The sequence below is a fragment of the Acanthopagrus latus genome, chromosome 10 (assembly GCF_904848185.1).
Source record: "Acanthopagrus latus isolate v.2019 chromosome 10, fAcaLat1.1, whole genome shotgun sequence".
NCBI lineage: Eukaryota > Metazoa > Chordata > Actinopteri > Spariformes > Sparidae > Acanthopagrus > Acanthopagrus latus.
In genome coordinates this window covers 12,441,609-12,729,966 of record NC_051048.1, presented here as the reverse complement: position 1 = coordinate 12,729,966, position 288,358 = coordinate 12,441,609, and the positions used below count along the sequence as shown (strand labels likewise).

The following is a 288,358-nucleotide window of genomic DNA, read 5'->3' as shown; positions in this document are numbered from 1 at the left end:
GCACATCTGTTTGGTGATGTATCTTCCACTTCCTGAGACAGGTAGAAGTAACAGCCAACCATTAGCTCACTGTCATGTGCAGACAGCAGACTGGTTGTAATCAAAACAACATAAGCAAACTCTGCTAACACTCTACCTTGTTTGACTGGCTGGGGGCCTGCTTAGCACAATGAATTGTGTAGCTGAAACAAACTCCACTCAGAAATCATTCGATTTAGTGTTTTTCTAGTGATTGGTCACAATATTACTATGTTATACTGCACTGCAGCCCCCAGGTCTTAAGTTATTCACCCACTCTGAATAGGAATTACTCCTTTATGAAAATTCCAGTATCTAACACAGTTGCACTGTGGAGGGCAGCAGCGAGAGGCAAACTATAGCCTGATGACACACACATTGCTATAAATATGAATCATGTCTTTTAGTTATGTTATGCTCCACCATGTATGTACATACAGAAAAGCACAGTGATGTTAACGCTTGGCGAATATTTTAATAGAGTTTGTGTATTTCTGCTCACAGTGTGCTGATGCTGTATTAAGCTAAGCTAAGAGAACACGCAAGAACAAACAGCAGCCAGAAACCTACCACGTGCACTGCCCCGAGCTCCTTAATGAGTTTATCCCGGATGTGGTCAGCTGTTATGGCCATGTCTACATGAACAGAAAACACACGCGACGTTAGCAAATCAGATATTACAGCAAGATACCGGCTAATTTTTAAGAACGTCTAATTGAGTCCAGTCAGATTGATAGACACGCTTACACCGGAAGTACTACAGTATTCTTCTAGTTTTAACATTCTAACACTTAACAATATTGTTACAGTACAGATATAGACTGAGGCTTTAATTTAGAAGTTTATCGTTACCAAAAGTGTATATTTTACGCTGTTTTCGCTTATTTTAGTCAACTCCGTGCAAGAAGGGGTGGTCGTCACTCTCATGACTGAAAAAAGAAATGTCCAATTGCACTGCAGCATAGATAATCATTAACCAATAAAATGCTGTATACGTAAAAATAGGCGGGGCATATTTTTTAAAAGCAGCGAATCATAATATTAGGGGTCCTTACAGGAAGACGAACTAAATATTAATAGTAATTCATGTAAACAAAAATATGCGCTCAGAATCCCCACAATTCAAGGTGTAGAAGCATCCACTGCGTTTTACCTTTAAAGAGGTATTTATTATTAGAGTCGCCGTGAGACACATTGAGTCATTTTGAAACACATTTCATCAGGCAGATTCGTGGACTCCTAAGACAGACACCATATACTGTAAACATTTGCTGAAAGTCAGCTATGGCTGACTGAAATGTATTTCACTGAAGAATCTGTCTACGACCAACTGTTACAAGCAATATTGCCGTAAGCATGGCAGAATTATTACTGTTTAATGGACTGACATCCTCTAGTAATTTTACCTTTCCTGCTGTTGTGACTGTACGCTAATCAGCTAACGTCCGTTAGCTAACTCCGTTGATTTTCTTCTACAATGGTAGTCGAGGTAGAAAGGTTCTTTGGTGTGTACATGCTGTACTGCACCAATCCTAAATTTAAAGGCAGGATTTACATTGGCTTTACTGTGAACCCTGAGCGCAGGATCGGACAGCACAACGCTGGACGGCACAGGGGGGGAGCCAAGAGGACTAGTGGAAGAGGACCATGGTATGACCTGCTACACTGTACAACACGATGGACGTTGTATGTAACCACATGAGGAGTGTATAACTTGGGATTTTCTGATTATGTTGTATGTTTTCTTTAGGGAAATGGTCCTTATTATACATGGCTTTCCCTCTGATATTGCTGCCTTGAGGGTAAGTAAATCCGGACAATATTTTGTAACCAGGATCTTCCAGCTGCCACTAGATATGTATGTGACATGTGCAGCATCATTCACATGTCTGTGAAACACCACAGGTGCTTTTGAATCAATATTGGACAGTTATAGTAATGTCTGTGTATGTAAGAAACAAAGTCGTGTTGTCTAATTCCAAACTAGACACATAGATGAAAAGTTAAAGGGTGACTGGCTGTTGACAGGACGAAGTGAAGTGAATGTGATGAACTAAAGTTTATTAGCTGGTTCATTGTTGTTACGTTCTAAAACAGATACAAATCACCATCAAACTCTCACTGTCACTGCACACTGTCTTGCGTGGAAACAGACAGATCAGTCTATTACAGTTGTTAGCCATTTCACTCCGGAAAGAAATTCATAACTCAAAACCATCCGCAGCATGTACATGAAACAGGTTCATTATTACTAATGCAAAGACCAGATCATATCATTATTAGAATCTTAATCAGATAAATGTCTAAAGAAACTGATGAGTTTTGCCTCCAGAATAAACAAATTAACCCCATTTATAGACCAGTTATTCTGCAGTCTGCATTATAAACAGTGGTTTAATATAGTTTGTTGTTGCTCTCCAGACTTGTGATTAACTCCGCTTAAGTTGTTAGGCTGCTAAATATCAGTGTGTCTTTAAAACATTTTTTTTTTTTTTTTAAATGCCTTAATCAAATGTTTCATCCCAAGCCGATTTAATCGTACTATGTTTTCTGTCTTTAGTAAATTCAGTTTCAGATCAGTTGGTGTCTTTTTTTCTTACTCTTCCTGGTCTAATCCAGTTACAGGTCCAACCACAATTCCTTAAAAGTTGGGATACTGTGTAAAACATCATTAAAAACACAGTGCAATCATTTTCAAACAAACTGGGTTTACTGACAATCATCATCACAAAGTGTTCCCAATAATAAAACGTGCAGTTTGTTCAGCTCTAAAGCTATATTTAATGTAGTAATGTTAACATTTTTCATGCATGACCAAATAACTTCTAGATCATCAATATATCAATACTGCACAGAATCACAGTTTGGTTTCAATGAAGTGAGAGTGGAAATATGAATTTAAAAAAAAAAAAAGATAGTTTAGGTAAAAAATAATTTATTGATATCGGTTGAATTATTTTAAACATTCAGCAAACACTATTTGAATGAATACATGTTGCCAAGTATGCCACTCATTAGGGTTTAGAAACACATACATATATGCTTGGCGTTGCCCATCAGCAAGTAACATTCTGTTTTATGTTTTATGTTGCATCCAGACTTCTTTGGACTCTGGGCTGTACTTAATGGCTTGTCAGTCATTAGTACCTGATTATTCCAGTATGCTCTGAACTAAAAAATAATTCCATCTATCCTCATTGCATTTTTCAGTTTGAGTGGGCGTGGCAGCACCCTCACTCCTCCAGGCGTCTCTCCCACATCACTCGGCGCTCCAGGAAAGAGTCAAGCCTGCAGTTCCACTGGCGTGTCGTCTCCAGCATGCTGCGGGTGGCGCCATGGACCAGGCTGCCACTGACGGCCCGCTGGCTCAAACAGGAGTACAAGATGGACTTTGAGCCCAGTCTACAGCCTCCTCTGCACATCCCCATTGCTTTCGGAAGTGTGAGAGCCAAGAAGAACATGCCACTGCAGACTGCAGGAGAGGAAGACGAGGAGAAATCCAGGTGTTTTCTCTGTAAAGGGCTAGTCAAGGTACAGTCTCTTTAGTCTTCAATCAGGATTTTCTTTGAAAGATTAGGATAAGCTGTTAAAGTTAATAATTTTGGGAAATACCCCTAATCTTATGCGCGGTGCACTGTGCTGCAAAATTGTGATTGCTAGTTTCAGACTGACGCAGTTGTCATTTTCATGCCCAGTGCCCATGCTGTGTATATATCAAATGTACCTGCACCCACCTGTGTCAAAAGCACAGTCTGTTTCCTGCTAAAGCATTAAATAAAATGGCACTTGTCATTTTCTGCCGCCTCAAAATAGCAATCCACCATCACTTGCACCTGACACAGGTGGGTGCAGGTACATTTGATATATACACAGCATGGGCACTATTCAGACAGTAAGATGTGCCTACACAGGTGGGTGATTTTACAATTTATGAAGCTGTTTATCAGTTTATCATCTATTAAGGACGTAGTTCTCCCATCTCATCCCGCCTGTTATTGATCAGATTTATGACCTGTCCCACCTGATTCACGGACTGAGATCAGCACACACACTCAAGGAAGCAGCAGCGCTCCTTCTCCTCCTGAGGTTAATTTCAGCGTATTTTTTTCATATGCAGTTGTTAATGGGACAGATGATTTTGAAATGGCAGGGCAGAGGGTCCAGCAGCAGGGAACCACATTCCTGTCCCTCATTGAAGGAGAATGCTACTGTTTAATATGTGCCAGGTCCTGGTGCAGCTGACTCTTGGAATGGTAAACGACACTCTGATTGGTTTAATTTACGTTCTGTCCAAAACACATGCATGACTAGTTCAGAGTCTAAATACAACCTCTTTGTGCTTTGCGCCCTATGCTGCCCTTTGCGCCCAGATTGTTCACGGTTTTACTAGTAAAATGGACCTGGACACTCCCTAAACGCACTAGCGCTTTGTGCTTTAGACCACTGGCTATAGACCACCTAAATAGGGCCCCCTGTTTTTCTTAAATACTGCCTTCTGCTCAGAGCACAAATCAAAGCACATTAACTACGGCTAGCATGCCTACATGTGTCTTGTTTCCACCTTAACAACTACTGGATGCCATAATGCTGAAAATGTACTCAAAATATTGCATCGTAACATGCTAATCTTTGCTGATGCATAATTTGTCTAATTTAGCCTGCCATGCCAGATGCCGTGCTAACAATGGCAAATACATAGAAATACAATTAACTCACAAATGAGAAGTCCTGCATTCTTTGTCTCCCACATTAATTGATTGCTTCCAAACAGGCTTTCTTAGAAGGTTTATAAAAGAGTTAAAATATGTTCCTTAATCTAGAAAAAGTCTGGAATTTTTATATGTCAAGTATCAAATATATGTTATATAATAAGAATTTCAGCACAATCATAAACCTTAATCATGACAAATTTAGTTACTTGTGGGAAGTAAGGTGACCTGACCATTCTTTGTCTCTTATTTGCTCAGGGATCGGAGAAGCTGAGCTGTTTCCACGTGTCGTGTGGAATGAGCAGTCATGTGATCTGCCTCGCCAAACATTTCCTGAAGTCAGAGCCGTCCCACCTCCTGCCAGTGGAGGGTGAATGTCCGGCCTGTCATCGTTCTGTGCTGTGGGGGAGTCTCGTCCGCCACAAACACGGCTGTTTCGGGGACCTGGAGGAAATCACACCGTCTGCATCCCAGGTAAGTTGTTGGACATTGCAGCTATAGTCTGTGTGCTAAACATTTCATACTTCATACACATTGACATTTAAAAAGGGCGTTAAAGGAATTCAAACCAAGGAATCTGCATATTAAAGATGACTGTAGCTTATGCTTTACTATTGTTTTTTCCTCTGGATTCCCACAGAGCCACTGGGCAGATGAACTGCAGATATGAGGGAGTGAAACCTGCAAAAATGAACTTCTGTTATCTTCTTAATGAACTGTTTTCCTGATAACACTGTCAGTGGCTCTGTAGAGAATGTGTGAGGACATATGCCTTTTCAAGCTGAACAGGACTTTACAGGAACTTTATAAAATGTCCCACATAACTGTATATGCATTCTTCCTGGCTGTTCCATTTTTTATAATTCTGATCATGAAGTATCATTTTAACCATGTCTACTTGAATATATGTGTTTAATGTATGAAATATTTCAGAAGAAAAACTGTTTTTAATGTTTTTGTGCCCAATAAAAAAGATGGTTTTATATTGTACATGAAGCATTTCTGTCACAGTTATTCAGACATTTAGACTGCAGAAGCACAAGTATAACGAATGATATTATCTGACTGCATCGCAGATCAGTGTTCCAATTTCTATAGTTCTAGTAATGTGCTTGTTGGTTTACACGCATGGGTTATAGGATTGCTTGTTTTCTGCAGGTCTTGTTGGCAGCAGCATCTAATCACGTTTTTCAGACAATGACGATTTTGAAATTCCCTTATTTATTAGGTAATGACTGCAAACAAAGTTGGAAGATTTTTCTTAGAGGTCACCAGGTGGGATTTGGGGATTAAAATTCAAACAATTTGCTGAGGATGACATGAGGAGGCTCACAGAAGAGATAAGCTGCACTAAACAAAGATGACTGTGTTTCACCATCGCCATCTTTTGTTGACAGTTAGAATTAACAAAAAAAACAAGATCCTTGTAGCTTTACCGAATACATAAAAGTACACATACATATATCTTTACATCTTTTCCGTTCCATACTTCTAGTTCAAGTTGACAAATATAACTTTGTGTCTATTAGCATTTTAATTAATTACGTGAATACAAAAGTTGAATCTCAAATGAAAAAAATCAAACTTGAATACAGTCACTCAGGACACTTTAAAGTATCTTGTACACCTTCAAACAGCTGAAATGTCTGGAGGAACAAACCTGTAATGTGAATAAGTGGTAACACATCACCTTTCCTCTCAAAATCCTGGTTAGCATTTGTAGTCTATTAAAAATCAATTCATCAAAATGACTTAAGGCACACAACCACTGTGTTTGTTTTTTGCCTGTGTGTGTGTTTTTTTTTCACTGCCGGTACAGAATTTTAGTGATCAAAAGACAGATGATCTACATTTGGAACCATCATGCGTTAACAGTAGAAATGTAAAACTTGGTTTTCAATATTTAGAATTAATATTCCACGTCATATTCCACATGACAGATCTATAAGGCACTTGCCTGCAGGCTGAAATATCAGGGCGGAAGATCTAGAATTACTTCTTTTCCTCCAGATACATCAGTCCCAAAAAGTAATTCGCTGCCGTTTAGCAGTTTACACATAAAGTGAAGACAGAAGGTTTTACAGCGTAAGACTTTTATTTTTTTCACATAAAAGGAATTGATGGGTTAGCCTTATTTCAAGGTCATGATGTGGGAGGAAGCAAAACAGTCAAATACAATAAAAATGAAATACTGCTGTTTGATTGCTGCGGAGACAGTTTCAGGTGTTGATGAAATAGATGATTTTCTTCTCTTTTTGTCAAACTCATAAAAGTCTTGATATGAAGCAATAAGAGGATATATCCAGCAATTTGATTCCAATGCAACGTGTCCCCATCACATCATCATACTTGATGCAGCACTGATAGGCTGTGACAGGTTCAGTTGAATCAAGTGGCTGGTTCAGAATCAAAATCAGAAACAGAATCAGTAGGACACACGATTCAGAATTCCACATATATTTAAAAGCCTCTGGTGTCGTACTCGTCTCACTCACGGTGCCAACTTGTCTTTTTTGCCAATTACTATGCCTGATGCACTTTCACAACCAATACTCAATCATCAGCCACTTTTCAAATTTGAAATTGCTTTACTTTTCAAATTATTCTTTATTTGGCTGAGATAGCCCAAAAAAGAATTTTCATTAAGTGTCCATAGGATATGCTTTTTAAATTTAAATGTGTTTCTTTACACTTCTACATCTTATTTTCTTTATTTATATGATTTTATCACAAAAACATAAAATGTCATGATGATAATTAATTATTATGTGTAATATTTCTTTTATATGAATGTTAATAGTAGCCTGCTATGATTTGATTGCTAAAGCAGCCTCTAATCTCTCAGCACAGTCATTCAAGCCATTACGCAAGTGTGTCTGTTTTATGTGCACAGATACAAAGAGTGCGTAAAGGCCTTTAGAGTTACACTTGTTAGACTTTAGTGCCCCCCAGTGATGGCAAGAAGGCACCATAGACACTCCGATTGTGCCTAATTACAACAGATGCATATCAGTCAATCAATCAATCAATCATCATTAACACTTTTAGATACAGCACTTGTCACATAAGGAGCAGACAGGATTGGGCTAGCCAACAAAGAAAAGCTAAGTGATAAAATAAAATAATATTGTAATAATTTTTCGTTGTCACGTGATGCATGTTTATCTTGATATTTTGAAATCTCGGGATGACTATCACAAAGCATTCTCACACACGCACCTGATACATAATCATGTGTGGTTGTGTTGTTTCATTGTCTCTTTCGCACAAAAATAATACAGCTGCAAAAAAAAATTACATTTGTCATATTTTTATTATCAGTTGGTGTTAGCTGCAGTGTCAGGTCATAATAATCATAAAGTAACCAATGACCTGAACAGAAATAATTTCAGAAAAGGATTAATGTGCATCATTTAGTGATTATGCTGATGTCATAAGAGGTACAATTCAGTCTATTTATCTTGTTAATACAGTCATTGCATTTGTGATGTTCCTAAGCACATGTTAAAGCATGACTGTGCACCTTTGAACAAAGAAATAAGGTTTTCCTCTTACAAAAGAAAAAGTAAAGTCAACAGCGTTAAAACACACTCTTTATCAACTCATCAAAATATATCATAATATGCTTAAAATGAGGACATTGTAACTCATCCTTAAGTACTTTATTTATACTGCATTTAATTATTTATTATTACTTGGGTACAGTCGACCAAGCTGTTAATACAAAACTGGCATTCTGTCACATTATTCAGCTTTTAGAGAACTGTGTTAGCAAGCATTAGCATATACACACACAAGCAGACAGAGACCTATGGCAGACGATTAGAGCCACGTGTGAGAAATGATTCGAAATCTCAAATTGAAGTCCAAATTTTGAGAGAAAAAAAAAAAACCCCACCTGAGTTCTGATCTTAAATTCAGAATTCAAATAAATGTTCGCATGTGGCTCTAATCATCTTCTGTAGAGACAAACATCAGCATTCAGTCATGTTTGTGTTAGTGATGAGCCCAAGTTCAATCATAACCCCGCTTCAGCTATGTTTTGGTCGAAATCAACTCTGGCTTGGTTAAATGCTCCACTATGTTCACCAGCTAGTCTCTAACTCCGTCTGCTGTTTTATCTGAGCCAACAATGGCTAATAAAGAGATTGATAAGACTGCAGTTTCCGGGCTGGAGAAAACCAAAACAACAAGCTAAAAGAAACTAAATACATATATAGCGGAGAGAACTGCAGAGTTGAAATCAAATATAAAAAAATAATGATTAGTGCGGCTTTAACTTCGTGTAGCATTTTTATGTAGCAGTACATCTCTATTCCGCCTTCACCCACTTCATCTCCTCACTGTTGGACAGGGGCGGCTTGGACAGTGATCACCGGCTGAGAGGGGCAGAAAAAGAGGAAAAGTACAAATTCAAGCCATGGAATGACTGACTGCAACAATTAAAGTTACTGTAGAATCTTTTCTTTGTAATGACAGTGATAAGTGATGACAGACTCTGCTGGAAATAATCAATTGTCCTATTCAGTCACCTTTTTTCTTGTATGGTTGCTTTATATTGAGGATTATTATTATTCATTAGTGAGCCGTTTTATAGAGAGGACCTCCATGATGGAACAAGACTTGGTTGCTAGATTTGTGACACAACTAGAAAATATTTGCAGCTGTGTTGCTCAGTACTCACCATTTTGGGAGCTGGCCCGCAGCAGTTGGCCACCTTGCAGCAGTAGGCAGCCAGAGTGGCAGAGATGGCCAACAGAGTAACATGAATGACCACACACTCGGCATAAAAGTGAGACTGGGTGCTCTGCAAGTGAGGAGAAAGTGTTGCAGAATTTATCTTTGGATCAAATAAAGGTGAGGATGGTAAAAAAAATAAAAAAAAATAAAATAAAATAAAATATATATATATATATATATCGCCAGGGGTGTAGAGATATGATGTGTGAGACTGCACTTCAGCTGAAACTTCCAAGCGCTCCTACTGCTTACAATAAACTGACTTAAATTTCACAGTTAAATGTTATTTGGCAACTGCTTCCATGTGTTACTCTTCAACTCACACTTCAACTGCTTTCATCTTGCCCCCTAAAAAGAGATGTCAGCAGCTTTCAAGGCTCACAATATCTCTGATAGTTCAACATTTATACATTTGAAATATTTACAATAAGGAATTAAAGGATAATTCGATTTTGGATTTACTTTTAATACTGGTCACCCTTTTATTTCTAAATAGAATGGGATTGCATACCTCCGCCAATTCCCAACAGTCTCCTTTAATTAAAACAATATCAAATTAAAGACATTTAACAACAACATACATAATGCAAAAATGATCACTTAAGACTGCTGTAAATTTATGGTCTTTGTAATAAATAAAAGTCATCACAAAACAACAGTATCATTTCATTATATATCATCTCCGAAACATGATAGTTTGACATGGTAGTATTGTTAACTCACCTCAATATTATGACAGATTTCACCATAATGTAACGTGAAGTTGTCATTGTAGTGGTAGTAATAGCAGAAATTCGGCACGTCCTCCATTTTAATTAGAGATAAGATAACGTTGACAAAGCAGGCGACACAGGCCACAATCTGCATCCCCAAACAGGCCCTCAGCTAACAGACACAGAAGAACACAGGAGATATAACTTTAAAAAAAAAAAAAGAAAGAAAAAAAACTTGTTTAGTTCTATAAGACATTTACAGACTGGACAAATTAAGTGCAAAAGGTTCTTGTTACAATGTGCTGATAATTAAACACACAATATGTAATTTTCTGCCATCAGGGGTCTCTGTCATCAAAACGTCACGTCACTTTGTGCACAGTGTGTTACGACACATTACGGTGTGTTACGTTAGTCTCGTAACGTTTTGGGTTGGAAACATTTTGGATGGACATAACTCTAGTTGTACATTCACAACTATTTAGAACTGTCACTGCTAGACTAAATTTTTATGGAAGCTTTGGCGCGCACACACATGCAGCTCAGCATCACTCTCATCTTCAGTTATAAAGTCATTGTCTCGTGTGTATTTAACCTCATTTCCCCGTCCCTTTACCAAATGGTCCTCTCTGTTCCTGACAGCCATGCAATCAGTTAAAGGAACAACATGGCTGAATCTTGCCACATATTCAGTGGAGCTGTATAACAACTTGATCCATCCAGCCTTTAGCCAGTGACTTGTCTTATAGGAAGTTGCAGAGACTGAGGGCAGTTCTTCTTTTTGTGTAATGGAGAGTCCAATTGTGCAATAGTCTTAATTTACCATGGCAGCAGTTTTACTAACGTCTCCTAGTTTATGCCTGTGTCAGTATTTTGGCGTTGTTAGTGTATAACGTTAATATACATTTCCTCTCCAGTCAGGTAACTCACCGTTGGCAGATGGAGGTTCTGTGCTGCGACAGCCAAACTCCCAGCTATTACCACCTATGACGAGAACACAAATCAGACAAGCTGGACATCAGGGATGTGTGTGGAAATTCACCCGTTTAACAGCACAGTCACAAACACGGAAAGAAAATAGTTCCTACATGAAACTGCTCATGACAAGATCTGTCTAATCTTCACCAGGGTCATGGTTTCTGTTAAGAGACACTGCTGCAGAGTCAAATGTATGCTGAGTGTCACCTAGTCCCATTATATGGAGCGAAGACAGTCATCTTCCCAAAAAAAAAAAACAATCTCAATGGATAAATAGCACTAGAAGTGAGAAGCTATGTTTTGTATCTTGGTGTGAGCTTCCCTTTTAAGTACAAATGGTACTAACATGTCACAGTTACACTCATGATAGGACAAAACTAATAGCAAACACAGGACAAGGCAATACATTAGACCTCAAAAGCAGCCCTGGTTTACATTACATTATCACCTCGGAATTGAAGGAATCTACCAGTAGTAAATCTAACTTTCAATCTTTTTTTTTAGACCTACACTGACAAATAAAAGCAAAAAATGTGTAGCTCTCTGAATCAATAGCACATATTTTTAGGAGCCAAAAAAGTCCAATGAATAGCCGCTCTGTCAAGACTGAGCCCTTTGCCAGGTGTGACACATTCTTTTTACAGCTGTGATGGGTTGATCAAAAAAAGAAATACAAAATGCTCTCTTGGTGATAATGGGCAGAGAATGGACAGTGAGACCTGAAGTTCCATGTAAACACCCCGTACACACATGTGGATGCTATGTCCTGTATGTAACAGTCGCATCAGGGTTCTCTGGGCTGCAGCTTGGAGATGTCATCTTCAAAATTAGATTCCCACGTTTCAAACTTGAAGTGTGCAGGTTCAAAGATGGGAGCTTTTATCATTGAGATAGGGCCTGAAAATACAGTGCCACTGGGTGCATTATGGGTACTGTAGGATGCAGTGTTATTGGTGTTTGACCCGCAGTTAAAACTAATAGTGCATTCAGTTTACCTCAGAAGTCACAGCTAGGAATGGTATCATTCCTGAGTTGACCGCACTCTAGTTCAATAAGTAGGAATACCTGCTCTAGCCAGGTTATCGTTATTTATTCATCATTATTAGCTCTACCAGCTGATGTGCGATGCATCATGTTGCCTTTTGTGCATACAAAACCCAAAGCATCATGCCAATAGATAGAAGTTGGACAATACTGTGTGTAAGACTGATTTAATGAGACACCAATAAAACAGAGGCACTAATCACCACTATATGGACTGTATATTATACAGCTCTCACAGTTGTAAGTGGGGCAGCCATCTTGAATTTTGAAGTTGGGGTTGATAATGTAGTCTGGCTGGCTGAGTCAGACATCAGACTAAACTTGACACTCCAAATTAAATTACTGACAGGGAACTATGAAAATTTTGAACTTCCCAGTTCAACTGGAACACACCTTATAGGCTCAATGCTTGGGGTGCAACACTGAAATACGTCAAAATGTGGGATTGTAATGCACAAATTAGCGATAACCATGTTACATGTTTCCACTGTGCCTCTAAAAAAACCAACAAGCAACACTTTGGCTCTGTCCCAACATGAATCGAGACAACCTTGGCGTGATCCCGGTTTTTATGTTCTCTTGTTATGTGTTTTATTTTGAAAGTTTACCCTCATCTGGTTGCTCTTCAGTTCCTCCCTTTGTGTGTTTTCCCCTCCTTCCAGTGTTTTTCAGTCATCAACAGTGATTCATATTAACATGTTCCGATATCAATCTAAAAGCCAGGCTCTGATTTCAGGTGTAATGTTTTGAGGTGTGTGTCCATGTGCTTACCAGGAGAGTCGAAATGAAGTAAGGTATATCAGTGCCCACATTGCTCAGGTCTTTGGACAGAAACACAGCCACACACAGGATCTGATAGGCACTCAGACCAATCTGAGTGATCTGAGAGCAAAAGAATACTTCATATTAACGTCATACACACACTAATACACGCACACACACATACACAGGCACACACAGAGCCTGTACCCCAAGAGCTTTTGGCTCAGCCTCCAGGTACTTCTGTTTCCTGTGGACGTTTCTCTGGAATGAAACTTGGACCAGAGGGCTCTGAGTTGGATTCATGCCTTCCTCCACAACCGCTGCGTCATCTGCAACAGTCAAATTCTACTCTTAGTTTCGGAGCAGCCTTTATATGAACACTACAGTCAACTGTAACGGTGGGAGAGGGAAGCGCTTGCATTGCATGTGTGGCTCAAGTCGTCCTTGAGTATCTCCAGAGGAACACAACATCTGGATTCCATCACTCTGGACAAACAACACGGATCTTCATTGCCGCTGCACCGTTAACAAAAGATATGCAGTAATGTTTCAGGCGGATTTTTACCTGCCATGGTCACGGTCGGTCCGCTCTCACTTCTCCAACAGATGTCCTCCCTCTTGTTAACGTCTTTCTGGATCCCAGGGTGCAGATCGGAAGTTTTGCAACAACTCTGTGGCTGTGGCGAACGAGTCCCGCCCTGTCAACGCAACATGACTCCCGCTGGACATTTCCTCTATCTGCTGGTTGAAACGGGCTTCAGGATTGGCTACCCGCTGCCAAATGAACTGCAGCTCCTTGTTCGTAGAAGTTTTGTACCGAACTGTTGATCCGAGCCGACCTGCCGACAGCTTGATCACATATTTAAACTTGACACCGTGCAAAAGTCTGTAAAGTTATGCAAGGGAAAGCCTACATCAAAGATTTTCAGGGGGCACAAATATTTGTTTTGGGCAGCCGGATTTGGCACTCATGCAGGGTTAACTGTCGGCCAAAGGTCGAGCAGGACTCGCAGGCCATCACAACAAGAGCTCCTGGTGCAGTCCCATTTACAATTGCAACATGAAGTCTCCTCAGGAAATGCTCTTGAGAGACTTTCAGGTGTCTGTCACTTACAAAGTCGACATTTGATTCAAAGGTTTTATCTACAAGCTATAAGCCTTGTATCTGAGCTTTAGAAAAATGGTCCACGCTCTCACTTTTTGCAATGGGACATTACTTTTCATAAAGTTATTTATATTACATATTACAAAAAGTGAATGTCTGAGCTTGTGAAAAGAGGAAGTGAAAGACACAGTAGAGTAGGCCCCTCTCACTGCCACGCTTCCACATGTCAGATGCAAGACGATCTAGGTTGATGAAGATGTTAATACCTTTGTGTAGTGATGGCTGTTGGTGTTGTATGCCGCATGGAAGAAATAACTGCAACATGACTGCGAAAAAGAAAAAAAAAACAAACATTTAATCTATTTATTTACAGGAGATTATTTATTTGAAGAAGGTCAGGGCCACTGTACAAAAAACAAACATTATTTGGGTTCTGATATCAGAATTCATATACACACATATGGATGTAACAAGTGCTACGGAATTTGTATGGAACTTGAGAGAAAACAATTCAGTTCAGACTTAGGAAACTGATCACCAGAATGTTTTCTCCTGCCTCTTAGGCTCCTGTGTAGTACCATATTGAATCTTAACAATATTACATAAAAGGTGCTTGATGATGGCCTGTGGTCCACCAATGAGTTTCAGTTTTTGGAAGTCTGGGGATCCCTAATATAAGCTGTCATGGTATCAACTATGGAAACTACAATATCATGTTTTGTATTGTATGTAAACCATTAATCTACAATTCGTAATAAACATATCTGTAATGCACACATGAATATTTCTCATCAAATGTAATGATGTGTGGAGTAAGTATCAAGTTGGTCAAATGGAAATACTGATAAAAATTAGCTTGGCCACTATGCTCACATACAGTATTTCTGCCACTACTTCAGCAACTGTCAGTGTTTCTCTGTGCACTCTTGTTTCCCTCCCAAATAAACTCATAATAATTTGAGTTTGTTATGTGAGTAAAATGGTGATTTAAAGGTGAGGAGGACTTAAGACATGTCATACTGTGGAGGCTGCAGATCAAACACGCACACGTTTAGAAATATATCATACTTTATTGGCAAGAAGTTAACAACAGGTAAAAGTGCTCACACACTGTGGATAACTGTACAGACAGTACCATCCCTCATTTCTGTTCCCTTTTTAACTTTAACTTCACCTGATGGACAAAATCTGGTACTGCAGATGTGAGCAGCAGGTCATCAATTCAGTGAGTCCAACTGTACCATTTTACAACTACTGCAGAAGCTGACAATTACTGAGAGAAGATACAAAAGGGGACAGACTGGAACCAATCAGTGATATCACACCCAGAGTCTCCTCCACCCACCATGCCACGCTTTATTATAATAATACTGCCATGCAAAGCATTATTTAAAGGTAAGTCTAGCCTATTTAAGTTTTCAGATATCGGCCTCTGATATTTCTGCTCCCACCCCATGACAGTGAAGGTGCTCCGCATTGAGAGATGTCCTAACAAACTCCTCAGCAGCTTGTTTTTTTTCTAGAAACAGTGTCCTTGTTACTCTGATATTGTCCAGACAACAGTTTTCACCGGAACTACTTTCTACTGAATAAGATAACATTTTCAACTTGTGAGACACAAATTCAGCTCCATTCACCATCATTGTATTCAAGTGACGTTCAAGAACAATCTGACTCTTAAAAACAACTTAAACCATAGATAGATATTATGGGACAGTATGGGACGAAGTATGTCTTTTTATAATTTGGATGAACTGACCCTAACATGATGCAAGCATTTGGGAATCAGAACTTGTGTACTCTAACTGAAATTGAGAAAAGGAGAAAGCGCATATAGGCATTTCCCAAAATATCAAAATGTACCTTTAAGGCAGTGCTGTGTGTCAGAGTAGACTTGGCAGGGGGAGTAGAGATGGACTCTTAAGATGTCACGAATGTATGACATATTACAGATCCGAATTGGACTACACTCATTACTGACCTGCATGGATAGTGCATCACTGAACTTGCATGGAAGTACAGCATCAGCTACATATACAGTATGAAAAAGATAGTTAATCAGTTTGAACAGCAATCAGTGCAATTAATGTTGCAGTGTAGAAATAATCCCAGACAAACATACTTCTGCTTTTCCCTTTGTGCTGATTAATATTGCAAAAACACTCAGTATGATCACCTGTAAAGTTAGTGATTGGATACCTTCCCTTCTGTTTTACAATAAGACCCTGTGTGATGGAAAACACATGATTTGACTCAATACAAAAACAAAGAAATAACTAAACATTTAAACACATAATCCCACTACAGGAAAGAAACTTTAAATGTGCTTTATCACGTATGCATATATATGCATGTATATCATTTAGACAGAGGATGGTAAATTCTGACTTCATTTTATCTTGACTTTATTTTATCTTCAGAGTTCCATTGCTCAGTGAGGGGTTAATGTGGGGTCAGACTGATGAAGGGAGCCTCTTGTCAAACATTTCATATAAAAACACATCATTATCACAGTACTGACCGCCATTACACTAGATGTCTATGGGAAAGAATACCCTGAACTTATTCCGAGAGACATTTTAGTCAGTTTTATCCATGAAGCTGTCAGTCTGTATGGATTGGTCATTATTAACATCATAATTGTTAGTGAGACAGATGCTATATCAGAGCCTTGATGAAAATATCAAAATATAATTCAGGGGTTAAGCTCTTGTCATTTGCGGTTATTTTCCACAGAACGACTGGCTATTGGCATGTTAAATTAAAAAAAAAACGTTGTATAATGTTGGCCTTCTACAATCTAAACGTGTGGAGTCTTGAGCATTGTCTTTAAATAATGAATTAATAATTGATTATTAAAATGAAATTATAAAATGCTTAGTTTAAAAAGTAACTGTTTTAAAATATAATTTGCTTCCACTTGTTTGTTGACCTTTCATATTCCATCAAAACATTTTTCAGATCCATGCTATAACCATTATAGTTTGACTTGTTTTATTTAGGTTTTAATGAATGTATTAGTGGCAAGCTCCAGCCTCTATATATGGGACCTCTAGATAAAACACTGTTTATAATAAAGTAAATGAGAGCAAAAGGACAGAAAATGTGGCAATTGAGTCTTAAGTGGAAGTACCCTTTTGGCCCTGAGACAGATTACAGCCTCACTGACTTTGGTGTATAATGGGAGTAATCTCTGATTGACCTCTGTCCAGCCTCTCTCACAGAGACTGGTAGCCATCGGTCCTCCTCCTGCGGCCCAACAGGTAGGCCACCACCACTATAAGGATGAGCACCAGCAACACCACTCCCACCGCAATGGCAACACGGTAGTTAGGCTGGTCAGCAGCACACCTGTCAGCTGGAAAACACATATACACACAAATCAGATTTAATCAATCAGTCATCAATCATTAATCAACAGTTAACCATGGACATCTAATGACTAAACCCTATTTAATAATAAACTGCCTGCGTCTAAGGTTATTAATACAAAAAAGAAAATTAAATACATCTTTCATGATTAACTTAAATATAACATATTGTATTTAATATAACAAATATTCTTTTTCACTTTTTTTTATTTTTCATTTACTTGTATGGAAGTCTATGACTGCCAGTGTTGTGGAATAATCTAACAGATTGAAATTCCAGTGTTCATGATGGGTCCGTTTTGGAAGTTTGAAATCATAGTAATTATACCAAATTTTAAATTTCAAATCTCTCAAATCAAGTTTAAATGCAAAAGTCAATTTTGTTATGTAATTTTCAAGTTGTGTAACAAATAAAAATGAAAAAAACCTATTTGTGTACCATGTCCTTCTCATGCAGTGTCATCGAGTTTTAATTATCTCACTGTTATGAATCTGTTAAAACGACAACTGATTTTAATACTGGCAGCCACAGACTTCCACAACTGTTACTGTCAAGCCACATTCTCTTCAGCCTGCAAGGGTACTAACGTGTTTCCTGATTTCTTCAGCTGTTGTATAACAGATTACAACAGCATAACAGCATAAATCAATTAAGTACTATGTGAACAATTGTGCATGTACCTGTATCAATGGTCAAACACTTGTAGCACCATGACAAATTATAGGCTAGTCTGTCAAGATTGTTAGAGTTCGGCCTAGCTCTGTGTGTACATGTGTACATATGACTGCTATTTTGTCATAAGTAGCCTATGTTTTTGAGTTAAGGTAACACAGGTTATGTGAGGTCACAATGACCTTTGACCACTAACTTCTAATCAGTTCCTCCATTACTCAAACTTGATGTTCCCTCAAGGCATTCACAAGAATCTGACAGACTGACGAACATCCTGAAAACATAACGCACAGCCCTGGCACACTGACCACGTGCGACTGCTCAGGGCTAAAGCACACAAAAGGTCTTTTTTATGAGAGGCTGACTGCAGTTAAACCTGCTATTCCTGTTCTGCAGGTAACTAGTGGTAAAAGACTACTGACAAACTGTTCAACAATTCATAAATACCTCTCATCTGACTGACACCCATGTGATTAAACTGTGATTAATGAACCAGCCCTAATGTTGTGATTTGTGATTTTTGTGTCCTTCATATCTTAGAGATTATGAACACACGGTTCATCAATAATTAAAGTAACAAAATACAATTTGAGTGATTGGAGAGATAATAATGATAGGTGCAGTCAGTGGTGGAGTAAGTGTTCAGAAAGTAGAATTTCAAAAATGTTAATTCTTTGGCTAGAGAATCATATACTCTATTATTTCAATATCATCACTGATGAAAGACTAATGTGTAAAAAAGTATTTTAATGTATAGACTGGTGGAGGCACCAGGTTTTCAAAAGCAAGAATAATGTGTAGAATAAAAAGGTGACATCGCCTCTGCTGTGTCCATTTAGATCATTTGTTTTTAAACTGTCCATAATGAGTCCAACAGTGTTAGAAGAGTGTAATGTTAGACCAGTGGACCGCTTTTCCCAATCTGGAGCCTACGTTACCCACAATGCAGCTTAGCCACTGAGTGGATAAACATCAGATTCCAGGCAGCTTCTTCTGGTGCCACAAAAGACTTCATACTACTTTTTCCACATATATACGGTGGAACTCCCTGTTCCACACCTGTGTTAAACCGGTGGAGTTACCCTTCCATCAGTAACAATGTACAGGGGTTTTACAACGTGATGATACCTTTGTTTGTAAAACATTAGAATATTTCCCTCTGAAATGTAGTTGAGACGCATACAATAGAAATACTTTGTCAATTACAATTTATGAACAGTGCTTGAATAAGCGCACTGGTACTTTCCACACTGTGGCTGATTCTGGTGATGAGGAGGCCTTTGTTGCAGTTTGCTGTCAAGACATTGTGAGTGGATTTGTGGACAGCTCTGAGATCATGTCACAATCAGAGCATAATTTCAGATGACTAATCCAAGTTGGTCAGATACAGTACTTACATAGCCCGGACGTGACACTTGAATTGATGATACCCATATGTTGTACCAGGATATAACTATAAGACTTTCGAACACTCAGGTCTTTGCAGGGCAGTCAGTGCATTCTTGCTGCGTTGTGGTTAGTTGACTGTGGTGCTGGTTTTGCATTTATCAGATATGGCTGTCTGGTGCTGCAGATGGTTCTATACTTGTGCTGCTTATGCAAACTACTTTTTTATGTTTCTTATTCATTCAGTGACTGAGAGGAGAATACTTTACCCACATTAATGAATCTAACAATGCACTTGAGAGACAGGTACGTGTATTGATAAGGAGGTCTAACTGAGCGAAAAAGCTCCCTGTGGAATTTGTATTCAAGAAGACGCTTACGTCGGCCAAATTCGCCGCTTTTGGTCAGATTGAAGGCTTGCATCTGACTCTGAGTGACATCCATGTACAGCATGTTCCCCATGAAGAGCGATTCATTCTTGCAGGAGAAGGAGTTTCCGATCTTTGCAACGAAGAGATGCACTGACTCGTTTTTGGCAGTGTGCTGGGCATTATCTGCAACAGTTGAACAAAGCTCAGGTCATTTCAGGTCATAATGACAACTCCCATGAAAAAACATGTTGATGATCAGTACTAAACCAGGAACTTGTTTGACTGCATTGCAACGGAAGTAGGCTGACTGTTACTGGCATCACATGCTTCATAGTACTTGCACAGATTAATATTGTGCCTGTCTGAACACATAAACAAGGAAGTTACTGCCTCTCGATTGCTTTTAGTCCAGGTTAATATTTACCAGTCTAACACAGCCTGTACCAGCAGAACTGTGCAGTGCACACATAGTGACCTATATAGAGGTGTCAAAATTTGAATCAACAAAATCAGTAATTCACACGCAAAGAGTATTCCGACTTACCTCCTGCACTTAAGGGATAGGAGATGTTGAAATATAGAGCATTAACATAGCCCATATTATCTTCTGTGCTCTGAGGACAGAAAGGAAAGTAGGACAAGTTTTCACCAACGTTGCCATCCGAAGATAATAATTAATCAACGAGCCACATAGAACATTTCGAATCCTTACTGTCATCAAATGTGAGATATTGGTTTAAAAGTTCGACACAACGATATTGAGAAACTAGATCTAGGAAAGTCAGTAACAAAATACAACAATCATTTTTCAGGTACGTCTCCTCTGCACGTTCTTGTATATTTACAACTACATTATTTGTTCACAGTAGTTTTCTACAAACATGTGACAACTAATCCAAGTTTCAAGCCAGTTTATTTTTTCTTGGGTAAAGTCGAGTCAAGGAAAACTCATTTTTCATGCGAAAAGGCCAAATTCTCACTAGTGCCTGCTCTTCCTCTGAGATGAATCCCTGCTTTTCTCTGTTTTATGTCATAGCGAACTGAATGTATTTGGGTTTTAGACTGTTGTTTGAACAAAAGAGGACATCTAAAGATAACACACTTCTCCGCATTTTATATATTAAATACCTCATATGTTAATAAAGAAAGTAAGTAAAGTTTTAGTCAAAACATCTCCTTCAATCGCCAAGAGAGAGTTCACAGTTTACTGAGACATAGGGACTGCAGGTGGCAACCAGTGTTAAGATGCATTACAACTGTAACGAGAGCAGAAAGAAATGGAAATGATTCAAGAGGCACTGGATTATTTTCACAATATTAAAAGATGTGTTTCATCAACAGAATATCAATTTTAGTTTTTGAGTATCTCAACTATGTCACTGTACTGGGCTACAACCGTATTTGACTCAGTAAAACCCTATACAACTAAACATTATTTCTTAAATCTTCCTTTTGTGGACAGTGAGTACACTAGCTGTGATTGTTGAGCCCTTGCAAATACAGTTAGAGTTAGATAAAGGTTACCAGGCTGTATTTGTTCATGTAATTATACCCAGGTTTATGTAGTTAATTTAACACTGATACATTGGACCCAACAAGCACCTGTAACTTTTCACTGAGAAAACCACTGCATGAATAACTCGAGCATTGCTGAGCGAGGCGGTGTGAGGCTGTCTCCCTGTCACATGCTCTTAGAACAGGCTCATCGACTGAACTTCCTTTTTCTGACTTTTCCCTCCCCTGGGTTACTTGTGTTGATGTCACAATGTTTAATAAAACCTCAAATCAATGTAAGCAGGTAAGAGATAAGCTACTGCAAAGGACGGAGCTCAGTGGATCTCTTATCACCACCTCACAACATTATACTTACATACTTGTGACAAAGTGAAGAAATCAGAAGTACCTTATTGAACATGAAGGTGATGAAGCCCTCTGGGAAGGTAAGGGTAAGGTTGGCTTTGCGTTCGCCACAGTTCCCAACGGCTGTGGTCTTATTTGGCTGAAGAATGAAGGCTCCATTGGGCTGAAAGGTAAACAGACACTGACTTTGTATCAGAAAGTACCATGGAAACTGTAGTGTTTTTTGACAGAAACAATAAAATATGGTCATGTAGCACTGTCAAATGACACAAAGATGACATCGCTATCACCTTACTGTCATTAACGGCACCAAAATGAGGAAATTAAAACTTTCCTCAAATCCTGAAAATAGAAAGCTGACGCCTGCATTACTGAAAGCTGAGTCAGAGTCTCGTGCAGAAAGATCTAGCCACATTGACGTGGTTCTACTTGGTTTAATAAATCTCCACATTAAGAATAAAATTAGCTAGACTTTCAAACCATTTATTCTATGGCTCGTGTAGAGTCTACTTTGACGGATAAAATGTACCTTTGACGATGCCAGTCGGATCTGCAGCGCCATCTTAGCCATCAGGCAAATCCCGGCTTTATCTCTCAAGGTGTAGTTACCGACAGTCATTTTAGGTGGGGCAGTGGGAGCAGGCGTGATGGGAGGTTTTGTGGTTGTTGTCGGCTTGCTGGTAGTGGTGTTGGGAGCATGAGTGGTGGTGTTGGGAGCATGCGTGGTGGTGTTGGGAGCATGCGTGGTGGTGTTGGGCGCATGGGTGGTGGTGTTGGGAGCATGCGTGGTGGTGTTGGGAGCATGCGTGGTGGTGTTGGGCGCATGGGTGGTGGTGTTGGGCGCATGGGTGGTGGTGTTGGTAGAGGGCTTAATTGTTGTTTTGCCAAACTCCCCTGGCGGTGACATGGTCGCAGAAGGTTTGGATTTACCTTTGTCTTCAGCCAATGACAGTGCTTTGAATTAAAGGATAGAGAGAGAAAAAACAGTCACTTTCAATATTCATGCAAAAAATTACACCCTAGTTCAAGGTTGGGTGATAATTGTGGAGGTTAGTTTACACAGGGAGGCACTTTCACATTACATGAAGTCTTTGTTAATATATATATAATATACTGATTAATGCAGCTTGAAAGGAGCACTCTGTAGTTTTGTTGAGGAAATGTTAATGAGAAGAGAAAGACACTTGTTACCCTCATGTCCCTAAAGGACAAACCAATTTATATTGTATCATTTTGTTGATAGGTGGCAGACCCTGCCACCTTTATAGCTTTAAACAGTGCTCTGGGACCTTGCTTTCCTCTGAAAACTTGTTTATTCACCGATGGAATTGGATTGTTTGTATTATGTATTCTTTACCTGAACTACAGTGCCCCTTTAATATTTGTTTTAACTGTGAGTAGCTTCCCTTCAGACCATGAATTCTAATGAGCAAACTGACTCAGTTTTACAACTTGACTGCTTTTCATATTGATGTACAGTATCTAAGTAGCAACACAGGTCTACAGCCCATTTATGACATCTTTTGAGTTCACAGCTTATCTGCATGTTCAGGCAGGCCTTATCAAGATGCCCCATTTTAGGGATTAAGATAGAAAGTGTGTGTAGATGTTCACTTTAAAAACATGCGAGTTACTGCTTTGACGGTGCTGTTTGTGTTCATTTCAGCCAGACAGATGTGAGTGAAAGAGTAAACAGAAACTATGACCTCCAGTCAGGTTAGCATTAAGTCAACATCAAAGTGAACATAATTCTCGATGCGGTACAATTCTAAACGAAGTGATTTAGCAACAATTTTAACCTTGCACTAAACGGGGGGAGGACTTAAATGAGTGGCGTAAAGTCACTGGTTGTTGAGTTAGGCCTTCACCATAAGTTGCGGATTCATCCTGTCATCTAAAAAAAACACAGCCCTCATCAGCCAGCAGACATGTGACTCAGACTTGTAAAGCTATCGACAGACTGCGGAAATTTCTGTTCCCTAAACAATGCAGGAAGTCACCCAGAGGCCTCATAAAGATATGTCATGTGTCATCTAATGATACCGAATATTCGCCGAATAAAAGAACATGCAAATACTTCATCTCTGACCGTTTTTTACACTAGTCTACAACACAACATATTTGACAATACCCACTGAATTCTAAATACAGAAAGAAGAGTGTTTAAGTGCAAAATGATGTCCTTAACCAAAGTGCTGACAAAAACACCTTTTCAACTTTCACTTTGACATAGTCGTTGAAATATATTTTTTAAAAATCTTACCTGAGAGAGCACAGACGGCGACGAACACGAACAGAGCGGTCCTCTTCATGGTGACAGGTTGGATGGTTCTCCGCTTCTACTCAGACAGTTTAGTGTGCAATCAGCGATCTGCGTCTCCGCTCAAATGAGCGCGCGTGAAGCTGCCGCAGACACCCAGCAGGCCCGGAAAAGCTGGCTTTAAAAAATAAAAGCATTCCTCATTGTCAAAGAGAACTACAAACATTTCTTTAAAAGTCAGTGTCATATCCACAAGTTATTTTTGCTATTCAGGATTTTATCCCACATAGACAAACTAAATGGCCAACTTTGAGAGTTCTTTATTCTGTTTTCAGGTAGGTTATCCCCAATGTGGATTCAGGGAGAGGTTCGAAAACTTTCAACGTAATTAACTGGAATACATACCACACAACATACAACATAACTATAGGAAAAGGCCTGACATAAGGAAGGTTTCTGTTTGGATCACACAAAGAAAGAACAGGCACACATGTAACTCAAATCAAGTCAATTCAAGATTTAATGTGAAGAAATAAGCTACTGGTTGGCCAAATGATCCAGTGTTTCATTAAATTTGTATCACAGTTCTTGATATTCAGTTAAATACACGCAGTCAAACAAAAAAGCACAGTTGTAAACAGTGGAATACTGATAGCCAGACTAAAAAAAAAAAAAAAACCCTCAAAAACTCAAATGAAATCATGAAAGGAACACAGACATGTCGTTTGAGTCATCGTGTCTCAAGTCAAGTCTCAAGTCATTATTCTTTGTGAAGTCAAGTTGCAAGGCATCAAAACATCGACTAGAGTTTACCCAAGTCCGAGTCACAATGACTCAAGTCCACATCTCGGGAGGCTAACCATGGGTGATAGATGAGTACAACCACATTATGAGGCTATCATACTCTGTAGTCGTGTGGCACACCGCTGTGATATTATTCTGAAAGGAATAACCGGAAGCAGTTATGTTGATTCTGAGCTTGCAACGCCTGTTTTATTGGCCAAGTGATACCAATATCCAGGAAACGAAAGCAAATGTGACAGCAGGGTGGGAACCCACCGCCTAAACCGGTGTGAAAGGTCACATGATATTTTCCACCACAATGAAACGAAACCTGTGCTGTATTGGACTGACTGCAGACTTATACACTGGTCCCAAGAAGTGCTAATAGCACAAATAGTAATGGACCTGGTTGAAGCATAAGTGATGGCATCACTTGTAAGTTTGGTTGTAGTAGTAATATAGTAGCAGTAATGTCGTAGTTATGAGAGTATCAGCTGTAGGGGTTGTGTTAATAGCATAGCAGTAGTAAAGTTGTAGTAATTATAGTAGCAGTTATACTGGTAGTTATTGTACCAGCAATGTTTGTAATAGAAGTTGTAATGGTGGGATATGACTGTTGTTAGTAGTGATAGGAGCTGTAGCATCCTAGCAATATTAGGATTTGTATTTGTATCAGGACTAGTAGAGGTGTAATGGTAGTAGTAATATTTATTTTACTCTCAATACTTATAGTCATTGAGGTTGTAGTAGTATAACAGTAGCAGCTATAGGTGTAGTAGTATTAGAGGTACTGGTGAACATGAGAGTAGTGCAAGTTAGAGTACTATTAGTTGTAATGGTAATAATCATATCATAGTAGTGTTGTCTGGTAATATTGTTATTAATAGTAGTGTTTTTATATAGCATATATGGTGGTAGTGGTTATTGTAGCAGTAGTGGTGAGGAGTAATAATTGTGTAATGATAATTGTACAGTATTAGTTATGGTGTTTCCTAGTTGTATATTTGTAGTTATAGGTGCAATAGAAGTAGTACTAGCATAAGAGTAGTGCAAGTCATAGTTTTAGTAAGTAATAGTAGTAGAAATTATAGTAGTGATATAGTACAGTAATAATAGTGGCATTCGTATATTTAGCAGTGGTAGTAGTGTAATGGTAGTAGCGCTGTGTTTTGTAGTTTTAACATAAATAGTCAAAAAAGTTGTTGTACATTATTAGAAGTAAGTATAGTGGTAGTAGCACCCATAGTTTTGTGTAATGGTAGTAGCACTGTCTTTTGCAGTTACGACACAATTATGAGCAGCGAGAGTTATAGTATTTGTAGTATTAGTAGGAATAATTCCAGTAACTACAGTGGCAGTAGTAATCATAGTGGTTATAGTAATCGTAGTAGCAGTATTTTTTTTTTTAATTAACATTATTACTTAAAATAAAAGTGGTCACAGTGGTATAGTGCTTGTATTATTAATTGTAGTAGAGGAATGAAGAATTCAGAGTACTAGTTATCATGGCAGTAAATGCAATGTAATGTTGATGTTGGTATCAGCAGACCACAGGAATTTTCCTGGCTTCATGTGACGCAGAAAGAGGAAGTAAGCTGTTTCCCAAACACACGCACACACACACACACACACACACACACACACACACACCCCTTCAGTTACAGTCACATTGTTTAATAATGAGCTTGTCTAACATAGGAGACTTAAAGGAGGAACCTGTATATTGCCATTGTCCGGCCTGTGGTGTTCAACCTTGTGACTGAGTGTATTGCAGCTGATTTTGAAATGTAGCTTACCAAAACGCATGCATCAGCTCTGTTCCTCGTTTGCCTCCTCTTGCCTTATAATGTACTTTTGTTTAGAGCCAGTTCAAAAAAAGCTGAAGTTCCAGCTACATGTAATCTTTTAAACACATTTTTTGCTGCAATTAATTAATTATTTAGTCAGTCAGCTAAGTCAGTAAACTTATCTCAGCAACCACAATAAGGCCGTATGTACGGTGCATCAGATACAAAGAAGGGAAACTTGAAGAATTGTCTGTCAGTCAGTTTACTAGTCATAAAGAGTGTGACTAGCCTGTGAAAACAGTTGTATAATTTCTTCTGTGGCGCTGCAGAGATCTTCCTTCAAAAATACACCCTGATGATATCGTCAGGGAGAGATACTGAATCTGGCTCAAGATTTCCAAAAACCTGTGAAACTCTGGTCAAAAAGCAACCTAGGCTTTATTTGTGAATGTATGAGTCAAACCTTCGTGTAAATGCATAATTACAATGAAAGAGGCGCCGTCATGGCAGACTTTAAGTCTCTAGCCAGATTCTATATAACACTTATTTACCAGGCAAAGACTAAACAATGAATGGCACCATCCAGTTGGAAGTGTGGGTTAATAAAGTCATCTATCTCAGTCTCTGCTGCTTTGATTTTGAGCAAATTGCCTGTAAAGTCCCTCAATGTGAATAAAAAATAACAGCTCACTAGAATATAACTTCAAAAAGTATATAGAATTTATTGTTTAAAGGCTACGTTCACTCAAAAATGAAACCTCAGTCATTATCAACTCGTTTTCATGCTGATGTAAAGTCAAGAGAAACTTTGCATTCCACAAAACATTTATGGAGCTTCACAGCAATACAACATTGGGTCAACTTTTCCATTACAGGCCAATTTGTTCACAGTATATAGCAAGGCAGTAACCACAATCACGACTTAAATATAAATTGTTATGTTTTGCTTTTTAAATTTTGAACATAAGAAGTGCATAGATAGATAGATAGATAGATACTTTATTGATCCTGGAAGAAATTCAAGCATCCAGTAGCAATAACAAACATTGAACATACATTGAACATACATACAATATCAAAGAAACAGTAGAAATAAAAATATGGAATAAGAAATGTTATAAAAATGTTTTGTACAACTGTATAAAAATATAAAGTAATAATAAAAATATAAAGTGACATAGAGGTAAAGAGTATTAAGGGGACAGGGGACGGTGTACAATTAAATTAAATTGGTCTATAAAAGATGAGTGCTTTTGAGTGCATTTGTCCATTGTCTATTGTGCTTCCTGACATCACTGCGAGCTGTTGTACAGTCTGATGGCCAGGGGGACGAAAGAGTTATTGTGTCTGTTGGTGGAGCAGGATTGAGACAGCAGTCTGCCACGGAACACGCTCCTCTGCCTGCTGAAGGTGTTGTGCAGAGGGTGGTGGGTGTTGTCCAGTATGGACAGCAGTTTGTCCAGGGTCCTTCTCTCTGCCACAGTCACCAGAGAGTCCAGCTCTGTGCCCACCACTGAGCCAGCTCTCCTCACCAGTCTGTCCAGTCGGGCAGCGTCCCTCTTCTTGCTGCTTCCTCCCCAGCAAACCACAGCGTAGAAGAGGACGCTGGCCACCACAGAGTGGTAAAACATCTGCAGCAGTTTTTTGCATATGTTGAAGGACCCCAGCCTTCTCAGGAAGTACAGACGGCTCTGTCCTTTCCTGTGTACAGCGTCCATGTTTGCTGTCCAGTCCAACCTGTCATCCAGCTGCAGCCCCAGATATTTGTAGGTTCTGACCACCTCCACATCGACCCCCTCGATGGACACAGGTTGGAGCTGTGGTTTCTTCCTTCTGAAGTCCACAACCATCTCCTTGGTCTTGGAGGTGTTCAAGCTGTAGGCGTTTGGACCTGCACCACTCCACAAGGCCCTCAATCAGGCTCCTGTACTCCCCCTCCTGTCCATCCTTGATACAGCCCACTATTGCAGTGTCATCTGAGTATTTCTGCATGTGGCAGAGCTCCGAGTTGTACTGGAAGTCAGTAACATTGCAGTTTATATTGCAGTTTATATTTTTAGTTCAGAGAGGCTTACATAAACATGACGATTTATATCATTAATCAAGCTATTCAACATGTATGTAAATGAATGAACCTCAGTTTCATATGGCCATAAAATGACTAACTGGGCCTTTAATCGTGCTGCTGCTCTGCTGTCAAGGAAGACACAAGCTTAAACTTGGTTTCCATCTAATCTCTGGCACCTCTGTTATGAATTTTCCCATTGGTTTAATTTCCCGGGAAAGTGTTATGATAATGAGGTCACTATCTGCCAATCCCGACTCGGCATAACCCACTAGCCCCGCCTTCGATGACGACAAATGAGAGGAAACGGTATAATTCCATATAAGGAAAATACTCCCGCATGCGCAGTGGCTTGAGTTTTGTTTGAAGTGAACTGCTGCCTGGGACTGCCCTACAAGCTGCAAAGTCGCCAAGCATTTGATTTTAACAGTATATTTTTCACATTTCATCCATATTCTTTCAGTGCCTCTATGCATCGTAGGGACGATGTTAGGCCACCACTATCCAAATGCCGACAAGTCGCAACAACTGGTCAACTATGTGGAGGATTATCTGGAATGTGTGGAGTCCCTGCCTTTGGATATACAAAGAAATGTTTCTCTGCTTCGCGAAATTGATGCAAAGTACCAAGGTATTGTGTCTCCATGTTTTTATCGTTAACTCTGACTGCGTGTATCAAAGTGGCAAACATTAAGGGCAGTCTGACAGGGTGTGCTCAAATGGTGGAGCAGGCGCGAGCCTTGTGTTCCCATTTTGCAAAAACCGAGCGACCCTTCTTCATTTCTACTTCCATAAACAGTAATGTGGGCAGCTGAAATGTGGAGAGTAACAGTGTCGAGCCAAGTATTAAACTAACAAGTGAGCCATCCGTCAGTTAGCACAGCCCCGATACGCTGTGTCCTGTTTCGTATGTGTCGCCAGGCTCAATGAGCAAAATGCTGAAATTTCATATTTCTTTCTGTCGCCAAACGTACATGTACATTATGACCCAGTACCATCTCTCTTACGAATGTTTTGTGTCCGGTGACAAATTCGGCATAGAAATGATTCAAAAACTAGCACTGTACAACAATGAAATGTTAACTTTTTCAGTAGGTACACACTGCCGCCCACTATGGTGTTTCCGCGGAGGATTATTGTGCGAATACCAGGAAAACACTGAATAAACTTGGGCATTTATTTCATGTGAACACTGCTCGGTGTATTAAACGTATGCTGAAGCACAGGACGTAGAATACAGATCTGTAGGAGATCCTAAACTGTGCTCATTGAGGTGTGAACCCGTGTCCAGCGTCCGCGGTTAACACACACTGCCGTTTTAATGTAATAACAATTCTCATTGTTGCTCTCTGTTGACGCAGAGTGAGCAGCAGCTAACAACCAGCCTTTGCTACCAACAACTTCTCCGACACCTTCGACAGATAATGTGACCTACGCTGACAGTATGAACGACACATGAAATCGAGTTTTTCTTTTTTTTTTTTTAAGAAGCAAGATTACACATCGCAGAGGGCTTGAACGGTGTCTGCCCCTCCAGTCAGCGTCAAGTACCCCGTCGCCTGTGAGCGGTAGAGCCGGATGTCTCTTCTTCTAGGCAACCCCCCTGAACATCTGACTGGCGTCACTTCCTGTAGGCAGGGGCTGACTGCAGCTCAGCCCTCCTCTCATATGTTTGGTTTGCGTTCTAAACGGTGGTCCTCTGGATTCTCTTTCCTCGCGGTCCACATTTTTAAAATTGTGTAATTATTCCGGTTGCGCTCATTAAACCAAACTGCAATTTTCTGCCGTTCACACTCTCTGACCGCTATTCGCCCTGTTTCGCCACCGTGTGCTCATCACTTGTCTCCCTGGGATATTAGAGTATGATCCACAAGAACATCCGATTGGTTAAACGTCACAAGCCTATAAACACAAAATAATGTGAATCTGCAAAGTAAGTAATAACTACATTTCTCATATAAATGTGGAGAGGAGGTATAAAGTAGAAGAACATCGAGTCAAGTAAGTAAGAGTCCTCACCATTTTACTTAAGTCAACCCAGGCTCTTAAACACTGTATGAACCCAATTTTGTGCCAGACATGTATATCCATCATCATACTCTTAAGTGTTTGTATGAAAACAGACAATCTGAAGGACACATGGAATAACAGAAAACAAAAGTTGTGTGGTAAACGCCTTGTTTTTATAGTAATTCCCCTCTGTTTTTGTGTCCTACTTTGCAGAGGTGCTGAAGGAGGTGGATGAAGTATTTGAGAAGTACAAAGGTGAGCAAGATGCAGCTCAGAGAAAGCGCCTGCAGATCCAGCTGCAGAGAGCGCTCATCACCAGCCAGGAGCTGGGGGACGAGAAGATTCATGTAGTGACCCAGATGACAGAGCTGGTGGAGAACCGCTCTCGCCAGATGGACTCACACTCACTTTGCCTCCAGGAACCGAGCGAGGCCGAGCGTCTCACTACAGAACGACGCTCCAGCATCCAAGACTCCCCAGCCCCTGAACGCACCTCGGCGAGGCGACCTCGGCGCCAGCGGAACAGCGAGAGCCGTGACTCAAGCCACCCGTCAGCCAACGGCTCTCTGGTGGATGACCCTGTGGAGGAACTGTCCATCCCTCCGCCCAGAGAGAAGAAGTCCAAATCTGCGAAGAAGAAGAAGCGCAAGGCCAAACAGGAACGAGACGCCTCGCCGGTCGACTTTGCCATTGACCCCAATGAGCCCACCTACTGCCTCTGTGAGCAGGTGTCATACGGTGAGATGATTGGCTGTGACAACGACCAGTGCCCCATTGAGTGGTTCCACTTCTCCTGTGTGGGACTCACCTACAAGCCCAAGGGGAAGTGGTACTGCCCCAAATGCAGAGGGGACAACGAAAAGACGATGGACAAAAGCCTAGACAAAAACAGAAAAGACCGCAGATCCAGGTAGTGACCCTTCACTGGTCCTCTCTCATCTGGAAGATGTCTCTCTCAGACTATCAGCTGTAGGTGATAACCGTACTCGTGATGTTGTAAGAGCACAATCGAACACCATTAGTAGCAGCGCTTATTATTAATCAAGGACAAGTTATGATTGCACTTGTGCTGTTACATCACTGATTGTTCCAACTGGCTATAACTGTATTGTAGTCTGTAGGGAGTCCAGCTGCTGCAAGAATCATTAGCTTGAAGCTGCCAGCTTCCTCAAGTGTTTTGCTCTTTTTTTTTTTATTTTTTATTTTATTTTTTTTAAATTTGGACTTTGAAGAAAAATGGAAGCATCTTTTGGTTTACTGTCCCTACTCATTCTGGATATGGTCCCAATAAAAAATGATGGTCATTGTTTTCTTAAGTTTTGGCCAAACAGTTTTTATTCTTCATTTGAACTTTCTTAATTGTACTCAATTATTCAAAATCAGTGTCTATAAAATAATGGGGTGTAGAGAATAACCCACACATGTAATATGTTTACAAGATATTTAATTGAGGAGATGATTGTTGATGGGACACTGGAAAAGGACGTCATGTTTGTAGACTTGATGTTTTCAATGGTTCACTATCACTATTGTGTACATTTCTTTTTATATTCATTAAAACAAAGTATAGTCATTGAGTACCTTTCAGTTTTCTTTTCTCCTTCAGCATGAAATATGCAGCAAGGTGTACTGTGTTGCAGAGATGTGGATAGAGGGGATAGTCTGACAGCCCCTGTAGTTTCAGCTGGGAGATGTACGCAGCAGCTAGTTCACTACTCTAAAAAGGAACTAACACAAAATGTCAAGAAAGGCAGATATGTTGACACCTATTTTCCTTACTAAACTGAAAAATACAACCGTACACTGCCTGAATTCAAGTTTGTCTCTTTACTTAATTAAAAAGACCTCATTTGTGTTTCCACAATCACCTCTGGTTTGGTTGAAATAAATCCTCAATTCAGTGTGCGATGGTTTCACTCACTACCGACTCTCTCTCCTTTCTCCTGCCCCTTCACACTTCTCCTGTCCACACCTGCAGTCACTTCTCATTCCCTGGAGTCATAGTCTTGGTCAGAGCCGCTGTAAATCACCTCCATACTGTATCCGTCTTCAAACTGACCATCAGTCTCAGAGGCTGTGTTCAGTCCTCGTCTGGTGTCCAGTCATGTTAACTAGGAGGCAGCTAAGCTGCACCGACCACAGTGATTCCCCCAGTCATCCGAGGTTGCAGGGCGAGCAAACTCCAATCAACTGATGAGGCCAATACCTTGGATTGCTACTTAATGTATCTTAAGAACATAAATAACAAATAATTACAGACAACATGCCCTGCAAAATGACTGGGGGCGTGTAATACAGATAAAAGTACATACTGTAGACTATGACACCATATCAGCACGACATTGAATATATTTTTACTTCAATAAATCTGAGCATCTTTCTTGTCTGTCCTTGTGATACGATGAAGAATAAATTTGCTTCCGGTCTGTCATGTAGCAGACTCCACATTCTCTGATGTCTGTCCATCACATGGCCAGGAGAATACTGATTGCAGAGTTTTCCCTAAGAGTCCTCCTCTTCTTCACTGCTGCTGGACTCTCCAAACAGGTCTCCATCTCTGGAGGCTTGAGTTGCTGAACTGACGGTCCTGGATGTGGGCCTGACGCTGATGAGGGCGGGGCCGTGGCTAAGGCCAAGCAGGACACAGATATCGCGTCCACGGAGCAGCCTCATACAGCCAATATGTGCATCCAGGGAGAGCACAGACAGGATGCTACGTGCCTCCAGGTCCCACAGGCTCAACTGTCCTGGATTTTTATGGCAACATAAAAAGTCAAGTGGACACATTTAATGTGTATGTGATATGATAATCAATATGTTTCCAGGTGTGCATAGTTTTGTTCTTAGATCTTTAGGGCAACGTTTTTTGTGGGGTGATGTATCACTGAAGAACCTCTTTCTCAGAAGCCATTTTGACATGAACACAGGTGTTAATAATCACATTAATTAGGCTATGTACCTCAATAAAACAAAAAAAAAACCTTACTTAATGTCATCAGTTACAAGTACTATTTCATGGCAAAATGGCTCCAGTGAAAGAGATCTATCCTGAAGAATTTCATTCTGGGGGATTTGGTGACACTTGTGGTTAATTGTGGTGATGTTTGTTTTAAAGGTGGATTTATTGGCAGAAATGGGATCAAGTATTCATAATTATGTTCTCATTAGTACATACATAATCAACTGAAACTAAGAATCATTGTTCTTGTGTCACCTTGGAATTAACCAAGTGGCTACATCAAAATGGCCTCTGGCCTTTTAATGCCCTTTTTAAGATGACATCTTAACTGTAGCCACTAAGCCAAAAGCCTCAGCATGCACTACATCTACAGTGGGTGCACAAGTATGATCGCATGTCAAGGGTGTTAGTAACGTCTTGAATTCCATCTGGGATCTCAGAGCTTCCAGAGACGTGAGGGGGATGAGTAGACAATGATTGAATTTCATTTTTGGGTGAAATTTTCCTTGAAGCTTTCTGAATCATTTTTTTCTTTATTAGATTATAATAAAGTAATCTAACAACTGATAGCTGTATTCTGTATCAGCCTGAGACAACACTGATTAAACTGTGAAAATGTGAAAGCATGTTGTAATATGGCACCTGGCTGTGAAAGACACTTAATGAAACAGTTGTTTTTTAGCACCGAAGTGTGAAGAGAAACACACCTCAGTCATATGTCTAAAGACCTAATAAATCTTTCAATTCCCTTATAAGAGCTTTAAATAGCCTCTAGTTCTGTTTCCTACCTGACAGCAGGACGGCTTTGGTTCCTCCTTCTGTCGTGTACAGCTTACTGGAGACTTCTATTCTCAGGTTCCCATAGCCGCAGATGCTCCTGTAGTTTCTCTTGAAAGGATCCCATACTGTCAGCCTATCAGAGCAAACATGAACAACACTAATTCTTTAAAAAATGATTTTTACATCTTAACATTTAAAACTGAGAACAGAATTCACTACTGAGTTTGTCTTGTTAAAGAATGAAGGTGAGTGCCATTAGCATCATTAGCATCTCAGACAACATGTAGTGGTGTGAAAGGCTTTTTTACAGTGTTAAAGCTGACAGCAGGGCTGCATTCACCCAGTATAAGGCCTCGGTGATAAATGAACCGTATTTTCCTATTTAACCCCCCAACAGCTCTCATGTTCTCCAAATTAGTTTGGTTATAGGCTGATTACATGCAAATGTATTTATGAATAGCCACTATGTAACTAGATTACATGCTAGCCACATTAGCTATGCATGCTAACACACAAAATAAAGATTAAAATATCATAAATAAAAAAAGACCTGGGCATGACAGTCACTGTTGAAAGCTGGGGAACTTACCTTAAAGACATTCAAAGTTGCTCCAAAATGTAAATCAGCTGAGGGCACCCTGGGCCACCTCTTTTAGTCTTGCCCCAAGCTAAACAAGTTCTGGTCAGATATTCTTAAGTGCTTCTCTGAAGTACATAACTGATATTACACCAGATCCTTGCACTGCCATTTTAGGCGGGGCCCGCCATCTATTACTCCTATCCCACTTACATCGAAAGACAATACAATATGGCATGGTTATTGCAAGAAAGAATATTTTAACCCTTTGGAAGAATAAAGATGTGCCTTTTTTTATAAGAAATAACCACATTTTTACATGTAGAAAGGGTTCGATATAATGTTTCTCTCAGCTCTTCAACCTTTGACAAAATGTGGCAACCATTTCTGTCTTATTTATTCAGAATGCCCTAAAGTATTTGCTTGTATGTGTTTATGTTTGTACATATAGGTATGTATATAGGCTACTACATATGTGTACACATACTGTATGGATATGTATATTTCTCTTGGTCCATTCAGTGGCTGGTGCCGATTATTCTGCTAATTGTGTTGCTTTGTATCCTATAAGAGCATGTTTTTGTTTTGTTTTGTTTTGTTTTTTCATTTCTTTATCCATGAGGGTGGGGGGTGAGGCGTTGATGATTCCTTGTTGTTGTGATGTATGTTCATAAAACTGAAAATGTGTAAATAAAATATGGGAAAAAAAACAACAACAACCAAAAAAAAAACCCAACAACAACAACAAAAACAAAACATAAATCAATTTTTAAAAAAAAGTTGCCAAAGTTTGCTCTGGGTAACCCACGTTAAGAAAGCAGTAGGAAGTAAAATGGTTGGCACAAACCTAAGATTTTTCCACTTTTAAGTCACAAATAAAGCTGATCCTCTGGGTCTTCACTTCCTCTGATGATGGATTCCAAATGTTTGTATTGCTGAAGTCGGGAGTTGGTGAGGAAATAAGTAGTTACTGGATGTAACTTTAGTTTTAGGAGTACTTATTTAGCCATTTTATCTGCATGTTATCAGAGCCAACACTAATGCAAATTATTTTCGAAGGCTATGAAATGATCTCAGTAAGGTGTTGCAAAATCAATGTCATAGCAGAATGTGACGTTAATGAAACCTCTGCAAGATCAAAAATGTAAGAACCACCTGGAGACTCACAAAAATAAACTCAATCCTAAATCAAGGTCCAATTACTAGCCTTTTCTGGAGCTTCCAAAGAACTACAGTAGCATACAAAGTAGCATACCAGATGTTCTCAATATTTTGAGCCTTTTGAAAAAGAGGAACAAAAGACAGGACAGCTAAGGGACAGTATAAAGTTACTGGGGTAGGGGTAAGGGGAAGGGTTGAAATCTTTACTCCATTTCAAACTTGAAAATATAAAGAGGTGTAAATACAGCCAGTCTCTAATTTTAACTGCTGGCAAATTTGAGAGCTAGGCACAGGCTCCAACCCTGTGGCTGCTGACAGGGTTGAGCCCCACAAATTTTCAACCCAAGATTACAGCAATTAGCCAAGAAAAGAAGATGAATTAGATTAGGTGAGTTGACGTCAGATGTCATACTGTGTGCAGCATTCACTCTTATTTTGTTAACCGATACGCTCTTTTACACACAGTGATTATTAGATTCATATTATTATATAAACAGATTACATGATACCTTAATCACATAACCAAACATGACATGACAGATTTAAAGTTAAACAGGGGGCTATTATCCGAAGAGGCAATATAAATGTGGAATAGTACTGTAAGCTCAACTACTGACAGTCTGAGCCTTTAACACAACTCCAAGTCTCCAGTTCACTGTAGCTTCCTCATATGGAATGCGTACAGACAGAGAAATTGCATCCTGTATTATTCTGAAACTCTACTAAAATGTAATAGCTTTATAATTTTGTATGAAAGTGCCAGTGAGGCAGTGCAGGCAGGTGTGAATTCATTTTTGTTGTTGCGTCTGCTTATTTCTTGGCTGCTTATTTTAGGACAAATTAAATTTCAAATGGGTTTGCAGACGCTCTCTTGTGACACCACTGGTAAGCTCACATCTTGTGAACAGCAGGTTCAGTGCTTTACAACAAAAGATGAATGTAAATGACACTCTCAGTTTTTTGATTATGTTTGTTATGATGGAGGATACAGGGATAACTGTAAAGATAGTGAATCCCTTTATGACTGACCACTGAGTTGTCTTTCTTCTTATTTTGAAATGATGAATCAGTGATGAATCAGTTGGAATTAAAAAATCAAACTCCTGTGAGTGAACGTTTCATTAATTAGTGTTTTGAGCTGTCAGTGGTCCAAGGTTCAGTTTTATCTGTATTGCTGCAGGAAGTTGGAGCCATCAAGTGTTGGCTGCAAGGCAGCGTTGCAGTGAACTGAGACAAAATTTCACGCCTACATGAAACATATGACCCGTTTAATCAATGTAATAATGATTGGATACATTGGTGAGGTGATGAAAGTCAACATGCCTGTTGCTTCCTGTGACCCCAAAGACGACTCTGTCTGCGTTGTCTGTGATAGCTATGCAGCAAACTCCAGCCTCCTTCCTCAGTCTTTTACTCACCTAAAAGAATACATGCAAAACATAACCTGAGGTCAATAGGAAATCTTAAATCATCCACAGAGCAATCACAAATGTCCTATGCTGGTCATCAGAGAACTGACAAATATAAGAATAATTGTTCAAAAGACGTTAATAAACATAAAACATGCAAGACCACAGTGATTGCCTACCGTTCCTTTGTGCAGGTCCCACAGGGTGATGCAGGGAGTCCTCTGCTCTTGCTTAAAGTTGGTCAGCACCAGGTGGCTGCCGGTGTAGGTAATAGCTGCCGTGTGGAGGCTCAGCAGTGATGTTTTATCCTCCAGTGTGTGGAGGTGTTCTTGTGAAACCATGCTGAAGACATTAAGGTGATGAGCAAAATAGGAGCACACCGCCACCTGCAAAATAAAGGAGTGGAATATAGACGGCAATAACGCAACAAGTACCGGCAACACAATCAAACTTGATGTGACAAAGCCAATTATGTCAACACATTTAAGCAGTAACATTATTTTTCCTACAACATTGACAATTACTGCTCAAAAGATATTTTATCAGTATGACGGCCCAACCAGCATGTTTCATTTCATGTGTAGGATTTCACACATGAAGGGAAATAAGCGTAAAACACATGCCGTTTGGGCAGTAATATTGATTCTAGCTGGTGTCGTATATTCCACTGTCTTTCTCTATGTTTACTTTCTGTCTCCACTGCTAACAAACTCAAATAACAAATTCAATATCAAAATCAAAAATGCTGTATCTATCTCTCCCATATTTCCTTTCATCTTTCTATTTTTGGTATTAAATAAAGACCCATTTATTTCTGCCTTTACTTGATAAGTAACATGATACAATTTTTTCTGATTCTGCTCTGATCCAGAGCCGTTTACCAATGGGAGGAGAGTACAGAGATTACTTTTTAACTTCGCTCCTGTTTATCAACCTGACTTCCACAGTGACCTCCATTGTCATGTTCTGTAATGTTGACCTCTGACTGGGGATGGAGGGGAAATGTACTTTACTTCATGAACGTAACGTTACAGAGAGGAGAGGGGGAAAAGAAGAGAGAGAGTCTCCGCTGAGTGCTGAGGTTAGTCAGAGGTTGACCTGAATTTAAACACACACACACACACACACACACACACACACACACACACACACACACACACACACACACACACACACACACACACACACACACACTAGCTTACGGCTAATGAACAGTAAAGTAATCTTACTGTTAAAGGCGTTTGTTTATTTGCATTACTTGCGCGATTAACACAATTGAAAAAAATCTGCTTGACTGGTGGTGAACAGACCATTTAACAACCACCACTGACGATGGAAGTCCATTTGATGTTACTCAGGCACATGCACAGATGAGGTAATGTTTTAAAGTCATTGTTGGAATACTGTAAGTACACAACAAATATATGGCATTCCTTTAGCAGCCTATAAACACAGCAATATAATCTGCAGATTAGATTAAATTAGTTATCCTGTCCTCCTACTGTGCATTGTTATTTGCTGTGTACCTGCTCATCTCCACTGAGGAGGTACTGCTCTATACAGTTGTATTTTTCTCTGTCCAGCCTCCTCGTCGCCTCTCTCTCCCTCTGTGCCTCTCTTTCCAACCTCCTTTTCTTTGCAGACTGGCTCTCTGTGCGGATGTCCCACGGCATCACTGTGGCAGGGAGGAAAAATCAAAGTTACTGAGAATGATAGGCTGCGAGAGGACCTATCCAGACCTCTGCTATCATCCAACCAGATATCAAATGGTAAATGAACTGTACTTATACAGCGTCTTTCTAGTCTTAGTGACCACTCAAAGCACTTTCCAACATTACATGCAAGACACCCCAGAGATCAATCTGGGGTTCAGTGTCTTGCCCAATGACACTTTCATATGTAGACTGCAGAGGCCGTGGATTGAGCCATGGACCTTTTGATTGGTCATTGGCTTTTCCTCCTGAGCCACATCAGTGCAGACTTATTCAACAAGATGTTTTTATAGCAGCAAACCATCAATTATAGTTTTTTATATTAAAGGAAGCGATGATGATTTTTATAGCTTCACAGCTCAAAATATATGTCTGTGAAAGGGCTACACAACCCTTATGGGTTGATGTTTTATGGGCATAAACATCTATGTTTGTTTGCTGTTGTTTCCTCTCATTATGGCAAACAAATACACATATTAATATACAAATATGAGTAAACCCAACGGTGAGTTGTTCACCACTGAGTGCAGAATTAGAAGAATTCCCACAGAAGTCCCATTTCAGAACCAAATTCTTGACAACTGAGTAATTGAGCAACTTGACTGCAAACACCACAAACAGTGGGGGATTCAAAGCACCAGAACATCACTGGTATCATCTACAGAGCATCAGTGACATTAGTGCAATGAGATGTCTGCACAGAGCCCAAAGATACTAAACAACACGCACCCAGAAACAGTCTGTTCACCCTGCTGCCATCTGACAACAGATACAGAAGTATCTGCTGCTGCACTACCAGACTACAGATCAGCTTCATTACTCAGGCTGGGAGACTCCTCAGCTCATCCTCAACAGTCTACCATGAATAGTTTGTTTTTGTTTTAGAATCATTTATTAATTAGTGTGCATAGTTTAGTGTATGTAACTTAGGGATTTACAACATAAATGTCATCATACAATCTTGTGGACAATTATGGCTGATACTGCACTCTGTAAATCAATCAAGTCAAATGTGAAATTTTAAATAGTTAAATTTTCCAGCATCATGGAAATACGTGTTTACAGTTGGAGGAATCCGGCAGCTCACATGTGTCTCTGCGTGGTGTCACATCAGGCTGCAGCTCTTGGACTGAGCTGCTGCACACAAGCGACCCTCTGTGGGATGGTTTGATCTCATGTTTGACATAGCCAGAGTCCAGATCCCACAGGATAAGATGATCTCTGCAACAACATCCAACACAGAGAAATTTAACTGGGGTTCTGTAGACAGTCCTCTCCAAATCTATTGGAACAGCGGTGCCAATTCCTTTATTTTTATTTTCTAGATCTGCTAAAATACTTAAAAGATAGCACCTTTTGTTTGAAGCCACCCATTTTTCAAGTGAGCAAAATTATTGGAACATGTGACTGACAGGTGTATTTTGCTACCCAGGTGGGTCCCATTACATTGGTTATTCATACAATAAAAAGCGTTGAATGTCTACTCTCAGTTTCAGCTTTGGGTTTTGCCTTTGCCGACTGCATTTATAGTTAAAAAGGTGTAACCAACATGAAGACCAGAGAGCTGTGTATGGGAGAAAAGCATTCTCTTCCAACCATTTGGAATGTGCTGAAGAAGAGAGAAACCACTGATGTACACAGCAACAGATGTTGAACTGGTAAATGAAGGAAATTGTCAACAGTCGTCAGTTATCACAACCCACTGTTTGCCCTAGACTTCGGGAACAAAAGTACAGAGTCTACACCAGAAGATGCAACGCATTAGCAATGAGAATAGGAAGGCCAGATTGGAATTAGCTAAAAGTACAGAGATGAGGCTCATAGGTTCTGGTACAAAGTTTTATGGACTGATGAGAAAAAGATGAACCTTTACCAAAATGATGGAAAGGATAGTGTGTGGTGAAAGAAAAGGATCTGCTCATGATCCCCCCCACACAAGCTCATCTCCACAAGGTGGAGGTAATACCATGGCTTCTTCTGGGATGGGCTCATTCATCTTCACTGATGATTTCGATTAGATTTTTGTCTGCCAGCTTAGAGAGAGATGGCACCAAACTGATTGGGAGATCCTTCACCATGCAGCAAGACAATGACCCAAAACACACTGCCAAAACAACCAAGGAGTTCATCAGGGGAAAGAAGTGGAAGGTTTTAGACCGGCTGGGTCAGTCTCCAGACTGAAACCCTACAGATCATGCATTTCATCCTGCTAAAGAGGAGAGGGGAGAAATCCTCCTAAACAATCAACAGCTGATAGAGGCTATGGTGAAAGCCTGGAAAGTATCACAAAAGAAGAATGCAAAGGTTTGTTGATGTCAGAGGGTCGCAAGCTTGATGCAGTTATTGCAGGCAAAGGATGTCCAACTAAATATTAAGTATTATTCACTCTAATCTATTTTAAGTCTACCTGTTGATATACTTTTGCTCATCTAAAAAAACTGCTGTTCCGTTACAAATGATTCCATGTTCTAAGTTTTCTAACAGATCTAGATGTAAATACCTGGAAATTAAAGCTGACATACTTATCTCTTGTCTCATATTCATCTGTTGATATCAAGCCCGCATGTTTTCAGTGTACACCCAAAATAAAGGAATTGGCCTCGCCGTTCCAATTGATTTGGAGGGGACTGTATGTACTGTAGGGTGTCTGGGTCATCAAGCCTCAATAGCCTCAAATTAAAGATATAATACTTAACATTTCTGCATTGAAATGTCAAAAAAACCTTTTAGAAAAAACACGACCTTTGTTTTACATATATAATTCCATACAAGGTAAATGGGTTTTTTATTTGGTCGCCTGTCACCCTAACTTCTAGAAAAACATAATCATATCAGTGAGGGAGGAAGTCGGCGAACATGACTCAACATAATGTGATACTGACACATTTTCATCATCAATGTTGGTTGCTTAACAATAAAGACGACCGCTCCTCTGATGATCGAAAGACCCCTAGTGGCAGAAGTTACATACTGTGAATTTAAACAACTGCATGTCATAAAGTGAACCATCATTCAATATAGAAACCGTACCATCAATTTCCACATTTTCAAGACCTTTTCTACTCTCATATGTTGTGAAATATCCTCATAATTGCAGACTTTTCATGCTTCCAGTGCTTCATAGGTTAACTCTCACCTGGTCTCTGATAGGCCCAGAAGAGTCCGTCCGTCCTCCAGAAGACGGTACTCGTGCTGAGGACAGGGAATGACTGCGAGCCCGGTCTGTCTCCTTACATAACTTTGCTTAATCAAGTCATAAACCAGAAGAGTCTGGGAGGTCAGACATAATGTATCAGTGTTACTATACACTATAATCTAAGGTTCCATCCAACTCACACCCTACTGAACAACCAGACTCCAAATGAGAAGATGAATCTAAGAAACTGTACTTCAAACACAGTCTGACCTGGAATCGATATGATGGGTCCATGCTGCTGTTTCTGCTTCTGTCTGTGAAGATGTAAAGTTTGAAGTCATGGGCGAGCATGACATCAGTGCTGCTGTAGAGGCCGTGCTCCACTCTGACAGGTCGGCAGGTGAAACGCCGTCTGGTCAGGTTCCACACGGACACTGTCCCAGCTCTGATGGAGCGGCACAAAGCATACCTGCCAGAAGAGGGAGCCAGACTCCAGCAAAGGTGAGGGAACCAACAGCGCAAATACATGGTATGAACCATCAAAGTGCTGATTGTGATACCTTTATGACACATATTCACTGTCATCAAAAGTGGAGAAGTCAAAGATGTCAATAAGAGCAAACACAATGATATGATTCAGTCGGACAAATTATTAAAATAATCACAACAGCATCATGACTGAAATGGTCATTACAATTTGTCAAATCATCCCTCCATTATAGTGGTAACATATCCTAATAGAAAAGCTGTGTTAAGTTGTCATTAATGCATAATCATACCAAAATTAACACTTTATAATGCTGAATACTAGTGACTTTTTGGAATATGTCATGGTGAGTACGTTACAACCCGTTCTTCCAAATACAAAAGAGCAAAAAAGTCAATTCAAAAGTACACTGGCTTGTAATAGGGAATGCACTATATGCAACTTGGTTGAGTACAATCTCCCGCGAAAAAGTGCATGTCACTGTACAGCGCGTCACACACCGCTAACTATGTCGGCTGAAACTGGATCAGACATTATGGTGATTAATGAGCATGATTTCCTCAGGCTGCTCAGCTCCAACTCTCATGATTTACAGAGTTTCGTGCTGGATAAAGACTTGTACCAGCGGCTAAATAACTGCCAACTGCTGCTAACTGTACCTACAATTAGCTAGGTATTTATAATACTATACATAGTGGAAAAAAGTACAGGCTGTTGACAAAAAGCTTGGAGAAAAGAAATGACAGGGCAAATCAGCTATAATTACCATTCATAAGTTGGTTTATTTAAAGATGTGTTTTAAATTCAGAGTGGACACGTGGCAAAAAAATAAAATAAAATAAATAAATAAATAAAATCTCTGATTAAGAAAGGCAAACTGGTTAACCCCTGTGGATATCTCCATGCCAGACTACCACTGGAAAAACAGCTGTGAACAGTAAAAATGGCTCTTTTCTACTTGTGGTTTATTCTTAACCAGTTCTTTTGTCCATGTTGACTCCATGTCACTCCATTGCCCCAGTGACCAGAGTGGTCAGTGGTTGGGCTGCTTTTCAGTGCAACAAAACAAACAATGAGCACAGAAAAATGATGTGATGTCGCTTGCCTTTCTGATGTGGATGATGAATAATACATACGGAGGATTGTCCAGGAATGGGATACTTCTGGTTTTAGTTGGGTGTAATACTCCATATAAGAATTGCTTTCAAAATAATTCTTTCAATTAATTACATTAAATTAACAAACACAGTCCATCACTGTTTCTACTGGCTGACTGTGCCTAAAGTGACATTTCACTGAGAGTCTGTACATGTGGAACACCTGCTGAAACTGTATTGAAATAGTCTGAATCAAAGACAGCCTATAAAAGTGAATGGCACTGACAAATAAATTAAAGGGCCAATGTATAGTTATGTATAATACATCAGAATGACCCAGTAGAAGTTTATTAAAAAAGACATTACAGTTAGATAGAAGCAATCATCAAAACACATCTCAACACATACCTCGGGGTTTTCCCCATTGGGATGACCTCTTCTGTGCCGTCACTCCTCATCTTATGGGTGTTATAGGTCAGGGTCTGGTCACTGATCCTGGAGGTCAGATCCCACAGGTGAAGATACTTCTCTCTGGTGCAGATCCCCAGGCAGAAGCGCAGATCCAAACACAGGCCTGAATGGAATGGACATGACATGGCTTTAAGGGTGGAGGAAAAAGATGTTGGGTTTGGTCAGGTGCGGCCTTTTTGTACTTGTGACCTCACCTGGCTGTGTTGTGGCAGGGTAAAATATTAGGACTAAATGGCAGCTCCAGCAGGACATGCCCTGGGTGTAGTTACTCTTGAAGGAAAGTAAGGATTATGTAATGTCTGCTTACTGTTTTGAACAGTGAGTCTGATTTCAGACCGAAGTAGACAGAAGCACCTTCTCAATTTTAGTCACACGTTGATTTCATTTGAAATCCCAACAAGATAATAAGATCTGTCTCCAAACATTTTGGTTCTGTTCTTGAATATGCATTTCATGGCTGCATACATGATATCATGCAAACACAATACTGTGTCTTCTGCAACAAAGAGGCAACATTGTTCTTGTAGCCTATGGCTAATTAGCCCTCCTGTTGGTACAGTAAGAAAACACACAGAACTCCATGGGAGGTTCATCTGGGTAAACTTCTCCACGTTCAATAATGGCTGATAAAGGCCGCTAATGTTATCCTAAACTCAACTAATCATATGCCAATTCTTAGCCTTCGAAGAGTGAACTGACCAACATAAGGAGTAAGCTCGATAGCTAGGCATGTTAAGGTTAGGAGCTTACATTAGAGCAGACAACAAGCTTTTTCACCCTCGCCCCCCTTTATTTTTTTTTTTAACACTTTTTCGGTTGTGTGTGGAAAGGTGATATAAAAAACCCTCCGAACTCCAAGAATTATGAGTGTAGCTCTTACTAATGGCACACATGGAGCACAAGTAAGAAATTTTAAGCTACGATCAGACAGTTGCCCTTTGGATCACACACTTATCCATGCCTCACAACAACAGCTCAGCTATAAATACAGACCTCTTGTCACTACTGCAGGGAAACGGGTGATATGTTTGTGGTCCTCTGTCTCCAGGTTCCAGGTGACCAGTTCAGTGATGCCGGTACGAGGGGAGGGGCAGAAGGCAACAGCATGTGTCCCTGCTCGGTTGACAGAGACCTGGGAAATGCAGTCCTGGCTGCAGCCCAGTATAGACCGCAGGTAGAGGAAGGAGACGGTGCTGAAGACCTCGATATGGATGATGTCACTGCCTCTCTTGTATGGGTATCTGGCACAGACGAAGTACAACGTGGGTGGAGAACGTTTCACTTCAGTGTGGCGTCACTGATCCCTCCAACAATGTTTTATAAGATTGCATGTCATTCAATTCTTTGCACTGAATCCACCCAAATATTTCAGGAACATCAAATATGTTTTTGTAATTCACATAAGACACTATTCAGACACAAACACATTCGCACAGAGCTCCTGGAATTTATAACAAATACAGGGATTGTGCCTGCATTTGTTATAAAGTAACCGTACATTAGGGTGCACCAGCGTTAGTGTACCTGCAAAAGAGCAGCAGGTAGTCTTCAGTCATCTCCACAGCTTGTATAGAGGCAGAATCATGTTGAGCAGACAGGATAGACAGCACCAAACCTCCTCTGGCACTGAATACTGCTGCCTCGCCACCAGACCTGAGGAGACAGCAGTCTGTTTCATCTTCTGGTATATAGAGAGGGCATTTTTTTTTATGGCCAGCACAATGATTTGTCATGTTCATGACGTCATTTTAAAGAGCTCTGAGATGTTACTGGCTACTTGTTACTTTTTATCAGCTGTGAGCAGCTCTCAATTTCTCATTGCATGCTGGTACATTTCAAGATCCAGGTGAAGTATAGTTAAGTACATCATTGAAAATTCTTACCAGACGAGGATCTGTGGTCCAAATTTTGTCATCTTTTTTAAAACCACTGCTATAATGTAGTGTAGCACAAGTAGAGGGGGGTTACACAGTCTCCAGATTACAGAGCCATAATTAACTACTGCTCAATCCAGACTCGGAGCACTTGGAGCAGTAAGTATATTGGATTGATCCAGTAAATGATAACAGGCTCCATCAATGTGGTTCTGACATGTGGTAATTTGAGCAACCCCTTTGATGATTTTTCTCAATTGAAATTGTGATTTTCTGTATATTAAGGTTGTTTTTCTCCTGTAAATGTAGACCAAATCATGTCTATAATTACTTTATTGCATGGAACAAGGCAAATGGGCCCAGAAGTAGTTTGTTACCACGCATTTTAAATTGTTTATGTAAAATGTGAGTTAATTTGGATTTTAGAGGCTTAGTCTTAAATCTATGAACCATTGCAAGTTGTTTACTTCACTCACTAATCACTTCCTCTACAAGTGCTGATATTGATTAAAGGAGAAAAGTTTGCCCAAAAATGAAATTTTTACTTCAGTTGTTTAGGATAACGCTGCAACGCTGTTTTGTTGTAAAGCTCCAGAGATGTTTTGTGGACTAAAAAACTTCATTTGACTTTCCATCGACATGTGGGGAGGTGATGACTGAATTTTCATTCGTCTGAGCTTTCATTGAACACTGACAGACTGGAGTGAGCGAAATGTAAATGAGCTGATGCTCTGAGTCGTTCCACATTATTAACATCCCTGTCGTCTTACATTACCACCAAAGAACGGTGACCTAGTTTGTTGTTTGTCCGACACCTCCTCCTGTCAGGTGTGAAGGATTGGCTTCTGTGCTAATTACTCTGAAAGCATCCATGCCACTGCCTTTAATGCGGTTTTAATTAGACAGTAACAGAATGAAGAAAAATTCTTATAATTTGTTATCCCCTGACCATCAGCTTCAGTATCATTCATGTGTGTGACAGGAGACACGCCATGAGGACATCCACCACCGTGCTATATTACACTGCTGAGGCACCTGAGTAGTGGTCTGTCTTAATAATTCACGACTGTTTTCCATGCCAGTGGTGACATTTGTCAGGATACTGTGGAGGCCTGATTTCACAGCTTGTTAACAAAGGGTTATGTGATATTATTTAAGACCAAGGTCGCTGGCAGTGACACTTGCGGCTCATGCATTTTGAATGTGATGCTGCTTAGATCACCATGATTTGAAATTCCCAGTGTACTGCTAGGATCTGACACACCAAAATTTCTCTGGACAGTGTCTTTTACCTGGGTTAAGAGAAATGCTGATACCTTTGGGTTGCCTAATATATTATTACTGTGCCCTTGCAGGATTGATCCGATATCACCTTAGTTAGTGTTGGTCCTATTACACTATAATTAAGACTGTTCCAGGAGCAACACTGGAACTGAAAAATCAAGCTGTTGTGTTGCTTTGTGACTCATATTGGTTTGTTGTTTTGCTTAAATTCTATCTATCTTATACATAATATAAATTATATACATCCTTATTATCAGGTGACATTTTTTATCCTATTAAAAAACACAACATAAATCAAACTACGGCTTTGCTCTCAGACAGCAGGGAACTGTAGAAACACAAAGTGAGGAGGGCAAAATTAATCTGAATTTGACATTATTATAATTAGCAAAGTTCTACTATCAAAAGTATCAAAATTCCACGAAGGACCATCAATACAACCCTGATTCCAAGAAAGCTGGACGCAGTATAAAATAAAAGAAAACATTACATACACTATATATGTGATTTTTGACCTCATCAGCTTCATTGATTTTTGGAAATAGGTTTATTGTGAATTTGATGGCTGCGACGCCTTTGTGCAGTTAAAGACTGAGAAAATCGTGTAATGCTCCAAAAACACGTTTGGAACATTCCACAGGTAAACAGGCTCATTGGTAACAGGTGACAGTATCATGACTGGGTATAAAAGGGACATCTTAAAAGTCAGTCAATCACAAGCAAGGATAGGGCGAGGTTCAACACTATGACAAACACATGATTGCATAAAGGAGATTACCATGGGCTCCACTCATGTCATTAACACAGGTGACTGCGTCTTGTTTTTATTTACGTTTGACACAGCGTCCCAACCTCTACATAATCGAGGTTGTACTCAGCATAACCCAAAAGACATGGCAACAGTCTGATCCTGTCCTGGGTCTGAACTGATTCTGTCTGACCTGTAGGCAAAGAGGACGTAGTCTCTGATGGAGCTGCTGGAGAGCAGAATGGCACGGTCTTTGTGGAGCGCCTGCCGCTCCATGGAAAGGTTAACGCAGTGCAACAGAGAGCAGGAGGAGGCCAGGTCCAAAACCTGACAAACACACGCGAGATACACATTTACCTTAGACATGATCATATGAAAATATCAACTTTATGAACATATAAATCTCGCTTTCTAAAGTTTATAGGCAGCTAGACACTTGTAGGCTTGGCAGCAGAACAAGATGAACACATTAACATTATTATGTAGCAAACATTTGCCAATCTTCACATCCAGCAGACATAGAGCAACATCAACATTCATTTGGAGTTGTGTTTGCATCCACCCGATTAATGTTTGTTCAATATTCACTCTCCTTTTAGCCCACTCCAACAACTCCTGTGACAAATATCTGTGTCTCTTGCTGCTAAATGTTCCACTGTGCACATCAGCTAGACTGATCTGTCTCTGTCTATCTGTTGTTTGGTGCTGGGCAGGTAGATTACAGCTCAAGCTTTCAATACCTTGACTAGATCACCACCATCATAGCAGACCACCAGCAGCTGTCCTTCACATGTTGTGGTGACTATGGGAACATCCACAGAATCACTCTCTGAATACACAACTCGCCCAGACTCAACCTCTCTCACCTGAAACAGAGCCACAGGTTATACGGCAGAATCATAAATTTGAATTGTGCAACAACATGCTTTACAGTGGTTTTAAACTCTGATTTATACCATACACACATGTTTTTATCTTGATCGAACCTAAAAGCTAGTAAGTTGTCCTTACATTGTGTTATTTATCACTAGAGTTCGTAATAACATCGTGGTTATACGTTTCCCTCATGTGACATGGTAGTGAAAATGACAGCTCCTCTTCATTTAAACCAAACAGTCAAACTCGGTATTGTCCAACCTGTAGACTTTGCCCCATGCAGACTATAAGCATCCTATCATCCAGACCCAGCAAGAGAGAATCGCCCACAACTCCCCCCACTGGGTCCAGGCTCCTGATGATCCGCCTCTGCACCAAATCCCAAAACCTCAGGCTTCCATCCGATTCACTGGTGACAGCCAAGGGTCCTCTCTGCCCCCCTCCCAGGGCGGCCACGTTGGTCATGTGACCTGGTTAGCAAACACACCATTATCTAATCAGTGATCAAATGGATCATTTCATTATACAGTTGTAGCAAACAGTTGAATTTATACTCACTGTGTTTCTTACATTTACAGTTAAAGTAGGTGTGGTGACGACTGTCACCTAGCTTAAATACTGGCTGTATACAGCTGTATACTTGATTCAGATAAGGCAGCCCCTTATCTGAATCAGCCACCCCCCGACAAAAAATAAAATAAAATAAACAAACAAACAAAACAGAAAACAAACTTCACCCGGGAAAAAATCAGTAAAGGTCAGGAAGAGCAAGAGGGGAGGTATCTCTCATCCAGGATGGACATTAATGCAACAGATGTCATCTGCACAGAATATAGTACGAACAACCAGGTAGACGAGGCAGTAAATATGCATCGGCGTACCTGCCAGCAGGATGGGTTGGAGGCCTCCTGGGGGAAACAGAAAGGTGGAGGAGGGCAACAACACAGGCAGGGAGGACTGCATACACTGAGCCAGTAAATCATGGAGGTCACTGAACTTCAGCGGGTCTCCTGGGTCACACACAATAATGGAATGTAAATGAGTACATTTAGTCAGTTACTAAGCACTGAGCACTGTACTTAAAGTACAGTTTTGAGGTAGCTGTACTTAACTTGAGTATTTTTATTTTGGCACTTCCACTCTATTACGTGTTTTTTTTTTTTAGTTTTTACTCATTACATCAATTTCATGAACTTAAGTTACTAGTTACTTTCCAGATTACAATGCAATGCAATGCTAGATCCAAAGGAGTGTTTAAATAAATACATTTTTTGACAATCAGATTAAAAAAACACTGATTCCAATAATCAGAAAAATACTGAAAACAGGATCTGATAACTGGCCAGGCTGAGCGGATGGTATGAGTGTGTTGTGTCTTTAGGCCTGGCTGACTTCTTAATTCCAGTGTTTGTTGCAGTTTGGTTAGCTTTACAACAAAACCTTGGTTAGGTTTAGTAAATGTTCATGGTTTGGGTTAAAATACATCATTTCCCAACATTAACCACGTGTCTCCACGGCTCACTTCTCCCATGTTCATATTTTTTCAGGTATTTTTCCTGAGACGCAAAGCTCTGCACTAACTGTGATGTTGTTGCAATAACAGCAAGACAGCAATATCAGATCATGCTATATCATAAACCTTATCCAGTATAATATATGACACATACTGTTAATAAATACTGACATGCACAATTTAAAGGCAGATTCTGTCAAACTATACCTTTAGCAACAGGACGGTCCTCAATAACCATTTGTCCCAGTCGACCCATGAGTTGGGAGGCGAGCTGACAGGGGTCCTTCAGTAGAACCGCTCTGGACATTTCCAGAGCAGAGGACAGCACCTCAACATCCACCAGCACCCTACGGAGAGACAAATGAACAGAGGGGATACTACATGCAGTGGAGAAAGGACAGACTGGAGTATAATGTCAGGAATAGGACATCATTAATGTTTATTTCATATAGTCGCCCGTTGCTTTAACTTCCAGAACAGCGTCAGAAATCGAGGAGGCCGATGAAAGAGATGAAACATCACCTGAATGAAACTTTAAAACATTACATGTTTATGAACCTTTCTACTTGATTGTCATAGATAGATTTTCATTGGCAGTAGTTAAAATAAGTAAAAATGAAGACAACAACTCCTACGATCCAACACGATTCATGTCTTGTTTTGTTTTGACTGAGAGACTACTAGCTGCTTAAATGGCAAAACACGTTTAAAAGAATGATATAACTCATCGATGCCATGTATCGTCAATGTTATATACACCAGGACATCCTCCTGTCTGTCCTCTGTTAGGACCTACTTGTCTGGCAGCACAGCTTTGTTCAGGTCCTCCTCGATGTCCAGGACAGACAGACCCCAGGCCTTATGTAGCAGGAACTCATAGTTGAAAATGCATTCAGAGAGAAAGGGCAGGATTTGGCCTGAGTGGACCAGGTGGTAGGGCAACCCATGAAGCTTTCTCAGATTGAATCTGTAACTTTTAGTCACCCCTTCACCATCCTCTTCCTCATCCAGTGTCCAAGCGAGAGGCTGAAATATGTGTGCGTCTTGCGACTTGTCTCTGAAGTAGTCAGCATAATCAGAGTGCACAGCCATGCGGGACTCATCTGTTTTTAAGTAACGCTTTATGCACACACGACTCAGCTCAAAATGCGTCCAGCGGCACACCCACGTCCCATCTGTCCTAACCTCAGTTAGATGACAACCGAGGCCATGTTTCAGTCTAGCCCACAGGACATAAGGCACCCTGGGGTGGCTGGAGGAGGAGTGACAGCTGGTCACTTCCTGGAGCACCTTCCCATCTTTGGCCAATAGGTCCAGTAACTCCTGATGATGGACATGAAAACGAATGAATTGGATCAGAATTTCAACACCACTTTCACTCTGGTGTGAAGGCCTTGGATAACATCTGGCCTTCTACAGGATAACTGAAATACTGCTATTTGCAGCATTAGCTTGGGTTTTGGGAAAAACACCGTCTCTCTGAAATGAGATGAGAAGACATGAATATCATGTCTGTTCAGTATGAGCTATTATTACCCCAGCTAAGCTGAAAAGACTGGAAACAGGGTCAAGCCACCGAACATATGACATATGGCCCTGTACAAAATTTAAAAAAAAAATATATACCTGCCATCACATCAAACGCTCACTTATTAACACACTGTATCTTCAAACATAGACAGAAATATAAAAATGCCAACTCGTGGTTACATGCAATCTATTAACTATTTCTTGGTGAACACTGACTTTGCTCTGCCTCTTGTTTTCATAGTAAGGTTGTCTTGATACCATCATGCCAATACAAAGACCAAAGTGAGCGGATGTATACAAGGTTGTTTGTGAAGAAATATTAGCACGCTTCCCCTTAATTCAATAATTATATTTTACATTTCTGTTTTTTATTTTCTGTTTACTCCACCTGTTCAGTGACACCCCAACGGGAGAGGGAAATCAGAGAAGAAGCTCGTCTCAGCAGCTCCCTCCCCAGCTCTCTCTCCAGCCGAGCAAGCATGCTGAGGTAGAAGCCCTCCAGGCTAGCTGGAAGGCTGAGGCTGGCCTGGGGGGAGTAGGAGGTCCAGAGCATGCTCTCAGAATAAGCTGCTTCCAGATACAGAGGGCAGGGACAGGACAGGCAAGCCTGGACCAGCAGCTGCCACTGCTGCTCCTGCAGACACCGTTTGTCCGTCCACAGCTTGGACACTAATGCAGCTGTGATGTCGTCAGGACTGAGGGGAGGGAGGGACAGGACTGTGGGATGGGCAGACTGACGGGGGAAGGTCAGGGAGAGACAAAGTCCTTGTCAACACAAATTACACATGACTTTGTGTATCAAAAATTGTTGCATGCATCATTTTAACAAAATATGCAAAACATGGTTGAATGTATATGGACATAATTTGAAAGTGGTCAGTTCAGCCTCCTCAACCATTGCATTGCTACCATGGGGGCACAGAATCAAGCAAACTTTCTGTGCAGTCTCCATTTAGAAAGTCCAACAGGCAAAGATATGAAAGCTAATCAGACAGAGAGAGATGCAGAGACACAAGACATGTCAAAGCAAAGATAGAAATCAGACAGGAAGAAGCAGGACAGGTTAGGGTGGTTGGCATTGTGTCTTTGTGATTGAAGAAGCTTTTATTGGAACAACCAGCAGATTATTTTAAAGGTTAGTGGGCCCTCCGATGACCCAGGGCCAGAGACAACTGACCTGATTTTCAACCCAGGTAACAGCGGAACAAGTGGAATTACTGTGGAAACTCTATACAGCAAAAGTAAGAGAAGCCTGCTCATGGAGGAGGCAAAGAAGGTCACATGCTGTGACTTTTCAATGTTTAACAGTGGTTTATCCATCTAAACAGTGGCACTTTAGTATAGTTTAAGTTTTAAGTGTCAGTCTCTAAACAGGAACAATGGTTCTACAACCTCTTTGTAAAGGCGACACACTGTAGACCTAAACACAATAAGCAAAGCTGACCGCACATTTTCATTTGTACATTCCTGCTAGTAAGCTTAACAGGTGTTGGTAGGTACATTTTTAACTTCAGACAGAGCAGCGCAACGGCTGTTTCCTCACACTTCCACTTTTAACTTCTATTAACCTCATTTGACATTTTTTCACTGCCTTCAAGAGCAGCTGTTGATTTTATACGCTGTTATCCTCTTTTTTCCCATTTTCAATTAAACTCTACTGACCTGCAGGGTGTGAGTGCAGGGGGAGTCAGAGGTTGCAGATAGGATGAGGCGGACATTTGGAGGAAGTGGGATTGAGACCCAGGACAGGTCTGCACCATGTTCCTCAGACAGCTCATCTAACCCGTCCAGCAGGACCACCAGGGGCTGCTCTGCTCCCACCAGGCCCAGCAGGGAGTGGAACTCATTGATCAGCTGAGAGAGGTCCTGCAGGAGAAGAATAATGTTATATACCTAGAATCAACATGTATACCAGGCAATCTGAGACAATTAAACCAGTCAGACCAGAATTACTCTTAATAAAGGCAAATACACAATTCAGAAGCAGACACATCACAAAGGTCTGTGGTCACTGTTTGCTGCTAATCTGAACTTTTCAAGTACGACATCTGCACTCAATGTCAGTCAGGGGAGATCTTATGGCTTTGTGTTGACTGGAGACAGCGCAGTACCTCTGACAGTTGCATGCGGGGACAGTAGGCTTCAGCCAGCTGGACACAAAGACTCTGCAGGACCAGACGAATATTCCTGCTCTCTCCAGTGAAGCCAATGAAGTGCACCAATATCTTCACAGATCTGAATGATGACATTGTCAGAAATAGAATGATCTCTGAGTTTGAAACTGCAAAATAATATGTGCATTGAGCTAAGGAGCTAATGTTAACATTCTGTCCAGACACAAAGAACAGGATGACAGGATCATCTAATAGCAACTAACCAAAGCATTACAAGCTTTAACCCTGAAAATGTCCAGAACCCAGTGAACAGGACAGGCTCAGTAGGTTCCAGACAGATAGAAAACCTGAAAGTCAACACAGCACAAATAGCTACAGATGAAATAAAACCATCATCATAGCCAGTAAAATGTACAAAAAATTAGCAGCTTTGAGGATATATTTCACATGATCTGTGGCTCTCCAGTTAGCAAGAAAATAAAGACTGGTGGGGATATAAATTTTATTTTTCTTTGTTGAATGACTTAATTTTTAACATTCATTTGAATACCTTTACCAGTCAGCTATTTAAATTAATATGTGTTGTCATGTCTCTGTAGTGTCCCACATTAATTTTCAGGATCGATTTCAATCCAACAAAGTGCAAAATAAATGACTGGTAAGGTTTAGAATGCATATACAAAGAAACACAAAAATGCTGCAAGCTTCAAAAATTCATAACTTAAAAAGCATTTGGAGTATGGCTTTGGGATTTTAAGATGTCCCATGAATTTAACAGAAAATCTGTACGTTGACAGATTTATGTTGTGATCATCTGCTCTGCAACATCTCACCCTGGTAGCCAGGAGGGTGCTAGCTGTGCTAATGCAGCCATGGTGGTGCTCTTTCCCCAGCCTGGAGGCCCCAACAGGAGGATGGGACTGGTTCTTGACTGGACCACTGTCTCCTTTACATCAGCTAAGAAGCTCTGCCTCAAAGTACAGCCCTTCCACCTGAGGAATAGAGGGAAATCTCGCTAGAGTTCAACTGCAACTAAAGCATGTATGGAAATACATTTATTCTATTAAAGTGTAGTTACTCTGTGGTTGCTCTCTGAATTTACTCCCAGTTGATTGTATGCAAGTGTGAAAACAGTCACACCACAGTATGCTGTATATCGAGCTCTAGAAACTGGTGATGGACACAAGAGGCAACAACCTACTCACAGATGGAGTCCATAGTTGACATGACACTGTATCTCCTCCTGCACACGCACTCTGACGGCTTTTCTCCTCAGAGCATCGAAAGGGCTTTGAGTTTTGGTGACCTTCACTACTCTGGAAAAGTAAAAGCACATAAAGTAGCTGTAGTTAACTCGTACAACCCAGACGTATTTACTAATTCATGAAACATTTCCATTTTAGTGCATGTTAGTACTTGTTGAGGGAGTTGATTACTGTCCGTTGAAAGTGGGAGGAGATTCGCTCGATGTAGAACTGGTGAGAGCGATTGTGTTTAGGGTTCAGGCCTTTCCGTCCCCACCCCACATTCCGCTCATAGATGTTGGTGTGGCGCAGCTGGATGCATAGAAACGTTTCAGATGTACAGAAGAGACAATGCAATCTACAAGGATGTCTTGTGTTTCTTATCAAGCTACCAAACATCCACCAGGGGAAACTCCATCGCTAACATCACTTTGCAGGCTGTCACTCGCCAGGTGATTCGGTTTTGATCTGACTGTAGGCCTGAATATAATTTGAAATGTAAATGCGATTCCTACAGCGTCTGTATGTTTGCTTCCTCTAACAGTGAAAAAACCTTTCTGTGAAGCCGGTCCATGAATTCCTGGTGTGCTGCGTTGAGTACTGGATCGAGCTGGGCTTGCCCCTTCAGGAGGTCGGTGTAATTTGTTGCATGTTCATTCTTCAGGTTGTAGAAAAGATCCGGGATGAGTCTCTTGTAGCAGTGGCAGTGCTCCTCTGGTGGAGCCCCATCTACCGACTGCAGACCTGTCTCTACTTCCCAGTCGAGAACTACACATAAAAATTAGATAAAGATACGCTTTCAGCTGTTGATTGGATTGATCAAGCTGTTGAATCATCTTGAATTATCTTGACATTAGAAAGTTTCATGTTACACATTTGCAAAATTAAGAAATTAGCATGTCCCCATAGAAATGAGATTGTGTCACTGCATAACTGCATATTAAACCAAAAAATCTGATTGAAAACCTCTTATGTATCAGCTTTTCAAAGCTCTTAAGTATTATCCATGGGTTTCACTGCCATTTTTCCAGACTTGCACCTCTGAATCACCTGTAAAAATTAATCAAACAGCACAGTGGAATAATTTCTGTGTTCCAGGGGATTAAGGAGAAACTTCTATCATATACAGAACTGCAGAAGTTTTCCAACCCTACTTGTTCGAAGTAACAGTGATGCCTCCGCTTGCCCAAGTGCCTCAGACGCGTTGCGTTGTAGAATTCCCCACACCCTCTGGCAGGTAGTGCTCCAGTCCTTCCTGGCCTGTTCCCTGCGCTTCCTGTCCACACTCAATATGTCAGGATGTTGAAAGCTGTGAATGCCATCAAGAGATAATGAATGGGATTGGTACATTTATGTTCATATTTTTCAGATGTTGAACCTACTGATTGTTGACACAGAATGATAAGCCAGAGATGAGGATGAGGAGAGTCAGTGCAGATCCAGATTCCTCCAGAGGAATAAACACCGTCACATCAGACTCTGCTCTGATCCGGAACTGTTTACCGTTGTTAGAAGAGCTCAGAAATGATTCTTTAACTTTTGGGATTAAAAAGTGGATTTATCATCACTCCTGTTCATCAACCTGACTGCAGCAGTGATCCAATTGAATTCAACTGAATTCAAAAAACATTATTTGTCCCTGAGGAGCAATCTGTGGAGGTGACCTCCATTATCAGGTGTTTATGCTCTGTGTTGACTGCTGACTGGAGCTGGTGGGGAAATGCCCTTTATTTCATTAAAGTAATGTTACGGATTGTTGGAAACATTTGGGATAATAATGTAAGTTCACGGCTCAACAAAATATATTTCAAAGGCCTGCTCATTTTTGACTGAAAACCAAAACATATTTTAATATAACAGAATAAATCGTGACATGATCTGACCCCATACCATAAACTATGATCAGCACATTTGTTTTCACCTGATTGGAAGTAAGCAGTAGACAGGAGGAAGACAGTTCTGGTCCAGCTTATAGCACATCTGGAGTAATGTTAGGTCCTTGACCAAATCCCTACGGCTCTTTGCACCCACGGAGCTGAGTGTGGTCTCCTCTCCTTCTGAAAATGAATCGTGGGAGCTCTGACTCAGCAGTCCAGAGTCTGTAGCCTGTTCTCCAAAAAGTAGAAAATGTCCATAAATAGAATCCTTGACAAAACTGCCAGAGCTGCTGTCTGTAGTAATGCTGGACTGGGACCCCGAGGCAGGAATGTCCTCCACTGGTTTGCTCCTGGACATCTCCTGTTGGCCTCTCTCCATCACTCTAATTATGGCCTCAAATGCCTCCCTGCTGATGGTAGTGGGAAGGGTCCGGACATCATACTTCTGTCCGACGAAAAGCTGACCAACAGAACAGAAAACAGTGAATTCATCATCTAATTACAAAGATACTCTTTGGTGAAAAACAGCACCCTAGTCCTGTCAAATAAGACTACAGGATGATATCCTACAATCAAATTTGGACCCTGTGTCTTCTGGCATCGCTGGAGATTCTCCACATGTAGCTTGACAGTGTCATGTTGTTCAGCAAGAGGTGTTCCAACCCCCCAGCGGAGGTCAACCATCCTGAAGTCATAGCCTCTCTGCTTGCAGTACAGATACAATCTGGGATAAACGTTCTCCATGAGTGCACTTCTCTCTGCAACTGTGTCTGAATCAAAAACATGTATACAAATGGAGAAAAAACTGTTACATCCTTTTTGTGTGTCATTTGTGATTTTTTTTAACAAGCACAAGACAATGTGCATAAACTGTGAATAAAAAAACACTGCCGCCAAATACTGTGGTGATGGAGCTGAAAGTCACATAGGACTGTTCTGGGATAAAACCACAAATGCAGACTTTATCTTTAAGTACCATTCATTTGATTTTTTTGGGTAAGCTGAGCTGTAAACACAACACCTGAAATATCATTACCTTAAAAACAAAAAAAAAAGAAAGATCAACAGTGTGTATAAACCACAGTTTTGACATTGTGTCTCTGTTTTGTGTTGGAAAGACATCTCATAATGTTAGCGTGCTGACCAGCTAGCAAACACTAACACTCAACAGCTCCCAGTCCAAACCGCTAGCTGTAAGGCTAACTGAGCTAACTAGCGGTTACTCTGGTGATACGCTGCCTCTGTTTTGAATATAAACTCGACAGGTGGCCAGTTGTAACTAGTGTGTGCATGGTTTGACACAAGAGGAGTGTTTTTACATTCATCTGCTGAAAGTGTAGGGTTAGGGTTTCTCTCTTGCTTAAGAGATTTTAAGAGCTGGGCCTGCGAGCATGAGCATGTGTCAGTGGGGTCAGGTAATGTTAAATGTTCGCACCGACTTGTCCTCCTGAAGGAAACTAGACCTCAAAGTAAATTAAAATATTTTAATATACTACAATATAGTCATCCTGTTTTTTTGCATGAATGTTTTCTCATTTTGATCTAACCAGGTCAGCTGTCTTTTTCTAGCCAGAAGTTAAGCTCACCCCCTGCTGGAACCATGTGAGTGGTATCAATTTTTCTTTCAGTTCTCACGTTCTCACACCAGAAGGTAAATACATTTAACTATAGACAATTCACAACACTGACTGGAAACAGCGATTTATGAGTGATCCTAAAACATAATTTAGATTAATGACCTGCTCGTTAATTAGATGATCGTGCCAGATTTGTTAACACTTACCTTTGTATCCGCCACATATGTAGACCATGAATCTCCTCTCTTCAACATGCGATGGAGGCTCCTGCTTCCCGTGAACCTCTTCAGTCTTCGTACCACACAAGATGTTTGTCACTGGGAGGTTGTTGTCACTTCTTTCATCCACATCTTCTTTGTCCGACCTCGCAGACAGGCGAGTACCACTGTCCGTCTCTCTGTCACGTCTCTCTCTTCCCTCTTCATCCTCATCCTCTCCGAGTGCCTTCTTGCGTAGTAACTTGGATGAGCTCTCACTTGTTTTCCCATATTCAGGCAGATCCAGAAAAGCATCTGTAGCCTTTAACTGTTAAAAAAAACACATTAGGTCTGTACAATGACAGTTTGGCAGTCGATTTAAGTCACAAGCACAGTCTCCAGCTTTCCCTGAACTCCTCTTTATCCAGGTACAACCTGTCATGTCTAGGCTCCATCATACTGCAAACACTAGAATGCTTCCCATGGTGACCTACTGCCAGAGTGCCAAGTATCTTCATCTTCAACTTCAACTTCAACTTCATCCTCTCACTGATTTTGTTTTCTCCTGTTTGAATTACTCTGTACTGATCCTGCTTCAGGCTTACTACTCGCTTTTAAAAAAATCATTTCTTGCACAAGTCTGTGAAGGACATACCTTGAAAAAATGTCCTTGGTGCAGCCTGTCAGTTATTCTGTCCTGATGACTAGTTTTGGTCTTGCCTGTTTGCTGCAGCTGTAGTTGGTACAAGAGACAAACAGGAGTTTTAAGGTTTGCCCATGAATGAATGAACACAGAACACTAAACCTGTAGACAGTACAGTATTTAGTACTTTGATTTTGTCCTGAAGCACTTACTCTGAGGTGATTTGTGTCTCTCCCCATCCTGTTTGCCCTCTAAAATATGCAAGCATGTGAGACGACACAGGGATGGGTGTGTTAAGTGGACAGTTCACCCAAACATGTGTTATTTAATTACCTTAAATGTTGTTATGAACTTATAATGTTGACAAAATTCCGTTTAAACTTAATTCATTTCACAAATAAATGTCTTAACTACAGACAGAACAGTTCTTTTTTGTCCACAACAGATATATGCTGTGTCAAAATAAATGAATGAAACAGTGGTTTAACAATAAGATTATTTTGGTAAGTCTGTTATTCAACCAGCATGGTCAATTATATAATTATGTTAAACTTATTAAACACTATGGGATCCCTGTCTCACCAAAGGACTTCTCATTTTTCTTTGATGCTGTCCCCTTGGGTTGTCATTCACTATTTAAAGGTCTTAAGGGAAATGACAACCACCCTATGCTTTTGGATGTAACTCATCTTGTTTTTGTGGCAAACTAACATTAAAAAAAGGCAAGGCATCAACTTTTCAAGTACACACTTAAATACACCCTCTGGTGTATCATTCAAGTCTACATTTGCTGGAGACACTTGTTGGGAAAAAGTGTTTTTTTTTTTTAACCAACAAAATCAAAGAGACATCCTTTAAATTGCTTCACAGGTAGTATCTAACCAAGAGACTGAGCAAAAGAACTGACCTAAGCTGTACCTTTTATGGACAGTTAAAAGATACACTGGTGCATTTTTTGATCTTGCCTGCATACAAATCATCTATGGAGTAAACTGTCGTAAAAAAATATCCAAACTTTTTGAAGCTGACTATCACACAACATATTTTTTCGATATCTGAATGTACTAACAAAAAAGCAGTTAAAAAATATGAACTTTGTAAGCTTAACAAGACATTTATTTGACTCCATTCTTTTGATTTCTATAACCTTTGGTTGGGATTGTGTTTGTGATAGTACACTCAAATGATATAAAGAAGGTGTTGTTTACCAGCCATACATCTGTGTGAATAAAGTTTATTTTTAAAAAAGTGAATAAACCCAGCACAACACCACTATCATCAAGTTTGCGGATGACACAACAGTCATCCGACTGATCACTGGTGGGGCGGAGACTACAGGGAGGAGGTGGCTCAGCTGGTGTCCTGGTGCCACACAAATGATCTCTACTGAAATGCAGAGAAGACTAAGGAGATGATCATCGACCTGAGGAGGAGGACAGACCAGCACAGTCCACTTCACATCGGTGAGACACAGGTAAAGAGGGTGAAAACCTTTAAATTCCTCAACACCCACATCAACGAGGACCTCTCCTGTTCTCACAACACCCAGCACATTGCCAGGAAGTCACAACAGCGGCTATACTTCTTAAGAAAGCTGAGGAAATTTGGACTGTCCGCCAACTTCTACAGATGTATAGTGGAGAGCATCCTGACCAGCTCCATCACAGTGTTGTTGCACGGTACAGGAATGTAAGGCTCTCCAACGTGTGATTAAAACTGCACAATACATCTGTAGAGCAGCGTTCCCATCACTTCAGGACATTTGCAACACCCGGGTCACAAAGAGGGCACACAACATCACTAAGGACACTACACAGCCCCAGCACACACTGTTCACACTGCTACCATCTGGCAGACGCTACAGGAGCATGAAAGCCAGAACAACCAGACTTAAAAACAGTTTTTATCCACAGGCCATCAGGCTGCTGAATGATTCTTACTTATGACAACTCTTTATACACAACCATTCAGGACTGGGAGCTACATTTGCACTATGTTTAATACTGTGAACTGTATTTGCACTATGTACATATCTTCAATATCCAATGCATATATTCAATATTCTTATATCTTATTGTCCTTCAGTGCCTTCTGCTGCATGCGAACATTGCACATGCTAACATGCTTGTTATGTATCTGTTTTCTTCTAAGTATATTTTGGATTTTTGTGTTTATATTTTTGTGTGAAGGGAAACTTGCAAATTAAGAATTTCATTGCCTAGTGTAAACTTTGTGTATATGAGAATAAAACACCTTGAATCTTGAAAAATTCAGTCATTATCTGAATTTATGACATCCAAAACTTAAGTGACAGTATTAACACTGAAGGTGCAACACATACTACAGTCAAAAAGAAGTACACTTTGTTTTTTCTATCAAATACATGTATAGGCTATGTATATTAATATACAAATATATATTTTAATTGTAATAATCAATAATCTAATAATAAATCAAAATGTAGTTAATCACTGTTGACCAACAAAGAAATGCTTCATCAACCTTTCATAAAACCATTATAAAAGTTTACAAACATCAGTTGTAACTTATAATTTACATGCTAAACAGCTTGATACATGGTTTATCAAGTATTCGATTGTTTGTTAACAGTTAAATAACTAAAGTTTAACTAACTATAAATGTAGCATTTATTCCTGGTGGTCATTTGAAAGTGTTAACTAAGATGCTTTGTTTCCTGCAGTCACACAGCCTCTACGGAATGTTATCTAAATTGTACAGAGATCACCTGACAGAGTGAAGTTGGGCCACAGTTTATAGCTGGAAGCGTTACAGCCTCGTTGTCCTCCTGCAAGACAGACAGTATTCCACGACTCATTACTACAACAGAGACTGAAACTCTGCTCTTATTAAATACGTTAACAAAACTAAACATGTCTATATTGAGGTGAAATACAACAGTTCTCCGTTTTTACCTGTATGGTCAGTAGAAACATGACCACAACCATCCAATTAGTTAATATATATATATATATATATATATATATATATATATATATATATATATATATATATATATATATATAAAACACTTACCTTCTTCTTGTTTTGGGGGATAAGCCCGTCTCTGTAGTAAGTCCACATTCTGTCACCACCGGCTGCTGACGCACATCCATCTGTCGAGGGTACAGAATGACATGGCCAACTTCCGATTGAGAATTTCAAAATAAGACAGTTAAACAGCCCAAATGTCATTTCATTACACAATTTAGTGTGATAATGTACACGAATTTCCATAAAAAATAATATACAGCCCTTTGGCAATATCAGCTCATTCCAAGTGAATAGACACTCATTATCTCAGATGCCAGTGATCATCTTGCAGTGTTCAGCTCATCTGGCACAGGAGGCCAAAACTGAAAGTTAATGATCAGCCATGAGCCAAATGCAAAGACCTGCTGTATAGTATTACACTGTGTGGTTAAAATGCAAAAGATCCCCACAAAGTGCCCACCATGCTGAGATCATGAAAAGTTATCAATAAATTAGGGACTGGATACATTTAAAGGACATTTTTCTTTACAAAAATAAAGCAGCATGAACAGCTTTTGATGTCATTTTTTATAATGAATTTTACTCTAAACATGTTGCAGGCCAATTCGTCTTTCATGCTCACTTCATTCTCAGCTTTAGAATGTTTGTGTGATCAGTTTTTTTCTGGTTTGTACCACCATTTTTAGAAATTCATCAGTCATTAGAACAAATTCCCCCAGTTCTGTCCAACCCCCCATGCCCAAATTAGGGCAGCCAACAAGAAAATATGGAAATTCTTTTCACAGATTTGTTCACTTATCATTTCAAATGTACTCCTTTGTTAAATTCCCCTGCATGTGTCCACCTGTTAACATTGCATTAGTCAACTTTCATGTCAAATTAGTCATCTTTCAGCTGCCTATTTGAATTTAACCTGATAAAGCAATGAAAGCTCAAAAAACTTGTCAATTAAGTCAGTAAAAATGATGACAGTGCATAGGATGTCCTTGGAGTTTGGTATTGTGGTGCGTGCACACATGTAACAGTGGGTGAAAGGATAGAGTCCTCTTAACTGAAATCTTATAGAGGAATGCAATAATTCAAGTAACTTTATAATTTCAACTCAGCTCATTATACTCCTACATGACCAGAAACATTAAAGGATTTGTCCACCTATCATCATTATTATCAACAGCCCACCTCAAACTGGTTGTGCACTACTTTCCAATTCTCAGACTTTGTTTTATTTTGAAGGTAAAATCACTCAACTTCCTTTGTAACTCAGGGATATTTCTGTAGCTTCACACTTCTGAGCCAGAGCAAGAAATTTCGACCATGAAGCATCTTCAAAACGGTTGTCACTACTATTAAATGAATACAAGAGCTGGTGACTATGCTACGCACAAACAGGCTTGACTTTAAAGACAGCTGTTCTGCAAGTTTTTCCACACACGCCTACAACAGCGACTTAACCCTTTCAATTACATGTAAATTTAAAATTTGTTTCTATTACAAGTGATTCTATCATGTTGAGTTAAAGTGATTAAATCAAATAACTTAATCATAGCAGATTTTTACATATACCTTGTGGTATTTGTATTATTCAAGTATTACACACAGAAGTAATGCATTTACAATTGTTATTCTGTCCTGAGAAATAAATCGCACATCTGGTTATTTAAATTACACACAAATGGCTGAACATGATAGAAAACCTGCATTAAATGTGACACTATTCATTGACCTCATTATTTTTTCCTCACACAGTCCACCAAAGCAATGACAAATGACATTACACAAGCAGTAGACCAAATATGGTTTTATTTATCTATAAAAAATGTAAGGTTTTCTCTTCATTGGGAAAAGAAACACGTGTCAAAAGAAAATGGGGCAAGGAGTAACATTTTGTCTGTTATTAAAAACTTCTCTGCTTTCACAAAGTCACATGATACCTTAAAGTAACAGCATGATGCTACGTGACACTTTGACACATCTGTTTAGAACCACACTGCATCACTTCTGGCTCCAGTGCCTGACACTGGGCCTACTCTGACAGACTGAAAACATGGCAGTGACAGCAAGTATCTCAAGCACGCTCCAACCTGATGTGCTGTGTAACTGTGTGCGGTGAAGAAAACCTGATGATGTCGGTCTTCTTCACCTGGCTGCATTCCACAAACACCACAGACACATAAAACACCGCAATAATAATAAATCCGAGCTCAAAGTTGCAGTTTAGCCAGAGGTGTGTGTGACCTGAAGTCCACCATTACCCAGCCTGCTTTGGTTCTCAGGGTGGAAGCAGCCATGTTGATTGGTGAGGGATGTGAAGGCATCTAGACAGGAGCAGCAGCAGCATCAATGGGCTGCAGTACGATCAGGCTGTACTGCACCTCCTTGTATAAAGCAGCACCAGATCACTGCCCTTAGGCCTACTCATCATCTTTTCCACCGGTTTTACTCAGCTGCAAAAAAAATAACCAGAGAAAACAATGATACGTGGCAGCATGTGAAGGACTTTAAATGGAAAATTTTAATAAAGGGTGTTTTTACTCACATGCTGGAGGATCGGGAAGTGAAGGAGAAAAAGAACATGGAAAGTTAATGATGAATGTCACTTCAGGCGGATCTTGTGAATAAAAGGTAAAATGTACTTACTTTGATAACGTCAATCCAGTTCCAACCTCTTGGCAGTTCCCCTTTGTTATCTGGAAGCAGACATCATACTGATTATGATTATATGCACTGTGATCTGTTGACTAAAACCACAATCACTGCTGACTGCAGTGATTACAGCAAGCAGTCTGCAGGTTCCACAAAGCTACAATTTCAATTTCTCCACGTCATCTCAACCAAACTGACAGTGAGTGCTTCTTTCTAATACTCCCTCATTGCATAGAATAAAGTTTCGCCCACACCAAGAACGATTACCGTGATAATAACGATGCGTGGATCCAAACTGATACACCATAACATTCTGTAAACAGAGGCGCAAAGCACACCCTAAATACTCCAGCTGTGTCAGCAGCTCAGGAAAATGGACATTGATGACGTGTTACTGCTCTCTGTGATAAAAATGCAAAAAGAAATCTGAAAGGATACATGTTCATAAAAGTCTTACAAGAGAGTCGTAAGGAGATTTCAACACTCTCTATAACACTGTTTCAAAAGTTGTCATCTCTCGGAGTCAAATATCATTCATACTTTCATTTGAGTCAACATCAATTATCCTTGCATTCATCAGAGGACATCTGTAAAGACGAAATTAACTCCAGAGACCCCATCAGTGCCAAAGCTGAAGCAAGAAGTGGGTCTCTGAACTCTAACAGATGTTTACAACTGACACGTTGGGTGATCAGCTGACTGTTGGCCAAATTGTTCTTCCAAGTAAGTTTCTTCACCTGTCACTGTATTCTCTCATGTCAGCAATTAAATAACAGAGCCCAGTGGTGTTATTGCTAAAAAAGCAATGCTATGTTACATTCCTTTGGCTTTAGGGTGAGTATATAATGATTGAATATTCATTTATAAACCCAGCACTGTTAACAACTGTGTTACTTAACTTGCACTTTTCTTCTTCCCTATGTATGTTGGAGTGTGACAAACAAAATTGGGACCCACTCACAGAAAAAAGCTCCAGCACTACTAGAGGCCTGAAACTCAACAAGGAACTCTACAAATAACTGAAATAATTAACTTTGATTAGTGACAGGTGATATGAGCTGCTGCTGGGGATGTTTGCCATTTTAACCGGTCAAAGTGACTCAGTACTGGCTTCAGATGAGCTGCTGCTGCTGCTGCTGCCAGCTGAAAGTTTGCTAAATATCATCACATGTAGCTAAGAGAATCCACATACTTTGCTAACCTCAGTGCTGGTGTCAGTAATTCACTAGTGAGACCAAACCATTTTTCACGTTCATTGTGGACTGTCTGACTCGCACCTGTTCTACTGATGATCCTCCTCTTCTGAGCTTTAGTCAGCTGCTCCTTCTTTTCCTTCTTCTTGGCTGATGAGGTTGTAGTTGAGACCTCACTATTGGACGTCAACGTCTGCGGCGACAAGAGACATGCAGCAGTTATTTTGTGCATACCTGATGACACTGGCTATTTGTTCAACAGTTGTTGAAACATCAAATGATGAGTGTTCTACTTCTACTATGAAACTGATGCTGAAAAAAAGAGAAGTTGAGAATCTTGTGGGAGAAAAAACAATGAATCAGCAAAGTTATATATTAATATACTACATATGTCAATCTAAAATCAGAGTGTGACTTGGGCAGTTACTTTTTCTTTGGTCTGTGATATCTAGCTGTAGTGTTGGGAAATAACATTTTTATGCCTTTAAACCTTCTGCAAATGGTAACAAAAAATGGTCAACAGCCTTTAAATTTCTTAAGAAAGGGGAAAAAAGAACCAGTTCAAGGAACATGGTCTTATACAATGCCCATCATGGTTGACTGACGGGAGCTCACGTGTATCAAGCAGCACAGAGACACCTCTACACTGAAGACACAGAACTGTCCTGATGTATTTTAGAGCACTGACCACAGCAGTAACTACAGGCTTGTGGTTCTCCATGAGGGCCTCCTGGTTGTCTTTGGCCCACTCAAACAGAGTGTACATCATGGCAGTGCCCAGGTTAGCCTCCACCTGCTCCTCCATCTTTGACAGGATCAGTTGCTTTGTCTCTGCAGAGCTGTCATTAAAACAACACAAAGGAGGGAAACAACGTGAGCATCATACTAAGTATGTGTACAGCAACAACAGTGTCACTTTTGTCATGGAACCAAGGTATTTATGTATTTATATACCCCATGTGTAGGGTATGAAAAATTCTGTGGTGAACATAGTGACTATTTATCAGACTGATTAGATCATGACTAGACTAATTATATGTTAAATTCAACAACTTATAGGCAGCTATAAACTAACTAAAGGACTTGGTATTTTTTTCATCATAAATGTACTGCAGGCCATGTGGATCATTTGCACCATATTCAGACATTCATCTTGAGAAATATACATTACAGAATAATTAATATGTTTAATACTTAATTTGATTAATTGACATTCTAGACAAAACTTCATCTGACTCTATTCTACCATTATATAATTAGTAATAATGGTATTACTGGTTGATTGAGCAACAGGTAAAAAGTGGTTCCAGATTCTCTTTTAATCTACCATCAGGGTTTCAAATATCAAGCAGGGCACAATGGAAGAAGGCTATTTAACAGTGCAGCGGCCTGCTCGCAACTTACATTCTGTTGTTGAAAAAGGTGTCGAGGGAGATTTGTGGGGCCGTCTCAGGGTATGTCTCTGGCCATGTGACATCCAGGATGAATGCTTTGGTGTCCTCGAGGTCACCTATCTGTTGTTTAACATTAAAATCAAATAGGTAAGAGAAGGTGTAACTCCAGAGTGGTTCCCAGCAATTTTTTCAAAGGTCATAAAGTACAAGGAAAAAAGTTTGATTTGATGTAAATACTGTTGACAGAGGGTGTTGTGGAGGCCCAGGGTATGATCAGAAGTCAGCACTCACCCTTAACTGAAAGGAAACTGGGCTGATTTCCTTGAAGCACTCGTCCCCCTCATAGATGGAGCGGAGAGCCTCCAACTCCATCTGTTATTGAAGAGAGGGAGTGACAGGAGATTAGTAAAATAAAAGATCACACAGGCCTGTCCTTCTGTGCGCCAAACATCGTTCAGAAATATGGTAACTTAAACTTGACAAAGGTGTCCAACATAGAACCATAACTCAATTCCTTTAACGAGATAATGTTAGCTTTTTTTTTTTTTTTTAAATTGGCATTCATGTTGTCATCCCGACATTAAAAAGGACGTCAATCAAATTCAATTTCAATTTGCGAGTGCCACTGTCACGTCACCACTCCGCTATTAGCGTTATTAAAACAGTACAGTGGTTGCATATGACCTCGGTAAATCATCGACAGTTACAATATTGCTGTTTGGTGGACAACACACTCGCCGAATGAGTCCAAGGACATTTTCTTGTTCAGATAATGTCTTGACTCGTGCTTTGTGTGGCACGCACTCCTCTCTATGATTAAACTCTTTAATTTGACGAATTTTTGAATGAAGATTGGAGTGACATTATCCCCTTTAAGAAAGACGGTTATTTGGGCTAAACAGCTAGAAAGACATTTGACAGTCTGGCCTGATAGCTGTTTCAGCTCATCATTACTCTTGCACACTGAATAAAAGTTCACTTATTTTCTGGTTTTGCCATTAAAATGGTAGAGAGACTGAGCTCGTGCTAACAGTCACGCTAGTGTCAACTAGATAGCAGTTAGCCGCTAACGGCACCTAGCCTACTACTGCATCATCGTTCACTCGTACCTCTTGATCCTCGTTGGCTGTCATGGTCTTCCTTCTGTGTCTGTATAATCTACTCTCTGTCTTGAGTACGAAACGTGAAAAATCCCAACAGTTAACAACCCATTCTTATCATTAAAACTTTACTACCTAATATTTTCACAACTTCCCCAGCTGGAGCTGCCAGTGCCACCATGATAATAAACGCATGCGCAGTTGGACACACTACGTGAACTTTGAACCTCATCAATAACGGATGCAGTTTTCTGAATTTATGAATAATGCAAAATATAATAGTATATTATATCATAGCAGCAGCAGTGTTGACTTAAAGGTGACCACAACCATTCAGAGGCCACATGTGAAAATATCTGATTTCAAAAAGTAAGTAAACATGGATATCGAATAAAACAACACAAAACAAACCAATCAGCAGCAAGTCACGCAATTTAATTGGTTGAAAAACGTTTTAATTCAGATGGTCACTTTGTAACATATGATGAATTATCAATATTTTATTCACCAGGTACATGAAGAGAATAACATTTGTGATAATAAGGGGCTGTCCTAACTTGAGGTTAATATAAAAAAAAAAATCATAAATAAATAATAAATAAATAAATGAACAGTTGAAGTATATGTGGTAGTAAATACTGTTCCTAGAGTGTATCCAGATACTGTATATCCAGTAAAACATGATGGATATGTAGACTCCTTATTATGATATTATTTTTAGGTTAAATGTTGTAATTTCTATGGATAAGAAAAAGTGTAAAAAGACAATATATGTATGCAGAGAACGCTTATCCTGAATGATAACCACACATAATCCTTTAGTATTGTCAGATGTCATTTGTTTTCTCTCTAGTTACATCCTTAGTATGAACCCTTATGTCTGTACAAATGTGTATGTATACTGTAGTTCTATCAATACACAAGTGAAAAACAAAAAATAAACACAACAATCCAAATAGTATAAATGCTAAAAAGCCTACATTCTGGCACTAGTGCTTTAGTATAGTATTTGTCTTTATCTATAGCAAAAGTGCAAGATTTTGAGAATCAAATCACAGGACAGAGAGAGAGAGAGAGAGAGAGAGAGAGAGAGAGAGAGAGAGAGAGAGAGAGAGACTCTATTATAGACTTCTACACTGTGGTATAGGTCTGACTTTATTTAACGTGTATGTAAATTAACTTGCTGTTGAGTTGGATCAATGTGCTGCTCCTGGCCTCTCCCTCCTTGATAGAGAGGTAAAGTCTTTGTTTTATGCTGATGACCTTGTTCTACTGTTGCCTACTGATGAAGGACTACAGCAACAGCTGGACATAGTAGAAAAGTACTGTCAGAACTGGGCCCTGGCGGTAAATATGAAGAAAAATAAAATGTCATGATCTTTCAAAACCGCCCCAGATGCCAGTAGAACAAACACCAGTTTACCATAAATTATCATGTCACTGAACATAGCATGAGTTAAACCTACCATGGTATAACCATCACAGCATCAGGGAGTTTCAACATGGCAGTGAATGCACTAAAAGAAAAAGCTTGATGAGCCCTACATGTAATCAAGAGAAAATTTTAGAATTTCCAAATTCCAGTCAAAATCTGCCAAAAAATATTTGATAGTGTCATCCAGCCCATTGCACTGTACGGTAGTGAAGTATGGGGTCCACTCAGTCATCAGAGCTATACCCGCTGGGACAAACATCCAATAGAATCTTTATATGCAGAATTCTGCAGATACGTCTTCCACGTACACAGAAACACATCAACAAATGCATGTACAGCAGGATTAGGCAGATACGCACTGCATGCCCCACTGAATTGAATTGAATTGAATTGAGAGAGAGAGAGAGAGAGAGAGAGAGACAGAGAGACAGAGAGAGAGAGAGAGAGAGAGAGAGAGAGAGAGAGAGAGAGAGAGAGAGAGAGAGAGACAGAGAGAGAGAGAGAGAGAGAGAGAGAGAGAGAGAGAGAGAGAGATAGAAGCCTGCCTCATCGAGAACTCCACCATGCGACTTGAACCTTTGTTATAAATCCATTAACATAACTTCCTTGTGGGGGCTAACAAGTCGCCTTTATTGTGGCTTGACTGTTGTAAATATCACTGTTCCTACTAACATTTACAGTTGCAGTCACAGTAGTAATTTCTTGGTTTTGTCACATTTTTAGATGTGTAGCCTGTATTTCTAGTTTGCACTTGCCCTCCCATGATTTTCTTTTTGTTATGCAAGCTGTGTTATTGTGCAACCTTGGAGAAAAATTTTCATATAAGTCTTAGCCTACCAGTTCGGAAGTCATGACATGAAGTTGGGAAATTGGTCTAGCTTATTGTCTAGCTAACATAGGCCTCAGGCTATGTCACCTGTGTTTTGTGTGTGTGTGTGTGTGTGTGTGTGTGTGTGTGTGTGTGTGTGAGTGAGACCAAGCAGTAATGATACTGTACAGTTTTATATGCAGGCTTACTGTAGGGACGATTTAGTTGCATGAATGCATACTACTACTACTACTGTAGCTTAATCAAATAATAATAATAATAATAATAATAATAATAATAATAATGATAATAATAACGCAATAAATTATTGATAATATAAGCTGTAGCTGAGTTTGAAATATTACCATCTATAATTAAACTGGATTCATGTTAATTATGCCTGCAGCACAATGCCAAAAAAGAAAGGATACATAAAAGGAAAGAGAAGGAATGCCAGGAAGCAGCTAAGGGTAGCAGACCTCTGAATGCATGGCTAAAACCGAGTACTAGCACCAGCATTCAAGAAAGAACAGAAACCTCAGAAAGTGTTACACCTGAGAGAGAGGCTGAGACCTTATAAGCAAAACCTGAGAGAGAGGAGGCCGATGTAGAAGCAACACCAGAGAGAGAGGAGGACAGTGTAGAAGCAACACCCGAGAGAGAAGAGGAGGGTTTAGATACAATGCCTGACACAGAGGAAGCCATAGAAATCCTGGTAAATGTTGGGGAGAAAGAGTCCACAAGAAGGGAAACAGATGATACTGTTAAAGCCATAAATGAAGGTGAAGTTCAGGGAACTACAAGTAATGTAGGAGAAGAGGTCTCACCAACAAGCTTTTGATCTAAAATGTAATGCCAGCCATGTCAAAATGTGTGTTGATAGAGGACCATGTCAACCTGTACTTAGATGTCCCAAAAATGCAGACGGATGATCATTTCAAAGAAATTGGTATAACACTAAGCCCTGGTTGGAATATTCGCCAGACAAGGACACCATGTATTGCTTGCTGCAGCTGTCTGCTTTTTCTTTATGAAGAAAAGTACAGCAAGTCTGCTTGGAGAGTGGCGGGGTTAAACAGCTAGTGAAAAGGGCTTGAAAAAATACAAGAGCATGCAAACTCAGAGGCTCACTTAACAAGCATGGTGTGATGGAACACTTTCAAAAAGTGTGCTTTAAAAGCAGCTGTAGATGTATCAGATATTCAAGGCAAGGTGATAAGAGAGCGAGAGAAACAAAGAAACAGAGAAATTTTGACCAGATTGATTGACATCATTTCATATCTCGCACGACAGGGAGAGGCTCTCAGGGGTGATGACGACTCTGCTGCAAGCCCAATCCAGGGCAAATTCCTTGAATTTGTGAAAATGTTCGGCCAGTGCGATAGCGTACTCAAGCTACATTTAGATAGTGTCAAATAGAAGAAAGTTGGTAAGAAGAAGAGCTGGGTTTCGTTGCTCTCATAAAGGCCCTGGCCACATTTACAAGAACAGAGATATGGAAAGAAATGGAGGAGGCGAAAATCTATTCCATACTTGTAGACGAAACCACTGATGTATCTCACTATCCTTTGTTGTACATAATGTATCTGAAATGGATGCCAAGGAGCGCTTCCTCCAGGTTTGTAATGTGTCAACAACAGGTGAGGAGATGGAGAAAACAGTTCTGGACTTGTTACAGAGGAATGACCTACAGATCGAAAACGTGCGTGGTCAAGGCTACGATGGCGCTGCCAATATGAGTGGTCAGTACCAAAACTCCAAACAAGAATATTGCAACACGATGCCAATAAACAATAAATAGCCTAATAAAGCAGTGTTTTCTTGCTTTTTAGATTTGTAGCTAAATTGCATGTCTTCCAAACCTCAGTTTTATGATAAGGTGAATAAACTCACGTTGACAATAATTTGTTGGCACCGAAGAAATGGCAATTGCATGTCAATCACAGCTACAAGTACTTTGTTTGTTAATTTTACATTAATCTACATATTGTGTTATTAAGGCCTGAAAAAAAAAAAAAAAATGGCATACTGCCCTTTTCTAACTTTGAGCCCCTGCCCGTCTATAATCATGTGCACGTCCCTGCTACAAAAGCATCAGGACTGTTGGGGAAACATGAAACTGATCAGCAGAAGGAGGTTTTGGTTCATTCTCACTGCTCTCGTACTGTAGCTCATTATCTGTATCATATTTTGGAGATATCTTTTTCTTATATTCCTCCCAGGTCATCTTTTTTTTTTTTTTTCTGGCAGAAGAGGGCTTTCATACTGCACCATCTAACAAGTCTTGTGGTTTGACAAACAAAACTTCTGATTTATTCTCAAAACTCCCCCTCCCATAGTTATTGAACTCTTATTTAATTTTTTAATAACATTATTTAAGACATACAAATTATAGGCCCATTATTGAGACTTTACTGATGTTTTTACAGTGTCATTTGAAAATAGCTTTAAGGGAAGTGAGTGTAGAGCCGGCAGTGGTAGAAAACAATAATGTTTTCTAAGATGTACAACATTAAACTTTAACAGTAAATATATATACACTGTGTGTGTATTTGTAGCATCCTAACCACTCTGACAGAGAAAGCTGATGCAATACTCCCATAAAGTTACAGTAAATTTGCTTAATTAGAGCCGCAGTGTCAAAATGAATTTGCTTTGATGTTCTAAACCAATAACACATGGACTAAAGTCTGTAACGTTAAATGCCAGCAGCGCCACTGAGTGTGGAGGAAGCGGCGATCACTTCCACTGCGCAGCTGAAAACGACACATGGTGTTTGACTTGTGATTATGTTGATCCTCTGAGTTCTTCCCCTCAGGTGGAGAAGGCAGCTGTGGTGGAGGAGGAGGATCAAGAGAGATGAAGAGAGAGGAGGGTGCTGAGAAGGTTCTGGCTTTCGCTGTGAAGTGAGTTCAGTTATTGCACTCCTCGGATAAGATGGGAGGTTTGCTTGGTCAAATGTTTTGGGGAAAACAAATACACTTGTTCTTTTCCGAATCACTTGTCAAAGGACAAGGCTGATATTTTTCCTGAACAGATTTCTCGCTGAAAGCAAATCCCATGTAACCGACAAAATCAGCTCCGTGTTTGTCCGTCTCTCTCTTACTTTCCTTCTCTGTCTGGGGCCTCTGCTCCAAGCCATTTGGTTCCTACTATGTTGCAAATCTTTAAATCGGACTCAAAACAAACTACAACCTGTGTGTTCATGGCTATGAGGGATCATTTCACCCAGTGCAACACTTTGGCACACAATAGTTTTTAGACAATAATGGAGCAGAGAGAGGAAGATACACCAGGCCTTGATACACACACACAATAATTGTTAATAGGTCATTGCTGGTGCATATATATTTATACTGTGTGGGAGAAGGGACGCCTTCCTCTGCTTTAACAAGAAAAGAACCTTTCAGTGACACCAGAGGGCGCCTGGAGCCAATACTTCAGAAGGTTTTTAGGACCGGCTGCTGTATCAGAGTGTCATTACAGTATAAACTGGTGGAGACAGGCATTCCTCAATTTAACAAAAGTCATTTTAACTTCTACGTTCACATTCAAAGGATATCTGAAATATTTCCATGTGCTGTAATGGCATAATTATGAGATATTTTTTCAGTTAAGGACAAGTGAAGAGCAGCCAAACATCACAACAACCTGACCAGACGTTGGCAGCCAATTTGAGAGGGTAACTTGCAGTGTGTTATTCCAGTAAATGCAAAAATATAAACTAGCAGTGACTGGTCACTGACCAAAACCTGTGTGGATGCTCCACGGCTCCACAGGTCAAAAGAAGTTGTTCTATATGTGTACAGTAAACCGCTGAGTTATGTGAAACTTATAACTGTGATTAAAAAAAAAAGGTTTGTCACAAGTGTTTCAGTGGGGATAGAGCCAACAGTCTTTTCTTACAACCCTAAAGCATGAAAGAACTCCGTTATCGTACTTTACTCCTATAGCGGGCTAAAATTGTGGGCACCTCTGTTTAAAGTTATTGTGAAACATGTTTGGTCACTTAAAATCGCTACATTTCCTTACGACAAATGATTCTGTTGTGCTGTTCTGTACATGAAACACCCCTTGATGTCTGTCTGTCCTGGGCAGGGATCCCTCCTCTGTGGCTCTTTCTGAGATTGCTTCCAGTTTTTTCCATTCTAAAAGGGTTTTTTTGGAGATTTCAAATTGAGGGTCGGACGAGAGAGGATGTTGTTGACTCAACTTCAAATATTCAGGCAGCAATAAGTAAATAATACCAAAAGGGGTGTTTATGCAAATAGAAAACATTCACTGATATGTTTTGGCCGATTAAGGGCAGCGGCATACTTTATAAACAGTACACAGCGTGAGCACCAAAATAAAATACCAGGTTGACCACGTCAACACTTTCTTATTTACACATAAACACATACCAACTTCAGAATTTGGGACTAGTGATAAATGTAAGTCAAGGTCTCCACCAGTGCCAGATTTAACCCACTTCAGCTGCTAAATGCTCAGCTGTGTTCAACAAATAGCCAGCTTTGTCTGCTTTAACAAAAGAAATCTGAATACAGGATTTTGAAGGTGCATTCATTTAACAAACTAAAACAAACACATAACACATTTTAAATAATTTGCATACATTTGCTTGTGCCATGATTCTGGTTTTATGTTTATGGTTTCCTGTTTTATTTTGTATTTTGCCCTCATGTGTCGTGTGTTACTTTTCATTTCCTGCTATAGTGTCATTTTCCCTCCTGTTTTCTTGCTGTTTACACCTGCGCTGTCTTTCCCTCCTTCCTGTTTCTCTAGCTTTTCCAGCCCATCACCTGTTTGGAGTGATTTTCCCTCACCTGTGTTGCTCCACCTCACTCCGCATGCATCTCCTCATGAGTGTGTGTGTACACAGTCCTTTGTGCTCCCTCTTGTCTTTGTCAGTTCATTCCCTTTTCTCTTATTTTTCTCCTGTGTGACTCCTGTGTTTCACCTGAGCCTATTCCTCCTTGAGATATATTTCTGTTTTGCTTTTTTTGCTTTTTTTTTTTTTTTTATCCCTTGTGTTTTCATTGATTTGTACTTTTCTTTTCGTTGTCCTTTGTTTCAGATTTTATGATGCAACCTTGCATTTTTTTTTGGTATTGACACTTACTGGTTTTGTTTTCTTTGGCTTTTGGATTATTCTGCTTTTTCATTAAGAGCATGCTTTAGTTCCATATTCTCCCCTGTGTTTCTGTGTTTGGATCCAAACTGTGCTCTGCTACTTCCACCAGGAGCTGCTAAGCATGTCCGTCTGCTGTTTGGTGCTGGTGTGCAGTGGGTTTGTCACGGTCTCCGTCAACTTTCACCGTTACTTAGACTCTTAATGAAAAAAAATCAGAGCAGCTTTAACTTTTGATATTTTGACTTTATTTTATTGATCATTTATAATTTACAGTAACAGCATATTAGGGTTTATAAATGATATGGAACTACAGTATAAACATATTCACGCACACTGTTGTGATGACCTGTGAGTGATCTATTCTGACGTTTCAGCTGCAGTCTCTTTTACTGTGGCTGTTACTGGAAAGAAAAGTATAACCAGCTGGGTCCAGTCACCGCCGCTACCCTCCTCAGCTGAGATCGATTGGTTTGAACAGACCAATTCAACCCCAGCATGCCTGAGTGCTTCGCTTTACTCCTCAGTATTAACATTTACATGAGAGAAGATATGGAGCAGGCTTTTATGTCAATTTCAGTAAGATTGGAATCACTGTAAGGTAATTGAAGAGAAAGTGTTTTTTTCTGAAGCAAATCGTATAGTATAGCTCCTCTCCATACTAATGTGTTTGTGCTGCCAATACCAATGTAAGCTCATGGTTTACTTCATCCTGATTTCTATAACAGGATCTGTCCTCTGGGAAACAGATGGAGATGTGCTTGAGTGTATTTATTGTATACACGCAGATTGTCTTTGACTGTACCTGGGGACAACAAATGTTTTTATAACAATGTTTCTTTGGGCTAGACTGTTGACGTGAGACTGTGAAACTAATGCAAACGCTGGGCTTTAGGGCAGCATTTGAACCGGCACCGGTCAAATATGTAGCTTGTACGCATCGAGTTCAACAAAGTATTCCTATTATTATGGTTTTTTTTTTCTTTTTTCTTTTTACATGTTTTCAGTGTACAAATCGTGAAAACTTTGGTATATGGAAATACATCAATTAGAAACCTTCCCCCTCATTTCCCCCATCTCCTTTGCAAATGATTCTTATCTCAATTCTTTTTGTTTGTTTCACATTAATAACATATTTCATTTGATCTGTGTTGAATTTTAAGTTATTTTCTATTTGAAATGTTAGAAAATATGCATTTTTAGCCCCAAAGTACAGCACATCATTAGCCTGCTCCACAAAGCTATTATAAATTAATCACTGAATCGATTTACATACATTTAGCTTTTTTTTTTTGCATCTTCAAATATGTGATTACTTTCTTCGGCTTACTTGGTAAAATGTAGGCCTACCAACGATTTCTTGCACGCTACTTTGGTCAGATAAAGTACCATCAGACCATCTGTTAATAACCGCCAGAATACATGAAATGATATCTACCCATTAAAACCCCCCCAAACCTTAATGCTGTCATCTCAAGATCTCAAGTTAATCTTTATCTTTTGATAACAACAAGAGTTTTGCACCAGTGGGGTAATTTATCTTGTAATGGCCATGTGTATGTCATGGTCCAGTCTTATGAATCGTATGATGATGAATTAAAAAAACAAAACAGAAATGATCTTGTTATCTGGAGAAATCGGACGTTTGTTTGAGATAACAAGCTCAATGAACTCCAAAATCTGAGCTTTGTCATCTTGAGATGCAATAATTACCTCATGATTCAGGTGGTGGCGCTCAAAACAAAATGACTGCACCTACAGCCATTTCAGTGCAAACCATTGGGGGCACTATAACGTTACATTACCTGAACTTCTGCTTTATGATCAACATCAGTCATTACATGCATGACCACAAGAGGTCACCTGTTTGTTTCAACAAATATGACTCCTGCATTTGTCAGTTCTGAGTGTGAACATAAAGTATGGTATGGCTGGGCATTTAAAGCAAATATAAACAGGTAGAAAAAAAATATACAGGGATTTGGGACCTGTTGTGTACAATCAGCATAATAGCGCCCACGGATTTAGTGGAGACTCTGGCATACATTAGAATTTTATATAAAGCATTAAATGCTGAAACACAAGTGAAACGTTTTCTGATTGAAATTACAATTCAAATTCATTTTAAAGTGGAATGCACTCTGGCTGCATTCATATCCAATAAATGTAGTAAACTCCAAAATCGTGTCGACATATTTTGTGATTGAAATTCTGCTATGATTTAACACTGATTTAATTGTCTAATTAGCCTTTCTTATGTAATTTCCTTCCAAGCAGAAAATGGTCACAGTTATTCAATTCTTCGGGTCCATCTGCTGCAGAGGGAGAGACACGTCAGAGATTTGTCAGTCTGTTGGCCGTGTTCTGCTCTGGTCTTGTACAATAATGAGGTGTTTTTATCTTCTTAGAGTGCGGTCCTCCGATACACAGTGACCCCCTGCCACAAATACTGAGTATGAAATGCAATTATTGTACAGCAAGAGCGGAATACAAGGCTGTTATCATCCCTTGACTGTTCTTAATTAACTTATCCACTCTGCAAAAGATTTCTGGCCTATAGGGCAAATTCTAAATTGGCTGAGAGAGGCATGCTTCCTCTTGAGATGTGATAATTCAAATAAACATCTCTCTCACCAGGATACCTCAGAATAACTCTGCGTTTTTGTGCTCTGCAGCGGGGAAAAAAATAAGTAGGGGAGCTTTGTTCTTGTGTTTTAGCAGAGGAGGAGTAAAATTTAGGCAGACTTTCTGCCATTTGGGGATCCAGCTAAGCCCTGATTGATAAAACTGGGCCTGTGTTTTGAGAAGCGTGTCACCCTCCCCTGACAGGTCTGCTAATAACATTAGCAAAGAGGAAGGAAGCGTTCGACTCTATCTTACGCACACGCACAGGATGTCACTTGCACATTTGATTTCTCTTCAGAGACAACAAAGCAAACACACAGACGACTGTGGAACCATATGGCATGTATAAATAAGTCATTTGGTGGAGAGAGCGTTTTCTCCAGGCTACATTCAACTAATGGCTTAGTTATAGTAGATCTGAACTGGAAACCCTGTGTTGAGAGGGTGCCGACAGCTTACACCCAGCATCGGGATGTTTTCTTCCCGCTGGCGACAACAGCTGAGAAAGATGTGAGCCTCCAAACAACCTTGTCGTCCTAACCCTTGGGGTTCAGCGATACTGATACATCGTATGAGTCTGCCCACATATGGGACCGGTATTGTGTGCTCTTTGTTGAGCACTGACTTGGAGTGGGGATGTGGTTAGTTTAGCTTAGCAGGAGCTGTATCCTTAGTGGACTAGTGAGTCACTGTCTAATCTTCTTATAGACTGGACATCTATTAGACCTTAATGACAGAAACTCTGAGGTGCTCTGTGGGAGGATTTTTCCAAACAGTATGCAACGCTGCTGGAGAAAGAGAGAGAGAGAGAAATAAAGAGGACACACTGGTTAAAGTACTGCTCCTCACCGGCTGTGTGTATTCTTTTCATGTCTGTGATACATTCTACAGAAATAGACATTAAACTCTAGTGAAACAGTGCTGTGGTGTCTCACATGAGATACGCCTGAGCCGTGTTCTCAGAAACAGAAGGCTGGGACCTACCACAGCAGCCTGGGTTCAGTTCCAGTCCTGGCCCTGTGCTACTTAATTCGCGTAGCCACGGGGTCTTTGACAGGCTCATACCCCCTCCTACTTCCTGAATACATCCAATAAAGTTTATAGCTGAATACAATAATAACTTCATCATCATTTTTGGTACTTTAACAACTATCTTACACGTACTGTTGTAACATTTAAGTTGGTATTTTATGCCCTCCTGTCTAAGAGTTGATATTAAATTCATCCTGTCATTATTTTAGGAGGGACAGGTAAGTGTAACAGAAGTTGAGTGTCATGTGAAATGTGAGCAGTACAGTGAACCCTGAGAGAGTGAAATTATGTGTATACTATATGTATTGTGATATTGTAGCCTGCTTATTGGCCCTTTGCCCTGGACAACTGGAGAACGCCAGGCTAGCTAACCTGCTTTGGTGAGAGTAGAAAACTAGAAAATACTGCATAACATTAATGGTTTGCATCAAAAGCCCTGCAAACTTGCAGCTATAGCCTTTGCGCACTTTGGACTTGTGTCGACTGACCCGACACACGACTTAGACCTCCTTTTCCTCGTTTAAAACTGCTCTGGCAAGAGGTGAACACATGGAACAGTTAAGCTTGTCGTACACCTCCTGGAACATGTCGAATCTAATCGAAATGATGTACTGAATATATTTGTTTTGTCCACCTTCTGTGGGGTTCGACAGTGGTTAAAGTATACAAAAAATTACAGCGCTAGGCTTTAATTTAATAATAAAATAAACAGATTTGCATATTGTAGCTGCTGTTTTCATTTCGAAATTCTGTCCATAACATCCTTTTTCATTGAGGTATTGGGTGCTAAAGACATAGGTTGTTGTTAGCTTGTTCTTGAATGCTGTGGATAACAGAGAGGCACTGCAAGCCCATGGTGATGAGGACATCAGAATGCTAATGAAACTACCAGATAGATTAATTTCTTATTGGTTGACTGACTGTGGAACAACAATTGTGGTCGTCGTCTTGTTGTTTCGAAACTGACACAACAGTCCAGCATGTAAAATCAGCAAACACACTTCCTGTTCCTCTTTCACCGGCAGCCAGCTGCTAACAAAGCGTGAATGGAGTTGTGCAGAGCTCCCTGGTAAACAGCTTGAGGACTGCCAGTGAAACAGATGCTACTTATCTTGTGTCAAACAAACCAGCTCAGAGAGCAGTGTTGTCTGTAATGACGGGGTAGGGAGAAGAGACACCCCACAGGGCTCCTGACAGCTTCATCCTCTTCCCCACGTACCCATCTTAATGAAACTGGCTGTATTCCATTCATCCCACTACCTTTTGAAGACAAGTATTTGGCAAGTTTTTTTTTTTTTTTTTTTTTTTTTTAAGGCAAAAAAAAAAAAGCGCACTTCTTTCATAAACAAATAAACAGTCGCCCCCATTTGTCTTCGGGTGTTTTTGTGTCTTTTTGTGTTGTTGCGGATGAATCTTTTTGTTTCTGAGGATTATTAGTTTTATATTCTGTTTGATGAAGAGCTTGAGGCTTTCTTTTGCGGTTTGTTCTTTTTAAGAGCACAGAATTCGACAAAAGTGGACTCAAGCTTTAAAAGCTGACAAACTCTGGAGGAGAAGAGAGTGCATGTAGGGTAATTCTGTTATAAACTTAAACAGCAATTTCATTTATAGATTGTAATTCAGTGCTGTGCTAAAGCAGTGTAAGTCCGTACATTTAAATTCAGTGTCTCAAGCTGACGGAACACAGCTTGAGGTCGGAGGAGTGGACACTAATGTGAAACATTCAGCACTCGTGCCACTTATTGAAAAAAGCCCTGCGAGTGGACTCCAGAGCTTGAGTGTTCATAATCACTTTTTAAAAGTGTTGAATGAAGGACACAATATACTCAGGATGTTCTACTGTTAGAACCTTATTGGGCTGAAACTATGTAAGTTGTACCAACGGAAAGGCCAGAGGGTCATTAAAATGGCTTCAAAGGGTTTATCCCACCGGTGACATGAATATAGTCAACAAATTCCATGACTTATTGCAGAGGAGGACACCTAATCTGAAGAGCTCAATTGGAAAACAAGTTTTGAAGACATGATGGCAGTAAAACATTTCTGTTTGTTTCATCTACTAATGTGAACGTTCAAGCCTCCTTATCGCTCACACAGGTATGATGTTTTCATGTTTTCAGTGAAAATCCCATGATTCATGTGTTGAGTCTGTTATCATTACATTGTTATCGATATACCAGCTCAGCCAAGTGTAAAAATCTCTTTTTTTTTTTCCTCTGGCATTTCCACTCAGGTTTTTTTCATACATAAATTGAAAATACATATGCCAGTCTCACACCATAGCATGTAATAAACCCGCTGATCTGGACAGGTAGAGAGAAGGTTGGGATGGATTGGTGGATAAAGCAGCGTTTAATCCTGTGTGGAGCCAGTAGTCACTGGCGATTGTTTTAAGGGAGTAGTTATTTTAAGCCAAACTATGATCTTTTCCTAAACCCAGCCAAGTACTTTTTTTATGCCCTTATTCTAAAAGTGTCACTGGAGTTGCAGGCCATCAGCCACAGGGCTGAATTACACAGTAATCAGAGATCAGTTACGAATGAATGCATGTGTTGTATCCGACAGAGAGTGTGGTGGTGCTTCTTGGGTGATGCTCTGGTGTGTGCAAGGTTGAGGGTCCCCACTAGACTAAATCAGTGCTCAGGACTGAACCTAATCAAGCTGCTTAAAAGGGACTAAAAGGAAATTTCAGTTTTTATTGATTCTTGTGGCCACTTCGGACAGAAGCTGTACAAAACCAGCACCTGCTGTTGTAAAGATCTTTGCTTGCACGTGCTGGCATTGTGTGCATTCGTTTTGGAAGTATGGGACAGAGAGTATGCAGGATGAATCGTGATAAGGAGTTAATGTGTGATATATATGCGATCCAAGACTTGGAAGTCATTATTTTAAGCCAAACTAGGACCTTTTCCCAAACCCAACCAAGTACTTTTCATGCCTTTATGCTAAAAGTGTCACTGGAGTTGCACAGGCCATCAGCCACAGGCCTGAAATACACATTAAAAAGAGATGGAAAAATGCTTTTTCTGAAGCAAGAAAAAAACATATATCCCGGACAATGAAACTTTCTGGGATACAGGACTATTTTCATGTGTGCAATAAATTCCTTGTGACTGAAGCTGCCTTAAAAACACATAGTTGGCAATAACTGAATGTTGACATCCTCCATTTGACTTGTCCTTATTTGCAGATATTTGGATCTTATCTGAAAAAGCAACACAAGAAAGTGTCACATGACTTACATTTATTTTCAGGAGCAATTGTTTTTGGAAAGGCAACTTAAGCAGAATATTAATCTGAAATGAAACATGACGATATGCTTCAAACATTAAGAGCATGAAGAGGTGACACGAAGTTGACAGTGACATAAATATCACCACGAAGAAAAAACAATGTAGCCACACAGATCCTCGTTCTGATCTGTCAGGCACCAGGTACATGCTCTCAAATAAATGCACAACTGCAGGAGCAGGCATCACTTTGAATCGTCTGTCTCTCACTTCCTGTGCAACCAAAAGCCAGATGAAGGAGAAATGAAGCGATTACTGACTGCCTCCAACTTAACATTTGAAGTGTTGGTAGAGAAATCAGATCGGATCAGAGGGTGTGGCAGCAGTACTAGACACAAGATGACCCGGACCAGAGCCTGCACTGCTTTATGGGTGAGGAACGGATGTTTTTTCTCCAATGTGGAAAAAGGATTCTGCTGGAAGTGGCTGTCACAGAGACGTCTGCAGCAGAGAACAGCTGGTCACACAATGTTTCTCACTTCACAAGCTCTAGTTCAAATTTTAGCTCACACTGATTTGAATGGACTAGTTCATGGTAATAGTTGCCAAAAATGTTGTTTGTCAAATAGAATCCCCCGTTAGTGTGTTTGGGTAACGGGTTATATTAATAACCGCAAACAGTTAACGTTCAGTTTGCCATTCACGCTCATGCACAGAGCTGCTCAGCAATTACTTTGGAAGACCTGACCAAGAGTCAAGATTGTTTTTTTTTTTTTTTTCCCAACCATGACCGTGATTTTCCACTAATTTTAACCAAATAGTTATTTTTTCAGCCGTGATGACAAGAAAGGTCCAGGACTCCTGTATACCCATTTAAAAATACACAAGGGCATGTAACAATTATGTTTTTCGACAGTACTTTTCTTTGCAGTTTTTTTTTCTCTCCAAATACTGGGTTAAGAGATATTATAGCAAACTGAGTAAAGGTTGCTAGAGAGGCTCTCGTTGTCTTTCTTTGCTTGAACCTAAAGCAACGCCTGCTACCACCAGAGCATGCAGGTTGAATCGTGATAACGTAATGTATTTATGTGTGATATATGTGATCTGAGAGAGTTTCATTGAGACTTAAAAGTTCCTCTTAGTCGCTTTAACGCTGAACCCTAACCAATACCTGACCTGAGTGGGGCGTCGGATTGGAAATACTGTTTAATTTAGGATGATGACAAATCCCAAATTCTGGCATATAGACTTGCTGTGACTGCTACTATCACCCTGTTGATGCCAGGCTAACTTCGAAGTGGACATTATCAGTGATCTTATATTGATGGGACGGATCAAACAACGTCAAAAGTCACAGGATCAGACAGGTCTGGGAGAGATCTATCAAATCTTCACTGCTCTGTTGCCCTCTTTCTGTCAAGCAACTCACTAACCCTATCTTTAACTATCAACTATTGTGGCAAAATGACAGTGTGGTTGTTGTGTCAAAGACATGCATGTATGGTGTGACAAAGATACTGTATCTACTGATGTTAGGAAGCCATCCTGCCCTGTAATACTACCCTGTATCACAAGGGGCATAATGAGTTGCTGTAGTGTCATGTCTGACCTCAGTCCAGCATGAGAGGATGAAGACAAAACTGCTTCCTCAAGGGTACGCTCTATTGTCGTGTCCATTATGTTGGAGACACTGCCCCTGGTTAGTCACTGAATGGAACAGTCGAACAACAATGGCCGAAGCATTTGGCAAGTGACATTTATCACCGCCACCCACTCCCGGCAACGAAGCACGCTAAGTGGCAAAGAAAAAAAAGTGACAGAAATAAAAGCAAAACATGAGTTGACACTGGTGTTGGTGTCCACGACTGTAGACAGCTCTCTGCCAGTAAATGGAGATGGAGTTTGATGATGAGCTTGCAATGTTTCCTCCACACTAGTAAGTAAACAACAATTTCAGAATGGCAGCTAATTTAGTTACTGATAGTGTTATTTGCTAAGTGACCAAAGACCTATTGGAGGTGTTGTGTATGTCCTTGTTTCTTACGATAATTGTGAAGACCCCAAACTTTCTGGTGATATGCTGCTCCCAATTTGTTTAGAGTGTGCAGCAAGACAGGTGGCCAATTCTTTCATATATCACCCCAAGTAAATATCAGCAATTGTATTATGAATGGCCCAGAACCCCTTCTGCGCATAGGGCAACACGAACCAAGGCTGAGAAGCTCCAGGCCTTCTTTGACTTTTATTCAAGGAATATCATGCAATCAGGGGCACTGCCAGGGATTTTGGGCCCCATGAAAAGAAATCTAATTGGGCCCGTGTATAGGCCGGTGAAAAAATGTGATGCTGCTTTATATAAAACTATGCATTTTAATGATATTTTTGGCTATCATTCCCATATTTGTGAAAAGACAAACAAAGATCTTCAACCAGTTACAGTTACGTGGTTACTGCTCACCGTCTCCCTTGTAGTCCCGCATGCAGGTCTAATTGATCTCCATAGCTGTAGACTCACAGGTAGTGAAATGAGGCTATAATGGCTGTTGCGATTTAATCCTCTGATTTCCAGAAAATATAAACATTTCTCTGATTGTACCGAGAGTTGTATTGAGTCACACAGTCTGCATGCAACAGGAATATTCTCCTCTGTTCCTACTGCAAAGCCCCCTGAGAGTCCCAAACTACGGACCAAACAATCTATTGTAGAGATACCTGAATTTGAACTATATTATACACGTACATACACTCTTTTTATTTCAGAACTGTTCTTAATACGTGAAAATCATTCTGAAATAAATATGGATTATAGGATATTTTTATTTTATAGGGGGCTGAAAGACAGCTGCTGCTGATGCAGCAGACATATCTGTTCGACCAACATTTTAATTATACGCTGCCTCATTGATCGCCATGATCTTAAAGTTGGAATTATCCTCCACCTCAGTTCTTGGCTTTGACTCTTTCTTACTTTTTACCCTCTGAAAATGATGGTGGATCATCTGGCATTAACATAACTGTCTTCTGAAGGCCGTCATGGGCTCAGTATTTAAGATATATTTCAGCCATAAGCATCATAGAAATCTTGAAATTGAAATGAATCCTCTGGTCTCAAACATGTCATGCTAACTTACTGGGAAAGGAGCTAAATATCGCTCCAAAGTTGAACTGTTTTTACAGCGAGGTCCGTGACCTCAATGTGAAATGATAACTTGTAATAATAACTTTCAGTTAGCACTTAATGAGGGATGAGATGAGGATGAGGAACCTGCTGCTGCTGAAACTGTGAAACTAGACTCCTGGCTGTCTGACTGCCTTCAATCTTTACAACTGCTGACATTAGCTTTAACTGTTCTTAAACTGTGTTAGCTGTGAACTGTGCCCACCTTTCTTTTGAAAGAAATGTGTGAGGAGTTGTCTTCCCTCTCCTTGCTTTCTTTCCCTCGCTGCCTTTTCCTTTCGTTTAAGACTCCCTGATTTTGCTTTCTTGGGTAAAGACATGTTGATTAGCAGCAGCCACTCTGCTCCTTAAGCTGTTTGGAGACGCATCTTCTGCACCTGCAGCTGCAGGGGTGGACTGAACCATTACGTATTGTGAGGGGTGAGAGGGGCCTCAGACAGCCCTCATACAGAGTAAAGTCTCTAATTCGATTTATTCTGCCAATTTTAAGTAAGTTATGACACTAATTAGTTAGAAATAAAAAAATAAATGAATAAAAACAACATTTTCATTTCAGGCCTTTCTAGGGCCCTCTCCCCCATTGGGGCCCTGGTAATCAGTCCCACTTTTCCCCCCAGTTTGACGCCCCTGCATGCAATATGTAAGAATTTCAGTTGGAAATTTACTCCCTTACTTTCACAAGTATGTAATAAATAAGCTGTTTTCAAATTCCATACTTAAGTTAGCAGCTGTAGTTGCCTCATGATACCACTTTGTACCTCCAACTCATCTGCATCTGGAGGTGGGTGCTGACTGATGCCCGACCTCCCTCTTGCGCTTCTTCCACTTCGCATCTCAGCGGTTACTCTGGTTCCCCCTATATGTTGCAGTATGTATTCGACATGTGTCCAGTTATTACACACTGCACCTTTAATTAATCACAGCATTTTGTCCCACTATGTCAGAGTAACAGAACAATCTGCAAAACCTCTCCCACTGATAAACACTATGTGTGCAGAATATTAGGATTATATTAAGGATTTATTTCTATATGTATATACATGACAGCTGCGAGGAGGCTTTGTGATAAGAAAAAGCCTTGACAGCACGGCCTTTTGACTTAAAGCAAAACTCTCGTCAAAATGCGAGCTCTCATGTGACTTTTCTGGCTTTTGATTTAAGTAGTCTTTCTTATATGAGGCTCATTTTTCAACTTCAAGGTCAATATTGTTTTTTGGTAACAACAAAACAATGAATTATCCGCATTTATATGGAACAAATCTTTAGGAGCTTTCCGCCTTTATGCTCCTCCATGTCAAGTGAGATCTCACGTGGAAAGCTGTTGTTGTTTTACTGTGGAAGAGAGTAGGCTATCAATGACCTGAGTGAAGACACTGCAGAACAGCAAAGAAGACCGAGATGAGACATGGCAGGGTTTGAAGAATAGGATTTCATGGGCGAGGTGTTTGAGTTCAACTAAGCTTTACCAGCTTTCCACCTTCACCCTCCTCCCTGTTACGTCTCATTGGTGAGCTCCAACTGCCAGTGAGCTCAAAAACTTTCTTTTTAGTAAACTCTGTGTACACAAACAATGTTCTCAATGCTCAAGTTCATGTGTAGAGACCATGGTGATTCTACGAGCAAAGTTTCATGTTGTGTTGAGCCTTCTTAGTGTTTTAAAAATAGCGATTTTGATGCTATCATAAAAGTGCCCTTTGCACTCCTGGTCAAAAACACAGTCAAAGCTTTTGTCATAATTACGCCTTTAAACGAAAGTTTGACTCGGGTGCATTCACAAAAAGACCCGAGGTTGCATCCTAAATTGGATCTGGCCAGAAATTCTTCATCTTCAGTTCAAAAGCCATAATCATATAATGCCGTGCAGTGGGTGTCCCTGTGACTCTGTGGTTTACCTTCTAATCAAAGCGTTGCCTGTTTGATTGCAGCAAAGAGCCTTTGTTACATGTCATCACCCCTCCATTTCCTGTCTTTCTTTGCAGCCTACTATTGAATAAAGGCAAAATGTCGAAAGAAAAGAACAGTGTGTAATATCGATGTAAATTCTAAATGCCTGTGATTAAGTAGTGCATCCTTTCAACTGCCTTAATGACTCATGTTAATCAATAAATGTTTTTCATGTTCTATGAACAATAATACTTCTGCTGGCAAGTCTGGAAACAATAATATGTCTGACATCAATAGCACCTCTGTTTTTTCTCTTTACTTCTCAAAACCCCTCATTGAGTCAGATCGGTGAGTTAAGGCCTCAGAAGCACTGCTCTCCATTTTCAAATATTAAATCCTGTTATGAAACATACACAATCTGAAAATGAGACTTTGACACCAACGCAACCCAATATTGGTGCTAAACACCGAGAACTTCCGGCGGATAATCAAAAACCTGTAGTAATTAATACATTTTAAAGGGTAACTACACCAATTTTACACATTCAAGTGTGTTCACATGTCTTGGGGAGTACTGCACTTGTAAAAACTTGCTATGTAATGAGTCTTCATGGAGTCTTCATACTCTATCACATAATGGCCTACCCTTCCAACCGCCTTACAAGGCACATTCACTTTTCATGCACAACGATGTGCAGTAAAAGTACAAATTATTAAAACACACCAGACTACATCACAATCATTGATTTGGAGAGAATTTAACTGGAAGAACCTGATTCGCTATTTTATAACACCTAATATTAAGAGTAAACAGATGAAGGTTCAACAGCCATGTTGGAGACTATGTAACCATGTAAACTCTGATCATACGCATGTTTTCTGGAAATGTACAAATATACAGCCCTTTTGGAGGAATGTTTATTCTGTTCTCTGTGAGGTTCTGGGATATAAGATCCCCAATTCTTGTCTTGTTTTATATCTTGGACACTTGGAAGGACTCGTGCATAAGGAAGATCAGTATCTGGTCAAGATTCTTCTGGCAGCAGGGAAAAAGGCCATTACTAAGAACTGGCTGAGGACTGACACTCCAAATGACAAACAATGGATGTTAATAATTGACGGTATACTTGAGATGGAACGCTTAACATATAAGTTGAGATTGAAGGAACATTTATTTTTGAGAGACTGGGGTAAATGGTTGACATACAGAGGGAGACATAATCAGTGAGGTAACCTGAACGGCGCAGGCTTTGTTCTATATTTCTTAATTGTTTACTGTTTGTTTTGTGTTTTGTGTTTTTTTTGTATGTTTTTGTTTTCATATTGTATGTACCTTAAATTGGATCCGAGTGAAATGATCCTACTGTCTGTCATTTATGAAAATATAATAAAAAAAGATTGGAAAAAAAAAAAAGTACAAATTATTGAAAAACAATGTGCACTCAGAGCACCAGCTGAGCCAGTCATGGAGAGTGTTGAAGCGTGCACTGCCACATCCTGCAAAACCACACCCATCCGGGTCGAAAACCAAAGTCGGGGGCTGGACTGAAAGGCCAGGTGGTGGCGCATTTGGAGGTAAGATAAGATACTTGGGTATCGAGTCCTGTCCTATTCTGAGCATAGTGACTATGTGTACAAGACGCTAGTCTTACTTTCACCATCACATTTTGGTGCAGCCTCTTCTCTGTTAAAAACAATCCAAGCTTTCTTGGATAATCAACTATGCAAAATAAATCTGGCGCCACCCATTTTTCCTTTCCATAAAGATCTTACAACCCAGGTCGATTTTATATTCTCCCCGCTCCGATGACTTTAGCCAACACAGGGCTTTTCTCTCCCTAAGCATTATGAATGGGATGATGGTTCTGAACGTGTCTGGGTTTAAGCTTTTGACCTTTCAGTGTAACAAGTGGTGGGGACAAAATCCCCCAAACAGAGCTGAACAACAACAAAAAAAACAAGCCTTTTGTGCCACGGCTCAGTGAATGAGCGCAATGTCCACTCTCCCACTGGCAGGATAAAGAGTCACTGAAGTGGTCGTATGGCAGAGGAGACATTTTCCAGATGAGGTGAAATAAATCCGTCTTATCCAGCACCCCCTCCTGCCAGCTAAGTCTAAATCCTTGCCATAATTCCAAAGTCAAAGAGAGTGAGCATGACACCAGCACACTGCTGTAGCAGGGGAATGGATAGACAATGACTCTGAGCTTCATCTTGGCCCGCCGGCATGCTCTGAGTGCTACACATCCACTCATTATGGAGTAAGCAGCTCGCCAGCACATGATCTGTGTCCTCTGGAAGAAACAGATAGCTTTTCTGAACTAGACCAAGCTGTGGATGTCATTTTGCACTGGGCCAGATATGGCAGAACAGAGGGCAGTACAGCCAGTAAGCTGATGTGAGAGCTGACGCTGTTTGGATTGTTTGATTTTGCACATAGCTGAAAGATGCAGTGGGCAGCGAGGGAAAAAAAAAAAAAAACCACTACTGAGAGGAAGGGAGATAAAATTGGAGTTGCACAAAATGTTTATATTCAGTGTTGCTACAGGCGTAAAGCTCAGTGTTTGAATGAATACTGAACAGGTCCACTAACTCCAGTGGTAACTCAGGCAAAAAATAAACTGAGATGGAGTCTGCATTACAGTACACAAACTGTAAATGTACTGTACAACTGATGCTTATAAACAGCCAAAGGATGTATAGAAATAGGTGGAAAGAGTACAATAGAGGGCCATGACTTGAAAGACATTAGTTGACATGGGTTGTAGTGGAGGTAGACTCAGCAGTGGTGTTTTTTCTTATTCCAACTAAGAAACACAGGGGAATGGTGAATGCTTGCTGTACCATCATCTACCATAACTGTTCACATGACCGACATGGGAAATGGATTGCTAACGGAGCAAAACAACTTAACTTGGCGTCGCAGCGCGAAGTGTATACCTTTGACATAAACCTCATTGTGTAGATGCAATAACAGGGTCGTTCCCACTCTGACCAGCCACAACATTAAAGCCACTGACAGATAGGGTGAATCACATTGATCATCTTGTTACAAAGCAGCAGAGCAGCATTCATGGGGGATGTTACTTTGACACCTGACACCCACCTAAGCCATGCCCAGCAGGACAATGCACCCTGCCACATTGCAAAAACTGCTCAGGAATAGTGAGGAACTTGAAAAAAGAGCTCACTGTGTAGACCTGGCTCGCAAACTCCCCAGGTCTCAGTCCAATGGAGCATCTGTGGATGCTCTGGTACAGCCTCACAACCCACAGGGCTTATTCCCAAAGTCCTTGCACTAAGGATCCATGGAGAGATGCATTCAAGCAAACCACATGAGGAGAGAGGAAACAAGGAAATATCTTCCTAGAGAGAAGTTCTCTCCTCTGAAGTGTCAAGTGAAGAGGCGTCTGTTTCTGCTGATGGTGGCAGCTGATCACATCTGGATCTGCTGTCAGACAGCTGTAGAGACTGTGATGAAATTGTGTGCACATATGTGCACCATGCTAAAAGTAATACATTTCTGTTACCTGCTTAACAAACACTTGCGCATAAAGAACACGCCGCAGTGTGTATTTTTAGTGTCCTGCTCAGAGGCAGGTTTTTTCTAATAAATTAAGAAAGTTGTGGTCTGCTTGTTGTTCAGATCTACAGTTAAGACAGATCTTGAACTTGGCTATGATCAGAAAACGAAACATAAAGCTTGGGAATGAGACACACTTCAGTTTAATCTGCCTTCACTCCGGTATGAAGCTTCAGTCATCTCGTCCGGTATTAGATCAGGATTTATGGTTTAAGCAAGGATCAAGGAGTGAGGAAATGTCAAGGAAATCAGGATGGATGTTGGGTAGGTGAGGACCCACTCAGGTCTCAAGTCTTTGAGCTAGAGTCCAAGTCAAGTCTCTTATGGCTGTATTTTGCATTCTATCATCTGCTGCATGCCATCTGGTCTGCTTAGAGTACTGCAGAGTTATATCTAAGGAATTCAAAGCATGTAGTGTGTTATCATCACTCTTTTATCTATTCGCATAGATAATTATCAACACTGTTTAGTTGTTTGGTATACAAGCACTTTGCAATGCAATATGAAAGAAAAGAACACACAATGCAAGCCTTCATTTAAGATTAAAAACTGTATCTTGGTTTGTAATCTAAATACACAGCTACAGTAGCTATATGCAAAAGACTATTGTGGCCAAATGACCTGAAATACACTGCAATAAACTGGTGATATTAAAACATGAACAGTTTTGTTCAAAAAAAGGTATCGACCATTTGTGAAAACCGGCACCTTTCTTTGTGTGTCAAAAATGATTCCTTGCATTAAAGTAAAACTCCCGGTGAAATATAATTGGAGTTATTGGCTTTCTGAAGTCCTTTTCTCACAGAACAGAACGTTTATGTGGATGCAATTTTCTGTGTTGTTTAACACTGAACATCAGCTGACTTTTTTTTTTTCCTGAAAGCAATGTTTGTGTTTTGGAATGAAAGTCATCAAAACCATGCTTTCTCTTTTTTTGCTTCCACCAGTTCTAGGTTTATTTAAGTAGCACACTGTACTAAGTGTGTGTAGCATGTGCTGAGGTTAACTTTCACATTAGCAGCCTATCCGGGTGTGTCTTCAGGTACTTGATAAAGTTTGATGTCGTCGACCCAGCATCCTTATATTCCTTTCTGCAAACGTTGCATTTGGCGATTCTTTTGTTTGCCTTGTGTTTAAGTTCTATAGGCCAAGCACATGACAAATGGGAGAGCAGCAGTCGGTGTGCTCGTCGACATAGTGTTGTTGACAGCTGTAGCCACCAGATTCGTAAGGTAATGCATGAGGGAATGACGTTCAACTCGTCAAACACTTTCTTAATGTTGATGCGCCAAATGCAGATTTGATTCATTTAAAGGAGCACTCTGTAGTTTTGAGGAAGAAATGTTAATCAGCAGCGAAAGAGCTTCATTAGCTGATTTTCTGCCCAAGCAAACTAAATAGGCAAGGGAATTCATCAACACCCATCTATAAACCCTATCACCATTAATAACACCACCAATTCCATATAGCTATATGTCAACAACATACTGTTGTATATTGATAAAATTGAGTTGGATCTTGATAAATGATCTTATCTCAAGAAGTCTCCCCAAGCACCAATCACCTGTAAAGATGGACGTACTACAACAAACACATTTCTTGTAATCTATTTTACCTTTACCACCACCAACAGACTACTGGGACAAAATCCACCCAATTTATTTGGGGTGGATAAAAAACATGTTTAAAGCTAACAACCCTCCAACGTCATAAAAGAGATGGTGGTCTCTCAGTCAGAATTTTTAGTCATTCTTAGGCCAATGGTGGATTGGCTCAATCAAAACAGATTAGATTAGATTAGATAGGCTTTATTTATCCCACAACGGGAAAGGTGACTTGTTACTACAGCAGCAAGATTCAACAAATATGGGGAAAAAAATCAAACAAATATGCATGAAGTTAAAATAGGAAAAAAAATACGATATTTACAAAAAAACCAATATGATATTTACAAAAAACAAACAAGTGAGTGGAAAGTAGTTGTTCAGGTAGTGCTTGAGTTAAACAGTCTGATGGCTGTGGGGATAAATGATCTGCGGTAGCCCTCCGTCTTACACAGTGTGTTTAGTGAGTCTGCTGCTGAAAGAGCTGCTCCTATTCACATGCCCAGCCTGGAGTGAAAAAGCTGTTCAAACTCTTGAAAATACGTATAATGAAAATGGGCTCTTTAGTGACTTGCATCTCTGTCTTACAATTTTACAGTCATCCACGAAGGCAAACGGGGTGCCATGGAACACTCCTCTTAATACTCATCCTTTGCAAAAGAAAGATCGAACGAGAGGTCTGGTTTCTCAACTATATTCACTCTTCCGGACCACTGCCTGTAAATCTCTCTCCATTGTGCATTTATGGACTAAAGAACTGACACACTATTTTGTTGACGGTTCAGTGAACTGGGATGGTACATGGAGTTAAACAGTTGCGGCCTTTAAAAACCCAGATCATCAGCAGATCCAATTATATTCACAGGACTTGCCTCACTCCAAGGAAAGTCTACCTCATCTCAGTTATCATCCCCCAACTGCATATTGTGCCCTGATGGACTAAAGGGGACTTACAAATGAAGTGGGAATGCTGTATCGATCTAAATAATTTCAATAAAATATACATATACATAACATGTATAACAAAGGTCTGTTTATTTTTGAAAGCTTTAATGCGGAAATGTTACATATTACTACAACAATTATCTCAAGAAATAGTACTCTCACATGCAGATGTAAAGTCTCTGTATTTCAAAGCTGATGACAGTTTCAAGTATGGCACATTATTTTATATATTGTAGTGAATGATTCTCTCAGCCAGATTTATTTATTCATGACATTTTTTTTTTTTTGTTTTTCTTTAATAAATCAATCGATCAATTAACTCTGTCTAAGCCTATCAAGCTCAGACAAAAGAGGAGGCTCACAGAGGGAGACGTGAAAGCAACGCTAATCAAATCCATACCTTGTTTTCTCGAGCGCCGAGCCAAACACGGGGAGATTATAACCGGATGACAGATGATTTGGACTTCAAAATAAAAGCCACACATGTCTTGGGAAAAACACACCGTCAAGATCGAGTCCGATTACATTTGTAAACAGGCCCACACTGAGCGAAATCGTTACAAATGAGATCAGACTATGTAGGCTAGTAAATATATAGTAAAGCCTGATCACACGGTTGAGGGTAATGAATGCCCCTTCAGGTTTCTGGCTGAGGACCTGCAGATGTGGCATGCAGCAGCCCTCAGCAGCAGGTGTGACAGCTGCACGTTATCAGGCTGATTAGCTTGCTGATAAATAGGCCAGGAAACAGGTGTTTACTCTGTTGAGCTTTGCAAGTTTACAAACAGGTGCCGGAAATGCAGAAAGGACAAGGTTCAGCTTGAACCACAGGCTGTTGAGCTCAACATCCACTTTGTATATACACAAATATGTCACTCTGTCTCTAAATAAAGTAAATTGGGGTTTTTAGCCTAATCAGGGTTTTCCTACATGGCAAACTGGGATGTATTTGGAGCTGATGGAGTGGAAAACATTCTAAGTTCTGTATAGTATAAAAATGATAACAAATTGATCCGTAAAATGCAATGCACGCAGAGCAATTTCCGCTCTGCTTTTATAGCTTGTACTTCAGATTTTACGACGAGAAACCTGGGGGAAAGTCCCCATTACTTGGCCACTCAAGTTTAAGGGCTCTGTACACTGTCAGTTGTTGCATTTAAAACCTCTCCGGTGTGTTTTGTCATCTTCTTGATCCAACACAGAGCTGAGCTTTTCAGTTCACACCGAGTCACATCTCAAATGTCTCTTGGAGAGTGCATCTACTGGAGTTGTTCAGATGTGTGTGATCTTGTCAAGTTGTTACTATGGACGACTACAGAACAAGATATCAAGTGGACAGCTGTACAGTCTTTAAACATTGAATCAGATGGAGTATAATGTGTCAACTTTAGTCAAAGTTTTGTTATTTGTCTCTAGAAGACATTTTAACTGGCTGCAATTTATCTCTAAATGTATTTTCTTAAACCATCCTTCCTACATAAAACAATTGCTAATTCCATATAGGTCATCGCATAGTCTAAGGCATAGTGACCATCCTTATTTCTTTGTTCCTAGAATTCTTAAGGAAACTGGGCAACATGCCTCTAAATTTAAAGCTCCATCTGATTGGAACAACTTGCCCGGCACACTTAGATCCATTACCTCATTTCATCTCTTTAAAACAACTGTTTTCACTTATCATTTGTCTGCGTGTGTTATTTGGCTTTATGTACTGTATTTTCTGTATCTTTGTGTTAAGGACCCCCTTGAAAATGAGATGGTTCATCTCAAGGGGTTTATCCTTCTAATGAATGTACATTTGCATTGAAAGCACAGACAGCTAATGTGCTGCATTTACCTGCTTGTAAGAAGCTGTGATATCTGCTTGGAGAAGCTCTTAGGACAAAAGTCACCAGTTGTTTTATTGCATGAAACTTCTAAAAACTTTTTTTTTCCCCAAAGGACTGATACTTAAAGTAACTACAATTTTAAGATTAAATATTCATTTAGTCGTTTTACACCAGGGTTGTAGAATGAAACTTGACTTTAAGTCCCTTTGTACTGCACAAGAAAAAACAAATTATCTTATGGATTCTATTCTCAAGTAACTACTGCACTTAAATACATTTTTGAGGAACTTAGCTTGAGTATTTCCATATTCTGCGATTTTCTACTTCCATGCCACAACATTTAGTTGGTTACTTTAGTTACCAGTTACTTGTCAGACTCAGATTATTTAGCGTTAATAACTATTATTGATACCACCGCATCAACTCACTCACACCAGTAAAACATACTGAGATGTAAACTTTGTCATATTTGTTTTTGCAGTTGGTTTACAACAAGTCAAATTCTCTACTAACAGTAACTGACAACAGACTAACTGAGCCAATGTGCACATCAATGGAACTGTGACTTCAGGAATGCCATTGCCACGTGAACTTCAATACAGGAGGTGAAATGTTTATGTGCCCTAAGGTGTTTGTGGGGCCCTGTGGCCCTGGGCCCTAAGTCAACTGCTCATTCTGCAGCTACCTCTGCTTGAATGGCATAATCCTGAATCAATTCAACCTGATATGTAAGGAAAAATCACTTTCCTTAAAAACAGTTTTCTCTTGTGGCTGATGTTAGCTACAGATGCTGGTTGGCCATACATTTCCAACTTGACAATGGGGGTTTTAGTCCTTTTCAGGCCATCCATAGGACAGTTTGACATTTAGTCAACCCCTGTGGGTGCAACTCCTGTGTGTTTTTACAGGTTTAATGCGTGCTGCTAACCAGCCTGTAGGTGTGTGTGTGCGCCTGAGATTGTGTAAACCAGTAAAAACAGCTCTAAACACGCAGAGCCTCAGCCTCTCACGGCGAATTTGACGTGAAACCGCGGGTCTACTTATGTCGCAGTCAAATGATCCCTCTGAGGAAAGAAATGATCCTGAACAGTCCCGTGCTCGTCGTCGCGTGGCTCTGTCGTTGACGCGTTGCCTCGTGCTGTATTGTGACGGTCCACACAGGAAGTGGTGTGTGCTGCACCGCCGTGCTTGACGCTGAGTGGAGTCAGCTCGGGAGGCAGAGTTGAACAACGGCGAGGCAAAGGAGGACGGTCGGCGGTACCGAGGGTCACAGGGATGTACAGTAAACACAGGCAGAAAAATGCCCAAATATCACCGGCAAAATGTGGACGTTTGCTCGTTTTTCTTTCTTTTCTGTTGCTGAATGGCACACTGGAACGAGCCAGCGGAAACACTGGAGAACAAGGTAAAGAAAAAAGAGCGGACCCGCCGCCAAACTTCTTCTAGCATCTACCAGTTGCGTGTTGCGTTAAAGCTCAGTAGATGAAAGTGGGTGACCGCTTTAAAGTGTGTCATTCAGTCCAATGGGTTTTAGAGGAAGCCTGATTGTTTGGCGTGACAGCATTGAAACTTTTTTCTGAGAGTAATTAGCCGCTATAAAAAGAGGGGGGCGGTGTTAGCCAAATTCTATTTTGAAAAACTGTAATTTAAAGCAGCCTTGCTTTCTATACAAAGGTGCAAGCCATACATGACCCATAGAACCTTTCTTGAATAACACTGATTTATTCCTCTGACTGCCAGAGGCACCAACGCATACCCACTGAATACCACTGTGATAACATCTCTACTTTTATTGCCGGGTCTGCGGTTACTTCCACAACTGCCCCCTCTTCAGACTGATAGGTGGTGGGCTCTGTGGGGGGGAAATAAGGTCAAACGATTTTAAAAGTTGATATTATGGAGTCTTATCCTCAGAGCCAAAATGGAGGGAGGACGTGAATTATTCGAAAAACAACCAGTCATGTGTTTTCTAGCATGTTAACATTTCACCGTATGCAAGGAAACATTAAATTCTAAGTTATCAAACGTGGTTCGGGTAAACGTCTCTGAATCCGTGCGCGCATCGAAGCGAGCGGCTTTCCGTTAACTAAATGTTAAAAAGATTATTTTGCAGTTATTGTTAGATTTGTATTGTAACATACCGACCGTGTAAATGCATTCAGGGTTAATGATTGTAGTATTTGTGTTAAAAATGTTTCGCTGCGAAAGTACAGTCTCGGCGCCGTCCTCTTTGTGCGTTGTCCATAAAAGGCAGCAGTTGAGAGAAATACAGGCGCACAGCGGACCGGTACAGTAAGAGGAGCCCACACTACACACAGTCCGGTTTCTCTGGACTATGGACGAAACCACAAAATTCTTCAGTGAAGTCTGTTCGATCTGTTCTGCCCTCACAGTTAAGGGTCTGTCCTCCTGGCTTGAGTCCTGGCAGCACTCAGTCCATTTGACATGATCATAAAATGAGCCCTTAAGCTTCAGTTGAACATGTTCATATCCCATTCTCAGCCAGTCAGATAAAGGTCAACTTGTATGTTAGTGGCTGGTATGAAGATGCATCGTCCTGCCCTGACTAGTCATGTGGAATGAGCTACCCCAAGGCAGAGTAAGACTCAGACAATAAACCCCATTCATACAAGATGTTCCAAGTTAATGTAGTTTTCAACCCGTGTGTTTCTGTGTGTGTTTGTGTGAGAGTGTGTGTGTGTGTGTTTGACATTGTACCACTGTATCAGATGCTGTCAGCAGCTCTGCAATAAGTCCGTCTTGTGTAGTTTGTAATGTTCCGTTGTATTACTGTTGTCAGTTTTGAGGCTGTTGTTGTGGGCAGTGTTGTCCTGGACGTGTGTAGGCTGTTTATAATATTATTCAGTCCACACACTGTATGTAACATTCAGATAATTGTGACTGTAACTGATGATTTGATCTCTAGAGGCTGTACACTTTTTTGTTTGATAGCCTTAATTGCCTCAGTATAGTCAGTAGTAAGTGGTGTAATGTGAAATTTACCATACTGTGCCAAACCAATGTGATAATTGTCATGCAGCATTCAGTGTCTGTAATGGAAACACTTCCTAAGGTCCCATTTTGTCACTGGAGCCTCTTGAACCTCACCTCACAGTAAGGTCAGGGGTCACATGCTAGCTGCATAGCTAATAGATATTCAGTGGCTTGCTTAAGTACTGTCACTACCCGATCTGAGTGGCTGCCTGATGCGAGTTGCGTATGCGCAAGTACGTCTCTTATCTTGGAAAGATACGCATGGCAAACAGACATGGACAGACCACATATGGAGATGCAGTAAAAGCAGAAATGTGTTAAGTAAAGAAAAAGAAGGTATTAAGTATATTTTTATTTGTCTCTATCGTACACATTTGACACCAGCCAATGTATTGAATTCTTTTATTAAGCTGTATTAATCACTTTTTGTTCTGTTTCATGCATATGTATGAGCTACATATTTATATGAACATTTAAAACATCAGATGACAATTCAATTCAAGTCAAAGGGCTTGCTGAAGCATAAATGCATCATTTATTTTTAAGTATTCTGACACTGACATTAAAAGCAAAATAAACATTAAAGAAGATGCTATTCTACGACAGGTAACAAGTCACTGGCATCCAAAATATTTATTTAATAGCAATAAGAGCCCGACCAATACAGACTTTTTGGGGCAGATGACGATATTAGAGAGTAAAAAATGTCTGATAACCTAGATATCGGCCAATTACATTTTTACATAAAAAAATAGATAAAAAACACATAACCTATTTTTTGATGCCTTAAATAAAGTTCTAGCACTGATGACAAAGATATGAATTGAAGGTACAACACTTTACTGTTTTTATTGTCAAAAATGCAGGTGCAGGTAATGATAATAAAAATTAACATTATGTATTAGTTAGATGGGACATTTTTCTTATTGCAAGGCATGTCTAAATGAATATGGCTTAATTTACAAATGATTAATTGAGTTAGTAATTATTATTATCTATATTTAGGTAATATGTATGTGCATAAGCGACATAATGGGTAAAGTCACTGGTAAAACATTATTTTAAATGCACCTCTCTGATGCTCTCTAAATGTTAACTCACATTTTCTCTACTCTATCATTCTGAACCATTAAGTCATTAGCCCTTTTCACAAAGAGACGCAGCAGGTGTGGTTCGCCAGTTCTCCGCTGTTGGTTTTTCACACAGAGCCATGCAGCTCCGCCTTAATGACGAACCGCTGTATAATTCACACAGAAAGCCGGCGCTGCAGCTCCGAAAGAGGCGTGACGGTACACGTCATGATGTCCGTGTTTTTTTTCAAGGTGTTTCCCCGGTGTCCTCCTGTTAATCTAAACATGTACCTGCTAATGGTTTATAATCATATGCATGCTGTTATAATTTGTTGTGACTGAGATCCTGACCCACCAAACATCCAAAGTGCCAAATTTACGTTTTGCACTCTAAATTACATAATCAAATAATTGGCGTCAGTAAACTGGACACTGTCTGACACTGTCACTCACGGTGACAGAGGCTGTTTCCTGGGGGAAATTTGACTGAAGTCTCATTTGGGAGGGCTGACCGTCGCAGCCATTTTTTTTCAACACAAACATTTTGTGAGTTAAAGTTTTTTGGCGATGATAAAAGTACTGGTCGAAGATTCCTGTGTTGCCTGCTGGCGGTGGCTGCGACAGACTCTGCAAAACATACCTACACCAAAACTTTGACTTTATTAAAACAACTACCGCCATAGTTTATCTAACGCTGAATTTAATACTGACATTTTACTACTAAACCACTGTGAAATTAGCTCACTTATATTGTTGATATTTTAACGTAGTACAAAACAAAAAAAAAAAAAAACGTACTATAATTGGTCACATCCAGCCACCCGCTAACTTTCTGGTCCACCAACTAATTTTGATTAAATCCGCTAGTTCTGTGTTTACCATCGCACGGAGAGGGCTGCTCTACCACAGCACCGGATGACGAGCTAACATCCATGCTAGCTGCCTCATCGACCCATGGCTCAGCCAACTCCTGGTCAACAGGTTAACCAGCGAGTTCAGTGTCTCTGCGTTTTTTGGCCTTTTCTTTGTGGCATCCCGTTATGTTCAATGACAAGTAGCCTAGTTTGTGTGTCATGACAGTAGCAGTGTTTTGTGGGGTGTGGCGTATTAGGTGATGAAAAAGACACTTGACCTCAGACCCGCTGTGTGTTCACGTGTTGACCATCAGATGTCACCATTGTGCTTTCAACTTTTATACTGATGTATACAAACCTATTTTGAATAAATAAGTAATCAATGCTTAGTCTGGAGGTGGGAAGTTTAAGCCTGGTGGGCCGAAAACCTGTACCTCCAGAGGCGTATCAGTTTTGGAGCGAAATGTCACCCATCGCCACCTCTGAGACATTCACACAGAGGCGGTGGTGGAGAATTGGCGCAGGATCCCTGCATCCAAACGGCAATGTGAATGGGGCTATTATCAACCAAACAAACCTTTTCTTACTTAATGTTATCAAGACCTGTAATCTTTTGCAATATTTATTTTGTAGTGTATAATGGTCACAAATAGTCAAGAGATTCCCTCCCTTATTGGTTGCAGGGGGAACTCTGAATGTAGGGCGATTTAATCCAATGTAAAAAACAAAACAAAACAACAAAACACCCGGCACTGCTGTGAATATAGCCCTAATGTGTTCCTTCGTAAGGTTAGCGTTAATCGGCAAGTGAAATTGTGATCAATAAGAGTGACATGATGGTTGTTGCAGAAGAGGAAAGGATGGGGACATGACCTGTACGTTATTAGTTTACTTCCAGGCCAGCAATGCATTTCACTAAACACGACTGTCCATGATAAGTAACTAGTAACTAAAGTTGTCAGACAAAAGTGGTGAAGAAAAAAGTTGATTATTTGTAGAGGTGGAAAGTTTTACAAAATGGAACGTGCCTCGGATTTGTACTTGATTAAATGTACTTCATTACATTCACCATCCCAGTTCAATATGAACACAGACACTGGCTAGTAAGCAGTTAATTTGTTGTATTAAATATATAACAGCACATGTCCCACACTTGTTTCCCTCTGCTAAACTGGCAGCTGGTCTAACAGAAGAGGATTGTGCCACTTCTCCTCTCTGCTCCCCAACCAGTCTGTCTTCCTCCTCCCTTTGTGTTTCACCATATTGTGTCATTTTTTTTGTCCATCCATGACTTTGTATCAGCATTTTCTTATGCAGCATAGTGCCAACCAGTAATGCACCAGTTAATTGGCCACAGATCATAACTGGCCAAAAAAACTCCAAATAGAACAGTGATAATTGGATGTTCCTCTTTTCCAACTGTCTGGACTCCAACTGCTTAAAAATACCCTCCAAAAGAACAATATGGACATCAGGAGAGTGGTGATTGTGTGCCATTAGAACTGGGAGCTGATCTGCCGCAGTCAGCACAACTACAGTCATCAACCATCACATCATCCATCTGCCATCACAAGTTCATCTCTGAAAATGGTCATATATACATATACACATGTATTCCCCCCATTACAATTCTTTTTTTCCCCCTCAACGTACAAGATAACTCACTCGAATTGAGGGTCAAACGACAGAGGATCTCATTCACTGTTCAGATTGTAAAGCCCACTGAGGCAATGTGATTTTGTGCTATATAAATAACATCTGATCTGATGTGGCCAGAATTTTGGTTCAACATAGAACACAAAAACATAAACTAACAACAACAGAATGTGAAGAAATAACAGTATTGATTTTTTGTGAAGGATTTCTGTGTATTATGTTGCCGAGGTGCCTGCTAATGTTAGCGTGCTAACCAGCACGCCATGGCCTGTCCTGTCTCGTATTACTGGTTTGTACCATGCGGTGATCTGAGTCTGATAGCCCTCGTACCTTCAACTGGGAGTAACATGCGAGTGATGTGTGTGCTACTTAGTCTGCTAAGTAAACAAAATGAACTCACAAAAAGGTAGATATATATTACACATATTTTCTATAGAACTTCCCAGTGTCTGAATCAAGTGTATCTTTATTAATGAAGCAGGATGAGCTTAATTACTTCATTAACTCACTGTAAAAACACACTTCATCAAAACTCAACATCAATGAAATAAAATTGACCAAAACTCTCTTCGTTTATCTTTACCCAATCACCTCTAGTTTGTTCCAAATAAATCCTCAGTTCACAGAGTAAATAGATAGATATTCCAACTCTCTTGCAGTGTAGGAATCAGAATCAGGAATCAGGAATCATAATCAATCCTGAAATTAATCAAAACTTGACAAGTCCCCCCCCCCCACTGCACAAACACAAGCAGTTTAGATCAGAACACAAACTAGTTTCTGTTCTTAGGTAGTGAAATGGTGCAGAAAGGAGTTCTGCTGGTTTGGGAAGCCTTCACTTGTTCGGTTTGTTTAGTCCTACTGAAGGATCCATGACCACTGAAACACACATGATGAGAAGCACAGCTGCCCCCAGTGCAGGAGGAGGTTCATACCAAGGCTTGAACTGCTGAAAAACACCATGTTAGCAGTTTTAGTGGAGTAACTGAAGAAGACTGGACTCTACACTGCTCCTGCTGATCACTGCTGTGCTGGACCTGAAGATCTGGCCTGTGATTTCTGCACTGGGACAAATCTGAAAGCCACAAAGTCCTATCTGGTCTGTCTGGCCTCTTATTGTGAGGAACACCTCCAACCTCATCATGAATTACCTATATTTGAAAAACACAAGCAGGTGGAGCCCTCCTAGAAGCTCCAGGAGAACGTTTGCTCTCGTCATGATGAGGCGATGAAGGTGTTCATCCGTACTGATGAGCAGTGGATCCTTTATCTCTGCTCTGCGGAGGGACATAAAGGCCACAACACAGAGCCAGCTGCAGCAGAGAGGACTGAGAGGCAGAGATCAAAGGTGAGTCGTCAAACCGTTCTGCAGAGAATCGACGACAGAGAGGACGACATGAAGATGCTTCAAGAGGAGATGGAGGCCATCAATCGCGCTGCTGATAAAGCAGTGGAGGACAGAGAAGAGAAGAGCTTCACTGAGCTGATCCGTGTCATGGAGAAAAGATGCTCTGATGTGAAGCAGCAGGTCAGCAGGAAAGTTGGGTCAAAGAGCTTCAGGAGAATCTGGAGCAGGAGATCACTGAACTGAAGAGGAGAGGCGCTGAGCTGAAGAATCTCTCACACACAGAGGATCACAACCACTTTCCACACAACTACCCCTCACTGTCAGCACTTAGTGAGTCTACACACTCATCCAGCATCAATATCAGTCCTCTGAAGTAGTTTAAGGATGTGACAGCAGCTGTGTCAGAGGTCAGAGATAAACTACAGGACGTTCTGAGAGAGACATGGACAAACATCTCACTGACAGTGACTGGAGTGGATGTTTTACTGCCATAGCCAGAGAACATGACCAGAGTTGACTTCTTAAAATATACACGTGAAATCCCACTGAATCCAAACACAGCAAACACACGTCTGGCGTTATTTGACAGATACAGAAAAGCTACATTCATGAGTCAACAGCAACAGTCACTGTCCTTTTAGCTTTCCTCACTTAAACAGCTTTGTCAAAGAGAAATGAGCAGAGTAGACTTCTTAGTACTAACATTTCGTTTGTGCACCTATGGAGGATTTATTACACAAACTTCAAAAACTAAAAAAAAAATGTCAGAATTAATTTGTTGTAGTTTGGGTGTAAAGAAGTTTAGTTGAGTCCTGAGTAGGGATGCAATTTTTAGGCAATTTCTTTTATTGATGACAGCTGCCTAAACAATCGATTATTGGTTATTTGTTAATAATATATGAAATTTGAGGGACGTTTTTCAATTAGAAGTCTTCATTAAAGGTAATCATTTAAGTAACTTAGTGTTTCTAAGTTACTTAAATGATTAACTAACGTAATAATGACCATTCATATTTTAACTGTGGAGATTTGTCTGTTGCTAATTAAGCACTGGCTCACCAAAATCCAATGCATATCGAGGCTGTTAAATGGCTTGGATGTTTGTATAGAATGCCTTTTACTTTTAATTGAATGCCTTTTTAAACCAGTATCGTTTGTTTCGATATATTTGATAACCGAGCATTTGCAGTTTGTAATCAAATATTTTCGTATGCATTTCTACCCATTTTAGATTATACATTTTTACCGGTTAAATTCTTAACTGGCAAATTGATTGTGTAGTTTTTGACCTGAAGTAGCTTCTCTTCTAGTTCTGTTGATTGTGATGAAACTGAAAGACGCTGTAAGAGAGGACTGACTGGGACCTTTGTTGAACAGAAACATTCACAGCTGCCAGCGCATGGGCTACTTGCTTAATGTCAGCACATCTGATATATAGTAATTAGTGAATGACCACGTCAAGCCTCCACAAGGGTATCACAACCAAACATCACAGTCTAATACAATATAGCCAAATAAAACAGGACACAGTATATTCTGCAGGTTGGTTGATGTGATGTATTCTATAGTTTATCAGCACAAATAAGACACAGGTGAAACGGCACAACAGCCTGTAAACACACGCACATGGATGAACATTAAATCAAAAACAGAGCGGAGTCAGGCTGCCGACAGGGGATCCAGTCATCATCATCAACAGTTCAAGTTACCCATCACCACAAGTCATATTCTGTCAAAATATTACCTGGGGTAAAAATAAAAGTCACCTATACAAATAATACTTGAGTAAAAGTAATTAAGAATCGCATATCAAATATACTCGAGTATCAAAAATATTAGTACAGTTCTTTAAAAAAGAAAAAATGACCAGCTTTGCAAACAGTGTTTTTTACCTGATACGTGTAGACTTCTTTAATGTTTAGCAGCTATCATTTTGCACAAATAAAATAATGTTGATACACACAGTATATCTTGGAAATGTAGTCTTGAATAGCATATGCATAATCCAGCTTGCTTAGTGGCCACGGCTGCATGATTGAAATAGGAAAGCTAGTAATTTCTGTTCAGCTTTGTTGTATGGAAATCCATTAAAAATGTATTGTTTCTGTATCATTCCTCTTCTGTTCCTGTGCAGCTTCATGCATACACTGACCTTTTATCGAACAGCTGAGGTCACGGAATATCCTTTCAGAGCATTCAAAGATGCCAACATTTTTATTTGCATCACAATATTTGATTTGACCAACCAGGCTCGCACATCTAATTCTGTCTGTTGTATGTGGCAAGCTGCAACTCTGAGAGCCATGCATAGTTATGGAAGTCCTATGATGAAGCATGACAGACATGTGTTATTTTTGGTCATTGACAATATGTTGTATTATTTTGTGTGCCTTTGTAGTTACAGGTAGAGTTACAGACAATTAGCCACTCTTGAATGAATCTTTTGTTTTCAAAGACAACATGTTATTTACTACATTTCTTTGTTTTTCTTACTCTACCAAAAACAGTCTGAGGAAATAGATAAAGGTATAATTCAATACAAATTGAGTTTCTGCATAACAGCCTGACAGATAGTCCAGTCATGCACATCTCTTTTGTACTATATATAGATGAGTCTGCACAGATAGGTGAGAGGACGATTGAGACCAGGGCTCTTGAAAGCATCACAGAGTTTTCTTCTCTCAAAGGATTTAGTTAATACATTCTAAAATCTAAAACTCTCTGATATTACCCAGCAGATCTGTAGGGCCCCTTCACGGAAACTGAGCCAACGCAAATTCGCAGTTTCCTTTGCTGTTTTTATCAACACACCGCTTCTTTGTGTCTGTTGTCTTTTGGTCAAGCACACGCTGATTATTCATCCCACAGATGGAGCCGATTGTCACATTCTTTTGAAAATGTTTTACAACAGTGTTTTCTAGCCTTAAGGTAAATACAATACATCTCAGTGGGCAGTATGTTCTACCTTGGCAGAGCTGACAAGAGCTTTAATTCACTGTGAGTGTTTGTTTTGGCCCACTTAGACAAATGTGTGGGTGTAGACATGTTTCAGTTGAGATACATTTGAGTTTCAGTTGAGTTCAATTTCAGTGGCATCCTCGATAAGTCGCAGATGTGCTTGCTTGATAAGATTTTAGATTCCTACAAAGGCAATGAAGCCCTGCACTTATATCACATTTCAACTTTAGTTTTCATTTTACAACACAGAGTTGTAACATAACAAATACAAGTTGTAGTAGAGGATGAGTCGAGGAGTTTCACTGGTGGTATAGAAACAGATACTTCTGTATCTGTTGTCAGATGGCAGAAGGGTGAACAGACTGTGGCTGGGTGGCTGTTGTCTTTTAGTGTCTTTGGGCTCTGTACAGACATCTCACTTCACTGCTGTTACTGATGCTCTGTAGATGCTCTGGTGCTTTTAATCATCCACTGTAGAGCTTTTCTCTCCTGGACCTCAGACCTTTGTCGCCTTCCACCATTGTGTCATTGTAGTTACTGTCTCTGGCAACTTGTATTGACAAAAAATCACAGTAATGTACTGTGTCCGTGTACTTTCCCCCAGAAAACAGCAGGCCTCCTCACGAGTGAGAGTCAGACAGGGTCTGCTGTTAACTGATGTCGATTATGTAATTATGTAATACTTTGTCACTTTCCTGATGCATGGTGGGTCAGGATCTCACTCGCAACACATTATTGCATCCATATGATTATAAACAGTTACAGATACAAGTTCTGATTTACAGGTAGGAACCAGGCGAAACATGCTGAAAAAGCACACAGATCTCAATGTTATGTGTACAGTCATGCCTCTTTTTGCTCTGCAATGCTGGCATGCTATATCAAACAACATACACACTGGAGCAGCTTTATACTGGTGCTGCTTGGTTCAGTGTGAACGAATGGGCATAAAGGCGAGACTTCATGCGTTGATATTGTGGAATCTCTGTGTGAAAAGGGCTTAATAAAGAGCCCACTGTGGCTCCACTGTGCCATTTGATTAGTTTTAAAACCCAGGCACATAAAAACAGCCACGTGTAAGTGATATGGACACTTGCCATCAGCATTTGGCTCATCACTGATTTGGTGTACAACTGGTGTTTTACCTCATAAAATGTAAAAATGTCTGTTGCGAGAAAGTAGTGCACAATGACAGGTTTTGACATCATGACCCAGTGTCATGACCTTTTAGAAAAGTTGGCTGAGTAATGGTACTGTCTCACGTCCTTATACCATTTTTCTGATGCCACCCAGCATCACAGATTGGCTTAATGTAGGTTTGTATGTGTTCGTCCCCTGCAACTCGGTGGACTGTTACCTCCCTCCATGTTGCTTCCTGTTATCTTTGTGCACTGCACCCTCCCAGCTTTCTCTCCTTATCAGTTTTTGTCCTACTCTCTCAATCGCAAACATGTCATCAAAAGGTTAAAAAAGCCCTCAAAACTCCTAATGCGCTTTTGCTCTGTCGGGATTCGAAAATCTCCATGCTCAGCAGTTTTCTCCACAATGTCTGCCGGCAGCACGGCCCATTTACCAGGCACTGAGAGCAGCCTGCCCTGGGCCTGTGCTCCATATGCTTTTGCAATGCAAGGCCTGTTGTCTGAGCCCAGAGGGATCTGTAAGGAATGATTTGAGAGCTCTTGAAAGCGTGGGCTGTTATTTCCAAGGGGGGGGGGAGCCGACACCGGCTGCGCAGTCGGCAGAACTGCCGTTGCTCGACCTCCAAACAGGCAAACTTTCGTCAGACACACGTTCCCCGACAATGCCCAGCTCACCTTTTCACACCTCCTCATTTTCTAACTGTAAACACCAGGCCAGCGTGACGGCGAGGTTGCACCCTTGAAGAACAGTTTGGTCGAAACCTAACAGCATTGCATGGCTGCTATTTCTAACTCCCACGGAAATATTGCACAAGGTCCTTTCTGGTCTGCTGTGTGGGCTTCTTTTAGTCATTATTCATTTTCTAAGTGTTATGTTTATGCTTTATGGGTCTGCGGTGTGTAGGTGAGGGGCTGCCAGAGAGTGCTGTTTGTGAGAACTTCCAGTCTAATGCCATCAGTCTCCATGCCAGGATTGGCTATAATGTAGTTCTCCAAAATGTGAAGTTTGTAACCCCTTTTAATGATGAACTGAGAGAAAAGCCCTCTACCACAACAGAGAACTTACAGAGCAAGCGTCAGATACTATTTAAATGATTATCTAACACAAAGGAGAGGATTGATGTTATTTAACATTATTAGGCTAAGCATATGACATTGGATGACGTCCCGGTTTTCTTAGATAAGACATTGTTATCCTGACGTCAGTGTACAGGACGGGTGTCCGATTATCCAAAAGCATAATTCGATTTGACTTTTAATGTGAAGATTTCGATTCAGCACTGATGGCAATTCTAGCATTAGACAATCACATCTGGATTTGTAAAGATCAACAGATGATATATTTTACGCCCTGTCGTGTCATTTACATTTTCTGATTGTCAGAGGTATTTCACAGCAACAGCTTGACTTTGTGGCTTTTTGAAGGTTATAGTCAGAAAAGAAATACCAGCCTTCAGAGATTCTTCAACAAAAGATAGAGATCCAGTTGGGTTTCACAAATCTGTCCCGAGAAAACCCTTTTGCCAAACAAATCAATAAAGGCTTTCTAGCAATCCTATCAGTTCTGCTCGCCAATACTGCCTCTGAATTCAAAACTTTTTGCAATTAATGAAGTAAAATGTGTGAACAAACAACATTAGTAACATTGTTTTTTTGCAGTGAATGCAATGATTGTTTTACAAAAATGATCATTGTGAATCATCATTCTTAATTATAATATATTTTAATGAGTTTGCCTTATTGCAAACTTGCAGTAAATGAATATGAAAGACAGTTGGGCTTCTTGGGTGTTTTAGCCCACACATATTGCTATTATGATGTAGGGAATCTGACATGTTTGCATGATAAGTCAGTAAAATCAAATATCAGAGCATTCTCAGACATTCTGAACTGCAAGATGACTGCGAGGTCTTAGAGATGCAAGACCTGTGATTCATTCATTGGTTTATTCATTTAGCCCATGAGTGTGTTTCGGTGGACCAGTCGTTTCTCAAGAAGCCTGTCTAACACACTGTGACACCAAGTAAGACCCCCCCCTTGAGAGATCAAGTTTGCAGACCGCTAGCTTAAGCAGTTTTAGCAACCTCAGACAAGACCGCACAATAACAATACACTGCAGTATATGCCTCCAAGATGAAGCCGCCATCAAAAAGTCACTCATGGCCACAAATAATGCTCAGAACAGCACCAAACTTTAGCAACAGTACAAATAGTTCGAGCCTTCTTCTAGCTTAGCCAGATTTCTATTGTAAAGTGAATGCAACTCACCACTCTAGCAGCTTCTTCTTCTGGGGAAGCCCGACGTGTCGATTACCGAGTGCAGTAGAGTTCTGCAGCGCAAGGATGAAAATGTATGATTTTTACTCTATGCAATCAAAGTTGATGTGTGTCTTGCCCACCAGTTTATAACAGTTATTATCGAGAACTGATGGGGAAAAAACGGAATTGAGCATTTCTAACTTAGGTTAGTTTGGTGCTGTTCTGAGCATTATTTGTGGTTATGAGTGGCTTTTTGATGGCGGTTTCAACTTGGAGGCATATACTTCAATGCATTGTTATCATCCGGTCTTTTCTGAGGTTGCTTAAACTACATAAGCTAGCGGTCTGCAATCTTGATCTCTTGAGGGGGGGTCTTACTCTGTGTCATGGTGTATCCCTTAATAATATCCCTTTAACAATTACTGCAGTTTGTGATGTGTTTTGTCATTAGTTAATTTTCGGATGTCAATCGCTGAAGACGAATCTCCGCTCCTTACACAAGGTAATGGTGCATTTCATTAAGTTGCTGCTGCTACTTCCGGGATAGGGAAGTTGGCTAACAAGACTGAATTTAAGGTGAATAAAACTTTCGAACATTTGTGAGTCACATCAGATGGATTTTCGTCAGCAGGTTGTTTAATGTTGTACTGTATACATCAACAGCGAAGTGAGTTTGAGGACAGAAACATCAGTGTTTATTTGTGTTACTCGTGCAGTGTTTATCTGCCCCAAAAGCCAGATTACTCTAAACTAGCTGTGAGCTAACGCTAGCCACACCACACGCACTGAGGGTGTATATGCATCTGTTTGCTCAGCAAAGACTGTTTCTCTCTCTTCTTTTTCCCCTCTCGGCTCTCTAACATCACATCATTGAAGTAAAATACATTTCCCCTCCAGCGCCAGTCAGCAGTCAACATTACAGAACATGAAAGCCTCAAAACGTGAAGATAAATCCACTTTTTACTCCCAAAAGTTTTACAAGTTATGATCAGTGTCACAATCCGTATCGTAGGAGGTCTGGTGGTTCTCCTGGGGAGGTGAAGCGACTCACGGTGGTAACACTGAAGATCTCAGGTGAAGCAGACTGATGGCTGAGGTGCGGGAGGCTGGGTTGTAGTGAGGCCAGAGAATATCCAGGATTTGAGTGATCACTGGAGGAGATGAAGAAAATGCAGAATTTGTAGCTCTTCTTTTATGTTTAAATGAGCCTTGGCTCTTTGGACAGTTGCAGGCGCTTATGGAAAGTTGTGTTCAAAGTAATCTTAGTCTATGTTTTAACATGAATCACACGATTAACACCTAATAAAACAAAAGCAAAAACAATGAAATAATATGTATATAGATCATATATATAGATCACCTCCATAGAATCACCCCTGAGCAGACAACGTTCCCCTAAGCTTAGTTGAAGTTGAAGTGATCCGTCATGCAGACATGAATGGTTTGACTGTCTCTTCCCTGAAGGAAGGGCGCCAGGATGAGACACACTTGTGATGATACAAACACAACATCACTGAACTGTAGCTCAGCTCAGAGAAACGCCGCTTGCATCCAATTCGGTGTCGTCTCGTGTGAGTCACTAATCCACAAGTACTGGCTCGCTCTTTCTTTTGTGTACTTTGGTAGAAAATAGATGTCAATGAAACTGCAAAGTGAGATCTGTGGATTATTCTGTTTTTGGCATTGAGTTTTCCAAATGCAGGGACAATACAAATGCCATTCAACTTGTTTTGTGGATGATAGAAGACCATTATAATCAGTTTAATCGTTTAATCTTTAAATCGTAAAAATACAATCTAATTTCCCCATTTACCAAAGCTGATATATTGAAATGGCTTGTTTGGTTACATACTAGCAGTAAATCCTCATATTTGAGAAGAAATGAAAATGAAATATTTGAATCTTTTGCTTGATGGTTTTTGAAAATATATTAGATGATCCAAGTCTCAGGTAGGGGTGCGTTCACAGAGGACGCTCCATTTGTTAGAATTCTGTCCCTTTGGCAGAATACCCAGATTATCTAAGCTCTGATGCTAACTCATCTGCTATCAAACCTTTAAACCTTTGTTGATTTTGGTAACACAGATCAAATGAAAACAGGCAGCAATCTAACATCACCCACAGCAGATATCATCTTTAGCCAATTAGCATTCTCTCAATAACCACTAAAATTAAACTTGAGGTTTGTAGGCGGTGGTGTCGGCGTAGGGCCATTGGGAATTGGAGGCCTGGTAAAAGCCTTGGGCTCTTTGTCACATCCTTCAAGCCTTTCCTGCGCAGTTTTTGGAGTGTGGCAGGGTGCATTGTTCTGCATTGGGGAGTGCTGTTGCCCCGAGTGATGTACTTTGTCTGTAGCAGTGTTTGGATGGTCGACCTTGATGGTTGATGCATGGTTTCCCAAAAGAACATTGCATTGCATCAAGATGAACGAGTTTACTCTCACCTGTCAGTGGTTTTAATGTTCCGTCTGATCAGTGCATGTCAATCTGTTAACCATATCATTTCCTAGTTGGATTTACTGGATAATGCACACTAATTAGGATGTAGTCCAAAATTTTGTCTGCTCTCTCAGGCAACATCTCTCTTGCTAATGTTGACCTTAGCATATGATAAGTCATTAGAGACTTGTTCAGATTTGATGAAATGCCCTCGAGCCTCATTAATCAGTTGACACATTGCTTCAGGATGATCTCAGATTTTTTGGCAAGTCATATCCATCCTAACGCTTGAATTCTCCTTTTGATTTAAAGAAAACCAGATATTTGACACTAACTTCCAGATTTTCTGCCATCAACATTTGACTCCCCTAAAGAACTGATCAAGGGATGTTGTTTAAAATACAACAAGCACACTGCAGTGTAAATTCATTTTGTTGTTTTCCACCTTGACCCAAAAACAAAGTGAAAGCAAAGTGAAAACATATGACCAAGAGAAACAATTTCTGGTAACACAGGGAGACAGCTAGTCTAAAGTGGGTGTTCATTGCACGTTTGAATGACTGCTGTATCGAATCTCTTGGTGATAAAGACGAGAAAAACCCACACTTATTTATATGTAAATGTTAGAGCTTTTCAGGAACTGCAGGAGTAATTTGTGGCGTATCATTGTATCTGGTTATTATTCTGCCTCACACACACATTCTAAAGGTGACTCTGATTCTGCCAGGTGTAAGGGAAGGTGAATGGAGCCGCTAACACTCATCAGTGCAGATAGGGAACCACTTTCCCCTTGGAGAGCACTCAGACTGATACGCCCCACTGCTTGTTCTGTAGAGAAACTAGGAAGAAAGAGAGCAAAGGCAAGGAATCTCCTTCACTGTGCGCCTCATTAAGACTGGGATGAGCTCAGGAATACTTGAACCGAGGGAGATAAGGGGGACAAGAGATGGAGTCTGCGGGGATTTAAGATGTACAGATAGGAGTACTGCCTGCCTCTGTCACACAGCCCCATGTTTTGTCTTGATTTAAACCTATTGTCCTTTGAGTCAGGTCAAATCATCTTTGTTACTCTTTCACTTCATACAAAGATTTATTAGATTGTCAATATACAACAAAGGGTTGCATGAAGACAAGTAAGTTGTAGTCTATCGCTTTCATACCAGTCAGAAAGTATATTATATTATATATATATTATATATGTATATTATTCTATATTATTTTGTCCAAGTTTGTTTTGGAGTGCAGTAGAAATGGTTTGTTGCTGACCCTCAACTTATTTTTTTTATTGTTGCCAACCATAGTTGGTAACAATAAAATTGATTGATTGGTGTTTGTCCTCCACGGCCACAGAGGGCAGTAAGTCCATTTTGACTGGGTGCATCAGAAAAAGTTGAGGAAGACTGTAGTTTATTTTCTCTCAGCATTTGGCTCCTTGCCCATGTTTGGCAACTGGCTTGAGTAACCAACAGTTCTAATCATCTGGTTGATTTACAGAAACAATATATTTTTGTCCAGAGAACACAATCTTAATTTATCATCCTCATGTAGTTTGGATCCCTATAAACCTCACTTTCACTATGCAATTCAGTCTGCCAGTGGGGTTGACGCGTGTTTTTTTTTTTCCCTGCATAAATTAAATCTAATTACAGCACAAAGGAAGCATGTGCCATTGCACAACCAAAACAGCATGAGGCATTGTTTTCCCCGGTCGCTATCCCCAGTTAAGAGTGGATAAACGGTAACTGTGGAAAGGCTAGACAAAAGTAAAGTAAAAGAAGTAGAAAAAGTAAAAGAAGCCTGCTGATTGAAGAGGCAAAGATAGTGAAGAGGGAGAGAGATAGAAACCGAGGTAAATCAAGAGTGAGCAGACGGGTATTCACACGATGGAGAGCGCTCTGGTGTTGTGTCAAAGTCTGTTCCCTTGTTGAGATGTGTTTCCATTTTATCGCTCTCAATATTATTGACCGGCCCTAACCTGCTGACAGCCAACAACATGAACTCAAGCTTTATGCTTTATATTTAACAATTTTATTTATTTTTTAAAATATAAATTGTTGATGCAATATAAGATGTTCATCTTCTTTTTCTTAAATCTATATGAATCACGAATGGCCCAGCAATTGCATAGCCATCAGTGCTGAAATAAAAGGTTAAATCAAATTGAATCATCGATTTTGGAAATCATAATGGGAAACTGCAATTTTCACTTGATTGAATTGGATTGAATCTCAAGCCCTCAGCAATCAACTTTCCTGCGCTGTCTTTCTGACAGTGTCAGTTTTTCCCATCGCCCTGCTTGCCTCTGTCTGGTTCATTATGATTTCTTAATCAAACCCATGTCGCTTCCTAGCTGCATGATTATAAATGTTCTAAAACTCTTCTCAAAAGTCCTCTATCTCATCAATAGGACCACAATTTGTATTTAGCTGAAACTGCCTCAAACCCCTTGTATAGTTGCAATTTACTTTGTTTGACACACAGACATAAAGTGGACAATATGCAGTAGGCTTTATCATGAATTTTTTATGATGAAATCACAGACACACAGAGTGCATTTTTACTGAGGTAACCAGTTAAGTGAATGTGAGTGGCTTGCTTGCTTTTTGGAATAGTTAAGTAGTCATTTTGCTTTCAAATGAGAATGGCGCTTTGGGAAAACAGCCATAACTCCACAGTCTGCGGCATATTTTGGAGGCATTATTTACACACGTTGATAGCATAAGTGATGTATTCAGGGAACTATTGATTTGTATGGTGCTTTTGCAGCTTGATGTGGGCTTCAGTGGTTAATGGAACATTAAGAAGTGGATACACTGTGACTGCATGTCCCACACCAATCCATCCAGTGAGACAATAGGACTGCCTGTCAATATAATGAAACCAAAGACAAAAGAGCTGTCATGTGAAAGGTGGATATTTAAGACTGCTTCTTGTTTAGTCAAAGGCAGTTGAGAATATGAACATGGATTTAACGGTAGTCAGTCAGGGTAGTGCATATTCTTGAAGTTTGGACAAGCTCTGTGGTGTATTTTAACTAAATGCTGGATCTCAGTGTTTGAAGTGAAGTTAAGCAGTAAGTACGTAGCTACCTTTTGATCATTTTTGTTGAAAATGTTCAAATATTAAGTAAGATATCGTGTTAACATATTACTTTGGTAAAAGTGAAAGACACCCCATACAAATATTACTTGACTAAATTCATTTAAGAATCTGATATTACATGTACTTAGATCACAAGAAAAAGTAAATTATGCATATATTTACATGTGTGTATACTCTGATTTGCCACAACTAGGAATGTTAATGGGTAACCGTTAATCGATTAATCGATACTGAGCTGGTTTAATTCGACAATTAAAATGATTTATCAATTTACAGAAATCCTCAACTATTTGTTTTCACGTCAAGTCAGACTTTGTCTCTGTTTTGGGTTTGGTGAAAAACAGCCTTGTCATTCCATAGTAATGAATCTGAGTTAAAAAAAAAAAGGAAAAAGGAGAACAATTGTCCCAGGCATTTTTAAACGGAAGCGTAAATAGTTATCTGGTTTCTGCTACTCCTAATGTGAGGACTCGCTGGTTTTCTGTGTTTTAGATCAGTATAAAATCAACATCTTCCATGTACCAAATCCAGTACACACTCGAGTCGCAGTTATCACAAAGATCCAGTAGGACTAGGACTGAGATTTTGCCATGTTGAACTAAATCTTTGACCAAAAAATCCTGAAATCCTGACCTGGGTACCTCTGCTATTTTTCGGCCTCTCAACATGTTTATGAATTTCGATGTCTTAATGTTTAGATGAATTCATGCACAATGATAATGTCCAGTTTATGATGATAATTCAGTGCTAGTTTCGATCAGTAATAAGAGAATCCACTGAAAGCTAAGTTAGTCTTCTCTGAAAACTCATTTGAATATATTCAAATATTTATTTCAAACATCAAATATAAAGACACACATCCAGTGTATTACACAACAAACTTATAAAAGACTTGGATAGTTGCTGATTGGATAGGACAGGCGAGTTTGGTGATTGGCTCTTGCTGTGACTGTTGTCATTCTACCGTCCCCTGGCTCACGCTTCTGAAGACAGAGATCACAAAAATGAGTTCCTACTTTGTGCAGGATTTTTCTTTTAATGAGGCTGCTGGCTGCATTAGAAGGAAGTGTCCTCAATGCCTAGTGAAAAGGAAGTGGCCACACTGGCGGACACTGCCAACCTTTAATGCTTGATGTCTCTACTGCAGGAGTTGTTTCTTATGAGTTACAATCTCGGTTTGTGGACCCCCCCCCCCATCTCTCATTCCACAAAAAGTCCACAAAGTGGGTTAACGGAAAAAAAGGCATTATCCATTCACATTCAGTCTGGTACTGGATGGCAAGGAAAGCGTATGCTGTGCCTTCTCAGTTCTGAGTAGTTCCTCACAGGGCATCAACCTCATGGGAGAGAAGAAGAAGAAGGACTGGGCATGCATGATGTGAGACAGTAAAGAAGCAGTAATACTAATAGGCCAGAGCTGTCATTACAGGTGGCATCTGTTGTCAGACAGTGCAAGGATAGATGGTAATAGGCCAAACAGGGGTGGGTTTGAGTCCGATAACACAGAGCAGCTGATTGCCCCCCTCCATTGAAATTACCTGCTTTATCTCTTCCTGTTTTTGTCTCCCTAGAGAGCCCTCTCCACTTCCTTTACAAAGTGAATCCACACAGTCATTGCTCAAGAAGACAAAGTATTTGCTGTGTATTATTCCTCCACTCTCTGCCCACCCCTCTTCCCCGTCCTCCCTCTCTCTATCTTTCAGCCACTGGAGTTGCTGTCAGATATAGATCACGCCTCTCATTGTTTTTCCCCAGCACCCTGCGGTGATAGCTCGCTGGGCAAGCGCTTGGTGTGAGCGTGAACCCTCTCGTTCTCTTTCTTGATGTCAGTAGAGAGTCCCTCAGGGTTTGCAGAGGAAAAGAGAGAGTAAATTAAAAAAACAAATAGAACGAGTGTGAGAGGTGTGTGTATGAGAAATGGAGAAGGACAGGCCGTTAGTACTGGAATGAATATACAAAGAGTATGTAAAGCAAGGACAGATTGTTTGGACAGGATGTGTTCATACTTTCTGAAAGTGAGAGAGCACTGAATATACCCTGACTGTAGTGTAAATTTCATCGCTTGCTCAATATGGGTTTTCAGGGCTGTTACTAATTCGACTCCCCCTGCCAGTTGACTATATGTTGTAGTGGTCATTGAACCCTGATATGTTTTTAGTTACAGTAGCAGAGTAGCTTCAGAGAGTGTTACATTGATTATTTTACTGAATTATCTCAACAACAATGTGGAACGTTTGGGCAGACATCTGGAGTCCCAAGAAGATGAACCTGACTGACTTTTAACCTGCTTGAAGTTCTTTAGAGTCAAGATTCTGGTTTGACATGTTCTGGCTAATTTGCCATGACTTGTTCTTATGTCTGTGTGATGTATTCTGTGTGCCCCAGGGGTACATTGATGTGGGTGAAATTATGTAATGCACTATAGTGTAGCCAGTGTATTGCACTTGATCCCTTTGTTTTATATCTTCAGTTTCATTGTGATGATTTAACTCCCAGACTTTTTTATTGTGGTAAAGTAACAGGAACAGTATTTACTTCAGTATTCAAAAAGCATTGTGGCTCATAATTCTCAATGAGTGTAAGTCTAACTATTCAAGTGTAGTACAGCCAAGATCCTATCAGAGATGGGCAAGAGAAAAAAGTACATGAATTGTCCAGGACACGGGTTTTGTGGAGTTAAAATAGTTGCTGCTGTTTGATTTTTCTGTGTTATGGAACTATAATTTTCCTTTGGCACAAATAAAAGGTTTTAAGAAACAGATATGTAAAGAAATTGGCAAAAAAAAACCCAAAACCCAAACTATCTTCATCATAAGATACAGCTGAAGGTAAGTGATTGAGTAAATCTTTGTGTGACTAGGTGAAACTCTAGCTTACCAAAGTGATATGGCCGTTGACCTCTAGTGTGAGCGCAACGTTTTAGTCTTTCATGTGCTCCTGCCATACCCTGTCACATCTGGTGCAGCGAGGCAGCTGCAGCAGCTGCTCCGTCAGCCCATTTCATGCTTCCTAAAACTAGATGTTACAGCTACCAGTCTGCACCGTCCAGGTCCATTCAGTCAGCACAAAGCAATGATGGTGAGTGTTTTCCCTCAGGGATCTGGCTTGAGATGTGTCCTTCACACGTATGCTCCCTATAATTTCGTTTAGTTCTTTATTTTAATTTGTTTTTTGGACGTTTTTTTTTTTTATTTTCAAAAACACAGCTTGTTCATAGTTCCCTGGCAGCATTCACAAGCATCATGTGGCTATAATTGAACTGTATCTAGCCCATTTTTAGAAAAATCAATGCAAAGTTGGGACTTTTGAAATGTAAATGACTTCCATCTAATTTTGTGTTCTCTAATCCTTGTCCACCATTATGCTTCCAGCTACACAGAAAGCCAGGAGGCAACTGATTTCGCGCCTAAGCGTCTTAGAATTGAGGATAATCATCAGACTGAATTCCCCATAGAGCAAACTGACAGGCAAAGTGCCTGCCAGAAAACCCAGCTGACAAAAATGTGAAAGCTTCTATGAAATAATGGCTTTTTTGTCTAAGCATTTCACTAATGTGGAGTGACTAGAAGTTTCACAATTTTCTCATGGGTCACCGAGGTGTCTAATCAACTGTAGGTGGAGAAAATGAGTCTGAACCCTCACTGCAATTAATGGCGGTTTCCACAATTAAGCATAAGGCATGCTGTGACTGTCTTTATAGCAGTGCTTGCATATTTCTCTGCCGTCCTCACCCACTGACTTTACATTTGCTGCCATTCTCGTATCTTCTATTCCAATTACAAATGATCCTCTCTATAAGTCATGTTCGTATCCATAAACTATTGTCTGCTCCTGCAATTACTCAATTTATTCATGGGGAGTTTTCTGTAACAAGAACCTTTTTTTGCCTTGACTCTAAAACTGTGTATTGTGTAATATTCAGTGTAGAAATAACACAAATGTCTGTTGTCTAAACACAGTCGCCTGAAGTGATTATTGGATAATTTCAAGTTATTTGTGTGTATTTATTTAAAGAGATGCACTCTCAAAAGCAAATTTAATAATTAGTCAGCCTTGATTTCACATTGGTAAGAAAAATAAATTCTTGTCACGTTTTTTGGATTATTTTAAAATTCTTTTCAAGACGGCCAAAGGCATTCAAAATCAGCTCATGTAATTGCACAGGATTAGAAAAACACTGACTGAAAGTAAATGAACCGAGACCCTGCTGTGTCACATTACCTCATTTATGGACCTCCATTGAATTTACATCAATTCATTATAATTTTATTCATGATCCTTAATGGATATAAATGTTGGCACAGTTGGGACCAATTACCTGATGCACCGGAGGAGTGTGTTTTTAGTTTTCAGAGTGTATTGGATTTTTTGAATAGTTAAATAACGAAAATGCAGGGACAGAGTGATGACATCCCATTAAAAATCCAGACTCCAACATGTCTTTTGCTATGTTGTCTTTCCAATACATTTCTGTACTTCAGTTCTTTGTCTTTCAGGGGCTGACATGTACTGCCGATAACAATATATCTATCAACATGCTGGTTCATCAGACAGCCTCCAACTTAGATATCTTTACTTTCAACTTTCAACTCTCAACAGAGATGAGAAGGAAGCAAGATATCATTCCTTAGCAACGTCCATCATCAGCAGGGGCAAAAAATGATGTGTCTAAATCTCTAATTCAGATCGTTATTGATTAAGGCTTATTAAAAGGAGTTGAATGTCTTCCTGATGCAGTCTAATGAGGTTCCTGTTTTTTTTTTTTTTGGCCTGTTTGTGATGACGATCGTGACACACACAAAAAAGGCAAACCCGTCTCCTGGCAATGGGAAAGGAGTCTATCGCATGGTTCAAAAATTGCTTATACATCCTAATTTTAGTGTACAAATGTGATTATTAAGGGGATTGCTTGATAGGTTGTTGAACAGCATCCAAAAATGCTCCCCCATGCCTTTCTGAGGTCGGAGTTGGCAGGGTTAAAATTCTTCCTCATGCTCTCTATTTTCATTTTTCACACAACTACTTTTGTCACCTTTCATGCATTAAGAGCAACACCATAAATGAGTGTGCGGAATGACTGTGCAAAAGTGTGTCATATTTCCCATTAAAATGATCAGTGCTTTCGCCTTCCTCTGATGGCAAGCTTTCCCCCAGCTTTTGTCTTCATGGCCCTGACTAACCAAGCCAGCGTTTGGCCTTTGGGCCAGTGTTGGGGGCTTTAATGGAAACTGTCTTATGTGTTTATGTGATCTCCTCTTCTGATTGGGCCATAAAGAGACCACTGATCAAATTTTTTATAGAGTATATCAGCTGATAACGATCAGTAAACGATCAGCTGGAGCACTCGTCATCGGTTTGGTGTCTGAGCACTTTCTGTCCAAAAATTGTCATCAAGTTTCGGTCGAGATAAGTTATTATCTCTGACTTGATGAAGCTTCTCCAGAACCGCTGAAAACATTTAAACAGCTGTTTTCACTGGCTGGTATAAATTCACTCTGACAAGTTAAATTGGTAGAGTGCTTTATGTCTCTGGAAGCAGTTACAATTAGTGATGGCCACTGTGCAACACTTTGAGAAAGTCATAGCACAAACAGAAATTACAGAATCAATTATGTCTCAGCACTGGCCATGTTGTTGGACAGGTTATCACAAGGAACAAGCAGAAACACCATCCCAGTGTGTGCTGTATAGTAAGATAGAGAAGGAGAAGTTAGAGGAGCTCATAATGCTGATGGATGAAAAAGTTCTACCGTAGCTCACTTCTCAGTTTAAGGTCAGAGTGGGTGTGAAATGGCAAAGAGATTCCCACCCAATCAGTGGCCCAGTGACTCCCCAAAGTCCAGCGTGGGGTTACATCATGTTGTAAAATTTGTCAGAGCTCTGCAGTTCTGTCAGTGTTTTGACTCTAAAGTGGGTTCAGAGCCTGCTCCGCTTTAAATGCGAGTTTAAATCCAGCAAAGTGGGCTGCTGCTCTAAAGGGAATTGTGAGAGGCTGAGCTTCACCTCTTAACCCTTTCCCACCATGGCATTTTCAATTTAAGGAGCTACCAACTTGTAGAAGAGCTGAAAAACTCTCTGTGTATGGAGTATAACACCTTCTTAAACATAAATTGATTTTCTTTGGACCCTCGGGCGGCAGTTTTGGAAGACATGCTGCATTGCCTCTCTCAAAACTTTGTCCAACTCATCATTCTCCTTCTGCCTCAGAGTGGTTGTGAAGGTTAGAACGCTGTGAAACTTTGAAGCTACTCTGTGCTCTGCAGCCTCTGCTTCTCCACCCAAGCAGACGTAAAACTATCCAGCGCTACTAACAGAGCTGTAATAGGAGACAAGATGGAGAGGAGGGTGAGGAACAAGACATGAAAGGAAGCGTTTAAAAGATCATTCACCATAGAGAGCTCTATCTCTGTCTCTGACTGTGAACGGATGCCCCGAGGTTGGCGTTTGAGCAGGCGGATAAGACGGTGTATCCAATGTGCTCTCTGCTAAACTGGGGAATGAGGTTTAGGATCTTGGTTAGAGGAGCGGCCCATCTCATCCTTTTTTGCCTTTTGCTTATCCTCACCCGTCCACCCATCCGTGCATCCATCCACCCATCCGTCCATGCGTCCACTTTATTCTTCCCCCGCCCGCAGAATGGGGGGAGTCGGCTTACCCAGCACACATGTACCACCTGACAGACACACTCACACACGCTGTCACACAAAGTGATTTTGTAATTGAAAAGCTTCAGCAGAGGCTCTGTAGAAGTGTTGCAGCCAGGAGAAGTGAAGCAAGGAGCCGCAGTGATTTGTTGACTTGGAGGTTGGGTCTCACATCTGCCTGGTGTTTATTAAGCGGCCCAAAGCCTCGTCGAGCCGCAGTCGATCATTCAGGAGGAGCCGTGTGATGGAGAGCCTCATCCCCTCCAACCTCTAATGCCTCTGCTGAAGCTATTAGCCAGCCTTAATGTTTTCTGCAGAGATAATGAAATAGACTCCTGACCAGTGTGTCATTTGTTGGTTTTGGCAGTAAATTAATATTGAATACAGATGTTCATGTTTCTGGGCCACGTCTCGACCCTAAATACTCTCCTGACCCTGTTTGAAAAATGGAGCTGAAATGTTCTGAAGTTGGGAAATGTGTCAGGAGCTGAAATCTGATTCTCTTGTTTTTACGTGGATTTACATTAACTGGTAACATCTACAGTAGCTTTTCTTTTCCTTCCTACAGGTCCCTAACTTATTTTCCGTTGTCAGATCAATACCATATCTCTGCCATTGCAGCACTTTTATAAGCTAAGTGACAGCCGCCATAGCCATTATTTTCCATATAAATTCAAGTGGAATGAGTGGGAGTCCTCGCACTCTGAGCTATACACAGAGGTAGGGATTGGGGGAGGGCTGCATTGTGGGAGGAGATTGGAGCCCTGCTGGAGCTCGAATGCATTTCCAAATGTTGAATTTCCATTAAAATGAAATATATTTCTGGATCTACACTGTGCTGTGCTGTGCTGTGCTGTGCTGTGCTGTGCTGTGCTGTGCTGTGCTGTGCTGTGCTGTGCGCAGCAATCATCAGAAATTATACAGCAGAAACAAAATGGGAAAAGATGTTGGCTACCATGACGTCGTGTTGGCAATTTTGGTTTGCCCAAACTGCAGTAAATACATTTTGCGTGCAGCAGATGCAGCACTGAACTTCTACAATATTCCCATTCCCATTTTGTGTCAACAATTGAAACAAAATTGTCCATAGGTGTGAATGTGAGTGTGAATGTTGTCTGTCCCTATATGTCAGCCCTGAGATAACTGGCGACTTGCCCACAGTGTACGCCCACTGTCGTTTGGGATCGGCTCCAGCCCCCTCATAACCCAGCAAAGGATAAGCGGTTAAAGACAATGAACAGATGGAGGTCAAAGTCAGTGCAACAGAAGATGAGATATCATGCTCCCCCCCCACATGAAGAAAGATTCACTAATAAGTGATTCTCAGAAAAGTTATCATAAATACCAACGGATCTATTAATCAGAAATCGTTTCAGCTATAGCTTTGAAGCTACAGTTGTGGTCAAAAGTTTACATACATTTGTAAAGAACAAAAATACAGTATCTCGAAATATTAGAATATTACATAAAAGCAGTTCCTTTTTTATTTTTTACACAGAAATGTTGAACTTTTGAAAAGTATGAGCTAATTTTGCACAAATTACTGCATCATTCATGTGACCACGTGATCATGTGATCCAGCTGCCATGCCAGTTAAACAGAGAGGCAATCATTTGGAAAATGGAGTTGTGTTGTATCTACGTTTCACTGAAGATGCCACTGAAAGTATCTCGAGTCTGTTGAACATTGCTGTATCTTGCTGTAAGTGAGAAAATATTTTGAATCAGTGCGCTTTCCCTCATGTCCACACACCCTGCCCCGTGCTCTTATTGTGGGTCGCCTATTGACGTGTGGATGCAAAAGAAATACGAATGGGCACAGCATGCCACGCCGCAGACACCGTGTGTGCTGCCATGCTACAGGGGAAAAAACGATTGTGGAAACAGGATCTTCATTTCAAGCAACCACGTACTCCATTCCATTCTGCTCAACTCATTATTTTCCTCGCCCCTTTTCTGAAATCCTCAAATGTCACAGAAATGTTTCCTCCTCCCTCTCTGGTGCAGCTCCAGACAAAGAGCTGCTGACATTTTATGGATTCCCTTCAGTGTTATCAGCGATTAATGGTGACCTTTCCTTGGAGGGTACAGCATTTGATCTTCCCCAACCTGAAGAAACTAGGCTATCGGCATTTCATTTCAAAAGTCAAATTCACATTGGGTTGCCTTTTTGATATAGAGCACACACCAGAGCAGATTCTATGGCTTACTTTATTCCTTTGTGGAGGTGTTATTTAACTATGCAGATTGCATAATACACAAAGCACACTTGACAATGAGAGAGCTTAATGGATTACTGTACAAACAGAGAGAGAGACGAGTGCCCTGTGGGAATTCAGAGCTTTTTAGGAGCAAATGTGACAGGAACATGGCAGAGGCCTGTGGTTACTAGTATGGCGCCCTTGCTGGGCACTATTGTTGAAGCAGTGTGATGGACTTTCTTAGTAGGCTCTTAGCCCTGTTAGAAGCTAGCTTAAAGGATAAAAGAGAACAGTCTTACTCAGTTGGAAGTTCGGGTGTATGCTCCAAGCTTTGGCACCATTAAGGCTCTGGACCACTTAGACATATCCTACCAGTAGCCTGAATCAATACGCACAAAGCAGCATGAAGGCTGCATAAGCACAAAATACACAATGTTCATAGCAGTAATTGCAGAAACGGTTTGAATGCCTGAATCAAACCCTGGAATCTGCTCAGACTCCTTTTGAATCCCTTGTCAAGTGTTTTTAACCTGAGCTGTTTACTGTTTTACATTAAAAACATGGAATTTAATAGAAATGTTCTCAGCTGATAGCAAGTGTTGATCTAAACTCTGTTGTGTTTTGTCCTTCACCACAGTGTGAGCCCTCTGCTGCGTATCCAAGTGCAAATAAGTGTTTGGATATGAAAATTAATTTGGGCTCCTTCAGTATTTTGGCTGAGCCGGTGAAAGATAAGGTCTGTGAGATTTTGTAGCTACAACTATTATTTCAATGTGTAAGATATGACTAAAAAACATTTAAGTAAAAAAGCTTTTCTTTGTCGTTCATGACAGTAAATGAAGTGTCTTTAGGTTTTAAGTAAGACGTCGCTTTGGGCTCTGGAAAGTTGTGATGACAGTTGTGATTCTGATGCTGTGCTAAATGACCACCAAAATGACTTAATTATTGTTTTCACTGACAAAGAAGGAGTGAGGTATCACATGATTAAAAGTAGGGATGTGATATCGGGTGACAAAGGCTTTGAGATTAAATATCTGCATCGGCCAAAAATTTAACATTTCTGCCAACATGAAAAATGAATTATCTGCAATGGATGGGCACTTTTAACAAAGTGGTTATCTTATTTTGCCCAGTGAATGTGTACTTTTTGAGAAGCCTGTATGTCTGCATCTTCCGCTGGGCTTGATAATATAATTGATGCTCTCTTCATTCAGGGGGAAAATTATATCTGAAATGATGATGTTGAAGGTTTTGTAATATTCTAAAAACCAAAAGAAGCTTTTTGATAGATTAAATGAATTAAATAGAATTAGTCTGACAACGTTGGCCTATAAATAACCAGTCAGCAATAACAAGATCTCTGAAAAAAAGGCCTGTCTGTTCCTCTGTGCCAAAATGTCTTTCTGTGGTTTGGAGACAAGAATTCCACGTTTCACAGTAGTAATCATCCCCCTCTGATCAACACATTCTTTGCTCCTACAGAGTGATGTAGCTTTGGATACCCTTTGGATCACCTCCTCCATCATGTCCTTGATCCCCAGTATCTCTGTGGGGTCCGACAGCCTGAACTTCAGAGTTAATCCTACCATTAGTGCCATGCGGAGTGAAGATCATTTCCATGTTTCTGCGTCTGCCTCTTCATTAGCTGCTTCAGACGGGTTGAAAGGTTCCTCTGTGGGAGCGTTATGTCGGGGATGGGAGAAGACTTTGTTCCAGGGAGAAATAATGAAGACAGATGATATACATGCTACTACCACTATCCTCAGGCTGACGGGTGAATAACCATGTTGGTAGTCCCTAGATGATTATTGATTCTCTTTATTTTCTTTGGAAAAGTGGTTTGGTCTTCTCATTTCCCTGGCGTTCTTGTTGGCTCCTGGTTTAAAAACCTTCTCTGCTATTCATTTAGTAAACATGGAAAGGGAGATCATTAAAAGCCCTTCGCTTACCGTCTTCCTCTGTGCTTGCAGTTTGAGTCAAATGCTTGATAAACCAGAGACTGATGTCTTTATAAGTCCATTATACTCCAGTCTTACATTGTGTTTTGCTCTGCCTTGCACATATCTGCTAAATGTTCCCCAGAGTTGAAATGGGAGTACCATAAACCCCCTGTCTGCTCTGTTCATTGCCTTTCAGTTAAAATAAAACCGAGATGTTTCAGTGCAATCTGTGATAGAATGTATAGCCAGCCCGGGCCGACGTGTATAAATCACTCTCTTTTAAATTCAACGTCCTGGGAAGTGTTTTTGTCAATTTGAAGTGAGCTCATGATTCATCTGAGCTAATCTAGTCATCCTGTTGAGATCCTTGCTCAGTGAAAATGGGAGTCATTATTTCACTAACTTCACTGGTGCATCGACTCGAATCAAACAAATGGAGAAACACAACCCGAGTTTCCCAGTGATTGTGGCGTATTTATTTGCTGTTTTTAATTAGCTTTTATGAAGATAGATTGTTGATGATTTGACTTAAATTATATGCTTTATATGCTACTTCAACCATAGAACACCAGGTTTACTAAGTTAATAGCAGAGTTGCTCATTGTTGCAAATGATCTGTTAAAACATTTTAACAGATAACATTTTTTCCTCAGAATTGTTAAATCAGTGGCTCATTTAAACTTACAATGCCTAAGGTGATGCTGGCAAATAAACAAATTGTCTTATTTGAGAAGCTGGAACAGGAAAATATTCGGAATTCAGTTTTTCTTGGAACAGGAAAAAACAGTTGTTAGTTTTACATTTGAGTGGCAAACTAATTGATAGATTAATTGTTTCAGATTGCCAGGTTTAGATATATTCTGACATACTGTAGTGAACGAACGGGGGTTTAATGCAGTCTTGAGAGCACTTCAGTCCCTATAGGGACCCTGTTTACTAATGATTATAATGAGATGGCATTTAGAGCAAAAAAAATTGTCACTATCCACAATGCATAATGAGATAGCTTTAGATTCACAGGTGAAAATGCATAAGAAAAAAATAAACACACAAACATCTATAACCAAGGTTATAGTGAAATCAATTAATTGCTTTATCCTTAGTGTTATGTCCTAATTATGGCAGTGTCATGTCAGTGTCATGCATAGCCCCTCAAATAAGATGTCATGGCAGTATCTGCATCCATATACACTATAGATAAATACTGTGGATGAAATTAGGCTTATATATGTGTGCCAACTTACACCATGTCTTTGAAAGGACAGCTGCATAAAAATGCGGAAAAGACGCACATTTGTTTATTTTGTCTGAGCTATGTGTCTGGCTACAGGAGCTCAATGTTTCCCACCTGAAATTGGGTAACATTTTTTACAACTTGTATATCAGCACGTGGTTGTGTCTGACTCATCTGTCTGTCTCTACCTTCCTCTCTATGATCCTTTGTTTTCACTTGATGTTGGGGCGTGCTCCTCTGATTAATAATGAAGTGAACAGATGATGTGATTGATCAGTCAGTCGCTGACTAATCTCATCGCTCTAGTTAATAGATTATGGTCTAAACAGCCTCCTCACTGAAATATGTCGCCTTTGCTGTGTGATATTACCCCACAGTTTATTTCCCCTGAAGCTGATATTATAAAAGTAATGAAAGTAATTTCTTCTGATGTTAGTGGAGGTGCTCTGTATTCAGCCGAGGTTGGGTGCCTTCACTATAAAATGCTCTTGATTCTCCTGGAGTTTTAATGCCATCAGCAGCCATGTTCACCAGTGTTTTCACATCGAAACTGAATTGTTTTCATAAGTGTATGGGTCACGGTGCACTTTTATTGGAGCACTGTTTGCTTTTTCCTGAATGGTGAGGTGAGATTGCACTGCGCAATAAGTTGACCCCAATGATTTCTTTGCTCTTTCTGACCTCTTACCTGTAAGTGTTCCCTATCTGCAATGACTACCTTACATGTAATATTACAGTCTTTGTACGCAGCCCTTCATCCAGTTAATATCCCTCCTACTTTTTGTCCTTCAGGGCTGCCAGGAGGAAGGACAGTGACGGCGCAGTGGTTTTCTCAAGGCCGGTCCAAGAGGGAGGCAGGGACCTCGACACAGGTCAGATATCTCACCAAACATTCTCTGAACTTTATGTCAAAGCCACATCAAACACATCAAAAGCAACTACCACAACTGCGCTTTGGCACTGGTTTAACTCTTTATGATTAGATTGATATTTCTGGCTATTAACCAGTGATAGATATTAACCAGATATGGAGAAAAGTCCAAGAGTTTGTATTATTTATTACATATAACAGTGCTGTACAAAGCCAGTAACACACAGCCATTGTTCATTTTAGAGCCTCACAGTGGTGGGACCTAAACTGTAAAGCTGTTGAAAAGCCTTGGGGGCTTTAAAACCACAAGGGTGTATCCATATTCTTAAATGTGTCGAAACATGCGTGTATATAATGACACAAATTTGTAATTACACCATATCTCAGGACTTGTGTGGCCTCGTTGGCTTACATTAATCATCTCAGATGACCTCAACTGCAAGGTGCTTCTGTTTTGCTTTTATGGATGAGTGAAGGACGTCTGTTCTTGCGGTTCTTTGCTTGTATCCTGAGGGGACTGTGTGGCGTGTTTATTGATATGGTAGCTTTTTTACTGCCCACAGAATGCCACACACACATTTATTATGCTTAAAATACACACACACACAGGTGAGAGGAGACTATGTGCCCTTTAGAAAAATTATGAGAAGGGAAGGAGTTAGTCAAAAAGAACAGATAGTTTTAACTTAGCACAGCATATTCCAAAAAGATTAACAGGAGAACATTTACAAGAGGGCTGAGTTGTAAAACTGGAAATGGTTGAGTTAGAATGACTTGTAGATGCTTCAGCATAAATGTGGTGCAAGCCTGAGAGTGATGTTACATCATGGGTACCCTGATATTGAGCACACAGCGGCTCACAGTTGTGATGAATGTTGCCAATGAAAGTAGTTGGAAACAAAAGGAGCACAGATAAAATCAGAAATAGACGTTGCAAGTTACAAACAGGACCATACAAGCAACACATATTTGTGTTCAATACACACACTTTTTTTTTTTTTAATTTGTCGACCTGACGAAACATTGTGATGTGCAATACTTACAATTAATGCACTGCACAATTATAAGTTAAGGCAATGTTCAAACCTGGAGAAATCCACAAGTTTACTAATTTGGTGCATTTCATTTGGTCACCCGTAGCTACAGCTTCTAGGGTAGGGTTAGTTGGTGACCAATACTGTGCTTATTGTGAATAAAACATTTAAACATTTGCCTGTCAGTTCAGGTAGATTTTCATTAGGAATGGTGCTTTTCAAAATGTGGCGTTAATCACAATTCTAACTAACTAACTAACTAACTTTGAGTTTGACCTTTACCATTAGATAGCAAACAACGGCACTAAGGGTGAGTGAGTGAGTGAGTGAATGTGTTAGCAAGTTAAGGTCAATAACTTAACTCAGTAAACTCAATAAAACAACAGTAAAGAACACTTCCCCTGCAGATCCAGTCAGCAGTCAACATTGTAGAACATAAACTCTCGACAGTGAAAGTCACCTCCACTGATCACTGCTGCAGTCAAGCTGATAAACAGGAGTGAATAACGCCACTTTTTGGTAAACGGCTTCAGAGCAGAGCAGAATCTGATGTGACTCTGGGTGTTTATTCCTCCAGACTGTCTGGATCTACACCTCACTCTTTCCTTCGCAGGTTTCACTTGCTTTGAGCAGCTGAGTAGCGACTCTGCTGTCCTGCTCCACCTGGCCCTCCATACACAGATGTTGCTGCAATAAGCTTATTTTGGCTGATGTGTGAGTCTGTCCATTTTTTTTCTCTTGGGCTATACTCAATGGCTTAACTTTTTACTTTCTTACAGTATTCTACATTAAAACAGCCTAACACCATTAGCTAGTCAGTGAGTGCCACTTAAAAGGATTTATGACCTTAAGATTGCTGGTTTGAAGCATTTGGTGCAGATATGTCAATGAGTAGCTGCGGTTGGGCAGCTCATGTCAAGGGCTGAGGGACTGACAACTTGTTTTTTCATTGAAATCTGTCATTGTTGACATGGAATTGGCTGGACTGGTCCAGCTAAGCATGGAAACATGGCTCACTGCCTTGCTGTACAGATGCCCATCCTTAGTCTGATGGTCACCTTGACAGGAGAGGAAAGGTTGTGGTGGGTTTGCAGGGGATGAGAGGAAAAAAGAGACTGTAGCCAACACTTGAGGCACTCCTCCCCTCAGAGTGGCCATCAGTCTCAGAAAACACGAAGCAAATAGCGCTTCAGACAGAAACCCCTGGCTTTATCCCAAATCGATTGATAACTCAGAGAATTATATTGTTGACAAAATAGTTGCTTAAAATACATTCAGAGGTAGATGTGTAATAAACAGATGAATGATTACATTTTTACCATAGAAAATCAAGGTCAGAGTGAAATCAGTCACTATCAAACACACTAAGTAATGCAGGGCAATATGTCGACATGTCATCATGTCTCAACTTACAAGGCTGTTCTACTCATTCTAATACTAGTCGCTACCCACTTAGTCATTATGTATATGTTATATCCACATTACTGATTTGTGAGGTTCTCATACTGAAGCCACACACAATGCAACCCGACAAAACAGCTCTGCAATAAATCTTACCTATCCGGGGGCTGTAAATGCATCTCTGTAGTCATTTTTTGAAGCGAATGTACAAGTGTTTCTAAGTGGGACTTTGTCATCAAACAGTCTGAAAGCCATCCATATTCAGTTAAGATTAAGTTAAAGATATTCTCAAATCCTCACATTTGAGAAGGATGGATCAGCAAATCTTTTGCATTTTTGCTTTGGACAGTTACTGATACAGTGAATGTATAATCAAATTATTCACTGTTTGATTTTCTTTCTGTTGATTAGGGGAAGAATAAACCGTTGCATATGCCTTTGGATGCAGCTTTCAGGATCAGCTATGATCAGCTGTGCTTATTGTAGTTGCATGCACATGAAGTTTTACAGTGCAATGGAGGATTATAATAGACTATTTGCGTATGTTCTCTTATGGTTTATCTTTATGATAGGGCTTAAGATAATAAGGTTAAACAGGGAATTTGTGTGAAACCTGTCTGGTTGTCTGACAGCTCATCTTCCTTTCCTCAAACACCCTGTTTTAACTGTGTGAGGCAGATTCTCTTTGTCCCCGGAACCCATCAAGTAAGTGAGCTGAAGTGAAACTAATAAATTAAGATCCAGTTTCTATAAAACTACTTTGGCTTTTCGGGCCACTCTTAAGTTGATGAATCTTTCGTTTGCATTGCAGTATTTGGAGATGCAAGTTTTTTTTCTTGGTGTTTTTTTTTTTCTTTCTCCAATTTAACTTGATTTTGTAAGTGCTGGCCTGATAAATGAAGGAAAGTAAAATGACTGGAGCTTTGGGTTGAAGCTCGAACCTGAAAGTGTTCCATAGCGGCTCGTCAGGCCTTTGTCAATTTTTCCTCGTCTTGCTGTTGATGATTCGCTGACAGACTGAGGCCAGCTCCCCTGACGGGCAGCATGTAATTGACGCTGATCACTGGAGGCGTCTGAATGCCTCTTGTGCATCTTAATGCTTCCAATAATGAGAAAGTGGGGCCTTGCTGAGAAACATAACCACGCAGAATGATTCAGACCTATGCATTCACCTCAGTAACAGAGTTCTGGCACTTACCGTTATGCTAAAGAGTGGGTATTGGTGCTCGACTGGCCGCTGTCATCATTATGGGAAATGAAGAAGGTTAGCATCAGAACAGAAGAGATCTGTGGGATTAGAAGGCAATGAGAAAGCAAGGTTGAGGATTAAAGAAGGCTGGTGACACATTTCTCAAGTCTTATCCTTCACATGATGAGCGTATTTGCATAATGCCTTGACCTCTTCTATCTGGTTAAATTGCCATCACTTTATTCAATCATTTTTTGAGAGTTTGCCTCCTTTTGTAGCCCTTAAGTGTGGCTCATAACACAGGTGTTCTCACTTCCTCTTCTTATTTTATCTATTTTATTTATTACATTTCTTTTATTTTGCCAACTTTATTAGTTTGTATCATTACCTCTGTTACTTCAACTATTTCATGCAATTTATTTTTAACACCCTTCTTATTTATAACTGTATTCTTGCTTTGTTTTGTCAAAGAACTTAGTAAACTCTGTTTATAAAAGTGCTATACAAATAAAGTTATTATTATCATCTGAAAGAATAAGGACCCAGATCACCTCTGAATGTGGTCAGAGGGATAAGATCTACCATGCTTCCTCAATGCGTTTCAAGAGAGTTCACACCTGCACTTGGAGCTGTCCATTTATGATTAGAAAGCTCAGGTCTGAATGGCCTCCACCTCCATGGTGGTCTGCATGGTGTGAATGTTGTTATACCATATCCACCTGCATACCTCTACTTTTAGTCCTCATGGAACCCAAAATGTATGACCTTACTGATGGCACATGTGATCACGTAGATGCAAAACAAGATTCTGCTGTCCTTGTCTGTGTCCCTTTTGGATTATATCCAGTCTGTTCCTGTCATTGCTCAAGGACATTGACACATACGGTTGAATGGGGGACATACCCCACCCCTCCAGTTGGGATTTATTTTACTAATTGCATGTCCAGAACGAAAATCATCGGAAAGGTGTGACAGAGTCATTAAGTGGACATCTGTTAGGGTAGCATTCACCTTCTCTTATACTTTCTCCTTCTTTCATTTTTTTTTTTTTCACACAGAGAAGCTGCAACCCAGTGTCAGAGACTTCATCTATCACCATTTGTTGTTGTAGCTTTATACTCTGTCTTATGTCCTTCAGTTATTTGTCAGGGGAGTTCAAAGACTCGCTGTGGCCTCTGTCCTCCTCCTCCTCCTCCTTGTTTTTTCTTTTTTTATCACCCAGTCCTCTCACAGCTCTTTGGCACCCACCCCACATCTACTTTCTGTCTCCCTAGTGATTAGATTATCTTTCACCTCGCACGCGTGCTGGAGATGGCAGTGACATGCACCCGGGCAAGATTAGGGAGTGTACACATGGATCCATGCCTGGTGCTGATGCTGTGTGGAGTGAGTTGCCCACCGTAGTCTTTATGAAGAGGAGCTTTTGCATGCACAGTCACGACAATGACACCTGCTTGCATTCACCTGACATGAGTTTAGAAAACTGCTCACTGAAACCCAGCATATCACTATCTGAGGAAGAAGCTGTTTCCCTTTTAAATCAATTACAGTTAAATGCTGCCATTAGACAACAGTGTTAATATTGATTAGTGCATGGTTTTAATATGTCACCAATCAATTAGCATTATTTTGTATTGTTTTCCCCAGCCTGTACCCAGCCGTATGTTGATAAAAGACTGACACCAAGTGTGTGCAGACAGAGCCTCACCGTGCCAGATTTTTCTGTTGATTTTGTTACTTTTTTTCATAAAACAGAACTGGATAGCCATCTTTGATTGATTTTACATAACTGCCTCGAAGAGATTTTTAACATGTTTTCAGTATAGCATGGGATTTTTACCCTTGAAACATTTGTAAGTGAAGTTTCAAGGCACTTTGAGCTGTCAAATGAAGCTTGTGTTCAGTCTTCAGAGTGAAGGCGGCCAAGGCCAATTGAAGAGCAAAGATTCTAAAGTTATGAGAGTTTTTTTTTTTTTGCGTGTATACCTGTTTAATATTTTTTTCTGTGAACATTCACTTGACAGTATGTGCTATTTCAGTGTCCTTGGATTACTGAAATGCATTTATTCCTCCAAGCAAAATAAATACATCTGAATATTTATGTTTCTGGCCATAATTCATCACAATGCAACTTGCTGAGAAGCCAAAGAGGAGTTAGGCCTTATGTGGAATAAAATGCAATTTAAAGATGCAGTGTGTAAGAATACTCATTGATAGCATTTGAAAATTAACAGATTTGATGTTACATCTACAACAACTATGTATTGCGTTGAAGAGATGTCTATTGAAGTGATGCGGGTGCTCAAAAACCTCTTTTTCCCCATGCACTCCCCTGGTAGCTGCGTGGCTAACTGAGCTAACTGGCTAACATTAGCTACAGTAATGGATGTATAAATAGACAACCGTCTGCAACAGTTAACATTTATTGTGGTGACATGCTGCCTCTATTTCTTGGGAGCATGAATTGAAGATTGATAAAGCCTTATGTATTGCACCTTTAAGATCTTCATTCTCAATAGTTTTTTGTGAATAAGGCTAATGATTTTTGGCTAATTATCATCCTGTATTTGATTAAATGTATGTCACCTCAGTCATTCCTGCCAAAACATTACCATATACAGTTTAGAAAAGAGATATGTTGTGAAATAATATTTCAGTCGCATCCGTAGGATCCCTCTCTGAAGATGATAATGTTACACACCCATTTTGCTGCTTTGTGTGTTTATGACATGGTTATGGTGTAAAAATTGTGGTATTAGCAAATAAAAACTGGTCAGTTAGCTTATTATAAGCCATTTTGTTGGCATTTGGTTGAAGTCTGCCAAGAATCATGGTTGCAGGCAATTGCTGAATACAATATGAATATAATTCTAATGATCTGATTGATTTGTGGACTAAAAATAGACCTCAACGGAGAGGGACATTACTTTCAAATCGGACTGCACAATATGGGATATTGTGATATTGTGATATTTTTGTTTTCCGTGATATATGTTAAAAAAAGGACCTTTTATCTGATGACTTAAATAACTCTATAGAGGCTATGCATGTGATGTCACATGAGGCAGAAGTCACCATGGTTACAGCCAATGGCAGCAAGAGGACAAAGTGCTGCAACCTCAACGTTCAGCTTCAAAAACACGAAAGAACCACATCAAAAATGTGCTTTGCTCTTTTGCCTCCTCTAATATCTCATGCGCTGGATGTGACTACCACACATGTAAATACTGTGATGTTGATGCTGAAAGGATATATTCTTCTGCCTTCCAGTCTGTCCACCCCAACAGGTGTAGGTCGCATCTCCGATGATTTCTTAGACGATCTTGGACAGATGGCTCTTTGTGAATAGTTCAGTCTCTTGTGATTGTGGTTGCCCATTTCCTCCTATTCCTCCTGTTCTCTGCAGTGAGAAATGCTCAGAGAAACTTATTAGAAACTTGGCAGTATCTGTTATAGCTGAGAGATTAGTTCCTTTGCTCTGTCAGTGTTTTCCCTGTCTGTCTAATTCAAAGCCTTTGTATTATTGGCCTAAGCCTTTGTTGAAAATTCAGATTTTTTCTTTTTTTTTACACCAAAACTTTTGTGCCTTTAATCAGCAGCTGCTTTGATGCTCTCATATGTAATGCATGGCAAAGTGGAGGCAATGGGGGAATGACATATTCAGAATATCTGCAGAATGAAGGAAATTGATGAGTTGCCATTATTTGTTTGGCAAACAAATGTTTTTTTTTATTTATTTTTTTTATAATAACAGCTAAGTTATCTTAAGTTACAGAAGTGAACAGGACAGGACATGGACCCTCAGTAACATTATCCTACTCATTGAGTGCTGGTACATGAAAGTAGAGGTTGACCGATTTTTATCTGTTTGTTCGTCAGTACAGTAGATCCTTTTACAGACTATTGAACTTTGCTCTGGTAGTTGTCCACCGTCCACCCGGGTGAGTACGTCACCATTTTAAATGGAGGATACTCTGAGTCAGTCATTGTCTTTTGGGGCCACTTCTGCTCTAAACATCAACATCCTCTTAATCTAAATTAAAGATTTACCCTCATGGAAGGAGAGTGAAATGGACAGAGGAAGGGAGAGAAAGAAAGAAAGAAAGAAAGAAAGAAAGAAAGAAAGAAAGAAAGAAAGAAAGAAAGAAAGAAAGAAAGAAAGAAAGAAAGAGTGCACAAAAAAGCCTGTTGTGTGTACTCTCTTCATGTCTGTGACATATTCTGCAGATACTGATATTGAAACTGTATTGGTTTTTTTTCCGAGAACTGCGTGCCAGATTGGCAAGACTCCAGAGCTCTAAGTGACTCACAGCTACAGCCTTGTGCCATGTCTGCTATAATTTGTTAACACGAACGCTGAAATAAAAAGCAAAATGTTCCACCATGGACGCGCTCGGCTCATGCTGGACAAGTGTCTCGGCTGTTACTATACTGGACAAGACATCGCAGGCTTATGGGCTAAGTCATCCTGTCACTGTAGTCTTGGTTCTCCTCCTGGTGGGTGGTGCCATGCAACCGCCTTCACTGAGATGTACCAGATGCCCAAACCAACTCAACTTTTGGTTGCTCTTTGGGTGTGAAAGGTCAGTGTTTCTGCTGTGAGACCCTTCCAGATCTCTGAGCTCCTCACCTTATCTCGGAGGGTGAGACCAGTAACTATGCAAAGTAAACTCTACTCGACTGCTGAACCTGCGACCTTCTGTCTCTCATTATAGCCCAAGCTCACTGTCTTTAAGATCACATGATGATGCAAGGTGACAAGCACATCAGGAGCAGTCTGGGGCTGAGTATCTTGCCCAAGGACACTTTCAACATTCTGCAAGTCAAAGTTCTACCATCTTACTGCAGTTTGTATGTATGAACGGACATTTAAACTCCGCAGAGCAGTTTTAATGCTATAAATAAGGTTCTGCCTGGGCCCCCTGTGTTAGCATTCCTGCTCCGCCAACACACCGCACTCATTGAAATTAATCAGTTGGTAATGTTGGACTGAGCATGGCTTGCCTTTGCTGTGAAGTGACTAGTAAAACAGGAATAACATAAAATTAACTGTCAATATATCTGCAAAGCGGTGTCATTCTGTCAGTCAGTTATTTAGAACTGAAATATCTCTGCACCGAGGAGCCTTTTTCAGTAAGAAATGATAAAACAAATTCTATTAATAAAATTGTGTGTTTATCAAAGCATTCTGTGAGGAAGATGATCAAACACACTCGTAGAAGTGAAAGAGTTTGTCTCCCAATCCTTCCTTTTCTTATTTGAACAGATAAAAAAAAAAAACAAGGGCTGTCTCAGCTGTGGTTTTATGGAAACCACAATGGTGGTGAGTTCAAATGGCAAGGCACAGATGTCACAAATATCTCCGGGGTGCTGCTGTAATTCTGGACTGCTCTCCCACAGTTCCTGGCCCTTTGAACTGACCTGACAGCAGCATTTCTCACAAGTTGAGAATTTACTTGTGATGGTGGATGGTGAGGTGAGTTAGAGACAGTTTCCAACTTGTGAAATGAGTTACCTTTAATATTTTTAATACTTAAACAAATTGCTATATGTACATCAACATAAATATTGTTATTTATATTACTTTTATTGTTGTTATTTTATACCACTTGAAAAATAAATAATTATGAAAACAACTATTCCATTTTCAAAATAGATTTGGGAAGAAAACACAGACTTTGGTTTTCCATGGCATGTAAAAACTTTAAAACTTTTTAAAAATAACTACATAATTAAATGCTTCTTTTGCATTGTCTAGATACATAAAGAGATCAAAACACTGTTGTTGTTGCAAGGAGATTGTCGTGGCTCTGTCTGTGCGGGGATGAGGTTGTTAACTTTCTCCACCTGTGGATCATCTTTCTGTCAGGCCCTCCTTCTGTGATGAGCATCTCCTGTCTCGCACATGACGCATCCTTTTTGGCTTTTGTCGTTATGTTTTTCCAACAAGCTTTAAGCCGAGCAGTGTCTCTCTATTGTTTCACCCCAGTTGATCCATTAAAACATTAAGCCAGCCGCTGCCAAGCAGTCTCTCTCTTTTTCACTGCGCTGTTGTCTGTATTTCTATCTGCTATGATTTAGCCATAGTGCTCCATTCATTCGGCTATCAAGCCAAAATATTGGCTATTTTTCTCAAAGGAGGAAATATTGGAGCCTCTCTACTGAGCCATCTTGAGAACCGTTAAGACAGCAACATTTTTGCAAGCTAGCAACAATGTCACGTTATGTGACCGGATAGCAGCTGTTTAAACAGTGTGTTTATTTATCATTTTAATCTCAATATTAAACTTAATTTAGTTTAACAAATAACCTTGTCTTTACTAAACCAATATTGATTTTGATGGTGCAACAGAGCTCTTCTTAATTGTAAATATGTATTTACCTATTTTAAACCTAGGTTTGCTAAACTCCAAGTACTGATCTTAGAATAACTTAATCCTTGTTGGTGCAACCCAGCCTTTAATGCTGCTTTTTTGGTCCAGAGTTGTTCTTCCCAGGCTTGTGTCAAGTGCTCATTTGCACATTTGGCATTCGTTGTTGGAACTTTTCATTTTCTTCACTTTGAAAGAACCCCAAACATTTCTAAGACCTCCCTGTTTGGATACACTTCAGTGACAGGTCCATTTCTTGATATTTTGAAGCATTTGGTGGCTGTCCTTCAGCTTGTTTCTCATCTCAGTTTTGACCTGACGTGAAGTAAACTTGCGTAACACTTGAATGCAACATTTTTAATTTTTTGAAAGCTGAGTGGGGTCGCTCACAGTTCATGCTGGAGACAGGGATGACCTGGGCCAAAGCAGCCACAAGACTGACCAGGGAAGATGTCGCTCAACTCTGCTTTCCTGTTTTCGAGAGATATCACACCCTTGCAAATTCATTTATTTAAAATCAGAGTTTAAACATAATTTTTTGCAACAAATGCAGAAAACACAAGACATCATCAGATGTTCTTCAATACATTTTTATTATTGTTATTATTTACATTACAGTGAGATCAGTATTATCAATCTACTTTTACAGGATTGCAGGAGTGGGTCCTTTAAATCCTCTTTAAATTTGGAGAAAAGTGAATACGTTTCAAGTTTTTAAAAAAATAAACATAAATTGACATGGGTCATCAAAAGTGCTTAAATTGATGTATAGAAGAATAGAAAGATCTTCTTTTGATACTTATTTTTCTTCAAGCCAGTGAATGATGTACTGTCTGTCTCCTGCAGTTTTCTGCCATCACAGTTCTGATACAATTTCCCACTTGTTAACCTTGATTGGGGTCTTAAAGTATGCTGTGTTTGGACCTTGAATTTGCAAGAATTGGACCTCGAAAGTCTTTGAAAAGTGCATGACTTTGATGGTTAAGGAGGCGTGTTAACTCTGCTATAACCCTGAATGCCCTAGACAGCACATGTTGCTTGAATGACATCAACTCTTTGACAGCTGTGGCATCCTGTCCACAGAGGAATGTCCTGGTGAGGGTCTGCAGGGGAGCAATATTGGCTGCATTATCCAAGGGAGGTTCCTGTGGCCCCCAGCAGGATGCTGAAGGCTACAGGATTGCTTTCCAAGCGGAAATAATTGAAAATAGAAAATGAAAGAAAAAACAATTCCTTTTTATGTTGAAAATCTGTGCCTTTATATCATGTCCACCGATGTGCTATCATTGACCCTCTACTGCGCCTCCTAATGCCCATTATGACAGGACCCAAGGCCGTTTTGGTTGTCAAGGTCTTCATAAAAGCATGTTAGGAAAGGCCTTGGGGGGGGTAGGGTGCCACCTGCCTCTACGATGCTCCTTGTGACTGATGTGATTGTGACAAGAACTAAAATATAAAACACAGATATGAAAAGCGAAAAAAAAACCCCAAAAAATGTGGAGATCACATTGCACATGGAGTAATCATGCGTCAAAGTGCATGTGGAACATCCCTACTCTCTGATGTGCAAGAAAAAAAATGTGGCTGCTCCCTCGAGCGACCTGGAAAGCCATGCTAGGTGGTCTTAAACATCTGCTTTAGGATTGACAGCAGCAACAAATCTGTTACTTACTTGGTCGCCTTTGTATCCGATGGGACTCTCTTTGAGGCTTTGATGATCTGCCTCCAACAAATCTGCAGATGGCACAAGCTGTGTATAGCCCCTTGGCCGCTAAACATTTGTTAATCGTCTGCCTTCATCTGCAAATGCAGCAAGCATGGCTGGAAGGTTCCTCTGCATCCTGGAGAATGACCATTCTCATGTACTTGACTTTAGATGACAACTTGCATGCAAATGCAAGTCAATTAACAGTCTAGCTAATGAAAGGCTTAGCTCTGCTGTCAGTGAGTTTCTTTACAACATCATTCAGCTGTACCTTGTGAAAAAAAAACTTGTGTTGCGTAATATACAGGAATAATAAAGTCAATACCAGTCCGGGCTGCTGCGCCATCAGGCATAAAGCCATAGAGTCTATTTTGAGCTCTCTTTTCAGCATGATGTACTTTGTATGCAACATCATCCTTGTCAGTTTTACTGTCTGCCAGAGATATCTACAGAGAAACTGCTTAAACACTCGTCCCTATTTTAGATTACATTAGATTGAATTCAACTTTGTTTTCATTGTGCAAAGTATAGGTGGAAAAAAATTGCTGCTAATATCTAAATAGAAGTGTAAAAGAATTGTCTTAAAGGGATATTCCAGTGCAAGTTTAATCCATGTTCTGACACGCCTTGACACCAAGTAGGACCCCCCTTCGAGAGATAAAGTTTGCGGACCGCTAGCTAGCGTAGTTTTAGCATCCTCAGAAATGACTGCGCGACAACAGTACATTGCAGTAAATGGGTACAAGTATAAACCGCCATCAAAAAGCCACAAATAGTGCTCAGAACAGCACCAAACATCAGAAATAGAAATAGGGTCCCAGCACATATTTCGAGGCATCAAACATTTGATATCGTTTCTGGATTTGTCAGAAAAGATAAACAAAACTCTCCTCTCCAGTTGCAGGCTCGTTGTGGGTAAGCCCTGTGAGTCGATTACCGAGTGCAGTAGAGTTCCGCAGCTCAGTGATGATCATTACTGCGGGACTCTACTGAACTCGGCAAACGACTCACAGGGCTTCCCCACAACAAGGAGGCTTCTCGGGTGGCGAGTTTTGTTTATCTTTTCTGACAAATCCAGCAACGATATCAAATGTTTGATGCCTTGATATATGTCCTGTTTCTAATGTTGCTGAAGTTTGGTGCTGTTCTGAGCATTATTTGTGGCTTTTTGATGGCGGTTTATACTTGGACCCATTAACTGCAGTGTATTGTTGTCGTGCGGTCGTTTTTGAGGATGCTAAAACTACGTAAGCTAGCGGTCCGCAAACTTTATCTTTCGAGGGGGGGGGTCCTACTCGGTGTCATGGAATAAACTGACACCAGAATATCCCTTTAATATAGATACGTCTCGATTTAAGTAAATACTACAACATAAGTGATGCAGTATGTGGGTGTCCTGGTAGAAGTCATGCTGTCAGCTCATGGAGACATTAGTGGTCTCATTTATTCCCAAGTTAATGGCCTGAGATGACTTCACATCGTCCAGGACCCTTTAAATCAGGTTAACTTTCAGTTGGCTACAATAATCATGCCCCAAAAGCTCAGCCAGACTGCCAGGCTTCAAGCTCGACAATAATGTCAGCTTTGAAAGCAAATGAATATCTTGTCAAATAAGCACAAGTAAATTGGTTTTAGATTGCCAGTGTGTTACTATTTGAGATGAAGAAAAATCTGAACATACCATGTGCAAGTGACGCTTGTTTCTCCACATGAGGCTTATGAAGCTCAGAGGTGATAAGGTGAATCAAGTAATCTTTTTGGAACACAGGAGCCCCAACTTCAATAAAAGTTTTTTTTAACCTTTGTTTGCTGTTGACTTGTGATAGCTGCAGACACCGCAAAACTTTCCTGAAAAAGAAACAAAAAGCTGTTATTAATCAAATGTGCTGAGACTTACAGCCAGGCCTTTACCCAGATCCGCTTTGCCTGGGATCACTGAAATGAATGCATTATGTATGTAGAATCTGTATTAAAATATTGACTGATACATAGTCACACTTAGTTACTCTGGGATAGTTAGGTGCCTGCAGTCTGCTGGGACAGCTACTGTCCCATCTGCCACCACCACCTCCACCTCCACATTTGACTCTGCTGCCTCTGCCCTCCTATTACTCACCTAACTGACAGCAGGGATTGAAGATATCCTTTTATTTCTCATTTGGTCTCTGATTTCATTTCATATCAAAATTAATGGTGGCTGCTATCTAAAGTTTAGCATTTTGTTACTCAGCAGCATGTTGGCTCTCATTGTTCCCCTGGCACTTCATTTTTCACCGAAAATAGGATTCACAGGGCTCCATGGCTGCTGAAAAGGAAAAGTGACTGTCAACCTGTTTTTTTAAGTCCACCTTTCCATTATGTCACAAATACAAGGTCCACTGGTCTGTCTGTAAATAAATGATTGCAGGTCTTGATAGAAAAGTATGCCTCAGGCACTGACCCAAGATGTTAAGCGGGATGTGAGACAAAGTGAGATCATTGGAGGTCTGCTGAGGTGTCAACGGTTTCAAGATGTTATATGTGATCTCTGTTCACTCACAGTGACAGTATGTGTCAACTGAATTCCATGTGAAAAACAGTTTTATCCTCCCAACACGCAAACAGATGAGAAAGACATATTTGCTTATCGCAGTTGTTGCTCATCACATTGTGCTTGACTGTGGCAGACAGGAAAGAAGGTGTGCTTCATCTGTGTCTTTTCATTGTTGCTACTTTGGCTTTTTCTCTCTCCATCCTTTGTGTACATCTGGCATTTGTACGCTCCCCTGCTTTTGTGCGTTGTGTGTACTGAGCGAAGTCAGCAATAAGCTGCTATCTGTATTCCTGCCAAGCCCACCTTCTCACTGCTGTGTACCCAGGGTTGGGTTTCAGCTCTCAGCAATATATTTCAATTGATACAGTGTGCTGATAGCTTTGAATGCTTTTAAGCACTTCAGGCCTCAAAATTGGCATCCATATTATTTTCCCTCGCAATGAATTCTTTCATGGTGGTAAAGTCAAGAGACTAAGACCCCCCTCCACACCCCCACTCACATCCATTCACTTATATTGCCTGTAAGTTTTAATCTAATGTAAGTAAGGAGTTCTTCTTGGTACATTTGAAAATCTGCTTGTAAACTAATAGCACCTAAATTCACTGTAATAATTATCTCTTCTATTTTCCATATGATTAGTTACAGGTTATATAGTTCTTTCCATGGAGATTCCTTGAAATTATTAGGAAACAATAGACACATAAAGTAAGGCATTACCATTTTCATTCTCTAATGTAAATTAGATTTAAGATCCCTCTGCACACTGAATACAATTCTGGTGGAGCAATAATGACTTCTGCTATAAAGAATATGTGGTTGAAAAATACTGGTTTTAGACTAAAAACTATGAATGGGTGGTGCACATCATTAGCCTGAGCATCAGTGACATCACTGAAGTGAGATGTCTGCACAGAGCCCAAAGATACTGTAAGACAACATCCACCCAGCCACAGTCTGTTCACCCTGCTGCCATCTGACAGCAGATACAGAGCAACTTTATTCCTCAGACTGTGGGACTCCTCAACTCATCAGCAACACTCTACCATAAAAAATATCTTTCTTGTGTAAAATAAAGAGACTACAACTAGTATCTGAGAGATTTTTTTTTATTTTTTTAACTCGAATGAGTAAACCTTAGCCATTTTTACTTTATTTCTTAATAGTATAAATGTCCTTATCTGCCAGTTTTTCTCAAAGTAAACTGATTGATCAGAGCCAGAAAGCTTTGAACATGAGTGCATAACTTGAAGCCTGGCGAGATGGATTCTTGTGTGTACTAGTGACCTCATGTGAACCTGCGATCACGCAAATCCAGCTGCCTCCCAAAGTCAATGATTCACAGCACCTTTACACTTTCAAAAGCCCTTTTGAAAAAAGTTCTGGGCCTTTTATGTCTTTATTGACAGGACAGTTCAGAGAGGTGACAGGAAATGGGATTGGAGAAAGGAGGAATGACACGCAGCAAAGGGCCACAGGTCCGACTTGAACCCTGGGCCGCTGTGTCAAAAGCAGAGGCTTGGAAGTAATAACAGTGAGCTTTCTACTGGCCCTCTCTTCCTTTCTGTATCATCTGAGGTCAGGCTAATGGGCCAGGAGTGCAAAAACAGTAGGAAGTGTGTGCATGTGTGTGTGTGTGTGTGTTTACTGTGTGTGAAGATGTGTGTTTGCTTCTTCTTTTTTCCTTACCCTTAAATCCAAATATTATCCCAACTTTGGCGATGTAATAACCAAACAAAATTGAAACCGTCTTTTCTGCATGCACATCCAAACTGTCAGTCTTAATTTGAAATGTTGCAGCACAATAATGTAGGCTGTGTGGGGGCGGAAGAGCACTGAAAATATTCAGGGGGAGGAATTACATTTCTAGAAAAAAAAAGAGAAACTCTGAAGCACTTCAAAGCAGCAGATTGTGTTATACAAATCTAAATTCATATGGCTTGAGGAAATGTCAAAATTGTATTACAGCCCCATTATGAATACTAGCTCTGCAATTAAAGGTAGATTATAGTAGTGGGATTATTAAATATTAATTCACTTGCAAAGTATTAATTCATAAAGTATTCTGGGGTGTTTTACATTACATTACACATCTGCTGTGTAAAGTTATAGTGATGACCTGGGATGCTAAGTATTTCAGCACTCTGGGATCATCCAGCTGACAAGGCAGTGTCAGCAACATATGTTAGAATAGCTATACAGCTATAATACTGTTATACAATATAGCTTGCTACCAGCAGGTTGCTTTAATGTTGCATGTTGAGCCAAAACCTAGCATCACTCACTGTAAGTCACCCGTCAGCAGCATGTTTATTGGTCCAGTGTGGCGCATTGCATTCTGGTTGTTGTAGGTTTTATACCTTTGAGAAAAAGGGAATGCCACTGCCCTTAGTCTGTTTTCTCTGCTCATGTAGCACACGCTTCAGAAATATTTGTGTATTTGCTACTGCACAGACAGCTCAGCTTCATGCGAGAGCCATCTTCCCAGCCGGGAGGAACTTCTTAAAGTGTCAACCAGCGTGCCAGTGTCTCAGCACCATATGCTTTGGATTGAATTTGTGTAACGGATACATTTTATGATTTTTTTTGGCAGTAGTTTGACAGTTTCCTTAAAACAGCCCCTTTTGTTGTGAATGACCATGTTTTCAGCTAAAAGAGACATAATCCTCTATTTTGCAAGATTCAGTTGGTGTGGTCTCGTATGTTGCTGTTGACGTACCACCGCCTCTTCATCTGCAGCTAGGACAAGCTGTGGAGATCTTTGTCATTCCGCACATCTTGAATCTTTTGGCTGTGTTCCGTTTACTGGAGTTGTGGCAGGAAAACCATTCCAGTGAAAGCAGTACCCCCTAACCTGTAACTCAGATGTTGTTAATGACACCAGTGACACCTGTTTTTGACAAGGCAAAATGTCTGCCATCAAAAAGGTCTATTTAGAGGAGGCAGACAGACAGACAGAGCAGCGTGTGCCACCAAAACAAACTCAAACAGAGCATCAAAGGGAGAAGACATCACAGAACTGCCTTCCCTGTTTGATTGGCAGCTGATCAAAATACTAAAGCAGCAAAGCAGTGAGCTTCTGGCATGAAAGATGCAAATAAGATGGCTTAAAAACTGAAGATTCCAGATATTATCACATTTGCTAGCATAATGTTACTTGTTATTCCGCAGTCTGATTGTTACTGAGATTGCATTAGTCTATAATACACATTTTCTGGCCACAAGTCTCTCAGTCTTAAATTTATACTGCACAGACACACTGCATTAAATGAATTTAAATGGAATTGACCCCCTTCACCAAGTGTTGCCAACACAGCTGTGCTCAAACTCTGTTTCCCTGCCTGATTGACAAAAACATGTTAAGCAATGCTGGAACTGCTCATCCCCAGTGTACATCTGCTTCCTTCCCCATATGAATTTTGTTGAGCAATATATTGGCAAACAATCTACACAAACCCTCCATCTGGACACTAACACATGACACCAGTGGCCAGATGCACAAATGAATCTGTTTCAACAAAATGGTTTGCTTTTTAACTTTAGTTTAAGCTCTGCTAGCAACCCCTTCTGGCTGCATTTTTTGTCACGAACGAACAACATTGAATATTTTGCCTTTTATAGAGCCTTATTAGCAGGGTGGCTATGTTGGCTAGGGTTAGGGCTAAGTGTTATGTTTATTCCTGAGCAAGAGCAAAGGCAGTGGGTTCATTGGTTAGAAAATAGAGGGCTGATATTTGATTTCCTCCCTCAGAAATACAGTCCTAATAACTACTTCCAGTTCAGCAGCACCATATTTTGGTAAGACGTCTGTTCTTCTCATCAATTTAAATGGAAAGGGCAAAGATGGTGAGCATAGACACCAGGGATGGCTCAATACCACTTTTTCGGGTCCATTACAGATGCGACAAGATTGGGTATCTGCTGATACCGTTCCCAGTCTGATACAGCCTTTCCCTGTCTTTTAAACAACAAAGCTATAGATGCTATGTCTAGATAAGTTATTTAGTCATTTAAAAGCTTTTTATTATGAAGCAGCGTTACAGGAAACGTTGTTTTTTCAGCAGCAGTAACTAAATCATTTGCCGCAGTGCCAACAAGAAGAAAACAAGCAATAGAACCCCACTAATGCAGCCCCTTGCCTCATTTCAGTGCAGGGCAGCTTCTGGTTGATGTGTCCATCCATAGTGTCTGACCCTCACTTTGTGATGGCAGAATCAGGTGGGACTGTGTCAGGAGATATTGGTGATGCTCTGAAACAGATAATCGGACAACCACCCACTTTGTGTTTTGTCCTTTTTTATGACGACAGTCTGTCCACCTTGACTTGTGTGTACACCACATTATATAGTCTAATTTGTTCTGAACATACATGGGGAACATCCAGTGGAAACCACAAAGATGTACGTCAAATATCTGTTCACTTAATTGTCAAGATTTCTTTCCATGGACCAAAATATTAGCTCTATTGTGTATTATGAATAGCGTGGATAGTATAGATGTTCATTTGTGGTTGTTTTCCTGGGTGGGTTAACTGGTAATGAAAATGATGTGGCCATATGCTGTATCAGTATGCTTCTGTGAATTAATACAGGTCATAGAGTATCATAGACTGAGTCATCTGTCTGCACAGCACTCTTCAGTAAACCTCACAGCACCAGATACATTTATTTTTATCATAATTTTTTCTGTCATCTAGGACTGAATGTTTCTTGCCAGTTACTTATCAGATCAATCAACAGTCATATCTTGTAGGCATCTCCAACTTTGCACAAGAAAGTTAGAATTGATTCTTATCATCCTACAGTCAGGTCAAGAGTTTGGAACAGCGCAGCTGATTTCTTGCAGATGTGCAACTGCAGCATCCAAAATTTCCCCTCTAATGTTTTTTAAACATTGAGATCATATCTTCTAATTCCCTTGTGTTTGTTCACCTCTTGCTGAAGGGTGGCCTTGTGGGCTGGATTCTCAGAAGAGATGCTGTAAAAGAAATCAGCAATTCTCAGAATTGGATAAAGAGGGCTCTTTGGGGGGGGGATGAACAGTTTGATTCAGATCTAATTTAATTCCGTACAAATGATCTCAGCCAGACAACATGTATGACTGACTGCTGTAATCATATTGCGGGATTCACTCTCCCCGAGTGTCGAGTCTCAGTGATCAAATAGAATAATTCCAGTCTGTCCTAAGAAAACATCTTCTAAACTGCTGGTTTGTATTCCTGTGTGTTAGTCAATGACATGAGAACATTTAAGATGCCTCTCTACATGGGATAGAGAGTTAAAACAACACCCTGATCATGAAGATACCCACATGTATTTCATTACTGATCACTGATTTCAGTAATTGTTTTGCAAAACATTACAAAGTGCTTTACAACTGATATATGAAATGCAAAGATCAGAAATTAAGGAAATATGATAAAAAAACACACATTAATTATAAATTCCATAATAAGTCAAATCATTAAATTTTGATAATCAGTTAATCAGATTCTTAATTTATTGAGAATTTGCTTCTTTTCTTCATTGTCTTGCTCTTGAATGAGATTTGATTGAATATTTGGGGGATTTGGACCTCTGGTCATGCAAAACAAGACATTTATTTACACCCATCACCTGGTACTCATAAATATTCTGATGGCCATTTATTTTGGATGTTTAATGGCCCAATTGATTAATCAAGAAAATAACTGGGAGTTTAATTCATAATGAAAATCTAGTTTTTGCCATGAAAGAAACTTAATGGTGCAATTTGTACGACATGGTCATGTCACAGACATTTACACTGATCAGCCAAAGCAAAAAACGGACTGATAGGTGAAGTAAATAACATCCATCATCTCATTACAGTGCAATGTTCTGCTGGGAAACCTTGGGTCCATGACATTCATATGGATGCCACTTGCCATGCACCAGCCATCCAACATAGCGGCAATATAGCTGGCAGCATCACCCTCCACCCAAACATAGTCAGCTTTACAATCTGTTATTTGCATTCAACTTGTAGCGAAATATATACAGAACATATCCCGCCAATCAAAAAACAAAAGGTAAAGAGTACATCTAAATATAACATGTCGAAAGTATAAAGAATGTCTTCAAGGTCTTAAACTAAGCTTCGAAAGCAATCATGGCTATTTATTTTGCGGGTACTTGTGTTCCTGTCATTCACATCAGAAACTGAAGCGAGCTCAGAGGATAAAAGGATTTACAGTTTATATATAATGAACTGTTTTGGGTGGAGAAAGGTAGCAGGAGAGAGACATTAACAGATGTAGCAGCAGTAAAAGAGAGCTTGGATAGATCCGTTGGGAGTCTTGTTTTGATCGCAGCAGGGTCGGCTTTCTGAACACCATGGAGGGAGAGTCTACAGCTGTGCTGTTCCAATAGGAGGCTCCTTTGATCAGGCTCTCTTTAGAATACAGAGACATCTTCGACAATGAGCAGGGAGATGTCAGTCTGCTGGGGTTTAGGGATATTTCAAGGAGCACAAATGGGATATGACTTGTTTTCAAAGCAAATTTTTAGTTTGAATAGTGAGCACAGCTTTTATTTTTTTCTTTAAACAGACGCCAACATGCACACAACCGTGACTCATAAAAACATACAGGCGACGACATGGCGAATGACACCAGCATACCAGGACATAAAAAAAACACTCACTTATAAAAACACTTCTTTGTTACATTCACCATGACAACCAGCAGAAATAAGATCCCTTTTTCTCAGGATAAGCACCTTCGTGAACCATCTATCTTGTCCTTTGAGATAAGGGTGCTGGCTTTCAGTGAACAAACAAGCAGCACATTAAAACACTGTCAGCATGAACAAGAGTCACATTTATAAAGAGCCTTCCTTCATCTCGTCTTAACCATTCATCTTCGCCACTTTTGGATGAGCTCTCTTGGTGATATCAACAAAAACTAAAAACTAGTTTAATTTCCCTTTTGCAATATGATTACCGATGCACATAAACATAATAAACGTGCTGCCACTCTGAACAGATTCTGATAATTTAACTTACCAGAATCACAACTTCATGACTCCTTGTGGTGTGACCTTCTGGTAACTTAATTTGCATTAATTTGATATAAACATAGCGGGCCATAGTTGTATCCTTCATTGAAACATTTGAGCTTCAGTTATGTTACTAGAAATCACAATCCAGCTATTTCATACTTCCTCTATGCGCAGCCCAACCATCCATTACACCCTACAAACCTACTTTAACCATTTGATATACATATGTTGATTGAGGGCGCTCAGCTGATGGATGGGAGTGTATATGATTAACATTTGCTTTTGGAGAATTGAAGCACTCGCTAATCGGACATTGAGGTGTCAAAACAAGTTGTGTCGAGACACCTTTGGTTTGTTTTGCCTTTTACTGGATTGTAAAAGACGTTGCCAGTGGAGTAATCCCAGCGGCAATTACATTTCCTCTTCTAAGCGTATTTGCCTAAGCACATTAGTGTAGAGATGTGTTTTACAGGAGATGAGGTTGCGCAAGTTGTTCCTACATAAAGCAGTCTTGACATGCAGACTTGGATCAGCGCTAACTTGGAGAATGTGAGACTTGGTCAGTAAACAGCTTTGGTGAAGGTTGAGTTCCCAGGACTTGAAAATAAGGAAGTTGAGCAGAAGGGGGATCCCTCATATCCCTTCTCCAAAAGTCTGTCACACCAGGGTACTTCCTGCTTCCAAATTTTGCTCTCTAGTCACTTTCCTGAAAATTGAGAAACATTTGGAGCACACATAGAGCCAGCAGGAAACTGAATTAGCAGACTTAGACTGCATTGGCTCTGGACTGATAATCCTGTCATGTCGAATTTGGGCTCAGTCATATTGACCGAGCTTGGGCATTGTCCAATCCCTCAGTGAGAACCGGAAGCAGCAATCAGACAGCATAAGCACTCAACAGATGTAAAAAGGATTGTGACTCTTTTCAGATATCTCAGTAGCAGTTTTTTGGCCAGAAATTATGCCCTGATTTGCTCCTTCTTCTCCAACAGAAAGCTGAGTGCAACATCTTAATTCCAGCCATGTTCTTGGACTGTATTGTTTGAAAATGAAATGGAGAGCCCCCAAAGGTCTTTTGTATGATAGGAAATTGATTGCCACTGGTATTGTGTGGCTGGTATTCAACTGCAGAATACAGAATTGGAAGAAAAGGTTAGAAAGAGTGATGTGAATTCTGGCCCTTGTTAGAGACAACTGAGTTGGAGGTAATTACAATCGGCCTCTCCACAGAATGGATTAGATAAAGATTGATACTCTAATAGTGCTTTCATTTCAATTTCATCTCAACAGCATTTGCGTATGAATGTGTGCGTGTCTGTTGGTTCTGGTCTTGTTTGTTTGAAAGTGATTTTGTGTATGAATAGTTTGATGTGGGGGATGAGGGTGTGCATATTGAAGTGTGTGAATCAGTAAATGGTTTCACGGTGAAGCTCGGTTAGAAGGAAGCATCAGGGAATTTATCATAACGAGGAAATGAGGTGAGAAGAGAGGGAGAAGCTGCACATTCGGCCGGAAATCTCTGAGAAACGAGTAGCACTGTATTTAATTTTGGGACGGTACTCTGTCAAAGCCTGAGTCAGTGACAGAAAGTTGGACCGAGGTTGACTCTTCTCTGTGTTCACACGGGGGTTGTGGTGTGGGAGGATGGAACTGAGTTTAGGTCATTCATTGGCCTGTACAGTATGTGCTTTATACCGATATGTGGATACTGTGAATACTGTTAATGTGTCTGTGTCTGTTATTGACAGGAACAACAGGAAACAAAACATTTTCCTTCATCAGTATGACAATTATCATTGTCATTGTCCCTTTTAATTAACATACATACAGGGCATCCACTCCACAAGTTGCTGGCATTACACATTACAAGCCAATTAGCTACCTAACAACCAGAGAGAATCCAGCATTGAAACAAGGAACAGTGGGAATGATTCACCACAAAAACCATTGCCTCACTTATCCATCAAATTTCCTCACCTAATAAATGTATTGTCATCGTAGAACACAGTAGAATTATTTAACATGTTTATGGTTAGAAATTAAGATATTTGATGGATTGATAGATCTTATTGATGATCCTCAAATTGTTTAAGTGTCAAAGGATAAGTTTAAAAGATAATCATTATCTCTTCAACCCCATGCCAATGGAAATTCAGACCATAGTCCACAAAGCATTTCTGGCGCTTCACAGTTGACCTGTTAAGCCCGAACACCTATGGTAACATATAAGTAAAATATACTGTTTGTTACCCTAGAAATTTTAAATGGCACAGATGGTGCCAAAATGTGTGGTGTTTTGGCACATTTAGGAAATTCTGCCCAAGCGCTCTGTACTAAAGCCTTTGTAATTTTGTTCTGATTCAGTTTAAAAGTTGGCAGAGGTAGTGTTCAGATGTTTTGCTATTATTTGCTAGAGATTAGAAGCTGCAGCTGCATCATTCCTCAGGGATATTTATTTGAAAATTGTAATTTTGAAAAAAACAAAAAAAAAAAACAAAAAACTTTCAGTAATGCTCTCTGCCAAGTGAATTTACTTGGACCCAGTGACTTATACACTTACAGTATACATACACATCTCAACAATTTCAAGTATTCCCTTTATAATGATACCTTCATTATTCAAATAGAGCTTGTAGTTGCAGAGATACACTCTGTTAAAGTGAAACTCTTGCCAAAATGCAACCTAGGCTTTTTTTTGTGAATGTATATGAGTCAAACCTTCGTGTAAAAGCATAATTACGACAAAAGATGCACTTTTAAGATTTACCGTATTTTCGTTTTTGGGTCAAACCCTTTTTTAATGGGAGTGCTTATGGCAAATTAGTAATAGCATCAAAATCACTATTTTTAAAACACTAAGAAGGCTTGACACAATCTTAAACTTTGTTCTCAGTATCATCAGGGTCTCTACACATGAACATGACCACTGAGAACATTATTTGTCTACACAGACTACTAAAAAGAGAGTTTTTGGACAACTCACATTAGCAGATATTACGTCCACTCGCCGCCGTCCTGCCAGTGAGAAGTGTCGATCTCTGAATGTGGCATAAAATAGAGGTGAGTTAAGGTGGAACTAAAGCTCCTAAAGCTTAGTTCCATATAAATGGGCTAAGGTGAGTTGTTCAAAAATTTTCTGTTTAGCAAACTCGGTGCCGAAAATGAAAATACAGTAAATCTTAAAAAGGTTTGACTCATTACATTCACAAGAAAAGCCTAAGTTGCATTTTGGCGAGAGTTTCACTTTAATTATCAAGGCTAGTCCTTGACAGGTTAAGCAGCGTTGCAGCCTTTCTCTTAAAAAGCTGAAGTAGCATAGGACTTGTTTTAAAACTTAAAAAAAAAAAACTCTTCAAGCTACAGTAATTATTTTTATGGGCAAAAATGGTTGGACATAAATGCAACACAAAGGTGTCATTTACTTTTATTTTCTATTATCTACAGCACCTAATGACTGCCACATTTATGGCTGTAGTTCAATTAAAACTGTACCTGTCCACCACTATATATACAATTGCAGCTGTGTGTACCATATTGTCTTCACTGCCATGTGGACCAATGAAACCTGAATCCAATGAACCCATCCACAGCCCCCAGCAGCCTGATGCTGGGCTTTGATTAATGCCCTGTCACATACTAAGATAGGCTTGTAAATACTCTGCCTAGGATGGCAATAAAACACTGTAACTGTATTTTGGAGTGGAGGAAACAACTTTTACCACAGCTCTTAATGTGCCTGTGGGGGGTGAGTTGACGCAGGGCTGCTATTAAAAGCTAAATATGTGCTTACAAACCAAAAACCTTTGCTTGGTTTCATGCTGATAACGAATGCCCAAGGTTTGTTCGTATAGGGTAAGGTTTAAACAGCATACGGTTCTCATGTCCTGTTTTCCCTATATTTGTGGACACTGCTCATCAGCTAACTTATAAATTAATGAGCAGTACTACCGATGGAGTCTGGCTTTAGTTCACAGCTAGTCATACTCGAATGTGCAATGAAGGGCTCATTTTATCATTTTAAACAAATGTTCATTGGATCGTCAGGTCCAGCTTGATTCCCCAGCTCCCCCAGCAGCTGAAGTATCCTTGAGCAAGATACTGAACCCCAGAATTGCTCGTGATGAGCAGGTCAGTAGACTGGAAAAATTGCTTTAGAAATGCAAGTCCATTTACCATTACCAAGTATCAAGGCTAAGTCCTTGGTTCAAGTCTGGCCCGGGCCCTTTGCGGCCTCTTCCCTGCTTTTCCTATTTCTCTCCACCACCACTATGATTGTGGTCAAAATCCTGTGTACGTACTAATGTAGTGAGGAAGGTGGCAGGTAGTTAAAATCAACTCATTTTCAAACTCTGGGTCAGTTTTGAATGAATTCTGCAGCTATTTAGCATTGATCCACAAAGACGGTCATCCTCTCCTCAGTGGCAGCAGTTGAGGCTTATTGGTGCTGTAGTATTCAGAGCTGGTTTATCACAACATTGTTTTTATTTTGTAGCTCTGGCCACTGCCTGAGAAAAGTTTTCGGAACGTGGCAGCATCAGTAAAATCATGTCCAACACAGCGGTCAGACTATCAGACAGGTTGGAAACAAGCCCCCAGGGAAGTAAATTGTTGGAGAAAGTTTTCCTCCAGACCTGCTTCCTGTCTCAACTACACTTCTTACCATGTCAGGGTTTCTTGCGCCATTTAATATAATTGATAATATCATGGGTTTACTCACCACCTCCAAATAAAGTAGAGGCTAATTTGAAAAACTATGGACTACTGCTTACTAATACAACTAATATTAGTACTTCTACTGCTTTGGTATGTACAATTCTTACAAGTCTTAACTGGCCAGTGGAGAAGAAATTCAAATTCATTCTCTCAGAATCTCCTCTTCACACCTTCTGCATTTGCAGTTGCAGGCTTTTAAACTCTGCGTGGGAGTGACCTTAAAGTGTCGTTAAGGACCCGTGTGAGCTCTGAGTTTCAGAGTCATTAGGGCCACTTTTGGGTCGTTGACCAGCCCACTTGGGTTTACCTAGTCCAAACAGCCCACATGAAGGCCGTCCAGTATCCGGTCCAGTTGCCACATCTAATTGGCCTAGCAACCCATACGAATCCCAATCCAGCTGCCACGTCCAGCTGCATACGATATAGCAATTAGGATTAATATACTATTTTCCTTTACATTGGTAATGTAGAATTAGTCCAACAGAAAGTGAAGCTGCTTCAACAATGCACTGTGGGGATGATGGGTGTGTTTATTTGCTAATCACCATGATCAAGCTGTTTTATTGTTAGCCATGTCCCAGCTGAAGGTTAATGAGGTGTTACATATTTAACAACCACCGTGATTAGCCATGTGTGGCAGCACAATGAATCACCAAATCCCTAGTGAGTTGGGGAAATGGTTTTGAAATAAGCCTATAACAAAATGTACAGCCTAATGCCTTTTATATATCCACTCATACTTTCAATGACATGTTCTGGCTATCTTTAAGAATTATTTTGATGTGCTTATTATAAATTTGAGAACCCTTTAATTGAGAACTTACCTGGCTACCTACCTGTAGCTGGTGGTTTTTCTTGTGCAGCTGTTAATAAACATCAGAAGAAGCTGATGGTGTCACTAAAGCAAGAATAATTCTGAAGCCATTAATGAGTATACAGTGCAATACCGGGAAAAGTCTGCAGGGAATGGATGTTAACCATCATGTTATGTGAGTTACTGTGGTGATTTTTCAGCAAGGGAGAGGAAATTAGTTGAATCAGAAAAGTTCATTAAAATCTTTTAATCTTTTAGTATTCATGGGGGATTTTTATGCTCAGAAACTCTCCGGTTCTGGAGAGTAATTTTGTATTGAGGATGGTTGGCTCTTAGTTGCCAGCTCAGGCCTCCTTTACTGCGTCTGGAGCTCTTTTCTCATAACCAGTTAAGTCTGTAATGTCTTGCTTTTCAGGAAAATACTTTTTTGTGTATATGTGTGTGTGTGTGTGTGTGTGTGTGTGTGTGTGTGTGTGTGTGTGTGTGTGTGTGTGTGTGTGTATGATGTCTGTTTGTCTCTGTGTCTGTCTAAGTACATTTGCTTGCACCAGGCACAAATTTAATTTGTGATTATATAATACTTCCCATTTCCATTATTCCCTTAATGACATGGTGAAACTTCATCTGCATAGGGAAAAATAAACAAAGAAAGCCTAATTAACCACGCAGATTTGAGTTGGCCCTCTAGTAACTAACAACATCTTGATTGATAATTGCTTTACACCTTGTTGGCTTGAGCACTCCCCCTTCACATAGTCAAGAAAGAGAATTTAAATCCAGAGTTCAACCTTACTTTTCTGCACATGTGATTACTGCTGACAGTCACACCGGATGTGTTTAAGCCATGTTTCCAGTTGGCTGTCGGTTTAAATGAATATAGCTGTCTACACTTGCAGCATAACTTGTTCGATTTATACAGAGCAGTGACCCAGTTACTGTCAGGCTTTCAGTCTCTTTTAATTTAATGAATCCAAAGGAGAGCTGAATATTTAGCCAGGGATATTTAACTACAATTCTCAGTGAGAGGTTTGTCACTGGACATAGATTTGTGTGCCATCTGAATTACAATGGCAATGAATGCTGATATAATAGAATTTAAATTTCCTCATACAAGAGAGAGAACAAAAGGGGATCAAGGATCAAGTCTTGTTGAGCACCGTAAGTCAGAGGGGCACAGAAAAGTGTGTATATTGACCATGTACATGGAGTAAGGGTCGGTCAGGGTCTAGCAGGAACATGTAGCCATGCGGCATACACTGTGAAAATTCAACTACCAAGGTGCTCCAGTCCTGGTCCAAAATGACTTTGTCAGAAATACACCAGAAATTAAGCTAGTAGGTTTTAAAGGGACATTTTTGAGGTATGGCCACACTTTTTTTCACAAATGACTCCAATAATAAATAATACAACCAATCTTGTTCCATCATTTCACGAGTAACAGTGATCTAACTCGATGCTGCAACTTACCAAGGAGTTGAAAGTGTTCAGCCTATTGCCTGCAGCTCTTCATCTAACAGTTCACTGTGGCTGCTCCTAACTGTTCATTATTCCCCACCATGAATCAAAGTGATGCTGCTGATGGAAAAAAAAAATGAAGAAAATGACCATGTCCTGTTTTGTAGATGCATTTTTGATGGAACGACTGCAGTCACTCATGAAAGAGACTATTTATATGAGGAATCATCTCATCAAGAAATACTTTTTTTCAAAAAAATTCCATAAAACAAATTAATTTGGAGATGGGTTTTGGGCAGGAGGAACCATAGTTAAGACAGAAGGAAAGTGAATTGAGCAGTCATTTCATTGAAGTCCACGGGGAAACAGCCTCAAATGGTTCAGTCGATAATGGTTAAGTGTTTTATATGGACTAGACTAACATGGATTAGACTACCTCAGTTCAATTTAAAGCTCTTGTTGGGAGGATAAAAGATTCTGATGCTTTTGGTTTTCCAGCTCATCAAAAACTGACACTTTGGGACTGTAGGTTGGGTTGGCCGCTATCTGAAAGCTTCAGTATTTGAGAGTACATACACCAGTGTAAATGTTATCAAAACTCAATGAGGTCGATGAGGTATCGCGTTATATATATTGACTTACTACCATTTTCTATAAAGTTTATGTCAAAACGGATTAGCAAATGATCACATTCTGTTTAGGTTTAAACACAGTGTCCCAATTTCTTTGGAATGGTGGTTGTCCTACATAAGCATTTATCATTAACCTTTTCACCCACACAGAGGGACAGAGCTGTAAATGTTGAGAAGTTGTAAGATTATATGGTTGGTATTACATTATCCATTGCTGCAGGCGCCCTCTACTCCCCTCCACACCGTACCCCCCTCCATGCTTCTCTCCAAACTCCGGAGGTCTGTTTTGGGGATTAGTGGCTTTTTAGGAGCTCAGCGCTCGCAGCAAGGTAGCAATTCACCATGCAATCCGCAGGAAACACACAGAGGACATGTTTTAATTTGTCACCTCACCAGCTCTCTGCCTGCCGTCAGTACAGGGAGCAGCCAAAGCTACTTCATAAGAAACTCCTTTACTCTCTGTTCCATTTCACAGGCTTTTATGTTATAATCCACTGTCAGCTTCACTCATACATCTGATCTGGGCTCAGGGTTCAGGGGTGTGTGTAAATCTGTGTGTGTGGTTGTTCTTGTGCTTGGACCTGGTCTCCTCACAAGGATGAAGAGATGATTAAAATCCTCCAGAGTGAGAATTTTTTCCTCATTTCTCCCTCACATCTAGTTTAGGATTAGGACTAGAGTTTCAGATTAACATTAGAATCATGATTAGGTTCAAAGCTAACCCTCAGTCTGCTCTAAATGATTTGGGTTGAAATGTAGACACCGTTAAGTTTAAGGTCAGAAGTTAAGTAAAAGGATCTTAGATTTTTGTTGACAGTGTATAATTATCCCTTGTTGCTATGGTGTTTGGCGTCACTTTGGTTGAATGAAAGTGACAAGGCTAATTATCTACAGTCCAAAGAGCCACATCTGCATCACTCATTATCCTAAAGTGCTCGCCAAGCTTTCGCCGTGGCTTTGGCTCAGAGACAGTTGAGTCTTTTGCCTCGATCTCAGTCATCATTTATTCTTGGATTTTTCAGACTAATTTAGGTTTCTGTGTTGTTTCTCTTCAATTGTTTTTGTTGGTCCTACTAATGCTTGTTATATAATGTTTTCCAAATTCCACCCTAATTGCATCACTCCATCTCAAAAAATGTGTGAAAAGCTGATTGTCATATTCTTTGTTCCTCTAATGGATTAGGCAGACCAGAATTCTCTCATTTTGATAGTTACTGCTGCACGCAAACAATGTTTTAAATTATTTCATTAGTGCAAGTTAACACCCACCACAGACAGTTGATCAAGTATGTGTTTCACTACAATCTGTGAACTACAGTCTATATAGTATGCTCTGGATTGGTGTTGTGCAATTGTGATGATTATAAACCACAATGGCCTTAAGCGAAATTCTCACCAAAATGCAACCTTGGCTTTTTTTGTGAATGTATATGAGTCACACCTTTGTGTAAAAGCATAATTACAGTGAAAGAGGCACTTTTAAGATTGACTGTATTTCAATTTTCGGCTCAAACTCATTTTCAGTGGGACGGCAAGGAGCACTTTTATGCTAGCATCAAACATTTTTTAAAACACTAAGAAGGCTCGACACAACATGAAACTTTGCTCGTAGTATCACCAGGGTCTCTACACATGAACACGAGCATTGAGAACATTGTTTATGTACACAGAGTTTACTAAAAAGACAGTTTTTGTACAACTCACGTTAGCAGTAGCTTGTTCCTCTAGCCATTGTCAAGGCAGCCCAGACATACTCGGGGATCGACACTCTGGTTAGAGTGTATGTGGTTCAGCTGAGCTATGTGTAGAGATCCTGGTGATACTACGAGCAAAGTGTCTAGTTGTGTCAAGCCTTCCTAGAGTTTTAAAAATAGCAATTTTGATGCTAGCATAAAAGTGCTCTATGCACTCCCATTTAAAATGAGTTTGAGCCGAAAACAAAAAAATGGTCAATCTTAAAAGTGCCTATTTCCTCATAATTTTGCGTTAACACAAAGGTTTGACTCATATACATTCTCAAAAAAAAAAGCCAGGTTGCATTTTGGCGAGAATTTTACTTTAATGAATGAACAGAGGAATAAGGTATATCAGGCTTTTGATACAAAGACATTAGGTCTTCAATGGATACTATAGAAGACCTATTTTTTTCATGGGATTTGTTGATTTGTTTGAAATCAGTATGAGCAATATAATTTACCTGTTTAACAGAAACAGGTACAGCACTTTCTTTTCTGCTTTTTGCCATGAAAGAAAAAACAATACAGACATTATTTCAAATGATTGTAACCTTGAGTGCTGTAAAATCTACTTTAAACTGAGTCTTAACACTTATAAATAATGGCTTAACAAGAAAATTTAACAAAAGTACCACATTTGGATCAATAATAACTGTCTAGGAGATTTTTTTTTACTAGTTACCATTAATAGCTAGCTGTTAGGAGTTAGCCTGGCAGCTAGGAGCTGTTACCTCTACTCATTGCTTAAGAAATTACATTAATTATTGATACACCACAGTTAAATTCCTGCCAACCCTAACATTGTTGCAGCAGAGCAGCTAATATTACTGTCCTGAGAGTAAAAAAGAGTTCTTAAATATCCAATAAAGATCTATATTTTATCATTGCCTTGATTGTATTGAGTTGTTGATTTCTGAATCAGTTGACAATCCAGAACAATAAATTGGATTGTTACACCCCTCTGATGAATCCATTGGTTTTCCAGTAGTCAGATGTCAGCATTTGGTCTGACAAGTGGTTTGAGTATTCATCCAAAAAACATAGACACATAAACAAAAAAACAACTTATTGTCTAAAATAGCTGGTGTACTTTTAGCCTCTGCTTACAGTGCATTTTTAAGATTTTCTTTGGGCAATAAAGTACAAAGAAAACTATAGAACCACACTCTTGCCTCCTTAAAGTAGACAGCAGGCCACACAAAAGTGTAGTCTAACCACATCCAAAGACAAAGGGTTTATAGAAACTCTATGTGGCTACACTGGAACTCAGGCCTCTGTACAGCTGGCCAATGTGGGCACGATTGCCATGTGGTTGATTTTCCCAGGGGTTGGAAATCACAAAAAAAAAAAAAATGGCATTGTTACTTATCTGGTGTGTATGTACTGGACGGTTCTGCGTACTGGAGCACTTAACTCTAATGTAAGTCTAGGTCCAGCCCAGTATGGCTGCTCATCAGACAGTGTGGCTCATTAGTAGAGAATCTGCAGATGTAACACGACACCCGAAACAGTGTGGTTGTTTGTACTTGGAAAGAAGCTGAGGAAAGAGAGTCATTAAAACCATCATCGAAGGATTTCAACCAAGAAAATCTCTCACAAGCTTATTGTGAGAACCAGGTAACACCGAGTACCCTTCTTCAAGAGGTACAAGTCGTTAGATTTTTACAAGTATAGTAAACTCTCTCTCTCTCTCTCTCTCTCTCTCTCTCTCTCACTCACTCACACACACACACACACACACACACACACACACACACACACACACACACACACACACACACACACACACACTCACTCACACACAGTCATGACTCATCCCTTTTATCCCTGGTGTTAACACAGTCAGGCCTATTTGACACGTCCAGGGCCAAACGCCGATTTGAGTTTCCCTCATTTAGCTGCTCGACAAAGGCCAGGCCTGTGTGTGTATGTGCGTGTGAGAGGGGCTGTCATGTGTGTTTAATTAGCACACAACACCTGCCTCCATTACAGGGCAATTAGACTCCACATCACATCCACACGCATTACCGGTAAGCTTTTCACTTGGATGTCTCTGTCTCTTTAGTGCTCTGTATTCCATGTAGCTTTGTGTGGGTTGTTCTGCATTTATGCCAGTACGTTCCTGTTTATTTCTCTTTGGATCAGGCCTTTTCTTTTCAATGTCTCATTATTTCCCCCCTTTCATTGCCCATTTATCTTCAGCCCTCCACGCATTTCTATTTTTTCATGCCCCATACTGCTTTTATGTCTACTCTTGTTGCATTTGGACTTGTTCGTTTCTCTGGTTGGCTGGTTCGAAAATGAGAACCTGCAGTAAATTAGCATAAAACATCAAACTAAGGAAACAGAAGGACACACAATGATTTAATAGGCAGAGCAAGACATGCAGAAAATTGTGGAGATAAATCTAGTTTTCTCAGCAGGTGCTCCAGATGTTCCGTCTGTTCTTGATGTACTGATTCTAGTCAATTCTAGAATTTCAAAAACTGTAAAAATGTTAGGCTTACAGCACTTTTGTTTGAGGTATATGTTGATAAAAATCACAGGAAAACTATTTTCTCTTTTTAAACAGTAAAGACCATAAGGTTTTTCTAAACTGGCTTATACCTTAAAACAATCCCCAATTCATTTAGAGGTCACGTCACTCCTTCACAAAGTAGTCAGATCTAATGGAAAAGTGGTCATCCTCCAATTTGAATCTTCCATTTGGGCATGTTGTGTGCGTTGTGGCCTAGATGTGATGAAAGCTACCACATTAAAGGAAAAACCTTATAAACCTTTATAATCCTTAGGTTATAATCTAAGGTTTATCATGTTTGTAAGGTTGAGCCAAAGGCTTCTGAGCTTCTACCACTGCCATGGTAATGGGAATCCAAATTGAGATACAAGCAAAAGACGTGTCAGCTGAATCCAAAAAGTGGCTAAAGACCCAGAAAGAGTATGAAATTAATGTTCCTGTTTAAAAGGTCTCAAATCATGCACATGTAAAAACCAGGGAGGAAGCATGTCTGTACAATGTGCACAAATGGGGTCTCCCAAAGCCCCACAGGGCTGTGATGAGTGAGCATTCCATCCTCCACTGCTGCTCAATACTCACCTGCTTGACAAGCTGGCCTTGATGTCTCCCCTTCCTGGGTTCCCTGTCCCATTAGACTCATAATTACAATAATAGCAAATAATAAATAGATAACTGCAGCAATGACTGGTTTCACCAGTCAATTGAAAACCCACTGTAAGAAAATGAAGAGAAGTAATAGAGGATACCTGTCATCTAGTGCACTCCTCACAGCAGATGTGACAGGTGCACACTTAATGAAGTGTGCTATGATGGTCATATAGCTCTGTGTTGCTCTGGAGGTCCAGTAGTCTGTCGTTAAGGCCACTTAATCTGCACTGCTCAGACCTCCAATAACTTTTCCCTCACATTATCACACATGGAGGGCAACATCTTTGTGGTAAGATGCGACCTGATCGGCATTTTGTAGCGTAGCTTCAGTACGCTGATTAAATGATTAAATCCAGGGTCCGTCACCAATAAATAAGGTTGCATGTCTGATGCTACAAATACCCCTATAGCACTAGTTATTTCTCCAGTTGAATTTTGTGGAAGTTCAGCTCTAAATGGGGACAGAAGAGCTGGCTGTGTTTTCTCAGTTAAGTCTACTTCTTTATAATGCCTGTGGAGATGTCCTGCCATATTTGTCGTGTTGCCCTTGGACGCACTGGGAACACGAAATATTTCCAAACCTGTGATTTCAGAGAAGCAGGAGAGGGTTCGAGTTCAGTTGATGTGACTCCTATATCAGCAGTTGCCATGGTGTCTTTTAATTAGCTGCAGCTCCAGGTTAGAGGAGGTAATGTTAACTTGCTGCTCTACAATGTACTCTGTGTCCTCCCCCCCCTCTTGGCACGCTGGCCAGACATGATATGGTGGTATGGTTAAATCCTTGAGTCTGCCTGTGATTTCAACTTTCGAGTTCGTGACATCATTTCGATCAATATCCAACTCACAGTAGACGTCTTGGCCCCCTAATAGCAAAGTACATGAGTAATTAATGATTTGTTTCATAGCTTGTATTGCCCCCCCCCCGTATTCATATGTAATTCTCAGTGAAGCTTCGAAGCTCCAAGGGTACCCAGTTGTACTGAAAACTGCTGTAAAAATGTATTCTCTTTCACAGACAATGGTGAATTCTGATGGGTGCTCAAATGTGCGACGCCTGCTGCCAGTGGCTGCATTCATATATCCCTTTTTATCGAAAGTGCTTTGCAATATTGCCTCACACTGATGGCAGCGAGCTTCCAGGAAAGGAAGGAGCAATTTAGGGCAACGAACATTTTTCTGCTGAAATGAAAAAATGATCTGTTTATGGAAAAAGATTAAATACTTTTCATAATAATGTACTTAGTTTTGGAAATGCAATAGATTATTCGTACCGTGCACTATTCAAATAATAATTGGTCTCATAACGTCTAATTCAGCTGTTTAATGTGTTAATGTGTAATGTGAATTATGAATGGGTTTGCCTCAATAAGTCTTTTGTAACCCAGCTGTATGGAAAAAATACCAGTAATGTAAGTGTAGTACTTGTGCAGGCTTTGTAGAGGTCTTGCATTACTCTTATACTGGTATGTTTCCAAAGATCAAACAAAAGGGCTGAATTTTTTTCCAAAAGCATGCTGTGAATTCAATCCCCTCCTCTGTTTCTCTTTCCGTCATTCTTTTTTTTTTTTGTTATTTTACACTCCATATCCATATACTCTCTCCTTCCTTCATGCAGCACACTACTCCAATCAGGAAGCTCTCCACATGCTCCCTTCCCACCCATACTCATCTATTATTGGTAGGGCATCAGCCAGTCTGCCCGGACTAACCTCCTAGGGTACATTCATCAGCAAATGTATTCATTTCCTAAACTCACGCCTTCCTTTTTTTAAATTTTATTTTACTTTTTTCCATAGCAGGAGAAGTGGAAAGACTAGAAAAATGTGATGATGCAGAAGGACAAGTGTCGTCTTGTATCTGAGTGGTTTCTCTGGTCTTTCTTTGTCTGCTTGCTTCGTAAGTATAGGTTGAGAATCTAAGTATTTGCTCAAGTGGGCACAAGGGTGTCTTGTTTACAAGTATCCTTTCTGTGGAGAAGAATCATAGTGATTTCAACCCCCACTACACACACGCACGCACACGCACACACTCCACCATCAAGACCAGAAGCATTAAAACAACCAGCAAACCTACTTTCAACACGCACTTAAAAAAAGCTGCCTCTTCTGTTTTTTTTTTTTCCTGTAACTTGTATTGAATCACTGTAATTTCTTAGCCAAACCACACAGTGCTGGTTTTTATCGTTCTCTCTGGGGGTGGGGGTGGTGAGGGAAAAGAAGAAGAGAGAGAGCCAACCCGCCGCTGACCTAAATGTGGCTCTCATTAAGATGGCCTGCACACGAGGGGAGGAGGAGTATGAGCCAAGAAATGTCCTCTTTCCCTCTATTTTTCCTCCACGATTTTCTCACCTCTCATGTTCTAACAGGTCTGATTTTTACTGCTCTCAATTTGCTTCTCTTGCCTCGCCATCTTCTATTTTCCCTCTTTGTCCCCACCCTCATCTCTTTTCTTTATGTCTCCAATCCCCCCTCCCCCTTTTTTTCTCTTCCTCTTTCTATTTTCTTTCTATTTCTGAGGAGTCCCAGTGTTTATGTATGAAAGTCAGAACAGGGGGATGTTTGCAGCCAGCCAGGGAGAAAAGCACGGAAATGAAAAGATGTAATAAATAAAATTCCTGCTTTGCTGGCTCTGAAGATTGCTATACATCATGTTCTCTCTCTTTTTTTCCTCTTCTGCAAAAAAGAGGTTATAACTTTTTACCATTTTACCTGCTGCCTAATGTAATGCCGCCACCCCAGCCACAGATTCTCATATACTATTAACATGAACATTAAAATTTCTTGCCCTACTCATCTTCTTTTTTGTTTTTGTAGCAGAAAATCTATACAAAACAGTAAAACCATAAAATTATGAAAGCAGCGACAATGTGGTCCCCCGCCTCTAAGCCTGAGTAATAACGTGTTGAGCAGAAAACAAAAGTGGGCGAAGGCAAATAAAAAGGGCAATAACAATCTTGGGTTCAGCTTGAAGTCTTATAAGTTTCAGGCAGTCAGAGAATACCCAAACAGGCTATTAACATTAGAGAGTGATGCATGCAGCGTGCAGAGAGAGGAAGGTTGGTGGAGGAGCGGCAACTTCTCAAAAACATGGCTTTTTCTTTTGTCTGCCTGTTACTGACTATAATAGAAATGGATGGTGGATGAGTGACTCGTATTACAGTCTGATATATGGATGTGTATTAACCAGGAAACGAAACTGGGCGGTATCCACAGCTAAATGTCTAATGTAGCATAGCTCTTGCATCTGGAGAGGGTTTTCATAAGTCAGTGTTTATGCTGTCTGACAACCCCCCCCTTGCTCTCTCTCTCTCTCTCTCTCTCTCTCTCTCTCTCTCTGTCTCTCTCTCCCAGTCTCTCTCTCTCTCTCCTTCTCTGTGTTCGTGTGTCTCTCTGCCTGGAGATGACTAAGTCTTTGTGCTCAGTCAGGGTCATAGTCGGAGGCAGGAAAGAGCTCAGCATCAAGGAGTAATGAACATTTTAATCTACATCCGCACCAGGGCTGCAACCCGTGATTATTTTCATCACTGCTTAGTGATTATTTCCTCTGATTTAATTATTTAATTATTTTTTTTGTTCGATTTAAAAATGCTCACAAATTGTCAAAAATGCCCAGGGCATAAAATTAATCATTAAATGTCTTGTTTTGCTTGACCAACAGTTTACCATAGCAGATGAAGAAACTGGAAAAAAATACTCACCTTTAAGGGGCTGGCACGAATTTATTTTGCCATTTTACTTGAAGAAAAGACAGAGAATTCCCTAAGTTTCTTTGAATTTCTTCCTGTTCCTTATCCATGATTTGTAATGGTCTATACATAAGCCATGTTAGTAATTATTTCAGGCTGCATGTTCTCACAAGAAGTTTAACATTTATTTAAACTTTATGTTGCAAGGAATATTCCCATTTAAAATCTAAATGTCTTTTACAAGGGGGTCCTGGCCAAGACCCTGCCAGCAGCATAAAATATTTCATATGAAGGAACAAACATAACGGTTCAAAGGCACAAAGGTTCATTCCATAGTAACGTTATAGCAACAGGTTTGTAGAATAAAGCTGCTCTGTAGTCTGGTGGTATAGCAGCAGATACTTCTGTGTCTGTTGTCAGATGGCATCAGGGTGAACAGACTGTGGCTGGGTGGGTGATGTCACCGATGCTCTGTAGATGGTACCAGTGATGTTCTGGTGCTCTGGTGCATTATACATAGTAATACATAAAGTATCACCATAATCATTTACTGATAAAAAAGCCTTCCTTGAATAAAATACACTATTTGTTTTTGAAATAGAAACCCAACTTTGCACAGAGGTTTTTGTATGAGGCTTGATTTGATGTTAGTAGTAAAGTGTTAAAATGACAGATATAAATGTTGACGTGATGGTGGTGCGAGATGCAAAGTCAGAAAATTACCAGATTTTTGTAATACATCCCATGGGAAATGTGAATGTGAAAATGTGAAAAAAGTAGTCCTTGTGGTGGCACTAGAGGAAGCTTCAGGCAATAACCAGAGTTGGAGTTCATCCTCTGGTGACATTGAATGTCAAATTTTCATAACAATCTAAAAACGATTTGAGATATTTCAGGCAGGATCAGTATTGGGCAGATTTGATACAATTCTTGTTTATCTATTTAAAAATAGCTTATTAGTTTAATTAATATTCTGTCATCAACTGATTACCATCTGTCAATTAATCAATCAGATACCTAGATCTGAAAACACATTTGATGTGTGAAAAAAACTAATCTATAGTAAAAAGGATGATGATCTGTTTTCTCCCTCCTTACCAAAATGAGATAATTGGTATTATAAGTTATTCAACATTTTGGAATAATTTCATTCCTATAAATTTTGGCTTTCTGTGGATGAAATGCTAAAACAAAGAGAAAAAGATTAGTTTTCATTTTCAGCTGGCTTAGAGATACAGAACTGGGGTGGTTGGCACAGTTGTACATGCGCTCCACTGATATTTGGCATGTTATTTACTTTAGAGCAGAGAACCATTTTAAAACCTCTTATGGCATTAAAAGATACTCACAGTCATCCTGTGAACGCTGCTCGGTTGCTAATGACTAGACAGTGGTGTCAAAGAAAAAAGGGAGAGGTCTTTGACATTCAATGCAAATGATTTCACTTGTGTGTATGACAAAATAACTAATGTGTTCAGCGAGTCAGGGGCCTAGTTTTGACCCCCGGGCCATTCATAATCATCTGAATATGGTCAATTCAAGCACACATTGGCTTAAATAACTTTTGTCTGGGCCAGGTGCCACGGTAAATCAGATTATATCAGTGTAGCAGAGAACAACAACAAGCATGACTAAGGTTATAGAGGAGCTGATAATGGAGAAATGTAATCACAGTCATGCAATTCTGAGCATTTTTAAGAAGAAAAACTCTGTTTCTTTCTCTGTGCTTATCAGGGCAGAAATTCTGAGCGCCCTCACACTGCAACATGCTCAGTTCCAAACTATTGTGAGGTCAGATTTTTTTTTACCATTCACATTCCTACAAATCACATTCCGAAACTGACAAACATGCATAAAAGAACAACGCTCAGAATGGTCACGCACAAGAACACAAATATAGTGGGGGGGATATTTACATATGACATATGGTGCTATTTAATGTGCAGTCAGTCCTGTGAATTTGTTACAAAAATGGTAATGAGGGAAAAAGAGCCAAGACTCTGGCTTTTTTATGGCACAGTGACAGCCACTTCTGTGCTGAGTGATTCTTTGATGGGCGATCTAGGATCCATGAGTGGTGGCTTTGTAACTAGGAAGGTTTTCAGAATCTGAATTCAGGCAGGATTTCAGGCCCCTGAGGTGTACTTACAAGTACCGCGGTCAGCTATCCTGTGTATAACATTTTTGGAAAGATGCTCATCTATAATTACCCATACCACAGAGAAAGCACGGAGACCATGGTTTGTGTTAAGCTGCATGAATTCCACCATGACCGCTGACACTGGGGTCACATTGCCAGAAATCAGACACACAAGCATTTGAACAGCAACATGTTATCAGTTGGATTGGCTTGCACTCAAACACAATGAATGTGAAATGAAACAATATCTGTGTGGTTCAAATGCTGACCCTCACTTAAAAGTGTTTACATCCACATTTAATCACTTCTCTTCTTCTAGAGCTGACTAAATAGGACTCCTGTAGAAATGTAATTCACAAATCTAGCTTTGTCCCATGAACTTATAATTTTAATTCCTATTACGCTTATCATAACCTTTCTTCATTGAAGCCGCAAGCAGTAATTTGAAACGGTTCTTATAAGTCTTACCTAAAGTTATCTGAAACAATACACACACCTCTGAAAAGTAACGCCATTCCAGCTCCAGTGGGGTTAAAGCAGCTGTACAAATCCATGCCCACTTATATGAGCAGACAGAGAGAGCAAAGTGCTTTCTTCCAAGTGTTTGTTGTCTAAATTGAAACACTAAATCCATTTTCATCATCTCTCTGTCTTCCAGCGTGTATACCACCTGTCTGTTGTTGTGTAAAAGTGTAACCCCATCATGGGGTTTTGGATACTGGTAGGAAGGCCTATTTGTCTGTTGGCATCAAGTACATTTAGTGAGCTGAGGGCTGTGTGCCACCCATCTGGACAAGGTGCAAAGTGAGTGGGACGGAATGGAGATGGACTTCCTCATTGCCCCCAAAGCAATCTGGGAGCCAGGTTCCTCGCCTTTAAATGCCACAGTGTCAGCACCTTGGAATTGAGCCTGCCACTCTCTGATAAGGGCTCAGCTGACTCCTTTACCATGCCATTGCTCATTACCTCATGCTAGATCAAATCCCCAAGGGGCTTCAGCTCCCCTCTGAATCCCTCCTCACAGCCCTCGGGCGACTCGTTTAGAAATGAAAGTGAAAATGCTCACCAGTGATGTGAAGCTGCAGGTGGAAGGAGTGGACGGTTAGCTATACAGTACCGTCTTCACTCGTCCAGTATCTAAGGCCCTCATTTTTTTTATATGCCTTCTCACAGCATCCTTTCATTTCTTTCTTTTTGAAAATTCAGCATCTCTGCTCTTTTGGTATATTCAGTGCTAGTAGAGAACACCTCAGGGTTTAAAAGTTTCATATGGAAACTCTTCCCTTGAATACTTGACCCTGAAGGGAAGGAGCTTTAAAGATATGTCCACATTCCGTAGATCAGCTCTGTATCATAAAGCACAGATAAATTGCACTATAAATGTATGACTGGAAGATGTGAGCCCCAGGGTAGATGTCACAGAAATTGTCGTTTTCCAATCAGGGACAAGGGTTGTTAGTTGACATGCTGCACTACTGTTCCTTCTAGGATATGACATTCAGTATGTATGAAAAACAAGGAGACAACTTAGATTCAGCATCAACAAGCATATAAGTGCTATCCGCCGTACTAACCTTAATTCAGCTGTTGCAAGACACTTGCAGATCTGCCATTCTCTGGCACTGACAGAACAATTCCAAATCACCCACTCCATTGTGATTACCCCATTAATCCCATTATTACCCTAATGTTTATGTCACTTACTCATATTGTCTGTCTGTACTTGTTGATCCAATTTGCAGTGTACTTTGGAACAATTCCAATCTGATCCCCACACACTCCTATTCAGTATAGAGCTGGGGGGTGCCTCTTCATTACAGAGGAGGGTATAAATACACTGGCAAGCTTTGGGAAGCCCTCATTTTATCATATGGAAACAGGAACTTTTCACATATGATGCACATATTTCTCATTTAATTATCATTATTTCTTTATTATTATATATCAGTATATATTTTAGGGGTGGGAATCTCTTGGCATCTCATGATTTGATTGGATTTCATTTCAGAGGTCAGCGATTCGATTCTAAACCGATTCTCGATGCATCTCAATGCAGCAATTTTTCTGTGTACATTTCCATGCATGATGGAAAAAAATGTAATGATAATAATTCAATCTGATTTTGCTAATCACTTCCTACTTTTTTCTCACTTTGTGACTACTTAGTACTTTCAAGGCAAAGTATTTGTAATGATCCATTTACTCCCAATATTTTTCATTAATTCAACAAATGTGGCAAGTCAACTGGAAGGTTACATTTGCCAGCAAACATCCAGCTTTGCAAAGAACCGGAAACGGGAAAAGAAAAGTGTGGCTGTAGCAGCATACAGGTAATAAATTAATACAGCTTCAGCATATTCCGAACCACTAACATAAATTCTCAATCTTCAGACAAAAAAACCCAAAACATTTTGCTGTACCAAAATCACTGCTTTCATTCAAAAATATAGAATCCTGTGCCAGCAGCTCTAAAACAAAAATAATGTTTGTGGACTCCAGCATTTTTTTCTGAGTAAATAACAACATAGAAAGCTGCCCTTGTTCACAAATAAATAATAAAGAGTCCAAGACTTCTCACTATAAACAAAGTCCTGAGCATAGAATCCCTCAGACCAAAAAGCAAACATTTTGCTGTATACCACATTCAAATACAGTTTTCATACAAAAAAGATCTTAGGCAGAAAGAAAAGTCACAATGTGGTTTCACTTTTTCTAAGCGGCTGCACTGATGGACTCTGTGGAGGGCACTTACTGAGGACTCAGGATTTACCTGCAGATCTGTTTACAGTATATTGATGTCAGATGTTAAAGAAAAAAAAGCAACTCTGAAAAAAATGAAAAAGGCCACAATTAAATCATATTGATTAAACATATTCCATGACTTCGGTTTTGGTCTATTGGTTGTAGAGTTTTGGGATCACTGTGTTGAATATCTTCGAGATGGGACGTTGTATCTTGGCTCCAAAGTGCGCAACATAGCGTGAAAGCCCTGGTTTTCGACGATTGAATGTGGATGCAAGTCCTTGGCAGGTCCGTTTTCTTTTTTCAAAATCATAGCAGCCAAAATGCTCCCACACACTTTCTTTTAAAGCAGGGGGTGCCGGTTGAATGTTGCGCTCAGCCATCCCATGTTTTTTGTTGTGTGCACGGCATTGAATGTCTGGGTGCTCTACTTCCGAGTTTTACCTCTTGTGTTCCGTCGACATTACATTGTCAGTTAACTGTCTGTTATTTGTGAATCGATTCAGAATCATCCATATCTGCATGGCGATGCATCTCGATTATTTTTCCCACCCCTAATACATTTTATATTGTTTTCTATTTTACTATTTTAGTTTCATAGTTTTATTTTATTTAATGGCTCTTATTGTCTATTCCTGATTCTGATTTCACAGTAAGCTTATGAAAGGCAAAATATTGATTGAATCATGAAATCTCACTCACTCCTGTCTTTTTTCACATTTTTATTGTTGGACATTGTTTTGTTTGCCGTTTTTAATCTGATTAGGCCCTTGTTTTTTCTACCGTCACTGAAATTACACAAAATAGTCAATCAAATCAAATCAAATCACCATGTGTAACATTTTTTTCACAGCAGACTATGTGTTGTCCTTGTGTCCATGTCAAACCAACTCAAATACCATGACACAGTATGATCCAATGAGTCACAAAAACCTGCAAGACATAATACAACAATTGAAATCTTCCTCCCGCTGCCTTGATATATTACCAGCAGAGTTCTTCAAAAGTTTGAAACTGCATGACTCCACATCTGCCCCAGATTGTCAACATGGCTCTCCCCTCAGGTGTCTTCCCACAAGCCATGAAAATTGCAGTTATTAAACCACTCCTGAAGAAGTACAATCTAGACACATCTGTAATGAATAATTATAAGCCAGTACCGTACCTCCCAATTTGAAGTAAAAGTCATTGAAAAAGCTGTTTTTCAACAACTGAACAATTATCTAATGATAAATGGCTGTTTTCTTCCGATCAGGATTTAGACCACATCACAACACTGAGACTGCTCTTGTCAGGGTTCTCAGTGACATTCATATATTATATCACTGGATCTCAGTGCTGCATTTGATACGTTCAACCACACTACATCAGTGGACCATCTGGAAAACTGAGTTGGGTCGGCCCCAACTTTTTGAGGCCGGACAATCAACAATCAACATAAGCAGACTCTTGATTATGCTCTGTCTCTGCATCAATGCAGAATCTTCCTTCCATCCGTCCACCATAAAATCAAGATATTTTCAGACCTCTATAAGATAATTACAAGGTCAGCCAACTATCACCTTAAAAAGTATCAAGAATTAGAGGTGCTATATGTAAGAAAAGTTGTTTTTTGAGTCTCATTCCCAACTCGTCAAAAACTTCGAGGTGGCAGCCAACCCATCCTACAATCCCAAAGTGGCAACATTTAGTATCATGACCTTTACTGTAACTTTTATTTATTTACTTTTTTAAATGTATGTATTTTTCCATTTTTAACAAAAAATATTTGAATTTGTACGTCTTCCTACTTTAATGTCTTCTTATGTGATTTTTACACCCCTAAAGGATTTTGAGTTGCCTTGTGTCTGAATTGTGCTATACAAATAAACTGTATTGCCTTGCATGTTTATTCCACTACAAAATGTAACTTGTTATTCTGTCATGTATGCATTAAAGTATTATCAAATGTCTGTTTAATGTCAGACAACCTATGAATTGTCATTTGGGAAGTGAGTGGAACTCATTACGAGACACAAAGCACTGCTGCATCTGCGAAGAGTGTGGTTTGTAAGCCTTCATCAGTCCATACTCGGAGTTAGACTGCTTTATAACCCACTCCCCCTTATGGCAAATTGCTTTGGAATGAAAACATGGTGGTCACTCTACACAAAACGGGCAAACAAAGTGAGAATGTTCAGGAGGAGGGTATAGGGCAGGACTGGAACTTAACCTACGTCAGTGCTATATGGTTTGTTGTGTTTGTAATGACATGCCCTAAGGGTAACTTGCTTCATGATCGTTTAATCAAGTCCTAGATGACTGACTACGTGCACCTGTGCAGTAACCCATACATAGGGTGACCCACAATGCCTCATTCTACACTGTAGAATGTCCAGCATGGACTGAAATGTTTGGAATTCTGCACATTTCTTCACTTCTCTTTCTTGTTCTACACAGCAAGAATTTTTAGCTCAATAATTGAGTGCTTTTTGTTCCGCCTATTAAAAGCAACGTTTGCTGAAGCAGACTACTTCAGTTTTATACACACACTGCCTTAGCAAGGACTTACATTGCTGCGTATAATTAGGAAGTAGTTGCTCTTAGTGATGAGGTCAGGAGGTCTTCTCTGGTTCTCTTTGTTCCTAGTAACCCACAGGACCTAATTCACTCATTGCACCCACTGTACCTGCACGGCCCCAAGCGGCAAACAGAGCAGCTACCTGGCAGACGTGAATTAAGTAATTTGTGTTAATTTAAGTCAAGTCCATTCTAAAAGCAAGTAAAGTCATGCCCCCACCCTGGAGTATCTTATAAAGATACAAGGAAAGGTACTGATGCTAATAATGATAATAATGGCCAATTAATCTGATATGGATTAAAGATAACTGCTAGGGGTGTGCATGTCTCCCTTATAAAATGATCCGATAGGTGTCTAGATACACTTTTCATTATGGAACAATTTGGTTCGATTCAATCCAGTCTCGATATGACACTATACAATCCAATAATTTTTTTTATTTCATGCGCACATACATTTTCTCTTATAAATTAGTATAAGCCAATTCTATAAAAGTGGCATTGCTGCTCATACATCAGTGTACAAAAAAACACCCCCATTGTCTCATCTTGTATCTGAAAAACAACTAACCCAAGCCACTGATCAGTAAATTTGTTTTAGGAAGAAGCGACGTTTATTTAAAAAAAGTGGAGAGGCCAAAGGACAGAGCAGATATTTTCATATCAACCTGAATGCAAAATGCTCTGTCAATTGCTCACATTTAGTTTTCCTAACAGGCTTTTTATTTTTAAATGGATTTTGAGCAGCACTGTTTATGGTGCCTGGCTCCAGGTGAATATTAAATAGGTAAACACAGGAGCTTTCCAGCAAAGATAAAATACCAAAGTTGCAAAGGAGAGCCCATTTCTCATATCAGCATTCAACCAGCCAACCACCCACATCCATTTCCTAAAACATTTCATGCTGCTGAAGAGTGAGGCAAGATGTTAAGCTCTATGAATAAGGAGCCACTCACTTCTTAGCTGACAAATTACCCTTAAGGAGTTCATCTTAACTTCTTTATTCATCGTGCTCAAGTAGCTGAGTACACAAACACAATCAACTGAAGCTCTAATACAAGATATAATGCACTGCCAGAATGATTATATTTGTGCTTTTGAATTTTATTTTTTTTTATTTTTTTTGTGTTGTACACACAAGTTCCGATCACTTCTGCAGGAGCTTATTTTACCATGGGGCCTCTGTCTCTCCCTTGAATTCTCTTAGCTGTGTGAAGAAGTGACATTTTTTGGCCTAAAGTACAGAGTCTGGTTTAGATGATTTGGCACAAGTTGTAGGTGACTGAGTAAATCCAAACTGCCTTCCTTTGATGGCTCCTTAAACTCTAATTGTGTATATTTGTTGTTTCTTTGGAGGTGGTATTGTTTTTTCAGAGCCATTAGTAGTGTAAAAAGGGTTTTTCATTTTTCTTAAAAGAGGCAACATGCTGTGAAGTTGCCCAGTGAAATATTGCGTGCTGAGCCACAGAGGAAGTGGGGTATCAAAAGGGAAGAGGCAAGAGAACATATGCCTTAGCAGGCTCCAATGAATCCAATTTGTATGGAAATTGTTTGTACAAAATTATACTTCTGACTCCCCTGTTTTGAAGTGAAGTTGTTTAGACGATTTAGATTCGAACACATACAACTCTGGCATGACAAACTGACTTCACAATGGAGCTGCATAAGAAAGATCTGGTCACAAATCAGTTGTTTTCTTGTAAACACTATGAGTTAATGTGCTTATTATGAACTGAGATCAGTCTTTCATCTTTGTCCTTTGTGGAGTTCAGGGACATACAATGCCTTGACTTTTCCTATTTTCCTTATATGATTGCTGCTGAGGACTTCTGACACATGAGTTATGACAGTTCAAACAGCTTTGGATGGAATTCACTCTTATTTGATGTTTGATGCCATTTAAATACCATGTCAATGGTAGTGGGTTGTGTGTCTCATGACAGAGTAATTGGGAGAGTAGTTAAGCTCTTGGTTTACTAATTTCACAAGCAAATGCTCTCAAAGGTTGTTGACTACGCAGTGGGAGGTGCAAATACTCATCTTACCAGAGATTTGTCCATCCATAGCTGAAATGTGGAATTGCAGTGAAGGACACTGTAGTGGAAATAATCCCAACAGTGAGCTCCAAAACAATGACAGAACGAGCCATGGCAATAGATGAGAATGAGCGAGGAGGTGAATATATGCCAGATGGATTGGTAATTTTTCAAAGTGAGTTACACTGGTCATTAGGAATCTCTCTCCATCCAAAAGCAGGCCATCACATTTAATAAAAAAAAGTCAGACAATTAACTTGGTGTGTTGTATTCCATTGCATTGTATTTCAAACCTTCATTTTGGTTGACTCGGATGTATTTTATGCATGTGTCATTATTAAAAAACTATGATAGCTGCAGGATTATGTACATTCCCAACTTGACTACCGGGACATTTCTTACCTGGAGAGATAGGATCAGGAACAAAAATTGTCAGATGCTGAGCAGCTGCTTATTCTGGTCTTTTTTGTAAATGAGCAGGTGACAGTGGAGTTACAGCAAATTTGGTTCACACATTTAATAATCATAGTCATGGTCATTTCCCTGTTTACTTGGAACTATGGTTGGGCCATATAAAGAAAACCGGTTTAATATTAAGCCTAATACCGGACCTGTAATACAGAATGTTACCACTGAGAACACATGACTGACAGTGACGTAGCATCACAATCCATCAGGACAACTGTGACACATCATGTTGAGCCAAACGATGAAATAGCTTTGGTTATGCCAAGTTCACACCACAGGATTTGAGCCATGACCTTGCCATTGCGGACTGTTTTTGAAATAAGGTCTCAGATGACAGGCAAGTCAGCGTGTTTCAGTGGCTAGAGTCTGTGCCTCATGTATAGAGGCAGTGTCCGGCCCTTTGCCGCATGTCCTCCCACTTTTATCTCTTCCCATTTCTTGTCTCTCTTCAGTTGTTCTGTCAAATTAAAAAAATCCACTACTTGGTTAAGTTTCAGGGATTATCATTGTTTGGACTTAGATAACTACGATATTTATGTTACTTCAGTAGGAATATGCATATATTATATTTGTATCGTTTTTAATCTAGTGACAGGCATCGCAAATAAGCTTTCGCCATAAACACTGTAGTTTGTGGCAGCTTATGGTACGTACTTGTCCCTCTGCAAATAAACATTACATAAAATACTTTTGCACAGGTTTCAATTCTGACACCTGGAGGTTGTCACTTGATAATGATGCTTTGGGATGTACAGGGAGTGCGAACAGCAGTCTCCTTGGTGGAAGTCCTATGCTTTTATAACCCAACTACTCACCTTCCTCCATTGCTATAATAATATGGCCACTAAAGGTTGCCACATAAGAAGAAATGTAATTATTGGCCATAAAATATTGTCAACCAGTAGCAAGCATTTGTCTAAATTTTGACAGTACCTGCTGGATGTCTGTGCACACTGCAGCGACTTCAATCACCACTTTGGTTTTCAAATGTAATATAGTGCTGGCCATGTTGTGAACAGAGTGTGTATCCAGGTGGCTTGTATTGTTGTCCAGGATAAGAGCAGCATCACAAAAGCTCTTTCACGTCTTACTCATGGAGTTACCTTTGATTGTAAATCGTTCTGTCCAACAGTTGCTGCTCTATGGAATTCAGTCTCACCAGCAATTTTGGTGCAATCTCACTGCCAGTCATGTCCTGCTGCAGTTTTGTTGTATGGCCTGGACTGCAGTTATGTGCAGTCACGGTCAGAGCAGCAGCAGAGAGTGAACTCATCAAAAGAAGAGAAGCTTTCTGTAAAGTTCTTGGAAATGTATTCTTATCTTCATTCCATCGTAGCTTTGTGAGGATTTAATCAGTGATAAATTCTCTCTCAGAGCACTTTGCAAAGACTTGTCCCTGAACTCTCCTTTCTTCAATCACTGATTTGTCGCTTTCTTTTTTGTCCCCTGCATCAAAGTCATCACAGAAATTAACACAGACTGGAAAAGCTGGAGCTGTCACTTGTTTTCACAGCAGTGGCAGAATAGATATTCATTTTCAATTCCCCTGAAGATCAATAAAATATCTGTCTTTCTATCTATTACAAATGCTGATAACTCTTAATTGAGAATAATGGCAATAGAAATACAGGGTGCTTGTTGGCACCCCGATCGAAGAAAAGCCTTCCAAAAACTCCGCCTTCTCCAAGCTTTAATAAGAAAACTCTCCTCTGTCGCCCTTTTGTTTGACACAAGTATCCAGCTGTGCGATCACAATAACATGCATTTCTGAATCCTTTCTTAGATGGATTTGGCAGCGATTAAGCAGGCCATTAGTTCTTGTTGTTGTTTGTTGCATGGGAAATTCTGCAATGTGAATTCATTGAGTGGAGCTGGGTGCTGTGATGCATGTGATTAGCCTGGATACCATGTCTGTCACAGCATGAGGTAGCATCAGAGCCAGGAGATCCTGACAAACATCAACACATTCTTGAACAAGCTGGAATCAGAACAACCACAGCTGTGGACTCAGAACAGACACCGATATCTGATGGCTGCTTGTTGGACAGTGAAGCAAGGATATGTCACTGTTTTACCCAAACATGGAGTTCAATTTTTATAGTACAGTACATCACCCACAAATAAACTGATATATTATTATAAGTATTATAAAAATGAGACTATGATTTAGAAAATAATTAGCAGGTAAATTCATAGATAGTGGGGGTCATATATGTCATTCATTTGAGATTAATTTGTAACAACGACTAAGTGTGGCTCAAAGCCATCTAGGTACATTTCAGTTTAGCTTAGATTAAGCTCACCTGTTTTGGCCACTAGAGTATGTAAGATGGTGGCTTAAAGCCCTCCAAGGTCTCCCTTTTCACAGATGGCATCCAACCTCTGGCTTTATCTATTGATTGTCTTATTATTTGTGTCCACCCTGTTTAATAAATTACTGTTGTGTTGCGTAAAGTTGTAGGCTCCCTCCTTGCCACAACCTTGAGCCAGTTGTTGACAGTGGTGTTTAAAAAAACGGCTGTAGACTTTGTGGTGTGTTCAGGTGCAGCTTTTTGACTTTTTCTGCTAAACAACCTACAGGCTTTATTAAGTATCTCAAGTTGGACAAGATGGACAGTTATGGCATGCATTTGCTGTGGCATCATTTGAGTTTCAAAGATCTTGTATTGATGATGGGAGAAGCCGCTGCTGAGGCCGCTTCTCCAGCACATCCCAAAGATTCTCAATCGGGTTAAGGTCTGGACTCTGTGGTGGCCAATCCATGTGTAAAAATGATGTCTCATGCTTCCTGAACCACTTTTTCACAGTTTGAGCTTGACGAATCGTGGCATTGTCATCTTGGAATTTGCCCATGCCGTCAGGGAAGAAAAAAATCCATTGATGGAAAAACCTGGTCATTCAGTACATTCAGGTAGTCACTGACCTATTTTTTGGCCACATATCATTGCTGAACCTAACCATGACCAACTGACTCAACCCCAGAACATAACACAGGCTTTTACAGTAGGCACTAGGCATGATGGGTGCACAAATTCATCCATCTCTCTTCTTACTGTAAGGGAAATTCTCCTTGTTAGGGTTAGGGTTAGATGCGCCAACCACTCTGGAACAGGGTAAATCTGGACTCACCAGACCACATGACCTTTTTACATTGCTCTAGAGTCCAATCTTTAAACTCCTGAGCAAACTGAAGCCTTTCCCTCAGATTAGCCTCACTGATAATTAGAAGGCCATATAGCTCTTTAGTCCCAAATCCCTTGAGTTCTCTTCACATTGAGCGTGTGGAAGTGCTCTTACTTTCACTGTACAAACATAGCTGTAAGTTCTACTGTTGAGGTTTTTTCAGACCACATTTTTTCCCCGAAGATGATGGTTCACCACTGTCTTTCCAGATTTTTAGTAGTGCATTGGACAGCTCTTAACCCAATTTTAGTAGTTTCAGCAATCTCCTTAGTTTTGCTGAAGGTTTTTTTTTTTGTATGTGTTAGGTTTTTTTTTTTTTTTTTTTTTTTTTGCTTGATGCAGGCTTATAATTTCACACGACCACGGGATATATCTTCTAAGAAATCAGAAGCTACTCACTGTATCAGTTAGAGTAAAATAACTTAACCAGGCAGTGTAATTCAAAATTTGTGTGTAAATATCATCACATGAGTATTCAGAAACAACAAAAAGCAAGTAATGGGTATTCTGAGAAAATGCTGATACCTTGCTCACCTTTTTGCGCTGCTGGATCAAGCTGTCAACACCCCACTCTAGAGCAGGGGAGGACTGAAGGGAACAGTAATAAGTACCTTGCTGTCTGTGCCTGTACCCAGTCACCCCCTGCCTCAACCTTCCAACAGTGCTCTCCTCTGCCTCTCAGAACAAGACTTGTTTAATTTTAGCGGCTTTGACACGCATTTGACATAGATTAATTATAGAGGCTCTTCATGTCATTTCCCGAGTCATATACTCACAAAGTACAAGAGGAAGCGGTTATTCAGGGCAACCCTTTTCTTTTGCAACAAATCTACTTCATCCTCAGTAAACTGCAGCAGCCCTTCGTGCGTCAGCTCTCAAACCTCTTCCACCATCCTCACGGGCACTCCGTCCTCTTCCACCCTCACTCTCTGAGCCCTCTTGGGTCTCAGGCATGATTGCCTCCTCCTGTAAACCTCCATCCACTCACACCTTTTCTGGCCCTTCTCCACGCTGCTTGACTGATCGGGAGAAATTGCACCGGAGACGCCTGTGGTTCCTTCAACAATTTCATGGCCTAGTTTCACTCAGATAAGAAAATGGTCAAAAATGGAAGGAAGGCGTGATTGGCTCACAGTCAGTCAGTCAGTCAGTCAGTCAGTCAGTCAATCATCACTGCACCTGGAAATCGCCATCCTGGAACCTGTTACTTTTTTATTCAGTTTTCAATATTTGTTTGTTGGCAGACATGTGGCGACATGAAACTGACCTTTTATCAAACAGTAGAAGAAGATTTAACTGACCTCAAAGTGTTTCAGGGTTGAGCCATTAAACAAACCTGCATCACCAAATTCTGTCAGGTGTCAGGTGTAGGTAATGGTGGAATCTCCTTTGCAAAATGATGAACTTAAATAAATGCTCCACTGCTTTTATTGTAGGTGTTAAACCAATACAATATTACTGGTATCCAAAGAGCAATACATTGTCACCCCAAAGGCACAGGGGAAGATGGAAGATGATTGTGGCATTGTTTAGACAAACTTTGTTGTTTTTGATTGACTGACAGCTGGACAGCTTGGCAGTCTTTGCAGTTTTGAGTCTTCATCATTATTCCTGACAATAAAGACATGAAACAGTGAATAAGGAACTGATAATCAGACTGAATTGCTGTTTTGTTTCACTTCCTTATTAAGTCTGATATTTTGTTTGTGTGTGTTTTATGCTGGTGCTTGGGAGGCACTGCTTCCCCTAACCAGTGATAATTCTTGAAATGATGGTATCTGTTGCTAGGAACATTTATCTTAACACTTCTCCTGATAAATTAAGAAATACTTTGATTGAAGTTATTTCTGTAAGCATACTTGTACAACTGTGTCAATCTTGTCTATACCTGTTGCCATTTTTTGCTATTTCTTTGTCACAATTTTTCATGGATGGCAAGCTCTTCTTCTCCAAAAAATCTACTCCATCCTCAGTAAACTGCAGCAGCCCTTCCTGCCTCAGCTCTCAAACCTCCTCCACCGTCCTCAGCAACACTCCGTCCTCCTCCGCCCTCACTCTCCAAGCCCTCTCGGGTCTCAGGTCTCATGATTGCCTCCTCCTGTAAACCTCCATCCACTCACCTTTTCGGGCCCTTCTCCATGTTGCTTGCGTACCGCAGATAAATGTCCCCAGCAACTAGTACCAAAGCTTCAAAGATAATGTCCCCGTTCTCAATTACATTTTAGTAGCTTTGATTTTCTTTGGAAAAAAACTGGAGAGAGCAACACAACACCACACGCAGCAATCCATTGTAATAACCAAGAGGGAGTTCTTTAATGTGCTGATATGTAAGATATGGCTGGACTTTTGGTTGAGAATGTTCAAAAAATAAACTAACATCAACAGAATGTGCAGAAACATCAGTGTTGACATTATGTCAAGACAACTATGTACTGTGTTGCAGAAATGACTACTGAAGTTAACATGCTAACCAGCTAGCCCCGGCCCATCCTGTGTAATAATACTAGGCTGCATCTTGATAGTCTAGTAGCCTCTGTTGTTTCAGCTGCTCGATGTATGCAGTGGCGGGTGTATCACTTAGCCTAATAAGTGAACAAAAGTACACACAAAATCTCTAGGCAGGAAAAATCTTTACTTTACTATTTCTCTAACCCACTTCTTTTTGTAAGTTTGACCTAGTTGTGCACACACAGCTTTCCTTTTTAATGACGGATTATTATTGACATTTCCGGTGCTCACTTTCAGTTGTTCCTTTAAACTGAAGTGGTTTAGATCATGTGTATAAGCCCTTGAGTTCAATGACACCATGCCCTCAGGTGTCAGGTCGTGCTCACTACAATAAAAGACAATGAAATAAATACCATAGTAGTAGTAATCCAGAATTTTGTCAGGACTCGTGGTGCCGTTTTGGGGCACCCATTGTGCCAAATTGCAGCTTTAAGTGTGTTCTTGTGTCATTAAATGAACATGCATTAACTGTCACTGAATGATGATTGCCAGGCATCTTGTAATGCATGAGATGAGCTTTAATAGAGCATGGTTATTGTCACTGTGGCAACGCACAGTCGTATCAAAGATCTGAAGAGCGCATACATCATCACATCCTTGTATGTTTACTGTTCGTAACCCCTGTATGATAATCACTGCCTCTCAGGAGGAAAGGGAGGATTGTCAGGGCCCTCTCATCATATTCTTAGCATGTAGATTAGACAAGCTTTGATCCATCTAATAAGCTCTCCTCTGGCACAGTGTGTGTTTGCTCTGCATCACTGGAGCACAGAGAGGGCTCAGGCTGGGAGCTCCATCTGATGCATGGATGCTGCTGTCTTCATCTCTCTCCATGTCAATCCACAAGCCCCAAGCTGAAAAGCATCAGTGGCGCAACTGAATTCAACAACTGTCCTCTTCCGTTTTTGCGCTGTGTCTTAGGCTCTCTCCTCCCTCTTTTCCTGTTGTTTATCACTATCGATTTGTCTTTTCCTGCTTCTTTGTTGTTTCGCCTTCTGTTTCTCTTTCTGTGTCTCTCCAACTGTCTGTTTTCATCAAGTAAAGCTCTTGAGCAGGACTTTTCTAACTTATATCCAGTGACTAAACTAACTCTCCATCCCTCTTTATCACCCCAGCCCCTTTTCCTCCTATATCTCACCCTTTAGGATGTGGTATACTAGCAAAATCCGAACTGACTGACACTGAAACACGTCACTACACACGGTTTAAATTTGCGTATACTTGATGCAGCTTTAGGTTGTACGTGCTCTTTAAGCCAGTGGGGGTGAAGATTAAAGCTGTATTACTCAAGAAATCAGGAGCAGCAGCCTAAATCACTCAGAGCACAAACACCAATGGCTGCTGTGAAAGATTGACAAATGTGACTTAGGGAGTGTGGGGATTTAGAAGCCCTTTGATCAGTAAATGTGCAGATACCCTACAACAAACTCAGTAAGCAGAGCCTCTGAACCAATCATTTTGAAGAATTGACCCTGAGATGTTCGCCTGGAGATATGGAGCGAGGCACTGAAGTGAAAAAGGAAATGGATTCGCTTTTCCACATGGCAAAGTTACTAGTCATTTGATATTGTAAATGAGTAGTCAAAATCCAAAGAAGACTTATTTATCTTAACCCTTTCTTTTCCAAATGTGAACTTTCTACAGTGAGGTTCCAAAGCAGGACCCTCTGTCTCAAGGCCTCAGTATTGCTTCAAACCTAAGAGCTCTCAGTTTAGTAGAGATTCCACAATAGTGCTTCTACAAACTACAGTTCACAGTTTAACACTTCATGTTCATCTGAACAGTTCCGCTGTGTTTGGCTCTGCTGTTAGCTGTTAGCTCTCATGCTTCAGGGCTTGAAACAAGCAGCGTTGCACTTCCTTCATTTTGGATGACAGAAAATGTGAAGGAACCATCCCAAATGATGGATTGAAATGACTACTTCTGACTATGCTGATTTCAGCAGTGCATATGTTCCCCCGGCTTCTACTATATTTACCTCGCTGTCCTCAGCACTGTGTCAGCACTAGTTACAAACACTGGCTGGCCTCTCAGGGCGAGACCTTAAGTTAGGTGAATTATTCCGCTGCAGTACCGATCCATTTATCCCCTCAGTCACAGACAGTTGGCTGGTAGGACCTCAAAATACATTGCGCTGGTTAAACCGAGAGGTTACTGAAAATCTGTATCAGAGCTCGGGAGCTGTTAGCAGCAGGCGAGCATCAGACTCTCGCGCTGTGTGTGACATTTTAGCGGCACGTGGGGAAACTGTCTCATGTTTATCTGATCTGCTCTTCTATTTGGGCTCTATAGGAACCACTGATCAAACTTTATACAACCTATATCTAACAATTGGTGTCAACTTTCACACCTCAACACGCGTTGCCAATTGTTGTGTTATCGAGCATAATTGTAGGTTCCACAGTGAGAAACTGTCCAATTTGTTGCTCTCTTGACAGTCAATTCTTCCCCAGCTCCTGTCACCAGGGCTGTCCTTTCCCACCTTGTCCACGTTATCGCACTTCCCACTCACCACCCCCTGTGACCCTGCCGTGACCAAGAGAGGTCTTTCGGCTGGAGCCGGGGAAGTTTCACAACTGAGCAGCTGAAAATTATGCAAGCGAAGTGAAAGTGCATCTTCTGAGCATGTGTCACTTGTTGTTGGAATGATGAGTTTAATGCTGTGGTAACGAATGGTCTTGAATTCACAATGGGTTGTTTTGTTTGCAACTTTGCACAGAGATGGGAGACAGAATACAGAAAAGACCTGTCATCTTTCAGTAAATCCCACTTGATGGTTATATCTCATGTAGTAAATGATTTCTCTTTATTCAAATTTCGATTAAGATAGCTAACTTTATTAACTATATCATGTTGTAGGTAGGACACAGTATTTGCGCCAGCCACTCCAGCACTACTTTTAAGATATGTGGATGGTAGGTTTGCTTTACTGGCTAAAGAGACAGTGGTAATATTTCGAACCATTTTGCCATTAGACAAACAAAATGGTTTTGCACTCTGATAATTGAGTTTTACATCGACCTTTGGTCCTTGGGACTGTTTTTTATTTCTGTCTCATGTTTATCTGATCTGCTCTTCTATTTGGGCTCTATAGGAACCACTGATCAAACTTTATACAACCTATATCTAACAATTGGTGTCAACTTTCACACCTCAACACGCGTTGCCAATTGTTGTGTTATCGAGCATAATTGTAGGTTCCACAGTGAGAAACTGTCCAATTTGTTGCTTTCTTGACAGTCAATTCTTCCCCAGCTCCTGTCACCAGGGCTGTCCTTTCCCACCTTGTCCACGTTATCGCACTTCCCACTCACCACCCCCTGTGACCCTGCCGTGACCAAGAGAGGTCTTTCGGCTGGAGCCGGGGAAGTTTCACAACTGAGCAGCTGAAAATTATGCAAGCGAAGTGAAAGTGCATCTTCTGAGCATGTGTCACTTGTTGTTGGAATGATGAGTTTAATGCTGTGGTAACGAATGGTCTTGAATTCACAATGGGTTGTTTTGTTTGCAACTTTGCACAGAGATGGGAGACAGAATACAGAAAAGACCTGTCATCTTTCAGTAAATCCCACTTGATGGTTATATCTCATGTAGTAAATGATTTCTCTTTATTCAAATTTCGATTAAGATAGCTAACTTTATTAACTATATCATGTTGTAGGTAGGACACAGTATTTGCGCCAGCCACTCCAGCACTACTTTTAAGATATGTGGATGGTAGGTTTGCTTTACTGGCTAAAGAGACAGTGGTAATATTTCGAACCATTTTGCCATTAGACAAACAAAATGGTTTTGCACTCTGATAATTGAGTTTTACATCGACCTTTGGTCCTTGGGACTGTTTTTTATTTCCTCTAAATTGAAGCTTAGGGGCTTGTCAAAGTCTATATAGAGGAAGTTTAAATACGTGTGTTAGTGTTCTGAATGGAAACATCGTGACATGGCTTAAGTGAGATGTCTGCACCGAGCCCAAAGATACTAAAAGAAAACTACCACCCATCCACAATCTGCTAACAGATACGAAAGTATCTGCTGCTGTACCACCAGACTACAGAGCAGCTTCATTCCTATGAGACTCCTCAACTCATCCTCCACACTCCAGTCCTCTGTGTGGTGTAAGGGGACTACAACTTACAATGCTTACTGCCTAAATCAGATTCTATATGTATAAATGAGCATACATACAGTTTATCTAAAAAAAACCAAAACTACATAAACAGCTGATAAATGATGTCCACAGTCTGTCACCCCAAATTTAGAACTGCATTAAGTAGAGAGCAATAAAATATGAGAGACTGTGACATTTAGTGAGTGACAGAACACACAGTTTTGGAGGAACAGTTTAGGAATGATGGCCACATGCCCGCAGTGGCAACAAACACACCATCCTGCCTCTGAGCGCCTAGCATGTCACAACACTGTAGGGTTTAGGAAACTGTCTCTTTGATACTGTTGCAGGACTAGTGGGCGTGCAGTGTCACTTCAGATCACTCTGACAGAGACATACAGTTGCACTCTCTTCTCCTATAAAGGATTTTCACAGTTGAGACAAGTGTAATGATTTCACGGTGCTTGTAAAGAGTTTATGTTGTTTTCAGAGTCTTGTCGGCTGTGGTGCAGCAAATGTCCAAATAGCAAACCCTATCTATCCCTAAAGTAAAAAGCAGCACAGACTGCTGACTAGTTTTACCTACATTACTTTATCATTATCATACATTACCATTTTTCTTACTTTTTCAAGCAAAATTACCCATAACCTGTAAAATTCTGCGGCTTGTCTATCATTAGTTGAATTAAATAACTTTGAGTTTGGGACTGTTGCTTTGACAAAACAAACAACAACAAATTGTATATTATAGAATAGATGTGTCAGATGTGTTTGTTTTCCACTCAGGGTGCATGGCTTCTCTGCTTGAAATAAACTGTCATCAGGCAGCTTCACGACTGTGTTACCTACAGGCTGAGCGCTCCATCAAAACGCTGCTGTAAATGTACTTTGATGCTTTTAAATGCACTTTAAGCAAAGTGTTCCTGGTGAGTTCTCCTGCTGCTATGACCTGATGTGATCTGTCTTCTTAACTCCACAGGAAGATTACCCAGTCAGAGGGGAAATAGTGCTCTCATCACATGACCTCCAACTGGTGCTACAGGTGGAACGTAATCAGTGAGTTTTCCTTCTCTCCTACCATCTTAACTGCCTTAACAGACTGATAACCTCGACTGTCTTCCAGCTGAGAAAGAGGACTTCATTGGAAGGCAGAGAATGTAGAGTGGTGTGTTATCATATAGCTCAAGCTATTCATTTTTCCCCCTCAGCTTTGTCTTGACTTTTTGGTCAGTCAGGAGCTACCACAGTAGCTCAAGGCTACTAAATGTTTCCACATGTTAAAAGCTTATTAAGGATTGGATGGATTGCCTTAGGACAAGGATGTGCTAGTACTAATGGGAGCTGGTAGCCCACTCACCCTAAAGCTACAAGTTTGAGCTCTTATTTTAAGAATAATTTTGTGAGGCCAATTGAGAACACAGACAACTCTGACTCACTGATGCTGAAAAAGGAGTGCTAATGTCCCATTCGACACAATAATTGATTGACATGCAATGGGTCACAGGAGCCCAGAAATTGGCCAGAAGAATTGGATCCTGTTCCAACACTTCACAGAAAAAGCCTTCAGAGTCTATCAATCAGACAAAACGCTCAAGAAATCCATTGAAGTTCTGCAAACTCTGTTGCGAGAGGGTTTATTGTATTCTTTCAGACAGCAACCTCAATAAACTCAAGCTGATCCCCGGAACAGACTGAGCCGGAGAAGTGAAGTTGTGGTTTTAACCAGTGGCATGTGGGGCTTTTCACATTTTACCTCAGGAGAGATAAATATGACATGCTCTTGGATCATAGATTCAGCTCCTTAACTGCTCCTTTATAATGAGAACAGGAGATGTGTGTGTGACACACCTCAGGGCGCAAAGAGAAGCACGGCTAATCAGAATGAGCAGTGAGTCCCATGAAGGCCATGTGGAACAGGGTTCAAGGCCAGCAGAGGTTGTGATGTTCTATGATAACATCAAGGGGAGCTCTGTGTGGTGCGTGCACATTAGCCAGAGACGTGTCGAGACTCCCAAGTGGACCACTTAACATGCTCATGAAACCCAAAGGCCCCACATTACATTTTCAGTTTTATTTTTTTTAAACCTTCTTGTGAATCATCATATTATTACCAAAACATATATTTACATGTTTATGTCTGATTGAAGTAATGTTCTGTGCTTTCTGCAGTTTGATCCGTATTGGTAATCAAACGTCAGGATATCTCATTTGCTGCTTCAGTGTACACCATCCTTTTGTCATAGTGCTAATTTGATGATACAAATGTATGAAGCAAATTTCTAAAGCAATATAAACTCCTACATTTAAAGACTTCTTTTTTAAATACAACTGCCTACTCAATGAAAAGAATGTTTAATACTTACAAACTGATGGCAGGGATGTCCCGAGCCCATCAATGTGCCAAGGCAAAATTGATGTGACCTGTAGACATGTTCCTAAATCTTACTTTTCTTTTCAAACATCGGTGCACTGTACGCCCCACAGCTGTCTGCTACAAGCTTTGCGTGTTACTGTAAATCCGACACGTGTTTTTGTCAAACGTTAACTGTGGCATTGTTGGATTGATTGTTGGTTTGTTGTGAAGGAAGGTGGGAAGTGTTGCACTGCAGGTGTGTGACTTCAGAAGTGATGAGCGAGTGCGAGATGCCTCTAAGAGTGGCACACTGAGTATTTCAGTCAAAGGCACTGTTCACATACTGGATGCATGCAATTCCAGTTGCTTGGAAACAGATTGGCGTGTTGGAGTAAGAGGAGACAAATGGAGGGACTGACACAAACAGTTAAGTAGGCCGGCAGAAAAAGAAGAAGAAGCCCTGAGACTGTAGTGGCATACATGAGGCGGATAGGCAGTGATGAATGAGATGGAGAGCACACAGAAACTTACAGAGAGTTTAGTGGTGAGAGTGCACTGAGTGCGGGACAAGCAGCCGCACTCTGTACTAGAGGACGGCGAGCTGGCAGAGTCTGTGTTTATTTTAAATCAGCAGTTGAGCGCCAAGTGACGTGCTGGAGTTTGGTCTGAATGTAGGTCAGAGAAAGAGGGACACATTCTGGGGAGGCAGTCTCTCTGTTGATGGAGGAGTCACTGGGAAAGTTACTGGAAACTGCGTTTATTTTATCTACTGGGCCTCTTCCACCGGGACAAGACTGGAACATGTCCAGGAACAAGCAGGGTTTTCGAAGGCCAGTATCATCACTTTTACACTTATGAAAAGATGATTAAGTTTATTGTCTAAAATTATATCACAGCAATGAAACAGTAAAGTTCGCTGGGAATTAAATAACTAAGAATCACCCCAAGCATCTTTTTCTGTAGCATAACCTATAAACAAAAAAAAGGCTTCATAACATCGCATATCAGCCAGTCGTTAGTCAGGCTCTAATTATTATTACGAAAAAGCATTGTTTATCATAAAAAAAAAGCATAGCATCTCAACATTAGGAGAAAGTAATCTCTTTTAATGAAAAAAACTTTTATCACACTGTATGACAACGTTAGAAAAAGAAGTCATCACAGGGACAGAATTTCCCAGAATGCAATGTTATCGCCACAAATGATGTTATGTTATGATGATGTTAGTAGAAATATAATTTTTTATCATAATGAAACACTTGTATTAAAAGATTATCTTGTTATCATGAAAAAAAGTTTGTCACGCAGTGAAAAATTATTATTATCACAATGAAGGATGTCAGTATATTAAGGGAAAATATGACCTATTACCCTAATTACTACAACATTAGGACATGTAAGATGAAAAATACCTCATTGAGCTAGCAGTATTACTGTCATTACAACAAAGTACAGGGATCCAGGGTGTGACTGTTCTGGTCACACATGCAGCCAGTAATCTGTCAGGTCCAATTAAACATTTCAATTGGTTGTACCAGTGCCCTGTTATTCAGCAGGTCTGCTTTAAATTGTGTAAAAATATATTTTAACAAACACAAACTGTGTAGACAGGTGCCTTTAAACAGATAGCCTATAAACATATTTTCTGCCGATTATTTTGTCAACATTTTTATCACATTGCACTGCTCCTGCTTTATTTGCACCCGAATGAGAAAAATCTTGAGTCATCACAACCTTCAAACAGTTCTCTTCATTTTGAATTGAGCTATTGATTATTTTTCATCATTAAAAAATGTTGCCGTGCCTGTCACATCCTAAGTTACATAATCCTCTTTTAACAGTTGAGGTTATTGTTTTTTCTTGTTGTGTGTGCTGTGGAGGAGGAAGTAAGAAATGTATCACACGATCATAAAATCATGGTAAGTTTATATCATAACAAAGCACTGCTTTGCTGTGAGGAAAAATGTATATTTTTACTATGATAAATGTAATTGTACTGTATGTAAGTTTTTAAAATACTGTGTTATCACCAAAAAATATGGCATTTAGAGAAAAATATCTTGTCTTTATGCTTGAAATCATATCAAAATGTCACAAAGTATGTTCTTATATCTTGTCAGATCGAAGAGTTTATAATTGAATGATCTTCTTATCAAATTAAATTAAGCCCTTATAAGTACAAAAATGTCTTGTTATGGACATAAAAGTACCACATTATTATGAATACCTTTATACAACAACAACAATAATAATAATAATAATAATAATAATAATAATAATAATAATAACAATAATAATAATAATAATAATAATAATAATAATGATAATAATATTGATAATAATATTGATAATACTATAAAGGCTCTGATACTCTCATTTCTCACATTATTTCTCGTTGTCTAAATTAATATTAAAAGCAGTGCTTCCATCATTTAATCTTGTCAAGGTTTTTTTTTTTTTTAAACCGATTGGTTTGTATGTACAGTAATTGAGTTATTAAACTGCAGTACATTTGCTGAGGAAGCTTCTTCTGTCATCTTTTGTTCTTTTTTTTTCTAACCTTGAGCCGTCAGCATATTCTCCTGTCCATCCTCCCCACTTTCCTCCGCTCAGCAGGGAAAAACTTTCTGGTGAATGCCATATCTGAGAGGTGCTAAGTCAGACTGATAGACCGCTCTTACAAAGTGTGACTCATTCACTTTGAGTCGTTTAAACAGTCATGACGGAGGAGGAGCAGCGAGGGATGGAATGAGAATGAGCTGGGAATGTGCTGGGGGGGAGCTGACCTACACACACATCCCGAGAATAGACTGAGCATGAGAGTGGGGAAGCCTCTGTGTGTGTGTGTGTGTGTGTGTGTGTGTGTGTGTGTGTGTGTGTGTGTGTGTGTGTGTGTGTGTGTGTCTGTGTGTGTGTCTGTGTGTGTGTCTGTGTGTGTGTCTGTGTGTGAGTGAGTGGTGGGCCTTGGAATGCCAGCTGACGTAATGCTGGACATGCCTGTGCTGGCTGAAGTAGCCAGAACAGACAGATGACATAGGATGTGCTGGTAGCTCGTCTGTGAGTCACATGTTTGGCCATCTTGACGCTGGTTCACACTGATGTAATGACTAATACACAAACACAATCACGCAAAGATTAACTGTGTCTCTTAGTTCTTGCTAAATTAGTGTACACTGAAAAATGGACCACATTAACATTAATTATAACTAATTGGAATCAACATGCAACCCAGCATGTGGTCAGTGTGGTGTTGAATAGATTTTTGAAAACCCCAAAACAAATGAATGTTGAATCTTGAGAAAAAAAGAAGAAGGTTATGACACATTGGGACCTTTGTGGGCAAACTCCATCTACTGGTAGAAGGTTATGGCTGAAAGCTCTAGAGCAGACGCTAAATATACCTCATGTTGAGATTTGTGTTTTTGTTTTGTTGTTTTTGCATCTCATCAGTGAATAGAGCTGTTTTTTGATGTGAACTAAATGTTGTTTACATGATAATGTGGTCATATATAGGAGGAAATCATAGCTAGTGCTGGGCAATAAATCACTATGATATTTTATGTATATCATGACTATGTATAACTAATATTAGATATTGGATATAATATGGTGAGATGTCGTAAGTGTGTCATTTCCTGGCTTTGAAGGCTCAATACAGTAAAGGGATGGCATTTTCTGAACTTATTTCGACATCACTGATGATTACTGATCAAAAATCTCATTGTGTTCATATGTCGTTTAAGTACCGACAATTTTGACAGTATTGATAATGAGGGATTTGGTCAGAAACATTTATGAAGTTCTGTTGTGGGCATTTCAAAATATCAAGAGACAGCCTTAAAATATGGCAGCAAAATTTGAACTAAAGTCAAATTCGATAGCAGTTGGTGGTACTTTTTGGGTGCAGGTGCTCCATCAAGTGAATAACACTGTCAAACCTGCACACCTAGTGAGTGCTGCAAAATAATATGGAGATATAACAATGATATTAGTGACATATAATATTAGACTAATTTAGTTTTTGGTGAGACTAAAATAAGAATATATTAGGAAGTCATGTGGATGAAAAATGTCTCACCAGGGCTTAAGTGTGCATGGATCCTAATTAAAATGTCTTAAAATATTGATGTGATGTTATTAAAAATGACAGAATATGTGCCAGTGATGGCTCTCATTTAATACCTGAATTCTATCGAGCTTGAAAATTTGTTCTGGAACACTAGTTTGCTGATGTACAGTACAGATGGCCCTACTCAGTCCAATTTTGAGATATGAAAATGATACAGACTGGCTTTTCTTTAAAATATAATTCATCTTCCTTTGACAGTATAAACACAGGCTTATGATGTACCTTTATTAGGTAACAGCTGTTTGGCAAACTCAATGAAACTAGTCATTATACCCCCAGCCCACAACCCCCCAGGGTGTATATAATGTGTTTGTCAAGGGCTTCCACAGACTCAGCTTTGCAGGACGAGCTGTATGGAGCCCGAGTGAACTTTTCATTTAGCTGACTACAGCTGTTGACATCTGAACATGTGATGTTTTCAGAAGTTCATTGTTGCAATTACATGTTCTGGATCAAACCCTCAAATAGTTTCTCCTATTAATAATTATTTCATGGAAAGCCGAGCTCTACAGGACGCAATTTCCTCGTGCAGTAGGACATAATCTCTTAACAGCGAAGCTAATTCTTAAACAGAGAGAATTAAAATTACTTCGAGGAAAAAATATATAATAAAAAGAAGAAATAATCTGCTCAGAAATAGGACTGTTTCACTTCTTTCTTTTTTTTTTCAATCAAGAAAAGCTTCCTTACATTAGACATTATGAAAATCCCCAGCTAATGTAACAGGTAACAGTGTGTGTGTGTGTGTGTGTGAGCTATTACAAGCAGGGGGAAAAAAGCATTAAGCAAACATGTACATTATTAAATAAGTGCCAGCAGGGTAATCTTCATATATTAAATATTAATAGCATCAAAACAATTGACCATATCATTCAATTAGTCTGCAGTGGCTGCTGCTGCTGAGCAGCTTTATCTCCCTGCCTCAGCCTATCTCACACACGCAGCTCAGGATGTTGGCATTGTACTTAAAGAGCACATTTAATTGTAATTGCAAATTTTCTGTTGAGGGTTACTAGATGAAGTGTAAGCTCTCTTATGTTAATGAAAGCCTTGATTACACTGCCACCCTGGGATGATATGTAATGAAATGGGCAATACATGCCATCCATTGCACATAATGATGAGGCGGACCCTTGCGGATGTGTCTTGTTGAGCTAAATGTATTGCCGCACTGCAGGCGGAAGACCTGACAAGGTGTTAATTAGGACTCGAGTCCTCTGAGAGTCTGACTTCACAAAGACAAGTTTAGAGGGACCGGCACTTTTTAAGCACTCTCCTGGCAACAGCTTTTAGTATCCCAGTTCCACCATTGATTTTCCCCAGGAGATAGTTTGTTTGAACTTGGCTGCAGCCCCACAGTGTCTCCACTTTGATAGTGATTAAAATCAATAATGAGCTTTGTTCTGTTAATCTGCTCTAATCCAGCTCGGGATGTCAGCTCAGACGATGACTGTCAGCTCCAGGCCAGCTGCGCCCGCCTCCTTTTTGCGAAGGAAAATCCCAAGAAAACCACTGATTTGGTGCCACTTCAGCTGGCAGGATGAAGGGAGTGAGGGGGAAAGGAAAGAGGGTATGAGAAGGGGGGGCGGCGTGTGAGTCAGAACCAGGAAATGAATTGTCCTTCAAAGGCTCTGGAGTGTGGGAAAGACAGAGACACTGCAGAGAGTTAGAGAAGCTCACAGGAAACAGAATAAACCTTCAGTGAAAGTTAAGGTCAGAGGAGGGTAAAGATGTGGAAGAGGAGAAGTGGATGTAACAACAGAGTGAGACAGAGAACAGGTGGTGGTGTTTGGGTGATGTGAGCCTGTATACCCAACAGACTCTGTAGTGTTTCCTGTTTGGCATGTGCTGAGGAAATCCTGCTAGAGCAGCTGTGCAGCCTTGAAACACTATACATGTATATTTACTTCACATTTCTGCATGATTGTGTGTCTGCACAAACACACACACACACACAATTTGACATCTGATGTGTGCTCAGTACACTCCTGTTCACCATTGTGTTTGTATCCCCAAAGACAGCGTAGCCTCATCTGTCAAAGTGTGACCTTCTGAAACTGAATGTCTGAGACAGACCACGACCAAGGCTCAGTCCTGCAGGGCTTTGTTGCCATCTCTCATTTCACTTCACGCCTAACGTCCACGATGACTGATGGCCAGTGCAAATCACACTCCACACACCTTTTTCCACATCATCAGACACCAAAATCATAGAACACAATACAACTGTACGCAGTCAGAAGGTTCTTGAAACCAATAAAATGTCTAAAAGCCTCTTTAAGGTGTAAATTTCAATAAAGTATGCAGCTGTTTCAATTTGACAAATCATTATTTAAGCCTTCAGAGTGTTTTTATGAGTGGTTTTATGTATCCACTGGGTGGATATTTAACATGCTAATACACATCAATCAGCATTTTAGGCTGATTGTTGCCATGAAAACGACCTTGTTGTTAATTTGAACTGGGACACGAAAAGCTGAACTGCTATCAATTGATGTCTCTTTTATATAAAATTTCTGCTTTCACAATGTCCCTGCTTGCTTTTCTCAGATCCAATTTCTGTACGTGCTTTTTTTATTTAGATATGAAAGCCATGTAAAGACTTTAACTGGCTCTCAGCTGTCTTTCTTTTGAACTCCTCAAATGGGTTGGCATTTTCTAGTATTAATATATGATTACTGCATGTTTCGTTCTATGCAGTGTTCTGATAAATTGTCCCATGTGTTAATTCTAATGATGCTGCTAAATGCTACAGATTGCACACTGGGCAGAGTTCAGAACAGTACAAGAAAGGAAGCTAATTAGTCGAGCTGGGTGAGTTTCATGACTTCGGCCCTCTGTTATAACAACGCAGGGGCTACACCAGTGAGAATACATTTCATGTCATGATTATCCTGGCTAAAATGTTATCCTGATTATCACCAAAGTATGCTTATAACTTTTAAAACTACTTTCAAACATACTGTAATCACTTTGCATTACGCATTGTCAGGAAACAAATATTTGTATTGCATGACTGGGGCACACCATTTTTTTTTATTATTATTTTTTATTTTTTATTTATGTTGTTGTATGTTCATTTTCATGAAAACAATCCTGAATGAGGTAATCATAAATCACATCGTCCCCCTGAATGAAAAAAGGTGGGCACTTAATCTCCCTGTTGTTCTTCAGTTTGGAATCCATAATAACTACACCCATCAAATTTACAGTGTTTTTATGGGGAATGGGCAAGCTGAGCTTTCAGCCATGGTGACAGGCTCTGCATTTTGACTGGAAAGATGCAGGCTCCCCCTTGTGGCAATTCAAATACAAACCAGGAATAGGAATACAATAGAAGTACGTTATTAAGCGAGACAGCTTTTTCAATCCACTCGTGTCAGGATATTTATGATTATTCAGATTCCTAATTATCTCGATAATGGGATCAACAATTCAACATTGAATGAATGACAGTCGCAAGGTAAACATTACAAGTGTTTGTATTTTTATTTGGATGATGTTGAATTTGGCTGTTGAAGTTGAGCCATGTGTCACGTTTTTGCTAGGCGGCTCAGCATTTTAAAAAAAAGTTTTGCCAGAGCCCCCTGCCTTGGATGCCCCGCTGGACTGGCTCCACTCAAAAGGGCTCTGTGAAGAGTAACACACACCAGTGCCACGTCTGCAGAAAGAAGCATCCCCATCTACAGATTGCTAGTATACACTAAGTTGACTAAAACCCAGTGTAAATATGCTCCTTGCCCCAACCATTGGGTCTTACCGATCCATTTTGCACTTACACACCTGATGTAGGCATGATACTTGTTGGGATAGAGGGGGAGAACTACATGGCAATCGAAATTGAGGTTTTTTGATGACTTAATGGACTTGATAGTGTGAAGCTGTGGAAAAATTGTGAGCGTCCATGCTTTTCTATCTCCAAAGAAAAATGGTAAATGGTGTTATGACGATATCAGGATTGCCATGGTAACACAAGAGAAATCACCACAGTTGAAGATGGTATGTTGGAAATATCAAGTCTGTTTATATAAGACATGGACAACAACTGATGATTTATGACGGTTTTGAATGGTTGTCCCATTCCATAGGTGGATCACTGAAGCACTACCGCTTATAATTGTGTTCTGAGAGGCAAGGCGGCATTTGAAAATGGGTTGAGAACTGGAATTTGGATTGAACCTTAGTTTGTTTTTGTCTGTTGTGGTTACGGCTGGTGCTATGTGTCAATGTTATCAACATAATTGAGTGCAAAAATACATTGATTTTACTTAGTGTGCGTCAATGCTTCAGATGTAAGCAGTACTACCACCATGCCTGAACACTTGAAGCAGAGGCACCCAGGGGTGGCTGGATTCACATTGGATCCAGCGGTGCGGTGAAATGCTGCAGATTGTTGCGGTGGTGTGCGTGGTCCATGTGTGTCATGTGTTGGGAACCTACACTGCAGTTCATCAATGAAATGCTCATAAAAATATTGTAAAATAGAATAATAGAGCGATCCATTGTCACAGAGACCATCAAGGATTGGCTGTCTACTGTGGATGTTACTGTACAAATAAGATATGTCATAAGAGAAGCTCTTAAGTTTGAGGCAAGATCAGATAACCTTGGGTCCCTCCATCCAACATACACTTATTACAGGTAGCAGAGACAGAAGGAAAGCCTTTGTTCAGTTTGATCTTAGTGAGTGCAGCTGATGGATTTATTTGACTTTAAACTGAAAGTCTAGCATTGATAGAACATGCTATGATCCCATCCAACTCTCTCCCCCTAAAGTCATCCAAAACCTCCTCACCAGTACCCTTAATCCAAGCCTCTTTTATGTGGGGAGAAGATTTTACCAGAGAATGTGAAAAAACTAGGCCCATCAAGTCTGGTTTAAAAACAGGTTGTGACAAATAAGAGCAAAATTCGACAATTCTGAGAGACTCAATTTGTTTTAGAATCTTAAAGATATAAGGTGTAACATTTCTGCATTGACATACCCTTCAGCTGATTGATAGAGGGAAGTGTGGTTTAAGTAAGGAGTCTGCAGTATGTCATTGCATTCTGTTACTCAATCTCAGGGGATCTCAGGCCATCAGAGGCGAAGTGAACGTCAGCATTCGCATTCACACAAAGTGCTCATTAAATCTTTCATTTTACTGGCACCAACAGACAGTATGAGCAATCATCCCTGCTTTACCCTGATTCAGCCTTATCATTAACCTTGATCCTGTGACAGGAGCTCAGGGAACTGACAGCACACTTCACAGTTGGGTGACGGGCCATGAACAGGCGTTGGGGCCAATTAGAGCCAATGTGACAAACACAGTGGCTCCAGGTTGCTAAGTAAAGGAATGTGACCTCGGCTTGTTGTCAGGTGGAGGTTATCTGTCAAGTATACTTGTCAGGTCATCCCTGACTTTAATAGATGCGTTTGCTTGATGTGTTATACCAATGTTCTCTCCTTTTTGCCTCCATATGATATTTCCATAGCAGCGATAGCCCTGATGTGTATCCATCTTTGATGTGGTGTATGTCAGTTACAGTGTAGCTATGGGAACTCCTCTACTTTCTTTAGTGCAGAACTATGAATAACATCAGTCACTATATCCATCAGCTCTGAGATTGAGGGCAATGAAATGGTCAGTGGTTAAAGCTGTAGTCAGGTATTTCTAGGCATCTGACATTCTGATATAAGTTAGGTTTAACAAGATAGGTAATTGCTAATTTACATTTGTAGCATACACAGATCAACATTGGCATTCAAAATGTCTTACCCCTCAGCTGGCAAACCTTAAACTTTCTTCACCAGGTTGCCACTCACACTGTCTGTCTGCTGTTTGGTGCTGGGCTGGTAGTGGACGGTAAATTTATCAAAGCTCTGTCATCCAAACCAAGTTGATAACAGTGAAGTTAAAACTAAAGCAATGAGTTGAAAAGGCAGAAAACTCTGTTAAGCTTGGTGGAACTGCAGGTGGTATCATAATCCTCTGTGTCTTTGTTGCTCTTGGCCTTTCACATCTCATACAGTCAACTGATCCATTTTCAGTATATAAGAATACAAAATTGTGTAGCTTAGATAACTATTATCTCTTGGTACAGTACACCCTCAAACCAATGCACTAGTCACTTAGCTTTCCTCTCTGTCACTTGGCTCTTGTCTCTGACCGGTCATGTTCTTCATTGATTGAGTTTGGTTGTCTGCTATAGAGTGAAATCACAGCCCCTCATCGGGCCCCAGATGCTAGCTCTGTTTTTCCAGATGTCTCTCAGGACCAGGGAGGGCCTCATAATTACATTAACTGCAGCTCTGCTATTGATTTTATTTTTTTTTCCAGAGGCCATTAACTCAGCTTAACACTGTAATTACGATTAAAGTATTTATGTTCTCTGTACAGTGCACAATAAAAGGGCTAGCAGTGTTTTGATGTAGCTCTTGGAAACAACACCTGAAACCTGGCTGCTATCTTTTTCTTTGTTGCATTATCAACACTGTTCCCTCACCCAACAACGCTTAGCCCTGCCTACTGACATGATGAATGTCCTCTCTCAGCACTCCTGTAGTTCTGTCTTTGAGGCTCGGCATAATATGTTCAATTCAGATATGCACAATTGTTCAATTACGCTTTTTTGCCTTTCTGATTTGGGCTTGGGGGCATTGAGTCATTTTCCTTTTGATAAGGATATGCTGTCCTTTCAGTCCCCTATAGCAAAACACAAATTAATGGTTGGCCAGAATTTAATTTAGGTTGCAGTAGGTAGGTTGTGTGTTGCCATAATCCCTTATGATATGATTATACAAGCAGAAGAGCCACTTGTGGGAATCTGAATTTTTTCTCTTCTGTGGTTCTTTCAAACAGGAGAGGAGAACAGATAGGGCAATTGTTCACCTCCCTCCCCATTGTGTCAGATGTTTATCAGCCCATCTCAACGCTGCTTGTGTTGCGAATGCTCCCTGGGGCAGAGGGCAGGTAGCCAGTAAAGTGGACTGAAGGAGTTCAGTGTACACAGTAAGCAGGAGGAGTTATTTTTCAAACTAGTTAGGCCTGCGAATGTGAGTAATGATAAACAAGAGGAGGGGAGAGGGAGGAAACAGACAAAGAGAGATGAATAATGACAGATGGCAATACTTGTCGTCTGAGAAAGTGTGTGAGCAAGAGGTGAATATGTGCATCCACATTTTCGTTCTATTTCTTTCATGTCTGTTTGTCAGTAGGGCAATGGGTCACCCTCCCCTCCCTGTTTCTTACTGAGGTCTACTGCCAACTCTTGGCAGTAGTTCATTTGTAGACATAACTAACAGCTGGCTGGGCTCTTGGGCTTGTTGTGTTGTTTCAGCTGGCCAATAAATACTCTGTTTCTACAACAGAGCTAAAAGACATTGAGGCTGCAATCAGAGTGAAATATTGAATAGTGTACAAGCCTGGCTCTATACTGCAAAGGAGCACATTACTGGTGAATTTCCCCATGGTTCAAGATTAGGTTTAATGGAAATAGAATGAGCCCCACAAAAAAGCCTTTCTTTTTGTGGTTACACACTAAAACTGACCTGTGCTAACATTTTAATGAAAAGAGGTGTCTTGTGCCACTGCACGTAATCACTGTAATCTTTCAAAGTAAAGGCTAAAATACTGCTACATTGTTATTGACCTCATAGTATGCATTTCCACAAAGAGGAAGTGCTCCGTTATTTTGTCCTTCAGCTCCATGTCTACACCAGAGGTGGAATCTGTCATGTGGCTGCTGCTCGTGATTACTTCCGGCATTCATTTTTACCACATGTATGACTAGTTTTTTAATATAAATTACAATGTTATAGAATGAAAATTCGAGATTTTCTTCTACAGAAGGCTGACCTACATCAGCTCTTACTGCATAGCTGTAATTAGATTAGTTGACCTGCACAGCTCTGGGCTCTGCTGGTCATGTAGCTGATAAAGTATCCATGGCTATCTGTCACAATGTGTTGGTTGTTCTCTAGCATAAGTATAACAATGATACAATGATACCAAAATAGAGAGTGCAGAAGAGTGAAAATGTGTGTTAAATGCTAGGTTTCACTCAAAACTATTGTAATAAAAGATGTCGTTTTATATGCCTTAAAGTACTGTGGGATCATAGAAGTTGTTGTCTCCATTGTTAAATAATTACCATTTGCCGATGAAAATCTATGCGACACAACTCAGGTTGAAATGTTCATGGACGAGGTGAAGCTTTCTTCATGTAAGTGTAGTTGCGTTCGTCAACTTCCTTCCTCCCTCCCTGACTAATCACCTGGCATTTGCTTGGATGTTACAGTGATTTTCGACAAAATGATATGTACCCTTGAGTTAATTTACTATTTCTTTCATTTGAACATTGTTGAAAACAGTGTGAATGGTGCTGCTGTTTGCATTCCATCTGCTACTAGTAATCATTTTTGGCATCTTTTAACCAAAACATGGATATTTCCATGACCTCCACCAAATGGTTTTAGTTTTCTTCCCAACTACACCTCAACCTTAGAGGTGGCAGATCAGAGTAATCTTGTTTGTGATGGCAGTGTCATTCATATTAGGTTTTGGAAGTCCCTGACACACACTGTCATCCTGAAAACATTTATATACATCATTTTGATTGGCAGTAACAAAACAACCCATTTGTCATTCCAGTTGGAGGATTTGTTGACATGAACAGGCACCATAAAGTTATAGTTCTGCTCAACATTGAGGATGTGATGTATTAACTTCCCCTTCTACAAATTCAAGAAAAACAGAGGAGGACAGTAAAGGTATTACCGAAATAAATTACCTATTTGAAAAATTGGGAGGCGCACCTCATAAATCACTGAAGTGAAAAAAATACAGTGGAAACCAAAAGAGAATTTGCTTGTAACATAAGTGCGTAATTAAAAGACAACTCCCGTCAGAGCAGAAACATGCTGTACAAATCCTGTAGATCAAATACCCTGCAGATATCATAGACTTCATTACAAAAGAGCTACAAAAAACTATCAAGACCATTATCAAAGCTCTGTCTGGGACATGTTAAACATCTAAATGATGAGAACTAGGATGATTGTTGGAATAGTAGGATGGAGTCCAAACAGTCTCCCAGAGTGAAACCAGATGAGCATTAAAGAGATGAAAAGGTTGAATAAACAGCATTACAAGACAGATGCACAAATATAAGACAAGGCAGCAAGAATCCCAAGAATGATGTATCTGTAAACCCTCATGAACAGTTTTGCTTTGTAGAGCCCTAACTTTCAGAATACAAATCTTTTTGGTACATTATTACAATACAAGTTTGACTCTAATTGACGCAAGAGTCTGGTCTTCAGAACGGCTTCAGACTGTTGACAGATGGAAAGCAATGATTAAAGCAATTCATAACATAGAAAAGAACAAAATGCTGCCTTGAAGTAGATAATAAAAACACAAAAGCTTCAGTCAGAACAGGATTATAAATAAAGGATGCCGTCTGAGCACAACATAATTCAGCTGTTATATAAATGAGTTGGCTGTAACGGCTCTGCAGTCATCTGCATCACCTGGGCTCACTGTGGGGAGCCAAGAAAAAAATGACTTCCATATGCAGACAGCTTTGTCATAGTGTCCCCTACAAGGGCTGCAACTGCCCTTTTTTGAAGAAACTGCACGGATGAGTTATGAACAACAGACAATAACAGAATTGATTTTAATGTTAATGAAGAAAGACTCACACACCATCCAACACATCCTCATAGCTAAATGACTGTACAGGTCAATTACTGACAACACCCAAGATGACATATATCACCTTTCCCAAAACAACATGTATGATCCAGTGTACCAGGCAGTTTTTTTAGGTTTAAGCAACAAAACTACTTGGTTAGGTTCAAGAAAACATTGTGATTCAGATTAAAATAACTATGTTGTTCCTGTTACTTCAGTTACAAACTGTTGACATCTAGTTGTACCCTGGACATGGAAAGCAGTCACATGTAGATGTCGCGTGTACAGAACAGACCAACAAAATCTCAGAGGTCACAGATTTCAGTGTCGGAATATCTGAAAGAAGGAAATTGTGTAAAATGTATGTGTAAGAATGTGGATCCAGGAGGATGACTGAGCAGGCTGTGGCATCGCCAAACGGTGCCCGAGCCACACAACCTCCTCTCCATTGTGGTGACAGGAGAGAGCAATGATCCATCCAATTAGTACAGGGAGGGCCTTTGGCAGTGGTTTTGTCAGGTGATTTAGGAGTGTTATGTCCCCAGATTCCTTGTCAGGGTAGACCGCTTTTTTATAGGTTTGGGGATCAATAGTCCCTTTGGATCTATTAGGGTGTTTTAGTCTGCTTTAGCCAAGTCAAGCCATGATGACATGCTGTCGTCCCGGTAAAGGAAAGTTACCTTTCTGCGCTACTGCACTCAACTCACAAGTTCAGACCCGCCGTCATTACCAGCCTTATTTTACTGTATACTGATTGCTTTCAGCTGGATAGTATCTGTGTTAAGTTTTTGTCCGCCTTGTGGAGGGTTCACAGCTAGCACAGACATTTCTATAATGATAGCAGGACAGAGAGGGGGGTAAACAGTGTGAAAGTTCACAGACTTACAGCGTTTCTCTAAGATTATGACTTAAGGCCCCCACACAACGCCCACACTCAAACAAACAGCCAACTGCCTTTCTCCGACCACTTTGTTGCCTTTTGTCTGATCCTTCGGCAGAAAAGTTGCATTGAACGCACCGTTTCGACGTGCGGCCAACTCCACAGCAGCGTGTACGTTCTGCGCTTGCGCGAGATGCAGTAAGCAGGTGGCTCTACATGAAAACAGGAAATGACGGAATGGAGTGCGTAGAAAAACAAAGCCTACACAGTATTCCACCCCTCCCACACACCGCGCTGAGTCGCTAGCATATCACCAGTCAGAATGGTCATACAGCTGACACACCAATCATTATCCCATGGCCCAGATGGCCGATAGCCAACCTCCTCAGACTTCGCATGTTGAATTGGAGCAGACAATGTCCGCGCGGCTCCGAAAGCTTCCAACGCAGCTGAACACACTGAACACATTTGTTCCCAACCTTGTCCGAGTCTCTCAAAATGCTTCAGGCGACCAAGAGTTGGGCCAGTGTGTTCCTGCCTTTAGATGCACATATTTGGTGTTGGGGAAGCCATCCTCTGCTAAGAAAATGTGACATATTTTAGACCATCATTTCCATATTAGGGAAGAAATAGTTCAAAAGGGTAGAGCAGATAATAGATTACAGAGACCCTAAAAGCTTAAAGACAAAACCTGCTAAAGATGTCAACTTGGGACCTACAAAAACACTAGATGTTTTTGTGCTGGATCAATGCAAAATAAATATAAAGATTTTTGATGCCCTCTGTGTTGATTTTACATTGATTGAGCTGGGCACTACACCCTGAGCCTTGTAATGGTATACTTTCATACACATGTACTACTACTATTGTTTGTATACTCAAAAAATAATCTTTGTTTCACTTTGTTACCATTAGGAAGGACTTACTCTGTCGCTTTTGATCCTACGGTCTTTATCAACAATTTGTATTCATTTATTTTAGCAGTGCTCATTTTTAACTATATCATTCAGACAAGCAATGTGACTAATAGACTAATAGACTAATAGCTGTGTCAGTGTTACCAGAGTTCTGACGAAGGCACTGCAGGGTGACCTATAATACATAAAGTCTGATAGGATGATCTAATGGGCTTTGAAATTAGTTTTTTGTTAAGAAAAAAATATTCTGAAAATATGGCTACTTCTAAGCCTATTTTCGAAACCATCGCTTTACTTCTTCCTTTCCCACAATCCCTAAGGCCCAAACAAAGGACACAGCAGGAAAAGACAAACTGTCCTCTCCGCACAACTGTAATCTGCAGCTCCAAAACACACCATAAAATCCTGTCAGCCGTCATCGTGACTTAAAGTGTTCTGAAACCTCGGCTGCACCGAAAAGTACAAGATGACTTCTTAACAGAAGAAGGGACAAAATACTCAACTGAAAGATAAACCGGGAAGAGCTAGAGAAGGTGCGACTGCGTTCCTCCCGAAGCTCTTGTCCAGCAGTGGCTGTTCAAAGCGTGCCTATTCAGATCGGGCCTATTGCTCGGCTGCAGGTATTGCTCCTTACAGTTTTTTCACATCGTCGACTGCAGCAGTTCCAGTCCCAATATTCCAGACGTGCATGAATTTCAGACAAAGATATAACTGCCTTCAACTATGCGTTTCCATATGCATGATAGCTGCCTTGCTTATCCTGTATCTGGAGAATTGTTTGTTTGTCCACTAGGCATCAGATATTTGAGCTGGCAAAACAATTTTACTAAAACTAAAATTCAAAAAGTAAAAACAGAATGCTGAAGTGACAATTCAAATGTGTGTTTATTTGTTTTGGCAAAATGGCAGCAAAATGTTGCCCTTTGCCCTCATTGATTGCAAAATTGAATAACGTGAATGCCTCTCTTCAACATACCTTAATTTACCAGCTACCAGTGTGATTCCATGGATTGCAATGTCAGTCAGTGTACAACTTAATCCAGAATAAAATATATGAAGAATTTGACTCTGTAGTCTTTGGACATAATTAATCACAGAGTTTAGGGAAATGTCTTTTTAGCTCAAGCTATTTACTCTGTAAATTTACTGTTGGTCTCATCACATCCCGCTATCTAAAATGAATATTTTCTTCAGAGAATTTAAATCTTTTTGAGATCAAAAGTAATCCTTGGATCTCTTCAGATGTATTTTCTCTGGAATAGAATGTATTACTTTTCCCCGGTAGAATTGTGTTCAGTCTTGATCGGCTGTATTGAAACCCACACTGGGTCTGCTTGTTGCTGTGCAAAATAAGAGCATGCAGTTAATAACCCTTGAGAGACTGCGGTTTACAGTCATTTAAATAATAGCTAACACTAATGTAAAGGTCCCAAAGCGTCCCAATGCAGTTGCCTCTTGCGTTCTATTCCTGGAAATTAGGAACACAAAAACATATTTTTTCTTCTAAATAGTCAGGTGATTTTACAGTTGCACTTACAAAATAAGATCATCCTAATTAGAAGGTAGGACACAGTTTCACCTTTGTCTTAGCTTTATATTGCAGGTTTCTTGTCAGGGCTTGTGGTTAACCTCGTCCTCCAGTTTCTCAGCATTAAGGCAGATTAAAAATTACAACAGCAACTCAAAGTGTTTGTTAGTGACTAGGGGAAGGAACAATACCCTTCAGCCTCTCAGTTCTCACTTCCTTTCTGCATTAGCAGCATGATTTCATAGTTTACTGGCAGTATCAGTTCCCGGATAACACTTCTGATTCTTTGACTTCTGTACCTTGTACATGAAGACTCCAGGAAGTCACTACACTGTGCTGTTTTTCAGCTAGAAATAGTTTGATCACTTACACATCTCCACATCTTATTGATCTTATTATTCTGTTGTCTGATTGCAACATAAAGCATTACAGAACACATGACTTTTTGGGCCCTATTTTTGTGGAGGCACAACAACTAGCACGAAAAGCACTCCAAAGGTTTGTTTTTTTTCCTGACATTGAACTTCCTGTATTGTATTATGGTACAGCGCAGAAGGCACAGTGCACTCATGAAGGTTCATTCCGATGAGGCGGCACAATGCAAGTCATGTCGTTTTTGCAGAAAATGTGCCTTCAGCATTGGGAAAGTGTATAGAAAAAAAACTGACATCAGTATGTTAGCTGATATTTTTAAATGCACATAACAATTATGCAATAATCCTTCAAACGTGGTTATAAGACACTTGTAGACATGTATGTGATGGAGGCAGGAAATTCTACAGTTAAGATTTCACTTTATTGTCTGAAATGACGTCAGTGCACTGAAAACAGTCAACTTCACTGGGATTTTAATAAAAAAAAAAAAAAAATCCCAAGCCTCTTTTTAGCATTTTTGCATTGGCTCAGAGTTTCAGGACAATGACACAAGTGATGTGTGGCTATTTGTCAATCATGACACCCTTCTCTCGGGATTCACCTCTGCCAAGCCCTTTTGTACTTTCTCCTGCATGTTTATTGTGGGCTGTGATGAACATGGCAGCTGCTTGTTCACTTCTCCCTATTTGCTGTTCTGTCTGTTCATCCATGGTCTCTCCCTCCTGCTCTGTCTCTGTATATTGTCATTCAAAAGCAAAAGAATGTATTTGAATGTCAGTGGTGTCACTGTATCCCTGACCTTGACACTGAGATTATCTTCTCAAAATGTCTGTAAAATGTGTTACTTACCTGTACTGTTAGCCTTACATTACACACTATTTTAAAGCTGTTTGTCCTCAGATAACAATTAATTTAAGTGTATGTTTGTTATCTATGAACATACAGGTAATGAATATGTGTGAACTCCTGCTACCCTTTGTCTTGTCTCTGGCCACACGTGATTTTACCTTTTATTCTACGTTCTTTTGCTAAGTCTGGACTTCAGCAAACAACCCTCTACTCTCTTTTCTTGTGCCTTTGTAATATAGCTCCTTTGTGTAAGTTGACCTTAGATATTAGCACTCTAAGCCAACTCCTCACTACTATGTCTAGTTTTTTTTGTTTTGAAAATGTTGCCTGGACTGTGAAACATCTAGTGATGTTTTCGCATTATGTTTTGAATGTCTATTGTTGTACTAAAGAAAAATCCTCAAACAATATCCTCAATTTGAATAAAGTGATTAATCGTATTAAATGGAGCACCCAGCAAATGCAGATACATATCATGAACTCTTTTTGTAACGACTGAAGACATTTACCATAATAGAAATAGATCTTTTTCGTTGCATGTGTGTATGGTGATATAAGACCTGCGGCTAGACCACCAAGTCAAAGGTGAGTAATTCTGTTAAGCCTTTAAATTCATCTCAATCCATTCTCTATGGAGCTACTAAAAATACCACTGTGTAAACACAAAAACTGTCTTAGGAGTCAAGAAGTTTTGTCTCCCTGGTTTCTGGCTATAAAAGGCTAAATTTCAGCATGTATTCTCTCCTGAACAAAGCAAGTTGTCTGGCTAAAGCTAAACTTTTTATATCTTATTGCTTAACAAATGCGTGACTTTATTGTTGGTAACCCTCCAGAAAGCTTCAGCTAAGAGCACATACACCTCAAGCCCTTACTTTATTTGATATTCAGCATGTGATAGTTCCATTCAGCAGTTCAACACAATAATGAAGAGCTGTTCTTCGATGGAGCTATTCACTGAATTTGGTATTCCCTGTTTTCTTGTATGTCTCAGCAGCCCGTGGGCATGACTTTTTAATAAGACCTTCTCCGACAGAAGAATGGTTTAGTCATCAACTATTAGTCATGTTCATGTGATTTGTTTGTTTAGGCAGCTATTCTAGTCAAGGGACTTACTGCTGGATAGGTACCTCTGATAAAATGAGTAAGGGCTGCTGGTCTCAGCCTCAAAGTTTAGAAGAATTTGCAACATGTTCTTACTTCCAGCTCTTCAAATAAAGCAGCTTGGTCTATTAAGCTTCACACTATTATGCTTTATTTACCCCACTGGCCTCAGTTTTGCACATGAAGGGCTCCATGGTTTGGGTATGTCACTTCATATTTTATGTTAAGAAATGCACATAAGTCAATTTTCTTCGGCAACATAACTCAAAAACAAATCATGTCTGGTTTTAATGGGTTGCGTCTGTGTTTTTCTACCATTTGGTTTGTAAAACAAACAGCCACCAGCGGAGCTGATACTGTGGATTGTGAGCTATAATATCCCCAGAAACTCTTTTCTGCTGTCACAGATGCAGTGTCTCCGGGCTAGTTAGGTAGAGAGGACAGGCCAGGTGGCGGAGTGGCAGCTGCCTCTCAAAAACCCGGCCTGAGCTACAGCTCATAAAGCACCTTTTCAGAACAGCAAGAAAACCAGACATAGCTGGTGCCACACAACAATCAACAGTTTGAGTCAACATGACGCAGTTCAACAGTCTGCCTTCTTTGCTGATAGTTTCTATGATGATATTTTTGGTGTGTTCGGACCCTTTTGTCATTGATAATTTGAGAAAACATATAATTTGAGGACCACAATTTGGGTTACAGAAAAAAATAGTTTGGACTGTTTTCTGACATTAAATCCTAACCCTATTAAATAAATAGCTGATTAGTCAAACCCTAACACTAAATTGCCTGTAGTTATATTTCCTGTTGTAAAACAGTATTGTCATTGAAGGATCACACACAAATGGCTTTTGAAATCCATGTAGGGGATCTCTGCAGCAAAGTCTGAGAAACAGCCTCCCTGTTGGTTTTCCATGTAGCTCTGACAGTAACATCCCTCCTTTCACTCAACATACATCTGTTGCTTGTTTGTTTTGCATCCCCCCCTCGCTTTTGGTTTCTCCTATAGCTTGTTTAACCAAGATATAGGAGCTTTGCTAAACAATCAGAAGCCAGAAGAGAAAAGATCATAGGTATAAAAACACAGTCCTATACAGTGCGTCCACACACAAACACACGGCCGCGTCCAGCAGTTTATCCTCTCGGCCTTCTCATTAGAGCAAATTTTATCAGCACACCAAAGCCAAGCTGCCTGTCTGCTTTCCTTCTGCCTCGAAGAGAGCCCATTACTTTTATTCTTGGAAGTATCACAGTGGTTTGACCCCAGATTACACTGTGTGGCTCTGTAGCCGATGCTCTGAGGGAGAGAAAAAGGCTGGGTGTGTTTGTGTAATTATTCAGTATCAGGGCTGCTGATGAGTTGTTCCACATTCACTGGCACTTTTTTAATGAGCATTCATGGTAGACGATAGTTTTTTACACAGTATGTGGTGGACTGAGGTCTGCACACTTCCTCCCTTATAGAGGTGGAGGTCTGTATCAAGCAGAGCAGATGAAGAAAAATCAACCACAAGAATAATGAGAGTTTGGTGAACCTCATGAAATCATCACATTCTCTGGAGAGTAGGGAGTCAACTTGATACCAAAAATAATTGGTCGTTTTTTTTCTGCCATGTATGTTCTGTTCATTCAAGCAATGTGACATTTCAAAATACACCAGAGAAATGTTCCAATGTTTTCCCCTGAGGGGTCTTCCACGTCACCATAGTCTTTGCCATCAGCACTGAGTACCTGACATGATAGACCCTGGCCTGAGTATGAACATTTACACTGCAACCACAGACACTGATGTACGTATCACAGAATATTAACTGTACTTAAACGCAGCGCTAGAGCATTTTTTTAATACTGCGGATTCTGTTTACCAATTTATTGCTGAGGCTGACACATTTTGGCCAGCAAGTGGCTTGATGTTGCTGCTTTGCACATCTATTTGCAATGCAAAGTTAAACTACAAGTGTTAATTGAAAATAAATATAAACGCTGTAGACCCCAACCTGAAGTATGCAGATGAACACTGGCCTAAGCTTAGCCTGACAGCCTCTATCAGTATTCAAGATTTAACATGAATCCAATTGTCATCATGCAATTTAATGAAATAATAAAGTAAGAACAAAAAACTATTTATGATGGCTTGTTGCTGATAAGTTGAGGAGTCTCACAGTCTGACGGATGAATCTGCTCTGTAGTCTTGTGGTACTGCAGCAGATACTTCTGTATCTGTTGTCAGATGGCAGCAGAGTGAACAGACTGTGGCTGGGTGGGTGTTGTCTTTTAGTATCTTTGAAGTCGCTCAACCCAGGGATGCTGAAGCTAGGGACCTTTTCGGTGATTGCACACACTAATCAGTGTCTGCTGTGGTTCTCCAAGACCATGAAAGATGATTTATCATATGCTGTGGGCGGTCACTCTGGGGGAACATTTCACCAGTGTTTGCTAACCTTCAAGGTTTTCACAGTTAATCTCACCCTTTGCTGGGTTTTAATTAAGCCATAGGAGATATTTGACTGTGATCTTAGTCTCTCCACCATCCTTCCAGCTAGAAAAACAGTCACCTGCCATGAAAAGCAATCAGCTTTTTCTCCTTTCTCCCTTTGATGAAAATGCTGTGTAAATACTGTCCTGAATTAGATGGAGTTGGATTTCACACACTGCTGTCTATGCACCAGCTTCAATCGAATTAACTTTAGAGGACTGCCACGTAAGACAGTCTTTTTATATTGCAGAGCAAATTGTCTGCAGTAAAATGGGTGAGAAAGCTGGATTATGTTCCATTACGATCTCCCTCAATGAATAATACAATAGGGCCCCTGGGACCAAATGGAGATTGGGCTCATCTTTTCATGTCCGTCTTCCATTTGCCCGTTTCTGCTCATGGATCTGTTGCCAGAATGCATCTCCTGCCTGGTCAGTAATTCAGCCACAGACAGGCTGAATGGGCAAGAAGTCCTCATGGTTCCACTGATCTATACATCTGTAACACTCAAGCGTTCGTCCAGGGACATCTTGGCATTTGACAACCGACTCCTCCATCGCCAGACATGACAAATGTCACCTTTTCCTCTTCCAGACTAAAATTGAGCCAATGCATTTTTGTTGTAAGGTGACCTTTAAGAAAAAATTCAAACAATAATCTCTATTCTTTTTTTTTTCCTGGCCCTCTGCAAGTCGTCTGTCAGCTAAGCAGCAACAAAATGCAGAAAAAAAGAAAAGTTTGGTTGCACCAGATAAGAATTTGCATGAGATAAGTAACTGTGAGATGAATCACATTTTATACAAGCACGGTGAAGGCATTGGGATATTTTTCTTCCTTCTGTCTCTTTCTGTTATCAATGCCCAACTCCATCAACATGAAAGACTCCGGTCCTGCTGATCCAACATTTCATTTTGAGGAGATTATGCTTTTTGCAATCAGCCTTGGCAATATCAAGAAATCATACAGGGATGTCAGCAAGCAAAGAAAGAAGTTATGAATATCATTGAAGCTTTGTCTGACTTTGCGTTTTCTTCAAAGCAGAGCTTCAGTAGGCAACTGTAGAATGAGATAGAATGAGGTCTCACACATCAGGCAAATGCTGTCATTACGCTGAGCTTTCATGGTAATAGTGAATGAGCTCACCGGTTTCTGTCAGACATATTTAAAGAGGTTGTGTGTTGTCTGTTCAGTGTACTTGTACTTGTTATCACCATACATAATTTAGCGTGCACAGAGAGCCAATGGGGAGAGGAAGGTCTACCATTTCGTGCCATATTTTAATCGTGCAAGCGCGACAACAAGCTGCAGCAAGCACAGGAGCGCTAGGTGGAGTGGAATATAGATCGGTAGGTGTAGTGATTAACACACTCTCAGCCTGTCTCATCACTCTTGCAGCTGAGCCATATTAGAGGAGCGCTTCATGGCAATAAGAACCACAAATCTACATCCAGAGGTGGATTTTTAACAGTGATAGTGTGACCGGATGTTGTTGCGTGTAAAGCCATCAGCCAACGATTTCCGTTGGCACTCTCACAAGAAGCAGCTCAGTAAATTTCTTTGTTTACTAGGCAACCACCCAGTCAGCTGCTGTCAATCACAAACGATCTAATGACATTAGCCAATGTCATCAGCTAATGTTATTAGCTGACTAAAGAAGAAAAAAAAAAACTGCCACTGTCCTGCTTGATGCCATTTATTATAACAGCATCTGATTATAAAATAAGCCTGTGCAGGAACAATTACTGCCAACTTGGTCTTTGTTTTCCTTATTTGCTTTCAGTGGATATAATAGTATTTTTACCCAACTGGACAGCAAAATCAAAATGGATAAACACAGGGTTCCCAGAGTGTTAAATGGTCAATTAAAGAGAATCAGAAAAAGGAAACTTAAACTTGCCAACGACTTGTTATATGTGGTTCTAGCCTGACTAATTTTCTCTGTTCTGTGCTATTGTTTATCTGCTACTGCTATGATCTTAATTACACAGGGATCATTAAAGTTCAACCTTATCTAATCACCTGCCAACAATTTTCTCTTCTCTTCTCTTTTTCTCTCCCAGGGAGCTTTTAGGTCCAGACTTTACCGAGACCTACTATACAGAAGATGATCTGCCAGTGACTGTGACCAATAGCAATTACACTGTAAGTATGGAGCAGCAGGTTATAAATACAGCTGTAGAAAGCTTCAGTCATTTTCTTAATCATAAACCAGTGTCTTAATTGTAAAATATACTTAACTATACCTTACATAAACCACTTTCACACTTGCCATCTCTTTTACAAAGCATGAGAGTGTTTTAATGTTTACCCTACCTTGTGTGTCCTCATGCAGCCATTTCAGTCATTTTATTTACATCAGTTCACAGGCTTAAAACCTTTCATATGTGTATGCATGTATGTGATTTGGCATTTCATGTGAAATTTAAAGATGTTATTAAGGACTGTTTATATCTGTTCATCAGTTAGGATGTACATTTTGAATAATCCCTTCATGACACATTATTGCAAAGAGTTAAATGATTACAGCAAAATATTATATATATTATATTATATTATTTTCTTCACAAAACTCAATGCCGAAATGAAAATTACCTCAAAAAATTGAAAATTCAACTTCAGTATTAACAAGCAATCATTCTTTGTTTTTCTTTCTAGAAAATGAAATTTTGTGTAATTATCCAGGGTAAAATGTATTCTTATTTTCATCTTCATTGTAAAAGAGATCATGGAATCCACATGAAAAAGTGAGTAATATAACTGTCATGATTATATTGTCTTACAGTGTCTTTAGAAATACGATAATGTATATAAAAAGTAATTTTCGCATACATTTCTGAACAGTACATCAGCACCCTTAATCACATGCATTGACTAAAATTAAAGCATAATATCTAATAAAACATTAGATAGTGTTCAAACTTGAGTAAAATGTGCTTAGCCACAAGGAATAGGGAAATGGAATTTAGTCCAACAACTCCTTGTAGAGATCAGCAATGTCAGCCCATGTTGTAAGGAAATTCCAGCAGCTCATACTGTATTAGAATAACCCCAGAGTGCTGTGAACACTAAGATTGAAGTCATACACTATAAAAAATGGATTTTGTCTTTAATCATTTTTCTTATGACCACACTGGAGGTGTCATAATGGTGCAAGGCCATTGCCATAAGTGATGCATAAATTATGAAGCACTTTATTAACGCTGTCGGCCATGTGTCAGACAGGCTCTGTGTGGCCTTTTTGGAACCAGGGCTTGTCAGCTGCGATGAAAGTGATCAAGGAAATAGAAGTCTGATGAAGGACTGAGAACTGCTGACAGAGCATCATCACGCTGATTACTTTCAAACTCTGAAACAGGCCCATACGCACACCTGCAAAGCACAACATCAAAAAAAGGTTTAACAAAAGACATGACAAACAACAGACACACACGTATGTAAATACATGTAAAACTGTTGTGACAGATGTGTGCAATACTACAGCTGAATACACTCTAATATACACACAGACAAACGTACTATATCCATAAAAACACATTGACCCATTAAAATATGCACAGACACACATCATCTCAGTCATGGATAATGCACACACACGCATTCAAACAGTTAATACCATTCTGCATGCATGCAGACACTGAAATAGCCAAAATTAGCAACACAGACAGATTGCAGCTTGAGCATTTAATGCATATGTGGCATTTAGTTATATACTGTGTATTGGCGCACGTAGCGTTGTAACATCAGTGTATATCACAAAAAACATGCATCTCCCACCAGGTCACATTCGGATGAAATTGTGAAAGGGGAACTTTATGATACAGAGCAAAACAAGGCTGCCATCCTCTGAGCACAGACATATAAAGCCATCAAATGTTCTGGCATGGCAGAAAGGGGAGCTTTTTTGCTTGCCCCAAAAAAATGTAGTAATAAATATGTTTTTAAAAAATCACAGTGGAAATCTATTTTTTAAAGATTTAAGCCTCAATATGGTAGATTTGCAACACCTGCTGTTTTAACATAAGGGTCCAAAGCCTGTTGTTGTTTTTGTTGTTGTTAAATTACTCTTTAAGACTATTAGTTAAGCAATGTGTGTGTCACATTTTGATGGTAAAATATTTTTTGTTGCTCTTTGTCTCAACGGATCTTCCTTTATTCACAAAACTCTTTACTCTTTAAATGCAGTGATATCTTCTGAATGTTTTAACCTCAAATCAGCATGAACACCAAAATACTTTTGAGGTCATTGTCTTGAGATTTCAAAATTCAGAAAAATAAACTTTTGATGATTATGTCTTTGGTCTTTCATCAACAGTATCACGATCTCCTTCATGCAGCACCCATTGATGTTACTTGATTTCCGTCTTCAAGGCTCAAGTTATCAGGATCTATGCAGACGTCTCGCATCTCAAGAGTTTTTGATGATTAGAGGTGGTTGAGCACCCTGATTGGCCCTTTGATCACTCTGACTGTTAAGTGCTACATCATAGGAACCAAAATCATCTATTCGTAATCAGTAGACTATTGGCTGCAGTGCTGCACATCTAGTTGTGCCAGCTTATGCTTAGTCAAATGAATAACTTCTTTAAGCAAATCAAAGACAGATTGAATTCAATGGTTAGTTTAAGTTTCAGGTCAGTTACGCTGACACCAACCCCTTTATTTCACAGGGCACTTCTCTGCGACCTGCTGTGTGCTATCAAGTGACCATATTGGATAAGCTGGACAATTCTGGAATGGAGACACTGTTCCTAAATGTCCTCAAACATATCTCTGGCATTTTTCTACTAATATCAGCTGATAAAATGTTACAGCACTGGCTTCCAGTTAGTCAGACCTTTTTTGAAAAAGGTTTTCACCGATTAAAAGCTCTCGTAGCTATTCAACAAGAGGCACAGTAGTTCAACAAATTTTATATTGATTCATGTCAAGAGTTTGACAGGTAAAAACATTTCTTTATTCTGCTGCAGCACAATGGAATAATCGTGCCCAAGAGTCAAGTTGATTAAGTCATTTATAGCTGTTTTTTTTCTTTTCTTTTTTTTTTTTTTTTTTTTTTTTATGATGAGAGCTTGGAACATCTAAACTTAGTCCCTCTGCCTTTGTACTGTGTTATTTTTGGTATTACATGACCTAAACTGAAAACAGGTTGGGCTATAACTGACTGCTGTTGCATGACCTGCAAAATACACAAACAATGGGATGAGGTTTTAGATCAAAATGAAACAAAAAGCACAGTGTGCTCTCTCAGAGCCAACAGGTCTGTAGACGATGCTGTCAACCTGGCCCTCCACTATATCCTCCAGCACCTGGACTCTACAGGAACCTACGCCAGGATCCTGTTTGTGGATTTCAGCTCTGCTTTCAACACCATCATCCCAGCTCTGCTACAGGAGAAGCTCTCCCAGCTGAACGTGCCTGACTCCACCTGCAGGTGGATTACTGACTTCCTGTCAGACAGGAAACAGTGTGTAAAGCTGGGAAAACACATCTCCGATGCACAGACTATCAGTACCGGATCCCCCCAGGGCTGTGTTCTTTCTCCTCTGCTCTTCTCCCTGTACACCAACAGCTGCACCTCCAGTCACCAGTCCGTCAAGCTCCTGAAGTTTGCGGACGACACCACCCTCATCGGACTCATCTCTGATGGTGACGAGTCCGCCTACAGGTGGGAGGTTGACCACCTGGTGACCTGGTGTAACCAGAACAGCCTTGAGCTCAATGCTCTAAAGACAGTGGAGATGGTTGTGGACTACAGGAAGAACTCAGCCTCACCTGCCCCCATCACCCTCTGTGACTCCACTATTGACACTGTGGAGTCTTTCCGCTTCCTGGGAACAATCATCTCCCAGGACCTCAAGTGGGACCTGAACATTAGCTCCCTCACCAAGAAAGCACAGCAGAGGATGTACTTCCTGCGGCAGCTGCAGAAATTCAGTCTGCCGAAGACAATGATGGTGCACTTCTACACAGCCATCATTGAGTCCATCCTCACCTCCTCCATCACCATCTGGTACGCTGCTGCCACCGCCAAGGACAAGGGCAGGCTGCAGCGTGTCATTCGGTCAGCAGAGAAGGTGATTGGCTGCAACCTCCCATCTCTTCAGGACCTGTACACCTCCAGGACCCTGAGGCGTGCAGGAAAGATTGTTGCTGATCCCTCCCATCCCGGTCACAAACTCTTTGAGACACTCCCCTCTGGCAGGAGGCTGCGGTCCATCAGGACCAAAACCTCACGCCACAAGAACAGTTTCTTCCCGTCTGCTGTCAGCCTTATCAACAAGGCCTGAATCCCCCCTGACACTCCTCACACTCCACCTCTACCACTGACTCTGCTGTCACACTGACAGTACCATAACTTTATGCGTTACATTAACGCTCACCTTGAACATCCTGTTCATTTGCACATTTTCATTTGCACATCATTCTTGTAATTGTTCACTGCCAGCTGGTCTGCTCCTTTTTATCCTTTTACCCAAAAAACAGATTGTGTATATATATTTATGTTGTATAGTTATATTTTCTACTTTTTAAAATAGTTTATATTGTTAATTTGTTATATTTTCTATTCTTTAAATAGTTTATATTGTTAATTTGTTATATTTTCACTTAATAGTTATTTGATGCATGCACCAATATCACCACAACAAATTCCTCGTATGTGTAACATCGTACTTGGCAATAAAGCTTTTTCTGATTCTGATTCTGATTCTGATTCATTGTGAGGGTTGCAGCGGTATCCTCAAAAGGAAACATCAGTTTTATCAGCAGTGCATGCGTTACAACATCTGCCTCAAGTTAAGATCAGTTTGCATGACGTGAACATTCTCAAGTTGATTCTGCTTATATTGTGATTCACAGAGCCTGACCGTCTCAGCTCACTAGCCTCGTCCGCACCACAGAGAATAAATTGAGGCTTTGCTCTGTGGTTAAGGTTTCTAGCAGACCACATTCTTTCCTTTCATCAAAATGTAAACTGATAAAAAGACAGTCCTCCCACACAGTGTATGTTTCTTATTTTAGAAACAATTAATTTGCTGTGATAATTCGTTAGTTGAAGTCAAACTGCAAACTGAGGATTTCTTTTTGTTAAGTCGGAAGTCCAAAGATCAAAGAATGCCTTCGGTTCATTCCGTTTCTCTGCAAGTCGCAGAGGCGCAAACCAAAGCTGGTGCAAATACTCAAAGGTAGCCTCTTTGTTGGACATGGTTCAGTAAAGTTGAAGAAGTCTGTGATTAAATCAAATGTAATTTTAGGTGACTGTTGTTGTTGTTGTTGGTTGTTTCAACAGTGATGAAGATATATTGGACAGATAAACAGGAACATGTTTGCAGTTGTTGACCCTGAGGGCTAGGAGATAGTGTGAGGGCTTGGTGAGCTGGCATTTGACATGAGATAATGTTTCTATTAGAAGTCGCCGATAGGACATTTTGAACATTGAAACCTGCATTGGTGCTGTATGCTGACGTTGTCATTGATGCTGTGGTTCTACTCCTTCTATGAAGAACCTCTCTGATGTCTTCGGTCCACTTCTGGAGACAGAATCTTTTATAATCTGACAGCATGAGAAATTAGAATATTGTATAGTATTTGACACACTACCATAAATGATAAAATATTGCAAGTCCAAAAAAGAAAACAAGTCAAGACAAAAACAAAGACTGAGACATGTGTTGACAGCCTCTGTAGTTTGAATGTCCTCGAGAGTTATATACGTTAGCATAACCTGCACATGTTCACTATACCACCTGTCTGTGTCTGTGGCATGGCTTTTCTGCAAAGATAGCAGGTTCAAACAAGACTTGGCGGGGCCAGCCCGTTGGATTGCATCCACATCACATCCTCTACATGTAACCAGACTAATCGCTGAGCGTTGGCCGGGACAGCTGAGCTGTATGTTGGCTCTGACAGGGCACTCACCGCTGCAGCTGCTGTTCAAATGAAAGAGCTCATTTCACTCTCTGATAAGCTGACAGAGTATTTTGAGCAGTCAGAAATCAACATGCAGGCATAATTTAAACCCCGTGGTGATAAAGCTCTTTTCAACATTAACAGTAGGTCTTTAGGCCCACAGGCAGAGCTGCTTCTGAAAATCATGAAAGGCTTGATACCTTTGCGCTTTAAGGTAGAAAATGTTTAATTCAATCTGACTTTTTTGTTCTCTTTCTTTTGTTCTTACCTTTTGTACAAGTTATGTAAGTTAAGTTAGTCATTTTAGGGTATTGAAAGTCTTTTGTTGACTCAGCCTTTCTTTATCCCAGAGAAATGAACTGAAATCTGAGGTTTCACATTTACTCCTGGCCTTGTGTTTACTGTCCATTGGGGGTATAATGGTACACAAAAAGTTTGGTACGTACTCACTTTTGTGAGTGAAATCTCTAAAGAGGCTGTTTTTGTCACTTACCGTGAACAATGTAAACATGTTATGGTTGTTCACTGGCCGTCCTCACAGTCACATTATGGCATTCATCCCCTTGTTATGAAAATGACAAAAATACATTCCCCTTGTTTACTTGCCATCTTCCACTCTGCATCCAATAGTCCCTAAATATAGGAAAACAGTCAGAAAACAGCTCAGATTGAACACATTTCAATCTATAATCACATTCAGACCAAAAAGGGCAGGTGCAGAGTCAAAAATGCACAGAACAGGGAACAAAAAGATGGCCCGCACACTGCAGGGCTCCAATATCCACTTATTTGATGCAGCAAAGTAGTGATTCTGCTCTTCATCAGTCAGACTACAGTGACATTGCTGAATGCCCAAGTGTGATGTAGAGCACTGTTCCTTCAAATGGTACTACTTTGGTGCATTAAATAAAAGATTATGCAGCCCTGCAGTTTGCCAGCCAACTTTTTGTTCCCAGATTGAAAAATACACACTTAAAAGTGACCAGAAACAAGCATTTCAAAAGGTTGGGGTTGACCCTCAAAACATTACCTTGGGACATTTCCCTGGACCCACCTACTTTTCTAGGTTTTACCTGTTACAGAAGGAATAACATCAGAAGAGATGCATAGCTTTAGATAGGGATAGTCAAATATTCTTTAATGTTCTGCATACGCGCTCCTGTTTACCTGGCCTTTAAATTGGTTTGTATTTTTCAAGATGACCCCTTTAGTGATAGCGTTTAACACCTCTGATCTAGAGCCTTGGTCTGCTAGCATGGTTAAGCAAACAGACAGTAACTATCCCACAGTTAAAGGCTTCCCATTTACAAAGTTACGTTCACGCACATGCAGACATCGACCTAATCAGGTTACTAAATGCATGAAGCTAATTCAGCAGTGGCTTTGTCAACAGGGTGACAGAACAGTGGTTCAGGATGTGCACTTGAACTGTTACACTCCCACAGTTCTGTGTGTTTAATAGGGTGAAAGAATACCAATAGTTGTATTATATGACTTGCAATAACATTTGTGTTAAAATGTTGCAGCTTTAAGGAAATAATAGAGGGAAACAAAATAACAGATCAGCTGTCATGCGACATCAAAAACTCTGACAAAGAAGTACACAGCAGTGTGTGTTATGACATATTGATGTTGCTTGTGAAGGCAGTATGGAAATACTTGCTCTGTAGGATAACAAGTCTCCCACAGTGAGTCACCCCAGCACCACCTGAACTGCTTTGAACTCACACATATCACACATCTGTGCAGTCCGCCTTCTTAGTATTACAGTTCCTCGAGTTCTGCTTCTTTTGTTACAAGTCTGGCAAATATATTTCTAGTCCTCATCATGATGAGTGAGCGGCCCGAGCTCCAGTCTCCAATTACACGTCATCATCAGCTTTGCATATCCTTATTGATTCATCATACTCATTGTTCTGATACAGTGAGCAGTATTTTTACCGACAGCTGTAGTCATGAAACGGGGCCTGTTTTAGGGACACAAACACAGCTGAGTCAATCCAGTAGATCAATTCATTGTTGGCTGTACCAGAGGCATGTCTGCATAATCTGTATCGTCATAGCTTTTTAAAAATTTTTCCCAAAGGAAAAATTAAACACTGGCTGCCGTTCTGTTCTCTTGCAGGATCACTGTTTCTACCATGGCCATGTGAGAGGACATCCAGAGTCCTGGGTGGCTCTCAGCACGTGCTCAGGAGTCAGGTACAGGAAACCAAATTTAATGTGTTTTTGTTACTTATGTCAGCACTTTGGTCAAAGCTGCCTTCACTGACTTCACTTGGAGAAATTGCAGTTGGACATATAGGCTACTGTATTCAGTCTAATGGGAAGATAGTAAACTAGTTAAATGAGACAGACACACTGTTTCGTCTGGATGGTGTAAAGCAGGGGTCTCAAGCTCGCGGCCCGCGGGCCAACTGCGGCCCGCAGGACGATAGTTTGTGGCCCCCGCCTTCATATGAAAGTTTAATGTTAGTGCGGCCCGCGGGTTTGATATGAATGCTGTCCTGATTTATGCTTCTCTGTATCCGTCGGTATGCAACGACGCAGAGCCCTCTGCGTCATAGCGTACCCTCTCCGACCCTCTCTCCGTCAGCTTACGAGCACCTCCCCAAACAACAGAGAGCTCACGGAGACCGCATCGCTCTGATTGGTCCGCTAGAGTTACCTCATTTCCGGAATCCCGATTTGCCGGCCGTATTCCTTCTACAACAATAACGTCGCCACTCGTCTCCTCTTTAGTTCTCGTCTCAATATTTACAATAAAAATGTCGATCAGTTCCAGTTCCAACAAATGTCTTCTCTGTGTCTCCATTGTTCGTTGTTGGTAGAGGAACGAGGCCGGGCCGTAAATAAACTAGTTGATAATCCTAACGGAAAGAAACGTATCGCCCTCTATTGTTAGCGCTAGCTCCATGCTAGCCACGAGCCGAACTTTATTAATAACTTTTGATTTATTTAATTTAATGTTAAACTATATTCAACATTGTTGGGCACCACAAACACTTCGTGTTTCCATGGTTTCTGACCTTCAACCAATCACGAACTGTGCCGTGCTTGACGTCATATGCAAGCGCAGGACCCCAAGCCGATCTGGCGCCGGCGGAAATAACACACATTGCAGAAATGACGTTCTCCGTGTGTCGGCTAAACACTGAAACTGAAACGTCAACGCGACAGTGAACATGTTCCATTGTTGTTCAGAAAGTTAAAGGTTAAAGAACTGTTAATACAGACATTTGAATCTGAATAATAATAATTAGATTTCTCTAGTCAGCAACTATATGTTTCTTAAGTCTTCTATATCTGCTGTATTATTATTATTATTATTATTATTATTATTATTATTATTATTATTTTATACATATTATTATTATGTCATGTCATGTCATTGTCCGTAACCGCTTATCCCTTTCCAAGGGGTCGCGGGGTGTTGCTGCTGGAGCCAATCCCAGCTTTTGTCTCAGGGCGAGGGCAGGGTACTCCCTGGATAAGTCGCCAGCTCATCGCAGGGCCCTCACTGATGAGCAATGTGGGGTTCAGTATCTTGCTCAAGGACACTTTGACATGCAGCTCAGCCTTGCCCGGAGCTGGGATTTGAACTAGCAACCTTTCGATCACTAGTCGACCTGCTCTACCCACTGAGCTACAGCCGCCCCATTATTATTATTATTATTATTATTATTATTATTATTATTATTATTATTATTATTATTATTATTATTATTATTATTATTATTATTATTATATATTTATATATTAAATATGACACCATATATCAAAATTTTAATATGACATAAAACATTTTCTTCATGTCATAAGACATGACATTTTACGAATACGACATTTTATTTATTTATTACTGATTGATTTATTTATTTTCTTATTAATTCTTCATTTGTTTATTTTTTTCATCTTATTTTGTGTTAAAAATAAAAATAAAGACATTTGAGAACATTGGAATGTTTTTATCAGAGCTTTTCTTGTGGAAAACCTGATGCGGCCCAGCCTCACCCAGACTCTGCCTCCAGTGGCCCCCAGGTAAATTGAGTTTGAGACCCCTGGTGTAAAGGGTCGGTGTGTAGGATTTTAGAGAATTTAGGAGCAGAAATGCAAAATAAAATTGGCAGTACTGGTTCAACTTTCAGAATAAAGGCACCAAAACTACAAACCACAGTAACAGTAACGAGTGTCTGGGTATAATGGCTGCACTGTGCACTTCCACTTACATGACTGGATTTTACATCTTACTCCACAGCTGTTCAGGTTATGGGTTTTGTTTTTTTCTGGGAGAAGAATTTTTTTAAAAATGTTTTTAGGTGTGACTATACTCAATATGACAGGGGCTCCATATTACATATTTGTCTTATAGTAATAGACATACATGATATGAGTCGGAAAGGATGTACTTTACTACAATTCCTCAGCTTCCATATTTACCTTAAAAGTTAAAAATGGTTGCTAGGTGGCAAAGGAGCATTTAGCCGATCCCTTGATGAAACAGCAGATCTTCTCTAATCGTTCATGTTACATAACAGCTTTCCAGTGTCCATATGTTGGAAGTGAGGATCCCTTCCATTTACATTAGATGAGCCTTCTGGTCAGAAGTGAGAAATAACCTCAGCTTAGGCTTACATCCAGAGGAGCTACTGCAAATATTTCCTTAGACAGAGATGGAGCATTGGACTGCCATGACATTGTTTGCAAAGGTTTTGAATATAAAATCCTATAAAATGTCCTAATTTTGGACATAAATCAAGTATGTGGCATAAAGTCGCTGAGGACTGTTTATACTGACCACATGTAGAATCAAGATCACCGTTAACCTTAGCTCACCTAGCATCGGACCAGTGGAGAGGCGGCAGTCAAATAGAGCATGAATAAATTATATGAATAGCTTTTTGCCAGGCACCGCTCGGATCCTTAATATCTTCTTCCCATTTCTGGAAGGAGGGGAAACTGCGAGAATGAGAGACCCCAAAGCGTGTGAGCTGCAAATGTCTGTAAAAGTACTGTATGCTCTGGGATGGTAATTTTACTTTTAAATGTTATCAGGAGACTCTCTTATCTTTCTGCTTTGCTGCTTCAGTTAACTGTCACATCCCATCACCTGGCTCACTCTCATAGACTCAGGAAAGCTATTTGTTTATTTTAATATCAATAGAAGTCTTGATGGAGCAATGTAAATGTTTGCTAATGAGCCTGGAATCTTCCCTCAGTGCATTTAGGTGAAGTTTTGTACAAACACAGAAAGTTCAGCGCACACTGTCAGAACTCTTCTTTTTTCGCCGGATTGTCGTGAAAATGACTAATTTGATCCTCTTTGGGGATCCAGGCAGCAGTTTTAAAGTCTTAAATGTTCACAGCCTCAGACAGATTTTAATGTGGAACGCCTTGGATATTGAAGGCTCAGATTGAAGTTTCTTCTGGCAAAGATGCTGCACGTCCTGAGGATGTGTGTCGCAAAAAATATTATTCATGAATTTGATCCAATAAAAGAGACATCAAGTTAAAGCTCAGCGGGGCTTTAGTAGGAATTAATTCCAAAGTCTGTTCAGTAAATCTAAACTGATAGGAGTTTGAGAAAGTTTTTCATTACGCTATAAGAAAATCTTTATATTTTCTATCAGATAGAGGCCAGTTCAGTCCCGCTCCAGTGCTGACACGTCCGTCGGCAATCTTCAGTCCCTCTGTCCTGATCCGGGAAGGTAGCCAGATGCTGCTTGTTGACAGCAGCTTTGATGGGAACAGAGCAGACGTGGGGGAGAATAGAGAGCTGTAAGCCAACAGAATGTAAATGCTTTCTAAATGTCCAGTCATTCACAGCGCTGTCCAAATATAAGCTGACCGACACAAGTTTGTTCTTGGACTGAAGACAAACCGAGGTTAAATGAGGTCTTTTTAGATGTCCCAATCGCAAAGGTTTTTTTTAATCTTTTCCTCTTTTTAGTTAGCTTGAATTTCCTTGAAAAGCTGCATTTTTATATGCATTTATATATAAATCTGTTTTTTACCACCTTTGTTTTTTTGCTTCTGTATTTTACATCCCAAATCATAAGTCTGCAACAGACACACGGAAGCTGAAGCCACGTCGAGCTGATCAGCAACATATCCTGACAAATATTCTTACAGGTCATTATTTCACTTTAAAATGGGTATTTTTTCGCAAAATCATCTATAAAATCCATGACCCCAAGTAGATCACCGGAGTGCAGACTAATTCTGTTTTACTTTAATGATTCAGACATTATAAAGCACAAAAGCAACTTTGGCCCGTTGATCTCTGCATAAACTCCCAGTATCATCAGGCATACATAAAAACAAATATGTTTAATTTATAGTTAATTAACCCTTTAGTTAATAGTTATTTAACTGTTAATAAACTTATACTGTTAAGTTCATCTATAAACATTATTAAGTTACACCTGATGTTTATAAACCTTGAAATATAAGCTGATTAATAGAATGGTTTATAAAGCATTTTATCGTTGTTAACAGCAACTGTTAACAGCAAATTTTAACACTCAACCAATCTACCACCTCTGAAATAAAGTGAAAGCAAACTCAAGTCATTCCTGTATTGTGTGAGTTTGATAAAATTATTTTCAGCTCAAAGTCAACTGACAATACTTTCAGACTCTAAATAATAGATAAACAAATAACTAAAATAAATGGGTGACACCTGATCCCCTGGGGACTACATTGCCCACAATGCAACTCAGCTGAGATTTGGGTTTGTTATGCTAAGGAGAGGTTAATGTGTCCCCAACCCCTAGAAACATGCAAAGTTCTTTTTTTGTGTCAAACAAAGGTCTCAGGGTCAAAATGTGAAAACATAGAATTAAGAGATTAAACATCAGAACACTGCTGATGATGCTGCACGTCAAGAGTCCCTATGAGCCTCTAAATTTGGTCCAGCAGCATACAGTATACTCAACTTTTTTGTGATAAATTCTATATTCTTTTGAATAAGAGCCCGAACTGGGTTTACAATGTGTCTTTCAACACTGCATGCAATCAGGGACACAGCCCTCACTGAGGGAAAATAAACTCATCTATTCTGCCTCTTATCCCATTCTATCTGTTTTTTCTTGGATTCATAAATGATTAACAGTCATTTTAAAGCGCCAGCTGACCTTTGCAATACTTGTAGTTTTTGATGATAATATAATCAAATCTTACTCATTGTGAATGGCACTGGAAAGTTGATGCTGTTTTGGGAGGCAAAATAATGGCAAAACATGATAAGGTCAGAAAGATGCGGAACAAAACGAATAAAATTAGTGTGAAAATGATAGCGGTTTGGTGTGATTCAGCAGGGAAAAGGCGCCGTGTTCTTCCGGATTCCATAACGAAAGTGTTCTGTCAACTGTCAGCTTTTATGCGCTGACATCTTGGAACATTTCCTGTGCCAGGCGACAGCGTAACCATAAACTATGAATCAACAACATCTTACAAAACACAACAGTATGACTCCATCTCCGTCTGCGTCAGTCCCCATTGCTCTCGTTGGCCAACCATGGCCAGGATTTTAATGAGGAGCTGTGAAAATGACAATGTTTTTCTGATTTTATTGCTGTTATGTGCATTAGATGTGTTTGTTATGATGAAAGACTTTTTAAAGTACCTTGATGGGACTATTTATTGTGCTCCAGCTGCAACGTTGTGTGAAACACCATCATCTACTCAGTGGATTTTGGGCTTTTCTCTCGAATGGCCGAACTGCACAACCCTGCAGTGCTCTCAGGGAACTGATGATTATGCAAACGAAAAAAATCTCATGATTGCAAAAATTGCCCGTAACGGGAGGCCCCCACTGCCAGGATAACAAAGTTTCTGATCAGAACTTTTGTTCAGGTTTAAGCAGTGACCTTCTCTGTTCTTATCTGCAGTCTTCCAGCAGTTCCGTGTGTTTTCATTTTCACTCCTGCCCGCAGCACCCAGCTCATTTTCCCTACCGGCAACTTTGACGGCATAACAAGCTGCTTTGTATTGACTCAGGATGAATTACACGGTTTTAGGGGAAATTGTTAAACAGCCTTGGACATATAATTACTTAAGAACAAAGAATAAAAGCTACTGTATTTTCTCAAAAAGCATGGCTCCGAGCCCAGCCTGCCCATATGGTCAGCAGTGTGAACAAAATATCCAGCACAGCTCCTTTCACAAAAACTGTGATTCCCTCTGTGCCTTTGTGTCTGCAGTGAAATAAATAGCAACTCAGACAAGGTGAAATAGTTTTCATACAGACTTCAAAAGCATATAGAAGCACAGGGAGCAGTGTCTGCATGAATCATTATTTATTAACATCAGGACAGAGATGGATATTCACAGTCATGATTTCTTTGTTTTTGCATTTCATTTTATAAATACAAATATCTAAGTGAAATCTTTTTCAATTTTAATATTAGTTTTCCTAATATTGTGATTCAGGATTTGTCATTTTGCAACAGAATTTTGTATGATGATGTTTCTGTTTGTATAAGCCACTTGCACATTAATAAAAAATGTAGCATACTAATTGATAAGCAGTAATAAAGTCAGAAAATTAAACTATGCAATGTAGAGGGTGTGCACTCGAGACTTCTGCCGACCAGGCCAGCTACCTTCTGGTTTAGCTTTTAACTTGGATAGCTGGAGGTAAAATAATTTACCCATGTTACTCATCTAGACTTTGCAAATTTCACTGGACCAAATCCTGACAGTGAAACGAGTAATTTCACGTGGGGTTGTGAGGCTCTTAAACGATTATACACAAGTTTACAGATGTGTCTTTTACAATGTTAGCTAATGGGAAATGTTTTTACACAGTTTGACCACTACAAAAATTGGCTTCGGTGCCCGGCGCTCTTCCTTGGGGCTTGATCTCAACATGGAGGCCAGCCGTCTTCTTTGCAGAGGAGCCGACCACATTGAATAGTCCTCCTCGTCTGAACACAAACTATGGGGCCTCAGGTGTACTTAATGGATTTATGGATACTGTAAAAGTTTTATATATCTATGATCATCAGTCAGTAGTGTTTTTACTTCAGGATTCTGAAAGAGGGTTAGGTCAGAAATGAAGAGTCACCTGTCCGAGGTCAGACACCATTTTCTGTTATTGAGGCAGTCTGATTGGATGGGGGTTTAGTGAGTAAGTGTAGTCAGTGGAAAAATGTAAGTACAATCATGTGTCTGAGAGTCTGTCTGTACTGAACAAGAGGCTCCATCTTTACCTGACAAACGCTCCTTCACACAAAAGAGCGCTTCCGTGTGAACGGCCTCTCTGTTTCTCTCGCACACCCTCATGCACACTCACACACATTGTTAACATGTTCCCCCAGACAGTCACTGTGGCACAATGTCTGTCTTTGCTGGAAATTGTCTTTTTTACTGCTCTGTGTTGTCTCGGACAAGTCTTCAGGCTACACTGTTAATCATCATTTTGTTCTGTGAGGATAAACTTCACCAACAGACTGAAACATTGTGTACACATATTTCAACCTCTGTTCAGTATCCTTTTTTACTTAAATCAGACTCTTTTTTTGAGAAGATCTTACTGCCGCTTGCTCCTAACATGTTTTCTGTATCTGGATAAATTGCCACAGAGTTTCAATCTGGGCATGCAGAAGGATTTTTGAATTTGTAAATCTTCCAATAAGCTGAAAAAAGCAGTTTAAAACCTTTGATTTTATCACAACGTAAAGTCTATAGGCAGAGCAGAGCAGAACTCATTAGTTTGAGTCTTGCGTCTGGTATCTAGTTTTTCTATATAAATCTATAAGTTGAACGTATGAGTTTGGGCGCAGTGCCTGGCTGATACTATTTATGTCAAACATAATATCTCTAAAGTCTAAAGGCTCAGTAATGTCTGTTGCACAGCAATGTGTAGCCTGTCAGCGGTTCAAGTTTAATACCAAAAAACATAAACTTAGAGTTTCCTGAGGAGAAATGAAGTAACACTTTGAGTCTATTTAAGAAACGAGTTGGTTTCAGGGTGACCTTCATTTAGCGGTCACATCCTGGTAACGAAGACTATATGCATCTTAAAGGTTGTGTGTTCTTAAAAACAACAATGGCAGCAACAAAAAAACGGTCTGTGTTGTTTCAGGGCTTCTTTTCTTAACCTTTCCAAGAAAACCCTTTATCCCTTTTTTTCCCCCACAATCTCACCAGTCTTTACTTCTCTCCTTTCTGTCCTTCTCCCTCCCACAGAGGCCTGATATCCTTGAATTCTAGTGACATCTACTACCTGGAGCCAATCAGCGGTGTGGATCCTCTCCACCATTCACTGTTGAGAGCAGAAGAACTGCCACTTAAAGGTGGAAACTGTGGCCACGGTCATCATACCTCACAGTCCAACCACATCTCCAACCTGCTCACATCATTTCATTCAAGGGTTAGTCTCCCACACTCCATTCATTTGCTACAGAACATGGCCTGACAATATGAGCTTGTTTTCCTGATACAAGTAAGTAGTGTGACAGTTTTGTTGTCAATACTAATATGACAGTCATGTTGTGGGAAAGAATAATGTAAAGGTCATTCATTTCATCTCTGGTTACCCAAAGTCAAACAAGTGATTTTCCATACAGTTCTGTTGCTAAAACATCTAAAATAGATAATTTACTAAATAGAATAAACAGAGGAAAATATTTTTACCTCAAAACAGCAAAAACATTTGAAGTAGACAACCTTGTAACTATTTTGCTCAAGGGTTTTGGTGTTATTTAGATGCAAAGGAGGTCCATATTTCTCTCCTGGTGGCAATTTTGGTGGACATGGGTTCATTTTGATAATAATGTTGCAACCAGCTCTGAGGGGCTCAAGGCTACAGCTCTGATTACAGCCTTGAGAAATGCTGTATGTGCCTGTTTTGATAACGTTAGATAATAAGCAAATGAGTGATTACCCTCTGCAGCAAACTACTTTTCATGACATTCCAGGCAACCGTAACATGGATTTTAATTCCAAAGCCCAAACCTCCACCACCGGCTCCAAAAGGTTGGCATCTACCATGTCTACTGTGCAGAAATACACTACTCCATACACCAGAAGATATTATTCGCACTGTTTTACCATTGAAGTCTTGGAGATGCAACATCTCATAGTACATACATGACCTATGTCACTGGTGTTTTCCCCGATCTAACTTTATCATATTTTGTATGTAAAATTGTTTTATAAGTCAATCTTTTCTCCTCTTTGTTTTGATCTGTGTTAATTTTGTCTGTGGATTGAAAAAAATGACCCAAAGAGGAACACGGCTGTAAGTCACCATGGCTGTAAATGTAAATATTATTAGATAAGATAGACAATGTAGTTCATCTTAAGTTTGTTTGCATTTATTAAAGGAGCACTCTGCAGTTTTGGGAAATGAGTGTTGATGAGAAGAGAAAGATTGTCATTGGCTGATATTTGTCTGCCTTAACAAACTCAATAAACAACTCTCTTTCTCGACTGAATAAACTGGAAAAAAAAAACTGTACTTAAAGGACAACACAATTTATACTGTTTTACCCTGTTCATATGTGGACCTTTCTTCAAACTGTTTTTTTGGGACCTTATTTTCCTCTAAAAACAGTGTTTTTATTCACTAACACATAGCAAAAGCACACTAGATAGTTACTAATACTTCTAATGCTGAGGTCAGTGATTTGTCACCAAATGCCAGCGAACACACACTGTACTGTGCATATTCTCATTTATATTAATAATCAAGCACAGTACCATGATTAACACATAGCTCAAATGTTTATTCCTCATCAGCTGTCATTCAGCCATTAAGCAGCACAAACACTTAACAATATCCATCAGCCTGGTGCTTAATGCGCCTGGTGTCTTCACAAGTCATCTCAAATTTCCAGTGGGACCATTCAAGCTTTTTGTTGTGTGTTAAGACACTAAATTTAATATTCTTATTATGTTTCTTTTATTTGAACAGGAACAGTGCACAAAAAAATATTAGCACTGTATATAACAAAGAGAGATGCATTGCACCAGGTTTTAGCAAGTTGCTAATTTCCACCCGTAGTCCCTGGGCAGGTAGATGGAACAAGGTAGATGGTACAATAAATCAAAAATAGCTGCTGAATTCAAAGTTGTGCAACATTTCAATTTAAAATGTATGAATACGCACATTTCCACATCATTAAAACAATTTAAAACAATTTACCCCCCTCCCGACAACTTTTATAAATGAATATGCCCCCCCATCAAACACACACACACACACACACACACACACACACACACACACACACACACACACACACACACACACACACACACACACACTCACTCACATATATCTACAAGTTTGTAGTGAGAGCATCCAGTGTTTTGTGTGACATGAAAATGTTTTAAAATCCGCACATGTAATCAGCTCTGTTGGAAGTATGTTCCATTGAGCAAAAGAAGAAGATGATTTACCAAATGAAGTCCTGCGTTTAGGAATACTGCACTCTCCCCCGGTAACTGATCCGGTAGCTCTTGCAGTTTTTTCAGAGCAGAGTCTAACCATTCTTCTTCAAGGAGGAACAGTAGCATTATGAATGATTTTAAACAGTAGACATACATTTGTGTGCATTATTAGATTTTCAAGATTTAAAATACTGTATTTGATGAGTATATGACAGTGATGATACTGACTTTTTTTTTGTCATGAATCTTAAAGCCACTTTTATATAATGATTCAAGTGGTTTTATGGCTGTTTTACATACCTGGGACCAACTTGTCATGCAATTGAAAAGATGTGGGAGAATCATTTAAATATGCATGTGATGCTTCAACAGTAAGAGAGTTTCTTATGTGTCTGTAGTTTATGAGGTTAAATTTCAGTGTGTTATTCAGCTTTTTAACATGATTTTTAAAATTAAGAGTTTGATCAAGAGTAACCCCTAAATATTTGAATGCATCCACATTTTTGATGTTTTGCCCATTTACTAAGTTTTCAGGACAGGAGTTTACTCTTGTTTGTAAAGAACATGGTTACAGTCTTTTCAGCATTTAAAGTCAGACAGGAGCTGTTTAACCATTCAACAACCCTCTGCATTTCCTTACTTAATTTCATAGCAACCTCAGTTGCATTTTTCCCTCTAACACAGGATCATCAGCATACATTATTAAATCAACATCATTACACACAGATGGAAGGTCGTTAATGTATATGCTGAAAAGCAGCAGCCCTAAAATTGACCCTTGTGGTACTCCCAGGGTGCATGCTTTATGTGGGGATAGAGTATTGTTCACCCGCACACATCAATGTCGGTCACTCATTAAGATTTAATCCAATTTTGCGTGTCTGTGGAAAGGTCATTATTTGCCAGTTTGTTTAATAGTATGTCATGATTAACCGTGTCAAAAGCCTTGCACAAATCAAGAAAAACTGCTCCCACCACTCATCCCTGATCTAGGTTTGTTTTAGTTACTTCAAGGAAGTAGCAGCATGCTATTTCAGTTGAATGTTTTTTCCTAAAGCCAAACTGCATAGGATGTAAAAAAGCCTTGGAATCGAGGTGAGCAATTAGTTGTTCTGCTTCAACCTTTTCAATGACCTTTGAAATGGCTGGCAGGATGCTAACAGGTCGATAGTTACTAACTTCCTGTTTGTCACCAGATTTATACACAGAGTACTATAGCAGATTTCAAGGCCCTGGGAAAATTGCTCTCATTAATAGATTTTTTTTATCATTTTAGTTAAAGCGGAGGTTATAGATTCTTTGTGTTTTTAGAGAAGCAGTATCGCTTTGCTATTGGACAGGGATGAAAGGACCTTTACAACCTTTATATCATTTGTTGGTGTTATACAAAAGGCAGAGGTGTCACAAACAAAACACAAACAAAGGAGTGCTGAGGGTAGATCTTTGTAAAATTCTGACCCAATGTTTGCACAAAATTTAAAAAACGATGATTAAAATTTGTAGCGACAACTAGGCTATCATTGTGAATATTTCCATTTATTTTAAGCTGTATGCTATTATATTTGGGCTTTTCCTTTCTGAAATTGAAACCAACAACTACAATGGAACATTTGGCTCCTTGGCATATGGAAACATGATATTGAGTAGGTCTCAGTGCCATTTGAGGGCACAAAATTATGGCTTTGACTCATCTTTTTAGTTCTGTTAAGGCCATGGCCGCAAGTGAATTTCCTGAGCCTTTATAGAGAAGAAGTACTAAACACAAGTCTAGTTTGCTCATCTGCAGTTATGAATGATTAAAAAGGCTCCACAGTGGCCCATTTTGCCTTCATCTGTCTCCACCGCTGGGACAAACAGTCTTTCTTTGGGTTTTCTTCTCATATATTTTCCCATATTTATCATTTTCTCATTTACGCTCTCAATCAATTTAAACTGTTCTCATCTTTCTCCCTCCCCTCATATGCTAAAGCCCCCTTAGCTCTCCACTAGGGCATCATCCTTCTCCCCTATTTCTTTATCTTCCTCTCTCCTGCACCGCACCCCTTGGCTCCCCCAATTCCCTCCACCGCCACCCATTAATCCTGGGTTGTTATGCGGGAATGCCAGCCACAGCAGACTCCAGAGTCCCAAGGCTTTTGCCACTATTTGCCTCGCAAATAAACAATGCAATGCGCTAATGTTTTAGTGTGGATGTGCGTGTGTGCGTGTGTCTGAGTACCATAGACTGCCATCACAGCTCGGCAGACTCCTCGCCAATCAACAACACTGGTGTTAAGTCCAGACCGAGCCGAGGCAGCAATCTTGCCACACGTAAATCAATGAGTTTTAATTACAGCAGAGCCTTTCCCTAATGGCTGTAATCAAGTATAAGGAGGGTGGAAACTTAATGATGGAAGGATATAAGGAAGCATAAAGCCTTGTAAACACAGTGGGATGGATTGGTGTGAGGCTACTTATAAATATTAGGCTTTTCACTCTGTATTCACCACTTTCTGACTGTAGTTTTATCATTTGCTTATATTAGGTCAAATAATCAGGTCTGGTTTATTGGGCTGTTTTGCGGTCTTATACTAACACCAGTATAAGACTAACACCAGTAACAATCTACCTGCATCAGTTCCACATGTTCCACATTTCCACATTTTTATATTCAGTATTTCCCCCAGAGTTGTATTCCTGTTAGTGAGTGAACAACCTCTGCAGCATCAGGACCATAGTACACTGAGAACCTGGATGGTAATGGGGATAAAAATTACAACATTACACCAGGAAAATAGTACACTAGACATTTATGTTCAGTTGTTCTCTTTAGCAGAAAATACAACTGGTCCGTAGTTGAATTAAATTGCAACTCTTGGTATATATAGTATACAACAGAACGGTATAGCACCATGTAGTATAACATAGTATATTGTTTAGAATCATATAGTACAGTATAGTATTGTAATAGATAGTACTTTCTATTTGAGAATTGTACTGTTGCATAATTTGATATGATATAGTACAGGATAATGCGGCTGACAAAAATCAAGCGCTACAGTCATAAATTGTGTCAGTCATACAGTCATAAAAGTAATGGAGTGATACAAAGTGTTTCTAATGGGATTTCAGTAACAGTACAGCAGTTACTATGTCCAGGAATATGTAGCTACCCAAAATTGTTTAATGATGTTTTATCCACACCGCGCCACTTGTGCCAGTGTGCCTGCAGAAAAATATCCTTGAAAAAGAATCATGTGGGTGAAATGCCAAAATGGCTACAGAGTCAGACTAAACGTTTTCAAAATATAACAGCATCACAGAGTGTGATTGTGTTTATTTTTGCCTCTGACTAAAGGCTGCACTCACCACAGAGTCCTGATCTTTCTGTTATCTTCTTTTTCTAATCATTTCTCTGTACGTTCATGAAGTAAACTTTTACGGTGTAGTATGGTGTGTGTTGGCTCCACCACTATCACTGTTATAGAGGTTGACAAGCAAGAGTGACAATAAATCCACTTTTGAATCCCAAAAGTCTGTGCGCTCCTCTACTTTGGGTGTTAATTCCTCCAGAAGCACTCTGACCAGTGCCTTCACCTCCAGAGCTCGCCAGCTCCAGCAGCTGTCTGCTGATTAATGCTAACAGGGTTGCTTGTTAATGGAAAGCGCTGGCATCTGTGCCTCCACTCCAGTCTGTTATTCCAATTAATCACACAGAAAGCTGCAATTCCTCTACAATATTTGAACCAAAAATTATTTGAAAGGAACCAATACTACAAGCACGACCCGGAGGTTAAGATCAGTGACTGGAATTACCTGCGGTGAAAGCTTGCGGCTGCAAGCTGTAAAATTCCCATATTAAATGCTGTTTTTTTTTTTTTTTTAACATGGGCTGTTGTGGGGATTGACTCACTTCTGGAACCAGCCTCAAGTGGCCATTTGGGGGACTGCAGTTTTTGGTACTTCCTCACATGCTTTCGTTAACAGCCCCAGAGATTGCTGGTTGATTAGGCAATACAATATCACTATGATGATGAGTATAAAATAGTGTGTGGTATAACATGTTGCGTAATCTAGAAAACTAAAGACTGCTATCCTGTACATAATCATGTTCCCATCTGCTTTTGTCTTTAGGTTAAAAGGAACACCTTGGGTACAACTAAGTACATGGAGCTCTACATAGTGGCTGACAACACACTGGTAAGCTGACAGTAACTCTCCTCCTGCCCCTTCCATTTCCCAGCAGAGTATTTCTGTGAGCGCCACATACACACACCAGTCCACTGACGTCAGACAACCATCAAATTACACGCCAGGGCGGATGCACGGTCCACATCTTAAACAATTATCTCATTGAGCTAATGGAGCTCTTTCATACCGAGAGCTCGGAGCTGACATGGCGAGGCAAAGCATGTTGAGATGAAGCGGAAGGAGTTGTCTGCTTAATAAGGGACCGTATTTAGGTGGAATTCAAAGGTGGGAGGGCTTTTAGATAGACACTAAGCTACAGTGATGAGATGCTATATCTTCATAAAAGTCAGTTTAGGGTTCTATCTGCTACATTAATGCCATGGTAACAGCACATGGTGACCAATAAGGTTCTGGTCCTCTCCTTCTGTAATTGGTATAATTATAATGATGGATTGGGTATAAGTGTTAAAGCAGGACTGGTCGGATATTAGTGTTGTTTTCATGAGCCATTAGTCTCTGCAACGAACTTTACAAAGGATTGTCTCAAACATTTGATTTATTTTCCTGACCTCATTCGTGCACTAATATGCCCCTCTCTTCCCCTTCCTGCAGTTTAGACGGCAGAATAAGGACTATGAAAAGACCAAGACAAGGATAATGGAAATTGCCAATTACGTGGATAAGGTAAGGCTGATGGGTTCTCCTGCTTGCACACTGCAGTTCTCCAGAGAACAAACAGCTCCATTTAGCAACTCATAGTTATTGTTGTACAGTTGTGGCATTCTGTGTCTTGATCTCATTTATTACTAACCTACTTTGAAGTCTGATGTCTTTGATGGTCCAAGTAACTGAGTAAATGAGGGGCTGAAAAGTCCAAGTAAATGAGTGATTGAAAAGTGTACACAAAAATCTGCCGTCCACTGAAGCCTCATCAGGATTTAATCAATAGCGTCCTTCAAGAGCCCTCAAAGGGCGAACGGGGAGAAATTGTCTTATGTGACCAGACTGTATTGTGGGAGCTTATGACAAGCTTGTGGACAACCATGTCCGTGTGTGGGTACATATTTGTTTTTTGTGTGTCTTCAGTTTTATAGGGCTCTGAACATTCGTGTGCCTCTGATTGGTCTGGAGGTTTGGACTGAAAGAGATCAGTGTATCGTCACGGTGGAGCCAAATGCCACTCTCTGGTCCTTTCTCCAGTGGAGGCAAAAGTTGAAGTCTCGCAAGAAACACGACAACGCCCAGCTGCTAACGTGAGCAATGGACACACACCATCACACACACATCTTACCTATGTCCTAACCATAACCACTACTTACCTAACCTTAAACTAACCCAAGCCAGCAGTACCCAAATTGGGGATGCTGCCTTTGCCATTGCTGCCCCAAAAGTGACAGGACTCAGTTCTATTCTATTTTTCTATTCCTGTTTCAATAACTTTTGAGGACATTACATAGATGTAACCCTAACCCTAATCTTAAACCAAGTCTCAACCCTAAAACTTAACAACTAACATTATAAGGACTAACCAAATGGACATGTGCACAAGAGTTTTTACAATGTTAGGTATGGAAACTACAAAATAAATTGCAAGAATCATGCAAATACCTCATACTTTCCATGGGCCAAATGGGTGGAGTTTGAACATATTCTATTCTATATTGCTAATCGGGAGCAATAAGCAATCATATGCATTTCCACACCAAGGAGGGGCCAACAGGGGAATCCATGGTGCAGTTTGTATTATGTAGGAGCTTGGAATAGAACCCCTGACCTTCCGGTTGGTAGATGATTGCACTAGCGCCTGAGCCACAGCTACAAGTACCAGTGATATGAATCAGATTCGAGCAGCAGACGATAACCAGTGGAGGGTGCAGAAGAGTGAAGTACTGAGGGAGAACTTGGGAGTTGAAGACCAGCCAGGAACAAGTTGAGTGTCCCCAGAGCGCTTGGATTTCCACCATTTTCTTTCAGTTGTCAGGTTGGTTCTGAGTCTGTAAACCTTGAAGTTGGAAGTGTCAGGAGAGCCTCCCCAGATGTAAATGGACCGAGAGTCCAGAGAGGAGGACAAGTCAAGTGAACTGAAATACAAGTAAGGCAAGACAAACAAGGAGTGCAGGTTGTGGCAGATAGGGACAGTATGTTTTAAAGGGTTTTCAGAGATGGAGAGAAGATGGAGTCATAGCCAGAGAGGAACTCTGTCTTGCAGGAAGCTGACTGGCAGTTCTAGAGGTTTTCTGTGACAAGGTGTCGGATGTGTGTGGAGCGGGTGGGACAGATAAGATAAGACAGGTTGTAGTGATGTTGTGAGCAGGTACGTGGTCTATAGTATTGGCCAGAAGAGTGGCGTACAGGAATGGACAGCAAACACATAGTGAGTGAGGAAAAGCAGACAAAGAAAAGGAACAAGGTTGTTTATACACTGCACTATTTTCAGATTTATTCAGCACAACCCTAGATGCAGTTAACCCTCACTTGCACAAACCCCAAACACCAAAACAGAAAATAAAGTATATAGTACTGTGCCCTATGTACGTTTACCAACAGCTGAGTCTGTGTCCAAAACCTGGAAGAAAATGAAGCGCCATTCGTTGACATAATAACCGTTACCGCTAATTAATCTGAAGGCCAAATGGATGCACATTGATTGCAGATGCTTTTGGACTGTCTTGACCAGTCTTGTAACTGAGTTGCTGACTCAGTCACGGACACAGGTGTTTGTAGTTCTGGCCCCAGAAGTGTGGTCCAGTCAACATGTTACATGTACTATCAACTTTTGACAATGTGAAAACCAAAAAAGAATGGCTCCATGCAAGTCAAATCAAGCTGAGTTGCACCAAGCAGTGAACCACAGCAACAACGTGACATTAAGAAGCTAAAGAGCCAGATATGTTACATAGGAGGTTGTAGAGACTGAAGCAGAGCTAAAAAGGAAGTAAAATTGTACTTACATTCATCAGGAGGATGCAGACAGTAATTCATGTTAATGTGAGGGATGTCTAAGCAAGCAGCTTTATTCCAGTTTATGTGATTTTAAAACAGATATATATTTGTGTCAGTGTGATTTCAGACTACAGTGACCTCTGGACTAGTTTTTGCGTCCACCTGAACACAAAGAAATCAGATTCACACAGGTGAAGAACAGCCAAGCTAAATCAAGAGCAACAAAAATAGATATATTTTTTACACTTATGACAGCCCACAGAGAAAATACATCAATTGATACATAACGCTGCCACTTCACTTAACCGAGTGTAAAGTTTGCTCTCACATCAGTCAGGACTAAAATAATACTGAATAAAACAGTGAGACTTACAACAGAAACTAATGTGTTGCGATCAGCTTGCCGGGCTTTGTTGACAGTGTTCTACTACAGTGGAGAATATCAGAGTAAGAGATCAACTAAAAGACAGACTGAGAAATGGGAGACGGTGAGTTTGATGCACACAGCTGTATTTTTCATTCTAGATGCAGCAGTGAAGTCCTGTCTCCTCACCTGCACAAAGCTCACCCAGGAAGTTTTTTTTTTTTGCCAAACTGTGGGCTTTTTTTCAGTGTGCATAAACAGGATTCACAAAAATGTGACAACATTGGGAAATCTACCAGAACTTGCAAAAGAAGGAAGCCAGGGTGACTGTTTGACAGCTGCCCACACAACAACCAACTGCGACTGCAAAGTGTGTTGTTGCAGGGTCAGAATTTTTTGCAATTATGTATAACAATACAGCCATATATTTGCTTTTCAGATAAGAATTTCAATTGTTAAGTATAAATTCACCAAGTAATCAAATCTACTCTAGAATGCAATGCAGTCTGAGTGCACAGCAGCTCTGTGGCTGAACAGATCCAGCGCTGACACTGATAAGGGACTGCAGCTGTTGCTGCATCTGCTTACACCAGTCGCTTAACTGCTTACGTTTTACATTCTTATCTGTGACCGTAAACTGAATCGTACATATTTCTTCGGACTTGACCATGTGGCCAGTGGGGACACAGTGTTAGACTAGGTGATCAAATAAAACATGGACCCTGCCTCAACAGGTTAAGTCAGTCTGGTGTTTCAAAAGATGTTTATGTATGGTAAAGTTCAATGTAACAGAACAGACAGAAAAGCTAAAAGTTCAAACCGCAATGTGTAACTCCATGAAGGTCCAAACATGACAGCAGAACACAGATGATAAAGTCTTCAGAAAAAACTAACATCTGTGTGTCTTAATTGATCATGCGACATTAAGCACAGCATCCATCTGTGAACTTGTCTGTTTTCACTCTCTTGACATGTTTGGTAAGAAACTTTTTCCACCAACAGCAGGGTTTAGTTGTAATGAGTTGCATTTACTGTGAAATATACATATTCAGTTGTACTCCAAGGTGTTTCTAACTGGATGTGAAACAGTCAGTTTAATACTGATGCCTCTATATAACCTACATAAGCAAACCAAACAACAGCAAGAAGACCAGCTTTGTCTATGCAGTTCTTCTTCATGCCTGCCACTGGGTCAGATTCCCCACAAAATAATTACATCAATATTGATAACTTTAGCTTTCTCAGTATAACTTATATGACTGAGCAACCAAATCTGTTAGTTGTAGGCTATCTGTAAGTTAGGGGTCAGCAGCCTTAACTATGAAAAGAGACATTTTTTGCCCCGTCTTTCGCATAAAAAATCTGTCGCAAAACATATTTGTGTCTTATAAAGAAGATAATGCAGCCTGGAATGTCTAAATTAGCCTATCAAGATTATCAATAGTAAATTAATAGATAAATAAACAAACACAAGACTAAACTAAATTTAATTTTAGACTATTTTAGTGTGAGTTAATCCTCAGCCACATAAAGCAATCAACCCTCATGGCTTGTGCATCAAACACAATGATATTAACTCTGGATCATTCAATTCATCACAGCTTGATAGAAAAGTTAAAATTCTCTCAGTGGTTATGCATTTTTCCTCTCGGAGTTAAAACAAAGTTGACCTTTTTTGACAACTGCATATTACAGTTATTTACACAGCCTTCCATACATACATTTAAAGAAGAACATTTGTATTACAAATGTGTTGCTTCTTTCCTTCATTCTGGAGTAGTGTTTTAGAGAAGAATCATTACTTCACTCTGTTACATCTGGATACATCCATTTAACATCTTTTGGTTGATTTGTCAGCAGGATTACATAAAAAACTACTGACTGGATTAACTTGGATCGAGGATGGATTTGGGCTCCAGGAGACCTTTTCTCACTTTCTTTAACATGTGTTTTTCCACATTTCTCAGGGAATACTACATAGATCTGGATGAAAGAAAATCTGGTGTATCAGGGTATCTATGTTTGAGATTATTTGTTGTGGATCCAAATATAAAAATCTGGATATTGTGGATTTCAGTATTTTGTTTAATACTGGATGGGTTTGATTGAAGAGGACTGTTTATACTTAGTGCTATTCTTGTTTATTTATTGTTTTATGCAATGATGGAAATTTCAGTACGACTCAGATGGTCTTCCGATCTCACGTGTGTTATGTCCCCTCATGACTTGGGGTCATTAATGGCTGAAGCTGCAGCAGGAATCTCAGATGAGACAAAACATCTTTAGTTTTTACTTTTTTCTCTCTCCACTGTTTGGGTATGGCTTTCAACAGTGCTAGCTGCTTGTATGAACAGGCTAATCTACCCATTTGTTACACTGATCTGTCATTCTAATAATTCAACCAATAAGAAACATGAGACGCTTAGTTTTTGGTTGCAGTGAGAACCTGCAGACTCTTTTCCCTCCCGATGCTGGTACTGTACACCGGTTCATAATCATCATTGTACCTCACTGAATAAAACAAAGCTGATTAACTCCACATCCTCCCACACACACCTCCCATGCCCTGATGAGCCCTAATGACAAACACCCTCTCAGCTTTGGGTCAGATCATTTCATATTTCATTAGTCTTTAAACTGACAAATGATTAGCAAAACAGAGATTTTATTAAGCAAAAGATCTGGCGTGAGTCGGCTGTAATTGGGCTGAACACCTCAGCGTGCCGGCAGTAGCAGCGTCACAGCTTGACTGCCGTTGTACACACGCTACGACACACATACACACCCGCACATTCATCCATTAGCAGTAATTGTTGGCCCCTCTTGCTCCATAATTAGTTGTGCTGATACCGAAGGGCCTATTTTGTTTGGATTCATCAGACAGGGCTTGATATTGTTTTTGGATGTGAAGTGACAACCGTCAGGAGACCACATGGTGGATTGAGGCTCCTCACATGCCCTCGACCACATCTGACAGGCTTGTCGTGTCTGCCACTCTGCACTGCTGCTGCATCTGCAATCAATGTGCAGCCACTGTGGAGCCTGTAAGTGAGCATTGAGGAGTTTAAGGTTAACTGATTTTTCGTTTGTGTGTGTGTGTGTGTGTGTGTGTGTGTGCCTGTGTGTGTGTGTGGCTCTGATAGCGGTGTGATTTTCAAGGGGACGACTATCGGGATGGCGCCGCTGGAGGGAATGTGCAGCCTGGAAAACTCTGGAGGCATCAACGTGGTACGTGGGAATACATTTCTCTTCTTGTTCTCCACTCACTTACTGTGTGTAAGGTTTCCAAACTAGCAAGAATAATCACCACCTCTGCAGTTCTAGCCTCTTTCAGCTCATTGTTTTGGTTTTACTTCACTGCTTAGGTTCACTCGCATTGCTCTCATTATGAAGTTTTTAAGCAGCAGGCAGCTGTTTGCTGTGTAAAAGCTCTGATAAACCCCCTCTACACTTTCTGCTCAGCACCAACCAGAGCAGAGGCACGTTAGCTGTTGAACACAGTGGAGCATTTAGTGCTAAAGAGACAGATATTTATCTAAGGAGTTGATGGAGACAAAAAAGGAGCTGAAAGGAGTCTCAATATCAGACTGAAACACAACGAATTAATTGTATGGAGGGTTGTTACCATACCTTTATCAGTTTCAGAAATGTCTGGCATATGGCTGAAAATGCTGGTATCTATGAGTACACCAATGTAACCCTAACCTTTATTAGAAAGGTGGCCCTGCTTCTTCCCAACAGTGTTCTATATACCAGTGGTTAATATCCATAAACCACAAGCGACTTCTGTAATTTCAAGCACATCCTTAACTTTACATCAATACTGGCTCAGTACAACAATACAACAATAATAATACATACCTGTGTTTTTAATTCACTTGTATCAGATTGGTACTCAGTATCAGCTGATATGCAGGATACCTGGATCCATATGGGGATAAAATGGTACCAGAACATCTCTTATTGTGTGTCTGCTGTATGTGTAGACATGCAACTGTTTGCTGATTCGTAAGCTAAAAATACTTTATAAAGTGATGATAAGTCAGGTCTTTGTGTGTTTGTAACTCACACTGCTGCCCCCAATTAGCCATAGCAAATCGGTGGATGCAACTTTAATACTTACATGAAACTTTCTTTCTCTAAGGTTTTTGCCTTCACCCCAATTCAGTGGAGGTCAATGCAATAGTATTCGTTCATAATTTCACACAGTGATAACCAAATTTGAACAACATGAAAGACTTTTGAGCTCAAGCATCTAAAAGTCCAACTATCTTCATCTGCAAAATGGATAACAGCAGTCTGCAGGCACGGGAGCAGCTACTTGAGGTTACACTACTCTAGAGGTCATAGTATGTAAGAGCTATAGGGCAACTTATAATAAATATTAATCTCTATTTTTTTTTATTAGCCAATTACTTGTTTGGTCTGTAAAATATCAGGAAAAAAAGCCCATCACAATACCCAAAGGCCAGGGTGATGTTGTGTGTTGTCTGACAATTGTCCAAAATCCAGTGATAAACTAGTATTATTAAAGACTCACATGAAGGAATTGCCCGTGTATATCAAAGAGTTATCCAGTTAGATTTGTCTGAAAAGACTCTGCTGAGTGAGCAAATCCCCCGCTAATAAACGCCCACAGGAACATTGTGGAGAGGAGGGGAGAGTGGAGGGAACTGCAGCAGCAAACCGTGTTGGTATGAGCATAATCAGCAGATTAGCAGTGATACTGTCAGATTATAATGTCTGTGCTGTACACCTACATGCTTATAATGCAAGTCTGCTTATGCTTCTGTTCAGTCAGGGACACGTTTGACCATTTATAGTTAACGGTTAAACAGTTATATGGGCAGAAAAAGGCTCTTCTGTTTGAGCTTTTAATGAATCCGACAGCAAGGATGATTCTGCTGAGAAAAGCTAATCCCCCAAACAAAATGATTGCTCCCTGCTTCATAAGCATTAACAGGGGATGTATTAGAACTTCTAGAACAAAAGAGTCACTGTGAACCACCGTCCTGAATCGATGCAGAAAGCATGTTGCCATTTTCCCTGAACGCACGCATGGCCCTCCTTTGATATGACACTCAGACATCAGCCCAGCTAGCCTGTAGCAACAGTATACTTTCTCCGCATTTCACTGACCACATTTCACCAAACACAGAGGTTGTATGATCATGTTAGTCCTGTGTAAATGGCAGCCAAGATAACATATTTGGTTTTAAATGCTAAGGAAAGTTGCTTCAGTGATTTTCTTTATTCTTTTCCTTTAGCATTGGACAGGAGAAAATGCTGTCCCACAATCCTTTGCGACAGCAACATTTAAATGAAGACCATTTGGCCATCCACAAAATGTAACAGTCAACATGTGACATTATCCATCCACAGTTTGTATCTGCCAGAACATCTTCAAAGAACAATTATGTGAACATTTCAGGATGTTGACTGAGTTGTATGGTACTTCTTAAAATAGTTTGTCTTAAAATTGGATTATATGCAGCATATTAACCAATGCACAGAAGTCTGTCTCTCAAGAAATAGAGACTCTTTCAAGTTAACAGAGACTTCAGTGTGCTGTGTAGTTCACACTTCTGTTCAGTCTGCATTACAGCTTTAATCCATTAATAGTTTTTATAATGCCTGGTTTTAGGGGGTTGCTGTAGCCTCCTCAGCAAACCGGCTTCCTGCATCCATACACAATCCTATTCCTTTTTTAAAATTTGAATTCCAACCTTGACAGTGAATTGTATTTTTGACCAGGTTATCCATTTTGTCTAGCCTGCATGAATCAACATGGTAGGAATGCACAGGAAAAGGTATCTACAATGCACTTTTAGTAGTCCATCTTCAGAACGTTGTAGTTTTGAAATGGCAGAGCCACATCTTTTGTCATCACTTAAATAAGAAAGCCTAGTATGAGTGCAGTTGGACTCCTTCACCACAGTGGGTAACTTTTCCTAAATCTTAATCCAAATTCTCCTTCACGTCTTTCACTGACCTCATGAAGTTTTTTTTTTAATATATATATAAAGGTCAAGAAAAAACGTTTCAGAGAAGACATGCCATCTGTCCTTCTAACTTTCCAATTGTCAACTCAAGGATGAACTGATAGGAACATTGTGGTCAAACGTCAAGGCCACTATGACCTCACACAACACATTTTAAGCTATTACTGAACAATTCATATGACATGTCACAGAAATGTCAAATACGATATAATAATGAAGTAATGACATTTTTTGTAAGTCAGTGAATAAATGTTACACTTAATGGCCCATTTACCAACCAACATGAATGTTAAGCGATTCAAAGTATGCTGGGTTGTTTTATTATGGGCCTGAATATTGTGTGACAGCTGTGCAGTGCACCTTTCAGACTTGTTTCTTGTCAGCTCTTGCTGACGAATAGATGAAACAAGACAAATCAATACCAGGTACCGTTTGTTACCTATGAGTTATATCAAGTCTGTATCTAATGCAATCTAATGCAGGTGGTGCCTGAGAAGGGCTTTGTTTTGGATGAGAAGAAAATATTCAGTCGTCCTAAAATGAAATGTCCTGACTTTCTTTTATTGATGTTGTTATTTGTTTTTAACGTCAAACTCATGTACAGGCATCTCATACAGTTTAGTTTTGAGATTTAAGGTCTTTTTATCTGGACAAATGAACTAACTCAAGGGAGCAAAAGCTCCAGAATAAACTGCGTTAATCATCTTTATGGTAGCACAGTCAGGAAAAGCACGATACTTTTATTTGAAAAAACATGAAGGAACTACAGCAAATCTAGAATGTTTGAAGGATGGGTCTCTCCTCTTTGCTGCTCTCTTTGACAGTCAAATCTTGCCCGGTTGCCTGCAGTTCTAATATACCCACTGTTCAGTCTTGCTTAGCTTGTATAACGGTATGGCTTCATATATGTGTGCAGCAGTGGACTGAATAGACGCAGCTAGAGAGATCGATAGCATTTCAAAGCTTGATTAGCGTCTAATAGGCTGTTAGCTCTCCTGTGGGCAGAAGTAACCTGTAGAATCCAAATGTCCCGTCGCTCAACAGAGCTTACCACCACAGAACCAGCACACACTTTACCCCTGTGGTTTGGCCCTCAGAGCGCCAAATAGCATTTGTGAAGGATTTCAGTATTTCCAGACAGTTAACGCATCCCTTTTTTATACAGTATGCATAATTCAGAAGCAGAGCTGAGAGTGAATGACAGCTTTCAGAAGATCAAAGAGGAGCTAAATTCATCTGAATACTGTCACCAGTGTGTCTTCATGCAGTTCTACTTCTTTGACTGTGACTTTTTTACCTTTGGAACAAGGTCATCACAGCTGTTTCTTACTTCTGCGGGAGTGAGACTACGCATCATTGATTATGTACCTTACGTTTAAGGATTCTTTTCTTCTTTCTTTTGCTGCAATGTGTACCACTGAAAGCTTTTTGGGAGAGTAGGTCAATAGTTTGCTCCACCTTTTTGGTTGAGAACTAAATATATTTGACAAATACTAAATGGGTTGATTTGATTGAAATGCATGGTCCCCAGTGGATCTATCCTCAGTGACTTTGGGGAGCCCCTTACCATATCATTAAGCGCCATTAAGCATCAGAATGTTTTCACTGTGTCAAATTGCTTGGGTCATGATCAGATAGACAAAAATAACAACAAAAAATTCCCATCAACCCTAGCTATACTTTGTATTGTGTTAGCATGCCAACACAGTAAAGTCAATATGATAAGCATTTTACTTTAGAGTCTTAGCTAAGTGCCTCTTCACACACACTGACTGCAACTGTCCATGACCATTTGTGTCATCATTCTAATCTCCAACAGCCATAAAATGGCAATTTCTATATAATGTTGCTCTGAAGGAACAAAGTTGTATGAAGTAGTGGTTTGAAATGTCAGTGGAATCTGTTCAGAGGGCCCTCATGTTTTCAGAAAAGAGGAAGCGTAACAATATACTGCTGTATTGATATTTTGGCCTACCTCTGATCAAGAAAGCTGAAAAACAGTATGACGTCATACCATAACAAAAGAGTCCCTCAAGGCCAATTAAGTGGTAATTTCATTAATAATTGCAGTTTGTTTTAGGATACTTAATGCACCACTAAAGCACAATTAAACTGAAATAACAGGCATCTTCAAGTTTTGTGGCCTGTCATCATGGTCTTTCAGTCAACAGTTTATATGTGGCCTGGCACAAATGGAAGCAAGCTTCTTCTGTACTTAGAATCCTGTCTGAATTTATACAGTCATGGCTATCAGTTTGCATGTTGTCTGGGTTATTGGAGTCATATAAATGAGTCTTCCCTACAATTTGCCAACAGGACCATTCAGAGCTGTCCATTGGCGCTGCGGCCACCATGGCCCACGAGATCGGCCACAACTTCGGTATGAGCCACGACCACGACGGCTGCTGTGTGGAGGCCACCGCTGAGCAGGGAGGCTGTGTGATGGCTGCTGCCACCGGGTGAGCCTCAGGCACACATCAGGCTTCAACACAACCTGCTCACACTCAGCTGTTGTCGCCAACAGCTTGGGATATGAAAAACACTTTCATCAGCTGAAGGCAAAAACAACTATTACATATTAATGTGGCTGCCTTAAGAAGTTCTCAGATGTAAAATACAAACTTTTGTACTACTCTATTATGACTATAATGGAATTTTTATCACCAGTTTTCATTGAGGTTGTTTTGTTGTCTCTTTCACCAACTTCAAGAGCATGACCAAAAACATAATAAAAGAAAACATTTCCCTGTCGTGAAAGCCTGCATATGCTGTCCCACAATCCCACAAAGCACCACACAGAAACACAAGAAACGACTGTTACATATCAGCAAAACAAGGCAGGAAAAGAATAATTAATGGAATCTATTTTTTGCAAACTCTGCTCCTCTAAAATGGAACGAAAATATCCCTTTTCAGGCATCCATTCCCACGTGTTTTCAGCCGATGCAGCAAACGAGACCTGGACAGCTATTTCCAGAAAGGAGGGGGCATGTGTCTCTACAACATGCCCAACATGAAGGACCTGGTGGGGGGCAAGAAGTGTGGCAACGGCTTTGTGGAAGATGGAGAAGAGTGTGACTGTGGAGAACCTGACGTGAGCACATTTGTTCATTGAACCCCAAACCAGTCAACCCCATTGCTTCATAACAGATGATGAATCTACTGATTCTACCATTAATTTTTTTTGGCTTGTATCAGCCTTTTTCTTGCCATACTGTGGTGTTTTTGATCTTTAGAAGTGATTTTTTCCAAGACTTCTGCAGGGACCTCGATTTTTGATGTGACACCACATAGTGTAACAGAACTTTAACAGCAAAAATAGACCTCATGTTTGCTGTGATGTTTACCTGTAGTATATCAAGTCAATTTAAGTTTCACACTGTGCTGAGGAATTTGTGTGTTTCTATTTCATGCCTCTTAATACTGTCCATTACATTTCAAGGGTTAATATATTGGGATTTTAGTTGCTAGATTTTTAGGACTTCACATGTCAATTTTCCATAAGATAACTTTTATTAGTGTTTGTTAAGGAATCATTCAGTGTTGCACAGTCACTGCGCTTAATTGTTGCTTGTCAAAAGATATTTACTTTTTGTTTTAATAGGGATCTAACAAACAAGAATCAACACATTTATTATATCGCCAACAAAGAGCATTAGAGGTGTCGGTCGGTGGATTTTGTTCCGTGGGCAGAGCCAAAATAGCTGTTTCCCTTTTCCCATTTTAGTGCTGTGACTGTTCTCTGCTGTGCGTGTGTTCTTTGTGTCAACCAAGTTAACCACTGCACAAAGTCACAGCAGCTCTGTCCTTTGGCCCACGGGCTGTGAGCTGTGAGCCCGGGACATTATTAACAATTCTATCTTCATGTCTCAGTTACGTGTAAGAAAAAAAACAAACATTATCGTAACAAATGTTAAATTTGCGGATGGCTATCGTTAGTACTCACCACCATCAAGCCAGTTTGGCTGCACTTTCTCTGTCATTCTTGTGCGACTAGCTGTCTTAATAGCTTTAGCAAAACATCTACACAGAGCCAAAGAGAAGGCCTGATTAGAAAGGTTTACGACAGGCACGTCACAGTCACTTTTTAATTTTTCTTTTTCTTTTTTTTTCCCGATTTTTGATTTATTGATTGTCTTTGAGATGTTAAGAGATATTCTACAAAAAATAGAATAATTTAGCAACCTTAACTTGAAATGAATACCATGTTGTTGTTCAGTTGGACAGTGGGTCCACTTTGAACCTTTTTTCAGAGTTTGCAAACTCTGCAATGTGGTTGAAAGCTCTTTAAATGCTAGAACATAGACCTTGGGTTAAAGATTTTAGATGTTGCTGATGAAAAAAGCAGCTGTTTAGAGTCTTTGGCTTCGGGTTTTACCTTGCATTGTGTGGCGTCATTGCAGCCTTATCATTAATGCGCCCTACGTTTGTGCAACACAGCTGAAAGATTGCCGAAAGTTTCCTCAAACAAGGATGAAGCGTTTGTGCTCAATAAACCCAGAGGTTAAATAAACCTTCTTTGGTTCAAGCATTCGAGCAAATTGAAAACAGAGGAAGCAAACTGGTAGCTGACAGCAGCAGCGCAGCTGACGGGGCTGTTTGCTATGACTCCCACTCAGACAGTCAAACTCAGGCTGCTGACAAGCCACCTGTTTTAAGCATAGCAAATGAGACAAGCTACAGTGCCAAATGCTGCTTTATACTCTCACCTTGTGATTTCCCCCATTGGAGAAAAAATGTAAACTAAATGCAATCCTCTTTTCCTTGTTTTGTAAGAAGGGATGTCAGAATCCTTTCAAAACTGAATCTTCCACAACCACACACATTTTACAGTGAATCTAGAAAGGGAAAAGTTTTAATTTGAAAATCTAGTAAGACTAGATGAACAGAAGGTGGGTGTCAGGAAAGTCACAGAGGGACGTTTCAGTTTTAGAATTCAAATAAGAGTGGCTCGGTGTTCTCACTAAAAACAAGTCAGTGCTTATTGTTGTTGTTGTTGTGTTCACCATTAATCTGCTCCCATTCCTTCCCGCTCGTATAATTGCCTTTTTTGTCTGGCTTGAGTCAGCTCCTCTATTTGTTTTGAGGGTTACCGTCACTTGGCGGAGGGCACCATGGCAATGGGAAATGTTGTTTTTTTTGTGTGCACTGTGACACAAGAGCAGTGCCAATATATGTAATTTTAATGTTTTTCTGAAATTTTGATATTTTAGCTCCTGTATATATATATATATATACATATATATTGTATCATGTCATGTCATTGTCCGTAACCGCTTATCATTATCTATGGGGTTTCTATGTTTGATCATTTACAGGAGTGCACCAATGACTGCTGCAATGCCAATAATTGCACCTTGAAGGAGGAGGCACAGTGTGCCCATGGAGTGTGCTGCGAGGGCTGCAAAGTAAGAAACGCACACAAACACAAAAGCACACACACATGCAGGCAGAGTGGACTAGGAGGAAGCTCACCTTGTTTGCAGTATTATCTCAGTGTCATTAGATCAGTGTCAGTCATCATGTAGCTGTGTTGACATACTATGCGCTCAGTGTCTGTCAGCTCCCATCACAAGAGGGCTCATCGTCTTCACATCACACCTACACTTCTCATCTCTGTTATCATCTCACCGTTCAAATGCACGTCCTGACATTCCACAACTGTGAACCTAAATTTTGTGGAGCTTATATATGTATATATGTATATATATATATATATATATATATATATATATATATATATATATATATATATATATATATATATACACACACACACACACACACACACACACACACCCCATATATAGTATCATATCACCATAAGGGTATTATATTGTATATATTGCCCAGCCACAACATAGAAGCACACATTTCTTTATATAAGCATATTTTCAAGTCTTGCATACCATTCTTCAATTCTACTATCAGTGCTGCGGTTTTAAATTGCATTATACCTCCCTCCCGCTCCCCCTGCTCACTGCTTATTCCCTGTCTCTGCCAGTTGAAGCAGGCAGGTACCATGTGCCGGGGGCCAGCGGGAGCATGTGACCTGCCAGAGTACTGCACAGGGGCCTCTCCTTACTGTCCTGCCAACGTCTACCTGCTGGACGGCTCCTCCTGTCAGTACAGCCTGGCCTACTGCTACAACGGCATGTGCCTCACCCATGAACAGCAATGCCTGCAGCTTTGGGGCTACGGTAATGAGATGACCATATACTTAAACCATTCACTCAGTATTTCAGGGATGTATTGATTTGTGTTGAACCTTTATTAAAACAGTATAAAACAAGGGATTTACCTACAGAGATGTGTTACAAAGACAGAATCATTACTGGTGGTTAAAACTGCTTTAAATTGCAGTGTAACTGCTTACAGACCTGACAGCACTTCTACTATAGTGTATGTCAGAGTTGATTAATACAATGAACAACATGAGCTGGGAATAGTCTGTCAAAATAAACACTCATCAAAGCAAGACATATTTGTTCTTTTTCCCCTCAGATGTGAAAGCTGCTTTCACAAGCATGACAGTGTTTGTACAGCAGAACAATAGAGCTCAGCAGATAAAAGAGACACACTGACTTTTAATGTGAATCATCTTATTTTATTGTTCAGCTTCTTCTTTCTTCTTTTTCTTTCCTTTTTTTTGTTTTACAAAACTACAAATAATGCTTTTCTTTGACAGTACTGTGTCAGGAGAAAGCTGAGAGTTTGAGAGTTGAACCTCTACCCTAATCCTTACGTCATTAGAAAAAGAAAGTTGTGATATTGAGGGAAAAAGTCATTACATTATGACAATGAAGCTAGAGAAAAAAAAAGTACACACATTTTCATCGAACATCCAGAAGATTGTAATTTTCACTTATTTTCTTTTAACTTAGAGAGTTGTTGATTCATCCGTATGATTGCTTTAGAGGCTGCAAATTGTGCTTCTGTGTTAGTTAAAGACATCTTGCTGTTACTCAGACTAGTCCTTTTAATATCTCCTTATTGATATAATTGTGCCCTACGTTAATGAGGTTAGGGTTAATAGACCATATCTAAGTCCTTAAAGGCTTGAGCAAGACTGGTTTTTAGCTCCCAGCCAGTTATTTTGGGCTGATAAGACCAAGCCCCTATCTTAAAAGAATGTGAGAGAGCCAGAACTAACAAGACTTTATAATTGTATGGTTGAATAAACTCACCTTTCTTGTAATCCAGCCTGATATCCTCCTTTTTAATACTTATTGGAAGTCTGTGTGCAACTGTACCAAATCGGTTGAAACTGTCGTGAATCTCAACTGTGTGCTTATTTCAGTGCAGCAACACATCTGGGAGGGGGCAGGATCCTTTTTATACAACTGCCATTTCTGGCATTTCTGGCACTTTGGGCACATGGAAGAATCTGTCAAACGCTTATCAAATGATCACTTGCCAATTGAACAGCAACTGACAAGATGATGGCAAGTGAAAGTCTGGAAGGACATTAGGCCATCTTTTGAGGTAAAGCAACATATCTGATAACTCGTTAGCTAGCTTTAGCATTCTACCACGACCTCACTAACATTGGGCATTTCATTTCTAGGCTTCAGTAAATGTGTCCATTGTGTGTGCATTGATATTTAGGAATTAGTTAAGCCTTTCTTGTCATATTGTGTAACACCCTCAAACAGTAATGTAAGCTACAGTAAGAAGTGGTTGAATGTTAATGTTAGCTGTTCAATCTAACAGCATTTGATAGCACAACAAATATGTTGTTTTACCTCAAACTGTCAACCACTGTCAATTGTCTTCTCGGTTGCTGTACAATCAGGATGTGGTGAAGTGGTAACAATTCATTATATTTCCTACGTTTATTGGACTTGCAACCTGGTACACAGCATTACGACATTTCAGCTTCCCACCCTGACTATGATGTCAGAGGACTTCCACTGATTGAGCCGGCTATCTCCCAGTTTAGGGCCAGGCTAACTGGGGGATAATGGGGATAAAATAACTGAATTGTGTTCAATCTAACTCTTCTAGATTTTCCAAATTTGATTGGACTGAGTGGATAAAATTATGATGGTGAAACGAGTCATATTGCAAGGGGTTGTAATGCTCCAAAAGATATTTTTTCACAACGTAAGCTTATGGGAAAATGTCTTTCTGGGCTGCAGTGTAATTACAAAGTTTGGCCTCTGTGAAAACTGGCTTCAAAGCCTGCCACTTTTCCTGGCAGCTTGCATGTAACAGGGCTTTGGTAAGAAGTTGCATTAGTTTATGGTAAGTGTAGCTAATAAACTGGTATTTACTTGTACAGAATACGTTAATAAATAGTAATATAATTCACAATATACACTAACAGTCAAAAGTTTGGACACACCTTCTCATTTAATGGAATTATGTAGTAAACAAAAAAGTGTGAAATAAGTCTAAATATGTTTCAAATTCTAGATTCCTCAAAGTAGCCACCCTTTGCTTTGTTGACAGCACTGCAAACCCTTTTCCTTCTCTCAATGAGCTTCATGACATAGTCATCTGAAATGGGTTTCACTTCACAGGTGTGCCTTGTCAGGGTTCATTTGTGGAATTTCTTGCCTTCTTAATGGGGTCAGGACCGTCAGTTGAGTTGTGCAGAAGTCAGGTTGGTACACAGCTAAAAGCCCTATTTGACAACTGATGGAATTCATATTATGGCAAGAACCAATCGGCTAAGTTAAGAGAAATGACAGTCCATCGTTACTTTAAGAATTGAAGGTCAGTCACTCTGGAAAAGCGCCCCAAGCACAGTTCCCAAGCTCAGACACAAAAACCATCAAGCACTGGCTCACATGAGGACCGCCCCAGGAAAGAAACACCAAGAGTCACCTCTGCTGCTTAGGATAAGTTCATCCAAGTCACCAGCCTCAGAAATTGCAAGTTAACAGCACCTCAGATTAGACCCCAGATGAATGCCATACAGAGTTCTTGTAGCAGACACATCTCTACATCAACTGTTCAGAGGAGAATGCGCAAATGAGGCCTTTATGGTCAAATGGCTGCTAAAAAAACACCATTAAGGAAAAGCAACAAGCAGAAGAGATTTGTTTGGGCCACAAAACACAAGGAATGGACACTAGATCAGTGGAAATCTGTGCTTTGGTCTGATGAGTCCAAATGTGAGATCTTTGGTTCCACCTGCTGTGTCTTTGTGTCACGCAGAAAAGATGAACAGATGATCTCTCCATGCATGGTTCCCACCGTGAAGCATGGAGGAAGAGATGTGATGGTGTGGGGGTGCTTTGCTGATGACACTGTTGGGGATTTATTCAAAATTGAAGGCACACTGAACCAGCATGGCTACCACAGCATCCTACATGCCATCCCATTCGGTTTGCGTTTAGTTGGACCATCATTTATTTTTCAACAGGACAATCACCCCAAACCCACCTCCAGGTTGTGTAAGGGCTATTTGACCAAGAACAAGAGTCATGGAATGCTGCGCCAGATGAAGCTCATCGAGAGAATGCCAAGAGTGTGCAAAGCAGTAATCAAAGCAAAGGGTGGCTATTGTGAAGAATCTAAAATATAAAACATGTTTTGAGTTATTTTACACTTTTTTGTTTACTACATAATTCCATATGTGTTCCTCCATAGTTTTGATGCCTTCAGTGAGAATCTACAATTTTAAAAGGCATGAAAGTAAAAACTATTAAGTGAGAATTGGAACTACTATATACAGTGGAACCCCGACTTACGAAGTGAATTCGTTCCAGAGGGTCTTTCGTAAGTCAAAATTTTCGTAAGTCGAAGCACTTTTTTCCCTATAAATAGCCTAATTCGTTCCAGGCCCCCTACCAGTTGTGTATTTCTTCTACAAATATGACTTAATATTTGAAAAAAACACTAAGAATATTCCAAAATACAATCTGAAATGAAGAAAATAATTTATAAATGATAAATGTATTAATAAATATCAATAAAATAAATTATGTATGTACCTTTTGAGTGAGGCGATGCTGGCTGAAGGCGAAGTTCTTGGTGGAGGAGGAGGTGGCGGAGGTGGCTGAGGCTGAAGAAAACATATGTATGCATGCATACATACGTACGTGTACATGTACATAACATTATGGAATTTAATTCTAAACATTAAAACTAAAACTTACATTTACGTTAATTAATGTACGTACGTACACTGTGCAATGATATTTTTTAAAACATTTTTTTAAACTTAATTTTTTTTTATTTTATATTTTATATATTTTTTTTTTATTTCGGTCGCGGCAAATTTGAAATTAACGTGAATTTTCCTGTATTTGTGGGATTTCGTTACGCGGGCATTTTGCCGTACCACGGGCAGAAATATTGCCGTTAAGTGCCTTCGTAACTTGAATTTTTCGTTAAATAGGGTCTTCGTAAGCTGGGGTTCCACTGTAATTAATAATCATTTCAGCTGACCCTTGCTTTAACACCAAACAACCATATACCCAAAATGTCTTGCTCAGAATCTCTTATTTTCCACATCTCCTTTTATCTCTTACTCACCATACTGTGTGTATGGTGGGCACTGTGATCTTCATGATCATGTCTGCAATAGAAAAGCAGGTGGGTGAGAGCACCATTAGCTGCATCTATCTGTTGCCAGGAGCTTTGTGAGTCAGCATGTTAACATTTGTTTTCCTTGGAGGACAATGCAAATATTGTTAGCCACGTGTAAACAGCCTGAGCCCGGAGGGCTGATGGGATACGTTGTGTTTCTAGGAGCCCGACCGGCCCATGATGCCTGCTTTGAAGATGTCAACGCAGCAGGGAATGCTTTTGGGAACTGTGGTAAAGATGAACATGGCAACTACATGAAGTGTGAGAAAAGGTAAGAGATCCTGATGATACTGACTCATCAATTTTCATACATTTTAAAGTGTCACTAATGTAATATTGTAGTCTAATTACCAAATGTCCAATTTCATGTCCATGTTCAATTTTAGCATCATCATTTAGTGTCACACTTTTTTCTCATCTGACCTCTGCCTTTTACTGACCAAAATAAAAGTTTGAACCAATATTAATATCTAACTATCTTTGTAAGTCATCCTCGCAATGCTGTGTGCATGCGTTCAAACTAAGAGACCCGTCAAAACACCAACTTTTGTCACCAAAATAAAGCTTATTCACAGTAGATGATAGAACTCTTTACTGGAACAAAGAATACTGTATTATGTAATTATAAGTAATTATTATTAGGGGTGCTCCCTTGAGGCTTTTTGAGGTCGATCACAGATTTCTTGAAATGGTATTGTGTCGGTATCAATCACGGATCAGAATGTACTCAACTGTAATTGGTTTAAGTACTTCAGAACATTTGTTTAGTGTAATGTTCACACATTAACTGCAGTTCACTTGATATACGTCTGAACAGAAACTCTGTACCCTGCTGTGTTTTTAGCTCAGCTCTAAGCCACTAGCCCTGTTAGCTGTCCCTAAGCCAAACACACCGCAACACTCTCCTACTCTCTTCCTAAAACAGATTGGTTGTGCACTCTTGATGTAACGAGGCTCTGTGTAACTTCTGTGTTGTGCTGGGAGCTGGTTGTGAGTTTGTTAGTGACACCATTTCTATCATTAGTTGCTGTTGCTCTCTGTTAGTGGAGTGGAGAGAGACACTGAGACAGAATGTGCACAAAGTCACATCCTTTGGACTGTCACAGAAGTGCCGGCCCGAGTCCTTTACAAGAAACCCACAGTCCAGCAGCTTTAAACAGCTTCAACACATCATCAACTTGTAGCCCCTTTTCCAGTGGTCAAAAATCCCACTTAAACCCTGCTAAGATTGAACTTTTTGTGCAATGGGAATGTGTAAACTTGGCATTTACACCCGGGTCAATTGACCCTGCAGCAGACACCTCTCAGTTTTTATCATCTCAGCTTGGCTCGGCTTTGATCTAAACATAAGATCTGGGTGAATGTGCTAAATGCCATCAGGTGAAGTGAAGACGCGTTATCAACATCTGGTGGTGGCGCATTAATAAGGGAGGAATTTAGGATGTGGTCTATTAAGGACATTTTATTACTGGGGAAAGTGTTGGGGAAAGAGCCCTGTTCATTCCTATGAAAAAGAAAAAAGCTTGACTTCCCAGGCATGAAAATATCTGGAACAAGCCGGCTAATTTCTGAATTAGTGCCTGGCTTACTTGAAGGGGGATAAAATAATTAAATCGTGTGGCTCTTCTAGATTCTCCAAATGTTATTGGACCCAGTGGCTCCAACTGTGACAGTGAAACGAGTCATTTCATAGGGGTTGTGATGCTCAAAAGAATGTATCCACTGTTTTAACAGACACTTCTTTCACAATGGGTCTATTGTCATTTTCTCTTCTGTTACAACTGTTGGTGTAATCATGATGTGAAACATTACATCAGTGACGTACAAAATCACAGACAGGCTGCCTTACCTGCTGGTGGGAATGGGATTGATAGGTGATTTTTAGCAGATTGACCCTTGTTAAAACCCACTCATTTTCGTGGAAAAAAGGTTAAAGGGGCCACTAAAAGAGGTAAGGTTACATTACAATCTGTTCCCATATTGTCATTAAAAGAGTGATAAATACATGAAACTTATACAGATTTTTACGTAGAGCCCCTTTAACCCTCTTGGTCCTACCAGTGAGCCGTTCGTGACTGAGGAAAGTTCGGACCAGTACCACAGGATTTTTCAGATTCCCCATATTATTCTTAGGTCAAGCGCTGAATAGTCAGCCAGAGATTGTTACTAGCAATGACACAGCACTGTCCAGAGAGATAACCATGGTAACAGCAAGAGAAGACCTGCTTTGTTGTAGTCAGCACTTGGTTTGGTTTATTTATTTTGCTAAGCGGTAGTCTCTTTTCTTCTCAAACACATCTTTTTTAACTAATAATGTGACAGTGAATTAATCAGTAGATTTTGATTGGGACTTAAGTTTAAAAGTGAAAGGACAGAGTATTATCACCAGTTCTCTGGCTATTTTTATCTCATTTTTTGGTTTTACAGCCCAAGTCTTGTCATCAACCAAAACGCAGCTGTTTTCACTTAAAATGCTATAAAGTTTTACACCTACTGTACACCTTCTACCCAGCACCAGCAGATGGATAATGAAATAGCTATTTAACACAATGGAGAATTTAGCAGCTTAAGAGGGAGATATTTTCTGCCATAAGAGGGTTTAGACCAAAAACATAGTCCCAGTTTCTTCTTATCATATTTTAATTCTATAGTCATGTACTCATTTTCTCCCCAAAATCTCATGTACAGTTAGCAAGCACACTCTCGCAGAGGTGTCATGCATCCTAGCACACACACTGTAAGGCCCTTTGTACATTATAAACACAGGCCTCTGAGAGACAGTTTCCCTGGAACAGTGCCAGAGCTAATTAATGGAGCCAAATTAGCAATTTAGCCATGTAAATGAGGCTGTGGATAAGGTGGTTCACGACCGCCTCATATGATCCACCAATGCCCAAATCCATTACAGAGTCCCATAGGAGTCATTAGAGTGTTTTCTGGTCGCAGTGAGTCACAGGGCTGATTAGAGGATATGTAAATGAACTATCTGCCTGTTATTAAGTCATGTGAATAATCTACACACTGTCTGCCGCTATACGTCCATCATTCTGTAATCCTCCTCATTGTTTTCCTTCTGATAGGCTGTGCGTGTGTGTGTGTGTGTGTGTGTGTGTGTGTGTGTGTGTGTGTGTGTGTGTGTGTGTGTGTGTGTGTGTGTGTGTGTTACCAGTTTAAATTTCCATATTAATCTGAAAGATGTGGCTGCTGATAAAACACACCCACCGTTCCAAAACATTGGGATGATGATTAAAACATCAATTTAAAACAGAATGCAGCTATTTTCAAACAAAATGTGTTTTCTGACAACAGTTTAAGTCAATCCGTCGAGCGTGCGCTTACTCCCTCACTGGCGGAGACAGAAACGTATTCCAGCATTTTCATTTTTTCTGTTCATAATGTACATGTCCATATTACAGCCCGTCATGAGCCATGAGCCTTAGAATAGCCTGTTAAGCCTGTTGAGCACACGCTCGACGGATTGACCTGTTCAGTCTAGCTACCGGAGGACACAGATGTCAACAAACCGGTATGTGGCTACTTGCACATTCACGCTGTTTTAACTACTTTTTTATTCATTTTGAGTCATACACACTACAGTGCTGTGTTGTAAGGTGTCTGCTGATGTTGCATAACTTTTGGGGTGAGATGTGGAGCATGTTAAGAAGCTTAAAACACAGTTTAAAGTTCTGACCCTATGCTGTTAGCTGTCAATTCTAACGCTCCGTTCACGGAGCCCTGTAATGATTGGACCAAATGTGTTTGCGTCTTCGGTACTGGCAAATCAAGGGCAGCTTGAGCAATGAAGCTGCATGATTGAATCGACCGAAGTTCTCCTTTAACTTTTTAAGAGCCCATGTAATAATATTCTATATACATCATCAATATCACTACAATATAAAGTAGAGACTTTAAATTTCCAATAAGTCAGATATCTGGAGCTATGTATAATATCTTTTTACTCGTCAGTCCTTGTAGAATTAATAAAGAGTGTATTGCATTTTTGAGTCACAAATAAGAAATTAGCATTAAAGACAATTAGAAAAATTGTAATAATTTCATTTTGAAGACTGCTTATTAATCAAGTTGACTAAATTGCCTTAGCTCTAGTAGATTAGAAAATAATTAAATTTTTCTTAATTTAAAAAAAAACAGAGTGAAAAGTGAAAAGGGTTGTTTGAATGTTAACACAAAACTGGAAAGATTCGATAACAGACATTGCAAAGAGAGTCCGCAATTTTGTCCTGGATAGCAAACACACACACACACACACACACACACACACACACACACATACACACACACACACACACACACACACACACACGCATATATAACTAGCTACAGCTACCATCTGCACAATCAGTACATCGGTTGTTGTGGCTAGTAAACACAAAATTCTTTATAAAATGCCAGGTGAAAATTTCACTCACACAGGGCCTAGACACAAGTGATATTAGATATTAGATTTCTTATTGGCCTCAAATCCCACAAAACACCAAAACCAACAATGTGTTTATCTACGTGTTTGTGTCTCTGAGCACTAAACCCATTAGCTCCTGTGACTATATTACTGTTTAAAGATGCCTTACAAATATTTAACTCAATTGTCTTGAATGGTTCAGTGATTTCATAAAACAACCACTGTAGTTTATTTTATGTGTAATGTTAATGTACAGTTTAGTAAATGTTACTCAAACAGGAGGAAATGTGCATTTGTTGACGATTAATAGGTTTAGTAGGATTGAATCACTATAAACTACAGTGTGTGTGTTCCTGATAATAAAGAAACAGCACAACGATTGAGCGCTATGACACAAAAAGCAGAAGATTCTTGCCTTTGGATATTTTCGTTGTTGGTTTGACTCTGGGATTCGGTGATAATTAGAAGAACATAAAATATTCACAGACACGAATGATGAATTATGTTTGAATGACTCTCCAATTAATCTCATAAACATCAGCCCTGAATATAAAAGCACCTGTATCACATGCTTGATCTCCTGTTAATTCACAACACAGATTTGTAGTTTGTCTGATAAATATGGGTAAAGAGATAAGGGTCTTGCTTCTCTTGCTACTCACTGCTGCTTCATCAGAGCTGCTCGGTGGCTACCCAGACTTGCTGTGACTGGTGAAGCAGTTACAGTAGACTGTGAAACAGAGGTGGAGAAACATGGAGCTGTAGTGACTCGCACCTAAAAAGTCAAGACTAAATGTTTCTTCATGTGTGCTTGTATTTCTGTGCAGTGATGCCAAATGTGGGAAGATCCAGTGCCACAGTGCTGCCAAGAAGCCCAAAGGCACTAATGCTGTGTCCATCGACACAACCATCAAGACAGGGGGCATTGAGGTGAAGTGCCGCGGCACCTACGTCTACAGCACCCAAGATGGCCAGGGTGACTTGCCCGACCCCGGCCTCGTAATGACCGGTACCAAGTGTGGCGAGGGCAAGGTTGGTGCACACTGGGTTGGGCGTTACAGACTATAGAAGAGTCAGTCAAATGAGTGATGTAACCGAGTAATATTGCTATTGTGATAGTTGACTTATTATCATAATTTACAGGAGAATACTAGTATTTTGGGCCCAATAACCTGGTTGCGATATTTACATTTCGGTGTTTTGCTAGATCGGTCCAGTAGATCTGTTCAGCTAGCATCCATGATACAGCTACAGTTGCAGCGACATAATCCCTTGAGGAAACTACCACTGTCAAAGTTACGTCCATTAAATATGCTTGTTTTTATTAAACTGACAGGCTGAGATATGTATTCTAAGTTTGAGTGGGGAGTGGCCATAAGGCTAACAGGGTTTGTGATCAATACCAGCACTTGACTCAACAATTACTGTGTGTGGCCTCCTGCCGAGAACACCAACACCTGTCTGGTATTTTGAACCGGCCAGCGATTGAAGAGGGTGCAGGGAGAAGGCAACTGGCAGCGCAATGCATTTCAGTCACAGAGGATTTAAAGCTGTGTTCTCAAGCCAACAAAATCAAATGCCAGAGCAGTGTTTGTGCTCTGCTGTCTGCACACTGATGTAGTGCCTCTTCACTTGACTTTTTTTTTTTTTTTTTTTGGGATCCCTCCCCGAGTCTGTTTGCTTACTCTTCTGCTATGATCCTGTTTGTTCAGGCTATCACAGCTCATGGGTGAGGAGACAAATAAAAGTTCCTGTTGAAGCAATGGGATGAAGTGTGTCTATGTGCACCAATACATTTGAGGTTGCGGCATATGTAGCTGCATGATGTGGACCGAAGCTGGCATTCCAGTTCCAGTTCGGCAAAATGATTTGAAGCTCCATGGCTAACAAATCTGTTGTTGAATCTTTTATACCTTGCCGCCCTGTTTTATTTGCGAAGACCAGTGTGCAAAAAATTCAGGCTTCACAAGATTAAAGTTAATTAAGTGAAACATTTTGTTATACCAGTATTTTTATTAGAAATGTTTACCGCAACAATTTATTTAGTTAAAAGAATATTTTCCTTTGTTTTCTTCCTTTTCCGCAAGTTGAAACCTACAAAGACTGGACAAACAATGCACACTGACTCATTTTCAAAAACACACAGGACAGACACTAATGACATGACGAGGAACAGGTGAGGAGAGAGGAGGAAGGAAGCCAGGTGAGATAATGAAGGGGAGGAGCACAGAGGAGCAGACCAGGAGGGAACAAGACTACAGACAGAGGGAGCCAGAGGGGAGAACATAGGAGAACTTAAAGGACACATGAGGGCAAGGAACATCAAAACATGAGACACAAGACATGGAGAAAGCAAAACGAGACACAAGACATGATACAAATATGTAAATCAAATACAAGAAGCCAAAAACCAGAAACAAGAACAAACAAAACAAGAGTCATGACAACAGGGAGTTCTTAGTTTCAGTAGTCAAGAAAGACAACATTCTGATCATCTGAGTAAATAAAGAGAAGGTATGCTGTAATCACGGGTAGGCTATGTTTACCGTCACAGTGCAAAGAAATTGCCAGAATTCTATGAGAACATTTTTCTAACAAAACAGGAACATTTAGCTGCTTTTGACTGCAATCCACATAGAAATAAATCAGTTTAGAATCATTCAACACTACACACTGATTTTATCTGCCAACTGTCAACAGATACTGACACAGACTGGAGCAGACCTTGTCTGACAAATATAATGATACGATAATAATGTGTGTTCCCGCCTCAACTTGCCAGAATGAAACTTGGCTAATAGCGAAATAGACGTGTTTTCCTCAAGTGGTTGTGTGTTCTGGAACAGAGATAGCTTGTTAAAGAAAAGTAGCAGCCCTCCACAATTGCATTGTGCCTTTTTGCAGTTCAGCAAAACAAACAAAGTGGTGAATCTTCTTCAGTGAAATAATCATCTCACATCAGTTTTAAGACTCAAAATTTCCCAGTTTGATGTTAATATCTGTTCTGAAAATATTTTGAGGACCACCAGTATTTGGATCAAGTAGCTTGTGAACATTAAGATGTGCAAAAGTAAATAGGCTAAATCTAACACACCTAATGAATTTATTACCTCCACCAAGGAGGTAATGTTTTTTTTTTTTACCAGTGCCCACTTGTTTGTCAGTTATTTTTTTGTTTGTTCATTACACAAAATCTGCTGAATTTATTTCTAACACCTTGGATGGTGAATTAGTTTCAGCCCATAATAGATCCCATTAACCTTTGGTGTGGATAAAGGGACACATCTATGGATTTCCCTCTCATTTTCATTAACATTGTGAGAATTTTCACATTTTTTGTACATTTTTGGGGAATGATGCATGGATCTAGATGAAAAACACAAGGCATATTTATGTGGCTGGCTTCTACGGGGACTGTTGGTGGAGGTATGTGCTCAACTGAGTAAAAATCTATTTATATTTGTTAATGTAAGAAGGAAAAGTGGATGAACATGTGTAGAAAACTGATATTGTCCGGAATAAATTAACAAGTTTTCCATCAGCTCGCTTTACACAAATCTAAATATCACAAGCACCCAAGAGGTCTGCTCTGTCAGTTTGTTTTAGGTCGTTTTTCTAATACTGATTTGGGTTGCAAGTCAGCAAGCTAAATGGAATATTAAGTTAACCCACCTACAAAGCCATACATAAAAATCACATAAAATTAGGGATGAATTATGCATATGAAATACATCTATATGAAAATGTGCACACTCACAGAGTAATATGTGAAGTTTCCTCTATTCCACCAGTAAATTGTATTTCTCTGTCTGTCTATATTGCTTTCCTCTGCGGTACATCGCGGGCACTTGAATTCCATTTCAGCTATTGTGCGGGCCGCGCTGAAGGAACTGAATAGCGCTGCATGCGTAATATATTATAAATAGGCAGCAGAGAATATTGTCTGCCATCCAGCATGATGAATTTTGGGTCATCATATTGAACGGGCCTCTTCTCAGCAATAAATGCGCACATAGCACAAAGCTGCTGCTTCTAATCACCCAGTCACACATTCACCTACACTAAATTGATTCTCCTGCTAACAATGCTACAGCAGCAACAACAGGCAGAGCGAGAGGTACAGGACAGTACTAGTGCAGATACTAATGTGAGAGTGAACCCAACTCAGTGATGGAGTGCCACATGAAAATGATGAATTATGTGTTTGCAAGAGATGCCCTTGGCAAGACTGTAAAAGACACTTTTTCCTCCAAATGTTGCTTTACAGTGCCTGATCAAAACATGCCTGTCGCTGCTTGGCCTCAGCAGCCAAAGTGCCCCTGTAGTTCCAGATCCACAGACCATTTTTTTTTTTTTATATTTTATTAACAACCCAATAGCATAACAATATGGCAATTTTAGGCACTGAAAGTTATTCCCAAAACATGAGCCACACCTAAATTAATATGATTAATATTAATATTAAGAATGACACTGATTTTTACTCCTTTTGAAAATTATGTTTAATTGAACAAATGAATGCCAAAGATGCACTGCAGACTTGAAAAGCGAAATGTCCAATAGTTTTGAAAATGCAAAGGCACACAAGTAAAAAATTGGATTATTTAAGTATACATTTGCGTCAGCGTTCTATGTAACATCTCTGCTCTTTGCTTTAAACTCACATGCAGGGGGATGTTTTTTGAGAGCAGCCCATCAGAACTACTTAATACTCGAGGCTGCACTTCCTTCGGTCCTCACAATTCTCTGCCAAGTGTGATCGATCCAACCAGATCAGATTTACAGTTGTTAAGAACATTAGAGGACAGACAGACAAAAAGACAGACAGGCTGACAGACATAACTTCTTTTCTTTACTGCATATGTGAGATTAAGTCTATGATAAAGCAATAATATATATTTTTGTTTTCTATATCAGCAACGTGTTTCTTTATGCTGCATGTGTGTCTCCAATCGTTTACTTTTATGCCTTGTATGCAGTAGGTGATATGAGAGGGGATGCTGATGCTTCTATTGTTAGCAAAATGACCAAACTGTATCCCCCCTGTCAACCTGCCATCCCTCTCCACCTCTCCATCCAGGCGTTATCTATAGGTCCCACTGTAGTTCACTCAAATAACCAACCATACTCCACCTGTGATTGGTTGGATTAGTTGGTTGCGTTCCGCCGAAATCTTGGTGTGTTTATCAGCAGGCCAACTATGGCTCGCAATCCGCCAAACATAAGCACAACCCAACAACAGCAGAAGAACACCGAACATAGATTAAGGAATTATTAACACGGCAACAGATATTTTATTGGCGCTGATAACAATAGTCCGCTGGACAACAGGGGGGGGGGGACATTGGTGGGAGCTCTGCCCACAGCCGAGTGTCTGTTTTTGGCTGTCCTCCCATGCCATCCTCCCCTGGGTGACCTGGTTGTCTGCTACACAACCAAAGGGAGGGAGAGAGCTCAGTGGGCCACGATAAATTTACCATTTAATCAGAAAACAAATGAGACAAGAATTACCTAAGTAGCATTGCATTTACACACTGTATGTTTTGTGGCTATCTGGTTGGTAGAAGAATTGCTCAGTGTTTGCATGAAATTGCAGATTTTAAAGTCCTTGGCCACACACTCATCCACCTCCCATTCCTTTCACCCCTTTCCCCCATGTATTTTTACACAGATGTTGTTGTTTAACTTCTCCATCCCACCTCCTCGTGATAAAGCTGAAAAGCGAAAACAAAGAGCTTCAGTCCATTTCCGACCTATTCCCTCATCCCTCACAACCCCAAAATCTGCTTCCACCTATTCCCAATGTGGCTGTCCTAACATGTTTTCCAGTTCAGATAGATGTTCCATGAGTTACAAAGTCCTTATAAAGAAAAAAAAATCATGCTTTCCTTAATGTAAATGGTTATGAAAATGAGCATTAGAGCATTAGTCGAGACCGAATGTGTAGTTGGAATCTCAATCAACATCTTAACAAGCTGTAAAAGCTCAGTCTATAAAAGTAGTGATTTGGAAGTGATTTTAAACAGAGTACTGATGCTACCTTTCCAATGTCCTCAGGCAGCCAGGTTGTTCAGAGCCCAAGGGCACTGGCAGAAGGCCGATCAAAGTCTGTATATATGAATGAGTGTGTGTGTGAGTGTGCACTGTAATCTTCAACACAGTATGTGATCATTCTGCTTGTGTTGCCACAGGTGTGCAGAGACCGCCGATGCCAAAATGCCTCTTTTACTGAGCTGGAGACTTGCATCGCACGCTGCCATGGCAACGGGGTAGGTACACGCACACGCGCTTGCAAGCATAGAGAGAGCACAGAGTCATGCAACAGACTCAACTCTCTTAGCTACCGGGCATGGTTCCCTAATCTTATTGTCACACTGTGTCCTTGGGCAAAGGTAGCGCTTTGCAGCACTGTCACCGAGTCTGTCGTAAAAGACAGGAAAATAGATGGCTGGAATACAACAGCAACTCAAGTGATGAACTATTTATTGGAGCAGTACAAGCAAGCCTGAGGCAGACAAGGAGGAATAATACATAGTTTATGAGTCAGTAACCAAGCTCTGAAGTGGAGAGTTCAGGGCTTAAACACTTGTTACTTCAGGAGAAGATGGGAATGGAGATAGGGATTATTTATCTGGGAACTTTGACTTTCACCTCTGAAAACATTGTGGCATGGAGAAGTTCATTGACATGATGTTGATTCTATGAATGTTCAAAGAAACCTGACAAACATAACTCGTTGTCCTAAGATAATATCAGGAGGGCACAGACATATAATGTATTACATCACTAGATGTGGTGGTTTTGGGGAAAATGTCATGAATTCCAGCTCTGCACTAATTTTTTTTCTGCAGACCAGCCAAGTGCACAGCAGCTGGCTGATGTCACAGTGTAGAGTATCATCATCAAAACACCAGCCACCAGTTGGAGTCATAATCCCTCACTGACTGCTCACTGGCAATCCGGTTAATTATGTCCTCTTTAGCTCATGACTAAACAGAGTCTACTACTACAGGAAATAGCACCACTGGTTTCTGCCATGCCATTCGTGTAGGGCCACCACCGTCTAATGGAAATCACTCTTGCAGTGGCTAATGTAATCCCTCACTGACTGCTCTTTTGCAAACACATTTGACTGACCTTTTGAAGCTCAGGTCCAAGCAGGGGACACCACAAGTAACAAAACAGCAGTTCTTTCTTCTGCAGGGCAATAGGAACAAGTAGCCAGGGACTTGTTTTCTAACGTAAAAATACAACCAAATAATCAAAAAAAAATCTAATCATAACTCAAGTTTTCTGGATGCCCTGGGATCCCAATTTGATTTGAAAAGACGTTGTTTACACCCATTTTTGAACTGAATACGTCACTGTAGCTAAAAATGTTAGCGTACACCTCTCTGAAGTGGGTGCATGAGCTTGGTTGCACATTAAGAGTGTTTGAGGGAGGGATCTCTGGGCTCTCTGGAGTCTTGAATTATGCCAGATGAGCTATATGGAGGCATTATTGTTTTTTTTCTTCTTTCTTGAAAACATGTACCCAGCTACTTCGGTTGTTTGGGATAATGCTGTAACACTATTGCTGTGAAGCTCCAGCAATGTTTTGTGGACTAAGAAACTTTCCCCGAGTTGCACCTCTTTTGACAAGCCAAAAACTCAGATAGCTTTGTTTGTATTTTTCTACACTTCAGTTAATGCTCCGTGTGAGCAAGATGATCTTCAGTCTGAAGACAATTTCAGCACAGCATTAGGTGTTAATCAGCAGCATTGCTTCAATGAACTCAACTGCAGCTGTGCTCCTTTACATAATTTGTTTTAGTAAATGGACTTCTAAATGAAAGCATACAGTAGTTTGCAGTAATTTGCAGTTAACACCTGCTCGCAGGTGTTTTAACCAAAAAACTCCTGTCCAAGTTGTAGAGTTTGTTTTGAAGTAAACCAGCTGAACCAGCATTTACATCAGGTATCCTGTAGGTAGAGAGAGCTAGCAGCATCTGCCCTGGCTTTTTTGTCATGTATTTAGAGAGTTGTATACCTTAGTGCTGCTGTACGACTACAACCAACATCTACAAGAGAGGACTCTCATCAGTTTCCAGTTGGTGCAGGTTATGCTGTCTGCATGCTACAATACTTCAGTATGAAGTCGTTTTCTGAAACATTTGCAGGAAAGTGTTGTGGAAAACTCGTTACCTTGCAAGGTTTCCATAGACACTTGAACTGTAACTAATGCCTTTTTTTCTTAACTTGTACGAGGCTGAAGACTTTATTTATTTATTATTTAGATGTTAAACTTGGCCTGATGGATTGTGGTGGTGCTGTACCCTCATTCAATACCTCTCACTACATTCCAAATGGGAGCAGCTGAGACCTGAGCAGCACCTGGTTGCAAAATTCTGGTCTGGTCCGTTATTGGGCATAATATCAAACTGGTTGTTGGAGTCTCAAGTTTATTTGGTACACTTGTCAATTAAAGCTCTGCAATTTTATGAAATCTAATGATTTCATTTTGATCTTGGAACATACAGTGAAAAGGCAAGCCAGATTCTTTCCCAGGGAACATTCATTTATTTTGTCACTTTTTTGTGCATGGTTCCACTGGGCTCAGGAAAGAGAACATAACTGTGTAATGTGATACGGCAGTTGCCATTAATGTTCCTCCAGTATGGCTTTTTGATAGCTGAGGGGTTTCAGACTGCAGCAGCTGACGTGCAGTACAATATTTGTAACAACAAAGGAAAATTAAACCTGTTATTTTTTTCCTTATAAAGTGTAGCACTAAGAGTATTCCCCTCAGTCCCCTGTCTTGTTTTTCCTTCCCTCATTTACTCACTTGCAAGCCAGTCTGAGACACAGATGTTGGATTTTTCAGTTTCATGCTGTACATCAGTGTTGTTACACACACACACTGAAAGTTACAACTTTATTAGTTTGGTGAGTGGGTCAGGTGTGTCATCAGTGTGAACATTAAGTCACTATTACATTCATTGTGAATATTTCTCACATTATTCACTGAGGGCTCCGTAAATGGTTCCTAAGCCTGACTGGGCAGGATATTGTATATGATAGACAGCTGAGCCAGCAGCCTCACATGCTATACCAGTAAATCTTCCTTACTAGTCAAACACAGACAGTATTTTATGACAAGTCCCACACTATGTCGCATCTAAACTGCCACATGTTGACATTTGCAGTTGAGTGTTACGGTTGTTCAATGTGCTACAGCCTACTGTTAACTGTAGCAGTGCACTGACCCAGTGAGTATTTGTTTGGTAGCATTTTTAGCAAGACAAGACAAGTCCAGGATAACACTATGCTTGTTGGAGGAGGAGGAGACATTAGCTTGAAAGGTTTGAAGTATGTGACTCTAGTTATGATACAAGTTGATGTCAAACAGACATGCTGGCTGAAAAAATGTAAGGACATTCTTTCTTATCAACTTTTCAAAACCGAATTAAAATGCAAGAGCAGAAGTGTAAGGAACTGATTGAACAAGGTATTTGTTCTTTCTAACAGAAGCCACTGTTGTTTCCTCCAGATACATTAGCTCAAATCAGCAGCACATTGTCCAAAAACACCAACAGAGGTAATATTTAAAAGCTAGAAAGCTACAGCTGATAAAATGTGTTGGCAGCAATCATTGTTTTATCTTGGACAATCAACCCACATGGACCAAAAAAAAAAACAAACCAAAAAAAGTTTTTATTGCAAAAAATGTTGGAGATTTTTTTCTGGTTTTGGAAGTGGTAAAACCTGCCACTGGTTTCCCTATAAATGCTCATGAGCAATGCTTATTGAGAACTTGACTGGCTTAGAAATGCTAAATTCGGGGTGGAAGGGCTTGGTGAAGGGCCCCTACCATAGACTGTGCTAATATTTGATGGAGCCTCAAAGTCTGAAAAATGAAGTCATTGTAGATGTGCAGCAGGGGAACCTCCACTGGTTGATTCACTACCTCAGTAAACAGTTTCTAAATTAGTTTGTTATCTCAATTACTACTGTCTTCTTCAATAAGCCAGAAAAATGCTGTATTTATTTATCTGCAATTATACAGTTAGAATAATAGCATATATAGTATTTATTTTTTTGAATGCATGAATCTGTTATAGATGGTCAACCAGCCAGCTTTTTGCAATGACGTAACCAACTGACGTAAGCTCACTATATACAATGATTAGCCACAATAGGCTTGAATGTTAGCAGCTAGCTCCACAATAGTTTACCGGTAGTCACTACACTACCTCGGTTTATGTAGTTTGTGGGTTAAGTTTTAAAACTAGAACATTTAAGAAAAAAAAAATACAATTTTATTAAAGGCCAGTTACATATACGCGTAATACGAGTCAATGCCTTGTTGACATGGCCTAGTTTGTGTTGCTTCTTTTGACCCCTCAGCTACAACCTCAATTTCATACCTCATAAGTTTTTAAAGAATCAAGTCTCTGTTTACTCAATCTGCTGTGTGAGGAATGGGTTTAGCACTGGCCAGGCATTGTTATTTCACTCAGATTTAACATAGTATGAGGGAGAGGAAAAACACCAGACGTTATCCTCTACTCTTCTTATCCCCTTCTCCCTCTCTCGTCACTTTGTTGTTTTATGCTGTTTGTCCTTTTTTGTTCGCTCCTCTCAGTGTAACAGTTGATGGATAATGCAAGTGGCTTTGAGTCAGGATTATTCTTAATACATTTTGCCTTCCCCCAGTTCAGGCTGTCCTCCTGTGTTTTTTAATTCAACATTATCATTTGATTCATTTTGATCCTCAGGCTTTTGGAGCGCACTGGACGTTAATGCAAATAAGCCGGAATAATGAGCGGCAGGAGTGCTTCTCTCCTCTTCTTGGTTTGCATCGTTCAAAAAACCTATACCACATATTTTGATGAAAGAAGCTTCAAACATGTTAAAAGTCCTGGAGATTAAGTAGGCTGAAGGATATGTAATATATCAGTGATGTTTAAATCCAGGTCATGGCATTTAATTTCATACAGCTTTTCCCTTCTTATCTGTATTGATGTAGATACGCCTTTAAAAAAAATATGGTCTTCAAAAATGGAATCTTTACAAAAAAAAAACGCACTGGGCCTCCTGAATCTGAAGTAAAATAACGATAAGAATCAGCAAACAACTGTGCGCCCTTCATGTCGACCGAGTGCTAATGGGGTAAATAGGCATGTTAATCACTGATAGGATAATTACATCTCAATGTAATTGGAGCATAGCAGTACTTTCTCCTTCATTTAGGGGCGGTGAATTACAGAAGATGTCTGGAGATATTAATCAAGCTAATGTCTGGATAAAAGTTGCTTTTCACAAGTCTGAGACAAGTTAATTAAATCTCTAAAATGCAATTTACTACTAAATGTTGTAAAGTTTTTTCAGTCAGTGACATTTTGACCCTCAACAGTTTCAACAGTTCCAGGTCATTATTCAGAGGTCTGTTGTGCCGGTGAGGGACAGATGTTGCCTCAACGTGCCTGTGTCTTGTGCTACGTTTTGCACCTGCGTGAGAGGAAATAACACTCCCATAACACCAGGTGGCGGTAGTCTTTATTCATCCTTCAAAAAGGAAAACTGGAGTGCTAATATATAAACCATTATGATGAAGCAGAATGTTTTTTCTGCAGTTGGCCACTGAATTCGCCACTGATTCAACCAGCTCAGTCAGCCAAAACGCTGCCAACAAGGGGCCAATTGGTGCAACGTGTGTGGGATAAACCGCAACAACTGAGGCCATAGACACTCAGCGATGGCCTTACTCTGTCAGGGCATTGATGTTTCATTTTATAAACAATCAAAACCCTAACCAGCATTATTGATTCTATTTTTATTTATTTATTTATTTAATGGATTTTCCACTTGACTGTGACACACCTATGATTCCTACTCACCTATGATTCACCCTGCCCACAACTTTTCAAATATATCAAATCACTAGAATTAAAGTGTGACAGTTTTAATTGAAAACATTAACATTCATGCTTGGCTATAGGGCAGCAATGAGTTACTACATCGATTAGTCGTCAAAAAAGAAAATTGATTGCAAAATATTTGAGTAACAGATTAACAGTTTCAGTCAGTTCTTATCAAAATAACATGTCAGACACTGTCTGCTTCCAGCTTCTTAGATGTGAGGATTTGCTCTTTTTTTAAACTTGTGTGGGCTCCTGGCAACTCGTTATCAACCGACTCTAAGGGTTGAAGTGAATTATCTCAATATGAAATACAAAATCTACCATATGACATTACAGCCAAGAATAATGACTAGCTGATTGATTTTATCTATCTCTGCTTAAAATGTGTGTGCCTTGGTGCATTTAACTACCCGTTGGGCTTCATTCTATTTTGCCTTGATATATTGTAACCAGTCAGTAGTCAGCACATAATATTATGTTTTCATACAGTAGGTATAAATTGGGGATCCACCTTTGTTTCAGTCATTTCATTTCAGCTGATATTTTGCTTTTGAGGTACATGATATGCAACAAATTAGCCCCTGATGGTTCGATGCCTTGGGGCTATTGTCCATTGTGCCCAGAAGAGCTCAAGTGAGACCTGACGACAATGACAGCATGACAAAGGATGTACACACTCCAGTTCTTATATCACTTCCAGAACTTAAACAGTCAGAAAACAAGGTGATATACAATTAAGTGCAAAAATGTAACCACACATTCATGCATGATAATGAATGTGAAGACTTGATGCAACTGTGTGATGTCATTACTTACTGTGCCAGTCTGTTCCATTAATGAGGTGGATATCTGAAGGTAGAGAAAGGAAAATCCCATTAAAACACATACAGTGCCAGTCGGTAGTAAACAACACATTAGTGCTTCTAATTGGCGAGTACACCTTCAGGCACACACATACAAGATTACACTGAGAGGGAATAGCAAATCACATTAACTAATGCTTTTTGTGTATGTGTGTGTGTGTGTGTGTGTGTGTGTGTGTACGTACAGGTGTGTAACAGCAATGGTAACTGCCACTGTAATCGTGGCTGGGCACCACCCTTCTGTGACAAGCCTGGACTCGGAGGCAGCGTGGACAGTGGGCCTATCCAATATTACAGTGAGTTCTCACACACGCACACACAGATGCACAAAAGTGTGCCTTGTAGCTGTGCCAAGTTGTCCCTTTCTCAAATTAAATTTTTTTTTTTTAAAAAAAACATTACATATTACAGGTTTTCCCTGTTTTTCTGTTTAATTTTGCACACTGCTTCCTCACTGACACACCAGAACAACAGGATCATGTTTTAACCTCATCTATTGGGGATGTGCCGGCCACTAGAGCCAGCAGCTTTTTGTCATCACTGCCAAACTCCTCTGCTCTGTTGCGCCCCAGCAAGTCAAGATTTTACAGCATTAAGTAAATGAGAGGCAGGCGATAGAGATGACATGGCTCAGTAAGACAGTGCAGCCAATGGAGTTCAAATGCAGCAGTGTCCAGGCAGACCGTAACTCACTCGTTGTTCTCACCTAGTGTTGCAAAATGTAAAAACAAAGTCATAATAGTGCTTGATAAAGAGTCTTTGAATATCTAACATTAAACATACTTAAATGTACTTAAGTATTGAAAGTACAAGTGGCCTAGTTTATACATATTTACATGTATGTATATACAGCACACTATGTGTCAATTGATTATTGGCCCGGTGGATTACCACATCTGATACTCAGATATACTCTGAAAAAAGTAACTTGTAACTAAAGTTGATCAATAGATATAGTTGAGAAAAAAGTACTATATTTACCTGCATAATGTATTGCACTGGAAGTATAAAGTAGCAAAAAATGGGAATACTCAAGTAAAGTTGAATTAGCTCAAAATTGCAATTGAGTGTAATGCTTGAGTAAATGTACTTAGTTACAGCCCATCAGGCCTGCACAACTGACAGTCTAAATAATAATTCTGTTTGTTTACCTTTCCAGATGTATTGTCCTTGTTTACGCTGTATGTAATTTCCTGTCTCCCTGGAAATTGTTCTTGGAACTGTGCTGAACACTGAGCGAACAAAAACCGATTTGATTTGAGACACCTGCACAGACAGTAATGGGAAACCTGATGGCATGATAACTATGTGCAAATATGTGAATAACATCACATCACATTCATATCTAATTGGAGACAGCATATCAGGCACATCCAGAAAACACATGTGTGTGTGTGTGTGTGTGTGTGTGTGTGTGTGTGTGTGTGTGTGTGTGTGTGTGTGTGTGTGTGTGTGTGTGTGTGTGTGTGTGTGTGTGTGTGTGTGTGTGTCCGTGTCCACAGGTCAGGTTGGGCTGGTGGTGGGGTTGCTGTTTGCCTTCCTGGTGGTCCTGCCTGCAGTGCTGCTGCTCTTCTACTGCTACAGGATCAAGACTTCATATTACCACAAGTGGCTTTCCCAGAGAGAGAAGAACAAAAACAACAAGTACTGTGCCCTGTCTGTCTATCTATCTGTCTGTCTGTCTGTCTGCCTGTCTGTGTCTGTCTGTCTGTCTGTGTGGGTGAAGCATGGAATCACATATACTGCACAGGACATCATTGCATTACCAAAGGTTACTGGTTATTATCTCATTATGGTGCAGCTGTGGAATTCCACGTTGTAGCGGGTGATTCGTGGAGAAGTCGAGCATAGACCTTTGCCAAGAGTTTTGTCTGTTAAAGCTAGAAAAGCAGCCATTGAAGTGCAGTCATTTTACCATTCAACATTTCTTTAGTTGATTAATCTAATATTAAGTCAAATGAAATGGCAGCGATGAGGTCACTAAAAACGAGATCTTTCTATCTGCATACGTGTTTGTTTCTTGTGTATTGCTATGCAGTAGTGCCATATCACTCTGCCTGCATGAGAAGGGAGGTGAACAAAAAAGGAAAGCAGGAAATGAATCATGCATGGAAGGAGGAAAATATTTAAAAGGAAAGGAAGGAAGGGATGGGGACAGACACTGTGGGAAAAACACAGCAGCAGAATGGATTATAAAAAGGTCATGGAGGAAATAAACGAGACATAGAAAGAAGGAAGGAAGGAAGGAAGGGAGGCAAGGAGCAGAGGAAATGCTGAATTACAGGGAAGAGTCAGGGAGATTAATGCATACATCAGAACTCTCCTTTACATCAGCATAAATAGCAGCATTTTGTGCTGCAGCTCACCTCCATCAGATCCAAACAAAATCCATGTCCCCATAAACCCCACAGCCTCCTTTATGAGCGCTGCCATATACCTCACCTAGAGAGACAGCCTCGTCATAACACTGGCTGAGTTAGTGCCTCTGAAAATACACGAGTCTTCCACACTGATTTACAGAACAGAAATGTGTCTGGAAGGGATCCAGCAGTACAGCAGCCTTTAAAGACCCTGACCTTCCAAATGAAGACAGAGAGAAAGGCTAAATACTGGTGATATTGGGCCTCAGTGGAATTTTACAGTAACTGCAGCTAAAGGGATACAGAGGGGAGACAACTGAATAAATGGCTAACGATGTGGACAATTGAGACACTATGATGATTAAAAAGACTCTTAATGGCACCTGCTGCAATGAAAACACTCTTTTTTTTAGGTTTTGTTCCATGGCCAGTAGTTTGGGTTCATTTACAGTTCAACAGTGGGGCAGCGGGTGGTTTGAGCTGATAAAGGCATTTCTAAGGATATATACTGTATATATCCAGTATGCTTGGAATATTCTTGGAATGCCTTCTAATCAGCTAAGAGCATGCAGTGTATACATGCACTGACTTACCAGTTTAAGCACACTCAGGCCTAATTCAATCCAATGCAACAGCCCCTCAGTAAAGCCTTCCTTTATGAAGCCTCTAATACTTTGGTTGGGTTGACTTTTAGGCTGCATTTAGCCATGTTGTTGTACTGGATTGCATGTGCCTGTACATGAAAGTGACATATACAGCGATCACCCGAAACATTGAGAGAACTCAAAGGTAGGGCTGCACGATATTGGAAAAAAATTATATTGCAATTTTTTTTAACCCTGCAATATATATTGCGATATGAAAAAATATAGGAATTTTCATCAGATTACTTGAATAACACTTTATCTTATGCTGCACTGCTGCTATCTTGTGGACAATCAACCTGCACTGATCTTACCTGTTTTAGTCGTACTGAGCGGTGTGATACAGACGTAAATGGTCAAACAAATTAGTTGTGTTACCTCTTGTTGTGGCAACAGATGCAAGGCACTGTCGACACAGAACACATAACAATTCCAGATAACTGATGTTGCTTTTCTTTTTGGCACCAAGTCTTCGTTTTCGAGATTTTCTCTTGTTCATTGCTCATTTTTCAGCGTCACTTCCATGTGCAAGGGCGTGGTCTGCTTCGGCACACTGTTTAAGAACTAATGTGATTGGTGGATCGCTGCGCATGCAGAATCTGCGTGCACAGTGTGTGTCAGGTATCCTTGAAATTAGATGACTTCACTTTCCTCCTACATCGCAGGCCCTGCGATGTGACTATTGTGCACACGTATATCACAATGACGATGCTCAAACCATATATCGCGCAGCTCTACTCACAGGTGAAGTTAATAACATTGATCATCTTGTTACAATCAAATGTTCTGCTGGGAAACCTTAGCTTGTTGTTGTGGATGACCCAAATACTGTTGCAGACCAAGAACACCCCCCCCTCCCCCCCTTGGCAACAGCACTTTGGTCCCAGTTCCCAGATCCCAGTCAGATCAAGCATCCAGTTGGCATACTGGAACATGTCAAGGCTTATGCTGCAATCCAGTGCATGGCAGGAGTCAATATTTCTGAGTCGGTATTCCTTTCTTCTGTTCTAATGGGTCCCAGTGCATCTGCTCATGAAAACATGGACGCCCATAGCAAACTTATATTTGGTTGGCACATCTTCTAACTTCACAGGCAACTACAACAGCTGATTTAACAGAGTAGCGCACCTTAAAAAAGACAGGAGGAGTCGGCTAGTACAGCATGGTGACAAAGTCTTCTGTCAAGCATGAATCAACTGAATGGAAATTAACCACCTACAACTACTGCCATTCTTGACTTTTTGACTTGGAACTCTTACTTGAACGACTGTTCCATTGCACTTCTCCGTGTATCAGGTCTCTTTTTACCAAGTTCCAAGTTAAATGGAACACAGCATATAACACAGGACCTCAGCGGCAGTCCCATGGGTTGTGAGTTGGTGCCTCCCTCGATCATTCTTGTTCTGGCACTTGTTCTCACAGAGGTTCAGTTGGATTGGGATCTGGGGAATTTGGCCAGGTCGACCCTTTGACTTCTTTTGTCATGTTCAGCCAATACTGAGCAGGTTTTATGGTGTCTCAGAACCCATGTGCTTCTTTATTCACTGTCAATGGGGAGTGATGTTGCCATGGTGGGGTCTGCACCAGTGTTTGGCTGGGTGGTTTGTGTCAAGTGGCATCCACATGAATGCCAGGACCCAGAGTTTCTTAGCAGAGCATTTTTAAAGTTGTGTCTGATCGGTGTACATAACATCTGAGGGGTAATCTGCATACCAGAATATGTTTATTTGGGACTGACCGGGACTAATAACTGATATTTGGAAGTGATATACATTTGCTACTCTCAACTTTGCAGCTCTGCTCAGCTCTACATAGCATTTCAGTGTCTTTAAGCTCAGTTTTTTTTTTTGATTTATGGTAAAAATTGAACAGAGGTCGATGAAGGTAAACTAAAACCTTGACGAATCGGGTCCACTCTCACTCTCACTTTCACTCTTCACCCTTGTTCCTCTCACCAACAGGCAGCTGTTTAAATGAGAAAGCTCTGATCATGGTGAAAGTGTAGAATTTGAAAGATAACATGCTTATTTTTCTCTGTGTGTGCTGGTTGTGTAAATGGGCAACTGTTTGTTAATATATCAACTTTATGTATGAGGTGATAAGATGTCAGTGATGTGTTTTCAGATTTGTCCCTCACCTCCTCATTTCTACTCACGTCAGGCTGGATGAGAAACTTCATGTTGACTTCTCCTCTGTCTCTCTTCCCACCTGGGGCCCTAAAATCGATGATAGTTTTAGAAGAGTGATAAAGCAGGACAGCTTTCAGGCATCAGACTCTGGTTTATTCTTTGCCTTTCCTCATTTCTCTGCTCAGGATGGATGCATCAGTGGAGAAGGGGAAGAACGGCCATCTGAATCCTGCCTTTCACCTCAAGGTGGTTGGACCAATAAACAAAGCTAGCGGCCACAAGGGGGTGAGTGGAATGTGTGTGTGTTGAAGACAGAAAAAAAGGGATCAAGGGAGTGGGAGGGGGCCGAGTGGATGTTTCTGTTGCTGTGTTTTCGTGAATAATGGAACTTCCATGAGGCTGACCTTCATATTAAATGGCCTCATTTTACAGCAGCTTGTTATATTGTGTGACCACTTAGAGTCTGCCTCCTCCCACGTCTGCAAAAACTCCTCTCCAATAGCTTACTGTGCCTTCAGCATCATTTCATCATGTTGTTATTTGCTTGTTTTTATGGCATTTTTTTAATGGGATGGGTTGGCAGCTCAGGGTCAGGCTACATTTGTCATTGGCAAGGAAACAGATACAAATTGAGCAGGAAGGCTGACACAAACAAGAAGGAAAAGGATAGACACATAAGACAAATGGCAAAGATTGGCATCCAACACTGACTAATACGCGTGAAAAAGCTATTATGTGGAATTAAGGACAAATTACTCCATATACACAAAATCTGTGTCTAGTAATTGTTGAAGAAAACTTGGCTGGAAATCATAAGTATTTAATATTCTTTGCTAAAAAAAAAAGGGATGGTAAAGTTATTATTTATTTAAAGACAGAATATGTAAGATTTCTGCATTACATTTTCTCAAATGACTAGACTTTTGTTATATAGTTTGTTAATCTATGTACTGAAATTATCTTTTTTTTCCCAACAATGTGCAAACTCACAGAGATCCACAAGTTTGCTAAATGTAATGGTGCGTTTCATTTAGTGGTCTGTACATCCGCCTGATGGAGGTGCCAAGACTCCAACAGTCACAGACTGAGGAAGGATGTTGGTTAAAATTCAACATGGATAAACATGGATTAAGAAATTATTTTTCCATGAATATTTGTGCCTGAGCCACAAAGTTTGTTTATCATCAGCAGTGGTGGTTATCAAACAGTGTGTTTTCCACCAGAAGATTAATTTTTATCTCCATTTATTGATCGCACCAAATAGCCATATTACTTTAGCTATGTCAGTACATTAAGTGTATGCTAGCAAACAACATTACACACCAAGGATGTGTTGATTTCAGATCAACTCTCACTGAACTTAGCACTCTGCACAGTTGGTTGGCACAGTGGTTCTCTCTCTTCTTTTCCCCCTCTCCTCTCCATAACATTACATTTATAATGTACAGTATATTTCCCCTCCAGCTCCAGTCAGAAGTCAACATTACAGAACATGACACGGGACAATGGAGGTCCCCTCCACTGATCTCTGCTGCAGTCAGGCTAATAACCACGAGTAAAGATAAATCCACTTTTGAATCCCAAAAGTTAAAAAGTAATCTCTGAGCTCTTGTCCTGTCAGTAAAAGCTACGATCAGAGCAGAATCTGATGTGACTCTGGGTGTTTATTCTCCCAGGTCTGGCGCTGCGTCAGCTTTGGAGGACAGAGCTGGCCAGCTTTAAGCGACTGAGCATTAGTTTTGTGGCACACCCATACAACCTGCCTTTTTTTTTTTATAATGAGACATTATTAAAAAATCATTCAAAATAATAACGAGCTAATCAGTTAGGACTGTGATCAAACCCACCGAGAGCAAAATTTAGCCTTTGTGACAAAATGTGTGATGTGAATGTAACTGTTAATGTTAAAGCACGCATTTCCTGTGTGATGTGTTATATTAGGATACTAGTGGTAAAATGTATGCATCATTTTTCTTTTTGCTTATTTAGTACAGTGCCCATGAACTCTGCTTTAATGTGTTTTAGTTGACATTTTAAAAAAACGTGAGGGAGTAAAGTGTGGTCATCAGGATAAGCAGCTTTTTAGGTACATTGGGTGTCATCTGCAAAGCACTGAAAATCAATGCTGCAGATATCGATGACCGCTAACTGAAACAAAAAAAATTAAGCTTTCCTCAGATTGTGATAGAGACTGTGTGTTGGAAATAGGCCATTTTTCTTTTGCTTATGTTTGACTTTGTTCTGATCCTAGCTTCCTCACACCAGCAAAGAGGTCCTGCCTCTCAGACCAGGCCCTGCACCCAATGGCACCCAGCCCGTCAACATTGTACGACCTCTGAGACCCGCCCCAAGTCCCCAGGGTGGTTCCCGGGACCTCAAGGTGGTGCGCCCCCCTCTGCCAGCTGGGAAGCCCCCAGCAGCCCCCTCTAAATCCCCCGCGACCCCACAGAGACTCAGCCCGCCCAAGAAGCCTCTGCCTCTCAACCCAACACGATCACCACTGGTAATGTTCTTTTTAACAGTTTTTTGAACTGTTATTGAATATAGTTTAATTTTAAAAATATAACATAAAAGTCATGCCACATAATGTAAAGCCAGGATGGACCTTAGGTATGTGGATCAACATCCAGGCAGGGAAAGAAAGAAAAGAAAAGGGAAAAAAGAGGGAGAGGAACTGGTTTTCAGCATAGCATCAACCCAAGCTGTTAGGCAATCAGACAGTTAATACATTAATTAAACAGCATTTTTTTTACTTCCTCCATATTCATACAAAAAATAATTTTAAAAACAATGGACTGTTAAACTGCCAAAGAAATACAAAAAAACTTTTGTGACTGTAATTTTGACTGGAGTGAGGAAAAACACAAAAACACATTTGCACTCCAAATGGGATTAAACCAGCTGACAAGCTCTGATAATGATAAAGTCACTCCCCTGATAGAAATAAATCCAGTTAAATAAACAGGAATCTGCCACTGTATTTGTCTCATATATACTCTGAAACAGATTTTGTTGGAGAGTTAAGGTGAAACATTGTGTCTCCAGAGTTGCCAGATTCTTCTATTTATTGAGTAATCGACACTAACAATTTAAGGTCCTTTGATTCAGTAGTTTCTGGTTGAGGGTTAGAGTAAAGACAAAACTGTTTTAGAGATGATTTATAGAGTATTTGTATTTTTAATGACATCACCCCCAGCAGTCTCCCAGAAGTGGAATACATAATTGCATCTTTCCATTTTTTATCCTTAATTTATTTGAGTTTCCCCACACACCGACAAGATCGGTCAGGATATACTGTAAATCCATGGTCTATGTTCTTCTGTACATCCAACACATATGAAATAGTTTGGAGTAAGGCAGCTGTCCTCTTGTTAAATTCTGAGCTCCATCACATCTGTCTAAAAAGTATTTATTACAGAAGTTTCCTCTGGAGAGTTTCCTCTATCCTGTCACTTTTATTACTACAGCTTTTAGTTTTGCTGCTTAAATATGCCATGTGATTTGCAGCAGTGATATTACTGCACACGTGATTTAAAGTGACTGAAAGCGGCCTTTATAATCATTAAAGCAGCGTTTTCACATTGTGAACCCACATATGTAGATGCATCTGAATTGACTATGCCATAGACCAACGAAAGCTTGGTTTAAGGTCAGTGGCGCAGTAAATTTTTGCTGCTTCAAGATAGCCATGGGCCCAACAAGCACCTCATCACATCTAATTTTAAGACTACCCCATCTAGGGAGTACATTTGCTATTTCCATGACATAGGCATTGGCCTGCAAGTTAGCCCAAACACCAACACAGTCCTTCATTGTAAAAATCCTTCTCAGAGTCATTACTCAGTCAATTGTGAATACACAAAAATGGTACACATTTTATACAAATCTTAGAAAAAATATGCTCTTTATTACTTCAGAATTGAAGTGATTTGGTGACAATAGCTTCAGATTGAAAACCCTAGCTCTAAGGGAACTTCACATTGCTCTTGTGATTAAATGCAATAGCAAAATCAACAGAACTAATGAGAAAACGGCTGGACTCTCTGCGGTACAGTACTTAATAGATGAATTGTAGAGATTTCCTCTTAACCCTGAAGAAATAATAAATAAAACTGCAGTATTTTTATTATCAGATTGCTTTCTTATTGACTTATCCACCAAAACTGCTCTCATCAGTGCTTCTCTGTGAAGTGTGAAATGCCTTTAAATTAGATCAAGTTTTGAATGTCATATTGCTTTTTCTTGTTTGTGTCAAATAACCACTATTTTATATATTTACTTTGTGATGTGATCTCAGAGCTGTGCTGTAGTGGTACATTTAATCCCCTACCTGTGTGAAGTGGGACTGAAGTAGCTCTTATCAGCTAGCTGAACAGATTCCAGAGACTGGGTCTGTACTGGATTCAGTCCAGTTCAGAAATTGAAATGGAATTCTCCTCTTTACTGGGTAGGGAGGGATTTAGTGTTGTGTTCCATATGGGCGGTGATTCCACTTAGAAAGACGTCCTTTTTCCCCATTTCATAATGAAGTCTTGTTTTTGTTTTTTTCTTTTTTAATATATGCTTTTTTCTCTTTTCTTTCTATTTTGTGTATATTCTACAGCAGTTTGAAAAATAAGTGCAAATGTAATTCTTGCTTACTCGATTACCATGCTGATACTTAATCTGTTTGCTATGTCCTGGTGTCCAGTTGCATCTCACTGTAGACTAATCGAGTTCAGTAATAATAACAATCTATATTTATGTTGGTTCTCTTTTAGTTAGTGTCTGAGATGCAGCCCAGACCGTCTCCCTTCCCCCCTCAAAGGCCTCTCCCCCTCAGCCCAGCCAGAGGAGCCTCCCCCACAGTGAGTCCAGCTCGGACCAACGTGTCCAAGCCTGGTCTGCTGGTCATGATGCCCCCAGCAGTGGGACCCAAACCTGTGGGCAAAGTCTCAGCCATCCCTCCTCTCAGAGCTCTCAGGTGGGCACACACACACACAGACATGGTGTAGTGTATTCTGTAGACTTTAACTTCTTCCACTCAAACATGCCTCACTAGTATCACAGAGCAAGAGGTGAAAATGTGATAGGACAATCACATAATTTCATTGTATGTAACTATATGATACAGTTTAACAACAACACAAAAGCTCTGTACTGCCATTCAACTTAGCAGGTTAAACTGCACTAATGTGATGCCCTCTCAGACATGCACCTCTTGTAAAGGTCCAGTGTGTAGGATCTAGGGGGTTTAGGGACTGAAATTAAATATAATATTTATGTTTTCATCAGTGTATTATGACCTGCAACAGATAATCATTATGTTTGTATTGCCTTGTGCCCTGTTTAGACCAAAGATTTGCAATGAGATGATTGCAACAATTGTCTGTACTTAAGTTCTCACTCTTCTCAAGTTTTTTTTTTTTATATATATAGCTAGATATACTGTCATTTCTAGCACCTTAAAATAAGAATGAGCATAGTAAAATTGAGTTACTTGCTACAGTTGCATTTCTAGTAATGGTGACACAGCAAAAACACTGCTGCAACTTTCCCCTACAAAGTCCACCATGTTGCACTGCCAAACCAAAGTCTGGCACTGGGGAATTCAGCTGGTATCAATCCGTAACCACACCGCTAAATAACACTAAATCCATCACCCTTGACATTTAATATGTTGCCAAAAACACATTTACATTAAAGTCACTGACGGTCATCTACTGCAGGTAATACACTGGCAAGTGATAAGTAGTTTGTACAAACCCAGCATCCAACGACCCCAACTATCACTTTAAGTGAGATGCCCTGCTGCACTCTCCATTAAACATTTATAAAGTCCTAAAAAATATCCCAAGAGGTGCATGCAAATTAAAAGTGATAAAGACAGAGGTTAGTAATACCCTTGTCAGGCCCGTTGAAATGTGGTTTGGGACAGTTGGTGCGCATGATAACATGGTGCCGGTTTAATGACTTAACTATTGGTCCTAAATTGAAAGGTTCACAGTGATTAAATGGCATTAAACGGATGCCTAGAGTCAAGTCTATACGGGATCATGCTGTTTATGTCTCTGTCTAAAGTCCAGTGTTCAGTCGGGACTCCAAACTAAACTATCAAGACCGCAAGTGCAAAGAACTGATTTACTGTTGTGATGTGAATCCTGTTCTCAAACACACTTTGCTAGACTCACTATTATACTTACAAACATGCTGTATTGTTTGTCAGTAGCATTCATTTTTCCTTTGAGTGGATCCTCCTAACCACACACACACACACACACACACACACACACACACACACACACAGAAGAGTACGTTCACAGCAATATCTCCTCCACCTCCTCAAGGTTGTTTTCTTCAATAACATCTTTTCCAATTCCGTGCATACCACGTCATGAATCTTCAGCTGTTGAAGCATCACTCAACATTGTTTGTTACTGCTCCGACTAATTTGACCTCAAAGATGATGTCCCCTTTCTTGATGCTATGTAACAGATAATGAAAAAGCATCTTGTTCATAAAGCAGCTGTTGTCTTTTTTTTTTTTTTTCATATCCCTAGAATTACAGCCCTGTTTGAAAGGCCTTTTATTAGCTATATATAAAGGCTTCATTTGTGAGAAAATACTGCCTCACATTGTTGTTTCTGGTCAGGGTCAGTGTAGGCACATCGACGCTCCAAGTTTACACACCGTGTAGCACATTGACTCGGGTTCTCAACAGCAATCAATTTTCATTTTCTATAATTTTTTGATGCCCAGTCTGAGGGCTTGTACTCACTGTCTTCAGATGCAGAGTCATGCTTTTGGTTCTGCACAGTTTATCTGTAAATGTAGTAAAAGTCAGGCAACTTCAATGGGATTGTTCTTCAGGTTTTATGGTTCCTCTGTTCCTCCAACAGTTGCAGATGGATCAAAATGCCTCTACATCTGGCTCTGTCTGTCAGTAACCAGATCCGATCCCACATCAGAGTTCACGCATGTGTGGTTCAAAGACTTTATGAGTGATGCATTTTTCTGTTCAATGTAGGGTGTAACTGAGCATGCAAAGCAATAGAGCAGGTTCAGAATCAATTTCTTTGTGCTAAGAAAACATGTTCTTGGGATCTTCCTGAGAAATTCCTGCATGATTTTATTCTCATTAGAGTCAGCCCAATAGACAACATCATCGGGCTGACAGTGATCGACTCCTGAGCCCTTTACCTTTAACATAATGATTGAATAGGTCCCCACCAGAGAGCACAGAAAAATGAGCTAGTCCCCTCAGAGTTGCCTGTAAGGCAGGAGTGGTTGGTGTTTGTGACGTGGGAGAGGAAATGAAAAAGTTTGTTGCCATTATTCTTTTCATATTAAACCTTCCCAGTTAGGTGAACCCAAGATGCTCGGTTATGTTAGTGACGGTGATTTTTCTTTCCTGCGGGCTGCTGTTAGTGGGTTTCTGTCTATCCTGCTGTTGCTGTTTGTCTAGCTTAGCTTCCACCATACTGCTAGCCAACCACAGTGGTGTGCTAATGAGCAACTCAGAGGGGACACACTATCTCGAATTCAAAAACACATTGTAGCAACACCCACCACTCAACATTAATCACCGTCATCATCCAGGGCATCTGTCCCTAGGCCTAATTCGGCCCCCTCGCTGTGGACATATCCCAACAAGGTGGACCCTAATTGTCATTCTGTGAGACAGCACTCACATCATGTTCTGTTTTCTGGAAGAAAAATATGCATACATGCATCTCATAAGCACATTACATACTGCTTTTAGTGCTTACATTGTTCTGTATTTCATCTGTCTGTCAGTACTTTCTTAACTCATTATACTGTCACTGGGAGCCATCACTAAGAGTTTTAACGTTTTTTTTAAAGTTTAAAGTTAAGTCACTGGTATTTTATTAACAACTAAATGTTAGATTCTAAATGCCAAGAGATCTCCTGATGACAGACTTGACATGCAGATAGGAAACACAATTAATTTCATTTTTTTTCTGTTTAAGCTTTTAAGTGGTGCCTTACTGTTCCCAGTTTTTGATCCTCAAATTTTATGTTTTACTTATGTGTCCATGATGTCTTTTTTTCTTCTGCCATTTCCAATTTCCTCTTCACAATTTAACAGTTTCACAAAGTGTTCCTGAGCCCATGCAGTCAGGGCTGCTGATAGTCTCTCTCATGCTCAGGACAAGATGATCTCCAAAGGCCCCTCTAGCCGATTATTTTAATGGTTAGAAATTATTTTAACGCCGGTTTGGGCTCTGCTATGACTCAGGGCCAGGGACAACTGACCTGGCGTTTCCCCACTGTCAGTGACTCTGCATGTAGTTATCTCCTTTAAACGATCATGTGTTTGACAAAGTGGTGAGCCTTGCCTCCATCCTTATGAATGACTGAGCCTCTCGAGGATGCCCCTTCACATCCATTGTGTTATTTTGATTCGTTTATGTTTTACACAGCGTCCCGTGTTCACCATCTTTGTTGAGTATCTTGTAATTTTGTTGTAGATATCACCAGTTTTATTCTAAAGTGTCAGTAAGTCAGTATGCCGCATTAGTTTAAGATCAAACTAGAAACTCTTCTTTTTTTCCCTTCTCCTTTCAGACCGGTCCCAGGTGCCAAACCAAACACAGCCTCTCCTCCACCACGAAAATGACCTTCTCCTGCCCCCTCCGCCCTCCGAGGAGGCAGCAGCTGACAGCTTATTTGCACTAAAGAGACTTCGGCTGGTAAACCACAGAGCTGTCGCACATACCAGAGGAGGACAAACACAAAGTTAAAACCAGAGTCACGGAAGAACAAACAGGTCTCGTACCGGTTCAGACTTCAAAAAATGAAACCTTTTCCCTCCTCGCCCCTCGATTTTGACCCCTTTCTGCCCTCCTCCTCCCAGCACGCTAACATTTACCACGACGACGCGGTTTTGCACGGAGGCCTTGCAGACTGAGACAGGTGTTATCGCTGGGGGGCGGTCACATTTGCCAAATCAATTTTTTAGGATTATTGTTTGTTTTTTTAATCTGTTAAAGCTGTCTATGTCTGTAAATGCATTTTGTAATGACTGTTGTTTTGTTTACAGTTTGTTTAATGTCACGTTTTATGATTTGTGTTATGTGCCAAAGAGGTCTCTTCATACCTGGGGTGTGTCCCGAGCACTTAAAAACTGTCTCATGTCATGTTTAGTTTACCACAAGTCAACTCCTCTATCTTTTTAGGTTTTATAATTTATTGTATTGTATGAGGAATGTCTAAAATACAAATCGGGAGATACAGAGGCCTATCAGGAGGAAAGAGAGCCAACCGCAGCTTCTTTTCAACACTGTTTACATGGTGGAGGATTTGATGGACGCTTGGGGCTTGCAGGACACACCCCAGTCACTCATGTTGATTTGAATGTCTTTTGCCGTGTGTTATGACTTTTGAATTGTTACATAAAATATTTTTACAAAACTATCATCAAGTTTCTTTTACTCTGTCTTTTTTCATTTCTAACTTCAACTGCATTTAATGGATTTTAATATATAATGACACCCTGTGAATGTGCTTGAAAGGAACGAAAAGGATGCATATGAATGAGCGTCTGCTACTAGTATCTCACTTGGTAAAATTAAATCTGCCATCTTAAGGCCAAAGTCTTCAAAAGAACACAAATGAATCATTTAGACATCAAGCAAATCACTAATCATGAGGAATATCACTGTGGAAACATAATGTCCTCTGTTGCTCGGTGGGAGCTTTCTTAATTCTTCAGAAAATAACCCTGATGATGTCATTGTGATGTCTTCAGAGTCCCTCAGCTTGAATGCAAATGTATAACCAAAAAGCTGTGTTGTAAAGGCAGGTGGAAAGTTGTGGGTGTTTTATGAAGCAAAGTTAAAACAAGCTACTACTCTGGGCATTATGGGAAATGTAGGATCCAGTGTTTCAGAGGTTGACACATTCTGCCCAAATGAAAAGGTCTGGACATCTCAGTTTCTACTGCTTCAATTTCCAAAAACATTCCTTTTTTAATCTTCCTTTTGGGAGTCATCCAACTTTATCTCAGTACAATACTAAAATTCTAACATTTTAGGGTTTTAAACCAAGGTTTTAAACTTTGAACTTGAGATTCACAAACTGTGATTCTTCACTAAACAGTTGGTTCATTACAATCAGTTTCATGTGAACTGTTTGTTTCACTTACCTCCCAAGTGCTCAGACGCAATTAAAGAGCAACTTAACACCAGGCTGGAAAACAGTGTTTTGGCTGCCCTCTGTGGTTGAAGGTTTCAAGACTGCTTAACCTCCAGTCACAGTTGGGCGTGAAACCAGCCTGTTTAACACAGCCTGTTCAAACTGTTATTCAGCCTCGCCATTCTGTCTAAACCAAACAAGGACGGAGCTGGAAGGACATTGTTGCTCTGACTCTGAGCCAGCAGCCGAGGCAGTAACAGAGCCGAATCAACTTCTGTGTCAAAAAGTGAGTCCACGGGAGGTAACAGGGGTGTGACGTGTTGATAACATGTCGTGTTTCTGAGCCACCAGCAGGAGATTTAAAAAGTAGCTATTAGCAGCTAACATGAAGAAGAGCAGAAACTAAAAATGTGTGCAAATTGAGGGGTCAGCTCCTCACCCTCAAAGCAGAGGACATTCTGACAGGGACGGCAAATAATTGTTAGAAAACGCTGCTGGTCGTGTTTGTTATTTGTCACACTAGATACCAACAGTGTTATGTTATATGTCACGCCCTCGTGCCTCTTTTGCATCCAGAACACCAGTATCTAAAGTCACTGCAGCAAGGTGTGAAGTTAAACCAGCAGGTTACATTGGAAGTGCAGGTAGGGGGTCAGAAGGGTCATGTCCAAAACAAATATAACTCTTGGGCATTCTGTGATTGCAGCACAAATAAAATCAACATTATCCTCAAGCCCTCTTCACACTGAGAGGCTCGCCTCTACGCAGCTTTTCTTTGTCCATACTAAACCACGCTGAGGAGCCAAAAGAGGTACATCATAACATTGACACTGACATTATTGTTTCCCTGTTAA

General features: G+C 40.1%; 8 protein-coding genes across 12 annotated transcripts in view; 3 read left to right on the top strand and 5 right to left on the bottom strand.

Annotated features, from left to right (window-relative positions):
- Nucleotides 1-967, bottom strand: part of zgc:112271 (uncharacterized protein LOC553698 homolog) — a 2,202-nt gene extending 1,235 nt beyond the window's left edge. The window contains exons 1-3 of one of the 3 annotated variants that reach the window (XM_037113232.1): nucleotides 871-967; nucleotides 589-653; nucleotides 1-32 (exon numbers count right to left, since the gene is read on the bottom strand). The exon at nucleotides 1-32 is cut by the window's left edge and continues 66 nt beyond it. In XM_037113232.1, coding sequence (XP_036969127.1) covers nucleotides 1-32; nucleotides 589-651 — 95 coding nt within the window. In that variant the 5' untranslated portion in view covers nucleotides 652-653; nucleotides 871-967. The other 2 variants (XM_037113234.1, XM_037113233.1) reach the window with 2 other exon arrangements.
- A 266-nt stretch (nucleotides 968-1,233) lies between these two features.
- Nucleotides 1,234-5,717, top strand: slx1b (SLX1 homolog B, structure-specific endonuclease subunit). Of its 3 annotated transcripts, XM_037113230.1 has the most exons (6): nucleotides 1,234-1,368; nucleotides 1,603-1,668; nucleotides 1,769-1,820; nucleotides 3,229-3,549; nucleotides 4,986-5,201; nucleotides 5,368-5,717. In XM_037113230.1, the coding sequence occupies exons 1-6, from the start codon at nucleotides 1,316-1,318 to the stop codon at nucleotides 5,395-5,397; spliced, it is 738 nt and encodes a 245-aa protein (XP_036969125.1). In that variant the 5' UTR covers nucleotides 1,234-1,315; the 3' UTR covers nucleotides 5,398-5,717. The 3 variants fall into 3 exon arrangements, with proteins under 3 accessions (XP_036969125.1, XP_036969124.1, XP_036969126.1); XM_037113229.1 differs by lacking the exon at nucleotides 1,234-1,368 and having other exon boundaries at nucleotides 1,425-1,668; XM_037113231.1 differs by lacking the exons at nucleotides 1,234-1,368; nucleotides 5,368-5,717 and adding an exon at nucleotides 4,136-4,271 and having other exon boundaries at nucleotides 1,425-1,668; nucleotides 4,986-5,112.
- A 2,304-nt stretch (nucleotides 5,718-8,021) lies between these two features.
- Nucleotides 8,022-13,850, bottom strand: LOC119026958. Its single transcript, XM_037111663.1, has 7 exons — nucleotides 13,530-13,850; nucleotides 13,172-13,293; nucleotides 12,974-13,084; nucleotides 11,111-11,164; nucleotides 10,191-10,352; nucleotides 9,412-9,534; nucleotides 8,022-9,106 (listed from the first exon to the last, which is right to left on the bottom strand). Exons 1-7 carry the CDS (start codon nucleotides 13,534-13,536, stop codon nucleotides 9,068-9,070), a joined length of 618 nt encoding a protein of 205 aa, XP_036967558.1. The 5' UTR covers nucleotides 13,537-13,850; the 3' UTR covers nucleotides 8,022-9,067.
- A 1,269-nt stretch (nucleotides 13,851-15,119) lies between these two features.
- si:ch211-212k18.7 (macrosialin) lies at nucleotides 15,120-24,147 on the bottom strand. Its single transcript, XM_037111661.1, has 6 exons — nucleotides 23,994-24,147; nucleotides 22,260-22,684; nucleotides 21,774-21,893; nucleotides 20,415-20,484; nucleotides 19,880-20,053; nucleotides 15,120-17,427 (listed from the first exon to the last, which is right to left on the bottom strand). Exons 1-6 carry the CDS (start codon nucleotides 24,040-24,042, stop codon nucleotides 17,288-17,290), a joined length of 978 nt encoding a protein of 325 aa, XP_036967556.1. The 5' UTR covers nucleotides 24,043-24,147; the 3' UTR covers nucleotides 15,120-17,287.
- Nucleotides 24,148-28,988: 4,841 nt separating this feature from the next.
- Nucleotides 28,989-32,213, top strand: ing2 (inhibitor of growth family, member 2). The gene is made up of 2 exons (XM_037111662.1): nucleotides 28,989-29,256; nucleotides 30,849-32,213. Exons 1-2 carry the CDS (start codon nucleotides 29,112-29,114, stop codon nucleotides 31,547-31,549), a joined length of 846 nt encoding a protein of 281 aa, XP_036967557.1. The 5' UTR covers nucleotides 28,989-29,111; the 3' UTR covers nucleotides 31,550-32,213.
- Nucleotides 31,819-63,000, bottom strand: LOC119026954. Its single transcript, XM_037111660.1, has 32 exons — nucleotides 62,956-63,000; nucleotides 62,648-62,707; nucleotides 60,114-60,152; nucleotides 59,914-59,991; nucleotides 59,268-59,586; nucleotides 58,055-58,254; nucleotides 57,529-57,944; nucleotides 56,762-56,916; nucleotides 56,161-56,375; nucleotides 55,780-55,919; nucleotides 55,569-55,679; nucleotides 55,197-55,355; nucleotides 54,361-54,484; nucleotides 53,912-54,115; nucleotides 52,638-52,982; nucleotides 51,516-52,042; nucleotides 50,927-51,066; nucleotides 50,088-50,216; nucleotides 49,468-49,676; nucleotides 49,071-49,196; nucleotides 48,524-48,657; nucleotides 45,949-46,077; nucleotides 45,418-45,665; nucleotides 44,362-44,527; nucleotides 42,640-42,838; nucleotides 42,370-42,503; nucleotides 40,321-40,454; nucleotides 39,048-39,196; nucleotides 37,701-37,907; nucleotides 37,436-37,530; nucleotides 34,383-34,507; nucleotides 31,819-33,382 (listed from the first exon to the last, which is right to left on the bottom strand). Exons 3-32 carry the CDS (start codon nucleotides 60,138-60,140, stop codon nucleotides 33,138-33,140), a joined length of 5,589 nt encoding a protein of 1,862 aa, XP_036967555.1. The 5' UTR covers nucleotides 60,141-60,152; nucleotides 62,648-62,707; nucleotides 62,956-63,000; the 3' UTR covers nucleotides 31,819-33,137.
- A 1,695-nt stretch (nucleotides 63,001-64,695) lies between these two features.
- Nucleotides 64,696-69,430, bottom strand: rwdd (RWD domain containing 4). The gene is made up of 8 exons (XM_037113341.1): nucleotides 69,253-69,430; nucleotides 68,435-68,515; nucleotides 68,154-68,263; nucleotides 67,438-67,588; nucleotides 66,834-66,942; nucleotides 65,551-65,600; nucleotides 65,450-65,452; nucleotides 64,696-65,357 (listed from the first exon to the last, which is right to left on the bottom strand). Exons 1-8 carry the CDS (start codon nucleotides 69,274-69,276, stop codon nucleotides 65,325-65,327), a joined length of 561 nt encoding a protein of 186 aa, XP_036969236.1. The 5' UTR covers nucleotides 69,277-69,430; the 3' UTR covers nucleotides 64,696-65,324.
- Nucleotides 69,431-97,448: 28,018 nt separating this feature from the next.
- Nucleotides 97,449-286,785, top strand: adam19a (ADAM metallopeptidase domain 19a). The gene is made up of 23 exons (XM_037112871.1): nucleotides 97,449-97,932; nucleotides 129,156-129,235; nucleotides 187,409-187,485; nucleotides 212,778-212,859; nucleotides 220,751-220,827; nucleotides 228,820-229,003; nucleotides 235,141-235,206; nucleotides 235,810-235,881; nucleotides 236,284-236,450; nucleotides 241,648-241,732; nucleotides 246,823-246,965; nucleotides 247,423-247,600; nucleotides 249,825-249,914; nucleotides 250,511-250,706; nucleotides 255,211-255,319; nucleotides 260,296-260,500; nucleotides 265,660-265,737; nucleotides 272,422-272,530; nucleotides 273,737-273,878; nucleotides 277,553-277,652; nucleotides 279,619-279,870; nucleotides 282,128-282,330; nucleotides 285,936-286,785. The coding sequence occupies exons 1-23, from the start codon at nucleotides 97,803-97,805 to the stop codon at nucleotides 285,985-285,987; spliced, it is 2,877 nt and encodes a 958-aa protein (XP_036968766.1). The 5' UTR covers nucleotides 97,449-97,802; the 3' UTR covers nucleotides 285,988-286,785.
- Nucleotides 286,786-288,358: the final 1,573 nt, after the last annotated feature.

Excerpts from the sequence above, each read along its gene's own strand:
- slx1b (XM_037113229.1), top strand. The coding sequence starts at position 1,496 with ATGGTAGTCGAGGTAGAAAGGTTCTTTGGTGTGTACATGCTGTACTGC. Across the intron at positions 1,669-1,768 it reads ACTAGTGGAAGAGGACCATG|GGAAATGGTCCTTATTATAC; the intron begins GTATGACCTGCT and ends TGTTTTCTTTAG. Across the intron at positions 3,550-4,985 it reads TCTGTAAAGGGCTAGTCAAG|GGATCGGAGAAGCTGAGCTG; the intron begins GTACAGTCTCTT and ends TTATTTGCTCAG.
- LOC119026958 (XM_037111663.1), bottom strand. Across the intron at positions 11,165-12,973 it reads ACTTCATTTCGACTCTCCTG|GTGGTAATAGCTGGGAGTTT; the intron begins GTAAGCACATGG and ends TTCTCGTCATAG. Across the intron at positions 9,535-10,190 it reads AAATCTGTCATAATATTGAG|AGCACCCAGTCTCACTTTTA; the intron begins GTGAGTTAACAA and ends CCTCACTTGCAG.
- adam19a (XM_037112871.1), top strand. The coding sequence starts at position 97,803 with ATGTACAGTAAACACAGGCAGAAAAATGCCCAAATATCACCGGCAAAA. Across the intron at positions 255,320-260,295 it reads TACATGAAGTGTGAGAAAAG|TGATGCCAAATGTGGGAAGA; the intron begins GTAAGAGATCCT and ends ATTTCTGTGCAG. Across the intron at positions 260,501-265,659 it reads CCAAGTGTGGCGAGGGCAAG|GTGTGCAGAGACCGCCGATG; the intron begins GTTGGTGCACAC and ends GTGTTGCCACAG.
- ing2 (XM_037111662.1), top strand. The coding sequence starts at position 29,112 with ATGTTAGGCCACCACTATCCAAATGCCGACAAGTCGCAACAACTGGTC. Across the intron at positions 29,257-30,848 it reads AATTGATGCAAAGTACCAAG|AGGTGCTGAAGGAGGTGGAT; the intron begins GTATTGTGTCTC and ends CCTACTTTGCAG.
- si:ch211-212k18.7 (XM_037111661.1), bottom strand. The coding sequence starts at position 24,042 with ATGAAGAGGACCGCTCTGTTCGTGTTCGTCGCCGTCTGTGCTCTCTCA. Across the intron at positions 21,894-22,259 it reads TCCGACTGGCATCGTCAAAG|CCCAATGGAGCCTTCATTCT; the intron begins GTACATTTTATC and ends TTTACCTTTCAG. Across the intron at positions 20,485-21,773 it reads TCACCTTCATGTTCAATAAG|AGCACAGAAGATAATATGGG; the intron begins GTACTTCTGATT and ends TTCTGTCCTCAG.
- LOC119026954 (XM_037111660.1), bottom strand. The coding sequence starts at position 60,140 with ATGGGGAGAGACACAAATCACCTCAGA. Across the intron at positions 49,197-49,467 it reads GCATGGGGCAAAGTCTACAG|GTGAGAGAGGTTGAGTCTGG; the intron begins GTTGGACAATAC and ends GCTCTGTTTCAG. Across the intron at positions 48,658-49,070 it reads ATGGTGGTGATCTAGTCAAG|GTTTTGGACCTGGCCTCCTC; the intron begins GTATTGAAAGCT and ends TGTGTTTGTCAG.
- rwdd (XM_037113341.1), bottom strand. The coding sequence starts at position 69,276 with ATGACAGCCAACGAGGATCAAGAG. Across the intron at positions 68,264-68,434 it reads CAGTTTCCTTTCAGTTAAGG|ATAGGTGACCTCGAGGACAC; the intron begins GTGAGTGCTGAC and ends GTTAAACAACAG. Across the intron at positions 67,589-68,153 it reads ACCTTTTTCAACAACAGAAT|CTCTGCAGAGACAAAGCAAC; the intron begins GTAAGTTGCGAG and ends TTTTAATGACAG.